Below are 246,336 nucleotides of genomic sequence, written 5' to 3'. Positions count from 1 at the left end.
TGTATGGATTTGATATCCACCCCGTGCACAGGCCTATTCCCAAACCACTGCTGCTAATTTTTTTGTCTTTTGAACTAGGTGCCAGTGGCTGATAAAACATACAGCATATCATCTTAATACAGCACTTACACTGTTTTTATTCCTCATTTTTAAGTCCCCCAGAACATCAATTCTTTCCAGTTGCTGGCCAAGAAAGAAAGGAAACTTCCGAAGAGCACAAATTAGCATCGCTGCCCCTCTGCTGCCCAGGTGGGGAACGCAAGTTTGGCCAGGGTGCCTCTACACAATTAGCAAGAGTGTCTCCTACACCAACACGTGTGCAGAGGGAAAACCGATCTGATCAGCCTCAGAGTGATGGGCTAAGGCAAGAGGAACTCTCAGAAGCTGACCATTTACTTTTGTTCCGGGTCTAATGAAATAATTTGGTATCCATTAGAGGGCAGCATTAGAACAAAAACTAAGCACAGCTAGGGAGAGAGCCCCTGCAGATAGACAAGCACCTTTGCTGAGGTAAACTTTTTCAATGCAGTAATATTTTCCAAGGGTAAAGTCAATGAATGGATAAAGCTAAGTAATGGAGAAGATGGGAGCAAATCCTACCTTTAGAGAAAAAGGGCATGGGAGCAGCGTATGCCAATTTAGCTTTAGGGAGTTTTCAGTCCGCACTTTAACTCCCTCTACACTGCACCCTTTTGAGGGCTAAAATAGAAACACTTGCGTCTTGAGCTTAATGATCATGTATTTTGCGGACAGTGTTTCTGAAGGAATTGCAATGAATGATGCAATGGTGGTCAGGTTTTCGTTTCCTTAAAAAGTGCATCATCATGTATTGTGGGTTATACTAAAATTACTCTAATTGGTCTAATTTTTATTTATTAGAAACAAATTGTTCTAGAACTAAAGCCAGTTTTTAATGATCCAAAACAGAAATAAATGTTCTAGTCTATTAGCATCCTATATGGAATAAATCAATATTAAAGCTAATTAACCCTTTTCAAAGGCATTTTGTCCCAGGTTTTTATTTAATGGTTCAGTGCTGCTTAAAGCATGGATCAAGCTGGATAAGCTCCATTTAAAAAATGGCCCATTTTGAAAACAGTTTAGCAGCTCACTATGACAAGCTGTATTTATCAGGATAAACTTGACTTTTTTCAACTGTACAAATAACTGACTGGGTTCCTTAAAAGACCTGATAATAAAATAGATTAAGGGCAACAGAATAATTTGTCCATTTAGCAATACTGTAACATTATAGTAACTGATTTGATTGCTTTTAAAAAATATTTATCTATAGCCATATTTCAATCTTTGCTTTTGAGGATATTCCTAAGGGAAAGGGAATCTCCATATATTTCATTCGAGGTCATATGTGAAATGCAAACCTATGATTTGTCCTTTTGGAAGAAGCCATGATTTTTTAATAGCGTTCAAACACATAGTGCAAAGCACACACCTTTGAGGACATAAATGACTACTTTGACATATGAAACCCTATGAAAATTATATACATTATTTAAGGAACTCGGCACTCTTCCCCTTTTTTTATACTAGCGAATCACAGAACGTACTTTAATATCAAGCTATTTTTGAGTTATAAAATAGATGATCTATTTTGTACATGAATTAAATTCTTCACAGTACCAGAGGAATTAATTTGTGATGTTATGAAATTTTGATTAGCCTGCAGTAAAATCGGAATTGTTTACCACAAGTGTCTGGGTCCTGACTCTTACAGTCTTTCCAAGCAAATAATGAAATGGAGTGGGGGGCAGAAGGAAGAGTAATTTATGAAAACATGGTACACCATAATTTTGCCATTTCTCTGCAATAAGGATGGCAAATGATTCATGGGATAAAATGAAATATTTCTCACTGTCATTTCAATGGATCTGAGATTTACAGCTTCTTAACTTGGATAGGAAAAACTCCGCATGCAGAAAAATGAATTTTAAATCAATTAGTGATGGGGATGAAAAAAAATTGATTTTAAGTAAAGGAGAGAAAATTTAACAAGCAACAAATTAAAAGGGAGAAGCAGCAGCTATTTACTCTAAGACCCTTGAAGCAAGGAGGTTGTGAGAGGGAACTGCTTGCTTAAAAGAGGGCACTAAGGTCAGGTTAAAGAAAAGTGATATGTTGATCTGAGCTCATTACATTTAGATGGCTTAGACAAACACAAGAAGGTGGATTTTAAAGCAAAATCAGATATGCCTAAGCTGGATTTTTTAAAATCACAAAGAAGTTAAGCTCATTTTTATAGTAGAAGGTTAAAACAAATAAAGACATCCCGTGACTAGGAAAACACAACCTCCAATTCAAGATTCTCCTTAACCAAAGCTATTCTTTTACAGGTATCAGGGTCAAGAAAACAAACATTTTTTTATACCTCCCAACTCCTTGAGACACCACACTGAAGGAAAGCTAGCAGCAGCTACTGAAGAAGTGAACCGGGACTCTAAAGGAGCCACTGTACCTGGAATATGAGAGCAGATACTCTGCTTAAGACACAAAGGAGTGGGTGCGAATGGCTCAGAAGCTAGCGGGGCCAGGTGTACCACGTGCCATGTTCTAACGGCCAAAGTGGGCACTGTGAGACTCCATCCTCCTACCTCATCCACTGACACATGATATATTACCTACGACTATAAGATACATACCTCAGCTTTCATGGTTTCAAGCAACTCCAGTGTGAAGACAGTTAACTAACAGGGGAACTGATGGTAGGATTTGCTAAGCAATGCAATTTGAACCCAACGTGGAGAACAAAGATGGCCTTGATGATTTTCCTAAAGCAGTTTTGCTTAATCAAATAAATCTTACTATTCTGAATCAGGTATTTAACAAAAGGCAAAGCTATTCATTGCTTTTTGCAAAGGGCCCACAACCTTCTTTGCACAGGATCTGCAGGACTATACCTGGTGTCATCATGGCTCCCATACATCATGTTATATGCATGTTATTTCACAGGTTTGGTAGCTAATTAGGGACCTAAAATACAAAGTACAGCCACAAAAGGCTCATCAACTCCATCTCCTATTCAGAAATCCTCTCATTATGAAGGTGCCACATCAACTTAAAACTTCCATTGGTCCTTCCTTCATAAGTCAAATGTCATCAGGTGAAATCTGACACCAATGATAATGTGATGTTGACAAAGATTGCAAATATTGATGTTAGTATCCATTTCCCAGAGAGTATCATAAATTGTGTACATTTCAAAAACTAAGAGCAATCTATTTCAACAATTTTTTTGTTGACAAATTTTAAAGGGCTATAAAATTTGATAAGCTAGATCAATGAACAATGTTTTGAGCTGCTATATTTTTTTTCCAGCCACTGAACAAACAGTTCATTGTTATAAGTCCATATGGGAGCCATGGCTTTGGGTATTCTATTCAATTTCAAAGAAACTTCAGAAGCTCACGCATGCCTTTGAGCACGCAAAACCAGGGGGCAGTGCATCGAAACCACAAATGGAAAGTATGCTCCATATACATGTGTAAATTAAAACCTATAAAATAACATGGACATTGTAAAATTTGTGTTAAAACTGATAACAGCTTTACTGATTTACTGACAATGAAAATATATAGCATTTTTTCTGTCAGAGCATTTATCAACACTTGGCAACCCTGCACTAACTTGACGTGTAAGATGATCAAAATGGATTATGTAATCTTTCCCATTCATTTCTATTGATTTTAGTTATGATAAAATTCATCAGTTTGCCAGGGAACCCTCAGGCTGAAAGGCTCTGGGAGACCAAAAAAAAAAAAAAAAAAAAAAAAAAAAGGGAAAAACAAGAATTCAGCTGAGTTATAATAGGATGAATATAATTTTAGAATAGGATTGCACAAATACAGAAGTCATGCCCTAAAGGCTCCAGCAACAAATTAATACAAATAATCCTGGCAGTCTCATAAAATTACAGCTGTCCTGGCAGTGATTTACTTTTAAGATTAAATTACAAAATTTCAAGCTAAAAGAATTAATGTGTAAGTGCCATTAAAAACATAGTTTGTGAAAATATTTTCAAACTTTTTTTAAAACTTCAACAGTAATCAAAGTTATTTCTCTGACTGCAAGTAACATCAAAATGCCAGCAAATGGACCATTTTAATCAGTTTTATTGATTCATGCTTTCAGTTCTTATTCAGTTAAAAACAAGGCACATTAAATACATCCTCTTATTGCTCTATAAATGCATGCAGCTCATTCCGTATATCAAAAGTAATAAATAATGGCGATAAAACACCAAGACAGTTATAAAAATGACAACCCAGCCTCAAACATAGTATTTAACAGTCCAATCTAGAACAATAACCAACACAATACATAAAAGGGCCACATATGAAAACATGCACTGTGTATATCCACTTCAGCACTGGGCTTATACATGATATTCTTTAAAAATACAGTAGGGTTTTTTTACTCCCTAAAAGGGGGTGACATAATGCAAAACACTGCAAGTTATAGCATTACTGATGTCAGTATTACTACATTCATATGCCAAAGATCTTACAAATACATAAAAAAAGAAAATAAGATCAAGGACTCATTCTTACAGTATGTTTAGTAAAAGTCAGAATGAAATTTTTATTGTACAAAAGAGTAAGCTACATAATTTGAAAAAGATAAAACAAAGCTAGAAACTAAAGCAAAATAGGGAGCATGCATTGAATAGTACAAACCCTAAAGTTTCAGTCAGTATAAATTGATTGAAAGCAAGAATATTGCAAACAGCATGATGGATATGAGGCAGGCAACCTTGGCTTAACAAATAATCCAGCATTATCGCTACTGTTATGACTGAGGTAGGGGCTATTTAAAGGAGCATCCAGCTCTCCACCACAGATGGGGATTCCTTCACCTGAATCCCCTTAAAGGCTCTTGAAAGAAATCACTTGATGATAAAAGACAATCTCTGTACATCCTATACCCACCCTAACAGAATCATTTACATCACATTTATGCAAAAAGGAAAAAAAATTCTTTTGCACTTGGAGTAGGTTTTTAAAGGGCTTATCCCCTTATTTCGTTTTTCCTTTTCTGAAATCAGGTTAAAAAAAAAAAAAAAAAAGCTGTACAGGTTTAATTAAGAACTAACACAAGAATGTAGGGGTGCCTTATTCACAGTAAAGACTTGGAACCAGCTCATTTCCAAGATGAGTCTCTGGGACTGATGAAGGAGCGTATGTTTTAGAATTAGCAGATTTTAAGCAAAAGCAAATATGCTCAAAAGAAGAAAAGTGTGCTTTTCTTTGTCCTTAAAGGAACTTCATTCATAGCAAAGCGTGCATAAACAAGGTCTGCGCTACAGATGCAGCTCTGCCCGGGCCAGTCAGGTTTAAGCCGGATCCCTACTGTAATGGATTCAGGGAGGATACAAGTCATCCTTATCATGCTCTAACTAGAAAAAGAGAAAGAGAAAGAGAAAGAGAAAGAGAGAGAGAGAGAGAGAGAGAGAGGGAGAACAAATATACAATACTGTGGTATATCATCTGTAATGTTTTAAAAGACAGCTCTTCTGTCCATTCCATGTCACTGGATTCTAAACAATGAAGTATACTGTCTTGATAGAAAAATACTAAACTACAAAGCCACGTGCTTCTGTTATTTAAAAAAATAACATAGAAGTCAGTGTAAAAAGTTATCACCCTGAAAGAAAAATTTCACAGTGGTACCTCAGAGCATCACTTGCTGTGTTTTAGGTTTCCCTTTCAAAGAGGCAAGTCTAAAACATCTTTTAAAATCGAAAGGAGTTAAGATGCTATCTTACCTGTTTGTTTTGAAGGTGAGTGTGGGTGCTTAAGGGAGGGAATTTCCAGTGTTTATATGATGACATACAGGCTCATACCCCACTAAAATGAGGCATAAAGATATTCTATGATGTTGAGACAGACAGAAATAATAGCACAAAAGTGTTTTATGTACCTGGTTATAAAAACTAAGACTTTAAGTCTGCGTGATGAAAACCTGTCATCAGAAAGAGTTTAGGTCTCCTATTATATATGCAACCTGACATTGAGACACAAAAACTAGGTAGTTCACAAGAGGAAGCACAATGATTGGCAAAAATGTCACCAAAATATTGCCAAAACATACTGAAATGGCTCCTTAAGTTCAACACATTATTTGTTAAATGCAATACAGGTGGATTTGTGCTTGTTTTGTGTCTCTGCATGTGAATGTTGGGGGAGAATGTGTATGAGTATGTGTTGTGTATGTTTTTATTTTTTTCTTTTTCTTTTTCTTTGTAGTTGACTGAGAACTTTTCCACTGAGTAAGGAATGAGAAAGCCTTTATAGTAACCAAAAGGACCTTGAGTGTGGTGCCTTTTTACAAATGATTGTAAATAAAGTTACCTAAGGTCTATTTCTGTCCTCGTTAGTATCTGTTTACAAATAGTCCCCCCAAATGGATGCAATAAACTAAGCAAAACAGGTCATGTTTGACAATATCACACACTGTAAGATTTAGGATTTGGGAATTAAAAATTGTGCTATCCTATGTAGATATATAAACATAGGTTTTTAATGCTTAAATTTGTTATTACTGTAAAGATTTGAGAAATTCAGTTTCATCCCACTGCATCCAACTTACCACTTACATACTGGTTTTAAAGTAAAAAAAAAAAAGGCAAGGATCTTCATGGCAACTCTAATAGTCAAAGAAAAACCAGCAGTGACTGAGGGAAAAAAATGAATTGCTGAGATGAAACTATCACTGTAACTCCCAGCAAATGTCAATGCTATCCTTATCTTATACCTGTGATTCTGGAAGCTTTCAGAGTTTCTCCCTCAGATTTGTTCCTGTAACCAGATCAAAATTTTTCTGTCCCTCTCCAATTTTGCCAGTCATGCTCTGGATATAAAATTGTACAACTGTTGATGGGGAAGGCAGACAAGCTGGAGGAAGAAGGAAGGGGCTGAGACATCTCCAAAAACTGTTATTTTAATAGTTCGCTCCCAGCTCAATTTCTTTCAAGGCAAATAATATCTACAAGCTTAATGTCCAGAGCTTTGGGTATGTCACAAAATTTTTCCAGCTTCTTTTTTTGATTTCAGCCAAAATATTCTGCCTCTATAATTTAATTAGAATAAATAAACAAAAATGCAAAAAGGGAGCATGTCCAGCCTAACAGGTTACAAAATGGATACAAAACATTAAGTCAGGGCACATGAAAAAAGAGAAAAAAGATAAAATACATTTTTTTAGAAGCTAGAGTGAATGGCAAATACAAATAACGGGTATACATCAACATTCTAAAGCTTTGGAATGTTTCCCAGTGTTAAAAAAAAACACAGCAGCTATCCATATACACTATTTTGGAGTGTTGTATTTTGTAACTGTTGTTACATGACAATTTGTTGTTCCTATGTTTGTTGGCTGAGGATTTACTGCTCACACTCACAATCCTCCACAACTTCGGTCCACTGGAATGGGAACTCTTCGGTCCAGGTTCTCTTCTGCCGTTTTCATTAGAATAGCCAGCCGGCTTCCAGACACTCTTCCTTTCTGAATAGCACTCATCAGCTTAAAGAGAAAACATACAACAGATTCAGAAGGCAGGCCAGCTTACTTCCTTCTTCACAGCATTTTAATGGTTACCTTTGCCACAGGCAGAGGCCATTAAGTGCTTCATCAAAAGCCACAGCCTGCCCTACAGCTCAAATAAGAAGAGTACAATTTTTGAATATTTCAAAAATGGGGGGAAGGGGTAGGTAGTTCACCGCTGCCATAAAAACTACACCCACCTAGCAAAATCAGTCTGCCTTTAAATGCAAATCAAATGTATTAGATTTTTGTCCCTTAATATGCTCAGGGCACATATTTTTTTTGAGCAACTCAAATATTGGATCTTGAGTTCCATTTAAAAATCTTAAAAAAGAATCTCAGGGATTGAACAAAGACAAATCATGATCTATATTTAACTACTCTTTTTTTACTGTTACTGTACTTGACAACTTCAAGTCCCCTAAATCCAAATTCCTTAAAGAGTTGATAAAGTAATTTGCATTTAAGTCCTTGAAAATGGACCCAGAGATCTACCTTAAGAATTAAAAGCACTCCACAGCCCAGGTTTTACCTAATTCATTTTTATCCAATGGATAAAATCAGAATTAGTCTTGAAATTACATGCAGTCAGCGGGCAAAGGCCTTTTAATCTGGGAGGCAGTTTGCAATTATGAGCTTGGGGATTTTTTTTTCCTATTCAAGTTTATGTGTTTTTAACTATTTGCTTGTCTCGATATCACCTCCCCAATCTTTTTGGTTATTTATTTTAAAAAGAACTGATTTAGCCATTCACCAGAAATATATATAAATTCTCAAAATATGTTTTAGGGCTACAGTTTTTAGCTCAGAGAGACACATTTCTTTAAATGGCTCTGAATCAGAGTCAGAGGCACCTGCCAAGGTGCTGGATCAGAATTTCATGACCTTATTAAAAGCTGGTTCACAGGCTATTGCTTATTAGAGATTGACTCCTATGAGCAGAAGTAGCATTAGAGCCCAAACCTAAAAATAAAGTCATATAACCACATAATACCTATCATGAACCTTCCACGAGGATTATTGAAAAACCAAGGGTTTAATGAGGTAAACATGGGCTCTTCATCTTAAGGAACAAAATATTGTACTTAATTAAAAAAACTCTGAAAACACACTTTACATATAATGACTGATATAAACAATGCTGACATCTGAAGACAGAACAATTTATTGTTTATAGTTTTTTCCGTGATCCCATGAAAACCTTCAAAGTTTATCAGAGCTAACAAAACTGATAAAGCTAGAGTTTTTTCTTTATCCATAAACAGTACATTATATATCAACCTTTTAAAATTCAAAGTTTATTTAAACATTATATGTGTCTTGAAACCATATTACAAGAAAAAATAACATTTGGGTGTGAATATATATCCTGAGAAATACAGTCAGCATTTTTTAAGTTAGTAGAGGCATGAATAGTCACTTTCATTAAGAATTGGACAAAAAACAAGAAATACTCAATTATTAAAAACTGTACAAGAAAACCTGCAGATGGTTTAAATTATTTTCTATGTGTTTAACTCTATTGTATTAAAGAAAATTACTTGAAATCCAAATTACATGGCATATCCATAAAACTAGATTCTTATTGTTTCTAAAATCCTAGCTCTTCCAACCCTAAATACTGTTGTTTATGTACAACACACATGAAATGAAACATAAACTGTTTCTTCAAAGTTTTCTAAAATCCTGAGACAAACAAAATAGTCTCCAAAAAAAATACTAGACAAAAATGTATTAAATGGTTTCTAACCGCCAAGCATACATTTTAAACTTAATTTAAAATGTGCACTTAGTTAAACAGTAAGCTAAAGAACTAAACACTCTTTTTTGTAATGCTGGACACAACCTGTGAAAATTTTCTGCATTTAGATTCAACAATGCTCTTATCTGCAGCTCATCTCCAGAGAGACAATTACCATTTCCTTTGCCTTGATCTTGTTTGTTTAACTTGACACAGTGAAGAAAGGGCTGACATTGACCAAAATCCCCAGCATTAATTTATTTCATGTTCAGCATTCATCATTGCCATGGTGCAAGCAAGACCTGGCATTCATTTGAAATACCTGCCCAAGAAGCACTACAGAAAAAACCCTGGCTATTTGGAAGCCAATGCATTCTTCATGTGATGCGGACAGCCACAAATAATGCATGGGGTTGTTGAATTTGTCTCCTTTAAGGAATGACGTGCAGCATCCAGTTTGAAGTTAGAGTAATAAAATGCAGTTCCTTCATGGCTATGATTAAGCAATTGAGCCTTGAATAAGTAAAAATAGAAATGCTTGAATTCTATGGTCTTGACCTTTCCTTTCCTCTATGGCATCTTTCCTTTCTTTTGTTTTTCAGGCTCTTTATAAAGTAAGAATATAATCACTACATTTCAGGTTCTCAAGCGAATATGATTCTCAAATGAATGCAACAATGATTAAAACTTTTTCCTTAAAAACTTACTTTCCACATTAGAAACCTCGTGCTCCTTCCTGAAGCAGGTGTGGGCCAGCAGTGGTATTCCATGGCATACTTCTTAAAAAAGCATACTGCTTATTCACTCCTTTTAGCCATAATTAACTTTGACTTAATCTAAATGGACCAACACAACAGAATGTGTCTTACAAGAAGAAAGAAAAAGAATATGCACCACATGGAGTCTTACCCTTGAGGGCAAACATATCAATTTTTCTGGCTTCAAGCTCTCTTTATTTTTTTCCAGAATGAAGGGACAACTGTGTGGACTCAAAGCTTGATTGTCGAACACACTTTGACAATCAAAAGATAAAAAGCAAATACACTTGTTTCCTTTCAGTACAACTCACCTGCAAAAATTCATTGAGTTCAACTTGTCCATTTTTGTTTAAATCTACTTCATTCAGAATTTCATGTAGTGTATTTTCATCCATTTGGACATTGATACTCTAAAAAGCACAAAATAACAAGGTTTAACTAAAAAGTATACAAATCTTTTTGGTAATGTTACTAACTTTCCAAAAATTAAAAGAGAAATATTACCTATACCTATGAGATAAGAAAAAATTATTATAATCTTCACATTCTTTTGCTGTCCAAGACATTGAACCAAAAAAGAAAAAATTACCTCTAATACACGCTGAACATCAACAATAGTAATAAAGCCCTTTTGGTCTGCATCAAACTTATGAAATCGCTTCTTATACCTGGAATACAACATTGAATAATGGAAATATATACTTATGTAGGTGAAGGAAAAAAGAGAAGGAAACAGAAACTTATTAGAAGTACCTGTCAATGTCTGAAGGCCGTAGGCTAATTTCAGAGCGATCTGTCAACTGTTCTGATCGGGATTTATAACCCATTTCATAATATAAAAACTTCCTGGCTGTTTCGAGTTCTTCCTAAAGCACAGACACACAAAGTTTAAAGATTTATGGAAAGATTTATTGATTTTTTCCTTTTGGTTTTCTAAAAAGAAGCTTGCTCATCCTCACTTATCTGACCAGCACAATTTTTATTTCTGCCAGTTTTACTGAAGTATTATTTATAAACAATAAACTCCACCTATTTTAGGTATGTCGTTTGATGGATACTCTACGATGATTAAGATATCAAACATTTCTATCATCCTAAAAAGCTTTCTTTGCTCAATTGCAGTTCATCTCTTCCCCTGACCTCTAGTCCCAGGCAACCAATGATCTGTTTCTTGGGGGCTTTTTTGGTCACCAGAGTTTTCCCTCTTGAATTTCATATAAAAGGGTTCACATAGTAGGCAGCCTTCTGTGTTTGACTGCTTCTAGAGCATAATGATTCTAAGATTCATTCATGTTGCTGCAAGTTTTACTACTTTGTTTTTTTTTTTTTTTCTTTAACTGCTGAATATTCTTCTACAGTATTCACTAGCAAAATCTATCTGACCAAATTCTTGGGGTTTGGTGACAAAAAAGCAATTAAAGGAAGATAGCTATGACTTCAACAACTACTAGTGTGGCGTGCAGTACACCAAGACAGACATCATATTAGCTATTCTGAAATTCTGTCACTAAAATTCCAATATTGGGTTGAAGTTACAGAGTAATGAGAAGAAACAAGCTATTCAGACTAGTTCCTCTTCCTGTTTTTTGATATCCCCACCTCAACTGATACTATTGCTGAGAACATTGTCATTCACAGTTTTTATCATATCTGCCTCCCATCTAAGAACTTTCAAAATGACTCTACTATACTGTATATTGTTCACAAATATCTCTTTCTTCCCTTATACCTATATCAGTAATATATACATGCTTCCCTGCCAGAGAAGCGGTATAAATCAGAAAGATCTGAAGATAATCTGGAATATGAAAAAGAGCCACAACAGCTAACATGCAATCCTCATGTAATGAGTGAAGAGTAAGGTGCTTGCCATGGTAAGCTAATAAGATTTATATAGCATAACTTGGAGAAAGCTCGCTAATACAAATCTAAATTCCCCAGACTTCTCATCAAAGGATCTCATGTCGGTGACAAGTGCCTTTGCTCCTCCTTCTTGGGAAGACAAGCTAATTTTCTGAGATCATGACCCTCCCTTTTTTCCTTTCTCTTAGGAGAAATATATAATATTTACATGCTTTAATATAAATACATAAATAACATAAATATATGTTGTAGTAAAATAGCAAAATAACTATACTAGATATAGAATTAGGAATGCTAAAATATTATCTCAGCTTATATATATATAAAATATATACTATATACTATAAAAATATACTATGTAATATGTATCATACATACACATACACACATGATACATAAAGGTATATATAACATTTGTAAAGTCACAAAGGGCATTCTTCACTGACAGATTACTTTCTTTATACAAGAAAATCCACCATTAATAAAAAGACAATATTTTTCCATTGCACCAATTTTACCCCGTCATGTTCTACAAAACTCAAGATTCAAGATTAACTTCCCTGGAAATAGCATCTCTGATGCTTCCCTCCAAGAACAAGCTCTTCTTTGATTCATGTAACTTCATCACTCACGTAATTTATCTACACTCCATCAAGCAAGGAATCGTGGAATTTCAAAGTTGGAAAGGATTTTCCCATAGAATTCACCCCATGTACTTCCCTAACTCCACATTTTCTTTACAACATTCCCAAAATGGAAGCATGAGGTCTCCATTGAAAGAACACTAACAATAGGGCAATAACTCAATGCCACCGGAAGTAGCTCAAAGGGGATACTGAGATTAAACCCATCTCTTTGCAATTCCTCCAATTTGTTTGGGATTAGCAAGTACCTAGAAAGGAGTAACTCTCAGCTTCATCAATCTAAAGATATAATTTCTATTAATGTAGCTTGAAATTGCAATTGCATTTGGGGTCAGCCATGATCCACTGCTGCCTGCTATGCATTCACAAATAACAAAAACCATATTTCATCTTCACATGTGTTACTGTTAAGCTTTGTCAAATCTCTCAGGAACAGATGAAGTTGTTTTTCTACCTCTCGCAAGGTTTGTCATTTATCTCTATTAACTTATACCTAATGAAATTTCACCCCTTGCTTCAGTTTGTCATCAAACATTCACTGTCCTTCCAGTTTCCTATTATTAGTATACCAAAGATGCATGCCATCAACACTGTAACCTAAGCACCTGAAGGAAGGTAGACTAAGTCAAACCAATGACAGAGTCCTCAAGACTGCTTGCTGCCAGAGACCTTCTCTGAAGCAAACAATGATCGTTTGACTACGAATCCACCAATTTAAAAAAAGATATCATATGAGGCTTCATAAAATGCTTTAAGAAACTCAACTACATTTTGTTTATAACATTTCCCTGGTCCAACAGCCTTGCTAATCCTTATAAAAAGAAAATAAGATATATGAAATGATTTTTCCTAAGCAATTCCTTACTAGCTTCCAGTGATCACTATACTTCTTGCTAAATGCTAATAAACTTAAAATGCCATAATCTAGAAACTTTCCAATAACAACGCTAAGACCACCAGTTTATAAGTTACAAACTCTATTTTTTCTCTCTTCTTCCTTTTTGGAATTTGGTATTGCATTTGCCCATGATCTGTCTTCTGGTTCTGTTCCTAACTGCCACAATATTTAAAGCTCAACAGTGATTAAATAAATTCCATCTGCAAATTCTCTGAGTACCCTGAGGTATAATTTTTCTGGGTTGGCATACAAACTCATTTAGAGCAACGTCCTATTTGAATATCTATTTCCTCTTACCAATATTTATTTTGCTCTTTTCACACTGAAAATCATTATCCTTGACCAAAAAAAGAAAAACAATCTGCTATTAAACTATAAGTTGAAAAGTTTTCCCTTTTCTCTAGCATTCAAGAAGAGGGTGCCAGTCTCATCAAGCAATAGTCTAGATTAGGCCTCACAGGCATTCTTTTCCACTTTTAAAAGTTATTCTTTTGTGTCCTTAGCATTTTTTCTAACATTTGGCCAATGCCTGACACTTTTTATATACATCCATATTATTCCTGGATATTTTTTCATTGTTGAGCACTTGTCTTTCATCTGTTTTCAATTTGCTATTTATCAACTTCCTTTTCTTCAGTCACTCCATTTCTTCACTTGCTTCTTCCTCACTGAAATTGGTTTTGAAAAATTTCTTTTTGTGATACTCTCAGTCTATTTTCATGGCCTTCTCTTTAAAGTCTCTCGATGAAATGTATCCTTTATCTGAAAGTTATAAAATCTCCTTACTAGATACTATGGCAGCATTTCCCAAATATTTCCTAGGCAATACTAGTCTCCTTTTCCCCCAACGCTTCCAAAAAGTGAGAGTTGAGTCTGTCTCTGAGTAAGTTCCCTTCTGGAGATGGACAATGCACAGAAGCATTTTAAAGGCACCAAATTATCTACACAATAAAAATAGTTTCATTTGTGTAACTCACAATTTTCTAAACTCTTTTGACTATGTAGTCATTTTTAGACTGATTTTATACCCTGTGGGACACAATTGGATGGTGTCCCATTTTTTAAATATCTCCAGCAACTCCTCTCTCAATCCCCCTCCCATCCAGACAATGCCTTCCTCCCTAAGTGGTTCTGCCAAGTTGGTTGAATTTGGTTTTGAATGATAGTTCTCTAAATCTTTCTCTAAATTTTGGAAAACATAAATACATTTCTGAGGTATCTATGTGTTATAACTACTCAATTAGATTTCAAGATCCCGAAACTATAAGCTATTTATTATTCCCCTAAAATATTTGGTATAATGCTCAGTAGACAAGTCACTCATTAAGTATTGACTGGTGAAAACAACCACAATTCATCTACAGAGAGTTATTTATCACCTTGTTCCTCTTTCACTTTTGCAGGTTAAATAATCCCAATGCTTTTAACCTTTTCTCAGAAGTCCAGCTTTCTAACCTTTAATTCTTTTTTTTTTCCCCTTCTCCTTTGTTCTCTCCAGACTGTCCACAGACCTCATTAACACTCCAATGTCTCGGATACTGAGTAATAACTTTAGGTCTTTTATTTCTGTTACTTTGTTGAGGGGGATGGGAGAATATTCCTGAGTACATAAATCTGCTCATAAAATTTGAACTGAAGTTAAATCTAGTTTCCTCGGGAGGGCCGAATACCAGTTTACAGAATTTTCTTCCTCCTCTCTACCTCCTACAGCTTGAATTCCTGGCACAGAATATCTTCCTGCATATTCAAATCATTCCAACCATAATTTTTACAGGAACACATTATCCTCAGTCCTTCTATAAAGTAGAAATGAGTGCCTCTATATGTAGGTTTAGTTGATCAAACCAAACTCAAAACAGGAAGAGCTATAAACCAGTCCCACCAATGCAAAATAAGTTCCCTTTTGGAGACTAACAATGCACATAAGCATTTTTAAGGCACCAAATTATCTACTTTAAAGAATATGTTTTCATTTGCTTAACACAATTTTCTAAACTCTGAGTTAACAGGGCAGGGTGCGGAAACTGTGTGCTCTAGGATCAGAATACCTGATTTCAATTCCAGTTTCACAACTTACTAGTTATGTGAACACTGACCAGGACTTTACTCCCTGAGCCTATTCCTTAACTATAAAATAGGGGTAAAGATTTATGCCTGACAGAGTTGTGGTCAAGGTTAAGGAGCTCTTTCAACTGGAGAATTCTACCAGCAGTATACTACATGAACTATATTAATATTATAAGATAATTTCTCAAACATAGGACCATTTCACCCCTGAAGGCTCTGATTCTGATAGTCTAAGGACAACCCTCGAAATCGTCCCTTTTCCTCTACATTTCCCTGGTGACTCTGATATGTAACCATCTTTGGGAACCTAGACTAGAATGGGAACAATTTAAGTACAGAACCTATGCCCAACCCTTCCTTACATATATGACATAGATGGCTCGATAATGTTCATTTACTCACTCAATACATATTTATTTAAGGCCCACTCTATATGCTGGGCACTGAGTGTACAGAAACAAACAGATCATGTCTACTCCTTTGGGGAGCTTATTTTCTGGAGGAGAGGCAGACAACCCATAACTAAATACATGGTATAACAAATGGGAATAGATGCTAAAGATGAAAATAAAGTAAGAAAGGGATAAAAAATGTCATTCGAATGAAGGAAGGGGCTCTTGTATTTAGCCCCATTAAGGAAGGTCTCTCAGGAGTACATATTAGGAGGAAGTGAGGGAGAAGGCCATGAGTATATCTTGGGAAGAGATTCTCAGCAGAGGCATCAGCAAGATGTGAGTGAAAAAAAGCAACTTGACCTGTAGGTTGGAGGAGAGTGAATGAATAGGAAGAAAGACCAGGGATATGAAAGGTGGTGGCCAGATGACAAAGGCCTTGTAAACCATTGTAATGACTCTGGATTTACTGTGAATAAAAGAAGGATGTTTTAGCAAAGGAATGATTCATTAACAATCCTCATCTTACTAAACCCATCAGCAACACTTGATACAGCAGATTGCTTTCCTCTTCCTGAAATACTTTTCTTCCTCCCTTTCTAGTCACAACTCTCTCAAGTCTTCTCACACGTTTTCCAACCTCACTAGTTATAATGTGCCTTGTCTCCTGGATCCTTCCTTTTGTCTCCAGCTTCTAAACTCTAGAGTGCTCAGGGCTCAGTCTTTGGGCTGCTTGCTATCTAACCACATGAACTCCCAGGATCTTATCCAGTCTGATGGCTTAAATACTACTCAAACGTACAGCTCTGGTTCAGATGTTCCTCTGAACTTCAGACTGACATATCCAATGATCTGTCTTATGTTTTAATAGAATCACTGAAGCTGTCAAAGCAGGGACTCTGGTGTAGGGTAGGGAAGTTATTACAATAATCCATGTAAGAGATGCTAAATCAAGGTGAGAGCAGTTAAATGTGTTAAGAAAGGGTTGAATTCAAGCCATGATTTGAAGGTAAATATGATAAGGTTTGCTAATGGATTTTGATAGGGTAATGATACAAAGATTTAGCCCTAATCAGTCAAATAGCTCTTTATGACATGCTGAGGTTGGCAGTAGTGGCAGTAGTAGCAGTAGTAGTTTGGGGAAGGTAGGAGGGGAAATCCAAGAGAAATGGTACCATGGACTGAATTGTGCCCGTCAAAATTTGTATGCTGAGCCCTAACCCCCAATGTGATGGTATTCAGAGACAGAGCTTTTGGGAGGGTCACTAGGTTTAGATAAGGCTTGAAGGTAGGGCCCCCTTTCCCTCTCTCTCTCTCCTCCATGTCTGGACATAGCAAGAAGACATGTATCTGAAAGTCAGGAAGAGCGTTTGCAACAGGACCCAACTACATTGGTCCCCTGACCTCAGATTTCTATCTTCCAGACTTGAGAGTAATAAATGCCTGTTGTTGAAGCTACTCGGTCTGTACTATCTTGTTATAGCAAGCTGAGCAGACTAAGACAGGTGGTGTTCCAGAAAGTAGCTCAAGGAGGAAGGAGGAAGGAGGAATCAAGTGTGTCAATGCCACTAGTTGAGTAGAAGGAGAACGGAGAGTTGGCAAGTATATTGAGCCACATGGAGGTTGTTGGTGAGTGTAACCAGAACTACTACAACAAGTGGCAGGAAAAGTGCCTTAATGGAATGGGTTCAAGAAAGATTAGGCAGTATAGAACTGAATCAGTGAGCACAGAAAGTATTTTTTTGAAAGAATACATAAAAATGACTCTGCACATTATGATAGTTTGGTTTAAAAAAAAAAACCCATGAAAATCTGTTTATTACAATAAGCCCAGGGCTGTGCATGTGGCCATCACTGGCTTTCTTTTTTTTACTTTGGATACAAATATAAAATTTCAAATAACACAAATCAATACGCATTTGGTGGTCAAGCAGAAAAACCAAAGGCAATTGGTTTCCTAACAAAGGCAAATTTTCAGGAGAGTGAATTTCACTGTAGATTACATTCTATGAGTGTTCTCAAAAAATACCAGAAAAACGTCTACCCACAATCATTATCTTTTTCAGGAATTATGACCACGAATTTGAGAGCATTCTTCTACAAGGGATTTTCCAGAAACAAGTAACAAATTTTGGTACAAGAATATCTTTCCAGTTTCCTAAGACCTGGCAATATGAAACACACACACACACACACACACACACACACACACACACACACACAGAAATTGGCAAGAAATCTAAAGTCACCACAAAAACTATGCTAGCCTCTACTAACAGATGGAGACATTACATGTTTGTAATGGTTACTATGATTTTAAAGACTTCTACAAAAATACCTCTTTTTTATAATCATCCCAATTCAGCTCTCTGCCCATCAGTTCAACAATCCTGGGCAGGGCTTCCTCTGCTGCCTGGACATTCAGAAAGGCCAGGCGAGTGCGGCGTGAAATCATATCCACTGCAGTGCAGGCGTACTCCTTAATCCCATATTTCACCTGAGTTTAAATTAGAGTAAAATTATTACTTTAGGCTTTTTTTAAGAGAAAATAAAGTTTCATTGCAAAAGAATTGTGCTTAGGAAAAGTGACTTTTTTTTTTAATAAACTCTGGTCTGTAGCAGGTATGAGACAAACAATGTCTTCGTACAAGTTTCTCATTTTCCTGCCAAAGAAGGTCTGGGAACTGAGACAAATTGGACAAGGGTTAATGCCTTCCTTCTGACTAGAACCTGGCACAAACATGCAAATTGCTTCACTTCTTATTTACCATCCACACTAATTGCATACCTCTTTGTTATACATAATATAGATGATAATTTACATAGTTGAACAGGCAAAGAACAGGGATTAAAAAGTAATGGTCTCATTTGTTTAGGCTATCCAAAGATTTCTGTCTCAAAGTAACGAAATGACAGAAGTTCTGCCTTCAGTCAATAAGCAAATGTTTACTGGATACCAGGTTTTAACGTGAAGTGAATATATAAGTATATTTATATAAGTAAATCTAAAGTATGGTCTCTGGTTTCTAAAATGTGAAATCTTGATGAGAAACAAAGCTTAAATCTTTGAGAAGTTAAGTGTCAAATCAAGATATTTCATGAGATAGCATGTGAGTGGTACAAGGGTTGCAAATTCACAAAAGGGCAAACCAACTGTGAGTTAACAAGACTTGGGATATAGCTCTGTGGAGAGAAAGAAATCCATTATTTTCCATTATTATTGTTACCATTATCAATATCAATTTAGAGTTAAAATAAAAAATTATAAAGGAAAAAATCTGGGCTAAACATTTTACTCCAGATTTCAGCTGACATATGTACATTAAAACTTAGCTATATTTTGATTTTAAAGACGATTAAAAAACAAAACAAAACAGATGAACGGTATCCCATGCAGACAGAAAATTCCCACATGGCCATTTACATACCTCTGCTTCAATGTATGGAAATTCTGACACAAGACGCACTCCAACAATGGGCCACCTTTTTCCAGTCACACTTGCCATTTTGGCCACCTCAAAAGCCTTGTCACCGTAGGTGGCGGCAAGATGCTGTGCCACCTAGAAAAACAAAACTGCATTAGGCTGGTACTTTGAATATCAACAGTTTCTAGGTACAAAGCAAAAGAACAACAAAAAAAAGTACACGCTTATCGTGTCAGCTTTTTACAGCCTGTAACTAATAGTTCTAGGAGAGTATTAGATTTTGATTTTGTGGGAGGAAACCACTTGAGCCCCAAATGCTTAGGCCAGCACTAACTCTGCAACACATGTATCACTGTATCGGTGACTGATGAAGCTTCAGCTTCATTCTGCTCCCAACATCACTTCTCAAGAACAGCCTTCCTGATGCAAGTAGAAAGAATTTGGGATGCCCTTTCTGCTAGGCAGGAAGCAAACAAACCTCAGATTTTAAAACAGAAACTAAAATGGGCATTGTGTTTTAGGCCACGAAAGCAAAGAGGCCCTTTTTCCCTTTTCTCCATTAGTTCACTTCCACAGTACACAGATAGAAATGAGCCCAGCAAAAGGAAATTCTAAATCAGGGAGGCCACATGGCTGCTGACTCTGTTATTGGTAATGGTGAGATTAGGTAAAGAGTAAGATGGTATTGCAATCACGCCCACCTCACTTTCAAGTCCATAATCTTGGACAAGCCTAATGTAGAGAGTAGGGCTCCAATCTTTGCCCCCTTGGAGATAAAGTCCAACCGTTCTACTTGGTCCTGCATTCAAATTATGAGCCTTGATAGCAGCATCTATGGTATCTTCTGCCATAGATCGATACGTTGTCCACTTTCCACCTAGAAATAAATTGATAAATAATTCATTAGGTTACTACCCTTTATCTGTTATATTTTATATTTTTATTATTATACTTTTTATAATTAACCATTTATCAATTTATGAATAACAAATCTACCTATTAGTTACAACAAATATGGCAAAGCAATGTGTTAGACTTTACTCAGAATCAAAAAATATTAATAATTCCCTATTGATTAGAGTTAAAAGAGATGCCAGTGTGACCACTGAACTCAAAGTCCTATCTAAAGCACACTCACAAAACAAGGCACTACCCTGTACCTGCTATAGTGATGAGGCCGCTCTCACTGATATCCACAACGTGATTTCGGGAGATAGACTGAGTATCTGCAGACTTGGGATCTGTCACAAGGGGACGAATACCGCTCCACGCTGCCAGGACATCCCCTCTTCTCACTGGGAACGATCAATGACAAGTTAAGAAGATTACTCAGATATCTCAATAGAACTATGAAACAGTTAATAAGCAGGAAAGGGTACAAGAATAGCAACACATGATTATGCACTTTAAAAGGGAGAGAAAGCCCTTAAATATAAGTACTGAGTAGGTAAGTACAAGAAAAACTCAATTATTTTGTTACAAAGATAATCTCCTTTTTAAAAAAAAAAAAAAGGCAAAAAAAACTTGAAAATCACTGACACTGGTACCGAAGAGGAAACAAAAGAAACAAATGCTAGCAACCCTGGGCTAGGACAATTTGAAGTAGTTAAAAAGAACAATGAAAAAGATAGAAACAAAATAAAAACAAACCAACACACTTATGACTTACCATATTTCCTCCTAGAATACATCTTGCTATCCCTTCTCAGGGAAAACAAAGATCCTTAACATAGCATTTACAGCAGGCCTACCCTTGTCAAAGTACTTGGCATATACGTTTCATCTCATTTAACTTTACAAAGCCCCACAGCGTTGGTTATTATTATTCTCACTGTAAAGATCATAAAAGAGACTAGAAAAGTTTAACCTACTTGCTCAATGCAAACATAAATGACAGTGCAAGAAATTCTTACCCATTGAATTGTATGCTTTCTCAAATGTTGACAATTTCCAACCTCTTTTTTCATCCCATTATCTTTATAACTGCTACAGAAATAGGTATATGACCTCCTCCCAATACAGGTACACAACACTTACGTTACAGTATATGGAAACTCTTTGAAAATTTAAGATACCATACATTTTTTTTTACTAAATCTGCCAAAACAAAACTGCCCCTAAATACCAACAAAATTAGACAGAAGTTGCATAGTTCTCATTACTGACCAAAAAATGGCTAAGAAGTGTAGCCCAGCTGTGGTCTGGTACACCAGCAGGGGAAAGGGCCAGGCCTAGGGGCAGAGTTTCAGAATCGACTTTTCTTTATCCAGGTGAGCCCGAGGGATGGCTTAGCTTTTTTCCTCTCCACTCTCCAAATCAAGGAGTGAACCATGCGCACCGGTCCCACAGCTGCCAACTCTGGAGAGGTGACTGCTTATCTGGTCCTGTTGCGCTTACTTTGATAAACTAGTTGATCCATCCCTGGATAATATAGAAATGCTATTATTGTTTCCACCATGACTTGGGGTCATTCTCCATCTTACTCCTAGTTATTACCGATAGTGATAAAAATAAGGGGAAAATGGGAAAGCTGGGTATCCACATGCAAAAAAAAAAAGAAAACAAAGTTGGGCTCTTCCTTTCCACCATATGGAATTAACTCCAAATGGATCAAAGACCTATACATAAGAGCTAAAACCACAAAACATTTAGAAGAAAATATAGGGGGAAAGCTTCATGACATTGGATTTGGCAATGACTTACTGCTTATGATGCCAAAGGCACAGGTTACACAAGAAAAAAATAGATAAAATGGACTTCATCAAAATTTAAAATGCTTGTGCATCAAAGGACATTATCAACAGAATGAAAAAGCAAGTCATGTAATAGGAGAGAATATTTGCTTCATATATCTGAAACAGGGTTAATATCTAGAATATATAAGAACTCCTAAAACACTAAATGAAAAACAAACAGCTCAATTGAAAAATGTGCAAACGATTTGAATAAATATTTCTCCAAAGACAAATGGCCAGTTAGCACATAAAAATATACTTAATATCAAGAATCATTAGGGAAATACAAATGAAAATCACAATGATACACAACTTCATACCCATTAAGATGGCTACTATAAAAAAATTAAATAACAAAAAATCCAGAAAACAACAAATGTTGGCAAGGATGTGGAAAAATTAGGGTATGTTTGTGCATTTTAGATGGGAAAGTAAAATGATGCAGCTACTATGGGTAAATGCATGGCAGTTACTCAAAAAATTAAACAGAATTACTGAACGATCTAGCAATTACATTTCTGGTTCATACCAAAAAGAAGAGAAAGAACGGAAAATTTCAATTCATAGAAGCATCATTCATAATAGCCAAAATGTGGAAACAACCCAAGTGTCCACGAACAGGTAAAAGGATACACAAAATGTGTTACACACATACAATAGAATATACTGAGCCTTAGAAGGTGAGGAAATTCTGACACATGCTACAGCATGGATGAGCACTGAAGACCTTATGCTAAATGAAATAAACCAGTTACAAAAGGTCAAATATTGTATGATTCCATTTATATGATATACCTATAATAGTTAAATTCACAGAGACAGAAAGTAAAACAGTGGTCGCCAGAGGGAGCGGGAGGGAAGAAGAGGGAGTTAGTGTTTAATGGGTACAAAGATGGGGAAGATAAAAAAATTCTGGGCATGGGTGGCGGTGATGGTGGCACAAAAATGCGACTGTATTTCATGTTACAGAATTGCACACTTAACAATGGTTAAAATAGTGCATTTGATATTATGTAATGTAACCACAATTATGAAATAACGAGACAAAAGGAAAATTTGACATAATTCAAGTTTGAGAAGATAAAGGAAATATATTACATATAATACTGAATTATGCCCCTACCAGCCCATGCCACACCCGTGCCTTAGCTCAAATTAAACTGTTTCCTTCAGGGAGCACAGTGAGGACCAGAGTGTAGTCTGGATTTCAGATTCCACTTATCCTGCGGTCATGTTCTTTCATACAGTGAACCTCCTAGATATTTATAGATAGCAGCCCCTGAAAAGCATTTAAATATGTATCTAGCAGACTGTGTAAAAAGTAACAAAAACTCCTTGAAATGATTGGAATAGTCCATTAAAAAAGAGAGAGAGAAAGAGAGAGAAAGAGAAAACAGCACCTAACCAAATAATAGAGAAAAGACCCTAAGAACAAGTTATATTGGAATTAAAGTAAATCTGGCATATTTTAATATAGCTTCTTAAGGGTCACACTCTTAACATGATTGTATTCTGAAAGAAGAAATACCCATATGCTCTACAAGGGTGTCTAATCAAACCCATATCCAAATACCATATCTGAAACAAAGGAAGAAGAAACACAACCTGGTGAGGAGAGACTCAGGCTTCCAGGTTTCTTAACAGGAGATCATAAGGGAGTCTCGATGCAGGGATTCCAGTTAGACCTCCCCTCTGATGTGTACATCCTCCTAAATAGGCTTACACCTAATAGCTCACAAGGAATAGGGGTTAATTCTTGCTTCAAAGGACTTCACAAAAATCTTGTAAAATCTCAACACAAATCACGCAATGTTTCAATCTTTATAAAAAGCCTAACTAGGAAATTACCCTTATTTTCCATGAGAGCTTAAATCACACTCTGAGTCAAAAATAAAACTTAGCCAACTACTTAGAACGTCACTGTGGTCAGCACAAAGTCTGAGAGTGTGTCTGAAATTCCTTAGGAAGCCACGCTGGCCAGGAATTTGGTTTCAACTCTTGAAGCCCTCTGACTGATTTTAAAATTTTTTGATGGAAAAGCAGACTTTCTAGAGTAAATACGAAGCATATGCAAATAAACTTTGTGGCAAATGCTTTACCTTTTCTGGTATAACAGAAAGAAAAATACATCTATGAAACTGTGTTGTCTGAAAGAAAAAGAATGAACTAAAACATTTAACTTTTTCATTCATAGAGGAACATGAAATAAAACATTACGTATACTGATACCATTTTTTAATGCTTACTCTTGAAATTGAAAAAGAATATTAAAAAAAGAAATCAAAAAAAGAAAATACTATCAGGGAGAGTTTATAATGTACTAGGAACTTTCATTTATTTTGTTTGCTATCTTAACATTCACCTTTTAGCCTAAGAATTGTATCAGATAAATTTTGGGATTCAATTTATTTTAAAAGATACATTTATGGATAATCAAATTTAAATCATATTTTAAATATGAATTGGTCTTTGTGGCCTGCAGGATTTTTATATTATTAGACCAGAGAGTGGTTGGATCATGTTATCTCTCTACTATTTTTCTCTCAACCTTGAGATCTGATTTTTATGGATTACTCAAAAACCTATTTGCTGCTGAAGAATAAGGTGCTTCTATCTTTTCAGGACCCAAATTAAGTAATGACCAGTCAGGCCTCAGGTACAGTCTATGTCCATGGGAGAGAGCACAGCAAAACACATGAAACATGATTTCTAACCACTTGTATAAAAGACAGGAAATAACTGAACAGTTTTCTCTCCTTTATCACCAAAAGTAATATTTTCCCACAGTAGTCCCCCACAGTGGAAACCCTGTACACTTGTTAAACAAACACTAATTAAAGTTCTCTGAAACAAAGGAATTCAAATGCAGTAGACAGACAGCACAAAGAACCTTCTACATCACCTGGAACTGCTGCAGCCATATTGTCACCATGAGGGAAACAACCCTAGGATGAAGTCAACTTGGAAGATGGCACAGTGAAGAGAAATAAGGGCCATGTATCTTAGATATTGTTGAGTCACTAAATTAATCACCTCTTGAGCCTTTTTATACCCAGAGTTCTTTTATATACAACAAAAATACAAATTCAATGACTGTATTAAATTGCATACTTTCTTCTCTAAAGGTATACATAAATCTTTTCAGATTCTGGAGAGAAACACTGTGTCGCAGACTTTTCTGCAGTGATCATAATGCGCTATATCCACACTCTCCAATTCACTAGCCACTTACGCATGCAGCTATAGGCACTTGAAATGCGATTCATGCAAACTGAATTTCAAATTTGATTTGATTTTAACTAATTTAAATTTAATATCCACATGTGGTTATGATATTGCACAGTATTAGAGTAAAAGCTGCCAAGCAGTAGACCTCAGATTTGTCCTGCTAGATCATTAAGCCAGCTACTGCCACCATGGACCCCTTGCCCACATCTCTAATGGAGCATCTTTTCAGTGATATTGGACTGTACTTCCTTTGCTCATTAGAATACAACATACTGTAAAAGCACCCTTTCTACCCAAATACTTCGCTGTCATAACATGTTCTATATTTACCATTTCACAGTATCCTCCTCTCCTCCTAATCTCACAAGTTCAAAGAAATAAAAAAATACATATATTTTTACTCAGTTTAGTGCTCCTACCCTCAAGTTCTTACCCAGACACCAGTTCTATCATTCAGGATATAGCCAAGAGTAGGTAGTGAGTATCACCTACTTTGACGCTCCATGGTATATAATGTGTGAAGCAAATAACTCTGCTCAAGGCTTTTATGCTTCAGAGCTCAAAGATTCATCGTAATTTTTCTGGTTCTCATACTGCCAGGAAAGCTAAACAAGATTTCATTACTGTTTCATCTTCCTCACCATGTTGAAAGTCTTCAGCAATGTCAATTCTAATATTTCTCAAGACTCTTCATACTGTATCAATGTATAGTATATATACTATTCATGTATAATGAGCAATACATATTAAGTGGGGTCAAGTATAGTAATCAATAAATATTAAGTGGCATATTAAAACTTTCTCTGAATTTCTATATCAAACAAGAAGTGCTGACATTACCAAATAAAAAGCAAGAATATTTGGGCCTCTGAATCAACATGCTAGGCTTTATATAAGATTTCTAATGACTATATATTTAAGCAATGGGATATTCCCTTTCAAAATAAAAAATATATATGTTAAAAAAATCAAAATAAATGAAACACTTTAAACAAAACAAGATGACAGGAAACACTGCTACTATTAAAGCTAAGAAAAATCCTCATTAAACCCACTTTTTAAGGTGGCTCGCCCACATGGCATCTAGTTGAGTTTTTAAGTGTCCATTGCCCAGTTGTTAAAGAAACCTGCAAGTACCTCGAGCATATAAAAGTCCTTGGCTGTATTTTCTAAAGGATAGTGAGAAAATAAAATTGTCCTACCATCATGGTTAAGAAATATTTTTATTATAATGCTGATAAATAACTAATTCAGGTTTTAGTATATATAATTTATAAAGAATAACATACCATATAAATAGTAAAGTTAAACAGACATTTTTCACAGCTGGTTGAAAAGATTAAATGCTATGTAATTTTTTCAAATTATAATTAATATTCTTACTCATAAAAACTTGGCAAGACAAGTGTTTGTTTTAAAAATTAATACAAAATGAAGCCCATGGGAAGTGACAATTAAGAGCTAAATGTGTGGTTTTGTTTCACATCAGTTATTTAGCCATACGTTTGGGGGTGTTCTTTCTCATGTGTGCCACTTTCAAAAAATCAATAAAAAGCATGTGAAAATATCTAAATGAGCACAGGGGAAATAGTGTCAGAAATCAATACTTCTCTACCAGCATGTTTAACCTGCTGAAATGAAGTGTTAATCACAGAAATAAGATACCATATTACATTTATAAACTAATGAAACTAGAAAAAGCAAAACATGTGACACTATAATTAAACAGCTGGAAGGCATCCAAGCCTGTGTAAGTTGATAACCCTGGTACAATCTCTGGCAGGGAAAAGGCAGGTCTGCAGTGAGTTGATATGGCCAGCTCAGTTGTTAATTGAATAGCAGGCAATCTATAAACACGACTAATTGCATATATGAAAACCTGTGCACAACTAGAGAAGCTGCCTAGAGAAGCACTCCAGAAAAACTACATGGATAAAGCACTCGGCAAATCTTCTGTCTCTCTCAATCCCTTCAAGTCATAGTTTAGTTTCACCACTGCATCCTTCTGATTAACCTCTACACAGCCGACTTAATGATACATTTTTCAAAAGATCATTTTTCTTCCTAACCCCCATACCCACCGCACAACTATCAATTACCCATTCATTTCAGAAAAGAACAAACAAGTAATCTAGAAAATTCAGCCTGTGAATGGAAAGCTTTCTAAATCGTAAAAGACGACATGGTCTTATTCCCAACAGGCAAAATGCTTTTCAGAATTCTTCCGACGCATTTTGCAGAAGTGTGGCAGCTGCTGTGAACAGCATGGAGTGTTAAGATTTGACACTTTTTTTTTCTTAAGGATATAGCCATTTGGGAAGGCTCAGAAACTGTTGTCAGAATTTTACTATTCATCCATTTGATAAATCCTTTTAAAATGATATTTCAACCATGGTGAATGCAAACATTTTAAAACTATTGCTCTAGGATCTAAATCAAATTTCTTAATTTTTGAATCTGTAGATAAGGCTGCCTGGCCCAAGGGTTTAGTTAGGAAATATGAAATCTTGTCTAGTTTAATATACAAATTGAAATAAGTAAGGCCAGTTGAGATCAAAGATCACTATCACTCTGAAGGTGTTGAGCAGCTTTCATAAATGAATTGAGAGACTTAATCCACTCCCTAGTAAATATAGCATCACATCATGAAACCCAAAACTACCAATCAGAGTATTGTATGGTATTCAGAAGCACAAGTATTGGGGCTAGACTGACTTGTACTCACATCATGGCTCTAACACAAAAGAGCTATTGGCAAGAAACTTAAGACTGCTGGGACTCAGTTTCTTCATCTGTAAAGGGGGATTTAAAATATACCTCATAAGATTGTTCTGAAGAATCAAAGAGATAATATAGGCAATATGACAGGTAGAGTGTCTAGCATAAAAAGTACTCAATAATGGTAGACTTCTAAAAAATAAGGCATATGTTACCCACTATACACAAATGGAAAGATCAAAATATACGTATCAACAGCATGTAATCAAGTAACTCAGTGGTGCCTGAAGCTGAATTTTCTCTCAGTTTCTCTCTAGTTTCACCAAAATTCCTTGGGAAAAAAAATACAAATTTGAAGTCTTCATTTTATGACCTCCTTCAGCTGACACTCTGTGAAGACGGAGAGTAATTCCTCAAATATGAGGTTTTCAGTTAATTAGAAATAAGAATCAAAAGCAACGATAAAGAATCATTCACTGTTAATTGTTTAAAAGGGTAAGTTTTTAAGTAGACAAGTGTGACAGATGGATGCACAGGGAAATAAATGAAGTATACAAAAGAGCTGCGATCTCTGCTTTCATCCCAGGGACCTGCTCTCTGGAGAACTCTGAATCGCACGAGGCCCCAGACCACCAGGGGAAGGCTTGATTCACCGTGTTGAGATATCAATTTCAACCACTTTTATCGAAAATCAGTAACGACAAAACTGTTAGTTTCACCAATTCCCTGACTACTGAAAGGTATGTTAACTGAAACAAGCTTTATGCATCAACCACCACTCCCCTCCCAGGTATTGCAAAAGTCTTCCATCTGTTTATAGACAGAATAAAAGAGAATGGTACAGGATCCAGTCCCTGTTACAGCCCAAAGCTTATTTCACTGGTGGAAATCCCCACCTACGTTGTGGGCATGGAGGCCTTTTAGAACCAAATCTGTTTCCCACACATCCAGCCTCCCAGCATGTATAAGCAGTTAGATCTCTCATCGTTACTGCATTTGAACTTTAAGAATTTGGAAACTGTCAACAAGAGCTCTCTGCTCTTGAATTAATTTTACTTCTTGCTCCAACAATCAAACTTCCTGCTCATAGGGCTAAAATATAAACCCGCAAGTATTAGCCACATAGATTTCAATTACATATATTCAATATATTTATATTATTATTGTAGATATACAAAGAGATTCTACTCAAAATGAAATCCATTACTTAAAATTGGAAGAAACTGAAACTGTAAAATATAGCTCAATCAATTAAACTAGGAGAGGGACCTGAACCATTTTTTAAGGTAGTCTGGTTTGTTTTGTTTGTTTGTAAATACGTGATCACACACACACACACACACACACACACACACACACATACACATCTAGGGGAAAAAAGTCCATATATGCTAGTGAGTCACATCAAGACGAAAGTTGTTTTCACATGTCATCCACTGAAGCCAACATCATAGAAGATTCCTGGTATAAATAAAGACTATTTTCCAAAAATCTTAAACTTTCTACCTTCATATAGAAAGGTTTCCAAACCGCTAATAGCATCAAAAACCCTGAAAACAACTATTACTAATTCATTTTAATTCAAAATGATCATGAGTGGCATAGTAGACAGACAGCAAACTTTGTAGGTGAATAAAGAATCCTTACCCTCAAGGAGCTCCAAGTGAAAATATACCTCAGACTGCTACCTATAATATGATGTGATATACTAGACCAACCTTCTATGGGTGTACAAAGGTAAAAAGCCAAGATGAAAAGTTGGGGGAAGGGGCATCCCAGAGCAATGTTTCAATCTAAACAAGGAGGTTTAAAAGCACATGATCTGATTTGGATGTAATAAGTAATACAATATGATTAGACTACAGAATGCATAGAGGTAGTTGAATATAAATGTGCAAAGACAGATTGTGAAAAGCCTTAAATCCCAGGTGAGACAGTTTAGAACTTTTCCAAAATTCAGTGGGGAAGAATATAAGGGATATTTTAGTGCAGGGAAGTGATAATCAAAATTGTGTTTTAGAAAAACAGTTCTGATGGAAAGATCAGACTAGGTGGGGACAGAGACCTGTCATACGGAAGCCAGTGAGGGGCCAATGCAACCATTCAAGTGAGAAATGACAGCTATGAACCAGGGCAGTAAAGTGAAGGGGGGCTTATGGAGTGCACCTTGATACAAGCTGAACTAGATGTGAGAAGAGAAGGGTCACCAAAGATAAGTATGTCATTTCTAGCTTGGTTGACTAGATGGATGATGAGGCTATTAACTGAGACAGGAAACACAGAAGAATGGTTGGAAACTTCTGCAATTAGCCTGGATTTTAAAAGTCATTATATATGTTCATCAGAGAAACTTATGACATCCAAGTTAAATGACAGTATGTTTAGGTTAGCATTGGAGAGAAGCAAATTTTAACTTTTTCAATTCAAGCAAGCATAGTTACACTTCTTATCTAAATCTACTGTCAACACTTTACTCTCCATATAGTAGCAGCTCACTAAACTTCTTAGAATATACTTCCATACTCTCATTTCTCTAATTATTTCCTATGAATATCCTGTATCTGTAAATCGGACCTTCCCAAGCTCTGAAAATTAAATAGCAATACAAACATTTCATACTGGTCTCAAAGAGCATGAATGTTTACAGCTCATGTATGGCACTCCAATCTTTCCATTAAAATTCATAAGAGCCCTGACTGGTGTGGCTCGGTTTTTGGAGCATCATCCTGTAAACCAAAAGGTCAGAGGTTCAATTCTCCATCAGGGCACATGCCTAGGTTGCTGTGTCAGTCCCCAGCCAGGGCGTATATGAGAGGCACCCAAATGATGTTTCTCTCTGACATCAGCATTTCCCTTCCTCTCTCTTCCTCCCTTCTCCTCTCTCTGAAATCAATAAGCATGTCCTCGGGTGAGGATTAAAAAAAAATGATCAGAAAAGGACTGTATAAGTAACAGAAGGAAAAAGGCAACTTCTTCCCATTGTGTTATAATTTGGTCCTCACAAATCTTCTGGAAGAAGTGGTGAACAGTAAGAATTAGAGCAGGCCAGGTGTGAAGATGAGTCATACTGAAGACATGGCAGGTACCCAGAGAGCTAGAATGGTATGGGAGATTTCAAAAAGAGAGAAGACAAACTTACAGGAATGTGAACATTACCTTCAACATCACAACTCAGGTAGTTACGCACTTCATTCAGAATGAAGTTGATATCTTCTTCTGAAGGAATAGGATGATGTGTGATATCAGTTGGCGTGTCGGTTGTGCCAGCTATAGTCATCTTCTGCCAGGGTAAGAAGAAAATAACTCGCCCATCACTGGTCGCTGGGTCAAGAAGTCCCATGTTCTCCGGGCTGAGGTAAAAAGAACATTTTTTATATTTGAAATTAGCAAGAATTTAAACTTAAATCTACAATCTATTTCATTCACCAATTCTCATGTAAGCAAACACAAAAAATACAAGCCATTACTTTTATTGCCACTAACCTAATCTATAAATTACTTTTTAAAAAAATTTTGGTAACAAAAAGGAATGGAGCAAGTATGATAATAATAATATCATCCCACAGCATAGCCAGACCTCCCATCTCAAAAATGTAAGGTTAATTATGAAAGTGGACTTCAACTTACAATTGTTTGGGTTCTTAATATTCCTTGGATCATTCACATCAGATAATGTCAGTGAGATAAATGTCTATAATTTCTTTTATGATGGTCAATTAAGGAGAGCTCTTCAACCTTTTTTCAAGTCTATGAAAAGTATTTTCCTGGGACATTTGACATTTGGCATGTCTTTTAGCAGAAGGTCTCAGAAGCACATGAGAAAAGAGAAGGGTCTAACTTTCTAGAAACCAAAATGTAATCAAAAAGTTCTTCACTTTGTGCCTAGATGAACTTGTACCACTTCACCAGATATGAGATTTCTTACTTTATTCCAATTTTATAGAAATTTCAAGAAGTACCTCCATAAGAAAAGGTACTTTTTCAGTTTTCTACTACTACCTAAACAACAATGCACTAGGATAAGGTCAAAAAGTAGAGGAATAGCTTAGTAATGAAAACCATTAAACAGAAGACACTAGTGACCCCCTTGAAAATCAAGTTTCAAGGATGCCTCTTCTGAGAGATTATATGAAATCTTCCAAAATATTAATCAAGAATTTACACTATCACATACTTAATATTCTAAAACCAAATTACACACTTGGAAAAATAAGCAACTGTAAAAAAAAAAAAACAGTAACAAAACCTGTTCAATTGCTATTAAATCACCAGAAACTTTTGTTTTAATGTATTCATTAACCATTCAAAGAAATTTGGAGAAATTTACAGTAAGGTATTTCAGTTTCTATTGATGCAACTTCTGCTATATGAAACACAATTCCATTTGGTTTAAATAAATTTCAAGAAATCTCTCTTATACCCACATGTAGAAGGATTAGAGACTAACAAATGTTTAAGAGCAAATCAAAAATAATTGTTTTATGAAAAGGAAATCTACAGTCAGCATAGCTAGTGCATTTTCTTTATATAAACCACAAGGAATGCTAGTCTTTCTCTGTAAAACCCATCAGCCTCATGAAATGCCTACTATGTCTACACAGCCTTTGGAAAAAGAAATCACTATCTACAGCTTACTTGAAAGACACAGAAGTGAATAGGCCACAGTTCTACTTAGCGAAAAGCACCCCAGAAATATGTCAATCATTTAAACCTTTAGCTAAGATTTCATCTTCATTCAGGGTTATTTAAAGAAAATAATTTTACTTTCATTTTCATATATTGATAATTATTTTCAGTCTCTGTATGACTATATTTTTTTTCTTTGCATTTGTCATAAGACCTCTAGAGATCTTAAAAGAAACTAGTTAAGTATGTGTTTTGTAAGCATCTAATTTGTACTTGGGTTAACATGTCCTTAGATTAAACCAGTCACTTTGGGATTGGAAATTAACTCAATGTTCAAGCTTTCAATTTAACAAATAGAACTATATTGAAACAAAAAGATAAATTCCATATTCCAACAAATTATATGTTGGTATATCTTATATGTGATCCTTTAATGGACCCAATATCATATAATATGCCTAAATAACTCAATAAGCCTCATCAACTTCAGCATAAAATTATAATTCAGCAACACAGACATGAAATGCTGTTAGAAAAGCACAACTACTAAATCCTTTAAAATGTTTCAATGCAATAAAAGCAGTTTAAAGGGTGAAGGTGATGGTTACCAACACACGTAACTGGAACCTGTAGCGAATCAACTGCTTAAGTGAAGACATATGTGTCAAGCATAAACTTAACAAGCACAGGGGGAAGACAAAGCTATTAATGTCTGGTATAAAAATTTAAGAATCCATTTGGAAATACCTTTCATCAGTTCTAAATTACCTAACTCAAACACTCCCTTAGGGAAATGTTTGTTTTCTTATAAAGAATTAATTCTGCAAGGTTACACTAAAGTTTGAAAGTGGATATCAACTATGGTGATGATGTAGAAGACAACAGAGTGAAGCATAGGTCTTTTTCAATATGTATGATTTACTTGACATCAGGAGCAAAAAAGCTTACCTTTAGAGTGTGCGTGCGTGCATGCGTGCATGTGTGCGCGCGCGCGCGTGTGTGTGTGTGTAGGGCTGTAGGATTAAAAGTAATGAACAATTTTCTCATGCAGGCTATTGCCTTCCTGGAGTACTTTTATTTAAACTGAAATCAATTTATTGTTAACTACTTAGCAATCAGTGGTAGAGCTAACAGTATGCACACACATTATTGAAAAAATTGACCTCTTGTCAGTGGTAAAAAACATCTTTAAGCTAGAGGGAGATGATTTTCATGCATTTCAGTTATTTGATGTATTGTTGCTGCCTTTGTAAGCGCATGGCCACAACTCTGATGAAAATTCCAGATTTGTTCTTAAGTAAACTAAAGAGTATCTTTAAAAATAAATGATTTCTATGTGTTGGGTTTTCTGAAATTAAAATAAAAATTGTGTTACCATTACACAAGAGAATTCCACATGTGGAATGTTAGGGTCATAACAAGCTTAATAAGTGCCATAAAGATAACTTTGAAAACAGCTCAACAAGATATAGTCACACATAGTCCTTGCCCTCCACTTAGCAACCTGCACACAAGAAGTCACTGGCTACTGAACTCATTGCATTTTCAAACTGAGCAGGTTCTAGTTGAAATGACAGTTCTTAAGTTACCAGGCAGTTTATAGGGTAGCCCCAGATGGTCTTGCTCATCCCTAAGGACCCAGATAAAGCCTTGAGTTATACTTGCTGAGTGTGATTGACTGATGAACCCAGAGAGGTGTTTCAGTCTGAGGTCTCTTCAGTCCACTCAATGACTTGTTATGGAGAGCAAAACTTTCCTCTGTGATGCCAGAACTACAGCTGCTCAAGGTCAGCGCCGAAGAAGTAAAAACCCTTAATCCAAGTTGCAGTCCCAAACCAAAGAGGCTCCTCTGCAGCAGCCAGAACAGGGATTGGGCTGCCGACCTCTCCTCCAGGGTTTCCGGCAGACTGTGTGGTACTTTCAGTCCAAAGAGCTAACTAATCATGGGACACCCATTTATCCCAAAGGAGAATGAGATCACTTACAGCACCTTGGACTGCAACTAATGCTTTCATGATTTGCAGTTAGGGGGCCCAAAGCTAACGCCAAATTTTGAGGTTAAAAAAAAGGCATTCTGGCCCTGACTGGTGTGGCTCAGTGGGCTGGGCATCATCCCACAGACTGAAAGGTCACAGGTTCAATTCCCAGTCAGAACACATGCCTGGGTTGTGGGCCAGGTGCCTGGTTGGGGCCATGTGGGAGGCAACCAACTGATGTTTCTCTTCCTCTCTTTCTCCCTCCCTTCACCTCTCTCTAAATACAAATAAATAAAATCTTTTTTAAAAAACCTATTAAAAAAGGCATTCTGTTTTGAAAAGATTACATGCAGGTGGTATATATTTTTATTTCTTTAAAAATACCTATCTACTCTGTTATTAGCATATTATAAAGCATAGTACAGAAAATATGTGTAGCAAGACCTCTTTCATATAAAAGTTTTAAATGGATATACATTTGTGCAAGCATAAACATAAATTTCCTAAAAGGAATCAGAAAGAAATGTTACTACCAGACAAGAATTTAATGGGGGGATGAAATGGGGGGATGAGGAAGAAGAAGGAGGCTCCTCCTTTCAATTTCGTATCTTTCTATTTTTCTTTACTGATTATTTCTATTAATTTATCCTATTATAGGAGTTACCTGGGCAGTAAAACAAAAAATCATATTGTTTCTCTATTTTAACTTCTCTATACTTAAAAATTCCCTCATAGGTGTTATACTAAAATTTCAATTTAAAAAAAAAAGGTAATACTCTCAATTTGGGCAAGTTAACAAAGAAAAATTTTAGTAGAATTCATTCAGAAATATTTACTGGTTACTATTATGTTCCAGACACTGCACCAGGAGCTGGGGATATAGCAGTCAATAAAACAGATAAAAAGTAATTAAAGGTTCATTGTCAAAATGTATACAAATTAGGTACTATTATGAGATGAGTAACTAGAAGCTAAAAGCAACAGCTTGCCAAGGTCACACAATTAGCAAGAAGTAAAGTGATGAACAAACTCAGGAAGTTCTACACCAAGATGTCACCTTAACACTCATACAGTCTCCCCTCTGCACATTCTGAAAGAGCAGGATGTCTTCCCATTTAAATAGTGGGCAGACAAAAGTTCTCTGAATAAACTGGCTTTTCCCAAATGAAGACTTTTTAAGTGACAGAAGTGACATAAGGGAAAATAAGGACCTTCAGAAATCATGGGACAGTAGTGAAAAAAACACAAAATATAATACACAAGAAAATACGTTGAATCTGTTAAGATCTAAAGAAATATAAGGATCATGATGGTGTGTGTGTCTATAGTTTAGGTATTATATCAGTACTCTAAGATTTGCTACCCACCTCCGAAAAAAACTTATAAACTAGCTGCCCTTACGTATTTTTAATCCAATGCCAAATAAATGGATATAATTGTGTCAGGAATTATTGTTGAAAGCTTCTCTTTATATAAGAAACATTTACAACATTTATATATATCTATTTCTCTCCCTTTCACTTGAACTAAACTTGTGGCTGGCAGTTTTTAAAACTCTATTAAGTACCACTGCATCAATTTTTATTATTGAGACCAGAAGCACCTTGATTTCTCCAGTCCTAAGTAAAAATGCTAACGACTATCAACCAATTACATGTAGACATTTAGAAAATGAGAACAAAACCTTGCAAGTTGGTGGATGAGAAATTCTCTTTAATATTTTCCTTGGTAGGAATGTAATATTTTTCCCAGTAAAAATGTATTGAATACATATTAGGAGTATTTTGGACTCTCTTCAGGAAAATTTAGTTACTGGCAAACTGATAATTAATAAGGCAGTATCATCTGTTTACACAGCAGGATGGCATTCTAGGAGAATATAGATATTAAACAAAATAGATGTATAAATCTATTTTATCAAATATTAAAAGATTTATATGTTCTTTTGGAGAAACTGTAAGAATAAGGAAGAAATGCCTCTCATTCAAAACACATAACCTAGAAATTATCACCTTTAACCAAAAATTGCATTACCTAGAGATAATCATCATTTAATTTCCTTTTAATCTTTTCTTTATATACTTATATAATTTTTAGATCATATTGCACATATAAACGTGTGTTGTGCTTTCTAAATTCACATTGTTTAGATTGTTTGGATCAGTAGTGTTTTCTTAGGATGTTGAAATTATTTACAATTACAATTTTAATGACTATGTCATATTACTTTGTTCACGTATACCATTTTATGTATTATCTGTTATCCTAAAGTTAGAAACAGAAGTGGTTTCTAATATTTCTCAGCTACAAATAATGTCATAGGAATATCCTGAGCATAGATCATTATTTCATACAGAATTACTGGTGCGCCTACTAGATTTACCGCACCTGAAAATAAAAATGGTATACACATTCAATACGCTTAGCACGGTCACATGAATTTTTTCCCACGGATGTCTTGAAATGTAGATGAGGGGTAAGCATTGTTAATTTCTTAGCCCAAAGCCATATGAATGTTTCTTTTTTGTGAAAAATTTCAAACATATATAAAAATGGAGAGAATATTTTAATATGCCCCGACCCAACTTAAACTGTTATAAACTGATATTCTTATTTCATCTCTATCCCTACCCATTTCTCTATTTCTGATTGTCTTCGTCACTATGACAAATAAGAAATTATATCTGATTTTTACTTGCTATTATATTTTTCAAAATATATTTCAGAAGTTATTAACCTAAAAATACCCGAATGACCCTTATTTTCAAATTCTTCATAAGCACATTTGGGAATTTCACAAAATTAACTTTTTAATTTTTTTTTTAAACCTCACCCAAAGATATGTTTTTATTGATTTTAGAGAGTGGGGGAGGAGGAAGAGAGAAAGAGAAACATCGATTGGTTGCCTCTCATACACGCCCCAACCAGGGATTGAACCTGCAACCTTTTGTTGTACAAGACAATGCTCCAACCAATAGAATCACCAGGCCAGGGCAACTTTTTAATTTTTTAATTAAAATGTCCTTTATGGAATTTCTGCAAAATTAATTTCCAACGGTGTAATGAAAATTAAAATTCAAAACACTGAGGCTTAATCTCTGAATATGAGTACACAAAAGAAAGTATAAAAATGGATCCAAAATCATTAACTCCTAGAAAGGAGCATTGCCATAAAAGCTAAGAAATTGTATTTTGTGTTTTAGATGAGTTCCTTTACTTATTTCTCATTTTTTAGTTTATTTTTTTAATTGTAATTGACATACAATACATATGAGTTTCCAGTATACAACATAGTGATTAGACATACGTCTCATCATCTAATATTAAGAAAGGTGTGCTAAAAGAATAAATATAGACAATTTCTGTGGCCCTCATTCTCTGGTGACAGTCACCAAATTGGAATAACAGTTACCTGTAATAACCAGGCATCACAATGTGAACACCGGCACTCGGCTGGCAGATAGCTGTGGCGTTCTTATCATCCATTTTGCGCACAGTGTCTGTGAAAGGTCCTGTGGCATTGATAACACATTTGGCTCTCACATCAAATTCCTGCCCTGTGAAAGAAAGCAGCATCAATCACACACCCCATTTGTTTCTCTGCTCACTGATGCTTTGGATTATTAATTCATCTATTAACTTAATCTATGGCGAAGTATATTGTACACAACATTAAGTGACATGAACAGCGAGAGTTATTGAAAAGCCACACAAAAGGCTTGCACCTGAGTAAATTTTCTAAAACTAAGTCCAAACTGTGGGGGCAAAAGCATGCCATTTTTTCATTTCAGCTCTCAGTTATTTGCAAAATGCCAAGCATCAAAGTGCCAAATATGAAGAAAATAGGATGAGTAAAAAAGCTGCTTTCTCTTTAAAAGTCAAATGTGTAAACAGTGTTGCCATAAGACAATATATTTCACATTAGTGGTTTTGTCCAAGGAATGTAATTTCGAAACTGTGCCTACATGACAAGAATGAACATCTAACCAAAGTTAAGTGACTGACTTTAACATTGTGTAAATGTACTGCTTATGTCACTTAAATGATACTTTGAAACTTGGCCCATTTATTTCATTTTATTAATAACATGTTTCTCTCAAGAAAATGAAATGCATTCATAGCTGTGGGAATTCTGTGGTCATTTTTTATTATTGCATTTATTATTATCATCATCATTATCATTATCATTATTTAACACAAAGAGGAAAATTGCCAAGTCCCACAAGGGAAAATTTTCATGTTAAACCAGTCATTGTTGACAATAAGGAATATAATTACAATGACTCTGAAATCTAGCTTCAATAAAAAAGAAGTGACAGAAAAATTATAATTCAGTCATTATATAGGCAAGGCAAGATACTAAGAAATACCTTCCTGCCAGAGCCTTGGCATACCTGTGAGTACGTCCCTGCATCGCGCACCGCTCACGTGTTCTTTCCCTGTCTGGGGGTCTGTCTTCTTCAGCAAGCTCAGGACCTCCATGTAATTGGCCGTGGCAGCCCCATACCTGGCAGCAGTGAGAGCAATGGCAAGGTTCATCCGTGCATCGTTGTGCTGTCCTGCAGCAGGGGAAAGAAGCAGAGGAGGGACAGGAGTCACCTCAAGCCACAGGCTGGTGGTAGAGAAGTGTGTCACAATAGATATGTCACATCTGTCCCTGTCACCCAGAATATACATGATGGATGGTCAACTCTACAGGGCATGTTTTAAAAATACATGGTCATTCTCAGTCAGGCATTTACCTGCTACCTCAGTAAGTGCACTTTTGTACCTCAGAAAGGGCAAAAAATATCCCTTCCTACAAAGCTCCTATCAATTATCTGAAAGTTAAGCAATAAGTAATTATTCTCTCAATTTGGGAACATATGTATATGTCAGACATTTCCTAATACAGACAACCCGTATGCATGAAAGTGAAGCAATTCAAAACTTCAAAATATCTGACACCCCAACTGGTGTTGATTAACAATTTTTATGAGTCTGTGCTCCATCTAATATTCAAAATCAAGAGCTTAATCTTCCACAGAGAATTTCTTAGTATTCTATAAAAGGATTTTTCTTGGTTTGAATTTTGATTAGAGCTCTTTAGCATGTAACATTTTTTTTTAATCGCACATAAAAGGTAAGAAATTAAGAAGGGCAAAATTTAATTACAGAACAATTCCTACCTGTATTGTTAAAGATTTATGGCTGAAAAAATCCTAGTTAAAGAAAACTAAGGGGGAGGAGAAGGGGGGAAAGATGATTAATCACTTTAAAATAGTGGCATCACTAGAGACTTTTTCTATTTATTATTGCCAGTGGAGTTCACGCTGACCAGGAAGAATTACTCTACATTGCAGGGGCCAGGTTCTCTGTGCTCTGAATAATTAATTACCCAGGGCTAGATGTATTGAAGCAGGGTTCAAATTTCCACACATCGGGATCAGTTCTATCAAGATAATACTGATAAAGGGATGAATTTGTAATGAATATTGTTGTTGATTTATGTTGCCAGCATACCAAACATTTAGTATAAATGGTTTATGTAAAGTTTCTTCCTTGTGATTCAGTCTGCACAGGGCCAGAAGCACAACACAGGTAATCTGTTCCCACTAAAAGGGCAAAGTTATAAAGAGAGAATCAATGACCGAACATGCTGCCGCCCCTCCCCACAAACATCATAGTCTAAAACCGCTGGACTAGTACAATCAGCCAAGAACCTTTCCCTCAAAATTAAATCCTCTATCAAGTGAACAACATACATTACACCTTAACATGCAGAATGAAAAGTTATCTAAAAATTAATAGAAGAAGAAAACAATAGCAGCAGCAGTATCTGAAGTAGAAGTAGGAAGGTTAGCATTTTTATCAATTTCTACTTAGCATGACTAAAGTTGCTATTAAACAGTCAGTACTTTTAAAGTTTAAGAAACCAACTTTTATTAATGTAAGACTCCTTACTTAAAATTGGAATATGCTCCACAAAGTTAAATGCATACAAACAGTCCAAAGAAACAAAATACAAATTCCACTATAGATCTTCTTTTTAAAGACATTACAAATCTAAACTAAAGAGACTACCCATCCCACCCAACCTTTCTAGTAGATATATGCACAAAACATTGAAACACCCTATGGGTAATTTTTAAAAATTCAAGGCCTGCTTGTATGGTACAGAAACTCACATCCATCCATGTTTGCCTTGATTTATACACAGAGCAAGTCTTCAGAAAGCCATGTGTAAATCAACTATTTAAAACCCTACATGAAGTCACTATTCAAAGGAACCAGACATAAATCCCACTTATTAAAAGGCAGATTCCTTTGTAAAATGGTATATCTATTACACAATCATTTGGTAATAAAATTCTTAAGCTCTGAAAATACAAAATCTTTTTTAATACTTTTTAAAATATAAAATCTCATTGGAGCAGTACTGGTATAGTTCATCAGGCTCTGTGGCTTTTCTGCTAAGAAAAGCCCCCTTAATCACCTTCCAAATCCCCGTACTTTTGAAAGGTAAACAAGTCAACCTAAGTTAAGTGTGAAAGCAAGTTCCTTTGGTTCTTTTCCAGACCTGCCCTGATACCCAAAAGCACCTGCCTTGACTCAAATCAGGTCTGTCACTTATTTATAAAGTGCCTTCACCTGTCACAGTTCTACTCCCATTGTTCTATTTAGAATTGTGAAATTATTTGCAACTCCCTAAACGCCTGTGTTATTTCACACTTTCTTGCCTTTGCCCACACTCATTCTTCTGGCTAGAATACCATTGCGGAAGCTCTGGACGATTCCTATTTATCTGTCATGATCTGGTTCAAAAATCTCCTCACGAAGTCTCCCCTTATCTGTGTCTCTCCAGGGCAAATTTGTTCATTCCTTCTTCTGAGTTACCATCGTATCCTGTACGTACCTTTTTTATAGTCTTTAAATTTAAGGAAAGGAAACCCCAGAAATGTGTAAAATCTGAATTTAAACCCAAAGTATCCCTTATATTTAAGTTGAATCAGTGGGACAAAAGGAGAAATGGTTACTCAAGACTTATCTCACAAGTGTTCCCTTGCTCCGCAAAGAAAAGTGAATACAGTTAATATAAGCCCCTAGAAATCGATAAGTAAGTTGGCTTTCCTCTGGGCCCAGGAGCTCGCGCCTCTCTACCCGGAAGTCCCCTTCCTTGCAGACATTCAGCTTAATTCACTTACCTCCTTGGATTCATGGTAGGCCCCCTCCCCGATCCACATTAAATTCACCCTTTACCCTGAGATACCCAGATGCTTGCAGTGCATGCTTCCTGGTATAAGTGGTATATTTTCACTCTTCTTAACTAAATTCCTCCTAGCCCCCTTTCTTGACATTTTGCAAGGTATCTGTATGCCTCCTGTAATTTTATTTCCGGAGAAAAAGTTTTTGACAACACTGCATGTCATTGGAATGCAATACAATAATCTCAACTTCCCCACCCAATTGATCTGCTTATTAAGTTTGGATTTTCAAATCTGTTTCCTCAGAGCCAGGCAACATGATACTGTTCACTAATCAGTGAATAGCTTTACATTGGCACTTACGCAAGGACCCAGATGGGGACTGGGAAAATCTGTTTCCTACTCTTCTCCTTTTGCACTTGAAATCTTGCATATGTGCACATTCTGAACTTACAACTCATATGAGAGGAAGCACAGAAGAGGTGGAACTATAACTGTTTTCCCTTGTTTAGAAAAACAAAATGTTAAATCAACCCACCGAACAGAATGTAGGTCAGTGGTGGCAGAGAAGGATTTTGCTTTAATCCTCACTGGCCTTGCACACGGGATAGTGAGAAATATTTTGAGTGAAAAATATTTTAGAATGTAATCATATGATAGGCCGCAAAGATAAATATTTTGGAGACATAGCAATATTGCTCTCCTCAGAGGGTTTCAAAGTTTGGCAGCTAAGTTAACATGCAACACAGCAGGGGAAAAAAGAAATAATCATTGAATGTGTAAATGGTATGAAGAATGAATAAATATGAAAAAATCCTAGGTAACAAATTACCTAGCATTTTCCTGGTCCTTCAGATCTAAAACTCTATGATGTTGTAAAACCCTACACACAATCTTCTTTTAATATAGCACACTTTAAAATGGCCATTTACATTACATAGAACCATCTATACAGAGCCAGGATTTTATACAGAAAGTCTAAAATTGTTATAAAAAATAGTTCTTGATTAAAATAACACCTGTTTGTAAATTCAGCGTCAATTAAAATTGTCACTGTTGAAATGTTGAGAATATCTCCTTCCATATCCCTGTACCCTGACCCTACTTCTCGAATGAGGAACAAAGATGCTTGAAAAAAAAGAACACTTCCCGAAAGATTTAATCCTATTTCTGACAAAACGCACAGGGCATCCTCCGCAGTCTCAGACTGACAGTGTCACAGTGACCTCTCAGGCAGCTTCTCCTCAGCGGGCAGGCAAAGATAATTCAAAGGATAATAACCTAGCAAATTCAAGCTGATTTAATGTAATCATTATATTTAAAATTTCCCTGTCTAATGGGAAGAGTGCAATAGAGGCAGAGTAAAAAACTGTGTGTGTGTGTGTGTGTGTGTGTGTGTAAAGAGATTACTAAATTCTGATTTAAGTATATATAACAAATAAAAAGGAACACTTAAAATGAGAACATACTTTTCATGGTAAATTGTGACAACAATGCATTTTCGAAAGTAAATTATGTGTAAAAGTGATTATTCTTGTGGATAGTGGTAGGGAGACACATGAAACAGTTTAGGAAGAATGCACCTTTCAAAATATATTGTCAAATGGCTTTGGACTTGGAATGACTGGGTCACAGGTTGTGGTACTTCTCTGGGCTTCACTGTCTTATAAAAGGAGAGGAGTCGGGTGGCACCTCTGAAATCACACAATGAATGTAACGGCTGATCTTCAGTAGCTTTTTAAGACTTCAACTTTTTCTGCATTTCTGGTTTCTCTGACTTTGGCCCAGTATGTCTAAAGAAAGGATGGGCATTAATAAAGACCAAAAGGCAGATGCATCATAAAGTAAATCAGAAAAATAAAATCAAAAATCATATTCTCACATTCGATCTACAGTTATGATGAAATCGTGATTTGATTAGCCTTTATGGGTTATACACTATATTGCAAATATTGTTCTTCTCCCCTCCTTGTAGCCACACCCTTTCCCATGTGTCTTTACAGCGTCCTCTCCCACCCTGGCTTTGGACCCAGCCATGTAACATTGTTTTCACCAATAGAATGTCAGTTGATGTGGGAGAGAAAAAGAGAAAGGAGGCATTTCAAATGCCATGAAAAGGACATTCCCAGGCTTGCCTGCTGGTTCCAGGAGGATGATAAGAGGCATGTGGCAAGTTGCTCCACTCACTCATTAGACAAAGCCATCCTACATCAGCTGACAGACATGGGTGCCAGTTCGGCAGAGAGCAGAAGAATCTGAGCCAACCCGAGACAAGAAAAACTTGACCACACCAATGCATTAGCAATAATCCTAATTGTTTTTATGCTACTGAGGTTCAATGGTTGTGTGGAATCAGGGCAACAGATAATTTGCGCACGCAATGTAACCAATTTTCTAATCAAGTTAGTCCCAATGAAAAATTGTCTCCATCTTCAAGACTGCATTCTAAAATGGCTATTTAGAACACAATTCATTTTCCTGTAAAAATGCTACAAATAAATGGTGGGGAGGTGATTAGTTTGTGCCACAAAAGCAGTTTAGTGCATAGGGTATTTGAGTAAGGGAATTGGTAATGATTTCAATAGCCTCAATACACCCTACTCCCTCCCACTGACCTTGAATCTCCAGGCTGACCCCAGTGCCCATCCTCAGATACGGCTCTGTTCTTTCACACCTCCAGCTTTTTGCTCATGTTGTCCCTACTCCATGGAACATCTTACCCTGCTTGGTAAACTTCAACTTTTCATCTTTCCTTGAAGAATCCTTCCCTGACTCAGATACAAGAGCCTTCTCTCCTCTGTGCTTCCATGGCACTTTGTAAGTACACTTGTTACAGCACAAATTATTTTCTAAACCTTTGCATTTGACACTCATTCATTGAGCAAACATGTACTCAATGCTTTTAGTGTACCACGGGTTGTCCTAGGAACCAGGATTACAACAGACACCCAAATAATCACAATCCCAGGCCTAGGGAAACTTGATTCTAATAATATGTTCCTAAAAACAGAGAGAGCATCTTATTCAATGGCTTTCGCAGTACCTACCCTAGCATTTGCTACCTAGTAGAAATTCAAATATTTCAAATTCAAATTCAAATATTGAACAATTGAATGAATGAATATAAAAGATAATTACAGGTCAAGTAAAGGAAATGTGCTCAAGACTAAGAGAGTCTAGGAATAGTCGCCAACCCCTCAGCCCTACCCCACTACAGCTGTGGCCTCCACTGAACCAAGGGACTATTGTCTGTCTACCTAGCTACCCAGCAAACAATGGAAACAGGATGTCTTCTATCACAAAATCGCTGGTGAAAACACAAACCAAAGGAGAAGGCCAGTGATAAAGTTAAGGCAAGTGTTTGATGTATGATTAGGACAGCAAGTGGCAGAGCCCTTTAACAAATATTGATTGGGTATACGGGGAGAAAGGCATGATGCTAGGCACTAGGAATCCACTAAGTAGGGAGAATAAAATTACCCTGGTCTCTGCTCTATGGAACCACAATCTAATGGGAAAGACAAATAAAATCAACTACAATAAATTATACAGCAATTGGACTGCGGGAGGAAAAGTGGGCAGGGCAGGGGAGAGCAATGGGTGGGGGGATAGGGACAACTGTAATTGAACAACAATTTCAAAATTTTTTTAAAAAATTGCAAATCAAAGGAAAAATAGGTGGCAAGGAGAGCAACTCCCCGGGGCAGGGGCTATATTTTAGACAGGGCTGTCAGGGAAAGCAGTCAAATTAGCAAGTAGAGAAAGTGAAAAGCAGGTAAGTCCCAACAGCGAGACCACCTCCTATAAACTATAATCACTGCTAATTTGCAATTATATCCAAAGCTTATATGAAACAAACTACCAGAAAAGTGACTATGGTATTAGCGCAACTCCATTTGAGTAAAAAGTGCTAGGAAAAGTAATTTTTTTCATTCATACTGTAGGTATTCACCTATATTTTACATATACTTAACAGGAATTAAGTTTTACAATCTTCCTGGGTTAATACACATTTTTCCAGGAAATGTCTTCTAGTACAGACTGGTAAAACTCAAAATAAAAGTATAATATTCAAAGTTTATGAATTGGAGTAATTTGCTGTCACTTATCCATACTACAGCTTTCAGGAAGAGACGCCTGTTAGTACTGAGCATGTAATCATTTTTATTATTAAATACAAAGGTACAATTAAATACAGGCACAAGATGTGACCTGCATCATAATTCTGCCCAGCCTTTCTCTTCACAATATTCTCTTCATTATCGTGGCCCTTTTGTTCCTTTGTGTTCCTTTTGTCTATCCCTAAGTTCTCGAATAAGCTATTTACAATCTAAATAATTAGCAATCAGCATGGATCTGTGGTCTTTGGCCCCATGTAAACGAAATATTGTGAAATGCCTTAACATGACATATTTTAAAGTATATAAAGTTTCTATTCTGTGACGACTTTCCTTTCTTGAAAAAGTTTTAAATGAATCTAATAAAGAGTAAGTTTTCCATGTTTCAGATGCTTAAAAATCTAGCTAGAGTTGAACAAAATAAAATCACATTTAAACTGCAAACAACAGAACACTCTGGGTATTCATTAGCTATAATCTGTGCAAAAATGTTCTATACACCAGTTTACAATGAAGATCCCTGGCCTCCCATGCTTACCCAGGACAATTAATTCTCTCTATAGAACAAACCCAAAATAGGTTTTTATACTTTTAAGAAAACGGGTAAAGGAGCAATGTGACAAAAATTAACTGAAAGCTGAAAAGTCAGAAAGCATGACACACTAGAGAGACTTCTGCAGACCATTCAACCATGTGGCCTGAAGCCATAGGCAATCTTGCTTGGTTGTTTGCAAAATGCTCTAAAGTCACAGATAGGCCATCTTAGAATGTCTAGCTCTGAAGATAAAGGTCTTGCTTCACTAAGAACCTGATACTTGATCATTGAGATTTATTTCCTTTACAACTAGTTATTAAACACCTACTACGTGCCAGGCATTGAGCTATGTATCACTGCAGGGAGCAAAAATTGAAACAGATTGGATTGACTCAGCTGCCCCAGGACTCTGACATACAAGAGCAAGTTTATAGTCTAACTCGGGAAAGTCACGAGTTCCAAAAATTCTCTCCAATTCTTAGCACATTTCCTTTCTCTTTCATCTGCAGTTTTCCTAAAATAACACCAAACATAGTGCTCCAGACATATCTTCCTTTTTCTCAAGTTACAGGAAGTTTTGCAAGCTTCTTTCATAGGAGTGTGTGCTTAAGTTACCCCATCCCCTCTGACTGTGAAACCTCACACTAGTTCATCCAAGGTTCTTTTCACTCATGTCTACAAGGAGAATAGTATTGGGATTGACATAGGGTTAACATGAGGAATAAGTTAGGTGGGCAATGTATATTACAATATGCCATATTTTGCCATGTATAATGCACACCCACATTTGTGGGCCAAATTTTCAGGAAAAAAAATCTTCCATTTTAATTTTTTATTGTTGTTCAAGTACAGTTTTCTCTGTTTCTCCCTCACAACTCCTCCCACCCCACCCATCACCACCTCCCACCCTCGATCCTACCCTGTTTTGGCTTTGTCCATGTGTCCTTTATACATGTTCCTTGATGACCCTTCCCCTTCTTTCCCCGTTATCCCCTCCCCCTTCTCCTCTGATGACTGTCAGTTTGTCCTTTATTTCAATGTCTCTGGTTATACCTTCCTTGCTTGTTTGCTGTGTTGATTAGATTTCACTTACAGGTGAGATCATATGGTATTTGTCTTTCACCCCCTGGCTTATTTCACTTAGCATAATGCTCTCCAGTTCCATCCATGCTGTCGCAAAGGGTAGGAGCTCCTTCTTTCTTTCTGCTGTGTTGTATTCCATTGTGTAAATGTACCATTGGTTTTTGATCCACTCATTTATTGATGGACACTTAGGATGCTTCTAACACTTGGCTATTGTAAATTGTGCTGCTATGAACATTGGGGTGCACAGGTTCTTTTGAATTGGTGTTTGGGATTCTTAGGGTATAATCCCAGCAGTGGAACTGCGGGTCAAAAGGCAGTTTCATTTTTATTTTTTGGAGGAAATTCCATATTGTTTTCCACCGTAGCTGCACTGGTCTGCATTCCCATCAACAGTATGCTAGGGTTCCCTTTTCTCCACAACCTCACCAGCACTTGTTTGCTGATTTGTTAATGATGGCTGTTCTGACTGGTGTGAAGTGGTAACTCATTGTGGTTTTAATTTGCATCTCTCTGATGGCTAGTGATGCTGAGCATCCTTTCATATATTTCTGGGCCCTGGGTATGTCCTCCCTGGAGAAGCATCTGTTCAGGTCCTTTGCCCATTTTTTAATTGTGTTGTCTGTCTTCCTGGAGTGGAGTTGTGTGACTTCTTTATATATTTTGGAGATCAAACCTTTGTCCAAGGTATTTTTTGCAAATATAATTTCCCATATGGCTGGTTCCCTTTTCATTTTGCTGATGTTTTATGTAGCTATGCAGAAGTTTTTTATTTTGATGAAGTCTCACTATTTGAATTTTTAATTCAATTTTTTATTTATTTATATTTAGATACCTGTTCTTTGCATTATTGTATTTTGCATACAGACATCATTGTTTTCTAGAGTTACACTTTTAACACATAAGCATAAATAGAAGAATTAAAAACATTTATATAGATATGAAATTAGTACTACCCATCCTTATTTTTCCCTCAAAAACTTGGGCAAAAAGTGAGCATTATATGCAGTAAAACGAGCTAGTAGTTCTCAACAAATATTAACTGTTATTATTAAAAGAATTTGCTAGAAAGACAAGATCACCTTATACCTTAATTAAAAGGTATGGCTGCCTAAAATATTTTAAAAATAAAAACATAAAGGCCCTGTATATTCTCTAGTTCTAAATGATTTATTGCTCATCAATGTAGCAAACTGTTCCCAAAATGTGTCACAACAATCTCAAATGCACTTCAGGAATATTGTCTGCTCTTTTTGTTTCTTTTTCTATCTCTTCACTTTTTACCACTGACAAACAAGGTATTCTTTTGCATGTGTCACTAAGGACAGGAGGACAGAACAGTTTTCCTTCCAGAGGAAGGGAGCATTGACCAGATAACAGAATGTTTCAAAAGATTAGAATCATTAAATCTTTATCTGAAGGGCTTCACTTTCTCTTTCAATTTTTACAAAGGAAATCAACGTGTGCTATAAATTGGGAAAAGTCAAAAGACCCACATTCTGTTCTTTCAAACAGTCACTAAGTAGGTGTTTTTTTTTTTATAATAGATAACTGCCTAGGTTTCGTTTGGTTTTGTTTCCAAGCATCCATCCTCCCTCCCCGCCCATGACACAAGTCTTGCAGAAAGGCAGAGTCTGTCCCGCCCACAGGAAAGACAGAAGGCCTCTAACCTGGCACCACCGATCAGATGCTCTCAACATAGACATCAATCCAGAGCTAGTGACCCAGAGAGCCAGACATTGAGAATCCAATCTGAAGGTGGAAGCAAAACAGCAGCAGCGACAGAAATGTCAGCAGTGGTGGCAGAACAAGATGGGACATGCAGTTATCAGCATTAAAGTCTTCGATGATGCACCATTTCTGGAACAGGACTTTGCTTGTGCTTTGCTTGCTACAAATCATTTTCAGTCCCATTTTCTTCAAGCTTTGTCTTCAGCATTCCCAGTATTTCTGCCTGTTGCTCACTGTCCACTCAAAAAACACTTTTCTCTTATGTCAGCCAGATTTTTTTTTTTTTTTTTGCCTGAGACTAAAAACCTAGGTGAGACCCAACCCCTGTGCCTTACTTTCCTCATTGTTCAAGCCAGAGAGGAACTTCATCATCGCTCAGGATCCTTCCAGCTCTACCAATTTTGTAAGTTGCAAGCACAAAATTTCAAATAAACCAACTGAAATCTTGAAAATCTAATTCTATACCAATGTAAAAGAAGCCTTTCTAAAAGTAATACACTTTTCATAGAAGGACTGGCAAAAGTAAGTGAAGCCTTTCACTTAGAAAGAAACACCTTTCAGTCCTCCTCTCCTCATTTGTGTGTGAGTACATGCACACAACTTTTTACAAACCTGCTGGAATGGCTAAACCTGCCCCAGGGGTGATCCTGAGTGTGAGCTACATAATAAATACATGAAGCCATATGCTGAGGACCAGCTGGGGGATTCTAAGTGGAAGCAGCCTTTTGAGAACATTTATCTGTTGCAAGGCCAGTCCCATATCTTATCAAATTTCTCTCTCTAATCACAGAAAGATTCCACACCTTATCAAACTGTTATCAAATCAGCCTGACCAGAGTCTGATGTCCTAAGTGTCTGAATATAATGTGTACTATCACATTAACACGAAAATCCAGCTAACTCTCTGCAGCCCAGGGAGAGCACTGGGCCTGGAGACTAAGAACACCTGAGATTAGGGCACAGCATGGCACAGACTGACATTCCTTTACCCATCAGAGTCTGTTCTTCAACTGCCAAATAGGGTTTATACCAACTTCTCTGCCAGTCTGCTAAAGCCATGGGAATAATCCAATTAGAGCATGCTGGGAAGCATTTGTAAACTAGGAATCATTATAATATGCAGCTATTATTGTTCATGAAGATTTTTGTCTACTTAATTTGTATTCCCCCTCCTTTTGTTTGAAACAGTCTTTAATTTGTTATCTGAGTCATAAATTTGTGTATTTCTGTTATCAGAATAATATCTCTTAGCAATCCAGATTGAATGTTTATTGTGAAACTTTATTTGGGGATTGGAAACCTAAAAGAGTAAGAAAAGTAAGAATTTAATTATCCTAAAATACAAAACAAAACCTTCAGGCCCAAATGTGTTTTTAACCAATACTGTTTAAAACTATAATAACATCCAGTTGTTTCTGCTCAAATTTGATTGTTTACTAAGCAAAATCCTGATCTTAATTTGGTTATTCAAATAGGTTTGCCCTTCTAGAAGTTTTTCAGCAGCAATCATCAGTCATCTAATCCACATGAATGTATGGTTTCTCATGGAAATTAATAAACTATTTGCAGATGACATGATACTGAAAATAGAGAACCCAAAGGATTCCACCAAGATCACTTCTTGGCCTTTTGGCTAAGATCAAGTGAAGGTTCCGCCAAGAAAACTACTAGAACTGATAAATGAATTCAGTAAAGTAGCAGGATATCACTGAATTTTTATATACTTGTAATGAACTATCCAAAAGGGAAATTAAGAAAAACAATCCCACTAACAACTGCATCAGAAAAACAAAACAAAAACAAAGAAAGCTAGGAATAAACTTAACCAAGGATGTAAAAAATTTCTATTCAAAGAATTAAAAGACACTGAATGAAGAAACTGAGGAAGATACAAATAAGTGAAAGCACATACCGTGTTCATAAATAGGAAGAATTAACATCATTAAAATGTCCATACTACCCAAAGCAATCTACTGATTCAATGCAATTCCTATCAAGATACCAATAGCTTATTTCACAAAAATAGAACAAACATTCCAAAAATTTATATGGAACCACAAAAAAAAGGAAAAAAGAAAAAGGAAAAACACAAATAGCCACAGCAATCTTGAGAAAGAATAAAGTTGAAGGAATCACACTACCCAGTATCAAACTATACTACAAGGCCATGGTATCAACACAGAATGTTCCTGGCATAAAAACAGACACACACATCAATGGAAAAGAATAGAGAGCTCAGAAATAAACTCACACCTTTAAGGTCAATTAATACTTGGCAAAGGAGGTAAGAACATAGGTAATAAAGTAAACATAGTCTATTCAATAAATGTTGTAGAGAAAATTGGTCAGATACATGCAAAAAAAAATGAAACAAGACCACCTCCTTACACCATACACAAGAATAAACTCTAAGACTTAAATGTTAGACACGAAACCAAAAAATCTTAAAAACAAAAACAAAAAAAGCACAGTCAGTAAAATATCAGACATTTCTCCTAGCAATATTTTTTTCTGATGTATCTCCTCAGGCAAGAGAAATAAGAAAAACAAACAAATAGGACTACATCGAACTACAAAGTTTTTGAACAGCAAAGGAAACCATCAACAAAATGAAAACCCACTGAATGGGAGAACATATTCACCAATGACACATGTGAGAAGGGGTTAATATCCAGAATTTATAAAGAACTTATATTATTAAACACCCAAACACAAACAATCCAATTTAAAAATGGGCAGAAATTCTAAATAGACATTTCCCCAAAGAGAACATACAGATGTCCAACAGACATGAAAAGATGCTCAACATCAATAATCATCAGAGAAATGCAAATTAAAACCACAATGAGATATCATCTTATACCTGTCAGAATGACTACCATCAATAAATCAACAGACAACAAGTGCTAGTGAGGATGTGGAGACCAGGGGACCCTCATGCACTGTTGATGGGAATGCAGATTGGTGCAGCCACTGTGAAAAGCAATATGGACTGTCCTCAAAATATTTAAAATGGAACTGGCTTATGACCCAGTGATTCCATTTCTAGGAATATACCCTAAGAAACCCAAAACACTAATTCAAAAGGATAGATGTACCCCTATGTTTACAGCTGATTTGGAAGCAGCCCAAGTGCCCATCAGTAGATGAGTGGATTAAAAAAGCTGTGGTACATTTGCACAATGGAATGCTTCTTGGCCATTAGAAGGAAGGAAGTCTTACCTCTTGCAAAAGGATGGATGGACCTGCAGAACGTTATGCTCAATAAAATAAGCCCGTCAGAGAAAGACAAGTGCCATATGATTTCAGTCATATCTGGAATCTAATGAACAAAATAAACTAACAAACAAAATAGAAATAAACTCACAGATACAGAAAACAGGCTGACAGCTGTCAGAGGGGAGGGAACGGGTTAGGGGGCTGGGTGAAAAAGGTGAAGAGCTCAGCAAAAAATTTAAAAAAAAAAACAAAAAACAACCTCGTAGATACAGGCACAGTAGGTGATTACCAGAGGGAAAGTGGGGAGGGGGAGGTAGATGAGGGTAAAGGAGGAAATAAATGGTGATGAAAGAAGACTTGACTTGGGGTGATGAACACACAATACAATATACAGATGCTGTATTATAGAATTGTACATCTGAAACTTCTAAAATTTTATTAACCAATGTTACCCTAATAAATTCAATGGAAGGAGAGAAGGGAGGGAGGGAGGGAAGAAAAAAGAAATAAAGAAGGAAAGAAAGAAATTTTAAAATTTTTTTAAAGAAATTAATAAATTAGGGACAGGAACTTAGTTCTATCTACGCAAACCATTCACTACCACCAGCTGATCTCCAACAAGGACAACTGTGCCTGGCATGTAGGAAGGTACTAATTTGTTATCTAAAGCAATCAATTTATAATTCAATAGTCTGTGAGTTTAGCCAGCACCCACCAATTTAGCTGATCACCCTGAGAGTAATGAAAAAATAGATATTGAACCTTTACAGCCAAGAGCACCTGCCAAGGCCACAGACTGAAGTGCAAATCAGCTGAACAGGGCCCTTCTTGCAATGTCACTATTTCCTACTAGCTGCTTAGGAGGTATCTGTCTGATATCTCTCAGGTAAAAAGACACAAGTAGGAAGTTTTTACACAATCTAGTTATCAAGGAAATTAAGTCAATATTTCAGCCACAGACATCAAATACTATGTCAGATGCTCTTGCCATATTCTTAAAGCCAAAAGGCTTGTTCTTCTGGAAAGAGGAACACAAAGAAGAAAAATAGAAAAGCCATAGTAAAGAAAGAGATCTACTTTGAAAAAGTAGCTGATGATGCTATATAGGCTAGAAAAATAAATTAGATAACTGCATTCTATTATCTAATTTTCAAAATGCTAGAAAAATAGATAACTGCATTCTATTATCTAATTTGAAAATTACATTTCTACATAAAAGAAAACAATCTACTTACACACACACACACACACACACACACACACACACACACACACGTTTTGTTTCATTGTCCTAACCTTCAATGACACTTCAAACATCTAGCTGGCCAAACTATAGCCATATAAAAAGGAATACGGACAATGTACCATATTCCTATTCATATGGATGATATTGAAAGCTGTCTTTAATTTGATTGGATATAATAATGACAAGGTAGATATACCGGCTGAATAGTCCTCATCAGTTACACATGCTTTAAATAGTGTAGGGGTGGGGATGGCACACTTGTTCTGTTAAGGCCATAGAATCTCTATTGAACAACTACACTCTACTGCTGGCAACACCTGCATGAATGACTGTATCTGTGTACCAATGAAACCTTACTTATGGACACTGAAACAAAAATTTGATAAAATTTCATGCCACAAAATTTAACGATTTAAAAATATCAAAACCATTCTTAGCACACAAAATAACAGGCAGGTAGAGATCTCACCTCTGCTCTAGAAGGGAAAAAAAAATGTGATGGGGTGGGGGAGGGAAAGGAGGAAATAGGTTAAATAAGGTTACCCATGAGCTGATAACTATTACAGCTGGAGATATTATATATGGGCTCAAAATCCTATTTGACTTTTGTATATATTTGCACATTTTGATAATAAAAAATTAAAATTGTATAACTAACTGAAGGAGGGGAGTTCTTTCATAATCTATACATACACATTATATACTTTAAATATTTTATAGTTTTGTCAACTATACCTCAAAAAATTGGGGGGGGGGGTTAAAATCTGTTTAAAGAGAAAGGGGAGGGGAAGGAGGGAGGGAAAGAAGGAGGGGGAAAAAAATTATTTTTGCTGCCACCATTGGGGACTCCAATGACAAATCTATAGTTAATCTGGTTCAGCTGAAACTGCCTTTACCCTGGCATGTGTTGTCCACGTTTCCATATGACTTTAAAACATTGGTTGTTCAGCACTTCCTCTCTAGGGGGAAAATAACTGACTACAGATCTAAAAAATGTTCCCTGTGCTTGAGAAAGACATTTCTGACATCCTAAACAATTAGATTCAAATCTGTACTCAATAAATATACAAGAGCTTTAAAAATGAAATGATTCAATAAGTAGACTACAGACTTATTTCTGATAAACTATAACATAAATTATTAAATAGTACCATTAAAACATTAATAGTACTAATAGTATCACCAAAAAAGGTTTCAATGAATGTCAAAAAAAATTTCCCTATGTCTCCAAAGTACTGGAGTATGGTAACATACAGCAAAACTCAATTGCAAAAAAAAAAAAAAAAAAAAGTCAAAACAAACAAACAAAAATTAACCACGCCCTCACACTTCTAATCTTTTCCTATAATATAAAAGAGAATAATAAATTTAAATATTATACAATGACACACCAAACTGAAAATACATTTATAAGTTTTACTTTCAACTTTTAAATATTGCACAAGGCTGGAACATACGACTATTAGTGATACTTTCCCCTTTTTTTGTACAATGAGAAGTAAAAAGAATCAAATCCCACATTTCAGGGAGTTGAGTTTCTTTCAATTCTTAGTCTTCCTGGAAATGCTACAGTGGTTATTGCCCAATAAAGATCCTATTAGTTTCTATCTGAGAGAGTCCAGGCACTCTCACCCAGTTGTAATTACCGATAACCTTCAACATGCTGACTCAGCCCTGAGCAGTCCCTGGGTCAATGTTAAGTCAATCCTGATCATACGTGGCAATATATTAAGGACTCGAGTCCCATCTCTCCAGAATTAGAATCTGCCCTCAAACTGCCATCTGTCTACAGGGAACCCATAGACAAGGGCATCCCTGTTGTTTACGAGGCTGCAGTCTCCCCCGTCATATACATCAAGCATAAGAGTCCCTGCCCAGTATCTACTCTGCACTCTGTTCTTACCTGGACTAGAACTCTGTTCTCATCTCAGCTTGCTTGGCCAGAACTCTGATACTGTGCCTAGCCCTTCCCTCAAGGACCAGCCTCCATCCTTCTATTTCAAAATGTTGCTTAGTGTCCTCCAGAGACTACCCTGCTTCTCCTAAAGAATCTTTAAGACATTGTCATGCACTGCACCCTATGGATCATCTCATCAGTGAGAAAACTGCTTCCCTGCTCAGACTGACCACCAGACTCAAGCACACCAATGAGGACTGAGATGAGGAGTACTACAATTGTCCATCCAGATGCGACAGGTCGTTTGGAATGCTAGCTTCTCGCCTTGGAAGACTGCTCATAGCCAGGCTAGACCTTGGGTCTGCCTGTTCCTGGCTCTTTTCTCTTCTACCAAAGTGCCTTCGGAGAGCTCTGCCCTTGAAAATTATTGAAGGGTGTCCATATATTAAGGACAAGAAAGATTTTAGCAGACACAGCCAAGGTTTAGTATTGCCACGTACAGAGCTATCCATAAAAGACGATTCTGTGAATTTCTTACTACCTAAGGACAATAAGAAAAAGAGTCACTCACCTAATTCTTTATCCATGTCATAGTTCAGGATAAAATTCAGTCATTTTACTATACGAGTTTTTAATTAACATGGTCACAAATAAAATGTTTACATGTAAAAATGTTAAATTCTAATTTAAAAACTAAGCCTAAGAATAAAAGACCCACACTGTAACAGTCTATTCACCTTAAAAAGAAGGCAAAATTATAATATATTACTTCATTAAAATATAACTTTAAATACAGCATATCAGTCTTCAACTTAACACACGTCTCAAACTTCTGAGGAGCACTGCACAAATACGCTTTTGTAAAACAACCTCGCAGCTCTTTGATGTGACCGTATGTTCATTAAAAGGAAGTATTACTACTTACATACATAAAGTACATAATGAATTCGATATGTGTCTAGAGTTGGCTAATGCCATTAAAGCACATGCCAAAAGCACAGACTATAAATCAAAATGCAATTTGTCAAAGTAAGATCTTAATATGATGCTGGTTAGAAATAAATAAACAAACCAGTAACATTCTGATATGGGATTAGTGAGGAGAGCTAAGCCCAAACAGAGACCAGGTTGCAACTGACATCCCTTTGTTCTATCTATAGCTTTGGCTATTCCTCTCTCTCTTCCACCTGGATAAGTACAAAATTAGCATGCGCCAGGCATTCTTCACTCCCTGAAGTATGTATGTCTCTAATGCCATTTTAAAGACTGATATTCTTTCCAAAATGTTGACATAAACCAGTTGGGCAATTACAGACTTTTTTAAAGCCCACATTACTCAAGTTTTTAAAAATCTAGATTATTCTTAAAAGCAAAATTTGGGAAACACTTGACGTTAGTTTATTAATTCACTTCCACATTGAGGAAGATTTAACAGAAGACTAGAAAGAGCAGACATATAAATAAAAAGGCCGAGCCAGCTCATCAAAAAATAAGAAAGTCTAATTAGTGGACACTGGAGTTGTCCAGGAAATGTGAGCAAAGAGATGATACTACTTCATGTCTTACTCCTTCTCTTCCCTGTCTTCCCCCGTCTCTCAGCCTGGGCTCCTTCAAAGCAGGCTGGACTCTCACCCCTAAAACTTATTAATCACCCAAATACGTTCCCTAGATTGAGTTTCTGCATTAAAAACTGTTTTCCTTCACTGGATGCCCATTGCCTGCAGAATTCAAAATAAACTCTTTAGTATGGCATACCTGATCCTCCACAATCCAGGCCCTGTTTGCTATTCCACAACTCTCTACCCTGGCTACCTCTCTACCCCAGAAAAACAACTGCTTTCTGTGTTCCATGGGCCTTCTCTCCTCTGGCCACAATATTCCCTTCCATATCCTCTCCAGTGAGTTCACCTGGCTGTACTACTCATTCTGAAAAGTCAGCAAAGTATTACATATTTAAGGAAGTTTTTCTAGATTTCCCCCAACACCCACCTTAGGTATATGTCTATCACAGAACTTCCCACAACAGTACTGAATATCATTGGTCTGCTCCTTTGTATCCTCCAAGAGTAGCTTTTGAGGAGAGGAAACATCGTATTTTTCTGTGTATCTCCAAGACAGATCACATTACCAATATACATGGTGCTAAGATATGGTTACTGAATACATAAATAAAATTGTTCATTATATTTTTTTAAGAAACTAAGAATACTATCTAGAAAGATATGAATCTACACTTTATTTCATCTTGCTATACAAAGCATTGCTTCATTTCCAGTCTTTCCAAACGTCCCAAGACTAAAACATAAAAGCCAATCTTGAAGAATACAGAACTAAAGAAAAGGAAACCTTATGAAAGATTGACATTCGTTTTTAGAGTCTACACAGATGAGGCAATATATAACATATGCCTAGACCTCTAGCGGCCACACTTGGCCTCAGAAGTAACCCACGTCAACAGTCAGTCAACTTCATGAAGCTGAAGTTCAGCAATGTTTACAAGGAAACCATTTTTGTACATCCCAGGTCTTTTCACAAACTTTTGGAAAGCAGATCTATCAAAACCAACTCCAGGGTGATAAGATCTAAACCGGAGGCCCTGCTGACAGAATCAGATTCTTTAATGCACTGAAGGACTGACAGGTGAGACACGGGCCAGGCAAGAAGCCCTGTAATTTGGGGAGCAGCAGCTTCATCAGTAGAAACGTGAGGTTAACATTCAGTCCCTGCTTCCAAACTATTCTCTGACATTCCTTTAGAAGATCTCATGGCTCACGAGTTGATGGGGGAAAATGAGACTACTCAGCTTTTCACTATTTCCTTTTCATAGATTAACCAAAGATACATGCCGAGACTATTAGAATCTACCCAATGCTCCTCAATGCTGCCATGGCACAGAATTTTCTGGAGGACTCCTTTCTGGACACAGCGAAACTGAAAGTAATCAGAGTGGTGACCACCTACTGCATACTCCATGCTCAGTGACTGCTGATTCCTTCAATCCTGGGAAACTTCCCTTCTTGTGGAGGTAGAGGATCCATTTGAAGATCAGGGGTAACTTAATCCCCTGAGGCTGACCTTAGCTGTCACATGCTGATAGAGCCGATCCAGCACACACAGATTCCTACCCAACACCAAAGTGATATAGCTCTTGCCCACCATGAGTTCGGAAAACTTTATGGCAACTTGTTTTAATATACATTGGTCCAATACTAGACAAGGCATGATTTGTATATCAAATACAGGTGGTAGAGGTGAAAATTAGAGATTTTCCCCCCAAGCTGTCTACTACTCACTAGTCTTATAAATTCCTTTCACTTTGCTGGTTATGCTCAAAACGAGATTTGACCTGGTTTCTAGATGGCACTGTTCACCAGTAACTGCTGCTACAGCCAGTGGGATAATTTTAGTAAGAGCTGATGGGAGCAGATCTTCTGGTGTCTCTCAAATTTCAAGTTCAGTATCTGTGAAAAATGGCTAAAATGCCAAATTCAAAGGGAATTAAGAGAGGAAAATAGTCTGAAATTTGTAGCTCAAATAGAACACATAATGAGGGAAGTAGCTACACCAAATCTGATGCAGAGGAGCACAGAGGCAGGGGAAGGGGAAAGCTTGGTCCTAGACAACCACCCAGCACATAGAAGGCCTTCAATAACACCTAGGGGCAGCCAAAGGCTTGCAGATGGAGATTCGTAATAACCAAAAGGGGAAAAGATAAATTTCAGACAAATGTTATCCAAATTAAAATGTATGGGGTAAATTAATTCTATTCACATTTGAGGTGGGGTGGGAAAAGATATGGAACAAGGTTACATTAAGTAGCAAATACAGCAAATTTTAAAAGTTATTCTTTAGTGAACGAGGCATTTAATTGCTTCTAGATATTTATATACTTTAAATATTATTTTAAATTGTATGTGTCATGTTTATGTTCATAATGTTTACACTTAGCTTTTTTTAAAACAGGGTTTTTTAACACTTAAAAAAAATAGATATAGTCCTGGCTGGTGTGGTTCAGTGGACTGACTGCTGGCCTGTGAACCGAAGGGTCTCTGGTTTGATTCCCAGTCAGAGCACATGCCTGGGTTGCAGGCCAGGTCCCCAGCAGGGGGAGGCACATGAGAGGCAACCACACATTGATATTTCTCTCCCTCTCTTTCTCCCTCCCGTCCCCTCTCTCTAAAGTTAAATAAAATAAAATCTTTAAAAAAACAGATATACCTGAATAGAGAAACATGTTTTTCTCTCTACTCAAAGATCACGAAGGCACCAGTTTTACCCAAAAGTGTGATGAGAAAAAGAAATATACAAGTAGGAAATAGAAGGAAAATGTAAACGTATATATTAACCTTACTTTATAGAATACTTTTCTATTATAACTAGCATGTACTGTTATTCATTTTTTAAAATGCTGTCTGAAGAGACAAGTACTGAAAAAGATCGTATGAATTTATTTTAATGCCTTATGGGGGGTAATAATGTATTTATGTGATTTGTAAATCCTGCCTTTATTGAGATCACCCTTTTAACGATAATGTATTTATACCCTTTCTTTTATGGAAACAGAGTTGAGGTAGCTACTGAGGTACAATGCTTTGCACAGAGAAAATTATCAAGACAGAGAGCAGGAGAAGTCTCTGGAGCCTCATCTCACCTCTCTTTCAGTCAGATTTTGTCCTCTGTAAGAGGAAGTAACACTGCATGAATCACCAAGTGCATTTGTTATTGCATTCATTAAAATTAAGAGGAGTTAATACTCGTGGGAAATATGAAGTTTCTGGTTTACTGAGAGACTTTGGAATTACATAGCCCTAGTTAATGCAGAGTTATATATTAATCATCATTGACATAAAAACATAAAGCACAAGTTATTTGACTTTGTTCTTAATCTGATAGCTGCTCATCTAATTACTGTGTTCTTTTATCATTTTCTGCTCAAAAGACTTATTCTTCTCAATAGATGGCAAATGGCATATTGGTAACAGTTTTTCAGCGAATGCAAGAACACCTATTTAGTTTTGGATAGGAAAGGAACTGTATGGGAAGTCAGGTATGTGTAGTGTTTTTTAGTATATGCAGAGCTGAGGTGTTTTTAAAAGGTATGTGTGTGTGGTTCATGTTTTCTGTGGGCAGATATAATGATCTAAGCAGTGTTTTATTAATATAAAGTGTGATATGAGTAAGTATTAATAGTAATAATGAAACCAGCTTGAAATTCACAGTCTAAAATACTGTTCTGTTTGGCTCCAGAGTGTATAATCTACCAAGGTGTTAGGTTTATTTATAAGAACTATGTAGCTAAGACTTTTTTCACCATTTTTATTACATTAGCAGGGTTTGGTTGTAGAGTAAGTAGTTGAAACTAAAGTGTGGGGCTTTTTAATTGAAGCAATGTTTTTATTGCATCTATTTCTTTTGAGGTTAGACACCAGCATGGAATTCCGTAACACTAAGAAAGATGCTGTGTGTTGCCTACAGAACAACTCCAAATGGATTTGAGTACTGTTTTATTTCTATTTCTTCTTTTTTCTAACTATTTATCTAAGCAAAGGCTCTCTATCCCCCTGAAAAAATGCTGTAAAACATGCTGGAGTGGGCAGATCAGTGGGCCTAGAGACTCTGCTGACAGATGTGAGGCATTATATTCTCAAACGATAAAGTATCAAGAAAGTCAGTTCCTAAAAACAAATTATTTTTATTTCCTATTTCCCATATTCCAATGGCAATTATTTCCCACTCCCCTTTTTTCCAAAAGTGACCTAAGAAATCATATTTCTGAAGGAGAATTACTTTGAGACAAATGCATTGAATAGTTACTTTAAGCCTCAATATGCAGCACGTTTAGACTTGACTGGTGTGGCTCAATGGGTTGAGCATTGTCCAGCAAACCGAAAGGTCACCAGTTTAACCTGATCAGCGCACATCACATGCCTGGGTTGCAGACCAGGTCCCTGCGGGGTGTGTGCAATAGGCAATCAACGGATGTTTCTCTTGCACATCAACATTTCTCTCCCTCTCTTTCTCCCGCCCTTCCCCTCTCTCTAAAATTAAATAAGTAAAATCTTTCAAAAATATGCAGCACATTTAAACATGGCTCACATTTCTGAGGCATATGTTTTCCTAATGACCCTAAAACAAAAGTGGAAAATCCTTCAAACTTTTAAGTCTTGACTGTAAACTACAATTAATTAGTTTCATATTTAATTTTTTAAAATGTACCATTAATACAAAAATAAAATTTTACAAAGTATATAATCTCATTAATATAAAACAGACCCATCTATTTAAAAAAAACATATAATTAACATGAGCATTTAGTCTGACTAAGCAGACTGGCATTCAACACAGATGATATGAACTAGGTTTTAGCAAATTTAAACAAATCAGAGCATATTTTACATAATGATAAAATTATGCATTTGTGACTCACAGCCTATTAAAATGTCTATACAATAAAACTAGTGATGTGCCATTGCTCTGTACTGTCCAAAGAAAGAAAGTTGTTTTCATTTATAAGAATAAAAATAACTTAAAAATGAGACTTATTGATGACTAAGGCTGTACCAATAGCTATGTTTTGATCCTAGCAGCTAACATAGCTGTAAAGTTTAATTCTGTAGAACTGGGGTCTTGGATGCTTTTTAAATTCACTTTTTCAAAACTTGGTGATTCCTTATACTACCATGGAATGAAATACCCACCACATTAGCTGGGGAAAAAACTAAGGCACTAATATTATCTAAGAAATGGAAAGGGGGCAAACACAGATATACATATGATATACTAACATACACATGCACACACACAATTAAAGGATATACCAAATTCTATTTTTTAAAAATAGAAAATGTATTTAAGGAAGAGGGAATAGGGTAGAAGAAATAGGGAGAGAATCTAGCTTTATTTGGATAGTCTTTATTTTTAATTTTTACTTTGAAACTCTGTACTTTACATAATTAATAAACAAAAGCACAACTTTAAAAAAAATCCCTAATGATCTAAAGCAAAATTAAATTGATTTGTTATCTTGAGTTAGTGGCATAACCACACTGATAGGAACTATGTCAAGTCGCTTTAAAAGACAATAGTTTGTCTACCTATCCCCATTGGCATATACTATAAGAACAACAAAAAATCTTAAACTGGTTTTGGCGATATTTTTAGAGGTATGACTAATGACGTTAAATTAAAGCCATGTACTCTTGAATTTAAAGTGGAATTATGTCTAAGAATTCATCATGTTTTTCTTCTTTAAACAAAACATTTTTCTTTATTTTTTTTTAAATGAAAAGCCTAGAAATAATGACCAAGCAATGAATATCCACAGAAAATAGATTATGGTCTCTAATTACCATTTCTACAGGAAGGAATCATTACTTAATTGAAAATTTGGTTGCTTCCAGCCTTACTTGAAAGTTTTTTTAAAAAGCCTGGAATAACCCGTAAAAATAACACATAGCACTGAAGTTATCCTAAACCACTGACAGTATATCAAAAGGACCAACCTGGGGAGATGCCCACAGGTCAGAGGTAGGGCAGATTTGAGCATCGTTAAGTACTGAATTGACACACATCAAATAGATAAAAAATCATCAGTTTAGTTGGTAGTCCAACAAAATTCTAATGAAATTTGGAGGATTCTAGAACACCAACACTTTATTTTTGAAAACTAGTAATTAATGGAAAGAATCAAGCATTTATTCAGACATTTTAAACAAAATGCAACTAATCATAAGCAAAGAGTTGATGCAGAGATATTATAAGCAATCCAACAAAGAAATGAAGAAAGAAAGTTAGGAAAATACCATTTTGTAACCTCTTAACCTCTAATGAAATACTATTCACCAATCTAGGCAATGATTATGACTGATCTTTTTTTAAAGGCAAATAGACTTGTGATAGAAATTCATACCACTGCCTATGAAGTATATTTGACAGAACTTTGATCTCAACTCTTTGCAGCTAGTCACCAAACATGTCCCATCTCTCCCCAACAAATTATGCTTCTTCCTGTTTTTCTTACTTTTGTATTGTCCTGTCCCTTAAACCTGGGCTGCCCTTGTGATTCATTTTTATCAACAGAATATGGTAGAAGTGACACTGTATGACTTCCAAGGCTAGGCCAGAAGAAAACTTACATTTAAGCTTTGGTCTCTTGGTACACTCATTGGGGTAAGCTGGCTACCACGTAAAAAGCCTGACCATGTAAGAGTCCAACCCAGCCATGCGGAATAGCCACAGTGAGACAGAGATGCAGAGGTAGCCCCAAGCTGTTCCAGCCTCCTCAGCCCAAGAGCCAGACAGGTAAGAAAGCTTCCAGAAGACTCCAGCCTCAGCCACCATCTTACTGAAACCACAGTAAGGATTCCGAGTGACAAACACCCAGCTGAGCCCATCCATCCACAAAACTGTGAGATTCCACTGGGGTTTAAGCCATTGAGTTTGGGTGTTTCATCTTATGCAACAGATTAACAGAAAAAGCCTAATTACCAATGTACAAGAAATAGAGGGAAACTGGTAAATAAAACCAAAAGGAAACAAAGGAAGGCATGGAAAACCTATTAGTTAAAAAGAATGAACTGACAAACATGAACCTTAAGATTTTGTTTGTTTTAGGGGTCGATTGTTTTTTTTAATCAGGAGCCAATTAAGGTTATGAGACTACAGGGGACACGTGAACATGACCAGCTGTCTGATATTAAGAAACTATTAGACATTTTAGGTGTGATTGTATTTTAAAGAATAAAAAGTCCTTTAAAGATACAAACTAATAGTCATGGATGAACTACCTGGGAGCAGTTGGGAGTGGAGAGGTATATAGATGAAGTTAGGCCATGAATTTTTAAGTGTTAAACTGGAAGTTCATTTTATTGATCTCATTACATTTGCATATGCCTAAAATTTCCCTTAATAAAAATGTGCACACTTTGTTGAACTATTTAGCTGGTTTTGGTTAAAGTGTGTGACCAACCTAAAACCTGATGGTAGTTGAAAGAACCCATAATGTTATAATCCATATGTTGTAAAACTCTTTCTTTTTAGCCTAGAAAAAAAATTACTTTCACATTCCCACATGTCCAAAATATCGATACAAATATTCAGCTTTGACACCATTTCTCCTTTAAAATGGGGATCATAATACCCCATCCCAGCATACCTACTGAGCAGGACCAACTAAGATAATTTATGTGAAAAAAAAGTATGTTTTGAAACCATACTCTGCTCCACAAATGCAGAATATTGTTGGTAGTGAGGACCATGTGTATGGCACAATATTTGGCAGATATGCATTGAACTCTCTCAGAAACCTGACGGCTCAGAACTCTGTCCTTACTGAATATGGTTCTTGGTTCTAATGCCAAGCACAATGGTTGGAAAATAGTAGAAGCTCCATAGTTTGTTTGTTTTTTTGATGAACTGGGAAGCGGGCAGCAGGTGGGGCGTCGGCGGGGGGGGACAGTGTTTTTTGATACAAGAGCTTTCTCCTTTGATTCTGCATCTTTTCAAAAAGGGCCAACTAGCAACAGAGTATGAGAGGTAGATAAATTACATGAACATACCAGAACTACATGCTCTAAAAACTTATGTGCATATAAATCCTACTATTGGTGAATTTTAGCACTGTTTTGAAGCTTTATATCCAGAATACAATATGGATGAGTACGATCTCAGTGTCCTACACCTGGTCAAATCTACTTTCCTGTGCTTTTCATTTTCATTTAAAAAACTAATTATAAAAGAATGAAAGCCTGGTATGTAATATTGTACATGCTGGTCAAATAAGCAATAAACAATTATAAACTTTCCTAGGGGCTATTTTGTTCTGTCTCATCATCAGGAAGCTAAAGCATATGTTACATGTTAGCTGGGTGGATACAAATGTGTCCTATTTATTCAAGGTTTCCTTTGAAGCCACAATTTATAAGTTTTGTTTCTTAGGGGTACATGTCAAACTTCATTTAGCATTAGTTGGTATCCAGATATACTGAATAGCAAAAAGGCAGCATTTGGGGGCAAAAAAATAGGCCTGCTATATGAGCAATAATGTCAGTTTCATTTATGTAACTCACAGGAAATTAGAGGAGAAATACAATGAAAAACAGTACGAAATCAAGAAAAAAATTATCCATTTAATTTATAAGTATAAAACTGCATATGGACAAGAACTATTAAAACAAATACATTTTAAATCAATGTCTAAGCTGTAGGTAATTTTAGACTAAGTTTTTTTAAAAATGCATATGTTCTAACAAATTACAAAGACTGTATACTTATACGGAACATGTTTGTCTGCACAATATTCTCGTTTCTCCTAAGAATGTTTTATAAGCTGATGTGGAAAATCTGCAAATTTTAAACTTATAAAGCGACATTTTTGGAACTGATGCTTCACTTTGAATCATTTTCATGAAAAGAAGAATTTGATAAACTGTGGGATACCCATAAAATTGACCTCTATAAAACAATTAATAGTTTAATAATTTTCTAAAATGTTATTTTACATTTATTAATGCATTTAAACCTCAACACACCCTGTGAATTAAATTTATAAATGTGTAATGTGGGGCTCACCACTCAATAAAGTTTGTAAACCTAAGCCATCCATTTCCATATTATTGACTTGTTTCAACTTTATGATAATACTGCGGAAAGCAGTTTTCAAGTATGATTGTGATGCATAGAATTGTAAGACAAGTTATCGTGCCATTTTCAACATTATTTTTCTAAGACTCATCTGTGTTGTTCATTTTAGCATCATTCATTCACTTTCAATGCTGAGTTTTACTCCATTATGTGAATATGCTATAGGTTATCTATTCATTTGTCTCGTTAGATATTTGAATTATTTCCCTCTTTGAAATTATACCCAGTGCTGCAATGAACTTTTTTGTACTTATCTCCTGGTGGACACTTTGTAAGTTTCTCTGGAGCACATGCTCAGTAGAAATACTGAATCACAAGGTATGCATCCTCAGCTTTACTAGGAGTATCTAATTGTTTTCCAAAATGTTTGTATCACCTTATATAGCTGATTACAGTACACTTTCACAAAGTTTAAAAAACAAAACTAAACAGATTATTTTTAAATGTTTACATAAGATTAAAAAAAGAAGACAATTTATACAATAACATAATGTCAGGCCAGAAAAAGTCCAGCCATTGTTAATATAATGAGAACAGTTTGCATGATATTGATGTAACCTGGAAGCCAAGGAGAGTGGGCTGGAATGTGCATGCATGAACAATGATGACTTTACTGTACTATTGAGTGCGGGTGGTAGGTGCCTTTGAGTGAGCATGTGTACTGTGTGGCTGTCGCATTCAAAATGACTGAGCAAGTAGAGCAATGAATCTGCATCAAATTTTGTATTAAGCTTGAACATTCCTCTGCAGAAATTATTCCAATGATTCACAAAGCCACAGCTATGGGTAACTGGTGATTGGCAGCTTCACCACGACCACACATCCACTCATGCATCACGTCTCATGCAGTTTTTGCTGAAACATCAAATCACCCTGGAGACTCAGCTCCCCTACAGCCCAGATTCGGTGCCCTGCAACTTCTGGCTTTTCCCAAAACTAAAATAACCTTTGAAAGGGAACAGATTTCAGACCATCAATGAGACTCAGGAAAATACTACAGGGAAGCTGATGGCAATTTGGAGGACTATGTGAGGTCCCAAGGTGCCTGCTTTGAAAGGGACTGAGGCATCACTGTCCTATGTACAATGTTTCTTCTATCTTTCATCTTCTTCAATAAATGTCTTTTTTCATATTACATGGTTGGATACCTTCTTGACAGACCACATGTATGTGCTATATGTAGTCTTCTATATGTTACCAATATTTACACAATTTTAAACCTCAGTATGTTCAATAATAAAGATGTGAAAAAGGAGCCTTGAAAACTGTTAGCAAATAGAACTTTACATTTTAAAATAAATTTATTATATTTAAGATGGAAATTAAAATGAAAGCAAGAAATAAGACAATGTATCACATCAAATTCTGATCATTTTGAGGGTCTCAAGATAGTCAATAGTTCTTGTCTTTTCCTAGACCCCTCAAAGTTCATAGAAATTGGACCTTGAGAAATGATGGAAGGGATTTGGCAATGTTTACTCTTCCAGAGGAATTTTTCCTCTTACAGAATACATTTTGAAAACAGTCAAATTAGTCAGTTACCAAACATAACAAAATGACAAATTACTAGCGCAGTGGGTCAAAAAGAAAAATTAAGTCGAGTGTTACAAAAGTATGGTAAATGACAGCATATAACCTCAATATGTGTATTTTATAAATACATAGCTGTACTACTTTACATATATATATAAAAGTCCCTATACTTATCTATTATAGTCATTTGAACCATATATAAAAAGATATTTATATGGAATTTGATGAAAACAGATCTAAGCGGGAATTCTAATATGTTCTTCCTATGCCTAGTGGATGGTCTTGTGCACCCTATGAGGCTCACACACTCCACATCAGAGGTCACCATACCCTTATAAGAATTGCAGTAAGAAGCAGGTGGCCAAGACTGCAATAATAGCACTGCTATTTGGTTTGTAAATCCACATCATTCAGTTACTTATTCGCCCTATTTCTAGTCCTCCAAAGATACTAATGTGTCTGTTATATTTAAAGTAGATAACACCCAATTAGTTCAACAATGTTGTTTGCAAATAAGGTAAATAAGGATTAAAGGCACCATCTTTAAATTCGACTTATGTTCCAGGATCTCAATGGAAAAACAAAGATGAAAAAAACAGGAGACAAAAAAAGTATCACCTTTCTGTTATTGGGTAATTGATTTTTTTAAGCTTTCAAAATAGATAAAATCAACACCTTAAGAGACTTGTCTTTAACCCAGGGTTTCTTTTATTAAAATGTACAATTGCAGATACATGCCTAGAGTAGTAATACTTTGTTCTTAACAAAAGAGTCTGCATGCCACAATATGCCTCTTGCCAGAGGCAGCCTTCCCCAAAGCACACAGCTAACTGCATCTCCTGCTGTACCTGTAACAATTTAATTGTATAAGTCAGCCTAGTCAAGCATCTCCAGCTCATGACTGGGAGACATGAAATTCATTGTCATTATTGTCCCTGTCATTTTGGATCATTATATCCTGCTGCAGAATTTTCCTCACTTCAGTGCATTTTTACCTCCAGGAGCCAGGGATTATAGCTGAGGTTGGGGTGGGGGCAGGACCATGAACTACATTTACCTCAGGGGAGCCAGAGATTAAATTGGCTTTGCTCTCTCACGAGCTGAATTCATCTATTTGTATGCTGTGAGTTTTAGGTTGGAATAAAAATGAATATGCTAGTGAAACTTGGGCTTTAATTCCCCTTTTGAAACATGGATATAGCCAACTTTTATTTGCATTAGGAAAGCTAATATAATTTCTTGTACGTTTCTATTTTCATATGGGCACAAGGAATACTTAAGGGCATCATCGGGTAGGAAATAACATACATCCCTCTCCGTCAATGCCTTGACTTGAGAAGAAAGAATTTAAAGCTATAATTTTGTTCTCCATTTTTATATTAGAGAAGCTTAATGGGGACGTTTAATGGTCTTAAATATTTAATCATTTTAAATTATATTTCATTTCTTATAAACTAGATTGGATTACTGGAGTCCAATTGGAATGACACCAAAGATCTACTCTGGGAACAGGAAGATAGAAGTAAACTTGACAGAGGAAGATAAAATACGGTTCTAAGGAGACTGGCTTCCTCTCCACAGCTGGTTCACATAATCTCACAGGCTGACAAGTCACTCAAGCCTATCATGCCTTTAAACATTTCTTGCTGACTTGGGAGTGTAGGACTAGTCACATCCTCTCTCTCTGGTAAACCCCCTTCTCAGTGGCAATGGCCCTGGCCAGGGGTCAGCTAATGGCTCTCTGGTAAGAGATAGCAAGGAGCAAACAGGAAACACTAGGACGCGTCTCAGTCAGAAAACCAGTGAGCTGACTATATGTTTTCTCTAACAGAATAGAAGAAGAAAATATAACCTGGTATGTCACTTCCTATTCCAACTTTCATTTCATATGGATTTTACTGAGAAATTTGACATTCACTTCGCACCAAAAAAAAATGTAGTTATTCGTCTATATGTGTGAGTTTGTTTTCAGCAGTTACCGACGAAATATGGCAACGGACCATAACTATGCCAAGCACAGAAGAGCCACTATAATTACTACATTTAAAAGTATATGGATTTTATTTTATTGCCTTTATGGACTTTTGTGAAGGAACAGATTTTGCTTTAATCACATGCAATGGCCATCACTATTTATTTAGGTTGAAATGTTCTTATGAGTAATTAAGAAAAAATTTTTGACCTTTGTACATTTTGTACTTCAGAGGGAACACATTTCAACTAACTCTTAACATCTCAATATTGAAGGAACCTTACAGATTGTCTCAGCCTTCAGTCCAAGTGAATAACAATGTGTTCTAGTCTGTGTTGACTATATTTTCACACGATTACATTTCACTTTTCATTGGTGCTAAAGTAACTGTCAAATGTAATACTAATAAGAGTTTTTAGTTCATAAAACTTCTTGTAGCACAAGAAGTTTTTTAAATTATGTTCTTTTTAAAGTTTTTTAAATTATGTTTTTTAAATTAAATTAAGTTCTTTAAATTATGTGTCACATCTTTATCATAATCAAGATTCTCCCAAAATGAGAGTTATAAAAATTATTTCTGTTCACTTTAAAATGGTAATTTTATGTTATGATAATTTTACCTCATTAAGTTATTTTTTAAGTAAAACAAAGTTATTTCAAGAAGCTCAAGTGCATTTTGTAATAATTTGTGTGACTGTCACTACATTCTCATAATGGTTATTTATGAATACATATTTTTTTCTTGTTAAGAAAGGTTTATCTTATAAATTACAATGTTTAGACCTTGTTTGCAAAAATAAATGTTCAGGAAGTTATTGTTTGCTCTCTGAAATACTTTGGTAACAGGATGCTGATGTTAGTTTTTGGTCAAGGGGTAAGGCATTCCTTCCCTTCTCTGAGTACACATTTACTGCATTTAATTTCTTCACCTATATGCTTCTTTTTGTATCCTATTTTCATGTTGGCATTTAATTTGCTCATCACACCATTAGGTAAAGCAGGAGTTGCCCTTTCTGTGAATACAGCTGGTAAACCACAGAACTACATTTTGATTCACATTCTTGTCCTTCCTTACCTCCAGAATGACAGAGTTGGGCCTGTGTCATTTCTGAAGAAGGACGAAAAGAAAAGTATTTGAAATTACTAGAATATAATCATTTTTTTCCCTTCCTATTGAAGAGTTAAGATTTTACAACATATTTTCAAATGTCAATTTGATATTGTTTTAAAGAATAAGCTTTAAAGTTTTCAATAATCTTTGGTAAACTCATGATTTTGCAACCAATAACAACTTGTAAAAGCCAATTCTAAATTAAATACTTGATCCCCTTGATTCTAATAGGGTCATGTTTCTTTTGCATATATAACATCAATGTCCCTTTGTTTTTTATGTAAAATCAATAAGAATCTGTAATTCATAACAATATCAAGCCAACATAAGACAGGATGCCACAAAATCAGATGTGATACCCACTGATAATCCTCTTAAGGAGAGTCAGATATGCGCAGGCAACAAAAACAATAAAAATCGTGAGGATTTGATACATCACATGATAGAGAAAATGACCAAGTATTTGAGAGGTTTTGCGCGGGAAGAATTAGCAATAAGAGGCAAAGGGCACAACACTTCCATGTCAGGATGGGCAGGATGCCATTTGCAGAATGACTTCTTACTCCTCCTGGACCAAACCCTCTTTAATATAAGCACCCAATAAACTACAATGGGATCGCATTAAGGCTCTGATGCTGAGAGAGCAAATTCACAGTTAAGGTTGTCCTTTAACATGTAGGTTCAATCGAGGGCACCAAAAATGCAGTTAAGTGCCCCCCCTGTGGTGTTCAGATGCTGACAGGCACTGTCGACTGTGAATTTTCTAGCTTTTAATGTCTGTCTAAGACCCTTAACATATCCCTAATATTGCTGCTCCTAGGGCATTTTCTTGAATTCGTTCTCGTTTCTCCCTCTGCACATACACATTTTGCATACCAACGTGAAAGCCTGACAGCTAAATGAATTCAGAAACCTAACAGTGGGGGGAAAAAAATGTGAGGATGGTCCTGGGAATACCCCATAGTATGAAGTAATGTAAATATCAAAGTCTCCTGAAAAAAAGGAACAAATTTTTTTCATGCTAGAAGTTTAAGATTTCTAACAAAAGATCACATAATGAAGACTAAAAAACTCACTGAGCTATAGAACCTAAGCTGTCTTTTGTTTCTCAAAATTTCTAAGACTTTTTCAACATGTACAATTATATGTGTCCAGCTATTTCCTTATAAATACCCTTGGACTATTTTCTAATTTTACACACCCTTCAAAACTATAGTAAAATTTCACAAATGGCTTTTTCTGTTTTGTTTAATATTGTATTGTAGTCCTTCTGAAGATTTATTAAGTGGTTAGTTCCTTCAAATAAAAGTATAAAAAATATTGTTCACACACAAAATGAACATTGAACACATGGCAAATGGATACTAGCTAATCTCACTGTTAGAAAACATCTAACAGCAATAAAATAGGCAATAAAAACTGAGAGTTTGGTTAACAAATGCAATGTTCATTTACCTTCATCATAAATTACATGTTCAAGAATTGTGTCCTGTACAAAATGCAAACATGTCAATTTCAGCCCAGGGGCACTTTTCTCTGGGTTTATAACCCCTTGAAAATAGAGGTTTCACCTAGAAAACTTAAAAGATTCTCAGCTCCTTTCAACATTATAAAATGTTCATAAGGCAACTGGTCACTGGCAAACATGCAACAAATTAAATGACATGAAGGTGGGGTCAAATTTACAAGGGAAAATGGATCAAACCAATCATAAGATACAACACAGAAAGCAAAGAGGAAAAGAAATATGCAATATTAAACAATAGGAAAAGCAAAACGCTACGTGGAGTTTTTTAGCTAGTATTAGAGAAAATGGAGTGCGTGTATCCATGTCTACTTGTGCATTGTGTAAGATTAACATTAAAATTAAGAATGCAAAACAATCTCATTAAGAATATACTATGAGTCATGTGGAAGAGTAAAGTATCTTGTAAAAATAAAAAATCACATACCATCATAGTAGACAATTGCTCCTACCAGTTTGTCCTTCTGCAGCATTGGGAAATGCTCAAGGGCTCTTGATTTGCTGAGGATGTAACTGCTTTTCAGGCAATTACTTCCTGCTACAAGATCGTATAGTTTGATTCCTACCCAGTAGTAAGGCAACTGCCACCACCTACAGCATAATCAGGGGGAAAGGTTTCTTTAGAAACAGTATATAACATTACAGAATGTCACTTTAAGTTATTAGATATTTTTCATTTAAGGAAAGCAAATTATGTCTAGAAGTGTACTACAAAAGAAACAGAACTGCATCACTGTTTTTGACATCAGCCTAGCTGCATTATGCAAGTCAATGAATCAGTGAGACTTTAAATGAATCAATCACCTGTAAGACAATGGTTCTTGAGCCGGTTGCATATTAGAATTCTCTGGGAAGCATTTAAAAAAAAAAAAATACGACCTAAGGAGGGGGCTTTGGTGACTCTAATGAATACCCAGCATAGAAAATCACTGGTTTAAGATGTCCTGAGCAATCTATGACAAAATTTGGACAATTATAAAATCCGTCTCTAGCCCCCCAACCAAAACTCATGACTAACAGAGTTACATAATCCTCTTTTTCATACTATCTATATTCTAATTGAAGACAACTTCCTGGATAGCTCTAACAATAGTAGGAAAATGGGGTTTTATAATTTATAATCTGACACCTCTGAATAAAGTTAAGTTTGGGTTAACTCATAAATTTAAAATGATGTCGGTTTGGAGCCTGTACATGTTGGGCTCATATTTTGCAGCAGGATACTTTTGGGCTCTGCATTTTAGTCTTCAAATGGGCCTCCTATGTTCCTCAAAGCAAATGCAACTGCTCATCTATATACCGTCAGAAACTGAATAAGAAATTACTGATTACAAACACAGAACATAATCTCCTTTGCCTTCCAGATGTAGCCCTTAGAAGTGGGTCAGTAGAAAGTAATTTAGGAAAAGCCACACTATTAAATACAACAAAGGAAAATATTTGAGAATGATTAAAGATTAGGACTAATTAAGATTTCATTAAGAAATACAGCTTGAGGGAATATTTCCAGTAAAAGTGTTGTTCTATTGACCTCAGATAAGCAAATGTATATAGATGATATCAAAATGCTTACTTGTAAACTGGAAGCATTATAGGCAATGGAGCTGATAAATGGGGAGCAATTTCTAGTAGGTTGGCGCGCTCATGAAGGGCTTCTTTTACCATCCTATACTGAAAAGCAAAACAGAGAAAATTAGTTTGGCAGTAACAGATCATAATATTTTCAAATGGCAAATAGACACCCTGCCAACTGATTGATACACAGAAACCTCTCTACCTCTGAGCGAGGATAGCTCCCTTCTAATCAAATTTCTAATAATACATCATGCTGTCAACCTGAAAGATTTTTTAGAAACCTTAACTGTATTTGCATAGGAGAAAAACATGCTGTCAGGGTTCCCAGGTGTAAGATATTTTCCTGACTTGAGTTACAAGATTATTATAACAATTTATCTTGCATTCTCTGTATTGTCGCTTTTCTCAGTCCCCTATAATATTTTGTGTAGGAGATAACAGATTGTTTAAATTCGGGCTAAGCATTCCCTTCTTGCCTCTGCTAACCCAGGAAGAGATGATACTTAGGAGTTGCACAGTATTTTATAGATTATTATTAAAAAGCTTATCTCCTAATTCCTTTGGTTCTCATTATGCCTCTGAAGAACCAGCATTACTGGTATGATACAATTTTATAAATGAGAAAACTGAGGTTTATAAAAATTGAATAAGTAAGCTGGAACACATCCCAAGTCACCTGATTCTAAACCCTATGTTCTTTCCTAGCAGCCATCATGATCTCAAAGGACACCTAAGAAAAGGGGACAGATTCACAAGTGACAATGTCAAGTTAATGTTGCTGTGTTTTTCATGCAGGTACGAAAGGCAGATACGGAGTTCAGCTGACTTTTTTTTTTTTTTTTTTTTTTACCCCTCTGGGAAATGTCATCTTCCACACTGTCTTGGCAGTTTTCAAATGGTGGCAGACTGGACACAATAAAGTGTGACATAAGAAAGGCATGACTCAGATCATCTTTTCCTTGAGAATATGTCAGTGACAAGATTAACGTGTGATTGCAGTTTCGGTTAAGAGGATTAATTTAATACTCCTCCTGTATTACAATGCAGCTCCCTGAAACTGCTTGGGAAGTAGCAATTTGGTGAAGGGAAGTAAGGGAGAGAGGGAGGGAGGGAAGGAGGATGGATCACAATCAGTTAAAAAGCAACACATCCAAAAGTGATTTTGTAAATCTGCTACCTTGACATGCTTATGAAGGAAAAGCCCCTGATTATCCATAAACATAATACCACAGGAAAGAACCGGCACACCTCTCCTGAAAGATATTCCAGCAGAATACACTAAATGAGTATTTCCAACAGGAAGAAATGTTAAAAGCCATTTAAAAAAAAAAAAAAAAACTGCTTTAATTGGGTAGAAAAAAGCATTGTTGCAATTTTTGTTTAACAACCAGCATACACAATTACCTGCTCAATATCCAACTTCATGATAGCCTTCTGAAGATACCTCACACCACCATGGATCAATTTAGTGCTTCTGCTGCTGGTCCCTGATGAGAAATCATCTCTTTCTACAAGGGCTGTTTTTAGTCCTGTGTAACCAGAAAACCAAATTAACTTCTTAAATTACACAATTTGTATGTAATTCATTAAAGGCACTTCTCCAGGGTAGAGACAATCACAAGAAAAATTACTCTGAACATGGATAAATTTGTATTCAAAGTGCAGTACACTGTCTATATTATAATGAAGAGATTTTAGTCTCTTCCTAGGGGAAAAGTCAGAGCAGAACTAGAAGCATATTAAACTGTGAATGAATCACAACTAGAAAATATTACAGTACAATTTCATGGCAGTAACGAACTCTGGTGCTTTTAGAGGGTCCGAGGAGAGCCTGCACCCATCTTTACCCATGCGAGCTAACTCAGTATTTTTATGAATCCCTCTGGAGCTCCCATTCATCCCTCATTACAACTGTCCACACATGTTCCAGCCCCGTATCTCCAGCCTACTTTAATGCATCACTGATAAACCTAGACTAGTCCTCATATGTGCTGGCTCCTATTTCTAGAATGATGTTAGAGTGGGTACAAAATGGGAAAAGAGGTCAAAGACACCCCAACGGAAAAAGAAAGAAGAATATTAATCTCTAGTATTGAGGAATTCATGGTCTAATTTAAGACATCCTAGCACACTATTGTAGACCTACAAAGAAAAAGCCAAAAGAAAAAAAGAAAAGATAATGAACACAGTTCAGAGTACCACCAGAAAAGATAAGACAGTATTCTTAGTAAAGGTGAGGCTGAGCAAAAAAAGGTCAGTTTCAGAAGTCATCCTTCTCCCCATCCCTTCCTTTAAGGGTTGCAGTAAATCTCTTAGAGATGAAATCAGTTTGCTTTGGTTTGGTCTTTCTTGCACAGACATCCCTACCTCTCCAGGACTGGGTAGGACCAGCGGTGCTATGAGGCCCATGCATGAGTTAGAGATGAAATTCGAAACTTCAAAAGACCCAAAGTATATATCAACACCCAGCCATAAGGAATTTTCATGGTCTGGCTGGCATACTCTTGGGGGATGAGAGAATGTCATAGAATCCAATTACAATAAGAATATGTAACTGGAGCAGTTTGGGCTCACAAAGCTCATATAAGAGAACCTCTGCATGTATTCAATTCAGAGCCATTTATTACATTTAATACCAAAGGGTCGTTTTTATAACTTTTAACAGTTTAAATATCGTACCCAAATGTCATCATAAAATCAGACCAATTCCCTTGACTCAAAAGGACAAAATATTTGGAAGCCATGGAGAGAAGAGTAGAGAACTTTGATTCAAGGGCAAAAACTGCTAATGCTCTAAGGAACAGGATAACAGAAAATATAGGTATCATAGACCCTGGTCACTCTATTTAAACATTTATGCCAGAGAAAGATCTGTAAAATTCTCAACTATGAAAACCCTATCAATGCTTAATAAACTTAGTACTGGATATATTATAAAAAACAAAAAAATGATGTCTAGTTAGTACATATTTTTAATAAGAATATCAAGAGCTTAAGTGCCAGGCAAAGTGATGATGTCCAGAATGAACTGGGCATGGACTGAGCTGCCAAGTAGCTCCCAGCCTGAAGAGAGGCATGTAAAGTGCAATAGATTTTCAGAGATACTAAATTTAAAAATACAGAGGACTCTTATCTTACTGTGGATTAGAAGTTAAATTCAGGACATAAACTGAAAATTGTGTAGTCAAGATTACATTTGTAATCTCCAAAGAATGCACTGTGTTAGTGAGCTATTGTGTATCACCTTTTCTTAGTAATCCCAACACAGGGAGTCCCTCCAGCTTTGAGATAGACTACTTTTCTTTAGTTAAAGATCAGATGAGGGAGTTGACTTTCAAATGGTATTTAAGAGCCAGGTTATTTAAAATAAACCTCTCTTTCAACCTTCGAATCACAATCATGGCATCAAGATGCTGGAAACACAAGAGGCAGGGACACAAGACTGAGAAAGGACAGGGAGCCTGCAATCCAGTCATGGCTCCCCACCTGGGCTGGCCCAAAGGTATCCTGCAGGCTGTGGGAGAAGACACCTTAGTCCCCAGTAACCCCCACTTCCTAGTATCCAATCCCCTACCCTGGAGTGTGGGCTGGGCCTGGTACCTTGCTTCTAATGAACAGAACACAGCTAGAATGATGATGTGCCACTTCTGTGACTGGGCTTCAAAAAACTGACTTTTTCCTTGTCCTCTTTTGCCCACTAAGAAGCAAGCTGCCATGTTCTGAGTCGAGGAACCATGGGAGGCCCCTGGTCAACAGGTCATGAGAAACTGAGGCCTCAGTCCAACAACCTGTGAGGAACTGAATCCTGCCAACAACCACGTGGCTTGCTAGGAAACACTGCATCCTGGGAGAGACTCAGAGCCAGAGGACGTTGGCTAAGGCACAGATTCCTGACCCACTGAAACTTTTAACAGTTTAAATATTGTACCCAAATGTCATCACAATTCAGACCAACTCCCTTGACTCAAAAGGACAAAATATTTGGGAGCCTTTTTTGGAGTAGTTTATTGATGATGCAATTCCCCTGTATGAACGAGAACTACAGCTAAGACAGGAGTTTTTCATTGTACCTAGGGGTTAGGTCTTCAAGAAAGGCAGAGTCTACAGAGAAGTGTGTGTTCTGAATAGGTAGAGAGGAGGAAAGGAGTTATCACTGGCAAAGATCAGCTTAAGCAAGAGAAAGTCAAATGCTTAAAATAACCCAACTTACGTAGGAGCTACTTGTCCCTACTCAGGGGCTGGAAGGCAGGGTTCAGGGGACGATGTGGAGGAGATCAAGAGGGAGGAATGGTAAAAGGCCTATCACAAAGGACCTTTCATCCACTTTGGAGCATGTGCGCTCCGTCCTGTGGGCCATTGTTTCTCACAAGTAATATCCGATCTCTTCAAAAGGAAGATGCCCCTGAGAACATACCTGCAAGTCATGAATCCTTCTGAGAAGCAAATCCTTCCTTAGAAAGTACAAGATCTGGCATCAATGCCACATGAGCACGAACTTGAATACTGTGCTCAATTACAAGGTATCCATTTGCAAGAACAAGGGTATGCTTGATAATCTCTTATCATTATAGAAACAGAAATAAAATTAAAATTTTTCCAGAGTTTCTCAGATATTGTTTTGAGAAATACTATTGTGTTGCCTATCAGAGGAACCACCAAAATACTTTAAGCTGAGAAATCACATTAATGTTCTAGGAAGATTTCTCTGGCGGTGAGCATGGAGGGTAGGGCTCGATGGAGAGAAGAGATGGAGACAGGAGATCATTTAGGGGACCCAAGCCAGACAGCAGGAGCAGGGCAATGACAATTCCAGTCTTACAAGGCAAAAGATGATATTGGAGAGGAATAAGAGGAGAGAATTTTACGGACTCGTGTTAACAGAATACATTTTTTTTCTTTTCCAAATTGACAGCATGAGACAGGGAACTACTCTAGGAATTAGCAAGCCATCTCAGGAGGATATTTCAGGATATTTAAGTGAGAGCTAACACTTTAAAGCCTGAAAATTGCTTTTGCAAGTATTGGACATTTTAAAAAGTTATTCACATGTACGTATGTGAGAAGCCCTAGTGAATACCAACAAAAGTTAAAATGGGCTTTCTCTGTCAAACCAGGCTGTTCTTCCAGTTCCATTATTTCCAGTGTCATATCATCAAGCTACCCACCAGGATTTCTGGAGAGAAATACTAACACTGCTCCTTCCAGAGCAAAAAAATATAAAAATTTAGTCTTCCAAGTTATAGCTACATTGATATATTAAAACATCATGTAATCTAAAAGTATTACCAAAAATTTTTGGAAACACATAAAAATAATTATTCTAGAAAAAGAAAATATTTAAAAATTTTCAACTTGCTGCTATATGCAAAATGTTCTGAATTTCTTTCTCATCTTTGTTGACAAGAACAATAAAATGAGGCAGGAGTCAAGACATTACTGGAAGTTATAGCCATTTCTCAAAAATATATTCCTTAACTAATTAACCATTATCTAACATGTTCCTTTCTGTTTCGCCTCTCAAAAATCCAAACCCTTTTCCTCCCCTCAAAAATTACTGATCTAAAAAAAAAAAAAAAAAAAGATCTGAAATTAAGAGCTTATTAGCTTTCTGATACAGTAAGTATAACACAAAGAAGTAAAAAAGAATGCTGTTTTATCTTCAAAGAGAATGAACAGTATTTTCAAGTAATATTCAATGCTAACATTCTGTGTTCTTAGGGAAATAATTAAATTTGAAGGACATCAAAAATAGCGTACCTGGGCTTCAAGCCAATACTCCTGACTATATCTGAGGAGCTTCAAAAAAAACTTCCCTCAGAACAGAAAATATGTCCACTCCACACACCAGGCCATGAAGGGCTGGCCTCTCTGCATTTACAGTAGTTCACTAAAGTAGTTTAAGATTTTATGAGAGTTTTTGTTTCTTTTCTTTTTAGAAGTTACTTTTTATGGAAAGCAATAAACTCTATCAGTGCTGAGATGAACCAGAACACTTAGGATGGTATTATTAGTTTATTTTTTGTTTTTATTATTCATTGCATTTACTAGGTATTCTCAGGAATTTCAAGACAGTGGTGAAGGGTGAAGTTTTAATATTGGAGTAAAATTATTAGGTGAAATGAAAACAGGATTAGTTATCATAGAAGAATAAAATCAACTTGAAATCTACCTTTCAGTCATCTTCAGCCCATTTCTTAGCAAGTTAAAATTGTATTTTCTGGGTGCAGGGAGGAGTGTGAACTAAACTTTATACCTTTGCCTTTTCCAAGTTGAGTAAGAATGTCCAGCTCTCAAGTACTTCCAACTAAACCAATTCATGGGTTAAGACAGTTTGATGAAGTAATCACCCCAATAATTCTAGTTGAATAGATCACTTTGTAAGTTACACAAATGTTTAATCATTATGTTGTACATTGGAAACTAGTATAATACTGTATGTCAACTGTAATTAAAAAAATTATGTAATTAAAAAAAGATAGTTGGGTGAATATACGACAATAATTACCATCTAAGGGGAGGAATGGTACGACATTTAACTTTCACAACATGAACTAGAACAGAAGTATATTTTAATGGCTTTTACTGATTATCTTATTATGCATGAAAACATGCTCTATATAGTAAATGCAGAGAAGTAAAGAGAACAAAATAAAACTCTCCTGTAATCACACAGCTCAGAGACAACCACAGTTGATATTTGGGTGTTTAAGTGTTCATTTTATATGGATGTATATGATCACATACACACATTTTTCCAAATTAGGATTGTATAATATATTCCATTTTTTTCAGTTAACATTGTTTAATGTAAGCAACTCTCCAAGTCAATACATAGTCTTCTATTATTTCATTTTTAATGTGTGGATAGTATTACATTAAATACTTGAAATGATTTATTTATTCAATTTCCTATTTTTGAACGTTTGGGTTATTTCCTACCTTCATTCTCACAGATAAAACTGCAAGATTATAGTTTCACTTAAACTCTGCATCTTTAATTATTTCATTAGAATAAATTTTCAGATATGAAATTTTTAGATACTTTTCAATAGAAAGGAAGGAAAAATCCGTATGAAATAACCATCAGAGGCATCAAGGTAATAACACACAAATCAAAAAATTTATACACTCTGCACATTGTAACCATAGCATAGGTATTAACGCCACATGTCCCAAGAAAGGAAAATTATATCATTTAAGGAACAGGGAGTTTATCTTTCTTTAGAAAAGCTTTGGGCATTTACCTTGGATTTCAGAAACCCATTGCCATTAATAAGAAACGGGACTAACCCAAGGGCTGAACATTTTATATAAAGGATCAATTTCTCTGAAATATAACACTTCTGGAAAGCTGCAAAGTAATGCTGGCTTTTTAATCCTCCAGATCAGAATCCTATGGTTTGGACCAGTATTTTCTAACAGTGAATGTTAGCACTTTATAGAATTGTATAATACTAGATTGGTTATTTAATACCTATTTCTCTTTTTATGTTGGAAACAGATAAACCATTAATGCAGATACTGTGTTAAGTTAGAACATACTATTAGCATACTTTGTTACCATAAGAACAAAGTGGGCTCAAAATTGTATTAAGCCATAATATTGTTTTTTTCATAACTAGTTTTTCAATTTACAATATATTTTAGCCATTTTCCCTGTAAATACTTTTAAATTTCTTTTCAATAATGAATGCGCCTAATTTATTAAACAAGGCACCAATTTTTTGCTATTATAAATATTGCTATAAATAAAATTTTGATCAATATGGCATAAAGTTCAGCTGTGAACTCCTCTAAACACAGAGAAAATTTTATATTATTTTATATATAATACAAATATTTATATTTTAAAAAAAACATGGTTGACTCAAAAATAAACATTCCATGGACCAGAAATGTAGCAGGTAGCAGAAACTCAGGGCAGAATATTCAGGCCCCCACAGCCTCTGTCTTGCCGGGCTCTGGCTCTAGAAATAAGCAAAGGAAACCAAGACTTTAGTTCCTAAAGGGTAGGAGGAATAGAAGTCTCCCTGTAAGGAAAGGTAAAGAAGTCAGAGTAGCTCTTGGGTGCAGGGGTCGAAGAAAGGTTCCAGCTCTTGGCAAGGGAAGTTTGAAGACCTCTTCACCACTGTCAGGGGCTGGAAATGCCTAGGAGGCTGGAAGACAGACAGCTCTAAGAGCAGCTTCTGAAAGCAGCACCAGCTAGTGTAGCACTTGGTCGGAGGGATGCCCAATATCAACACAAGAATAGGAGCCTCACTTTGGCTCTGGGAAAAGTTTTTAATGGGACTGGATGATGGCAGCAATTCTCTCTATAGAGGTGAAAGTGTGGAAACAGAATGTGATACAAAAATGACTTAATACAAAGGAATGATAGGAAGAGGAAGAAGTAAAGTAAAAAATGGAAGGTAAAAAATACAAAATAAATGCATGTGGTATCAAATAAATGGAAATGGGTCAAATTCACCTCTGTTAGGTATAAAAAGAACAGGTATACGCAGTTTTTCATAGGCATACTAAAACAAAAGATATAGAAAAGTTCAAAAGAATTATGACACAAATCCTGTTTGATATGTTATAAAGATATCCCCATTTGACATGTGTTTATTATATTTCTGCCATAGATGAGTTTCAATTTTTATGAAATCAAATTTAGCAGGATTTTCCAAAAAGAAAAATACAGCTCTACTGGTGTCCTGCTGAAAAGCACCTTTCTTACTCCATTTTTTTATAATTCACATATACAACCCTGGCCAGTGTGGTTCACTTGGTTGGAGCATCGTCCTACAAATCAAAAGCTTGCAGGTTCAATTTCGGGTCAGGGCACATACCCTAAATTGTAGGTTTAGTCCCCAGTCTGGACACGTACGAGAGGCAACCAATTGATGTTTCTCTCTGACATTGATGTTCCTCTTCCTCTCTCTCTCTCCCTTCTCCTCCCTCTCTCTAGAATCAATAATCATGCTCTCAGGGGAGGATAAAAAACAAAATAAACTTCACATATACTTTCTTCTAATAGTTTTATAGTATTTTGGTAAATCCTTGATCCACCTGGAATATGATAATCAGAATATACGTGTGTGTGTGTGTGTGTGTGTGTGTGTGTAAATTTGGGGAAGTGAACAACTCCATCATCACTTACTAATAACCAATAATGACAGATTTGAAATGTCTTTACCATATTCAAAATTTTATGTATTTGGATTCTTACTTTTGTTACACTGATTTCTCTATTCCTTTAACAAACTATTTCAATTAAAATAACTTTAGAATACACTTTAATATCTGATAGATCTCTACCTCCTTTATCATTATTCTTTTTCAAAATTAATCTAGTAAATAAACCTCATAGACTTATTTTTCCAGATAAACTAGCAGTTTCTCAAGCTGTCCCTCAACTCCCGCCAAAGAAAATCACTATATTAATTAAAATTTTATTAAATTTCCAGGTTAACTTTAGTAGAAAATTACAATCTAGTCTAACTAGCAGTGTTCAGCATACTTTTATCTGCTGCAATTCTATAGTCCTGAAATAGAATTTTCCCTTCCCTCATTGTGGGAGACAGATGATGAGAGAAGGGGTGAGAAGGGTAGAAACCTGTAATTCTCAAAATACACTACCTTCCAAGGCCCTCCCTTTTCTGCATTTTTTTCTGTAATGCACACACCTCCTCCTTTTCACAAATTTTTACTTATGCAGAAGAGTGTTATTACGTTCCTTCATTTACGGCTGAGAAACCTGAGGCTCTCTGTAAGGTTAAGAGACCTGTGGAAAGTCATGGAGCTAGTAAATGATGAAGTCAAAATTTGATCCCAGTTCATTCTAAGTCCATAACCTGAGTGCTTAATCACTGTGCTATATATACTGCACTAGACTTGAAGGAACTGCAGTGAGAATTCAGGGATTGCTAGCCAGATCTACTCATAAACTAAAAGTATATATACATTTTTAAACAACACAGTGATAATTACTATTTTCCTCCAGCAAGAAGCAGTCTTCTCTGGAATTTTAATAGAAACCGTAAAGGTTATGTTTATAAATCAGATTTTAAACTAAAACTGTACTAGGTGCTCCCTGATACACAAGTCACATAAAAAAACAAAAGAACTGAAGAAAAACACCATGAAGAACGCTGAGAGACTGAATATATTTATCAGCTTCTCCTCACTCCAGCTCTCTTTGGGGACAAAGTGCCTACCACTGGGCTTCAAGGCTGTGCTTCTGCCCAGGAATTAGACACACGAGGTATTAAGCAATGAAACAATTTCAATTGATCGCAGAGACCTGAAGGAGAATATGAGGAGAATTGTGCATATTATGTTTACAAAATAATATTCCCAAATGAAACAAATGAAAGTTGATTGCCAAGAAAATGCAGATGGTAAGAATGCAAATAAATGTTCGTTAAGAAGACTTCATGACTTTCTGTCTCTTCCTTGGACACTCTGTGTGTATCCATTACCCAAATTGCATTGTGGCATAGCCTTTTATCAAAAAGCTTGTGAAAACATTTTTATACAAGCCCTTAAACATCTAGTGTTTCCCCAAAACTCTGATGTCCTGAAAAATGTAATTATTACTGGTAACTTTAAAAGATCACAGTAATTTATTTTTGTCAAATGTAACTAAAGATTAATGGATACAATCAGGAATAATTTGGTAAAAACATATCAAACGCAGAGAAAGCAAAATTTGTGGTTAAGTGAAGCATCAAATATAATAAAAGAACAAATTCCATGAATGAACAGCAACAATGCACAATTCATTAACCAAATGCCCGTGATTATTTCATACTTCAGAAGGTTACTGATATGATCAGAAATGGTAGTAAAATGATAAATATAGATTAACTTCAGCATCTCTATACATTTTAATAACAAAGTCTACCCCCTGAGGCCTACCAGCAAAAAGAAAAAGAAATACAAACTAAGGTTCATCCTTCCCTTTTATGAATCATAATTCTACATATATGAAATAACACAGTTAATTATTTTAAAAGACAACAATCAATATACCAAGAAATATTAAAAGTATACCATTTTCTTAGCTATTACTAATAACTATAAAAATTAAAAGTCTGGTCAACATTTAGACTCTGGAAACTTATGTCTCCAAAATCATCATCATCACTATCATTACCCACAATCATCTGCTAAGTAACTAGTTAATGTCCTGATCACTAGTGAATGTCCCTCACTGCCCAAAGAAAAATATATATTTATTCAGCAAATATTAATACATTATAAGTTCCTTGAGGGCAGACCACATCTCCTTAGTCTGTATTCTCAGAGCTGATTTAGTACTTGGCTCACAAACAGTACTGTTCTAAATAGAAAAAAGAAAAAGTAAAACAGCCTAAAGAATCTTATTAAAGAATCATTAATAAGAACATCCATATCCTTGCAATTGATTTTTCAGTCATTAAAAAGAATGCTTATTATATGCATGTAAAGACTGACTAAAAATACTGCTATCTTAAATGCTGTAAAACAGTAACAACAGTATGACCTTGTATTTTTAAAAGGATATATCTAGGAAGTGCTCAAAAGTGAGCATAGGTGAGACTTTTCAAAAGGAGAAAAGGAATAAAAGGCATTGAATAGTGCTTGTCTTATTATTTCTTTCAAAGTCATTCAACAACACTAACTCTTCATGGGAAACTAGATTTCCATCGCCCCTTACCTCCCCGTGCTAGCTTTAGGTCTCCATTTTAACAATTCCCTCTGCTTTCATAGACTCTTTTCTCATTTTCTCCTTTTATCACTGACACCCAGTAGGTTCTCAATTCTGTGTTCTACCAAACTGTGTATTTTTTCTGTCTCCACTCTGAGCAATACTGGACATACACAAGGGCACACACACACACAAATATCCTGTGTAGAACAGCGGCCAGTAATGCTGCTCGGGACCTCAAAGCAGTGTATCCAGTCAAGTCCAGAGGACTTCCCCTAGAGTACCAGGCCCAGTTTTGCCTGTCCACCCCTCTGCCACTCTGCCCTCCACGGCCTGGATGCTCTGAATTGAAACACACGCTGTCTCCCACATGCATGCCTCCATGCCATTCCTCCTGCCTGTGCTTTCAGATTGTAACCCTGTCAGCCAGCAATGTTTGTCTATTAAAATTCGATCTGTGCTAAGGAGCATCTTTCTTTCTACCAACCATTGTCTTCAGATATAATTACCTTTGCCCTTCTACATCCATAATGCTCTCATACTTTTTAAAAGGCACATAAAATCTCTGTAATGTAATTCAGTCTATAGCAACACAATCTAAAGAACTGTGAGCACCCTAAAGGTACCAACTATAACAGTTATCTCTGTATTCTCACATAGTGCCTTGTAATATTGCCACGCATACAACAGGCACTCAGTGAATATCTGCAGAATTGAAATTTTAAAAAGTGTTATACATTTCAGGACATAGCATGAACATAAGTGGAGACATCAACGAATACATATTTTTTTTTCCTGAACCCTACTGAAAAAATGATCTTCCTTGCCATAGAAAATTGACACTTGGTAAATTCCAACTCCTGGGGTAGTCCCAGCACAAGCTGGGGGTAGTCCCAAACAAGGCCTCCCATTATGTTGGGCATATATCCTCTCTTTCCACTCTCCTTCACAGGCCTACAGGGAAAGAGTTGAGTTCAAATACCTTGAAATAACTGTAAACATTCTTTCCACCTGCTTTAGTATGTCCAAAGATAATCTGGCTCAAATTACAAACCATGGAGACAGTAAATTATATGAAAATTGGGGTCTGCCTGGCAACAGAAAACATTCCAGGACCTATATTTTGTATTTACCATTATTTAGAAGTGACAAAAAGGACCTACGTTGTGAAGTCTAAGACATAGATCAAAATTTAAGTGTGGGTGCTGTGCAAATAGAGTAAATCTAGGGCAATTTTTTGTTTGTCTGTACCTAAATCTCCTTACATTTAATTCATTTCTGTAAGAGTAAATGCTACCAAGTATGTAAAATAACAAAATCTAGGATGGCTGTGGTAGTAAAATAGTCTAAGAATTATTTTATGTAACAAATTATCATCATTAAGCATGAAACTGCAATAAATACTGAACCTTAGGTAGTACCTAAAATACTGAGTCAAAATTCCTTGTAGCAGTACACGGTTCCCAATTCGCTACATCTAAGGATACCAAAAAAAGCATTATTTGTCCAGGACAATTGGTTCTAATTGCCTTCATGTTAATAATTACAGCTATAATACTATCTATCACACTTTGTATGATAGAGCAGTTTTCAAGTCCTCTTTGTGACTCCACATTTAATCCTCTCAACATCATTAACAGAAAGTACTTTTCCTTACTGAAAGGTAAGGAACCTTAGAGAAATTTGGTAATTTGCCCCATGTGTGTGTGTGTATGAATGTGTGTGACTGTACACTAATAAACCACATGAAATATTATTTTATTAAATACATCTTATGTGACAGCATTGGTGTTCCATACTAAAATTTCTTTCCTTCCATGTCACATTCCCATTTTCAAAAATGGAACTTTTTATCATGTCTTTCCTAATGTTGACTAATAGAGTGACTGAGGGAAAAGTATAAGTTAGCAACAGTCTATTTTTCATATACACTGGAGTTTCCCAAACTGCAATCAGTATTCCACTAGAAGAAATAATTTTAAGAGATACAGAAGAAAAAGAATTAGTTTAATAGACTAAGTTACTTTAATAAATCTCTTCTACTCTTTACAGACATAAATGTGATTTTAGGTCATATACGAATATTTTTATTTCATATAGATGTTGTTTTCTTTACTATGTATTAAAAAATTAATAAGAATATCAGATTAATAAAATCACACAGGAATACAAAGTTTCCTTTTTAAATAAATTCATTTAAGTGTTAAATATAACACTTAAGTTATATTTAATTTTAAAATTGTGTAAGTACCTACATTAAAAAAAGTTGAAGGTGCTTCACAAAGGGTGGAAAGTTAGTAAACACGAGAGAAACATGACTACTAGCATAAAATGCCTACTGTGTTACTCTGTGGAAGAAGGTGAAACCTTTCTTTATCTCTGTTCCATTCATTCACATCAGGACTTACCTCTGGTGACAGCATCCAGTGCACAGCCACACCCTGTTGCTCCTCCTCCAATGACAAGGACATCGAATTCAGATGTGTTTTGCAAAGTCAGTAGCTGAGCTTCTCTGGAAGGAGGCTCCCTGTTAACAGGTTCTGAAATGCAGTCTGCTGCTTCAACGTAGGCCAGGGTCATCTGATGTAAAAGGAGAACTCTTTCAGTTGTTCATCTGGAATGCTAATTCAATAAATTTTACAATATACTAGAAGAGATATGTTAAGGAAGACCACAGTCCACATGGAGTTATATAACCAAAAGCCTTGAGGGAAAAAGTTGTTAAAATCTAGGTTTTGCTTTTTTTGTGTTTTTTTTTTCATGAATCACAATTATTGAGCCTTGGAACACTTGGTTTCAGATTCACCTCTCTAGTGCTTGTTATGGTTTCATATACAGACAAGTTTAATTATTTCCTACACTGTACAGCAATTCCCAAAAACCAAATACCTTGTCTAATACAATTTATAGAACATATAAGGAAATGTTTTTATCCAGTAGCAGCAATTCATTCAACATTTTAAAGTTTTGGAAGGAGAAGTAAAAAGCATTTTATGACTCTCTGCAATTTCTTAAAAGTATGTGTTCTTCATTCCTTAATTCCCCTGATAAAAATATATTCTAAAGACTGGAGGTCTGTAAGTTTTAGTCAGTACAATTACAAAGAATCTGTTTAACACAAGTTTAAATAATTAGCCAAAGCCAATGAGAATAATATTTTTCAAAGATTTTAGTCAGAGGTTTACCCATTAAATGTTTAAATATAAAGGTATAAATTTTATACATTTAACATACACTACTTTGATTTTTGAAAGCTTTACAATAATATAACTAAGGCCAGCCATAGTCCCCCTATGAATAATTACCTTTCATTAGAATGTAACTTATCATCCTAAATTCAAAATGATGCCAATCTTAAAAAAAAAAAGAAAAGAAAAGAAAAGAAGTAGTTGTCAGAAAGTCAAGTCAAAAACCTAGAAATATTGGTAAGTATCTTCTTTTTCCCCAAAATGCTAACAGTAGGATCATTCACTATATTGAACAATGCTGACCAATGCTGCTCTAGTAGCTCATTATCCACAGACAAAGTCTGTCCAGAAGGTATCCAGCTATGTAATGTGAAAAATAGAGACATTTATTGAAGATACAAAATACAAGAAACATTGTGCAGAGGACAATGACACCTCTGTCCCCATCAAAGAACACACCTTGGGAACCTCACACAGAGTTCCCAATTGCCATCAGCTGCCCTGTTGTATTTTCTTGAATCTCACTGATAGTCTGAAATCTCTTCCCTTTCAAAGATGATTTTAGTTTTGGGAAAAGCCAGAAGTCGCAGGGCTCCAAATCTGGGCTGTCAGAGGACTGAGTCACCTGGGTAATTTGCTGTTTCACCAAAAATCTCTGCACGAGACGTGATGCATGAGTGGACACATTGTAGTCCATAGTAGTAGTGATGAAGCTGCCCAACACCAGTTGCCCATAGCAGCCTTCTGAATCAGCCAAATAGTTTCCATAGAGGAATGTTCAAGCTTAACGCAAATCTGATGCAGATTCATTGCTCTATTCACTAAGACGTTTTGAATGTGATGGCCACGCAGTACACATGCTCACTCAACGGTGTCTACCTCCCCCACTCACTAGTACAGTGAAGTTATCATTGTTCACTTATGTGCACTCCAGTCCACTCTCCCTGGCTGCCAGGTTACATCAATGTTGCACAAACCATTCTCCTTATGTTAACAATGGCTGGACTTTTTCCTGACAGACCACATATCACTTCTATTTTCTTTTCTTTAAATTACAGCATCTGCACAATCCAAAGTGGCAGTGTTTTTTCCTACTCTGTTGTAGGAGCCACACAGGATGCTCTGAACCACAAAGCCACAGCTTGCTCAAGAAAAGGTGATCTTAGCACTGACCAAGAGATTGGTCTGAGAAGTAGTTTTTATTCATTCAAATAAAGTAAACCAAAGTCCTCCTTACAGTTAGATTTAAACATAATAAGAACAATTGAATTTCTATAAAAATATATCTAGAAGCCATAGAGTACACTGAAAGTAACCTTGATTAGGGCCTGAGAGTCCCAGTTTAGCACTCTTGTTTACCAGTAATGTGACTTTTGACCCATTATCTCTCTGGGCCATGGTTTCTTCACTTGTAAAATGGGATACAGTCTATGTGATGTCTCTATCTCTTCATCTCTGATTTATCCTCTATCTGAACCATACGATGATATGAAAATTGTTGGTCAACTATAAAGTACCACCAAAGCATTACTGTTGTTGTTTGATTTTTTAGTAACATATAAAAGGGAACTTTCACAACATATTTTATTAAGTATCATAAAAATAAAAGGTTATAATCAGTACCATAATTTTTCAGGCTACTAATTTGGACGCCAAGCCACAAAAATCTTATTCTCCTTTATGTAACTTGTAATTATCGGCTAATAATCATTTTCTCCTGTTCACATTTGCATACATTTAAGGGAACAAAGTAAATAAATGTAACTGCTACATGCTGCAGAGACTAAAACAACTTTCAGTCATGGTCTATACTTTCCATCATTTAAGGTGAAAAATATACATATAAATGTGTATGTGTGTATCTATAGATACACAAAAAGCAGATGACAGCAGGAGAGGATTTTACCTGGACCATGACAGATGGGCAGGACTTGGACATGGGACTGACAAATGACTAAACTGCCAGTGCATTTTCACACATCAAAAGAATTTGATATTTACTGTTTGGTAAGTTTTCTATAAATACTTGAAAAATAAATATTATGATATACCTTATTGAAAGAGGGTAATACTAAAAGCCCCATATTCTTCTCTGCTAACAGGTCGTAACTATGAATATTAAACGAAGCTGAAATTCTTCAGCAAGAACGCTGGATCTGACTGGTGGGCATCTCTCATGCCTGTGTGTGTCTCATTCCACTGACTACTCTGCTTCTTCTGTCCTCATCCCCTGCCTCATTCTTCTCACCAGCATGCTCTAATTTGTCTTGACAATCAAAAATATCTCTTTTAACTTATGTTTCTAACAATCACCCTAGAAATTCCTGAAAGCCCCACATACCCTTGCTTTGTTTTACTGCCTCACCTCCTACTCACTCCTCAACCCACCCCTCAACACAATCTAATCTTGATTTTCTCATACACACTGGCACCCCCCCCCCACCAAAACTAGCTCAGGTCCACTACGGCGCTCAATCCAATGAGCACATGCCTTCCTTCATTTTAGCTGTAATCACAGCACGTACATAACTGTTCCTCACCTAAGCATCTGGGAGACAACCTTCTGAGTTGAAATTCTCATTCATTCTGTCTCTCCCCTCTCTGTCTCTGTCTCTCCCCCCCCACCCTTCTTTTAATCTCTTTTTCTCTCCCCACCCCCAGCTTTCCTTTGGATATCCTTCTATTGCCTATCCTTAAATACCGAAGCTCCTCTTGGATCTGTCCTAGTCACTGTTCTCAGATCATTATAAACTCTCTCTACCTGGTAATCTCTTCTACCTCCATATTACCAGGTATCTTTTACACCACACTGACTTCCAATTTTGTTCCCTTATTCCATAACCAGATAACAAACTACCTATTTGGTACCTCCAGTTGGATGTCTCACATATATCTCAAAATTGAACGGATGACTTTATCTCCCCAAACTTTTTTTCCTGTCAATGTTACTGATCTCAGTAAAGGTTAAATTATACATCTAGTTGCTTGTACCACTTTCTCAAGTCCCAAATATGATGAATCACTGATTTCTACCAAGCCCATCTCTTAAAAAATTCTCACATCCAGTCACTTAATCTTCACTGCCACCTTTCAAAGTCAAGCTATCTTCCCTTTCCCCTATACTAATATGATATTCTCTTACAGGTCTTCACACATTTACCATCCCTCCTTCCAAGTCATTAAATACACTGCAGCTAGGGTAATTATTTTAAAACCTGTCTAATGTTGCTTCCGTGTGTAAAACCCTTCAAGAGCTTCCAACTTAAGTTAATGCTAAGCATCTTTACTCTAATTTCTAAGATCCTTCAGTCTTTTAGAGTAGACAATACCAGTGCTGGTAAGGCTCCAAAGCATTTGGAACTCTCTCACATTGCTGGTAGAAACACAAAGTGATACAGCCATTTTGGAAAACAGTTTGGGAGTTTTTCATAAAGAGAAACATACATTTACTGTACAATCCAGCAATCCTCCTCCTAGATAATTACTCAAGAGAAATGAAAACCTGTATTAATTTCTAAAAAAAAACTGCAGGTACATGTTTACAGTGGCATTATTTATAATTACAAAAAATTAGGAAAATCTCAAACATCCTTCTACTGACTAAACAAACCGTCATACATCTCTGCAACGGAGCATTAACTGACAATAAAAAGAACAAACTACTGATAGACACAATGACATGAAAGAACCTCACAATCATCATGCTAAATCATGGCAGAAAATTATGGTTTTCCACCCAAATCTGGATGCCACCTGTTTTAATAAATAAACATTTCTTCAAATACAATCACACCCAATCATTCATGTATAGTCCATAAGTGAAATAGTAGAATGAGTATAAATAGAGACTGTATGGACTGCAAGCCTAAAACATTTAATACCTGGCCCTTTATTGAAAAGTTTGCCAATCCCTGAGCCAAGTGAAAGAAGCGAGACTCAGAAGCCTACACATGGTATGATTTCGTTTACATGGTATTCTGTAAAAGCAAATGTATAGGATCAGAAAACAGATCAGTGATTGCCAGGGTATGGGTGTTGGGGGTGGGGAAGACTGACTACGAAGAGGACAAGAGAATTTTTGAGGTTGCTAGAAATGTTCCTATATCTTGATTGTGGTGTTGGTTACATGACTGTATCTACTTGTCAAAACTCACAGGACTATATATTCCAAAGGGTAAATTTTACTGCATGAAAATTATACCCTAAATTATATATTCATAAACTTGACTTAAAAAAGTATATTTGTATACAGTTGTTAGTATGAGGCGCTATTACAAAGGTTTTACTATTTCCTACTCATTTAACCCTCACAATCACCCCATGAACTAGGCACTACTACAGTCTCCCTTTTAACAGAAGAGGTAACAGACAGAGAAGTTAAGGAGTTGGCTCATGATTATATAGTTGGTATAGGTAGAGCTGGGAATTGAACCTACACAGCCTGACAACAGAGACTAAGTTTTACATTGCTACACCATACTGATTCTACATAAAACCTGAGAAAAAAAAGAAACAGACTAAACAGTTATAATAGGATGAGTTATCACCAGTTGCCAAATGCAGAAAGTTTTTTTAGGTTTTTTTGGTATGGTTTTGTTGTGGAGATTTTGCTGAACAGTCCTTCCAAAATAATTTTTTTTAAATATGCTGCACTATTGAGGATAATTTATTTAATTTCTGACACTACATTTAAAATAACATTTTATTTTTGTTTATTTTTTTTCATAAAAGCTGGAAAGTGTTGCAACTGAGAAGCTAAGCATCAAGTTTATTTTAGAGGCAATAAACAGCCTAAGGCCCTACTTCTAATTATGACAAGAAACTCATTTTGGCTTCATATGGCTTTGAGTCACAAAAACACATCTGCACTCTACCTTCCCTAGAATATGTTGATTGAGGGGAAATGAAAAGAAAGCAGCAGGAATAAAATAGTAGCAGTAAGTAACAGCATTCTCTAAGAGGCCTTTGTGCTCCAAATCTTCTCAGACCTGCCTTCTACTCATTCCTCTTTTTTCTAAGGAGTTGGATCAAACAAGAATCTGGGGGAAAAGCTCCTGTAACGGATTAATCCAGATATTCTGGGAGAAGTTTTGGAAAAGCAACCTGTGCTAAATCACCTGAGGGAGAGACAAAAACTCTCCCGTGTATTCTGAGAAGACACCTTACCCACTGTCATTTATTCAATCAATATGTATTGAAGGCCCTCAAGGAATCTATACAATGGAAGACAAAACAAAAAGATAAAAAGGCAAGTATAATATTGCTTAACAGCTGGATTTAAGATAGAGAAGGGTCTACAAGAGCCACAGGAGGTACCCCTAATCCAAACTGAAGAAATTTTCCTAAAAATTATCACTGCATCAAGTCAAAATAGACTAATAGGCATCAGCTAGGTGACAATAAACAGTAAATGAAGTAGGACAGCATGTGTTAAAACCAGAAGTCATATTAGCGGATTACCACCTTTCTTAAAAACATGAACTATGCATCCAATATTTAAAAATTGCTATATTTCACATAAAAATTAAAATTTCTGAGCTAAATCTGCTAAAACTGAACACTAGTACAACCCTTAGGAAGGGCTTATGCACTCTTATTAGACAAGCCTTCCCATTCACTGGCTTCACACCACCAGTCTGGCCCCAGTAGGCACAGAAGTTTGCCAATACCGGCCAAAAGACAGGTCGAGGCCAGCACTACCAGATTCAGAATACATTTCCTAATTCAGCCACTGATGCCAGAAGAAAGGAGAGCCCAAGATATAAAGCAAACTGCCTTTTGCCTAGCACAGTTCCAAACACAGCTCCCAAAAAAAACATTCTTACCTTGGATGAATTAGAAGAATATCTAATATTTAATATTATTTTGATGTTCTTATTTATGACTATAATTATTATGGATTATGAGGAAGTAGGTGTTTTTATTGACTTGTAAGCAAAATTTTATATCTACTTTAAAAAGATAAAATTCCTCCAGCATTCTGATAGAAAGCATTCAGCCTTTGTCAGGAGACTGGCACACTGAACACAGACTTGAAAGCTACGTTTATAATCTTTGAGAGTTTACATCCCAGAGCACAAACCAGGATTCAGAATGAGATCAGTTTCACTTCGTCTGTACACCATTAGACTTGCAAATTAAAACAACAACAACAACAAATTCCTAGACATTTGCAACTTCGGGTGAGACCGAAAACAAGATTTAATAATTAGTGTCTATTTCTCCAAGAAGTGCATTTAAGGACCACAGGCAATTAACAACTAGGTTGTCCTATAATCATGTAGAGTAATAATTGGAGTATTAAGTAGGGTTTCATGCAAATCACTCCATACTGCAACAACTATGGCCCTCTCCCATGTAATGTGTTTAATCATGTATTGATAATGGAACTGTTAAATGTAAGGGAAATTGCTTCATGTTTTGTTGTCACTGAAATAGACTGAATAGGTGTGTATTATTCTGGAAAGTCAATGCAACAAGCATCTCCTTTTAGTGAATTTTAAGATATTTTCATGGCCTTTACCTTCTGAGTTACTTGGTGATTCTAAACAATGAATTTTTTTTAAATAATTACATGACAGTAAGCAACATTTCTCAACGTAAACATATTTGGTGATGGATTCTTGATTACTCTATAGAAACTGCCGCAAATGGGTCGACTGTCATCTCCACTGGGGGCCAGACAAAAGTAACAAGCCAAGCTCATCTTTGCAGGGTGGCTGAGAACAGAGCTCTAGTTCACCTGGAAGAGGTCATTCAACCCTTAAGTGACTGACATTCCTTTGAGAAATCGTAGAGAAACTCTTTTAATAGCAATCATAATATATCATTAAAAAACTTCTTATAGCTGAAAAATAGGGAAAACGCTGTGGCTCTGCCTGACTCTAAATAAATTAGCATCATAATAGACTACATAATCTGAGGTTTAAGGACGATGCCCCATCAGTTTTCAAGTAAGTATTTTTAGTATGTAAAAAACGTGTTTGGGGGTATCTACACGTGGTATCATTCTTCAATTCCAACAGCACACTGAGAAGCAGAAGATCTGGATAGGGAGCCTGAGATAGGAGAGGACAGAGAGGGAAGGCTACGAGAACTGTCATTTGTCTGATTGCTGCTAGACCACACACACTCTAACATGTCAGCTCCTTTAGGTATCACATTACCACAGAAGGCCCTGTCCAGGTAGCTCTGTTGGTTGGCATGTCATCCTGCCCAGGGGTGTCTAACCTGCAGCTATGGCTATGAATGTGGCCCAACACAAAACCGTAAATTTACTTAAAACATTATGATATATTTTTGTTTTCATTAGAGTTTGTGTATTTAATGTATGACCCAGAGACACAAAAAGGTTAGACACCCCTGCTCCAAATGCAGGCTCGATTCCCAGTCAAGGACACACACCTAGGTTGCAGGCTCCCCTAGTCAGGTGTGTACAGGAGGCAACCAATTGATGTTTTTCTTTCACATGGATTGTTTTCTGTCTCTCTCCATTCCTCTCCAAGGTCAATGAACACGTCCTCAAGTGAGAATTAAAAAAAAAAAAAAAATTACCACAGAAGGGCATCCTTTAACTGGCAAGAAAACTGAGTTTTGTGATTCCTTGGGCAAGTAACTGAGAAAAATCACACTTCGATCTCAGGTTTGACTCTAAATCACATGTGCTCACCTCTACTAGGTTACCTTTGCCTATATGTGTGGGTTACCTAGGGACCTAAAGGTCCTAGGGACACTGTGTAGTGAGCAGCCAGCCACACTGGACAGTGAAGTTTTAAGTTTTCCTTAAAAACTTACCTAACGTATATATCTGGAAGTAGATACAGAACAAAAAGAAAGCTCACTCTTCCTGGATCCCTGTCAGGTGAATAAAATGCTGACACAGTGGGGTCAAATGACTGTTTCCAAGCAACCCAGGTGGCCACAGACTACATTTTAACCTTATGTTCACAACAGTTTGTGGTCAAATGTGTGATGCACACTTTCCATTTCTCTGTGAACTATTTCATCAAATATATACATATTTAAAACTTCTCTAGTTTGTATTCACAAGCTTATAATTACATCTAAAAACCTCTGTTGAAAAATCACAAATTACACAATAACCAAGTGAAATTGACATTGCCTAACGTGTATCTTAAAGCATCTGTTCTCTTCTTAATCTGCAAAACTCTACCTAGAGACAGCCTTCCTAACATAAACACAACGTAACTATTAAGCAGGGAGATGAGGAGAGAAAAGCTAAGGGACACTCTCTGAAGCATTTATAGGAAGTTTCCTCAGTCTTACAATATCCCTAAAAAGTTTCTTAAAAAGGCCTTAAAATGAATAAATAGTTGAAAATGAAATGCAATGTCAAATCAAAATGAATGTCAGTGTTGCTCAGTTAGCAACAGCCTAGAAGCTCACCAGCTGTCAACGCTAATCATAGCTCAGTCGTTGACTCACTGTGTGACCTATAGCAATACAGTTAACCTCGCTGATTTTGTATGCCAGCAATAAAATAGCATCACAAACTCCTCGAAGGCCTGGTGTGAGTTAGAACTCAAAGATACTGCCATGGCCCCACTTTGGGAGCTAAGTGTTAAACAAAAACCAAAATTATAAGGAAGATGATAGGATGCTCTTCAAAGAACATTTCCAACTCTGTCAGCATAATTTTAGTGCTTTGATGAAGCATGCCTCTGAAGAAACAGTCAACCATATAGTGTAGTTAAGAATAGTTTCAACTGGCCTTATCGAAAATACAGTGTATTCAGAATCTTCATCAAGCTTTAGATATCAGACACAGCCTCGACATATTTAGTTGTATTTTGAGGAGAAAAAAACAGTTCTTCCAGGAATCTGTGCATAGGGTTCTAAATAAGAGAAATAAATGAATTACAGAATCTTTGGCATAAACTCTTAAAACTCGCACTAGAAGAAATATAGCTCATTCGTCCACTACATTAGAAACTAAAGTCTGGACACAGATGTAATGGCTGGATGCTTAACAAAACTTCTTCTCTTTTTCTAGGGAACACTACTGGACTATATTTCCTACCTCCCTTACAGTTGGCTGAAATGGTCCAATAGGTCAGAAAGCTCTATTATACGTCAGAGCCACTAGAATAAAGGGACACACGTTCCTGAATACAGTAATTGCAAGAAACAAGTCCCCAACCTATCCACCCTGAACTCTAACGTGGACATGAAATAAATCTTCATTGTGATAAGCCACTGAACTTTGGGAGTTGTTTATTACACCAATTAGCTTACTCCACTAAATACACAAATATGAGATCTGCTTAGCATTAAAATCCAAGATTTACAACTTGCCTGCTTTGTATATAGTCCATACACAGTTCAAAATCTTCCTGTGATGGATGAGTCCTCATCATTTACAGAAAAATAAATCCATAAAGATACAGCTCTGAAAGGACAGACCATCAAATACAAAACCCTGCAAACCATGGAGCAGAGATATGTCTCACTTCATATTTCACACAACTGATGCTGACAGCAGGCAAGTAGAACAGAGAACACTATTCATCAATCTCTAGTCTCTTCCCCTCCTAAATATACATTCTTTATATGATAACTAACAATGTAGTTTCCACCTAAACATAAAATCAACAAAAATGAAGACTGTTTAAGAACAGCTGCTATTATACTACTTTGTAAGGTTTTTTGTTTTTTTTTTAAGAGAAAGGCTGTTTATGAACCTATGAAAAATGCCTCTGGCGATGAAAGATTATTTACTCAGAGAGAACAAACAAGTCTGGTAGCCTGAATTGACTCATGAAGTTAAAAGCAATCTGGTAAGCAAATGTGTCACATAATAATTTCGGCTACATCAGTGTTCAAGATAAGTTATAATAATTTCAAATCCACAGATATGCTTTACCTGAGGAACCAGAAGAATATTTCAACTGAAGTAAAATCCTTAAAGATACTGTGTTCAAAAAATATATAGTTATACTCAAAGATAAAAAGTGAAATTTTTATAATTTAAACTTTCTTAATTGACAGCATGTTCCAGACGCTATGCTTAAGATTTTAAGTATATATTTATTTTTATTTTTTAAAGGCTTCATTTATTTTAGAGCAGTTCTAGGTTTACAATAAAATTGAGAGGAAAGTCCAGGGGTTTCTCATATACCTCTTGCCCTTACATACACAGGGCCCAGCCATTATCAACATCAGTCACCAATATGACTCATTTTTTACCAAGGATGAACCTACGGTATATTGACACATCATAATCACTGAAAGTTGATAGTTTCCTTAAGGGTCCACTCTTGGTACTGCACATTCTGTGGGTTGGGACAAATACATAATGATATATGCTCATTATTATAATATCACATAGAGTAGTCCCCGTGCCCTAGAAATCCTCAGTGCTCTGCCTATTTATCTTCCCACACACACTCCTACCCCCTGGAAACCACTGATCTTTTTACTGTCTCCAGAGTTTTGCCTTTTCTAGATGTCATATAGTTATAACCATATAGTATGCAGCCTTTTCATAGTAACTTTTTTCAATTAGTAATATGCATTTCAAGTTCCTCCAAGACTTTTCATGACTTGACAGTTCATTTCTTGTTAGCACCAAAAAATATTCCATTGTATGCATGTACCACAGTTTAGTTTGCTTATCCATTCACCTCCTGGACATCCTGGTTGCCTCCAAATTTTGAAAATTATGAATAAAATCCATGTTCAGGTTTTTTTGTGGACATGTATTTTCAACTCCTTTGGGTAAATATCAATGAGCATGATGGCTGAATCATATGGTAAGGGTGTTCAGTTTTATAAGAAACCACGAAACATTGTACATCCACGCCAGCACTAAATGAGAGTTCCTACTGTTCCACATCCTCACCAGCATTTGGTGTTATGCTTATGCTTTTGGTTTCTCTTCTATTGTTATTCATCTGAACTTCAAGTTTGTCTAACAGCTACCGGTGTGTCTGTCCAGCAGTTAATATAAGCAACATTATGTCAACCAAAAGCTCAGTTGTTTACAGAAATCTGGTGATATACCTTTTTTATTATGCCTAACGAGGCTAATGTATCACGGAAAGGGAAAGAAGTACAATAGATACTGAACACCTGCTATGTGTCAGGTACTATGATCACTGGCTTCTACATACTGACTTAGTGCTAGGCAGGGGAAAGAGGCTGGGAGTAAAGTGACATCAACCTTACCTTATGAAGAAACTAGAGTTCTAAAAACTTTCATAACCTGTGCACAATAACAAGCTCACCAAAACCCACCTACACTTGATAAAAGACACACTCAAGAAGCTAAATATCTTTTCATCTGGGGACCCATTAAAATAAACCCAAAAGTACATTTTACTTTGATTAGATATGATCATTCTATTCTTTGTTGCTTTGCCAATATTTTGGATTTTGAGTCATTGATATTACCGATCAAAAGGCCTTGGTTTATTAGACTCTCTTACAAATAACATATGGAGAGGGAGAAAGAGACTAAAATTAAAACAATGTCCTCAAAATTCCTATGAATTTTAATTATTCATACATTACTTTGCTTCTCATTAGCATAAATGTTTTTTCTCATAGGTTTTGATGATATTAACAAAGGTAGCATAGGTTTACCTAAAATTCAACTCACCTAACACATCATCACTATCATTTTTTTTCATGTCCCCTTAATTAATACACAAAGTAAGGTGAACTATAGTATTTAGTAAGCCATTCAAAGTATAGTGACTTGCTATCTCTTACACAGTGAGACACTAATTTGCAAAGCATAAAGATCCTGTCATTAATAACTATTACTATATCACTGACTTTAGGAAAGAATAAATTTAATTGCATTATAATTCAAGCTAAAATGCTACATGAAAATTCTGATTTACAAAAACATGTTAGAGCTTTTTTAAAAATATTTTGTTTTTTAAATGGTTCACCATATAATTCTGATAAATAGCATTGTACTACACATTAACTAATTTACCAAAAAGTACTATATTCATATAACTTTTTAGGAACCTACTAGCCAATATAAATCAACCCTGCATAACTCATATAAGCCTAAATAGAAAAGAAAGAAAGAAAGAGACAGTGGAAACTTCAAGAAATTTATTACTTACAACAGGAAGAGTTTAAGTCAATAACTGGGATTGTCCACCTTGTTATTGGCTCATCTTCAGATTGCAAAGCAAGAAGAGAAAACAGAAGGGCACTTCTAGAACTGTCTTCTAGCCATTCTCCAACAACCTCAGATGAAGAACATACCATTTGCTACTAACCAGTCTTAACAAGGTGACCCTGAATGCAGGAATCTCCAGTAACAAGAACAACTTTGTTGCCAAATACAACATTCATGTAATCTGGAAATCTAATGATAGCTAATCGTTTTTGAAAGCTTACTATGCTCCAGAAACTCTTCCAGGCTTTACTGTTCTTCCACAATCCTGTAGGGGAAGTACAGCAGGTCCTCAAATAATGTCATTTTATGATAACATTGATGAGATGCCACAGGAACATAACTCTTTTTTTAAATTAAATTTACTGGGGTGATACTGGTTAATGACGTAAGTTTCAAGTGTACAATTCTGTAACCCATCATCTGTATGCTGCATTGTGTGTTCACCACCCAAAGTCTAATCTCCTTTTCTCACCATACAGTTGACCCCCTTTACCCTCTTCAACCTCTCCCCATCCCTCTTTCCCTCTTGTAACCTTCATGCTGTTGTCTGCATCTATGAGTTTGTTTTATTCATTTGTTACTCTCTGTTTTATATCCCACATATGCATGCAATCATATGGTTCTTGTCCTTTTCCATCTAACTTATTTCACTTAGCATGGTACTCTCAAGATCCTAACTCTTACATATATCAACTATCCTATAGCAAAATTAGTTTCCTCATACATTATTTCACTTAAAGTCACAGAACCTATCAAAGACTTACTGTGCCATTCTTCTCACTTTACCAATGGCAGCAAATGAGGCTGAGAGAGTGTCAGAAATTTGCCCATAGCCACTTAATTCTTAAGAAGTAAAGCTAGGTGTTAGATACAGGCAGCCTGCAAAGACTACTTTAAAGAATATGCTCTTGTGCTTTCTGCTTTGTTGCTCAGGAATAAAACATTTATCAATGGAATCTCTCAGTTCCTTGATCCTCATAATATCACTCCCCGTGCTGAAAAGAAACCTTCATTGCCATACTCCAAAGCCCACTTCCTGCCTATGTCCGGTGCAAAAAAAAAAAGAAAAAGTCTTTCATTCACATCCGGGCTTTGAGAAAGCTCTCAGTGGTTCTCGGGTTCCACCTCAGAGTTGGTTCACAAAGCCCACTACACCTTCACAGTGGTAATGGAAGGAATAAACCTAACATATGTTACGTGAAAGGGCCCACCCTCAGACCTAAATAGATATTTGCTACATCAACCATACCAGTGGGGTCGAAAAGAAACCCACACTATCACACCCATGTTTCCAGTTAGGGTCTTGAAGGTAGGAAATAAATGTGAAGGGTTTTGTGTTTTTTTTTTTAACTTTCAGAAAAAGGTCCTTGGTCTATTATGAAAAGACAAAAGGTGAGAGGACCCCTCAGTTAAACTTCTGCACTCCTACCCTAGCTTTGCCCCCGTTTTCTCCCCAGCCAACCCCATTCTTCCCACCCCTTGAGGAACCCTCATGTAGCCCTGACATAACACCCTCTACTCTGCACCTCACTAAGGCGGTTCACTGACTTAAAAATACCCAAAGCCCTCTGTCTTGATTTACACTACCCTCTTCATCTACTCCATTCCCCTATCAGCTTGGAATTAGGGAAAAAAGGGTCTCCCATGAAATAACACTTTTCTCTCACTAGATATTAAGGAATGACAAGAAGAGCATTCTGTACTGAGAGGAAGATTAGATGTATTTTAAGACCCTTCCCACTAAAAGTTTAATAATAAACAGACCTATACTAAATAGGAAGTGACAAACACCTCGCTCCTGAAAATCTGCCCACCGTTGCAGAAGCTGTTTGCTTGCTACATTACTGGTGGGACTTAGGATAGGGCTAGGATGTCTATACGCATACTCAGTCGCCTGTCCCTTGACATATAGCTTCTGGGGAGAGGAAAAATCAAGAAGTCTTTGTAGAAACTTAGTCACCTACTTGTGGATGAGGAAATAAAAGAAGGGGGGATGAAATTAACAGAAAGCCTCTTCAAGGCCCCTCAAAAAACCGCTACATATGTAACTAAAGTGGGCCTGTAATGGGGATGCATTGGGGCCACAAAGCTCCTCCCCTGCAGGTAGACACAGTCAAAACTCAGCAAATATTCATCTCCTTTCCCCTACCAGCTTCTGTACTGAAGATTTAGTTTGCCTAGCTCCAAAAATACATATATAGTAATGATAATAACAACTCTCTCCTTAGGCCATGATCTTCATCCCTTCTGACTTCATTTATCTCAAAAGAAATAAAAATCTCTAGGTTTCACTTGGGTCAACAGTGGACACTATTCATCGTTGAAAAACATAATATAAATGTAAAGAATGAACTCGTATGAAGCTGAGAAGTTAAGCTACAAAATAAAGCGAGACCAAAAAGTTGTTGCTATCACCTCTAATCCCCAACCTGCCCCCAGAATTGCCAGCATCTCCACAAGCATCTCTATTTTCTCACCTATTCAAGCAACAGGGTAAAATGTAAGTGACCCACATGTTATCCAATTTCACTGTGTTTTCTGTTTAATTAATCAAAAAAAAGTATACATGATAGTTTCTCTTCTATTCTTTCCATTGCAAATATGAGCTAATTTAACTGACTTGACACCTAAACACATAGAACTACCCCATCACCAAATGTGCTTTAACAATGCATCAACTTTTAGAGTCAATCCATTTGTATTTAAGATGCAAGGCCTGTATTTTAGGAAGGAAGCTTTGTACTGGGAATATCAAACGAGCTAGGGGCCAGGGAGACAGAACTGCAGATACAGAAATGCCACCAAAATGTGTCTGAACTCAAAGTCAAGAGACGGCTTTCTCATACATCAGCATCTTGGGCTCTCAACACCAACTTATTCTTAAAAGAGGAGAATTTATCCATTGGAATCATCTTAGAAAACTGGAAAAAACAAAAAAGTACAAGTCAATACTATAAAGCATTGCTCTGTTTTTAAAAGTGAACCATGCCTAAGTCACATTTAGGCCATGCTTCTACAAATTTCAGCCAAATAATGAGTATCAAGGGGCAGATTTTTCTTGACTATTGAAGTCAGGAAAATTTACCCTCCTAGAATGGTTCTGGATTGGCAGATATTTTCTGCGAGTGGACAGCTGAGGCCTCTGGTCAATTTATGTCAATGGCTCAAATGAGTTGGTCTCCTTTCCCCGTCACCTCTCCGGCAGCCTCTTTTTTTTTTTTTTTTTGCCAGTCCCCATGGCTACATCTCAACCTGCTACCCAAAATATGCTCAAAGCAGTGGCTTAAAGAGACAGGAATCATCACAAAAGAATGCACACACTTGGATGCATATCTTATGCAACTCATTGATTGAATATGCCTATGATGATTTTTCTCAAAACACTTGTCAGCTTGAAATTATAAATGACTCGAACTGCTGGTATCTGTTTCATTTTGGCTATTAAGGTGGTCAGGATGTCTAACGTAAGAAGAAGAAAATGACAAAATGTCTCAGAAATCAAGAGACCTTTATTTGCCTTGATTTTACTCACTAAAATTCACCCCTAACTAGACTAATTGGAGAAAGTACAACTGTTTATTCTGTTCTTTGAGTTTAAAGAGAAATCATACATTTAAAAAAAAACACCAAAAAAAAAAACCCCAGTATTACCCCAGTACAAAGTTAAGTTATAAACTCTGAGGTGGAACATGCTTTACTGTGGTTAAAAGGCATAAACCATGTACAAATTTAGCAACAACTCATCATATTAAATGTCATTACCTTTGCACTGGCATTTTCCAGTGTCGTTATAGAAAGCACTGGTTAAGGATGGCAGAAGTAATCTAATCCATTAAAGCCCAAGTCCCAAACATAACTGCTCTTCTGAAATACTCTCAGGAGAAGTAACATCTTTTCACATTCCCTTTTAAAGAACCAAGACAACATTTTAAAAGACAGTCTGCATTACCAATGAGTACAGATAACTTTCATAACAAGTTAGTCAATTAATAACTGTAACATATACACCTGGGGAAACCTTAAGGTAATATGATCACAGTTAAGAATGAAGACAACTAACATAACCTGTTCAATATTGTCCATGTTTAGGAGGAAGCACTAAAAATAAGCTTTAAAAAAAAAACCTATAAGCCAGCAAATAGATTCTTCCTAATATGTGTTTTTAAAGAGGCATTTCCCATTCAGGAAGTCGGACTCCAAGAAAGTGGCTTGCTCCACCACCTCGTATCCCAAAGTAATCAAAACAACCAGTGCATGACAACCATGGCTTAAAGGTTTTCACAAAAATGTAGAAAATTAGTAGTTCACAATAATCCAGCTATAAATATCTTCCCCAACACCTGCACCTCCATCTTTGCTTCAGGAATGCACCACTCAGCTGATATCACAAGATGCCCTTAGGTCATGGGGGTACTTATACTGACTAGGGAGGTGGCTACCAGCATTTTAAGCCTGAAAAACACAAAACTATTCACCAAAATTATTTCCTGGCATTAACCTGACCTATGGCAAAGCATAGAAGTAGTGCCTTTTTCCTCCAAAGGGAAAAAAATAAAATTAAAATACACTGAGCACTTTAAATTATTTGGAACATCATGCCAATCTCATTTTCATGACTTTCCCATAAAAATCTTTACCAAATATAAAGTAATACTACATAACTCACAAACATTTAGACAACTAACCATTTAAGCAACTAACCATTTCAAAACAAAACCAAGCTTCAAAGTTGGGCCTTTTATATAGGCTCTTTCTTTTCCATTTCCTTTCTCAGCTGCCTGTCTTTTCTAATAAGACAAACTTCTGGCAGGGACATAGAAAGTATCCAGACATTTGGAAGAATTAAACAAAAAAGTCTAAATGAACAAACCCTGGCACTTGGAAATGAAGCAGTCTTTTAAAATCAAAGAGCCAAAACAGAGGCTAAATTATATAATGCTTTCTGATAAAGAAATCTACTTTGAAAAAATGGGATACACACAGTTCTCAAGGACCATTAAGTCAGTATTCTAAATTAGTGTCTTTCAGATCAAGCTGAGACAGTTTGTAAATAAAACCATTAGCATACACATACCCCCACGTTTTTTAAATATATAACCTTTATTATATTTTTTCCATTACCATTTAGTCCCCTTATACCCCCTCCCCCAGAAATCACCACCCTGTTGTCCATGTCCATGAGTCCTTTCCACCCATTGTTCTTGAACAGATTTAAGTTTCATAGTATAATCAATACATATACCATTACTTACCTGCTTCCTTCTGTAATGAGCAAACTGAGAGAGGCCTAGAACAGTTGCAAGAGCACCTCCTCCAGCAAGAATAGTCCCTTTCACTGCCTTTTTAAAAGCCATTTCTTAGCCTACAGTAAAAAGGGGGGAGAACAAAAAAGTTAATTAGGATTTTTATTGCATAAAGAGTCCCAGTAATAAAAGAGTCTGTATAGGTAATGAAACTATGTTAAACTAGGAAAGAAAACATAAAATAAGGAAGTTACTAACACGTCAATTTAAATATCACCATCCAAAAACAAACAACAAAAAGAAAAACCTAAACACAGGAATTGACTGCACAAAAGTTACTTTCCAACAGGAATTAAAGAAAGAAAAGCAAATTAAGGGACAATCAGGGATATTTAAATACTATAAAGTCAAGAGAGCTGTGAAAAGAAGTGCCATTGTATATCCAACAAAGCTGCATGCTGTCCTTGCAGATTTGTTCAACCGCTAATCCCCTCCACAAGAACTGGTAGAAATCTTCTGTCACTAAACACAACATTGAACTTCATGCCTGCTTTAGGTTCATTGGCAAGTGTTTAATTTAAACTGTGGTACAACTGCCTTCCTGGGTTTTCTTCTCCCCTCCTAATGAAGTTCTCACTAGGGCTCAAAGCCCACACGCTCACATTTCTATCCCTAAAAGAGTCTACACTTCACAGACAAAAAGTCAAAGGAAACCATGACTTGACCCTTTCACAAAATGCCAGTTTAATACTGCTGTGCTTCCTTTCATTAAAGAAACTTAAAAAAAGAAAAAAAGTTATCTCTAGCCAGAGTTGCAATGACACCACAATTCCAAGAGAAAATGCTCCAGACCAAGTGCTCTTTTGTGCTCACTGTATGTTTCTTAAGTCTTGTATTGTGCTGGCTCTTGACTGTATTTCTTCTCACCTTTATACAAAAATACTTCCATTAGACTCGTGAATTTTTTTTTAAGTTTTTGCAAAGACTTAAATATTCTTTACTTTTCAGAAACCAAAAAAAAAGCATAAAAATGAAAATCCCACCAAAAAAAACCTGTAGCCAGCTTTTATTTTGCTAAACAAAAAAGAAACACTGTGTGACCGGCAAAAAAACATTCTAACCTAGAGTCAATATTACCTGCCTAAGACTTAACTTACAATAACAGCTGGCACACTCACCTTCTTTCAGGAGAATCTCTCCCCTATTTTGCTGAATGAGCAGAGGTCTGACCTGTCTGGACAGCACACCTTATACTCTACAGATATTTCATAACCCAAGACAGTACTTAACATGAAATCAGTTTTAACCTCGATATAGTAAAGAATTTATAGTATCTCAACATACATTATGACACCTCAAATCTTTGGGTCCCTAAACAAAGAACTGCAGCGCAGTTGGTAACTACAATCCTACAGAAAATTTATTTTGGAATACTTTAAATTATATACTGAAATAAAAGTTGGCATTTCCTAAAACTTTATTTTTACTCTTATCTCATTCCTTCTGACAAACTCCTAAATTCTAAGATTCATCTTTATTGATTCTCACCAGAAAAATATTTCACGTGCATCTGTTCTCTGCTGCTGGAGGTCTCTTCTTGATGGTCCCTTCTCCACATCAACCATCCTTCACCCCCAAATTATGCAAAACAGTTGGTATATGCTGGCTAGGGCCTCTGTTCATCATCCAGTCAACCATAAACAAAACCTAAGATCCAGATTTGCTCTAACAGTAAAAAAACACAACTTAGCCTCTTTGGAACGCACCCATTTGTTACAGCTAACCCTCACCATTCCTGGAGCTTCCGTAAATGCTCACATGAGTGCCTATGGGCACAACAGAAACCCTAACAGCCCAGAGATGACAGCATGCTATCTCCAGACTGACTGGGTTCCCCCAACAATTAGGGACAGAGAATAGAGACCTGGTAAATACCTAAACAATGCATCTGCCCTCCCCATAGAGATAGGAGCCTGGTGGTCCCTTGGTTGTGTTCTGTAGCTGACTGACTTTAGCTCAGTATCATTACTTCTGTCTTGATAATGTCATTTATGACCTCAGAAAGGATACTACACATCAACATAGCCAACTGAGGGATGTCATATAATACAGTCAATGAAAATGTTTCAGCAAAGGTGTTCACTCAGCCAGTTATGTTGGGAGGTAGTTTTTCCAGTTGTCTAGGTTCCTATATTCCTTGCCTACCTTATCATATTGCTTAAATTTCATTTGTCTGGAACCGAAACTTGCTAGGGGGATATTTTCATGGAGTTTCTCAATGAGCCACTAACATTAACAAAAAACTGCATTAATATGTTATTTTGCAAAGTTAGCAATAATATTGACTATAATCAATAAAGAGAGTTTCTCTCTTCAGTAACTTCATAAAATAACCGATACTTAGGGAATATCTATTATGATCAAATTCATCCATAAGAACATCTAGCTAGTTGTAATGAATAAGTCCCTCTTACAGGTAATTCAAAAACAGACACACAGATCAATCTGACCTGGCTCTCCTATGATGAGGATGATGATGATGATTAATGTTACAACAATATATGTCATTTATTGAGTATTGGCTAATATAATAAGTACTGTGCTTTTAATTCTTTATATAATATCAGCTCACAACAACATTACATCTGAATTTCATAAAAGAGGCAGTAGGGGATTTGCCCAACATCATCCCCTAGTAAGTAACAAAACCACAACTTTGTCTACGCTCTTAAGCACAGGGTAGTTCTGTCCTGCCTTTGTTCTCAAGAAGGCAACTTCTTCCCAAGAGCCACACCATATGTTTCTGTTACTCCCAAAAGAAAGTTCTATTCTGAAAACTCACCCGAAGTGTACAGTCCTTTGGCATTAGGGTTTCACTAAGGCAGTGAAAAACCCTCTGAAAAAATATCTACCATCAACCTTCTGCCAGATAATATAAGAACTTTGTTTTAATGTTGAAAGAAATGTAAAACCAGATAAATATAAATCCTATGCTATGGACTACTTATATCCATTGACCCTCCATTATAAGGAGAAAAGTTTTCACAATGATTACAAAAAGAAGATTGTTTCCTTCTAAATAAAAGCTGCAACCAGTAACTTAGCAAAAGGGAACAAGAATATCAATAAATATTAACTTTTGCAACTCAAAATACAAGAAAACTGAACGCAGAAAAATCATCCAAAATAATTAGCCAAGTTAGCATAGCCTGATGTCCATGTTTAATAGCCCATAAATTAAATCACAAATACACTGACTCAGGAGTGACTCCTGCATTTGCGCAGAGCAGTGTCAGCCCTCTAACTCTTGCTTGCAAGGGGAACACCAGCTCAACCAAACAAAACCCTAGACGAAATGGTACTCAAATATATTTGTGGGTATATCAACTGCACTCAATGCAATTACAAATGAATTTGGAGAATTAAATATTAAAGTCTGTCTTGTAACTCTGTCTTATAGCTAATTGTGCTATACTGAGTGCTACCAATACTCTGAAAGACAAGAGACTCTCAGTAGCCAAAGCAATCTTGAGGAAGAACAAAGCTGAAAGTATCACAATTCCTGATTTCAAACTATGTTAGGAAACGCCCTGCCTGGTTTCAGGGACTGTAGCCCTGCCAACAGGCAGGAGGGCCCGAAGGCTGGAAATAATCAAGGAGGCCTTGGGAAAACAGGCCACTGAGGAGATGAAACCTGTCCCCCTGGCAGAGGTGCAGCCCCTGCCTCCCTCGCATCACCCTGCTTGGCCCTGTGATGGTTGGTAGTCAATGACGGGTAAGATCCCTCGTGGAGGGAAAACCTAAGCCAGACACAGCTGAAATGGGCAGCAGGACAAGGACTTGGGGGACACAGAGAAGGACAAAAAGACCTGCACCCCTCGGCGCGACTTGGACTTGGCTGGCATCCTCATTCCATCTGAAAGAAGTCTCCTCTTCTTTTGGTGGCTCCCTCCCCCCGCCTGGCTCAGGCTCAAAATAATACTGGAGACAATCCTAAAGCCTGGTGGGTCCCAGGGGAAATCAGGCCTAGAAGTAAATTCTTTAAAGCATGCTTTGTCTCTCCCTCAAAAGCTATGATAACCAGCTCATGCTGGGAAGGAAATTCACATTATTCACAGACCCTGACCCTAAATCTTTGGCGCTTTCACGTTTATGCTCTCATGTTTACTAGTCTCCTCTCAGACCCACGTAAATTGGTGTGTTTCTACCATTTGTTTTCTTCAAAACACCATCTATTCTCTGTAAACATTAACATACTGATATAATGAGATAATCTGCACATTTCTATTACCTAGCACCATGATAACTTTTTCAATAAAAGCCTTTGGAAAAAGGGACTCAGGGCCCTTCTCCATTAAAGGGAGGTGCTCTTTCCCCTCTCTGGCAAACAAAGAAGTGTTTGCAACGACTCGTGTGTATCCCCCCCGTCTCTGACACCCCCAGGACGGGCTCTGTGGGATTCAGAGCCCTGCTCCCTCCTCAGCTGGCTCCAGACAGTGACCCTCAGATCCAGAGGCAGCCCCGCACTCCCCATGACAAAACTATATTACAAAGCTGCAGTAATCAGGGGTATGGTATTTGCCATGAAAACACACATAGATCAATGAAACAAAATAAAGAGCACAAAAATAAATACACACATATATGGTCAATTAATCTCTGACAAAGGAGCCAAGACTATTCTATCGGGAAAAGATAGTCTCTCCAATAAATGGTGGTGGGAAAAATGAACAACCACCTGCAAAAGACTGAAACTAGACCACTATCTTACATCATATACAAAAATCAACTCAAAATGAATTAAAGATTTAAACATAAGACTTGGAACCATATAACTTCTAGAAGAAAACAAAGAGTAAGCTTATGATCAAGACCAAGGGACCAATTGGAAGGCAATGAGAGAGTCCCCATATGACAGAATGAGAGCCTGGTACAGGACTATTTGAAAAGTGCAAATGTAGAGACTGATGCTTTGCAGAAATCTCTCATGGCAGCACCAAACTAGAAACCATGACAAGGCCTGAAAACCAGTTACAGAAGGAAGCAGGAAGAGACTGAACACCATAAGGGTTTTAACCTGGGTAACTGTGAACTGGCCCCAACATTACAACACTAAGACTGAGAAAGAAAAGCAGATTTAAGGGAAAAGAACTTAGTTTAGAATAGGGAAATTTGAAATATTGACAGAACACCTATTTAGAGAAAACAGCAAACAGATGGACAGGTGGGTCCCAAACTTACAAGAGTAGCTGGAGCTAAGGGTACTGTTTGAGGAATCTTCTGCGTAAAACTACAGATAAAACTACTACACAAAAATACGAACTTTGGCAAACAAAAACTGAGTTGGCCACTTCTCAGTCTGTTCACCCGCATTCTTATTTAACCCTGCAATTTACCTGGTTCAACTTAATTCTTAGCTGTCCTTTTAGGAATCCCATTAAAAATATAGTGACTCCAATAACGAGAACAACCATTCAGATCCTACTTCAAGTAGTCCTTGAGCGCTATCCTTTCTGCCTCCTTCTATTCAGCAGGAAGGCTACTTTCTCAGCTAAACCATGCATTTGGATGACTTAACCACACGTTTTAGATTTAAAAACAAGAAATAACAATCCACTAAAAAAGGCTAAGGGTCCCCTCAGCAACCACCCACAAGCAAATTTATTGCGGAACAAGAGCACATTTCCTGGCCCCTGAATTCCTGAAATAGAGTCCTCAAACTCCTCTCTCCATCTTACAGTCCAGGCTTCTCTCTTAATTTAGCATAAATAAAAATCCACCCATATGGATTATCACTTCTCTGTGGATATCCACTTCACTTTTACAAAAATTCTCCTATCCTTGGGCCTCTTCTGTAGAAATAGCAATTTCCCTTCCAATCTCCATGCTCGCCATTAACTTAAGAAAAAATTGGGCCTTCTCAGGGTTTTGAATCTTTTGCCAGCACTGATGTAAGTGTATTTCTTTCTCTTCATCCCTTACAAGAGTAGTCAGTGTGTATTTGGGGAGGAGTGGAGGAGGTACAGCTCAAAGATCATTTTTAGAAGAGTAATTTCGATAAAAAGCTTTGCAGTCCATGTGTTCTCTAGCAAAATATAAAGGATTCCATGCCATTCTGATCACATAAACTGAGAAACCCAGATGAATGAGAAATTTAAAACATTAAATAAAAACAGCGGGATTTAATCTAGATGTATGTAGCATGCGCTACTTCACTAAGCCCTTTACATAAGATATGCAGGTTCAGAAGTAGAAAAAAGCTCCTTATATTTTAATTGTGCATCACCCACCTCGTAGCTGTGCATGGGAAACCACCCCCTCATCTCTTTTGAGTCATGACACACTCTCAAACCCACAGAGGGTACAACACAAAGGGCCAGGCCTCAAGGCCCACCTGTATACAAATTCAGGGACTTATGGGAGACAGTTATACAAATCTTACAGAGTGCATGGGACCTCATCAGAGGAAGTCCTAAGCAACCATGGAACTTGGCAGGAAGTCCACAGCAAAATGGCAAGAGGCAGTGAGCTCAAAAGTACCTTCCCACCCAGCAGCCCCATTTTAACTATAAAAGTCAAGCTTTCTGGATGCTTTGAACAAGATATTTCACAAAGCAATCCCTTTATCATTCCAGTTGATGTGATATCAAATGTTTTATACACATCTCTACACAAAAGTACATGATGGTTCAGGCACACCAAGCATATGCTATAAAGTGCTTAACACAGTAACAATCAAAGCACACCATGTACTAACTTCTCTTTCACCAAGGTTGACGTTAGTGTCAAAATTGCAAAGGAATTCTCACCAGCCAAGGAGACGCTTCTACACATATACATGTCACACAGCAGCGTGTGATCCCTACAGAAATACAAACATGCTCTTTGAAAGCTGTCGGACACTAAGTGAACAAAATAGTTAGCATCGGAGGCCCACTGGCCTCTTCTCTGGGAAAAGAGAAGAGTCCCAGTCCATAAAATGAAAAATCAATCATCCTTTGTTAACTCTGGATAGGAAATGGACCCAGGGGTTATCAACAAAAAATTATCCTAACAGAAATAAATAAATACATCAAGTTCTAAGAAAACAGTAGACACTTTTATCTTTGAATCACCCTCTTCTCACCTCTCCCCTATTATAAATAAATAATTTTTAAAGCCACAAATGCAACAACAATGAAAACCTATAGTTGTAAAAAACAAGTACGTACACAGAACAGAGTATCAAAGGACAAAAGAAAAGGTTTTTCTGAAGTTACTGAGAAAAGTATTCTGATAAAACAAGATATATGAAAGAACAAAGTAAAAGTCTGCAGAAAAGTTAGAAATATAATGAATCCTCAGATTCTGGATGTCCAAAATTTTGGACCATGGCTGATTAGGAAGTTAAAGCTACGTAATCATATATATATCCAAATGCTAGCTTTTTCCTTGCTTTTCAGGACCCATCAGAAAGCCAGGCTGCTGTCAGAAAGGCATGTTCTATTTCCTATTAACTTCCCCAGGAAATCCCAAGTCACAAGGGCCCAACCCAAAAGATGAAAAAAAGGAATCTTAACAAAGAAAGACTATTTTAATAAAGACAAAAAAAGAAACAAAGAGAAAATGAAAGAACGCTATATTGCTATTGGTTCACATAGCTTCAAGCCAGAATATAATTTGGAAAAGCTCCCTACTAGTCTCTCTGTGGCACTTTTAGGTCAGTTCTATCATTTCAGGAGCAAACACACAGCTACAGATAACTCTGAAAGAGGTTAGTCCAGGACCATGCCTCAGGCTCAAAGAAGGGCAGGAGCCTGGAAACTTGACAGAACAAGGAGCTGGCAGGGAGAAAGGCTGAGCTGGTTCCAGAGGTTCAAATCAGAGTTTAAGAAATGTAAGCAAAAGGCACCAAAAAGGGAAAAAAAAAAAAAAAAGGAAGAGGAAATAAGGTCAACCACCATTTAAAGTGAGCCAGTTTAAAAGCTCTATTAGTTTCTTAAAAAACTGTCTCAAATGTTATTACATGAATTCTTTTGGTGTGCAAGTTTCTTTTTAATTTAATTTTTTAAATTTAATGTTTTAAATTTAATTTTTTTAATTTAATAACCAATTAAAGGATTTATTTCACAAAGAACTCTAAAATAAAAACATACAAAGAGAGGAGGGCGAGAGAGGAACACAAGGATACATGCTTGCACTCTGATAATCATTTGTTATGTAAGACTCAATCTTTTAAAAAAAAAAAATACAGTGCTTTCAAGGCAACTTCCATACTATGTATTTGTTTTCTGCTATTTCCAAAATGTACACCAGTACTAAAAAGACACAAATTTGACCTTTTTCCCTTATCTTCATGAAGTTCACTTTAGAATTCCAAGAAATCAATGAAGACCATCTGAACTAATAATAGATTTATATTCATTAAATGTAAATAATCAGTTTAATTCATAATGGAATGATTTCTATTGCATTTGCTCTCCATAAAATTGCTATTAAAAAATCATAAAAACTACAGTTTGTGCAAGTGAACTTGTTCTCCCTTTTCAATTTATTTTAAAACCAAAATTATTATATATTTGCTATCATCTTAGACATATTAATGGATTTTTGTTTAAAGTTGTAAAAATCCTCTCTAATATGGTTAGTATAAAATTAAACAAACTTGCATTCATAGAGTAAGGCCTGCTTGAGTGTGCTTGGTAGGGTAATAATATGGGTGTAATAATTTATAGTTTTAATTTGAACATTTCACCTAAAATGTCATATGGTGTCCTTGAGTGCGATATTGTTATATTACAGAATTACATGCTTATGATTTTTTAATAAAAGATTTTATAATAAAAAAGGGGCATTATTTGTGCTAGGCCCTGTATATTAACTAATAAGAAATGCCTTACTAAAGAAAGAGTACAGCAAACACTGAAAAAAAACCTTGAATTCTGCCTGAGAAACAAGGGATGTTACCAATGAATCACACAAAAAAGTTCTTTAGGCAAGCAGACCACACTGGTCCTGTGCTTCCAGGAATCTTTCTGCCCCTTTGCTAGCCCTATTGTTGGGTTAGAAAAATGGTTCACATTCCTTTGGCAGCACAAACCCTTTTTTAGATTTTTCATGCTGTTATAGAATCTACTTCAGTAATTAAGACAAGAAAAAAGCCCTTTACTTTTGCATACTGCATACCAAACAATAGACTTCAAAATATCTCTTTACATTAAAATATATCAAGCCTGTCATCCATATTTATTATAATTATAACAATCATGGCTGTTGAATATACATCACAAAATGTTTCATAAAAAAATTACTTCACCATATAAATAAATGTATTTTAAAAGGACTTACATGCTATAAAACAGTGCACAGGCAGAGCAAATCAATAAAAGGAATTATAACATACAGTGTGGGGCAAAAATAGGTTTACAGTTGTGAGTCCACAAAAGCTTATTTTTGTATTATTTGTTATCATATTATTTTTCCATACAAACCACTGTAAACCTACTTTCACCCTATCCTGTATATGGGTAGAAATAAATTTTACAGTAGTCAAAAAAAAAAAGCCCTTAGAAAATTTCAATTACATAGCATGTTCAGAAAACAAAGTGCATTAGATAATTTTCTATTTTCCTGGGTCTTTTAATTAGAGATCTCTTTTACTGTTCTTCAATATCTTATATTTTAGGAAATACAGCATTATAAATTAGAAAAAACTACTTACTAAATGTAGTCATTTTTCTTTGAAGACTCTCAAAATCTTAAAGAAACTCAAGATCATTATTCTCAAGTCTCTTATTTTTGAATAGCACAGCTAAAGAAGGTTTGAGAATCTGCCTTCCTTCCAATGTAATAAGCACAAACAAAACTTTGAAAAGCTGTCTTTTTTTCACTTCAAAATGCTGATGCCAATTGATTTACTTAGCTTTTTGCTCACTATTTTTATCACCGAATGAGGGGAAAATGCACCAATTCTTTCAGAAGTTCCAGCTGTAATTGCATTATATTTATGTCATTAGGAATGTGTTTTAGGAAATACTTGAACATAGTTCATGAAATCTTGAGCTCATAAAAAAACTATGTTAATTTTATGATAATTAGTTATGGGACAATAATTTCGGTTAATTTAATTTATGTACATTGCAAAAAAAATAGTTCTAAATTTGATTACAGCTCAATTACAGCTCTGGTAATGCACAAACCATGGCTGAGAGTTATAACGAAGGCCAAGAAGTAGGCTAGGATGACAGACCAGTTATTGTACCTTCCTGAGCTTAAGAAGATTCCCAGGAAATAAAACTAACCACACTTTACATCCTGTAGCCTTTATCTCCCCTTAGCCTGCCGAAATTTACATTTAAAACACACTCCCCTACACATCTAACTAATAATCCTTTGCATGTATAAATGTAACCCTCAACAAAGGGCCAAATTACACACACACACAACCTACATTCAAAGTAAATCTAAGCTGTACTATAGTCAAAATAATCACGTATCCCCTTTTTAGCTTCGTGATCAATCACACTCCCTAAAAACGGCTGACCCTTAATATTTCTAATAAAAATTTCATTCAAAAGTATGGAATACAAATCATACAACATTTTGTAAATGCCCTGTCCTCTCATCCCCCAAAAAGGAAGAAAAAAATAAAAAGTAAGTCTTCCTTCACCTATGCAAAAATACTGAGCAGTTTTTCTCTATCCTTGTAGTCATCTTGGCTTAAACAAACTTAGTCATAAGATCTTATTCTCCCCACTTGAATAAGGCATCCCTTTCAAACCTCTCCTTTTATATTTTTCTTTTCTTCTTGAAAAGGACTGGCACCCACCCTAAGTGAATAGCATTCAAGTACTAGACTATAAACAAGACTAGTCACTGTGCATGAAATAACTTTGTACCACTGCACAGCTAATACCCTCACATTTGACAGTCTAAAATTTAAATAACATGAACATGAAAAGATAAAGGGTTCTACTCAATATTTTCTCTAGAGTTGCTATTGCTGGAAAAAAGAAAAAAAAACCTCTATATTATTCTAACTCTCAAAACAGCAGATTTTTAAAAATCACCAGGAAGGTGAGATTAACGGGACCTGCCTCGCAATAATGTTTCTATCACTAACTTGCTTTGTGATTTCAGGCAAATCATTTGAATTTGTGGTTCCTCACACCACCTATAAATAAAGTATCTCTGAAAATGTCCAGAGCTATTTTAAATTTCAATTTGTATTATTTCATTATTTTTTTCATTCAATAGATAAAGAAGGGGGGGAAAAAAAAGCCTTACTATCTTAATATCCTATTTATTTGGCCGTGTTGGGTAATTAAGGCACAAATTCATTCTTTCATTCAGTAATTATTAAGAGATCATCTAACATGTTAGGCACTAAACGTACAACTGAGAACAAATAATACAAAAATCCTGCCTTGCATGGGTTTACATTTGAGAGAAGTTTACAGCTCTTTTTAAATGTCTAAACTATTTTGTATTAAAATATTTCATAAGGCAAGCCATATTTTGTCATCTTAATTTTTTATTTACTGATTTTGAGAGAGAGAGAGAAACATGGATTTGTTGTTCCACTTATCTATGTATTCATTGGTTGTTTTTTTGTACCTGCCCTAACCAGAGATGGAACCCGCAACCGGCATTCTAAACAACTAAGCTACCTACGTAGGGCTATGCTTTGTCTTCATAGTTAAAGACATATTACCCCTAAATTCAGTTATTGATGACTTAGAATCATCCATATGAACATTACACTATGCTATCCAAAGGTAATGTCCTCAGGAACCCTAATCAACAGACTGTTCCCATTTGAATTCTTCCTCTGTCTGCTTCACAAAGTTTTCCTGATTATTTTAAACCACCAAGTTGGTGGTGATTTTCCCTTTTGATCTTTGAGCTCTCCAGCTTCCTTCAAACATTTTACCACTGTGGTCAGAAGTATGAGAGCCAAGTTAGCCAAAACTGTGTTTAAAATACATAAAAGTAACTCTGAGCAGGGCAGAGAAGCAACTTATTAGCAATTTAGCATTTGAATTTTCAACATTCTGGCTCTATCTATTCAAAGGACTTTGTCCCCTTCCCTCCTCTGGTCTAGGTCAGTGGAACTTACAAGATAATTTCTGAAGTTTCCTGTACACAGGATGGATGAGATAACACAAACTTCATAAAAGTACAAAGATTAAAATTTCAAACCAAACACGAACACACAGTCCAAGATTAGAGAAAGAAGAGAACCACATTATCTTGAGAAAAATTTGACAAAGCTGTTTGTTTCTGCTCTAGAAACAATTAGAAGAATTTTTTCTGTGCTGGCTTGGATTTAAGGAAAAGTTTATAGATAAATAGGCCAAAAATAATTCATCTGCCCCTCCTAAAAAACTTCAAAATTCCTTGCTGAAGACTAGCTTATGAAAAACACACCTACAGTTGGTGAGGGTAGGATAACAACTGTACACTCTTAAGAAAATAACCAAAGCAAGAGTTTAATCAAATACTCAGGAATGGATCACTGAAGGACCTACCCAAGCAAGGAAGATGAAAGGAAGAACATTCAATCCTAAAACACACATATTCAGCTGGGACTTACTAAATGCCTGCTATAGACTCCACAGTGCTCAAGGGGCTGGCAATTTCTCTGCTCTCATAGACTGCGGGAAACAAAAACTAAACAAGTAAACAAATTTTAAAATTAGGTATTCTGAAACTGACAAATGAATAAAGAAAGTAAGCTGGAACATTAGATTAGAGCAGCGAGCTTTAACCTTTTTCATCTCATGGAATACATAAACTACTAAAATTCTGCAGCACACCAAAAAAATGTATTATATTTTCTGCCAATCTGATCCAAAAAATAGGCATAATTTTGATTCATTCTCACCAGACAACTACTGCTGTGTTTGGCTATTGTCATTTTCTTATTTAACAATCTAAGGGGAAAGAGGTCAGCGCCCCCTACTAAACAGCCGGGTATTGTATGTTTTAAAAACTCTTGCGGCACACCAGTGTCCTGCAACATAATGGTTGGAAAATCGCTGGGTTAGAGACTGATTGAGGGTTGCAGGGATCCACTTTAGACAGAATGTTTATCAAGGTAATTTGGCAAAAATGGAATTGAGGAGGAAGAACCAATCACATAGAGACCTGCGAGAAGAGCCTTCCACAAGGAGGAAACGGGTATGCACACTTGGCCTCTGTGGAAACTGAAAGCTACCCTAGCTGCAGCACAGCAATGGATACGGGTAACAGGTTCCAGCTGAGGTCAGAGAGCAAGACAGGTGCTGAGTCACAAATGACTTCCTCCTAGCCAGGTGCTTATTCTGACGAGATAGGGATAGGAAATCAATTGAGGGTTTTAATCAAGGCAACAATATGATGAAATTTGTAGTAAGAAAGAAAATAAGGGAAGGGAGAAAAGAGGAGGGAGAGAGAATCTATCCTTATTACCTATTATGGTAACATGAGTAAAAGTAGTCATTTTTTTCTTAAGGACGCTATTAACTGTGTTCATAGTGAGTAGAAGAAAGCAAGGGAAAAAATACATAGTAGAGAGGAAGAGTTAACAAATCACATGAGAAAATAGTCAAAAGGTAAACCACAATCAAAAAATAGGATTCTATAATAGAAAAACAAATACTTCAGGGATAATCTTGAATGCAAATATCTATTGAACTTGCATACTTGAAAGACTGTTCCATCCCATTCAGTCTAACAAGCTGGTAACAAAGAAGAGTTAAGTGTCTACTGAGAGAGCCTCTCAAATGTCAAGAGCAGAGGTCTTTTTTATATTTCTATTTCCCCTTGGGCAAGGGTTGTTTGCAAGTGACTCCCCGCCCCCCACCCCAAACTCATTATATCTTGAGCTCATTTTGGACTCTTCTTGGAAAAGAACCCTGGGTCATATCTCAACAAGCTGACACACCTGGAACATTCCCCACCAACCACTGGCTGAGAACCTAAAGAGCTGTGTGAAACTTACTGACCCACTGAGTATAGATTTAATAGACAAGAGAGACTGCACATGATTAATTGCAGTTATTTATATTTATGGGATTGAATCTTCAGTATGCCTGGCCTCTCCCCATTTTATTTCATAATTTTCCCCCTGTTGGAGACTGAAGAGCAAAAGTCAATTGCCTGAGTGTTGGCATCACACTGGAAACTAAAGGGGCATGCATTTCAATTCCAGCTCAAGAAACACTCTGGCTGAGCAGATGTAATTCACCAGACCCCAGTGGGCTAGGCTCACACTGTTGTCAGTCAAATCACATAGCTGATGGAAATCAGCAGAGCACATTAGCAATTTATACTCAACAGCTTCTCCTCAACCATAAATTTCAAGATGTTTTGTGAAACCCAAAGTTAACCCAAGAAATTTAGCCCATAGTTTGAGTCTATGTTCTTACCATGAGGCGGTCAGGAGGCAAGTGACTCACAAAATGAAATTTCTAATAGGACTCCTGACGAAACCCCAAGTTCCAATATCAGTGCAGTGACCTTCGGGTCTGACCTCCGGGTCTGACCTCACCCAGTGCACTTGTACCTACCCCCTGGGTGATCAGTCTGGCAGCCATCGTGAGCAGCACGGTCTGTTTTCAGACTGTATTTGACAGCCCACCCTATTTTGACAATCTCAGCCTGCACAAAACCAGACTTCTCTGGACTTCAGTTTCCTCATTTAAAAGAGGGAGATCGATCTCAGAACTTGTGCTTTCTCACAGCACTTCTAGATCCCATAGCCCTGGCCTTTTCCTCTCCAGGGCCTCTGGGCATTTTTCCTGTTTTCCAAACTGGACAACGGGTGTAGATCACTCACCACCAAAATGACTGCCATCAACATCTCTTACCCCACTCTGACTTTATATGCTGGTAATAATTATAATAAAGTAAAGAAACATCTAGAAGTAAACAACAGCCTTAAATAAGGCTGTAGTATTTCTTTATAGCTTAGGAATTAGTTCTTTCCTGGTTAATTATACTCTGGATGGAAAAGAGGTGATGGGCAAGTGGAGAATTATGAAGAAAACAGAAGTAGGTAAATCAGTATCTGTGTGTATATTTCTTTTAAAGTGTATGTGCATATATACACACACACAGAGGCTGGAAGAATATTCCCCAAAATGTTTAAAATCTACCTCATCTTTGAATGGCAGGGTTGTAAGTCATTTTTATTTTCTTCCTTGTGTACATCATTTTTTAAATTCCTAAAAGGAGCATGGATTATTCTCGTAATAAAAAATAAAGTCCAGTTTGGGGAAGGGGAAAGTAAAAAAAAGTAAGAATGCTAAAGAGCACCATGCAGATAGATAGCTGACATTTGACTAAATCCCATATCATCTAACCATTACTTGAGCGATTTTCCTGTTACCCAACTTTTCTCATCTTTAATGAACTGAAGTAAAAGATCCATACAGAGAAAGGAAAAGGATAGTTTGCCTTTATAATTTATTAGGAATCTTGGAGCAAGAACTGGAAAATGTCACGAAATTATCTACCGTATTCTGAAGAACAGTCTCTACACTAACTAAAATGAATTTTCCATGAGCCCCAACACAATAACTATTTAAGCCCAAGTTAAATTATACCTAAACTAGTCTTGAATTTTTAGTTATTTCATATTACATCTCCTGAGGGATTTAAAGCTTAACACAACATCAAAGATCCCCAAAACTAATCAAGTCAGTGACTGCAAAGCTGATGGAACTTACTGGAATTTGGTGTTTCCCCAAAGTTAACTCCACAAGCACAGCAATCTCTTCAGCCAACAACCCACCCAGAGTCGGAGGCATCCACTGTGCCAGGCCCAGAAGGAAGCCACTGATGGGGAAAGGACAGGCCATCCTAGATGGGGCCAACATTCCTTCTGCCTCCCTACCCTGTGGCAATTCAGTGCTCTCATGCAAGAACACAACTAGTCCTCTAAGCAGAGCTGAGATCCCCTGGTCATGGGTGCTTGCTGTCCTTCGTATATCAAATAACAGAGTCCAGTCCAGAGAACATTCCCTGCAGGAGGCAGTCAGTGGAGGGGCCATCAAAGACAGCCAGCCTTGTACTGAATTCCAGCTTAGCCCCTCACTAGCTGTGTGACTATGTGCTTTAGTCTTCTCATCTACCGGATCACATCTATTTCAAAAGAGAATTTGATATAATATAAATAAAGCATAAAGATGCACCTGCTATCAACAATTCCCATTACTAGAGCAGAACATTACTGAGCACCTACAATGGGATCCTCCATTTGTATTGCCAAACTGGAGTGACAGAGAAGACTGTGGTCAGAGGAGAGAACAAAAGCAGCCCATCTACACAGGACCATAACTCTGCTTTAGCCTAAGTGGCACTTGACTCTGACCAAGCAAATGCACTTAAGTCTCACAGGCTGGGGAAATAAATCCCATTACTTCCCTGAAAAAACAGTAGGCAGTCCTCTTCCGGCATTTCTCTAGCATCTCTCCCCAAAATAAACATCCTCTCAAACAGAACAGATACTGTTTTTGATCCACCAAAAACAAAAACCCTTTAAAGCCCGACATCTAATACACATCGAACTCTAGGCCACAGATTACCTGTTGCAGAGGTCAGGTGGAGGCAGCAGGCTCTTTCTCACTTTAGGTCAGGCCCTAACTACATGAAGTCCAATGTTTATTTGCCTGTCTCATCTATCTTGAGCAGTTCATCTGAGAAATTTAAAACATTCCCCACAAGAGAATTGAGGCTTGAGGCTTGAGCAAAGGTTTGAGGCATGAGTTAACCCAAACCATTGGGACAATTCTGATGCATGAGTGGGTTTTTTTCCCTCTATTCAGAATATTTTTTGGAATTTAATTTTAGTTCAAAGAGGGTGAGGAATTGCTTTCTGGCTCTATCACAAACTCTGAACACCGTATACCTTAAAGAACATACTAACATAAGAACGTATTAATAACTTACCTCCATACTGACAGTTGCCAGTGGGGAGTGAGATGGGTGAAAAAGGTAAAAGGAAATAAGAGGTATAACCTTCCAGTTATAAAATAAATAAGCCATGGAGATGTAGTATATTAACACAGGGAACACAGTCAAAAACATTTGCCCTGGACTGGTAGCTCACTTGGTTAGAGCATCATCCCAATGCACCAAAGTTGCAGGTTCAATCCCCGGTTGGGACACATACAAGAATCAGCCAATGAATGCACGAATAAGTGGAACAAATCAATCTCTTTCTCTTTCTCTTTTTCTCTTTCTCTCCCTCTCTCTCTCTCCCACACCCCCTTACCTCTCTGCCCCTTAAATCAATTAAAAATATAAAAAATTATTGTGATAACTGCATGGTGATAGATGGTTACTAGACTCAGTATGGTGATTATATAACAAGGTACATAAATGTTGAATCACTATGTTGTAAACTTGAAACTAAAATAATATTGTATGCCAGTTATACTTTAATTTTAAACAATTTAAGTTTATGATTCCAATTCAGAACAAAACAATAACAACTGTGTGCAAAATCACTACATATCTACACTTATAACTCAAGTAAATAAAAGTCACTCAGTAAAAGAAAAATAACAGGATTAAGTATGCCTCCCATCCTAACTCATAGTCACCAATTTTCTTCTGCATTCATCCTCTACTTCATCAGAAAATTTGCCTCCACTGTTGAAGTAAAGAAAAAGGATAAACAAAATATATTTTAGACTTCACAGCAGAAAGGTAATATGTAAACTCAAATATGTGTTGAATTTCCATTTATTCAACAAATATTCTTTAGGCACCTAGTGTAAACAAAGATCAATAATTTATCATTTCTGGCTTTAAGAGACTCATAGCTTAGTGAAGATTCCAAAACTTATATCTTAGAGAATATACAAGTGATACAAATAAGGTATGGAAAAGGAGCTATGGGAATAATTACCCTGGGGGAAAAGGAAGATAGGAAACATCATCAGGACAGGTTTGTAGAAAAAGCAATGATTCACTCAAATGTCGAAAGTTCACTAGGTGCAGGCTTAACATGAGGCAAAGACATGATGATATGAATGATTATTCTATTTTCAAGAAAAAGAGGGTGTGATATGCCTAGCGCATAGGGTGCTGTGCAGTAGTCTTAAGTAGAAGGTGAGGAGCGGAACAGACAGCAAGGGTAAATCTCTGGAGATCTTATATGCCGTTCTGAGGACTCTGGCCTTTGTCCAGTAGACAATGAATTGCCAAGGAGAGCTTTTAAGTATATTTGGTTACATACTGTTTTATAAGGACTGTGCTAGTTCAGTTTATACATGCTATACTAATTCTTACCACATTCCTAGTAGGATTAGACTGAGTCACATTTGAATTTAAAGAAAACCATTCTCCCATTTCCAGTTCCCTGAAGCTGGGTTGGGAGAGAAACTAAAAGGACACAGGTCTGGGAGCAGAGAAGTGAGGACACTGAATGTAAATATCCAGACATAAACTCCTAGGGGTACACTAAACCTATCACAGTGACAATGGAGTGGAGACCACAACAGTCTACACAGGTTTTGGAAGGAAGATTGCCAAGATGACCCCGCCCCCGCAGCAGCACCCCTTGGTTTCTGCCTTACAGGGGAAAGCCCCTCCCCCAGGGACCACACCATCACCTTGGGTAGGAAGAGGCCCACCGAGCAATGGTTCTCCTGGCCACCTGAGAGCAGTCCCGAGGAGGCCTTTATACTCCAGCTGGCCATTAGGACAGGCCCGAGAGCTACAGAAACTCTGAGGAGGCTTTTGCTCACCCTTGGCCACCAAGTCAACAAGAGCTGCCACAAGGTCTTCACCTGGCTTCCTCCAAGACACAGCAGACAAGTTCTAGCATGCCTCACAATCCTCTTTACCTCAGTTCTCAGAAGAAACCCAATCTGCCCCATTTCTCGCCTTCTCAGCCCTGCCCCCTGCCCATTCTGTCCCCAGAAACTCAATATCTACCCTCCACAAACTCCATATTGTTCTCTTCTCTGAATGTTCCTTTCATTGGGCAAAACCTGAAAACAGGGAGAAAGCAAGGTTTAACCTGAATTTTGAAGACTAGAGGCTATTAACACTGTTTTTCCAGCATTCCATCAAGGGAAGTTTGTTTATCCACTCACATTTAAGTCAGATGTTCAGCCAGTAAAAATAGGGATGGTTGTACCAGTTGCTAAAATATCAACATGTCTCTGAACCAGATGGTAAGTATCCCTTTCCTGAGACCGTCCTATGATCCAGTGACTAAAGAGTTAATGCCCAGCTTCACAAAAGGCACCCAGCACCCTGCTCCAGACTAAAAGCTTGCATCTGTGATTCCTGTTCCACGTGAGCTGTCAATACTTTGAGTAACACCCTAGCTCCTGTCCCAAAAATCCCCCAGCCTGGAGATAGGTCAAGTGTCTCTCCTTTTACCTTCTAATTTCTCCTCTATCCCCTTTCAAAAATATTACCTGTTTTGAAGTTCATGTCATTAGACTTTACCATCCATTATCCCATCTTGCTGTCATCTATTCATACTGCTGTTTGCCCTCATTCACTGATGACCTGGGCACCTGATGGTTCCCCTTTCCAAATGTGTACCTCTGTTCATTCTTGCTGTCTTCTACATTCCCATGGAGCCTCAGTTCCTAAACCACCTCACCTCTGATGATCTTCTCTTTGACCCTGCCTCAGCCACCCACTCTCATTGTTATAACCTCTGATTTCATATCTCAATTACTTGCACCAGCTCTGAGACTTCAAGCATTGCACACTGTGAACACCACCTTCTTTTTTTCCAGATCGTCTATTCTGGTATTTCTATTCCAGCATCTTCTTGCCAGCATCTGCTTTCCAATCCACTGACCCTGCCATTACTTTCCCTATTAGTTACACCCTCATTTTCATTTCTTCCCAGTTTACAGTCAAGATCCATCCTTGTAATCTCTCCTTTGTAAGTACCCTTAAGTCCCATGGTCCTCTTCTCTTCCTGTTTTCTCAATCACCTGGATAATCCTCAAATTAAGCCCAACCACTTGTCCGCTCCAAGCCCCCACCTGAATAAATGCTTGGAGAAGAACACAAAACCACAACTAGCCTCAATTCAAATTCATGGCTGCAAATCTCTAATTGGCATTTCCCAGGGATGTTTCAAAGTAGCCATTTCAAATCTTTTTTCCCAAACCTGCTTCACCCCTCCCTACCCCAAAATTTCCACACTTCCTTGGTAGATAAAACTCCATCATCCCAACTCCCAGACTATGTATGACCTTTCAGCATCTACCTATTCTCTCTGTACTCCTCCTTTTTACTACGAATGTAACCACCAACCTCTCCAGTTGTGCCCTGGATCTCCTCACTTTCTTGCTCGTTAAGAATCGTACTCCAACATTTATACATTGCTATCTCTCCTGTCTTCAACAGTTTTTCCTCACTCCTTAATCATCCTATCATTTCTTCTCTACTTAAGCTCATGTATTACTCTCTGGTTCTTAGAAACTCTCTCTCTTAACCAATACTTCCTACCAAGAACTTTTCCATTTCGGTGGTTCTCTTCTCAACAAAATTTCTTTAAGGAGCTGTCTGTAAGCACTGTCTCTGTTTCCACAATTCAGTCTAATAACTTTTTATCCCATTTTCTACTTAAACTGTATATGTTGGGTCGTAAAAATCACAAATGGCCTCCTTTCACCAAATGCAATCTCTACAACTAACACAACTCCTCTTAAAAATATTTGAACTCAACTTCAGGGATATCAGGGATACCACCTCTCCTGATTTCCTTCCTATCCCACTGGCAACTCCTCCTCTTCTAAATAATTCAATGTTCCTAATGGCCCCCTCTCCTATCTATACATTCTCTATGGTTAAGTCCATCCAGTATCAAAAGCAACCTATATGCAAATAACACCTAACTCTGTATCTTCAGCCAAAACCCCTCATACAACCTCCAAATTCCACTAATCCAATTGCCTGACATCTTCAAAGAAATTTCCAATAAGCGCCTCCACCCTAACACAATCCAAAACAGAATATTTTATCTCCCATCAAGCTCTCCCAATTCTCCTTTTCTCAGTTTATGGTCCAGTTCCTCAGGAAGGAAATAAAAACTTTTGTCTAGACCCTTGTTTCCTCTCTCCATATAAATTAATTTGTCAGCAGGTTCTGTCAACTAACTCTACCTCAAAAACATATCCTAAATCCATCCACTTCTTTCCATCTTTAACACAATGCTTGTCCATACAACTAGGTTTTCTTGGTTGGGCAACTAAAATGGACTCTTAACTGAAATCCTCTTTCCTACCTTCCCTCTGCCACCTACCCTATGCCAGTCTACTTTTAGCAACCAGAGCAGTCTTTGATAGGATGCATTCTGAATGGGGGCAGTAATACCCATAGGGGACAGAATTGGTTCTTGGTGGGGAGGGTATCATATATAACAATGATCTGTTGTTTTTCAAAGCTCAACTCTACCCAACAAAATCTTAATCTTTAATATTTAAGGTATATTCTCCCGCTAGGGAGAAATTAATTTAAATTCTGAATTAATTGATTTCAATTTCATTTTCCTTTTTAAGAAAACATGAGAAAAAAAAAGTTGAGAGAGACAGTTTCATAGCAAAACCACAGCATTCCATTTAGTGGCACATAATCATCCAATGGCTTATATAACTGTAGAATGAAATCTAAATGCCCTATCCTGTCTTTTAAGAACTTTTAAGTTCTGCAGGATCTGGCCCTTGCCTACTTTTTAAAGATTCTCTTGTACCCAAAAGAAAGATATCTACATCATAAACCCTAGCACCTGTGAATGTTATCTTATATAACAAAGTAAACAAACAAAAAAGATTGTGCAGATGTGATTAAATAAAGGATCTTGAGATGGAGAGCTTACCCTGAACTTCCAGGATGGAACCCAAATGCAATCACAGACATCATTACAAGAGTGAAGCCAAAGATTTGACACACACAGAAGAGGAGAAGGCATTGTGACTAGAGAGGCAAAGATTGGAGTAATGTAGCCACAAGCTAATAAATGCTGGCAGCCACCAGCAGCTGGGAGAAGCAAGGAACAGATTTTCCCCTAGAGCTTCAGAAGAGAGCACAGACTGCCAACACTTTGATTTCTGGCCAGTGATCCTGATTTTGCAATTCTGGCCCCTGAACTATGAGAAAACAAATGTCTGTTGTTTTAAGCCACCAATTTGTTACAGCAGCCACAGGAAATTAATACAAACATCTCTTACTCTCGCTCACAAAGTTCCAGGTTTATTTACCTTCTTCTGCCTATCAAATTCATCAGGAATACAATTAACGTCTTGCCACCAGCTGTCTTCTCTGCCTAGAATGCTCTGCTCATCTTTGCACAGCTACCTTCTTTCGGTCATTCAGGATACAGCTCCAATGTCAGCTCCTTGGACAAGCCTTCCCAAACCGACTGAATCCAAAATAATCCCATAGCTATCATCATCTGATATGCCTCTTCTTTGTGTAATCATTGTTATTTCTTCCCCAACACTCATAATGTAAACTCTAAAAGAGCAGACAGCATATCTCTTTTGTATATCACTAAAATCTTAATTTGTAGAAAAATGCCTGGCACATAATTAGGTGATTGATAAACTTAACAAATGAATGCATGACATAGGTGGGAAAAAATATGGCGGTGTTCTTCAGTTTTTGAGGAGAGACAACATTTGGAGAGCACGGAGAGACGGTGAGTCCTGTCTTGACTGTGGGACATCCAAGTAGAAACGTCCACTGAGTCTGAACTCAAGGAAGAGCTCTGGTTAGTGATGTTGGCTTGAGAATCAACTCAACTCAACTGAGATGTGATACAGTCGATAAATTTGATGGTGCAGACAGCATCGACAAATCAGAAGACAGTGGATTGAGGAACAGACCCTGGGAACTCCAATATTGTTGGGAAATGTTCTGTCTGGTTTCAGGAACTATAGCCTCACCAACAAATCAGAGTCTAGTGTCCCACCTCACAATATCAAGGAGAAGAACCTTCAAAAACATCCATAAGGAGTAGTTCAAAAGAAAACCAAAGAATCACAGTAGCCTAGTGAAAGTTCAATTTCACAAAGTATGAGCAACAAAGTATGAGCAACATCACAGAAATTTCAAGTAATAAGGCCCCACTGATTTGCCAGTCAGAAGGACACCAATAATCACAATAAGAACAGATTCATGTAAGGTAGAAGCCAAATTTCCAGAAGTGGTATAGTAAATGGAAGGTGCAGAAGCACAAAAGCAACGTAAAATATACTTTCAGAAAGCGTAGCTTGAAAGAAAGGAGGATGTGAGCATGTAATAAGAATGGAGTGCAGGGTGGAGGAACAGGTCTGGTTTTCAGTATGGTTTGTTTTTATGACGGAAGAATCTTGAGCATTCTTTTAAATATTAAAAATGCAAGTGAACACAGAGAAATTTCATGGAGTAAGCTCTCTGATGGTATGGGAAATACTGAGGAAAGCATCAACTTTGGATAACTCTACCTCAACATTGGCAGTAATTGGTGGAGTTGGTAGACTTGGAAACATGGAAGACATGGAGAGAAAATATTAAAAGTTGACATATCTGTGTTTTCTCAGTATAATAGGATGCAAGAACACTGTGAAGGGGATAGATCATTCTTCACTGGAAAACCAATATTCTCATCTTCCTGGGCCCCCAGCTGGAGTACATTTGCCCATTTCCCTTTGCTAATAAGCGTGTCTGTACACCTGATTTCTGGCCAATGGTAAGTGGAACTACTACATTAATTTCAAGACTAAGCATTCAGAAAGTGGATATGCTTCTTCTCTTTCACCTTTCCTCTAGCTGGATGAAGTTGGAAATAAAGTTCTAGGGCAGTGATTTGCAACTGGTATGCCACAAGTATTTTTAAAACATGTCCTACTTGACTATTTTGACCTCTTTTCCTTTAGATTGTCAAATTAAGAAATGGCAACAGCCGACACAATAGCCATCTGGTGTGAATGAATCAAAATTATTCCTAATTTTTGTCTGATCATCAAAAAATATATTTTTGTGTGTGCCACAGAATTTTGATAATTAGTTTACGTGTGCCATGAGATGAAAAAGGTTAAAAATAGCTGCTCTGAGGGATGGCAGAGTCACAAATAAAAGATTCCAGGATGCCTGAATCATCCAGTGGAAGAAAGCCATTCACCACCAACCAAGACGTGATCTGTTGTGTTTGTGCTTTAATCTATTTTCATGTCTTTCTGTTATGACAGTTTAGTTTGTTCTAAGCACTATCAATTACCTTCTGGTTTAAAAAAAAAAAAATGCACAGGTAGGGTAAAAAGGTCAAAGAAAATACTAAAGATTCGGAAAAACTACGGCAAGAAACGGAAAAAGACGCTGTCTAGGAACAGGTGCAAGAACTGCCTCAGGACTGCGGGTGGAGAACATAAATTTGTATGTACTGCCAATTGGCATGGTCGGGTTCATTTTCCCAATATCTTTCATAAACCCAGGTATACAAGTGCAAAAAGCAGATTGATATCAAGCTGTGGATTGTTTCCATATCTTTTAACACTAAACAGGATTTTAACAATGTCATGGACTCCTGGAAGTCATATCAAAGGGAATGTTGTTTTAGGTGGGCATACTGTGCTATGCATTCAATGTTTGAACAAAAGGGTAAAGTATTAGAAACTGTTGAACCAAAGGGTAAAGTATTAACACTTCGAAAGTCGAAGTGTTAAAAGGCACAATCCAATGAGTTCAGGAATGGAATCCAAAGTAGCAAAATGCAAGGAACACATGACAGATAAATGAGTATGATTCTCTCATGATTCTATTTCTTTACACAGTTTTCAAGGGATTTGACAGATAAAAATGATGTGCACAAAGTGCTTAGTACAGTGCCCAGAATACGGTGATTGCTTAATAAATGATATTTATGACTATTTATTATAAATAATAAAAAGTTAGAGTTGGGTTAGCTCTCTACCCCCTTCCTATTTTAAAATTCTGAGAATCTATATTTTTTAGATATATATAGCAGTATTTAATGGTCAGCTAGGGTGGGGTAAAGTGGCTAATGCTAGCAAATATTAATGAAAGAAAGAAGTAAAAATATACTTGCTATGACTGATCCTATGCACATAAGCCAGGAGGGAGATCAAGGAACACAACATCTTCCAGGGGTAAATGCTACATCTAGAGAGACTGAGAGGAGCAAACTCAGGGAAGAAAGAAGGAAAGCTACGGTTTAGCAGTGAACAGAACCCACTGGCAAAGACTACCTTCCCCTTAGTCAGTACAGAGTAATAAAACACTCCGTGCTCTTTTATGGGCTTTTTAATTCCAAGCAGTCCAACCACCTCATTTTACAGAGGAAGAAAGTGAATATTTCAGAGACTGACACTTAGGTGGCTATGACATCACTTCAGGGATGCAGAAAAGCAAACACTGCTCCCCAAAACTCTTCTCCCTAGCCTGCATAAATCTCCAAGGTTTTATCCCCTTAGAATCCAGAAACTTTTGACAAGGTGGCAAGTTATATTTATCAGTCATCTTGTTATGAATTTATTTTCTAGATTCTTTCTTAGGAGACTGGATTAAGTGGACAGGTGGGGAAGAATGGAGAAATGAGAGAAGCAAGGGAGCCAAAGAGCTCTGCCAAAGGTGGCTGACAAAGGAGAGCTCTCACAGTACTGTAGGACCTCATTTGTACATTCCTCCACTGATTTTCAGGAATTGCTTTTATAACTTTGGTTCAAATGCAGTTTTCCTACCCTAAAAGAAATCCTTTAGATATCAAAACTTCCAAATGTGTAGGGTGAAAGGGGAGGTCTGAAAAAGATAAAGTATCCAGTTTAACTGTTTATCTGGGATGCACCTGCCTACGTGTTACCTAATGTGTAATCACATCCAACGCATTTCTATGACTTATTTCTTGAGTAATTAAGTGATGAGTGAATTATGAGACAATCATTCATTCAACAACTATTTATTCAGTGTCCCCCACATGCAATACACATGGGTTGGGCATGTGAGGTGTACAAGATTATGTAAGATTCAGCCTTTGTTCTGCATGATATTCTGCAGGAAATGATGTACATTTAATTATCATACACAGAAGCAAATGAAAGACTTGTGAGTGGCATAAAAAAGAGTAGTTGAAGGGCTTAGAAAATGTACATACTCACTGCAGCATTATTTACAATAGCCAAAATGTAAATGCAACCGAAGTGTCCATTGATATAAGTGGATAAAGATCTAGTATGTATTTACAATGGAATGTTATTCAGCCATAAAAAGAATAAAATAAAATCTTGCTATTTGCACAATAGAGATGGACCTAATGGGTATTATACTCAGTGAAATAAGGTGGACAGAGAAAGACAAATACTACATGATTTCACTTTAATGTGGAATCTAAAAAAAGCAAGCAAACAAAATAAAAACAGACTCATAAAAACTGAGAACAATCTGATGGTGGTCAGAGGGGAGGGGCGCAGGGGGATGGGTAGAACAGGTGAAGGGGACTACAGTCAATAATACTGTGATAACTTTGCATGGTGACTTTATTACTAGACTTAATTTGGTGAGCACATTTTAAGGTATATATAAATGCCAAATCACTACATTGTACACTTAAAGCTAATATGCCGACTACACTTAAACTTCTTAAAAAATAGAAGTGAAGACCAAAAAAAGAAAAAAAATGTACATAACACTTCTGACTGTGGCTGTGAGGTAAAGCATCATGAAACCAGCAGCCAGGGGTCAGAACATTTAATGATTGGTAGGATTTCAAAATGGTAAAGTAAGAGGAAGAGTATTAGCATAGGATCAGTAGTTTAAGAATAATATAGATTAAGGGAATTCCAAGTGGTCCATATTGGCTGGATCGCAAGGAAGGGAAGAAACTTAAACTTGGGAAAGACTGGAGAAGTCCATAAATTCCAAGACAAATATGTAGAACTTGATCCATTAGGACAGACTGAGCTGCAGTAGGGTGAAACAGAGAGTGATATGATCAAAGCAGTTTTGTCATTACCACAATGAAACAAAACATCCTTTCTTTATTGCATTTAAATAAGGAAAATGACCTTTGAGAACCTGGTACTCTGAGCTGCAGCATTTTTACCACTTTTCAAATACATTTAGAAGATTACTGTATATTAATGAAAAATGATGACATAAAATCTTAACCAAAATTTTCCTAAAATATTTACCTTGAACATATCCTTCTGTTCCTACTGTGTATAACCACTGGCCTGAGAGGTCACTGTCAGATAGTAGGTAGTAATTAGGCTTTCTAAGCTATGTCAACAAGTCATGTTCAGAGGTCATTTCATTTGACCACAGCAGCTTCTAGAAATTTCATTTTCAGAAAACAGTCTCTCTTTAGTTTATTGGGTTTGTTTTCTCCTTTATATTAAACTCTTTCACAGAATATAAGTAGGTGATCAAATATGAGATTCCACGGAGGACATGTCACTATTTTAAAAATACGAGGCTTTCCCTGGTTGGTGTGGCTCAGTTGGTTGGGCACTGGCTCACAAACAGAAAGGCCGATGGCTCAGTTCCTGGTCAGGGAACGTACCAAGGTTGTAGGTTTGGTCCCTGGTGGGGGTGCCTGCAAAAGGCAACCTATTGATGTTTCTCTCTCACATTGATGGTCCTCTCCCTCTCTCTCCCCTTCCCTTCCTTCTCTCTAAAATCAGTGAACATATCCTAAGATGAGAATAAAAATATGTGTGTGTGTGTGCGCGCACACTTAAAAAATCTATATTAAGTAGTAACTGTTCAAAAAATACCCACACATTAATGGGATCTATTAAAAACTAAATCACATCAGTATTAATTTCAATTTGCCTGAATGATTAAAAGACATCCTCAAATAGTTTTAAAGTTTTGTTAATACATACGTCATGACAAATTTGTAGTTAAGTGGGAAATATTTTCTATTAACTAATTTTTCCCACTAATTTTAATGAATTAATAGGACCAAAGCTTGGCCTGATTAAATTCAGAAACCATGTTTTGTCCACTGCATAAATCAAAACTCTGATTTTGAAAGAACCAACATAAAATTTTCAGCTGAAAAATGGGAAACAGGAGCACAAATATGATATAGGAAGAAATAGTTAAACCAAGGAACCAGTGAGAACCTCCAAAAAAACCAAAATCCTGGGAAACAAGAAAGAAAAAGTCATGGTCACATTTATGTCAGGACACAAAATTAGAGTTCTGGACGAACTGACCACAAGAATTATCTAATCATCCTCACATATTTAAACCAGCAGCTCCTCGAGTTTCTTTTTCCTTAAAAGTTCCTGAGATCAATTCCTAGTCAGATAACAGGTCTCTTCTAAAGCTGTTAGAGATTTCCTGGCTTACAGCCACCTTAGTCCTTGTCTTTCTCACTTGAAGTTGAATCTGATCATCTCTACCTTCTACATTTCTTTCCCCCATCATGTCAATAATTCTAAACAAGGAAATACAAAACATACCTTTTATTAGTTTCTTCTTCCTGTATGGCACAATTTCCAAGTTCTCCTATTACCTCAAAGATGAGGAAGCCTGATGGAGTTAGTATCTAAGTATTATGATGAACATCGAAAACCACTTTGATAATACTTTCTTAGTTTAGTTCCATTCAGTCCTTCCGTATCTCCCAAAATAATCCTGAAATTAGCTAGTTGTGGAGGTTCCAAACCTAATGACTAGTAATTTTCCCCTGAAACTTCAAGTGAAACTATATCCCATTGTACACAATTGAATAGAATGACGGGACGTCTGACACATTTTTACGCAAGTAAAATGTTAAAAGTGGCAACTCCAGTCCTGGGCTTTGAAACTTCACAGACATAGTGAGAAGTATTATTTACTACACATACAGATTTTTACCATAGGTTTCTAATATACTTTCCCATAGAAAGTTAATTTTTGAAAGTAAATAATTGTGTTGGCTTTTTACTACACTGGAGTACAAAACAGAAAACATTCTTGAAACAAATATGATCTTCTTTTGCTATAATCTTCAGGAAACTTTAAGCCTCCTTGTTGCTGAACTGATACTCTCTTCACCACAAAACTGTCTCCAGTACTTGAGCCCATTTTAACATCTCCCTGTTGTAACCGCAAGAGTGAAGAGCCAACATTCTAGCACTGGGTATATGATTATGCAAGATCTTTTGTTAGTCTCTAATTGTTTTACATCTATATGTTTTACCTTGTTAAACAAATTCGAAGTTCTCAAAAGTAGGATAACCATACATTTTCTTTAACTAGCACTTGTTCTATATAATGCTGCACAAGCCCACAGAAAACTTCATTTAAGAAGCCCAGTACGTGTTACATACATTTGATTTCTAATATTCTTTCTGAAGTGATGTTTCTGTACTTAGGACAACCTAGTGAATCCGGGGACTGGCGAAAGCAGAAAGAATCACGTTTTAGAAAAGCTAAGCATACACAACACCATGTTAAAAATAATAATAATAGAGAAGAAATTAGGTAATGACCTAGAAATTACGTCCCTTCTCTAACAACCATAGTTGTCACTACCTACCTTCCCCACCCCTAGCTGCCAATCATACACACCAAATTAAAAAGGAGAAAGCCTGGGTAATTCATGCACAACATGCAAGGCTAAATTATCTAGCTAACTCTATTCTTTGCCCAAATCTTCTCTTTATAAATGTAAAAATAAGAAATATAAGAAGGAAGGAAGCTAATATTTTTCCACATCTTGCCAAGGATATAATTGAGGCTGTGAGTTTAAATAGGTTACCTAAGGTCAAAGTCTTTGGTTTTCTTCCTCCCACTACACTCAGCTAGAGTTTGTCCTACAATTTAGTCACTCATTGAGAAAACATTTACTGAGCACTTATTACATGCTAGTCAACCCTCTAGGCATTAGAATTACAAAAGTGTGTGAGGCTGACCAAGTCCCCTCACAGACCTAACATGCAAGTGACAAAAGACAGAAAACAAATTACAAAACTGGATAATTTTGGACTTACAAGAGTTCACCAATATGATTTTTGTACAATGGTAGTCAAATTTTTTAAACTATCCATGAGATTAAATAGTCGCAAAAACTAAACGCAAAGGATGGGTGTAAAACCCACTGACAATTGGTATCATTGTGGCCCTACTGGCAATTAGTAAGCCAAGCCATTGAGTCTTTTAATAAATCAGAGGGAGAGCCCTGGCCAGTGTCACTCAGTGGATTGAGTGCCAGCCTAAGAACCAAAACGTCCCCAGTTCAGTTCCCAGTCATGGCACATGCTTGGGTCGCGGACCAGATTCCCAGCTGGGAAAGTGCAAGAGGCAACCGATCAATGTATCTCTAACACGTCAATGTTTCTCTCCCTCTTTCTTCCTCCCTTCCCCTCTCTCTAAAAATATATAAATAAAATCTTAAAAAATAAAAAAATTATCAATCAGAGGGAGAGTAAAGGAAGCACAGCTCTAATAATACTCAGAATTTCTTTATAAAATAAAGGGACTAAGTTAGGGATCAGAATGAACAGCTCTACCAGTGTTGGTTCTCAAACCCAAAATTCCACCTTTTATCCATTATTCACTAAGGAACTGGAAAATTATTTGAAGACTTGATTTGTAAAATCAAAGGAGTGTTATAAGTTGACATATGCCCCTGTGAGAAACACATCATAAGGTGCCCCAGGCTATACATGGTATCCATTGGGCAAAGGCATCCAGCTCTCAGCAGATGGCCAGCAAAAACGGTAGGACTCAGAGCCTAGAGCACTCAATAGCTACCAGGAAGTGCTTGGCCCCAGCTGGGCAGTTACCATTACCCTCTGCACTCCAAAAAGAACCTTCACATCTCTTAAACTTGCAACATATGCAAAATTCTAACTGCTCGGTTTTACACAATAAAAACGCCTTGTAACTTACTCTTCCTTCCCTCATCTAGTTGTACAAATGTAAATTGACTAAATTAGCTGTTAGCTAGTTCTATAGCTGCCTCTTGTGATATTTATGTGTTGTGTAATTTGGGTTGGCCCGTGCCACGAAGACTGTAAGAATCTGTGTTTCAAAATTACTTTGGAACTCCTATGGAAGGCTGCTGGAGAACGAATGGCCCTCTGCATGAGGTGGAAGGCAGTCTAGAGACCAGCTGCTAAGCACTTCATTCACAGGCTATACCTTCCTGCCAACGCATTCTTTGCAAATCTCTTTTTAGCTCGGTAGAAGCTACTACTTGGGGAGTGGAGGCTGTTTCAAGTTCATGAGTGTACGCCTTCCACTTCCTCCTAAACTGTCAACCTCCAGCACCTACGGACCTCTAAGAAGCCTCAGCGCCCTTCTAGACTTTTTCCCTATCTTGCTTCCTAAGGGAGCGTCGATCTTGACCAGACGAGCGACATCCACAGCCAAAAGTTTGCGGTAAACTTTCAGTAAGATATCAACCCTCCCCCTAAAAGTCCTGCCACTTAACTAAAGAGGCGAATGTATTACTACACCCCACCGCCCCCGCAAATGTAAAAGGCTAAACCCTAGATAAGAATGGATCCACCTTCTGTTGTTCGGGAAAAATTCTAAAGCTTTCTCCAGATTCCCGCCACCACCCACCCCAATACTGGAGTCAAAGAGGACTGGCCAGGATCTGAAAGGGATCTCTACAACCCTGGGGGCGGAGGAACGGGGGTCTCCCAGGAAGCACACACCTGAGACTAATCCTGTGGCGCGAGGGCAGAGAGGGCTGGACCACCTGGTTCCTCCGGCCGGGGCGGAGTCGGTCTCCCTCGGAATCAGAGCCTCGGCCCTAGGACTCGCGGCGAGGTGCGCGTGGATGTCACTGCCGGGCAGGCTGAGCCAGTGTAACCCTACACGCCCGGCGCCACCGCGCCCCCTCCCGCCTGGCAACTTCCTTCTCTTGCTCCTGCTCCTCCTCCCCCCGCCCCCGAGGGTTGGCCTGGGTGGTGCGGCCGCCACTCCAGCTCGTTGGGGCCCAGGAACCTCCGGCCCAGCAGGGAAACGCGGAAGTGGAGGCGGGAGCTGGGACGTGGGGGGAAGGGAGCGTTGCGAACCAGCGTGCGGCGAGCTAGCAAGGTCTCTGCCGCCCAATGAACGTCACTGGACGGGGACGCGAGGCTCGCCGGGTGGGGTCGCGGCGCCGCGGCTGCGTTGGCCCTCGCCGCAAGCGGCGGTTCCTGCCCTGCGCCCTCGCTGTGACCGACTCCAGACCCTCCGCCCCGCCTTGCCAGTCAGCTGCCAGCCAGGAAAGCCTCGGCTGGGTTAGGCCCAGGGAAGATGGTGGTGTCCTATTGCCTCTGTCCACCTCTTTCGAGACGCCCTCGCCACCTGCCTGGGAAAGAAGACACTCGTCCACTTGCTCGCCGGCAGGGTTGTCTTACCTGATTTCTCGTTACCGGCCCACGAATCTGGCTCCCCCCTGCTCTGTAGGCAGGCTTCGTTGGGCCTAGAAACGCGTCTGGGAAGCGGGCGAACCCCTGGGACCCCGCCGTCACAGTTCTGAGCCCTTGCACAGGCTCCCCCCGCGCGCTCTGGAGGCGCGCGTGGCCTCCTGACTCCTTGCCTGTAATGTCAGCCTAGGGAGGACCCGCAGGGAAGACCAAGCCCAAGCGCGAGGTTGGGGGTGGGGGGGAGGGAGATGCTGGGCAAGGGCTCCTCAGGCCCAGCCTCGAACAGGTTGGGGGAGGAACAGGTGGGGGAAGACCGTGAGCCCCGCAGTTGAGCCGCAGGCTTCCCGGTTGCACCCCCACCCCCAAAACCAGCCCTGCCCACTGAGCATGCCCAGCTCACTTACTGGAACTACAAATGTTAGGGCAGATAAGGTGGACTCACAGAGGGTGCAGATGGGGTTCAAATGGACCCCATTTCTGTAAGACCTTTCCTTCGAAGACCTCTGGGCGCTTTACAAATATCATTTGTTGGAAAATACCCAGGGGAGGTTTGGAAAGGCCTTCCAGAGAAAGGCAGCCAAATTTGGTTGAACAAAAATCGCAGTGGTGAGGTTTTCCAATTATTTATTAAGTCACGTATTCATTTATTTAAATACCACGTAATTATCAAAACTGACTCAGAGGAGTGTGTAGACTCATTGGGTACCAAATTCAGTAACTTAGGAAACCAGCCTATCCAGTGGATAGCGTATCTGGTGCAACAGTGGTTGTCAGCCCTGGCTACTAAAGGGGTACAGAACAGGACTCACCAAGATGTGCTACTTTGGCATGTGGCTTATTTGGAGCTGAGACAATAATGATCCTGTGGGGGGCTCTGGAGAAACTTTTACATCTCCCTTAAATAATCTAAAGTGGGGGCCTTGCAGATAATAAGAGCGACTTACAAGAAATCACTTTTTATGACATCTATACGGCATTGCGAACTCCTAATTACTAACCGTCTGCTCTTCTTACGTGCCTGCAAATGACCTTCCTCCCCTCAGGAGCCCCAAGAGCCTGATGTCATTTTAGCTCCGAATGCCATAACCTCATGTTCCCTTTCTGTCTCTGAACCTCTCTTGAATGTGAGATTCCCATTGGTACTTGTGTAATTACATTTGATTATTTTTCTCTTATTAACGTCTCTTGTCCATTTGCTTATTAGACCTGTCTGAAGAACCTAGAAGGGTAGTTTGTTCCTCTTCCTAAATACACATGAGAATGGGGGTGGAGGTGTAATATGACCAATGCAAGTTCTCATCCCCACAACAATTGAATGGGTCTGTGGATGGAACCTGGAAATCCTTATATTTTAAAACTATGGTTCTCAAAGGGGAACTTTGGGGGCCAGCAGCCAGAAGTGTCACCTCAGAACTTAATAAATGCAAATTTGGCTTCACCCCATGAACAGATTCTTAAAATCTGGGGCCTTTCTATCTGTTTTAACAAGCCTTTATGGTGATTCTGCTGCTCACAAAACCTTGAGAAATGCTGTTTAAAATCTTTCCCAGGTGATTCTAAAGAGCAGCCAGTGTTGAGAACCAAGGTAATAGACCAATGCTTTTATTTTTTTTTTCCAAGCCCCAAACATTTGTCTAGAAGACCAACATTTTACACAGAAAGTAATCTAGTTGAACTGAGATGCCAGTCCTGGATTTCTTTCCCCTAATACAGCCAGAAGAGTTCAGCACTTGGAAAATGGAGATCATCTGTTACTCACTTTTGTACTCTGGCACCTAGCCTACTGCCTATATAGCATAATGATGTTCGATAAGTGTTTATTGATTTGAAATGAATGCTTAGGTGAACAATTTGCTCCCAGAACTCTTATGTCTACTGTGTTATTTTCCCCACAAGTCCTGGTCACCTTGCCAATTAAAAAGCCAATAGAGATTCTCATCTATAGTTCTCATCAACAGCCCATGACCATCTGTGATGGTCCAACCTAAGTCAGACTGATGGAATAGGACGTGGAAGGAGACAGAGAATTTAGAAAAGGTGAAAAAAGTCAAAAGCATTGGACAAGATTTCTTGTACTAAAACTGGAGCCCAAAACAACCAAAGGAAAGCATAAGGTCACAAGAAATCCAGGGGAATTCAGGAAAGGCACCAAAGGCAAAAGCTGTATTTGGGAGAGGTTGGAAAGGGGAGATAAGGAAGCTTAACATGATCAGCCTCTGTATCTTCATTTTCTATACAACACCACCTGCCCTCTGCATGTTCCCATCCTCCATACACACACCTAACTTCAGCTACAGCTCTGGAAAAAAAAAAAATTAGAAAGTGTTATAAAATAGTTACTTCCATTTACTCCATGAAAATATAGCTTACATAATTATTCACCAGAAATTAGGCACCCATTTTTGCTTAAGGCAAAAATCGTTTTTAAAAATTTGATAATTTTTAAAGGTAAAAACTAATTTCAAAATACAAAGGTTTATGATACCTCTGTTTTATGACCCACAGAAACTTAGGAAATCAAAAACTATTCCCTATTTCATCAGTATTTTCTAGAGGGAAAAAATATAAAAATAAATTTTTCCTTTTAGTCTCATACATAATACTTTACAATTTAGGATACTCTTGCCCAGGACGGGTGGGTCAATTTGTTGGCTCATCATCCTGTACGCCAAAAGGTTGGGGGTTTGATCGCTGGTCAGGGCACATACAGGAAGCAACCGATCCGTGTATCCCTCTCACATCAATGTTTCTCTCTGTCTCTCAAAGCAATAAACATATACTTGGGTGAAGATTAAAGAAAATTATAAAAAATATTTAGGATACTGTTTATGAGTGGCTAAAGTAGCCTCTGCCTCTCAATCTCTGTCCTGGTGTCTTGCGTATTACGAAAAGAATGCCACTGAGCTTGGTTACCGTTCGGGTTATCTAACAGCAGCATAATTTCCCATATACCTAAGCAATTTCTTTTGATTATTAAGATAATTGTGTGGGAAGAAGAGGAGTAATTATTAATTTTGAAACTACAGCATTATGTATTATACTAGATCCACAAACAACATTTTTAAAAAACCTTTCCTATACACACACATACACACACTCACTTGCTACAGCTTCTTTTCGCTCATGGAATTAAAACAAAACCAAACAAATAAAAAGGATGAGAACTGAAAACATGACAAACTGAGTGAGGGTGTAGGAGGGGAAGCACTTACCATAACCCCAATTTAAAAACATGAAGTAATTACTTCAGCAGAACCAGGGAGTTAAAGTTTTAAGTGTTTCTCCTTGTCATCACAGGAATGACTCAGCATTTGGAATAAAACTATGTTTACTGTCTTTCAGGTTGAGGGTGTCAAATAACTTCGGTGCCACCTAAATCTTTTCTGGTGTACCTAAGAAAACTTCAGGACAGTCATGGGTTTTCAGTCTCACATGGCCATCAAAATCTCAAAGGATTCTTCTTTCTATTCTATCCAAAGCCTACGTTTGCCCACAGTAAATTTATTTTGCTTTTGCAGTGTAGTCAAGTGAATTTAGGTTATCTTCCCTATCCTAGAATAACTAAACTAGTGAGGATGTACTCCTTTACCAAGCCTGGAGAGTATGCTACCTCCTGCTAAGATATTTGAAACCCAACTACCGGGGGTTAACTTTCACCATCATGGGAGAACCTTCTACTGGGGATTCTACCAAGCACCTTTTTGACCATCCATCCACCACATGCCAAGGGCCAGTTGTTTCAGTCCCTGTCCATTTCTAGAGAGTCAATGTAAGAACATCCAAACTTATAAAATTTTTCTATAAAAATGTATTTGAGCCAAATGGGGGATATACCTGGAAGTAGGATCTAAACAGACTAAGAGAATGCTTCTTCGGCAGTTTGCAACTTCTCACGTGCATTTGAAATTAAGGAGGGAGCATAAAAAAGAAGACATGAAGGTAGAAGAAAGCAAGGCAGATTTGGAGTACAGGATATTTAGCAAGATTGTGTGCTCTTTTGAGGGTGGTTTTACTTGGGTGTGAAAAGAGGCATTTCAACTGTGGGTTAAATGAGATGTACAGAAACAATGGATAGGGCTTGCCTAGGCAAAGATAAACCTTTTACTAAAAAGTTATATGCCTGGCGTGTGACTCCCCGCCATACATATTTTTTTAATTTGTTTTATTTTTCAATTACAGTTGACATTAAGAATTTCTAATCGGATCACCCTGTGAGGTTATTTTCCATAGCACCCCTTTTGGGTCCACAAGAGAGAGACAAATTTTCCCCAAGTGTTCATTAGTCACCGAAACTCACTACAAAATTTATGTAATAAAAAGATTGAAACGGGCAATGAATGTTATTAACACCCACATTTTTGTTTTACAAGTGATATAATTAAGGCTGGGAGGAATTAAGTAAGTAACTTATCTAAGGTTATTTAGTTAGCTAAACACAAAGCCAAGACTAAAATGAGAAACTGCTTGGTAGAAAGAACAGTGTGCAGACTTCAAATGCATCTTCTTCTAAGTTCTGTAAACTGGACCTGATTTTCTAACCTCCCTGAACCTCAGTTTCCTCATCAATGAAGATGTTAATAGTGAATATTCACATAGTGTTTACTCTTCCAGTCACTAGTTTTAACAAAGTGCCTATAATCTTAATCCTCAGAGTAACTCTACGGTTTTGTATTATTTTTACAAATGGGTAATTTGAGACTGAAAATTGTTAAGTAACATGCCGAAAATAACACAACTAGTAAATAACCAAACTAGAATGGAATCGGGATAATATATGTGAAATCCTGGCATATAGTTTGTCAATAATACTATCACCAACATCAGTTTCTTATCCTAAACCCCAGACATTTTGACTCTTGGTCCAATATCGAGCCAAGACATCTTTGTTCCCAGCTCCAATTACTGTGCACATTCATTGTATTTTTTTACTCTGGTGCATTTTGGTACTTTCCATAATTTAAGTACTATATGCACCTGCAATCTTATTCATTGTTAACAATGGTTGTGAATACTAAGAAGATAGCCAAAAGTTAAACAAAGACTTCAATTTTACTACTTAAAAAGAAAAAAAAAATAGAGTTTCTAAAAGATTATCAACACTGTCCAGAGAAACAAATCCTTGAACAAAATCTGACCAGTGACTTTAGGACTTTGAAATTAGAACAGCTCATTTAGTAGTCCTCCACCTACTTGTTACTTCTTAAAAGCAGAATTATAGGCATCTAAAAAAATCCAACAGGAAAGCTTCCACATCAGTAATTCTCAAAGAGGCAGTATCAAGAACATGGTGAAAATATATGATCCTTGAAAAGATAAAATAAAAATACCAAATATATGTTTCAATGGGTACTTTAAGTTTTATTTCTGCTTTATAAGAATCTGGGAAAGTATTCTTAAAGTAATTTTTTGAAGCATCACTCTAAAGTGGCACCGAAAAACTCACTTAGATTTAAAGGTCTTGAGGGTAAAGGCAATGTGAACTTCTTTAGGCAGGCATCCACTTTGTTCCTAAGACAAGGCAGCACTGAAAACAAGCTTTAGCAAATGTTGATGAGGTCAGTTGAATAATGTTGTCTCTGGAACATAGCCTCCTCTTTAATAACAGCAGGAACATTGTGGGTAAGCAGAAATGTCCTAAGAAACTCATGCAAAGAACATGAGTGAGTATCAGGTTCTGAGGTGGGAACTGAAATAAAATGGAAAATTGGGTTCTTCAGAATAAAACCTGGTTATGATTCCATGAAAGACACAGTTGAGCCATGGGTAAACAGCCCAAGATACTGGGGATTTGTTCAGTTCCACATCTGAATACCCGGTATATAACCAGAAGATGGTTTCAATCTCAGCAGTAAATGCTTAAAATAAATTTGACCTCTGTTTGTAATGTTTTGATATGACTTGTTTTTAAATAAATGAATCTAATTAGCAAAAGTAGGATAACAATAGCAATGGACAGGGTATATGTCTGTGTGTGACTGATTAGCTTTAAAATGACAATGTTGTGTCTTAATTCAGCAGTCTTGAAATGTGTAAACATTGACCTAATTTTTGCCAAGATAAGAGAAAGGCACTTTTCACACAGGGCACATAGGCCAGAGAGTAACCAGTGCTGTTCCCTCAGCAACTATCTTGGCCTCAAAAGTAAATCTCCTTCATTCCTCCTGTATCAGCAAAAGCATCATGCAAAGCCAAATGGGGGGAAAAAAGTGAATAACAGAAAAGTAGAGAATCTTTGTTCTATATCTTTGAGTTACATATTGAAGTTTCCTTTTGAAATGTCTTTTTTGGCAGGTGTAAGTCAGAAAGAGAGAGTGGTTCAATGGAAAATTCCTCAAGTAGAAATTTAACAATTTAATGGAGTATCTATAGTGTCTATATTTTTTTGAATTTTTATTAATTGATTTTAGAGAGAGAGAGAGAGAAGCATCGATTTGTTGTTCCACCTATCCATGCATTCATTGGTTGACACTTGAATGTTCTCTGACCTGGAATCAAACCTGAAACTTTGGCAAGTCTGGACGGCGCTTCAACCCACTGAGCTACCCTACTAGGACTCCTTAATGGAGTGTCTATATTTTTAAATTCTCTAGACCACACTGTAAATAATCTCCTTTCCTTCTGCCTGACTCTTAGCCCTGGCCAAGTTTCTGAGAACTGAGACAACTTGATATGTGATAAGAAGCCAGAAACTGGTGTCAGGGCATCTAAAAATATATTTTTCTGGTAAGTATGTTCTAAAAATATATTCCAATAGTCAACTATGGAAGAAGGCAATTTTTCCTGAGCATGTGCTCTTCACAATCAACTTGGTTCTCCTCTGGTCTTGCAATGAAAATATAGTCCTATACTGACAAAGATGGCCTTCTTAAAGTGGGTCTCAAAGTTCTGTAGGCCAAGTTCTAGCTTTTCTATTATTATGCTTACCGTAGACACAATTTGTGTTCTGCTCTTGGGCTAGGTGAAAAGCAAATTGTCCCCAGGCTTATGCAGCTAAAGCAAAGACTTAAAGCTACTTTGTGGTAGGCTCAGTGGCCTCCCTGGAAGCCATGAATGTTACCTTATATGGAGAGAGTGGGAGACGTACTTGCAGATATGATTAAATTAAGTATCTTGACATGATAGTGTAGACCCTAAATGCAAACAAACGGATTCTTACAAGAGAGGGAATAGGGAGGTTTCACACAAACAGTAGAAGACAATATGACCGTGGACACAGAGATGGGAGTAATCTAGACACAAGCCAAGAAATGCTAGCAGCCACCAGAAGCTGGAAGAATTGAGGAGTGGATTCACCTCTAGATCCTCCAGAGAAAGCGAGGCCCTGCCGACCCCTCAGTTTTGGCCCAGTGATACTGATTTTGGACTTCTGGACTCCAGAACTCTGGAAGCATATATTTCTGTTGTTTTAGCCACTAACTTTGTAGTAATTTGTTGCAGTAACAACTGATATAACTTCCTCCATTTACTTCTCTTTGGCGTTAATGCCAACTTGTCTTTGGAGAGCTAGCCCCTCAGTATGTTATTACCATTTATAGAGTATTTTTCATTCAAGATGCCAAAGCACTATACAACCATGTAAATGGGCTCAATGTTCTACCCTGTGAGAGAGTCAATCAATACCAGAGCCTTCTAAAATTTGAGAGATTCCTGGATTATTTTCTTTTATACTTTTTCTGGCTTTTTATTAAGAAATGTGAAAACAAGGTTGAAAAAAATTAGAGTATAGTTTAAATGTTACAATTAGTCAACTAATGCTCAACAGAAGGAATACTGTCCATATAACTTCACTTATACACCAGAGCAAAATCTTAAATTTGAAGTCTGTGGTAGACTGGTTGCTGCACCCCCCAGACCGTCCATTATGCAGAATTTATTTCACCAGCTGCTGGAAGCATGTTCAGCAAGTGGCATCCAGCTGCCACCTTCTTCAGAATTTGCCTCAAGAGCAGAGAGCTACCTCATTTAAGGTCATTCCTGTCCCGGACAAGTCCTTACCTGTTAAGCAGGGGTAAGACTCAGCTAGATCATTGGGAGATAACTCTGATGGGCTATGTATGCTCCTAAAGTCCTTCAGGTGGTAATTGAGGGTTTGTTAGGTCTACATCACAATTCTACTTCTCCCTCAGCCCAATCCTGCTTACATGCTCTTCTTTGAAAATTCCTAATAATACTATGTCTGCTTCTAGAAAACCCAACCTGTGACAGGATCCTTCATGAATGTGAGGCCCAGGTGACCAGCACCCTGGAGTTCCAAGAATTCTGAAATCATTCTTTCTCCTTGTTCTCATTTCTCCCCTGGATTGTACCTTTCTGTCCAACTCATATCAAGAACCATTTCCCAGGGCCAGGAGCCTCTGCCATCTGCTCTACATATATCAGGACACAAGGCCTCTCTCTGAACTGCTGTTCAGAAGCATGGTTGCCAAAATTTTCCTCACACCCTACTTTCCTTCAGGTTTCTCTAACTGAGGTGTTTCTAACTTTAATTAATCAATGGATATTTGTTGAGCACCACCTATGCACTGGGCACTAATCTATTATTCCAGGGACACAGTTGTGCATGCTCTTATCACACAGCCCAAATTGTAGCATGTGATATACTTTAGGTTGACATTTACATACGCCTACCAGGCAAGATAAAATGAGTTGACTAAGCTATATGTAAAACAAATAAGGAATGATGAGGTCTGTAGCATCTTGAAAAGAGAATACCACATCCAAAGAGATTAGCCCACTACTTTAACCTGGTGATTAAACTTTGTGTTATCAACTAGGACGACAGATATTGTGTTCCTCCACCACGTGATGTAATGTAAAGTCTGGTTCATGACCCCTGAATTTTTTTTGCCCCAAATATTTAACCTGAATTAATCAAGTCTTTAGGTAGGAATTCTAGTGTACAGGACAACTGACCATTTCAACAAGACAATGTCATAGAAGAAAACAGGTGATGAGGGGAAACCAATCTAGAGTAAAAGTGATTAATGTGATATAACCAAATGCAATGCATGTGTTTTCATTGGATCCCAACTTGAAAAGAAAATGAATGTAGAAAATGTTTAGGGGACACCAAGGAAATTTGAATACAAACTGATAAAGAGGACATTAAGGAATTACAACTGAAGTTTTTTCAGAGTGATAATAATATTGCAGTTACGTAAGAAACAGTCCTTATTTTTAAAAATGTATGCTAGCCCTGGCTGGTGTGGCTCAGCGCTGTCCTGAGAACCAAAATGTCACCAGTTTGATTCCCAGTCAGGGCACATGCCTGGGTTGCAGGCCAGGTCACCAGTTGGGGATGTGTTAGAGGCAACTGAATATTTCTCTCACATGTCGATGTTTCTTTCCCTCTCCTTCTCCCTTCCTTCTCATCTCTCTAAAAAAAAGTAAAATTGTTTTAAAAATGTATGATAAAACATTTAGGGATAAAGTAATATATCTACTTTAAATTGGTTTGGTGCAAATATAAATGCATAGATAAAAGTATTTACTTTTATAATAAGTATGGCAAAATATTAACAATTGTTGAATGCAGAGGAAAGTGAATAGATATTTTTTTCCTATTTTTCCATGAGCCTTAAAATTTTTGTAATCAAAGTCTCTAGAAAAAAATAAAAGGAGCTGCCTTTATGGAGCTCTTGTCCATTATTGTCATGTGTGAATTAGGATTACTGTTTCTAGATATTCCAAATTTAAAAAAAAAACCCACAAAAGAACACTCATAAATCTGGAACTTATACATAAAATATTTTTTCTGCTTAAGAAATTACTAGCAATCAAATTTAAAAACATTAAAAACCAGGAACAAAAAAACCCTCTGCAGGCCTGTTACAATGCATTTGGATATTGTAGCTGACCCGTAGACCTCTAATTTACCGTCTCTGCTTTAGATCCTTTGCATCTTAACCTTTATCCTTATACCTTCGCTTTCTTGTTCTCCCCCTGATTTTCTTCTTTTTCAAAGTGATATCTAGCTTTTCTTTTTTCCCAACTGGCCTCTTTCACTTTCCAGTTTCACTAAGCAGTTAGCAGATAATGTGAGAATTAATCAGGCTATTGATTTCTCTGGAGTATCAGATCAGTTAGCAAACTGAGAATTGTTTAATAATTATCCTAGGGCACTAAACATTATCCTAATGATCTAAAATAGTTATTAAACCTCCCCACTTCAGATTATTAAATTGCAACATCTGTCTTCAGGAAGCATTTCTATTGCATGTAATATTTACCATTTATAACTGCTTTTAGTTATATCTCAGATACTGTGATAGGGTTATAGTTTTTCATCATTTAATGGCTGAGAACAGTAGGCCTGGAGTCTTAAAGGTAACTTCAGTCCTGTGCATGAGGAGGTATTAGACCTGGGCAAGCTTCCTGGATGACAGGCTGCTGCTTATCCAACTGTGCCACGTTCTCTCTAGCTCTTGTTTACTTTATTAGCTAATTACCAGGCTGCATATTCAACCCAGGCTCCAACTATATTAAGAGCTATTTACTAGCTAAAATCAATACCCTTTCGATTAGACACCTGGCGTGGCTTTTGGTAACTAAGCATTATTTGGGCTTCACTGCCTTTACTCCATCAGGGAGATGGGGAAGTGCTTTGTTTTGATTTTTTACACTTAGCGACTACTGCTCTTAGCGGTAGGAGATAAAGGGCAGTGGAGACTCGCTCTGCCATGGCAGAGAATAGGAACAAACACACAATAGTTACTGCACAAGAAAAGGCACAAAGAAAAATGACAAAGAATAATTTCACTATTTTGAAGTTATTTTTCTAGGACATATGTCCGGTGCATCAGGCTCCACATTAGCCCTGAAAACAAAAAGATGGGTAAAATACATTTTCCAACTTGGTCAAATTGGAAGGGACAGCACTGGAATAATAATTTCTATAAAAGAGTGAAAAGAGCAAAACGTGGATGTACAATTGGGTTTTGACATAGTATGGCAAAAGGAATGATTCATTCTTTCCTTTGTGTTTGTTGTTGATGGTGGTGAAATCAACCCAAAAGGCCATTTGTAAGTAGATATTTTATTGTAGATAATAATCCATGTCTGTTTTGGAAACATGAAAATATATAGACAAAAAAAGAGAAAAACCCCTCAGATCACACTTAACCACTCTTAATAACTTGCTATTAACATTGTAAGAATGTTTTTCATGATATGTATTCACAACTTTTTAAAGTAATAAAAGCCCAGCTCTGGCTGGGTAGCTCAGTTGGTTTAAGCATTGTCCCAATACACCAAGGTTGTGGGTTCCATCTTTGGTCACAGCACATGCAATAATCAACCAATAAATGCATAAATAAGTAGAACAATAAATCTTTCTCTCTCTCCCTCCCTCCCTCCCTCCCTCTCTCTCTCTCTCTCTCTCTGTCTCTCTCTCTCACTCACACACACACACACACACACACACACAAATCATTATTTTTAAAAAAAGAAAAATTATTAAAATAAGAAAATCTCCAAAATTACATGAAGACATGGGATTTGAATCAGATCATTCAAACCAGGTCTTACCACTTATTACCTTATGACTGGGAATCTACTTAATCTCTCAGAGCATGAGTCTTTTTCCATGTATAATATGTGAGTAATAATATCTATGTTAATGAAGTATTGTAAAGATAAATGATTTAATGGAAATAAAATTCTTAGAGAACAAACCTTGGCAAAATAAAGCACTTAATAGCTTCATTTATCCAAAAAAATGTTTATTAAGAGCTTTTTGCACTTAGAATTTAGCTGACATCAGTGAACTAAACATGCTATTTAATATTGTTATTATCAATATAATGTTCTATAATTATTTTCATTTAAAATAATACCAAGAATACCTTTATATGACAATAAACATAGATTTACATCATTTTTTACTGACTTCACAGCATTCCAAGGGGAACATATATCATAGTTTATTCAACCATTTGCCTATTCAAAGGACCTACAAAGATGGCTTTCAATCTCTATTATAAATAACATTGTTTTAGATATCTCTGTATTCTTGTCCAATTGATTCTTAAGGATATATCTTTTGAGTAGAATGCTTGAGTCAAAGTTGATGAACATTTAAAAAAACTTTTTAGCCCTGACTGGTGGGGTTCAGTGGATTGAGGGCTGGCCTGCAAACCAAAGGGTCACTGGTTCGATTCCCAGTCAGGGCACATGCCTGGGTTGTGGATCAAGTCCCTAGTGGGGAGTACATGAGAGGCAACCACACATTAATGTTTCTCTCCCTCTCTTTCTCCCTCCCTTCCCCTCTGTCTAAAAATAAATATATAAAATCTTTTAAAAAAAGAAAACAACAAAACTTTTTAACACCTGTTACTAGCTTGCCCAAAAAAAGCTTTCAGTGGAAGGTATACCAGAGTTAGCTGTTGAAGGATAAGTGGAAGAGAGGTATGAGGGAAAGAGTGAAGAAATACAATGGAGTCACTATTGTCAAGCTGCTAAGTTATTATTATTAAGTAGGCTGAAGCATAACAGAACAATTCTATTCTTGTTTTTAATAGACTGGAACTTAAACTTTTGAACATTCAGTTGTGTACCAGTTCCTGGATGTATCTAAATTCCATAGATAAACCTCTGAAGGACTTGAGAAAGAATGTTCATATGCAGGAGATGACAGGGGTGGGCAAAAGTAGATTTACAATAAGGAGTATGTGAAACACAGAGTTTATTCTTGCATTATTATTAATTATTGCATTTATCATGCAAACAACTGTAAACCTACTTTTGCCTACCCTATATATCTTTTATAGATAACCACTTGTCATGCATAAGAAAAAAATAGTTATCCAAACCACCTGACCTCCATTATCCAGACCACCTAACATCTGGAAAATAACATTCCTGAGCCAACCTGTAGGCTAAGAATCCAGAACTGACTTTTTCAAATATGTGCTTTTCACTGGAAGAACTCTCAAAATCCTCTTTCTCCTTTGTAACACTCTGGGCATTGCCCAGTTGTGTTTTTCATTTTAAAATTCTAAGAACCTTGAATAAATCTGTCATTTATTTTTATCTGAAGCAACCTGCCTTTTTCAGTATTGTGGGGTTTAGAGGGAGTGAGAGGAAAACATCAACGGGAAAGAATTCATTATCTTTAAGTTGCTCAGGGGTGAGGTCTTACTCTAAAATTTGATTTCCAACATTTTTCATCTCATGACACACATAAACTAATTACTAAAATTCTGCAGCACACCAAAAAATATATTTTTGCTGATCTGACAAAAATGTATGTATAATTTTGGTTCATTCACACCAGATGGCTATAGTTGTGTTGGCTGTTGTCATATTTTTATTTGGCAATATAAGGGAAAAAAGGTCAGGGCTGTTGAATAAATAGTTAAGTATTACAAGTTTAAAAAATTTTTGCAACATACCAGTTAAATGCCTCTAAAGCAAGGCATCTTTGGAGCTAAATAGATTATAAGAGTCAATAATTCTTTAAAAAGAACTTTGTGGTAATCTAAGGTAAAGGATATAAAGACTAAGGGTTGGGTTTTTTCCTTTCAAATCTCAAGCATATTCTAAGTAGTTGGAGCACTTCTGAAATGCTAGCATACGTATTTCCATGATCCACAACACCAGACAGAATTTTCAAGAAAGGCAAACCACTGTTACACTTTAGCCCACTCTGCCAATACCTACTCAACCTTCTCTCTGCTCTCATGAAAAGTACAGACTGAGATGCAAAGTTGTTGTTTTTGTTTTATAATAAATGTATGTAAAAATGACCTAGAAAACTGGTTATAAAATATTGGGAAATGCCTTGTCTGGTTTCAGGGACTGTAGGCCTGCCCACAGGTGAGAGGGTCTCCAAGACTGGAAATAATCAAGGAGGCCTTGAGAAAACAGGCCACTGAGGAGACAACCTGTCCCCCTGGCAAGGGCACAGCCCCTGCCTCCCTCACATCACCCTGCTTGGCCCTGGGAGATGGCTGGTAGTCAATGACAGGTAAGATTCCTTGATGGAAGGGACAACCTAAGACAGGCACAGCCACAAATGGGCATCAGGGAAGAACTTGGGGAACACGGAGAAAGAGCAAAAAACCCTCACTCCCCAGCTTTGATATGGCTGGAGTCCTTATTCTATCTGAAAGAAGTCTCCTTATCTTTTGGTGGCTCTGCCCCACCTGCTGGCTCAGGCTTGAAACAATACAAAGGCAGGTACAGCCCTAAACTGGATCTGGCGGCTCCCAGGGGGTGAGGGTGCGGTGGGGAGAATCAGCCTAGAAGTAAGTTCCTTGAAGCATGCTGTGTTCTTCCCTCAAAAGCTATGATAATCGGCTCTGATTGGGAAGGAAATTTACATTATTCATAGACCCTGACCTGAGGCAGATCTCTTGTGTTCCTCCAATTGTTATCTATGACCTCTCTTTGTTTTCTGTAAACATAGCCTTTTGACATTGATAATGAGCTTTGTCTCCATTCCCCTGTGCATATAGTTCTCAATAAAAGTCTTTGGACACAGGGGCTCAGGGCCTTCTCCACTAGAGGGAAGAGCCATGCCCCCTCTCCTGGCAGAGACGTGTTTGCAACGACTCGTGTTTATTCCTCCCATCCGTGACACCCCCAGGATGGACTCTGTGGGATTCAGAGCCCCTCTCCCTCCTCAGCTGGTCCCAGACAGTCACCCTTAGATCCAGGAGCCCTGAGCTCCCTGCAACAATAAAATGTTTATTTCTAGGAGCAAAGGGTACCTTATATAGACTCTGTCAATGTAAAAACAGGTTGGGGATGAAGGATCTGCATTCTAATAAGCATTCCCAACTAATTTGGTTGTAGGTCGTCTTCAGACTGTATACCATGTTGAACATACTACACCATGTTGAACAAATCTGCTGTAGACCTTTGCTACTCAAAGAGCTCTTTCTGTATAAGCAGCAAAAGCATCACATGGGTGCATGTTAGAAATGCAGAGTCTCAGGCCTTACCCTGGACTTACTACACAGAATTTGCACTTTAACAAGTTTCCTGTATGTACATTATGTTTTGATAAACACTGTTCTGTGGGATAACTGTCAATAAATAAGATGGGAGTACATCCAACATAAAAAATTTCCCATGAAAAGTAGAAATTCCATCCATTTGGTTTTAGGGGGACCTAGAATTCAGATAATAGTGGATACTGGGAAGATGCAGCAAGAAGCCTTGTATTTCAAATTCTTTCCAGCATCAATTGAGTAATTTGGGTGAAAAAAATGATTTCCAGAAGGATAAATCTGTGGCATTTAAAACAACTTCACAAATATTACAGGAAAAGTAATGAGAAAAAATGAAATCTGAATGGTTTATTAATAGTTCCTTAGTTATCCCCTTCTCCTTATCAATTTCTAATGTTTTTCTAAATATAAATGACTTTATGGGTAGTTGCAGCAAAAGATTTAAACAGCTTGAAATATGATCAATAGATGCTAAATGAAATAAAATTGGTTTTGGTTTTATTTCTTTTGTCATTTTCTATTGGCCAACCTTTTAAATTGTAAAATTATGCAGCTAGACCTAAAAGCAAATAGTGGCAATGATGAAGCTTTTATTTAGCATTACTAGTTGATATTTTAAGAGGTGTAAACTTGGTAGAAATACATCCTATTGAGTTACAAATTTCATTGTGTTAGTCTCTTTAGAAATCTGGATAAATACAACCATCTTGTAATCAAATCTGAACATTTGTTAGGGTATCAAGTGTCATTAAATAGTTAAATAATTATTTCTGATTGTTATGGTAGGATTTGTAATAAATCCAAAGGGAAAAATATATGTTGGACTAAATAGCAATTTTGTATACCACAATTCTGTTGCCAGTGGAAATCAGGCTCTTCCACAGGATCATAAGAAAAGCATTTCACGGACCCACACTTGGGAGATTGTGATGTGGCAAGGTTTCTTCAGGTGGAAATATGCCCCTGGGTTTCCAATGTCCCACCTCTGTTCAGCACACCACAGAAAAAGTCCAACTCTGTCTTCCATGAAATCAAAACAAAGACCAGTGTCCAAAGTTCCTGTTTCATATTAAAAGCTTAGTCCTTTGGAGCTTGTGCAGTCTGCAGCAGGCCTTGGTACTGGTAGACCCACATGGTTACCTGTGTTCCCCTGAAGAAAAAGACTGCATGAACAAATGAGACAAGAGAGAGAACATACAAATGAACAGGGTGAGTTCAGGTCACCAAGTGAGAGAGAGCTTCTTTGTTTCCCTGGGGTTATAACCAAAAGCTTTTTCTAAATAACCGATCAACTTCCCAAGCTTTCACGGGCTTATGATGGGTACACCCCCTAGCCAATAATTCCTTTCCCAGTTTAGACTAACCAGCTTCTATGGTCAAGAACCTCTCCCTGTGCCATTTTGGCTTCTATTGTGCATAAATTTACTTCCCTGTGCACCCGTCACCAATCCAGCACTGGAGGAAGATCAGTGCCTTGGGAAAAATTCCTGTGCTCTGAGGATTAAGTCTCCTCAGCAGCAGTCCCATGGAGTGTGTGAACGAATCTGTAAATGCTATAGCTTCCTGGCTAAGAAAGCAGGCCTATGCTCCCCAGTTTATTAAACTCAATGTCTCATTCCCTTTGCTCTCTTCCTTATTAATAACTAGTTAACTACGTGTGGTAATAATTCCTTGTGTTTCATGTATACTCAAAGAAAATTTTCAAAATCTTTTAGACCTTACAAATGCAAGGTAACTTTAGATGTCTTCATCCTCCAAGTTTTATTTTAGATAAGGCAATGGTTGATTTTAATTAACTATAACAACAAAGACATAGAAATAGCCATAAAGCACGTATAAGGTTTTCATTGGTATTCATTGATACTTATTTTGTTGGTGGTGGAAATTAGGCTTTTTGGGAGAGGGGGAGCAACCCAAAGGCCCACACACAGGAGGTTGGAGTGTAGCAAGATTTGTGTAGAAACATGCCCAGTGTCCCCTCTGTCCCTCCTGCCATGGGAAATGTCCAAACATGTCCTCAGCAAGGTCAAAACAAAAGCCAAGGTCTAGAGTTTCTGCTTCATATTAAACCTTGGTCTGTTGAAACCAGCAGGCAGCTGCTAAGTGATCTCAGTCCCAATCCAGGTAGCTCAGCTTGTTCCTGCAGCTCTGGTTGTGGAGTCTACATGGCTGCCAGCTTTGTAGAGAGAGAACTTGTGAGTACACAGGGCAAGTGTGGATTCCAGAGAGAGAGAGAGAGTGAGAGCGAGAGTTACTTTATTTCCTTGTGATTATATTAGCTTTGGTTTAGGATGGACCATGTGCTTTTTTGAATTGGCCGGTGAATTTACCAAGTTTTTGTGGGCTTTTGAGAGGTCCATCCCCTAGTTGGACTGACAGGCCTTTATGGTCCAGATCCTCCCCTGCATCCCCCAACAATGTGGTCCTTGGTGGAGGAAGGGAAGAGTGTTAATCCCCTTGGCAGAGTAATGCTGTAATCCCCGAGGGTATAACGCTGTAGCTTCCTGGTGAAGCAAACAGGCTCATGCTTCCCAGTTTATTAAACTTAATGTCTAATTCCTTTTGCTACCCCTTCTTAATAACTGGCTTACTACCTACAGCAACAATTTCACTATAAAAATACATGGGTAAAATTTAAGGAGATGGTAGGAGACCTGTCTCCCTTTCTGGTAATGCAAATTTAATCACATTCCCCTCTCTTCAAACTTGTTCTTGTTGATGATAAAAGACAAAAAAAGGTCAAGAAAAAGAGAAAACCAGAAGGGAACTTCTGGGAAGTAGAAAAGGTCCACCAGTTAACACCAATAGGTGTGGAAGCTTTAGGTCACTGAAATGCATAAATTTAATGCAACAGTAAAAACAAGAAAAAGATTTGGAATGTTAATTTTTTCTCCTTAAAACTGGAAATAAATGCTTTTGTTCATGAAACTAAGTTTTACTATTAGCTGTAATTGTTCATGGCCCATTTGGCTGGTAGGAGATAAAGGGCTCTCTGGAATCCCGGCTGGTGACACGGTTGGTTGGAGTGTTGTCCAGTACACCAGGGTGGTCACACAAGTTGGGGCGTATGTCAGTGACAACCGATCGATGTTTCTCTCTCGCATAAGTGTTTCTCTCTGGCACTGTCTCTCCCTTCTTCTCTCTAAAATTGGTAAATATATCCTTGGATGAGGATTAAAAAAATGTCTCTGTGGAAAGTTCTTGCTTGCCCTTTTATGATTCATGATATAATATTTCTAAAACTTCTAATATTTATTTATGTCTTGTACTGGCCTCAGCCTGTCAATAACCAATGTTGTGGCTAGACAAGTCCTTGTGGTTATTATGATTGCCAAGACCCCCTTCAGCAATAACCATTAGGAAACTTTGAAAAGAGAGATGTTTATTATTGCAGGACCTGAAAATTATACAGACACCTGGGGCCACACAGAGAGAACATGCACATGACCTGGGGTTTGCATTAATTGGGATGAAGCGTGGAAGCCTGAGGTTTCATGGGCTCACTCTTTACTGATGAATTTAAAACACAGTGGGAATTTAAAGCACAGGAAGAGGACACAAGCAGGCAATCCACATGGTCAGTTCTTGAAATCAACCAAGATTTCTAAAATAAATGAACCTCAGTCAGGGAAGGTGACCTGGCTTTTTACCTAGTCAGTGGCTGGCAATGAGTTTAATCCAGATAACCATCTTTGAAGTAAGTAGACAACTTTTTGAAATGGACCATCAAAACTTAAGTCACTTTTGCATTACAAAAGAAAAATCAAACAAATGTCAAGGGTTAAACTACAATACCATCTCACTGCTTTTGTTTCCTTTGTTGTTAACATTTTTCTTCAAATCAATTCACTTTTTAATCTAATCTTACTTTTGAAGCAATTTGCTATTTCGTAAGAAAGAATTTCCATAAATTAAACATTAAAATAAATTTAAATTATTGTGTCTATTTGCTATCTAAAAGCATCTCATGAACCTACATTTTTTTTTTTTGACAAATCTTGACATAATAGGAGCTCAATAAATATTTGGTAAATTAAGGAATAAATTCTACCTTATTTTTAGCATCTTGTTTAGGAACTTGAATACACAAGATATAAACAGAAAATCTTTACTTGTTCATTAGGACTTTGCCCCAAATTATCAAATCAACGATAATTTTCTTCAGTGGCATATGTTTAATTTTATGCAGTCTCAGAATTTACCTAGTTACTTGTATTAATCGAACATTGATAATATTTTGTAACTTTTCAGTGATCCTTTTTTATCTTTCACCTAGGAAAGAATGAGATCAAAGAAAAAACAGGAAGTGGTCCAAGGCCAAACTCATCTGAGTAAATTTGATTAATTTATCCTTCAATGAACACATACTATGCATGAGGCATTATGCTAGTTTCTGAAAATGCAAAGATAAATAAGACTTAATCCTGAATTCAAATTGTTTAAAATGTTATGAGGAAACCAGGCAGTTATGCAGATAAGTGTAATTCAAGGTGATATAAAATTCAAGAGAGATATGTATAAGTGTCACTGGACTACAAACCTATGAGTGACCAGCAGCGCCAGAAGATAGCCAAGCTGAGGTTTCAGTGGATACAGGATATAGCTAAGCTCCAGGATTTGGCAGTTTAATAGACACTCAAGAATCATTTTTAAAACACATGCATGAGTAAAGGAATAGAGTCAGATGTTAACTGCATGGATAAACAGAAAAAAAATCAGTCCAGATCTAACCTATCCAGTACGCCAGGCAAATGTGTTTGAACTTTAGGATAAAATGATGTGAAACATAGGGAGATACTGAAATATTTTCATTTAATTTTAAACCATGAATTCTGACACATTTGTTTAAGTAACATATTTTTTATTTTCCAATGTGATTTCAAAGGATGAGTCATGTCAATTCTTACATAAGTTTGGGAAAAACTTAAGATGAAGTAGAAGACTTCATGATCCTTTGCTAGCACTGTTACTAACAGGCCACTCATTCTAGTCAAACCACAGCATATCTGGGCCTGAATTTTCCTCAGCTTTGGTAGCATCCAACTTCTGATTCTAGCTGCAAAATATATTGAACCTAACAACTTCTCAGCATCATCACTGCTACCATCTTGGTTCCAGCCTCCATCATCTTTTGCATGGGTTATTGAAATAATTCCTTAACTTCACTGATTGTGTTCTTTCTTGTTCCATTCACTCTTTTATGAACTCAGCAGCTAGTCTAACTGTTAAGTAAAATCACGCCATTCCTCTGTTAATGCCTTTCATTATCATTCAGAGCCAAAGCCCTGATCCTTCCTATGGCCACCACCTACCTACCTTTCTCCCTAATCTCATCTCCCATCAGGTTCCCTTCCTTCATTCCATTCCAACCACAGGACCCCTGCTGTTTCTTCCTCTATCCAGCAAAGCCATCATTTAGAACGGAAGAACAGATAAAGTGCTTTCCAGATAAGGTCAAGTTAAAGGAGTTCATCATCACCAAGCCCTTATTATATGAAATGTTAAAGGGACTTATCTAAGAAAAAGAAAAAGATCAAGACTATGAACAGTAAAATGACAATAAACTCACAGCTATCAACAACTGAACCTAAAAAATAAAAACAAAACAAAAAAACTAAGCAAACTATTAGAATAGGAACAGAATCACAGAAATGGAGATCACAAGGAGGGTTATCAATAGGGAAGGGAGGGGATGGGGGAAAAAGTACAGGGAAGAAGAAACATAATTGGCAAGCACAAAATAGACAGAGGGAGGGTAACAGTAGTACAGGATATGGAGAAACCAAAGAACTTATATGTACCACGCATGGACATAATCTAAGGGAGGAAAATGCTGGAGCAAGGTGGGTACAGGGCAGAGGGGGATAAAGGGGAGGAATAAAATGGGACAACTGTAATAGCATAATCAACAAAATATACTTTTAAAAAAAGCACTTTCCACACTTTCTATGATTTCTTTTCCTCCACAATACACCCACCATTTATAGTACTATACATCTTGTCTTATTTTTTATGTCTTGTTTATCTCCCTGTATCAGATTGTTAGTGCCACAGTGCAGGGATTTTTGTCTGTCTTGTTCATGTGGCTCGGAGTATCTTGCAAATAATTGCCCTCAAAAAATTGTAATGAACAACTAAAGTTTTTAATGAAAAAATAATGTTTGGATTAGATTTCCTCCTTATTCTACCCTTGCACAATTGCATAATAGCATGTCTTATTATAGTGCCTAAAAGATGGAGGAAATAGGAATACTCATTATCATAATATAATTATGAATCTAAGTAGATATTATGTTATACCTTTATGTCCTTATTTAACAACATATATGAAAAACCTATTGATCCTTTCTGGGACTGTCACTGTTATTTAGAATATATATGGAATAATTGATGACATTCCCCTTTCACAACAACTCTTTGAGGTAAGTACGGTTGCCTACCCACTTTACCAAAGAAGAAGCTGAGACAGAGAGGTAAATGTTTTGCCTAAATTCACAGAGCTAGAGGTGGAAATGGGATTAAAACTTTGGTAGCCTGTCCAGATCCTATACTTTTAACCATTATACCGTGCCACAAGGGTTTCATACAACTGTCTGCAGCACTTTCCTAGGTGGACTGATATGCCTATATCTTTATTACTCAGTACTGCTAGTAGAATCTTTCAATAGTTATCAGTATTTTCAACTGACTTGGGCAAGCACTTTCCTTTACTTGGGGTGGTAAATTGAGCCAAGAAAACTACTTACTATCTGAGTCGGCTTGGCTTTTCACCAAACAGGTTTTCCTGGCCAGGAATAATATTCTTTAAGCTCATGAAGAATTCCATGGGAAATATTCTTATCAATGATTTAAATATTAAATACTATTTTTATATGTCTTGGTTCTACAATATATGACCATAGAGACAGACTATGGCAAATTATATTTGGAATTCCTTGAACTTTCTGAGGAACAACTTCAGTTTTGATGACCCTTAAGGTCAAATCAGAAGACACCTTATTAGCTTGATGTCTTCCAGCTAGTTGGTGCTAAAGGAAAAACTGCTGAAAATATCCATTGCTTTACTGTTTAATATACAAAACTTAATATGACTGGAAAATTGTATAAATCAGAGTAAATCAGTTATGACATATAGATCAGTTGTCAAGAGTATAAGCTCTGGAGTCAGAATATAAACCCTCCACTTACTTTTTGAAGGATCTTAAGCAAGTTACTTAAGCCCTAATTTTTCCATCTGCTTACTAGAAGTGTTTTATTTTGAGGTAATTATTTTGCTGTTAGTTCAAGCTAAGCAAAGGCTGGTTTCTTAAAAATACTTTATGTAATTTTACTTATTTTCACCAACCCTATTATTTTCCTTTCACTACATAGGATTAGTCTTAGAAGTGGGAAAATAAATCACATTAAATTGAAAATAATTAGTCTGTGTTAGACATTCAGGTAATTGACTAAATGGAATATTCCTTTTACCTGCACGATATCCTTTTTGGGTAAATATTGTATATATATAATAGAGGAAAGGGGAAGAGTGAAGAGGTCTCTAAGTAACTAATAGCAGTATTAACCTTTTAAGCATGAACTGAAGATAAGATGGTCATGAGGGCTGAGGAGCAAAACAGAGTCAAATAGCATATGACTTTGTAGTGCAGCCTCTTGCAATAAATGAGTGTAAATAAAAAATAAAACACATATTAATGGTTCTTAGTGTTCAACCAAAGTTAAATCTATACATATCTACTGAAATATCTTACTTCCACAACCTTACTGTTAGGATAACTCAATGCTGGATGGACAAAGCTCACAGCATTTACAAACAACTCAAAAGATGGATTCGCCCATTATATTAGCATATACAGAACACTAAATTTGTGCAAAATGCTGAGAGGCAGGACGTTGTATAAAGCATTACCTTGGCCCTACTTTCAAGGCCAGTGTCTTCTAATCGGGATCCTTGCAAGTGAGCTGAACTGAGCCTAGGGAGCATTGGGTTAAAGGAGATGAAGGCCCAAAAGTGTGAGTACAGTGAGTCCAGGAAGCAAGGAAGTTGGCAATCATTTTCAAGAACAAGTCTAGGGCAACAGGGAAGAGGAAACCACAGAATACACGCTGGTAAAAAGCCAACATTTAGGAGCATAGGTGCTATGGAGTGCCAGCACCAGCAGAGTAAGCACTGGGTGGGCAGGTTTGAACATGAGGAAATTAGCTCATCATATGACCTAGTATACTAGAATTTTTCATCAGTACTCTCTAGCTGTGAGTAAACAAAGATGTTTGAAAGAAACTCCACCACTGGTGAGAGAGGCCTTGCTTGTTGCTTAACCTTACATTGTACATTCTCACTGTTACCTAGAAACAGTGGTCTGACCATCCAGCAGATTTTAATAATAAAGAAGATGTGTTAGAGACAGCAAAAATAATCTAAACAAGAAGCAGAAGTGCTAGAACTGGCTGTAACTTTATCAATGCTATTAATATATTTCTGTGTTTCTGGGAAGCGGTTGGGATCCTTAGCTTAAAATAGAGAGGTATACTTTAGGTTTGTGCAGCTCATCCAAGGCGGTGCGGGGTCTGGTCTATGGACCCTATTCAATTGCTATGACAGGGATATATACTGACTGTGAAGATGGAAACATTAAGTATTTTATAAACTGACGCTACCGGGCATTTAAATTTACAATAATTTTCCTATGCTATAACTCTATGTTTACCAATATCCATCACATTACATCCTTTATACTTGGATCATAAGAAGAAAAATTCTGCCCCGGATGGTGTGGCTCAGTGGCTTGTGAACTAAAGGGTGGTTGGTTTGATTCCCAGTCAGGGCACATGCCTGGGCTGTGGGCCAGGTCCCCAGTAAGGGTCACACGAGAGGCAACCACACCTTGATGTTTCTCTCCCTTTCTCCCTCCCTTCCCCTCTCTCTGAAAATAAATAAATAAAATCTTTTAAAAAATAAAAGAAAAATGTTTGGTCATATATAAATGATAATGCTGATCAAGGAAAACAAAATAGTTTGAATTGGGAAGCAAGTAATTGCTTTTCTTGTTTTACGTGCATTTGACTCAGGGAAATAGTTTTATTCCGATCATTCCAACAAATGAAGTTTCTAAATTTGCAAAATTGAAGACCAGCCCCTGAGCTATGGGAAAATAACCAAGAAAAATGATTTATGGTAAACACTCCTAGAAATTATCTAGTGTAATTTTGACTTTTTCTTTTTTAAGATTTATTTTATTTATTTATGTACTTATGTATTTGTTTATTTTTAGAGGGGAAAGGAGGAAGAAAGACAAGGAGAGAAACATCAATGTGTGGTTGCCTCTCATACAGTCCCCCTAACTGGGTACTTGGCCTGTAACCCAGGCATGTGCCCTGACTGAGAGTTGAACTGGTGAGCCTTCGGTTTGCAGGCCAGCACTCAGTCCACTTAGCCACAGCAGCCAGGGCTTAACTTTGACTTGGAGACCTGTCTTCAAACTAATGACTGATAGTTACCTACCAAATTAAAGATATTCAGATAATTATGTTTTTTAAAAAATAATTGTATTGTTTTTACTTATTATAAAAATGATATATGTAGAATTTTTTAAATATATGGATGCACAAAAACTTAAAATTTAAAATTACCTATAATAATAATTAACAATTACTGGCTCTTACTGTGTTCTAAGAACTGTTCTAAGTACTTAAATGTATTAACTCCTTTATTTCTTAAAACAACCCAATAAGTTTGAGCTACTGTTATCCCTGTTTAACAGATTTTAAAACTAAGGCAGAGAGGTTAAGTAACCCAGTAAACTCACACAAATGGTAAATGGCAGATGTGCATTACCCTCACATGATACTGGTTCTTAATCTCTTTTTTCATATAGTCCTCTCCCTACAATTAGATACATTATTTCCCTTGCAAAATACAATTATACTACACATGCTTTTTAATAGTGGGCCTTTCTCCCCTCCATCCCCACAATAACACAATACATCATGAGGTCTTTAGAGACAAAGCCATGAGGTATAATCATAGGATACCATGTCCTTTCAGCTGATAAAACTAAGAAAAATCATCCTTATTATAAATTATAGGTATAATCTCCAGCTCAAATTCAGTAACGCAGAGTCATTTTCCATATTTCCCCAATCTACATTTTTATCTTCCGCTCCAAAAAGAGAAACTTAGTTCCACAAAATATCAATATATTATTCATTTGTCTTACCTTAAATTTCCATAAAATAGTTTCCAGAAACAATACATCAATACCACTATTAATGACACATTTATCTTGTAAAGTTCAAGATTACTTAGCAGTTTTCTCCCTTGGAATATATGAGGTCTGCCCAGAAGGTATCCAGCCACGTCATATGAAAAATAAAGATATTTATTGAAGAAGAAACAAGAAACATTGTACATAGAACAATGACATCTCAGTCCCCTTCAAAGTAGGCACTTTAGGACCTCACATAGTTCTCCCAATTGCTGTCAGCTGCCTGTTGTATTTTCCTGAATCTCATCAAATGTTGTAAATCTCTTCCCTTTTTTAAAAAAAAATATATTTTATTGGTTATGCTATTACAGTTGTCCCAATTTCCCCACCTTTTCCCCACTCCACCTAGTACCCGCCTTCCCTCCAGCAATCTTTCTCTTAGTTCATGTCCATGAGTCATGCATATAAGTTCTTTGACTTCTCCATTTTCTATACTATTCTTGACATCCCTTTGTCTATTTTGTACTTACCAATTACGCTTCTTAATCCCTGCACCATTTCCCCCATTCTCCCCCTTTCTTCTCCTTGCTGATAACTGTCCAAATGATCCCCATATCTATAATTCTATTCCTGTTCAGGTTGCTTGCTTGATTTGTTGATAGTTGTGAATTTGTTGCCCTTTTAATGTTCAGTTTTGATCTTCCTTTTCTTAAATAAGTCCTTTTAACATTTCATGTAATAAGGGTTAGGTGGTGAATTCCTTTAGTTCTGGGAGGAATTTTATCTGCTCTTCCATTCTAAATGCTTTGCTGGATAAAGTAATCTAGGTTGTAGGTCCTTGCTTTTCATCACTTTGAGTACTTCTGGCCAGTCACTTCTTGCCTGCAGTTTCTTTTCAGAAATCAGCTACAGTCTTATGGGAACTCCTTTGTAGGTAAGCAGTTCTCTCTCCTTTCAAGATTCTTTCTTTATCTTTAATGTTTAGCATTTTATGATGTGTCTAAGTGTGGTCCTCTTTCAGTCCAACTTATTTGGTATCCTGTGTGCTTACTGAACTTGTATGTCTATTTCTTTCACCAAATTAGAGAAGTATTTTTTCATTATTTTTTTTCAAATAAGTTTTCAATTTCTTGCTCTCTTTCTTCTCCTTCTGGCATCCCTATGATTCAAACGTTGATATGTTTAAAGTTGTCCCCAAGTTTTAAGCTTATCCTCATTTTTGTTAATTCTTTTTTTCTTCTTGCTGTTCTGATTGAATACTTTTTCCTTCCTTGTGTTCTAAATCATTGATTTGATTCTCATCTTCATCCTCTCCTCTGTTGGTTCCCTGTAGATTTTTATTTATTTCACTTAGTGTAACCTTCATTTTTTCCCTTATGTTTTTCCATAATCAATGAGTTCTTTGAGCATCCTAATCACCAGCATTTTGAACTCTACATCTGATAGGCTGGATATCTTCATTTCATTTGTTTCTTTGTCTGGGGTTTTGTTCTTTTCTTTCACTTAGGCCATATTTTTTTGTCTACTTGATTTAGCAGCCTCTCTGTGTTTGTTTCTGTATATTAGGTAGAAATTCTTTGACTCCCTGTCTTAGAAAAGGCACCTGTAAATTATGTGAGCCAGAGCCTTAGGTAATCACCACTTCATAGCTTTGAGGCTCTATGTTGGGGGAGGGCTTGTAGAAGGGACAGTGCTGCTGCCTGTCTTCTGGAGCACTGCCCAGCACTCACCCCATTGCCAGTCACTTAACTCTCTCCCTATATGCAACTGGCACCCTTCCAGCTGTTGCCCTGGTGGTGAATCCCAGAGTAGGTGGGTTTGTGTACATTCTAAGTCCATGAGGACCCTTTAAACAGACTCTCCTGAAAATCCAGCAGTTTCTTCCACCATCCCAACCCCCACTGATTTTTACAGCCAGAAGATATGGGGATATATCTTCCTGGCACTGGAATCCTGAGCTGTGTAATCTGGCCTGTGGCTATAATCTCTCACTCCCAAGGTATCCCTCCCTATTTTTATATACCATACATGAGTGTGGAATCGCCTGTTCCACCACCCCTGTTGCTCCATGCCACACCATGTCTCCGCACCGGTCCAAGCCTCCCCGCCTCTTTCTATAACTCTGCCTCTCCCACCTGTCTGAATGAATGTGGCTTCTTTAAATCCCTGGCTGTCAAACTCCCATACAGCTCAATTTTCTGACAGTTGTGGTTGTTATTTGTTTTGAGACATAGTTGTAATTCTCTCTCTGGTTGTGCAAGGAGGCAAAGTGTATCTACCTATGCCTCCATCTTGATCTGAAGTCTCCTGAAATCTCTTCCCTTTCAAAGGTCACTTTGATTTTGAGAAAAGCCAGAAGCTGCAGGGCATCAAATCTGGGTTGTAGAGGGGCTGAGTCTCCTGGGTGATTTGACGTTTCACCAAAAAACTCTGGACGATTTGTGCTACATGAGTGGGCATATGGTTGTGATGAAGTTGTCAATCACCAGTTGCCTATAGCTGTGGCCTTCTGATCATCCTAATACTTTTTGCAGAAGGATGTACAAGCTTAACGCAACATTTGATGCAGATTCGTTGCTCTATTCACTCGGTCATTTTGAATGCAATGGCCACACAGTACACATGCTCACTCAATGGCAACTACTGCCCTCACTGACTAGTACTGTGAAGTCATCATTGTTCATGAACATGCATTCCAGTCCATTCTCCTTGGCTGCCAGGTTACACTGATGTCATGCAAACTGTTATTGTTATATTAACAATGGCTGGACTTTTTCCAGACAGAGCTCATAAGTCACTAAGTATATGTAGTAAAAGTACTGTGTTTAAATGTCACTTGAATTCATTCTTTTGTATATGTGTGTTTATGTTTTATATACAGTTAAGCGTTTTAGTTTCTGTTTACATTTAAATTTTAGGGTTTGTTTTCTTCATCGTTTCTTATTAAACATTCTCAAAATACGTTTAAATAGTTCAAAATTCAAAGCTATATAAAAATGTATACTCTGCCCTGGCTAGTGTAGATCAATGGATTGAGTGCTGGCCAATGAATCAAAAGGTCGCTGTTTGGATTCCCAGTCAGGGCACATGCCTGGGTTGTGGGCCAGGTCTCTGGTTGGGGGTGTGCGAGACGCAACAGATTGATACTTCTCTCACACATCGATGTTTCTCTTCCTCTCTTTCTCTCTCCCTTCCCCTCTCTCCAAAAATAAAATCTTTTTCAAAAACATACTTAATGATGTCTTACTTTTATTTGCCTCATTCTCACACATCTGCATGTGTGTGTGCACCTGCATGCACAATTATTGATGCATGTGAAAACTTGGCTTACATTTATAAATGAACATGGTACATTTAAGAGCAAATCAGAAAATTTACAAAGCTAGGATGGTTAATAAGATATTTGACAAAACAAATGTATAGATTTTACAATGATTTTACATGATTGAAAGTGAAAATAAAAATATTTCACTCTCTCCCTGAAGTTCTGTGTCCTTCTTGTTTTGTATTATACCTCTCTCTGACACCCTTCATGAGCATTAATTATATTTAATGCATCTAGCCCCTAAAATAATCATAAAAATAGACTAATAAGTGGTCAGATTATAAATTATTCTAAAAACTTATCCAAAGCAAAAAGCTATTTTTTTTAAAAAAGGTAGTCAATTATTTTATTATTTAACTTCTTAAATAGAAGTTAAATAATAAAATTTATTTAAGAAGTTAAATAATAAAATAAATATTTTATTTCTTAAGAAGTTACACTATAATTTATCTAAGGAACAAGTACATTCTTAAATCATTTAAATATTTTTACTAAGCTTCCTTAAATTATATCTCTGGTAACTAGGATAATACTTTTAGAGAAGAGTTTATCTGTGGAATTCAACGTTTTCTTCTACATAGTCATGTTGAATAACTTCTTGACTTTCTGGTATCAGGTTACTGGTGGGTCTAGATTTGTGTTGCTTAAATTATAGGAATTGATTAGGGTAAGAACTCAAGGATGAAGTTAATGTTAGTAATAAATAAATATACTGGTCTCTGCCAAGTCAAAAATTTAAGACTATAATATTCTAATTGTGGAGTGTCTTTTTTCTGATGATCTGATGGGGTTGCTAAGGCTGCTGTAACAAAGTACCCAAACTATGCTGCCTGAGTAACAGAAATTCATTGTCTCAAAATTCCAGAGGTCAGGATTCTAAAATGAAGGTGTTGTCAGGGTTAATGCTTTTAGAGGCTGTGAGGGACAATCTGTTTTATGTCTCTCTCCTGGCTCCTGGTGGTTTGCTGGCAATATTCTTTTGTTCCTTGGTTTGTAGAAACATCGCTCCAGTCTTTGCCCACATCTTCACACAGAGTTCTCCCTTGAGTGTGTCTGTTTCTGTGTTCAAATTCTTCCTTTTTATAAGTTCAAATTCATCCACCCTACATCCTCATCTTAATTATCTCCAAAGACCCTATTTCAAATTTTTTTTTAAAAAGGTCACATTCATAGGTAGCAGGGGTTAAGATTTCAACACATGAATTTTTGGAGGGACACAATTCAACACGTAACATCTGATAAATAAATTGTACCAAAAGTTTCTATTATAATTTTCTATTATATTTTTGGGGTAATTTTGCATGATCAGTGCTATAATTCCAGGATATGAGAGAAAGAGTGAGAAAGAGAGAGCAAGACAGAGACACTGTAGAGATTTTTAAAAAATATATCCAGACCTATGTTGGAATTTTCTACCAAAAAATATTGATTAATATTAATATATATTGATGAGTATTGATAAGTTCTTTTGCATATGCAATTTCCAATGGCATTCAGAATATGTGAACACAGACTTTATATCAAATAATGTGTTAGGGGTTACTGAAAAGCAATTACACAAACAAAAAAACTACATAAAAGTTTATTTGACTACAAATACAATATATTAGGGAAATATGAGTAACAGTAAAATATACACACAGTAAATACTTAAGAGCTAAATTTTGAAAGTGATTGAAAATATTGCAGGAGCTGAGAAAATGAAAATTCAAATGAGCTTTATTAACATATGAACACTGAAAAATCAATAAGAAAATGGGAAACACTCTAGTAAACAGGGTTCATCAGTAGAGAATTGATTAAATTATGCTATATCTCTCTACCATGGACTACTCTGCCATTATTATAGCAAAGGCAGATCTTCCTGTGCTTAAATGGATATATAGAGAGATTAAGTTGGCAAAAATTATTAATGGACTGCAAACTTTAAGAACTGGGTTCAGAAAATAGAGACGAGAAGGATGCTAGAATATAGGCTGAATTTCACTGTAGATATTATACCTTTCTGAGCTATTTGCATTTCTATAATGTATATCCTTTATTTTGAGCATTTTTTTAGTTGAGAGACCTCATTTGGCTGGAGTTGAGCTAATCATACACTTCTGTCCGTGATATATTATTATCATTTGACTATACCTCTGTTGTTTTGTGTATATATATATATGAGTATACATATGTATATATACAGGTCCAGCACAAATGACACCCCCTTTTATTACAAAATTATAAGCCTGTAATTCTGTAACATAACACTATCACACTTAAGCACACCATATGACATTTTAGGTGAAATGTTTAAATTAAAACTATAAATTATTACACCCATATCATTGCCCTGCCAACCACATTCAGGCAGACATTACTTCTGCCTGAATAATACATATATATTTTATTCACATATTCATATTCTATTCTTTTACCTTCCTATAAGCCATCATTATATTATGTTTAACGTACATCTTTTTGTTTATGTGTAACTTTACAAGACATGTATTGTTTTCAGTGTATAATTTTAAGTGTATGCAATTTATACAGTTATAGCTCATTTTGTAACTTACATTACTCATTAGGAGTCATGTTTTTGAGAGCATTTGTCCTGCTCTGTGATATTTGCTTCTTCTATGCCCTGCTACAAGCATGCGCTATCATGGTTTACCTGTCCACTCTCCCAGAGAACACTTGTGTTCTTTCATAAGTTACACTGCAATGAATATCCTTGTTCAAGTACGTAAGAATTTCTTTGCAATAAAAATCCAAATGGAAATGCTAGGTCATAGTTTACATGTAAATCTAATTTGCCCAAATGGTGCCAGCTCCTCTCCCAAGTGGCTGTACCCATCCACATGCCCACAAATGGCACACCAGGGTTTTTACATCAGGGTTACATGCTCCCATTTCACTGTTCACACTCAGTGTGCAGTTTTATAATGTTGTCTAGTCTAGTACATATAAAATGATATCTCCTTTTTAGCTTGAAGTTCTTTGATAACTTTTTAAAAATGTAATGAGAAAATGTCTCCACATTCCAAATCTATTAATATCTTTCCTTTCACTCTGCTATGACTTCTTTTAGAAAACAGCTGTGTGTTTTCACTTACCCAAACTTGTATATTTTCTCTACAACCACACACTTTTCATTTTTCAAAGCAACATAAAAAGTTCACCGATGATTAATGTTTAGAAGAATCTTGAAAATCTAGAACAATATCCTCATATTAAATCCAAGAAAACTCAGGCCTAGAGGAAAAAACTGACTCATTTTATGAAGACAAATTAAATAAATAATATTATTATTTAATACATAATATTAAGGGGATGTGAGGGACAGAACCAGAACTGATAAGCAGCAAGGTGCAGGGTGGAAGAAGCAGTGCTTTGGAGTCAGATGGAAAAATGAAACTAAAGTGGTTGGAATAGTTGAATAAGGCTTCTCAGGGGGAGATAAAGCTGAAATGACCCTTTGAAAGATGTCCAGAGAAGAGGAAATTTTTCAAATGAAGAAAGTGATTTCAACAAAGCCATCATTACAAGGCACAAGCACTCTGTGTTTTGTATATAATAGCAGCAAGAATGTGTGACTGCATGCAGTAGGATATGGGGAATCTGGAAAGTCTAACCAGAATGGTTCCATAACTTTTAGGGTCCAGTGCAGGTAAAAACATAGTGTCCCTTATCAAAAAATTAAGAATTACAACATGGTAGAACATTAAGCCAAGTGTGCGTGAGGCTCTGTGAGATTACACATTCATGAAGCTTGCCCTGAATCTAGCAAGGTTTAGAATATGTAGTTGGAATTAGGATCCAATGATGTTTATGAGCATAAGAGTAATATAATGAAAGCAATGTTTTACAAAATATAGATCTCTCCGAGGAGTAATTCCAAAATATATATCAAAACTTAAAATGCACTCACCCTTTGACTTGGCAGTTGCACTTCTAGGAATTTTTCCTTCAATATTTTCATACATGAGCAAAATGGCATTTGTTCAAGGGTATTCATAATTGTGTTGTTTCTACTAGCAAAAGATGAGAAACAATCTAAATGTCCTCTGATAAGTAGCTGGTTAAGGTAATTATGAAACTGTCATACAATGGACATTCTCACCATCTTCATGCATCTTGACATTACAGCTGGATTCTTTATCTCCATGCCTTGGTTCTAAATTCTTGGGAAACTTGGCCTTAGGGCACTGTGTGTGATTGTGAGCTGGAATAAATAATGTCTTAATTCCTAGTCAGTAAAGGGCAGTTACAAATGAACACAGAACCATTAAAACCAAAGAGTTAACTCTAAGTGTACTTAGAAGAAAATTTTCCTGAGATCGATTTTTCTAAAAAAAAAAGAGAATAAAGAAAAGGCAATGAACACAACCACATGTACGGTATATACTACTTGTGCATAAAAGTAAAATGCAATGTTTATATCTGTATAGAATATCTGTGGAGGGAAATACAAGAAACTGATGACAACAATTGTCCCTAAGAGAGGGGACCCAGGAATAGGGTAGGTGAGATTAAGACATACTTTTTAACACATAGTCTTTTAAAAAAAATGCATATTCTTTTTTTAACTTTTTAATTACATTTAATTGTATAATATAACAATATTATATTCATTTCAGGTATGCAAATACTGATTAGACATTTATATAATTTACAGTTATGTGCCCAATAATTCTAGTACCCATCTGACACTATATAATTATTACAATATTATTGACTATATTGCCTATGCTGTATTTTACATTCCCAATGACTATTTTATAACTACCAATTTGTATTTCTTAATCCCATCTCCTTTTTCATCCATCTCTCCAACCCTCCTCTTATCTTGCAACCATCAAAATTTTAACACATACTTTTATACCTTTTGAATTTTGCGCCATATGCATGGGTGATTTATGAAAACAGGTATATTTTAAGAAACCAAATGACCTGTGAGAAAGAAGAGAGAGCCCTTGTAAGGGGGGAGGGGAGACATTTCTACAGTTAGATGGTGGGTAGCCAAGAGTCACAGCTTAAGTACTTAAATAAATGCTATACACAGTGATAGGTATCAAGAAAAGGAAAAGGAAAAATTACACCTACGTTTCTTCCACCCTGAGGACTCTGCATGGATTTGAAATTATCAATAAGTCAATTTTTAAACCAGCAATAAAGGAATGATTGGATTTTCAGAAATTAAGGAAATAAGAAACAGAGAGAGAAAGGGATGGAGAGAAAGAAAAGGAGAGAGGAAGAAAATCCAACTGGTAGCAGCATGCAGGATGGCAAAGGAAATAAATCAGAGGTTTCTGAGGAATGAGCCTAGGGAGTGAGCTGGTAAGGCTCTGCACTATGTAGGAGGGATGGGCATGAGAATTAACAGCAAGCTACAGTGCCACTTTAAAAGAGGAAAATCAGACTTGTTGACTTGTCGGGACATGCTGGAGGACTAGGAATGAGCATATCATGAGCAGGATGGTTTTGCAGTGACAGCTTTCCAGGAAAAATCACTGCCTTCTCAACATCTGCATGCATCTGAGAATTACACCTGGATTCTTCATTTCCATTCCTTGGTTTTAATCCTTAGGAAAGTAGGCCTTGGGGTACTACTTGTGATTCTAAAATGGAATAAGTAATGATTTAATTCCCAGCCAGTAAAGGGCAATCCAAATGACTGGCTCCTCCATTTCCCCAGGGCTAGTTTGTAACCTGGGACAGAAATAAGCTGTGTGTATTAAATCAATACAATCACTCACAAGTTAAAAAAAAAAATGTCATTGCTTTGGTGGCTGTGTATCATATGAACTATCTCTGTTTTTTAATGGTTTGCTTTCTTCAGATGGTATAAATCTGGCCACATTTCCGTAGTGAGCCAACACCAACCGGGGATTAGGTGCCTTGAACAAGGGTTCCAAGGTGCTATGATTCAATTTACAATTCCCTGCCTGACCTTTGGGTTGTCACAATGACCATGTTTCCCAATAGAGACAATTGTATAACATGTCATGGAACTTCCTGCTTTCTTCCCTCTGCCAGCCTCAGTGGAGGCTACTCATCTGAGCCTGGGATCACCGCAGACTAGGGAAAGTGTTAGTGTGTGCCACCCAGAAGGCACTGTTTGGCCATCTTGTGGTTTTTCCATGCTTTACCATATGGATAATGAAATCACTGTCTGCCATAGCATCTAAGATGTGAAACAGAATTAATACAGAGCACATCTATAAAATATGATAATACGTGCATTTGTCATAACGTGTTACTGAGAATTAGAAAAGGGGCGTGGGCTCTGTCTGCCTGAAGAAGGCATGTTTCTACAGATTCTATGACACCTTCTCTGTTTCTCTACTTTTGGCTCCCCAATTCCTTGTACTCCCTAAAATAGACCTTTCCAAGGCTCTGCCCTCAGAAATCTTCTCTTTCTGTGGTTTCCTCCATGTCTACATTCTTACTGTTGATTTCTGTGCAATTGACTCCCAACTCCACCTCTGCAGCCTTGATTTCCCCAGATCTAGATGTCAGCTGTCCAATAGGCATCTCCCCTTACTTGTGTCAGTACTTCCAAAAGTAAACACTTTACTCCTCCTTGTTTCTTTCAGTCCTTTCTCCTCCTGACTTCCTGACTTCCTGACTTACACTGCTGTTCTCCCAGTCAGTTAAGCTAGATTCCTACATTCATTTTTCTTCCACATTCTACCTTGTCATGAACCTCATGCTTGAGTCCTCACCCTCATTTGGGACCTTGTTGTCTCTCCACTCCCATTATAAATGCCAGGGTGAATTTCTCTACTTCTGACTTGCACTTCCCTAACACCCTGCTGCCAGATCGTCCCTTCAAAGGCTCTGACCCTTCTCCTGCTGAGAAAAATCTTCAGTGGCTTTCTTGCTACAGAATTTACATTATTCCCACAAACTAAGGATGCGTCCTTCAAAAATTTCTCATGGGTTTTATTGTTCCTTTGAAATTCGGCCACCGATGAGTTTCTTTAAACCTTTCTTATATTTCCATATTTTCAGCCTATATCACATTCTGGGGTAATGGCTTCTCTAAATTTACTATGTTTGTGGTAAAATAGTTTCTCAATTTGTGTTATTCAGATGTAAGCAATATAAATGCTACTTAAACTAACTTTAAAAAATAAAGACAACTTATTGACTAAAGACAACTTACTGAGTCACATAAACTAAAAACCAGGAATTGCTGCTTCTGATTCACATAATATTAGAGATGTTTGTCTCTTTCTTTTGGACAAGCAAGTTGACATCACCAATCTCAGTTATAAATTCAACCTGTTTGTTCACCCTAGGTGAAAAGCAGTCTTTGCTTATAGCTCTGATAAGAAAATGTTGATAAGGATTTGATTGTTCCTTGCATGGTCAGTTATCCATCTCTAAATTAAACACAACGGTGAGGGAAGTATTTGTCTAGACCTGTTTCATATTTCTACTGTTGTGACAGAGAAGCAGAGATTTGGCAGAAAGTTAGTCTTACCCAAATCTCAAGGTATCTATTTTTTACATAATAAAAGATTTGTCCCAGACTTGTATCAGAAAGTGTGTGAACTGCTGGACAGACACACATTCACACACATCCTGCATGATTTTGGCTGCATGTAACAAAATGCCCAACTTAATGGTGCTATGGCAATGAAGGTCTTTCATTATCTTACCTAACAAAAAGCCTGGAAGGCGAACATTCAAGGATGGTGCAGTGTCTCTTTCCATCTTTCTACTGGGTCATCCTTAGTCATCCTTCAAGTCACAAGATGTCTGGGAGCTCCAAGCATCATGCCTCGTATTGGTAGTGTTACAAGCAGGAAAGAAAAAGCAGAATAGTCAGGCTTTAGTATAGTCAGCTATACTAAAGATGTTTCATCTTTTCCCAGAAGCCTCTAGCTGACTATACTTCCCTTTCATTGTCAGGAACTGTCAGAATCCCATCCCGGATAAAACTTTGGAAAGGAAAATGGGATAACTGGCTTAGAGTACTATATTTTCCCTGAGGCTCGGTAGATAATTACCAACTTTGATTCAGAAAGTAAAGTTGCCTCTGGTAGGCAACTAATAATGTTTGCCATTACATCATATTTCTTATTTGATTTTTACCACCTGTTTTAAACTTTTGGTAGAGATTGTTATTTTATTTTGAATCATAATATTTTGAAGTTCAAAGGCCATGCACTTGGGTCATTTAGTTCAGGGCTTTCCGAAGTTTTTTTTTTTTCTTCTTCTTCTTCTCTTCAGACTTGTAACCCATCAAACAAATGTAAATAAATGGGAGAGTTTAAAAATGAGCTGGTGGAAGTGACACCTTTCCACCCCAAAGAAGGTGGGGCCTTACAGGCAAGGGCCCTGAGGCTCTTCTGGAAATCTAGAACCCTTCAGAATGCGATTTTAAAAAAACCACATCTCTCCTCTGTCCTTTCATTTAAAAAAACTGAGGTTCAGAGACGTATAATGATTTGACTTTGTTTTTCCACAGGTCACTTAGGATCATAGTCTAGATTTTCTGCCTCCCTAATCTCTTTATATCATTTATATATTTATAATCTTGTGATGTATTTGTCTTCAATTTTTTCTAAATATTAAAAAGTCCTTAAAAATAAATTTTACCAGGAATTCTTACATTATTTCAGTAGCCTTTTATGATCTTTCTAACTCCATTCTACTGTTCTTGATATATAATGTTCTGAGCTATGTGCAGTATTTCTAGGGCAAGTACACAGTGATTTATTCTGTTGTAGGCAGAACAGAGTGGTGGCTATGCTCTAGATGTTAACTATGATACTACATGTTTTCCAATCTTTCTATGAGGCTCAGTTTCCTCATTTATTAAGTTGGAGTAATTGTAATACTTACGTCACTGCGTTGAAGTCTATGTGTAATAATATTTCCACAGCCCAGTACATAGACACTGCTATGTGTTTAATACTATTTTCTCATACTTTTCCCCAAATTCTCTTTGGTCTTCAATGATCCTGAAGATTGTTGGAAATTTCCTTCCCAGAGATAAAGGGCTAAATCCAGACACTACTATCTTATGTTTAGATTCATTCCCATAAATGCATTCTTTTCACTTACCTTCTCCCCCTTATCTATCCTTGTAGGGTTTTCAATTTTACTTTCCATGGAAACTAAGGGTCAGGTTCATACTATTTTATGATGAAAAGCCATTCACAATGAAAGAAAGAGCAATGTAGAGAATTAGGTCACTTGGTTACCTACACTTGCTTGAATCACCAACACTTCAAAATTCCCTGTTCACATCACAGAGTTCTAATTTACCCTTAAAATTTGGTTCAAGATCTCATTTCCCCTTCACTGCTCCCTTGTCCCTAATCCCAATCCTGACAAATATCATCATGTATTTGTCCTAATAGCTAAAATGATTTAAAAAATAGATAAATAAAGGGGGTGGGGGAAGAAGAGTTGTTATAAATTATCTAAATGTCTGAAGATACAGCTAGGTAATTGTGTGACCCTGTATATACATAACATAACTTTCCTTTGTCTCCTTCACCAAGGACACCTTCAGAATCTCCTTATAAAGTTCAACGTAAAATTAATATGAGATTTCTGTAAATGTTAATGTTTTCTCAATATTTTTGATAATGATGTAATCAAGAATTACACTGCTTTCTTTAAAATTGAATATAGAAATACTATACAATTACAGAAAAGAATTACATGAAAATGCCTCTATTTATAATATGTAGAAAGTAATCACACACGGGAGCATTGGTGGTTCAGTGGTAGAATTCTCGCCTGCCACGCGGGAGGCCCGGGTTCGATTCCCGGCCAATGCAATTTGTCTCCTTTTGCATCCCTGTAAAACAGGGTCAATAACGACATGGAAATTTTTGCTTTATGCATAGATATGACTCAAGACAAATTTCCTATTTCTCTTTTCATACAACCAAAACATTTAACATCACTTCTCTTTTTCTGCCTCCCGTTTATATTGTTTTTGGAAGCCCTAGAGTATGTGAACAAAAATTATATATGGTAATAGACTGTATTGTGTTGTGCGTTACGAATTGGGGGGGAAAAAACAAGCAACGGCTGTTTGGAGATGCCGGGGATTGAACCCGGGACCTCACACATGCGAAGCGCGCGCTCTACCACTGAGCTACATCCCCCAGCCACGAGCCCCTCTCTTGGTATAGACTTTCATTCAGTTTATGTAGTACTAGTCAACTTTCTACATTAATCTCAAGAATTTTATTTTGGTGAGTGCTTCTGTTGCACATCTTTACCCTTCTTACTCCCTTCTTTAGCTGCTTTTAGTGGTGCATCTGGACCCAGCGCAGCCAGCAGTCTGCGACGCAGCGAGGACCAACCAGTCTCTAAGCACTCCTGCCCGGCGTTTGGAGTTCGGGTAAGGAGAGATCGGTCACCTAACCCCGCCACGAGGGCGGGACCTCGGTGAGCAGAGTGCCCGCCATAGCCAGTCTCCTCGGGGAGGTTTACCGCGCAGGCGCGGTCGAGCTTGTAGCTCTGGCTAAGTTCTTAACTCGGGCTTTCGAACTCCGACTCCTGCTCGCGGGGATTTAGCTCGCTGGACGCGCCGCAAACGTCGCCTTGGTGCTCCTGGAGACCTGCTCCTGAAACAGAGAGGTGGAGACTTTCTGTTCGCACCTGTACAACCTCCATCCCCAAAATAAACCCTCATCCCCGGAAAAGGACGTGTTCACACCAAGTCCCCACAAATTGGGGTATGCAGAGGTTATAGCCAACTTTCGGAGACGCAAATAATTTCGCAACATGCTCTTCTTATTCATGGGGCCTACACTGAAAAAAAAAATGACACAGCCCCTCTCTTTGTAGTTTAATTATATAAAAATAACGATAAAGTCAAGGCGGGGGACCTGATCAAGATGTATTTTTCTGTTTGATGTTTACATCTTGGGCCCACCTGACCGATTGATAAGATAGTAACGTAGGACACTGAAAATCTTTAATGTCCTCTGAACCTTCCCTAACCACTAATCTCACTCCCAGCTCCAAATGAAGAAATGTACTGCATCTTCTCGGAAATTTCTTCTCCCTATTTTGCCTGCTAGGTAAATGCTTGAGCTAACTTCCATTATAGTTAGATGAAGTGTGTATGACCCTTCCCCATGTAGTTGAAACTGATACCGCCCCACGCAGGAAAAGGCTAGGTGATAGAAGCTTCAGACATCCTAATGGAAGGAACAGGGGAGAGATTTGGTGTCAGGGGAGGTCACGCAACAGTTAAGGCTGTCTTCAACAGGTAGCACAATGAAGGCCCCCAATTTACACTCCCTTAGGGGCAGGAGAGCACCTGCATAAATGAAATGGTCAGCAGGCCCAAAGCCAGAGCAGAAAGCCCAAGTTTCAAAAACTGGGTAAACCACAGCTTCATAATTAACTCTTAGATTAAAAATAAATGTTACTGTGTTTACTTATAGCAATTTAAACAAATAATGAATTCGATTCAGATTTTGTTTTTAACTAGAATAATCCACATGCTAATAATACAATAATACAGAAGGTTAAAAAAAAAAAGCCTCATCACTGGACAGTTATTAAGGAGCTCTGCTCCAAGACAGCTGTGGAGCCACGATTTCAGCCCTAAACTGGATTTTATGAGAAAGAAATCAACTTTCTTCATGTTTAAGCCACTTTATTTAGGATCTCTCTTTCCCACAATAGAACCTAATTTCTAATTAATAAAAATAATTATTCTTTCTAGAACATAGGAAAACATACAGACATATATTGCCCATGTGGCCCAAACAGACATACTTTGATGAGAAAAAGTATTGTCAGGGTTGTTTTTTTTTGAACTTTTATATTTTGAGTTTATTCTTCACTTAACATTTAAAACACTACTATAGTTGAATATTAAAACAAAAACAATAGCAAGTAATGAGCATATTATGATTATAGTATTTCACTCCTTCACTACTGTATATAAAATGCCAGCAGTGAGTGTTATTCACTGGGTCCATTAAGAAGTCTGACACTGAACACCATCCCTAGGATGATGTTCATCATCCTCATATGCTTCTCCATTGTAATGGCGCCATCTTTCTTGATTTGGATTAATGCTCACCAGTTCTACGTGGTCTATTTCATCAGTCTCTTCTACTTCCTTCTTTCCAGGTAGAACAGAGTTTATCAGAAGAGAGAAAGCCATTCTCAGGAAAGTTTACCTTAATGATCAGGCAACCCTTTTCATATGGCCTATGATAAATCGTCATGCCTTCATTTAGCACACATTCGATATCTCCATACTTGACAATCTGACCTGAATGAGAGGTGATGACTATGCTTTGTTTGTCAAGGACAGCTATTGACTTTTGAAAGCCACACAATGCTTCAACCAGCTGCATGCCCGTATGCATGAAAAGGCCTTTTTGTTTAGTAAAAACAATATGGTCCTTCTGATCTAAAACAATAATATCTCCTGGCTCTAGTCCTTGTTCTTGGTCTCCTTCACCATGGAATGTTATCTTCTGACCACTTTTCATGCCTTTGTCAATATGCACTTCTAGAACTTTCTTCTCTTGAACTATCTTCCACTGTAGCTTTTGCGTCTATCTTTAGGGTTGATCCATTCACTAAAGGCCCTGGCACTCCATGCACACAGACTGAATTTGCTAAATCATTCTAGGTCCTATCTGATGAACTATTATTTGCATCCCAGTACCTTGGCAATTGGGACAGCAATCTACTTACTGCTCCTTTCTACTACTTCGGCACTCACATTTGTCACAAATCGCTTTCTTTCGCAGAGCTAGTTTTCTTGTTACACTGTTATATAATGTTCTAAAGTTACTGAGAGCTGATGCACAACATTTTTACCTCTTCTTTCCCTCTGCATACTTCTGCCTCCTCCAAAAAACATATCAAAGATGTCCATGGGCGAACTAAAACCACCACTTGCTCCACCTTCATTAATTGCCTGTTCTCCTCCTTTACCATATAATTCCCTTTTCCTTGCATCAGACAGCATTTTGTAAGCTTAAGAAATCTGTTTAAACTTCTCTCCTTCATTTGGATTCTTATCAGAGTGCTACTTCAAGGCCCACATCCTTTAAGCCTTGTTCAATTCTTCCTGAGTGGCATGGGGTTTGACCCCCCACAATGTGATAGTGGTACCTTTCACCATTTTTGACATCTGGTGAGCAGACTGAGGCAGGCGTGAAGGGGCAAGAAACAGAATGCTGCTACGCACAGCTCCAAAAGCTGCCGCTCATCCTCTTCTCTCTGTGTTCTGGAAAGTTCCTGGTATTGTGCTTGAAGTTCTAATACTAGGCTAAGGCTCTCTCAGCACTGCCAGTGAGGTTGGGCTCATACAGGCCAGGTGGCAGCCAGTGATTGTCCTCTTCCCTAATTCTAGGTAAAGAAAGGATATAGAAGTTTCTTCCTTATTTATCACCAAAAGAGAAAGGGAGATAAAGGCAATTGCACCCGAAAGAGATACTCTTTCTCGATAATTCCTCTGTATTTTAACTATTCTTAACTGATCGGAGGCAAATTAAGAGGAAAAAGGCAGCATAGGTTTTCCTTGGATTCAGAGGTTTAGCTTCCAAAGATTGTACTTCATGCTGCTCCCTTCCTGTCTAAGCTTTTGTTATTATGTTACAAACTCCTTAAAAAGTTTGAGATAGATATAAATGTTACCTGGTATCCCCAATGATCATATTTCTTGTCCCTCTTGACTAACAAAAATGAAACCAACTATGATATTATCCTTGCTTAGTCAGGAAACTAAAGAGTTTCCCACTGATGTACGAAAAGGCAAAAAGGTCGAGAACATTTAGATAAATGTTGTGTGGGACCCCAGAAAAAAATTCCATAGGTATGCAAATATATATGATGAAAATGCATAATACATATATGCTTTAAGAACTCTATACTTTATTTTTCTAAAAAATTAAAATATTAATTCATATCTAATTAATATCTAATTAATTAGTTTACTTAATTAGATTAAGTAAATATCTAATAGACATTAGTTCTTTTAACAGTTCACATGCAACGTAGTAAATGATTCTGCTTTGTAATTTCACAGTAAAATAATGTTTTATCCTTTTTTTCCCACAATTGGAAATAGAAATTAGAAGAGAAGGAGGTATGTAAGATGATTTCCTGTATTCTGGCTTGAATAATTACATTCATGGTGGTGTCATTCAATGAAACATAAAACATTGAAGAGTAAGTATTATAGGTGGTCATTAATTCTATCTTTATTTTGGTCAATTTGAGGCACATTTATCTCTACAAAAGGAGATTTTAAGTTGATACTTAGATGATAGATTTATAGGCAAGAAGACAGGTTTGGCATTGAACTATATATTTGAGAAATATTGGTATAGAAAAAATAAAGCCATGGGCTGGATGAGACTGTTTAGGGAGAGAGCAGAGAATGAGGCAAGAAAGAACTGAAGGTCTAGCTTTGAGGCATTCTAACATTTAAAGGCTGAGAAAGGAGAATGGAAAGGGAGACAGGAAGAAAACCAGAAGAATGAGGTTTCAGGGATGCCAATGGGAAAAGAATGTTTCAAAGGGGAGGTGAGTTTTAAAATACTGGACCTGAGAAATCAGGTCAGATATCCAAGATTTAAAATGTCCATTAGATTTAGTGACATGGAGGCATTGTTAACTTTAATAATAGTTATTTCACTACAAAATCAAATGTTAATTCTTCTAATACATGCTATACAATTTTCAGTTATTCTCTGTGGGAAGTTTTTCTGTCTTTCTTTCAATGAAAGAGCTATTTCATGCTCTTTACCTTTTAATACATACCTTAAAAAAATGATTTCTTTTGAAACAAATTCATCTGGAAATTAATGAGATCCAAGGAATCAGAAAGAACAAGAGAAAAAAGCCTTTTAAATCACAGAATTTGCAAATAGCAAAAGTCTCTCTCTTTCTCTATTTCTCTCTTGCCCCCACCAACTTCCCAGGTGCTAAAACAATTACATATGTTCATTTACTCATTCACTTACTCAGTGACCATTATCAATCACCTACTATATGCTAGGCATTATGCTTGGAGCTGGGGATAAAAAAAAAAGTGATAAATGTAATGTTGTCCATACTTTAACTGTAATTAAGGTCAGGGGGGAAAGATAGATAAATATAAAGAAAGTATCAATTGTACAATAAAGGCTATGGTAGAAGAAACTAAGAGTTCCATATGAGTACACAGGAGGAACACATAATCCAGACCTAGGTGATCAGGGAAGGTGGCTGGAGATACTTGAAATATGAGTAGCAGTTAGCCCATTGAGGATGAATGGGGACAAAGAAGATGTAGAAGTACATTAAAAGCTGAAGAAACAAAATATGCAGTGACCTAGAAGTCGAGAAGATCAAAGTGGCTTTAAAGGCCAAAAATACAATTAGTGGGGGTTACGTGCTGTATTAGGGAATCAGAAAAGTAAGGGTTGAAGCTGGAAAGTGGGAAAGCTTATAAATCTGTGAGAAACCACACAGAGTCTTATGGATAAAAACAATATGAAATTTTATTTTTAGAAAAATCATTCTCTTTGTAGTATATAGAACATATGGAAGGGGGCTCCAAAAGGAAACAAGAAAACCACTGGAAGCTTCCTCCTGGCATTCAGCAAAGAATTCATGGAATTGGGCAAGAGATGATAATTTAGGGCTGTACTGTCCAACATGGTAGTCACTAGCAACTGTATATTTAGATGTGGTTAACCCAAAAGGAGGAGATAAACATCCCATTAAAAATTTTTATCAAGGTTATATATTGAAATGACATTTCTGAATATATTGGATTAAATAAAATAGATTGTTAAAAATAATTTCATTGTTTCTTTTTACTTTTTGTAGCTACTAGGAAATTTTAACATTTACATGTGATTCACATTATTTTTCTATTGGACAACACTGACTTAAAGCCTTTGCATTGGAAACAAAACTGAATGAATAAAGAGGTACTGAGGGAATAGATTTGGGAGAATCCATCTCAATTGGATTTAGGGGATAAGGACAAGGAAGGAATAAAAGATGCTTCTGATCTGAGCAATTAAGTGAAAGAAAAAAATGGTAGATTGAAGAACTCCTCAGGGTAAGAACGTCTATTTTTTTTGTTTTGCTTTGTTTTTATTTTAAGATAGAAGATATAGCATGTCTGAATGAAAATATAAAGGAGTCATGACAGAGGGAGAAAATAAAGATACATGAAAAGTTCCTTAAGTGTCTTTCCTTAATACAAGGGATACACATCTACCTTACTGCAGCAAAAGAAAAGCAGGAAAAGATGAATTGTGATATACAGGTAATTTTATAGATTTGGTGATAGTAATTTGAGGATTTTCCCACGAAAAAACCTTCTATTTTTTTCTGCAAAGAAGAGAGTTCATCTACTTGATCCTATGGCCAAGTTATTATGTTTAAAGATTTGATAAAAGTGGAAAAATTAAAAAGAAGTTGGAAGAATTTCCAGGAAGGATCAAGACCCAGATGAAGTTGGAGAGAGAAATGGAGAGAGCCATTGGTCTAGGAGTAGGGCCAGAAAAAGGGGTGCCTGTGGCAAAAGGACATTGGGGCCAGAAAGTTGGGGAATTGACAAAAGTATGACTAAAGAGATGAACATAGAATCTAAGATTTTCCTGAAAGGAGGTAAAGAAGAAAGGGTTAACCATGATTGAAGAATTCTTTTACTTCAAATGAGACAACTGTTATCATTGGGATCTTTGGAATAAATATTTCAAAGACAAGGAAGATCAGAGTGATGACGTTGCCCTAGAAGTGGATAACTAAAGTAGAATAGAGATGATCATCAAGGGATTGATAGGCTTTGGATGGTCATGGAGACATTAAGTCATCTTAGGGAGATAGTGGGATCTGAGTGGAGCAGCCAGTGCATATCTTTAAGTAATAGGGGTGGGGCAGGGCTGGTGACTGGAAGGAGGCATGTAGATTTATGACATAGTAAATATCTAACAGACATTAGTTCTTTTAACAGTTCACATGCAACTTAGTAAATGATTCTACTTTGTAATTTCACATTAAAATAATGTTTTATCCTTTTTTCCACAAACACATGGAGACACACTCTCTCAATACATGCACACACTCCATACACTCACATATGCTCTTATTGGCTGATATACATTAATCCAGTTTTTTAGACAAAAACTGTTACAGAGAATTGGGGAAAATGTGTTAAATTGTGCTCTTTCTTTTTGTGGTGCAGGTAGAAAAAAGATGTACAGTTTCTTAGCATCATTAACAATAGAAACTTCATAAATGTGTTCAAACAATAGCTTCTAAAGGTTAGGGGCAAGCCATGCTGGTACATGCTGAGGAAGCATTTTTAAAGACAGATATTTATGGTGAAAAGAGTGCTGAACTAGGAGTCAGAAAACCTAGTATCCAAGCAGATTGGTGAGTTATCAGCTGGGTGTTATAGGCAAGATATTTTACTTTGCTGAATCTCTGCCTGTAGAAGACAGGTGGCTTTTACATCTCCTATAACTCAATAGGGTCTTTGTGAGGACTCAGTAAGAAAATATACAGGGGACTTCTGGTCAAGATGGAGGCATAGGTAGACACGCTTCACCTCCTCCTGCAAGCACAGAAAGAATTACAACTATATCTCAAAACATATAACAACCTGAACTGTCAGAAAATTGAACTGAATGGAAGTCTGACAACCAAGGATTTAAAGAAGCCACGTTCATTCATATGGGTAGGAGGGGTGGAGCCACAGAGATGAGCAGAGAGGCACAGATATACAGTGTGGTGCAGAGGGGTGGCAGCAGTGGCAGCGCAATGGGAGGTCCCACACTCAAATGCAGTGGATAAAAACTGGGAGGTATACCTTGGAAACGAGCAATCCCAGATCCAGACCAGAACACACAGCCTAGGGTTCCAGGGTCAGGAAGATAAATCCCTATAACTTCTGGCTGTAAAAATCAGTGGGGGTTGGGATGGCAAAACAAACTGCTGGATTTTCAGGAGAGTCTGTTTAAATGGTCTGCTCGGACTCAGAACATATGCAAACCCACCCACTCTGATATTCACCATCAGGACAACAGCTGGAAGGGAACCAGTTGCATATATGGAGTGAGTTAAGTGATTGAAAACAGGGTAGGTGTCGGGCAAACCTCCAGAAGCCAGGCAGCGGCATTGTCCCCTCTCTAAAACCTCCCCCAACACAGAGTCACAAAGCCGTGAATTGGGTTGCCGGATCCTGGCGATTACCTAAGGCTCTGCCCCACACAATCTACAGGTGCCTCTTCTAAGAAAAGGAGTCAAAGAATTTCTACCTAATATACAGAAACAAACACAAACAGGTTGCTGAATCGAGTAGACAAAGAAATATGGCCTAAATGAAATAACAAAAATAAAAACAAACTCAGAAAAAGAAACAAATGAAATGCAGGTACCCAACCTACCAGATATAGAGTTCAAAACACTGGTGATCAGGATGCTCAAAGAACTCATTGAGTATGGCAAAAACATAAGGGAAGAAGTGAAGTTTACACTAAATGAAATAAATAAAAATCTACAAGGAACCAACAGTGGAGAGGATGAAGATGAGAATCAAATCAATGATTTGGAACACAAGGAAGAAAAAAGCACTCAATCAGAAGAGCAGGAAGGAAAAATAATTTTTAAAAAAATGAAGATAGGCTTAGGAACCTTTCGGACAATTTTAAATATACCAATATCCAAATCATAGGGATGCCAGAAGGAGAAGAGGAAGAGCAAGAAATTGAAAACTTATTTGAAAGAATAATGAAAGAAAATTTCCTTAATTTGGCAAAGGAAAGAGACATGCTGTCCAGGAAGCTCAGAGACTCCCAAACAAGTTGGACCCAAAGAGGTCCACACCAAGACACATCATAATTAAAATGCCAAAGGTTAAAGATAAAGAGAGAATATAAAAAGCACCAAGAGAAAAGAAGAGAGTTACTTACAAAGGAGTCCACATAAGACTATCAGCTGATTTCTCAATAGAAACTTGGCAGGTGAGAAGGGCTGGCAAGAAGTATTCAAAGTGATGAAAAGCAAGGACCTACAACCTAGATAACTCTATCCAGCAAAGCTATTACTTAGAATGGAAGGGAAGATAAAGTGCTTCCCAAACAAGGTAAAGCTAAAGGAGTTCATCAGCACCAAGCCCTTATTATATGAAATGTTAAAGGGACATATCTAAGAAAAAGAAGAAGATCAAAACTATGAACTGTGAAATGACAACAAACTCACAACTATCAACAACTGAATCCAGAAAAACAAACTAAGTCAACAACCAGAGCAGGAACAGAATCATAGACATGGAGATTTGAAAGGTTATCAGCTGGAATGGGAATGGGAAGAATTGGGGAAAGGTGCAGGGGTTAGGAAGCATAATGGTAGGTACAAAATAGACAGGGGGGATGTCAAGAATAGTATAGGAAATGGCGAAGCCAAAGAACTTATATGCATGACCCATGGACATGAACTAAGGGGATGGGAGTATTGCTGGAGGGAATGGTGGTACTCAGCGGAAGTTGATGAAGGGGAGAATTGGGACAGCTGTAATAGCATAATCAATGAAATATATTTAAAAATAAAAAAATAAAAGAAGAAAAAGAAAATATTCAGTAAGAAAAATTATTTTGTGATTCATTCAATGCTCCTGTAAGTTATCAAAGGGGATTCGTGTCGTAGTTCCACTAAAAATTTATCATGGTTCCTAAAATACTGATAATATTCACATTCATCATGGGGAATTAAGAATTGGATAAAATTTATGATTTCTGAAGAATTGCTACTCTTTTATTGATTATTGATTATTCTGAACTTTTGTGGGATTTTTTTTTGTTTAGGGGAAGTACAAAATATATCACCTTTTTTAGATTTTCTTAAGAGTGGATCATTTTACTGGAGTTGCTTGAGATATTTGTTTAAAATACAATTGTCTAGACTTAGCATCTAGAGATTCAGCTCTTTGGCTGAGACTCAAGAAACTATATCCTAATTCACCCCACACACTAAAAATTTTTTTAACCACTTTGTTGAGATATAATTTACATAGCATATAATACATCCATTTAAAATAAACCATTTATTGGTTGTTGGTATATTCCCAAAATTATGCAGCCATCACCATAAAATTTGAGCTCTATTGGATTAGGTACAATTTTATAGAGGTTGAGGATGCTTTGGGCTCATTGTATATAGAATCTCACCCCAACCCCAAGTATAAAAAAGGATGAATGACAGAATCATTTTATGCCACCAGACTAGTCTGCTTCTGAGCACTGGGGACTTTCTGCTAAACAAATTTCCTCCATTTTACAAAAGGATTAGGAGATACTATAGAGAATACAATTGCTGAATGGCCAAATGAGTATGGGATTTTCCTTCTTCTTGAAAATTTGTAAACGTTGGGCTTGTTCTCACAGACTATGCATAAGAAAGAATTTATAAGGAAAAAGAATCATGATTAAGCTAAGGTTCCTCAGCTACACTTAAGTCCTGTGTTCTATCTGAGGTCTTTTTCTCTTCTTAAGAATTCAGGATCAATGCAACTTCCTAATATCTTTAGAGAGATATTTAGAGAGAGCATGTCTTTAATAGCTTATTGACATTTTCAGTTTGTCTGCTTCCCAGAGCTCCATTGTTGATTCAGTACCATCTCTGTTTAATTAGAAGGGGAAAGACTTTTAAACAAAAACACTTCATTGTTCCCATAAACGGTAACGTAAATGGTAACATAAATGGTAAGGTGTGAGCTTGAAACATCCAAGGCTTTAGAATTAGTCACAACTCTATTTAACCTGATTTTTAGATATTTTGCAAAGTACTTTTCTTACTCTGTGGGAAAAAAAATGTTCTGGGGTATCATATTGGGAAACCTAGGTAAGTTTTCTAGTTTTCACAGAGAGTTTCTTATTAAGGTTATAGTGTGGTAAATTTCCTGAGCATCATATTTCACTGAGGAGTATTATATACGATGGGGGTGTGTCCAGAAAGTATCCAGCCATGTACTGTGGAAAAATAGAGACATATACTGAAGAAGAAACAAGATACAAAAAGCATTGTACATAGGACAATGAGGCTTTTAGTCCCCTTCAAAGTAGGCACCTTGGGACCTCACACAGTTCTCCCAATTGCTACAAGCTGCCCCATAGTATTTTCCTGAATCTTATCAATGGTCTGAAATCTCTTCCTTTTCAAAGGTGATTTTAATTTTAGGAAAAGCCAGAAGTCACAGGGTCCCAAGTCTGGGCCGTAGGGAGGCTGAGTCACCTGGGTGATTTGATGTTTTGCAAAAAACTCTGCATGAGACATGGAGCATGAGTGGGTGCATTGTCGTGATGAAACTGTCAATCACCAGTTGCCCATGGCTGTGGCCTTCTGAATCATCCAACTAGTTTCTGTGGAAGAATGTTCATGCTTAATGCAAAATTTGATGCAGATTTGTTGCTCTATTCGCTCCGTTATTTTGAATGCGATTGCCACACAGTACACATGCTCATTCAATGGCACCTACTGCTCCTGCTGACTAGTACAGTGAAGTCATCATTGTCCACACATGTGCATTCCAATCCACTCTCCTTGGCTGTCAGGCTACATGGATGTTGCACAAACTGTTCTTGTTGTATTAACAATGGTTGGACTTTTTCCAGACAGACCTCATATACATATATATTTATGTATGTATGTGTGGGTGTGTCACACACACACACACACACACACACAGAGGCCTCACTTCTCTTCTGCTGGAGCTAATAGTCACTATAGGGAGATCATATCAACATCTGAGTTTGATTATGAGGATGAGCAAAACCCCCCACAAACTCTTATAGAGGATTTAGACCAAACCTTCCTTTTTTATAGCTGAGAAAACTAAGGCTTAGAGAGATGTGGTAACTTTGAACTAGAACACATTTTCTACTTTCCTTAGTAGTAGATAATCACAACTTTAGGGGAAGTAATGAAATTAAAGTTAAGAACTCAATTAAATATGATTTTCAGGGTGAAACCCTAAAAGTTTTAATAAAAAAAGTCCTAGTCTCTGTCAATAGCTAAGTACTATATTTTCAAGACCATGACATTAAAATCAAAGTGAAGTGCAAGTTATGTGTTAAAATTGGTTATTTTCCATGATGTCAAAATAAAAGCAGAGAGCAAGCTGTGTTTTCAAGTTGGTTATTTTCCTCTGCTATGTACAAAAATTGTCAATTCAGTATAAAGCTCAGCTCAAACTATCTGTGAATGGTTTTCAAGTTCCAGAGACATCTGCCTGGATATATTGTTCAAACCACTGCTAATATTGCCACGCATAGATTCTCTCTTGCTTTAAAGCACAGGCCCCCACAACATTACCCTTGTTTATATGTCTTGAAGTAGCCCCTAGTTCCAGGAAATACTGTGTCATCATGCACTTGACAATTTTTGGTTGCCATCAAGCACGTCACAAACTTAACACTCAGCTTTCCCAGTCAGTCTTTCCAGGGACCCAACTCACCTCTTTTTGTTTGGGTTTCCATGCTGACATTTAGAAAAACAACAGTCACTTGACTCATAAAGCCCTTTTTCTATGTTCGTACTAATTTTATTATTGACTTTCTCCTAAAAGCTCCAAAATATTTTAAGGATTTTTTTTCCTTTTTGCAAGAGCGAGCTTCCAACTTGTATTTTTTAAGTGCTTCCAAAATTTTTCTTAACATATGTTGCATGAAGTCTGTCCTATTAGCAGAAACCACTCCTCTTCCAAATAGCATAAAAATCCAAAGATTTAGCCTTTCAGAGAGCATTTCTAGGTGGCATTATTAATTTAAGCTTTGTGTTTAGCTCAAATCAGTTTGTTTAGATTAGGTTCTCCCATGTCGCTAATCTATAATCATTAAAGATTCTGAGTTCATACCCATTTCTGTAAGACTAAATTTGGTGTTGTATCTGGATGGGGACACATTTCTTTGTACTCATTAGGGCAATGAAAGATTTTTTAAAAAAATGAACACAGTAGTGTAATGTTTGATCCTAACATTTTCGAACAGCTTTCTTTGCTTCTTCCTTCCATTCAGGAAACTTACTTCCTTTCCTTTCCCCTCTCCCTCCCTCCCTTCCTCTCTCCCTCCCTTCCTCCCTTCTCTTCTTTCTCTCTCTTATTAAATCCTCACTTGAGGGTTTACCCATTGATCCTAGAGAGGGAAGAAGGGAGAGAGAAAAGATCAGTTGTCTCCCGTACAAACCCCACAACCCAGATATGTGCCATGATCAGGAATTGAACCCATGACCCTTAGGTTCAAGAGATAATGCTCCAGCCAGGGCAAGAAACTCTATTTTAAAATCATAGGATTTGATAAATATGTGTAGAAAATTAAGAATTTCAGAGAGGCATTATTGTATGTGATTAAGCATTTTGATGCTGGAATCAGATTACCTGGGACTGGATTTTAGTTCTGCTGTTTCCTACTTGTGCAGCTTTAAGAAAGTTACTATCCTTTGTGAGCTTCAGTTTCTAAATGGGAATAACAAAAGCTAAATGGAGATTAAGTAGTAAACATATGCCAAGCACTTAGAACTGTGCCACGTAGAAACAAATGTTAGCTATTTCTACATAATTGCATTAAGTAAAATAAAATATATAGATCAGTTACCAGGTATATAGCTTCTATAGAGTTTGGAGGCATAGAGTTTTGTATCCCCAGGATACATAAATAGGGTAATTCTGGGAGGAATTTGATTTCCTTATTGCTTTGAATTATTACTTTATTTTATTTTTATTTTCCTTATTGCCTTGAATAATTTTATTTATTGCCTTGAATTTCAACTTGTAGCATAAAGAAATAATCCTATAATAAGAGGTATTTAAGAAGTTTTCTATGGCTGTTATTTGTGATTTTATTTAGTTTTGATATCCATTTCTTGATGGGGCTGGGATTTGAATGAAACTTTTCCTAAATGATTTTGACTAATCTGAGCCATCATGATCCTGGAATTCTTCCATAACAAAGGTGTCAGAGAAGACTAGAGAAGTCTGCCCGGGAGCAATTTGAAAGCGGGTAGGAGGTTTGCTTGTTCCCACCCATCAGGAAGGCTGTTCATAACCTAACCAGATCTCTCACAGACTCATGGCAAGACCAGAAGCTGAAACAAACATTTTGAGTATAACTTAGGATGTTTAATTCTTGATTTACCTTATTTTGGTTGGGTAAAGGCAATGGCCCAGCCATGACACGAGTAGTTTCTGCTTACAAGAGAGCTGTTGAAATATTCAAGATATACAAGACTTTACTTGCTTATTAAAGGAATGGTCAGAGAACATGATTTAAAACTTCACCATTGGACAATTGAGGTTAAATGGATTATACTCTTCAATGAGGATAAAATATAGTACATTTTAATGCAGAGGTATATATGCCCCAAGGATATGAAGAAAATAGTGATAGCCCTAAAACTTTCAGTGTCTAAATAATGATGAAGACTCTCTGGGGCTATATAAGCTCCAGTTCCTTACGTTCTTTGCCAAGGAACTTAGTCATTCCTTGTTTGCCCTAGTCCTCCCATCTAGGCAAATCTCACCTTCCTAAGAAGATTTCAGGACTTGCATTTCCTGCTCATCTCCTTCATCATGTGTACCCTATCAGGCGTTGATTCAGCTTCACAACAGGCACCTTAGCCCTGACCTCCAAACTCAACATTGTCAAATATGCTGTTTTCAGTGCCCTAGGTGGCATGGACAATGGCCCTCCCAAAGACGAATATCCTGTGTCTGTTCAGTTACAGCCCATGCTTCCAAATGGGAGGTTCACAACAAAAGCCAGAAGTCAAAACATCTGCTCTTGGAGGCCCAGAGGAACATGCAGTGATGGGAAGAAGGCCATTGAGACTCAAAGCTTAAATGTATTCTCTGGTATAAATTCACACAAACCACAGCGCACCCGCACTCTGCCAACTGTTGGGCTAGGCCCTGCAAATATGGAAATGGATGATGCTTGACCTACCTTTAAGGACTGTACAGCCCATAAAAATGGTACTCTGAAAAAACAGGGTTAGGAGGAAATAAAACCGTACTTGTAATTTCAATAGAGGACTTCTCCAAGTGAAAAAAAAAAGTGAAAAATTGAAATGATAATAAAACCAGCTGAAGTAGCTTTCTGGGGCGGGGAGTAGGGTAAAAAATGACCAAGCAGGACTGAAATAGTGTCTATTCTCTATAACAAAAGCTAAAGTTCCATATAAGTCAGCTCTTACAAAAAGGGTAAACACTAGCCTTTATGGCTTTGACATTCTGAAATAAGGAGGGTGAAAGTAGTTATATAGATTTACACGGATTTTAACGTAAAAAAATTCTGGATAATTAAGTGTTACAGCTTTTTACAGCCCTTTAATTTATAATCCCACTTGTGAATCCATGGAAAAGCTGGTTTTAAAATTAAGACAGCTTTTAATTAGGACAGCTCATTAAGCAGGACCATCTGTATTTGATTCCAAGAACCTTTGATTATATCATTATTTTATATTTTACCCTAATCTCAGAAATGTGTCAATATGTATGTTAAGGTAACTTGGTATTTATGATGTTTAGACTATCAATAACATATAACCCAAATTTGTCTACATTTGTGATTTGAAGAACTAAAGAAAAAAAAAGAAAGAAACAAGCCTCAGAAGCAACTAGGCAAGCTGTGTAGAAAGAAACAAAAAGCCATCTTCACATGCCTGCAAAACATCAGCTTTTGAAAGACAATAAAGAAACAAACATCTAAAGAGAATTAAAGAAAAAACTACTACAAACTTTTATACTTAAACAAGCTGTCTTTCATGCATGAGGGCAAAGAAAGAGATGCTTTGATATGCATTGCCTCAGAAAATATCTTGACCTGGAGTTATAATCTGATTAACTCAGAGATTTAAAATTAAGAAATCAGAAATACTGAAGTAGTGATATAAAAGAACTTGAATAGTTTTTCTTACTTAGTCTGGACTCCTCTAGACTCCTTTCCTTTTCCAGTTGAAAATGTGATATCAGATGAATTCTGCAGTTTTGGGAAAACCTTAATGCACAATGATTCCCAAATCTGTTCTTTCCTCTTTTATTCACTTTTACTTCTCTTTTCCAGTTAGCGGAACATGAATGTTTATTTGCAAATCTGTACCTTCCAATTTACATAGAACCTCTCTCCATGTTTAGTGAAAACATAAAATAGTATCTGTTGTTCTCTAGTTTTATCACTTGTTTAAAAAGGATAAAAACTTCTGGTTAATGATTATATTTGTTTATCTCTGAAACTCATTAAAATAAAAATAACGGAATAAAATACGGTATAAACCCACAGGAAGAAAAATAATGTTAGAAGAAATTATTGAAGAGGGAAGGTAAACAAATGTGGAAGAAGGAAAGCAGATTGGTGAATACCGTGAAAACTCCGGAATACACCAGGTGTCTAACAAGGAGTAATGGGGGAAAGTTGGGGTAAGGGGATGGCACAGAAAAAAGAAGCAAGCTAGAAAGAGAAACTTGATATGTTTCATGTTTTTCACTTCAGTGGGGCAGTTTAATTTTAAGATTTTGAGGGGTGAATAATGTTAGATTTACAGAAAGTAAAGAAAATATAACAACAACAAAACCAGGCAATAATGAACTCTGCAAAGCAAATATAAGAAAGGGAATGCAATCACAATAAGTTACATATTCATCTACAAAAATATTTATATGAACATAGCAATATAAGTAACTTATGTTGACTTCATCCAAAATTGAGAGATACTAATATTTGAAGGGTGGGAGGGGGAGTGGAAGAGTTCTAAATATTCATCTTCTAGAGTTGGGGAGTAATAAGTATTGCCCTAAATTAATAATGATAAATGTCACCAAAAGCATTAAGAAACATGACAAGTATTAATTCTTTTAGCCTTTGTCTGGAAGACAAACGCTAAACAATGGTCATCTCTGGGAAGATGGACTAGGAGGAGTGGTTCCACTAGGAGAGGTGGCATAGAAGACTTCTGTGTTCATATTTGTCTTCTTAAATTATATGCATATACAATACATTGTCTAAAAAATTGAAATAAAAATAGCTATATTATCTACTAAATTGTGAGCCACACTGAAAGAATTATCATATGTAAGCCCCTTTTTCCCCTTTCATAAAATAGAGGTACATATAGCAATAGTGGTCATTTTTTATAGCTAGGAAGCTTGAGTTATGACTTTCTCAATCTTTAGAACTCATATTGATTACCTGAGTCATTTTTTTAATTGGGAAAGGCTAATAAACCATCCAGTGGTAAATATTATCTGTCACCTAAGACAAATGAGTATTTCTTTGTTAATTATGCTTAAAACACAAGTGTAAATAGCTTTACCTCAACCATATAAAACAAATATTTGATGTATACTGAAAAATAGAAATGGTATCTCAATGAAATTTCTATTTTTCCCCTCATTTGGTCATCCACTTATTCCTTTCTTCCTTCCTTCCTTTTCCTTTTTATTTTACATTTCTGTATTTTCCCATTTTAAAAACTATTTCCCTTAGAATCAAAAACACATACATGTTTAAAACTCAATTTAAAATAAAAAATAAAAATACAAACTTTGTATATAACATTGTGTGTGTATGTGTGTGTGTGTATACACACACACACATACACACATACACACATAAGTGAAAGACAATGATAGTACAATAAATTTTAATGATGGTTATCTTCCTTGCTGGGATAAGAACTTATTTTCTCCCTCCTAATTTTCTATATTTTTTATACTTCAATAACAATATTTTAGAGCTTCTAAATATTAAGTAAAGTGAATAACATTTTCCTTAAAGACAATGTCAGTATATAGCTTCTTTTATTTCACCCAAACTAATTTAAGGCAGGCAGTAAGGGTTCTGTGAAGGGGGTGGCTGTACGCTGGTAACCAACAGCAAATAGGCTATGAGGGGAATTGTGGTAATTCCTATACCATAATTCTCCTGCCCAATGTGTGGCATGCTTTTTGTTTTTGATGGGATTTATAGCATCTCCAGCTTCAGGCACTGGTCCTAGTGTGTTAAATTGATTATGGTGATCCTGTTTCCTTTAACATGGCATCGGTTAAGGAACACACTAACTCAGGGCTTGACCCTGCCAATGCTTGGCATTCCCTGGCCATAGTCATTAGCTTATGGATGGTCCAGTCTCCTCAGGGATGGGATTTTGTTTCTGGTTTCAGGAACAGCATTCTCTCATGCTACGTGGATCCTGCCAGCCACCTTGAGATACTAGCGCAAAGGCAAAACCAAAACACAGAGCGGAGAACAGAAAGAATCATCGAGCTAGAGTCATGACTAAGCAATACCTGATGGCCACCATAGATGTAGACCTTTCACTTCCCAGAAACAGTAGGTCATCTTTATCGCTTAAGCAGAAGGAGTCAAACTTTGCAAACCAAAACACCTGACTTTGGAAGAGAAACTTTTGAATGTTGCTTATGTGTCAGGCATATTATACATGTTATCTGATTTAGTCCCCTCAAAACAATGCTGTTACATTTTATTACTCTTATTTTAAAGTCGAAAAACTCGTAATAGTGATACTGGTAAATTATCCAATGTCAAAACCTAGCAATAGTCTTACTAATGTTTATTTTGCTAAGAACATTATTTAAAGTACCATGTTTTGTCACAACAATTTCATAAAAAGAATAACAAACATTCTAGTAAAAACTTCAGATGACTATGGTCTGAGAACAAAAGACAGTCCTTTTCAAGAAAGGACTATTGCCATCATGACATGGGGATTTTTCATGTGGACAGGTGAAAGTTCCGTCATAAATAGGGGCTGGGCCAGCTATGTAAAAAGTTATACTCTGATTCAGCAGGACCTAAGCAAGGTCTGGAAATGGGGTTTTTCAAAGTACTCCAGGTAATTCCAAGTAGCCATAATGGAGAACTACTCTTCTGGGAGACATAGGTATGCTCCAACTGGAACAGGTCCCGGTTGCCTGCTTTTCCTCCAGATTTCTTTCCTGTTCTCCAACCTGCTTCTATTTGCCATTCAGGTTATACTCCTCAGCTGGGCATAAATCATGTCTCTTCTGGCCCTCAATTTCTAATAACTAAACATTATTTCTCTGTCTCTTGTTGGCTCAGTGATTACATGATTCCATTTTGACTACTGCTTTCTTATTCAGAACAACACGAAGAAGAGAGAGAGAGACTTCTCTATGAGTCATTTGTCACAAGCTCACAGAAATATTGACATGACTATTCCCAAAGACCTCTCACCTCACTTACCCTAGAAAGTGAGCAGTAATTCAACCTGATTCAAAATAACTTACAATTGCAACATTCATCAATAGTTTTATCTGACTATAATACATTCTTTGGGGAAAATAAGATTAAATCGCCTTTTGAAAATAGATTAGATGATTCCTATGGTCTGATGATAATGATGATGATAATATGATCCAGGTCACTAAATAACTATTTAAGAGTTGCCACTTACTGTTTCTTCTCCCAGTTCCCAAGATCAAAGATTTACTGTGTTGATTGCTAGAGCTCAACTATTGTTTAATTTTCCTCTTTCTCTTATTTTCTCTCTCTTCCCTTCTGTGTACTGTGTTTCTACCATGGACACTTCTGGCATTCACCCATCCCTGACCCTGCTAATGTTTCTAAAGTGAAAAACTTTGGTTATGTTTGTCTGGCAATATCCAATAAGGTACATATCTATTGAGCAGCTTTTGGCTCAGGTACTCTCACTTGGTCTAATAAATAATGATCGAGGTAGCAGAACTGCTTTTATTCCAACCACTCAAGTTATTTCCTCCAGACATTTTAGCAAAGGAAGTATAGCTGGCAAGTCCTCTGAGGGTCAATATCCCATTGAGTACAATCTGGTTTGGCAAACAGCTGAAAGGTCCCCAACCAAGATTTTGCAAGGCAGAGAGAAACCTATCCTAAGTAATGACTGCTCTCACCTTTCTTCCTTAAAATAGAGAGATGACAGTATTGTCCTTGAAATGTTTAGATTTTCTCAACCACTCATGGAGGAAAAACCTAGTCTGGTATTCATTTGCAACTTTGACAATGCCAGAATACATGCCTAAAGGTGTGAGAACTTGATTTCCTTCTTACACGTGGCATTCACGACATGGTTTCCTGTCAAACTTTGCAGTGACTCCTCCTACTATTCTACACATATAGAATGCCTAGCTCTATTTATTGTAATTCTCTGTCCTTCCCATATACTTGCAGAACAGTTCTCACTGCCTCCCAGCCTTTCCAGACTTTCAACTTCTACTTTGAGGATTCGATATAAGCATGATCTCTGTGAAGCCTCATGAGAATTCTTGGTAGACTTCTGTGAAAGGTACTATTTCTTGCCATGCAAAGCTCTTCCCCTTTTTGTTCTCAAATGAAGCCTGTAATTTGTTCAGAAATCAAACAAAACCCCCTAGTTCTTAGGAAAGGTGGCTCTAGTAGCCGTTCTAAGCACGGTCATGGGACCAACTTGTAGCCAGTAAGATGTAGAGAGAGGTCTGTTGAAGAGTTCTAAGGAAGAGTTTTCTCTCCTTAAGTAGAGGACAGTGTACAAGGAGAAACTCCCTAACTCATACCATCTCCTTTTATGCTGCATTTGAACACTTTTTTTTTTTTGCTAGAACAAATGTGCCAAACATTTTTGTGCTGTAGTTATCACTTGACTATGAGGGGAAGGCCAGCAGAATTGTAGAGATGGCAGCTGAAATGTCATTGAGCCACTGAACCCAACTCTGTTGAAGCCACTGTTAGTTGCTTCTTTTGTTGCTTGCAGCTGAAAGCATTCCTAACTGTTACCTCCTCAGTGTGAATAAATGCAATCATGGAAGTGTCCCTGTCATCTCCTCAAAATCAAATCCACCTGAGAGTGAAAACATCTTCACTCTTAAGCAGTACTATATTATTGATAACAGGAAAGCATCTACAATTGGGTATACTTGGATACATACTTACTATGCTGATATAAGTAAGGCAGCTACCCTGGTCACAAGACCTCATGCTATTACTGGGTGACATAGGTTAATATAAACCCATATTGAACAGGCAAGTTGCCTTTTCAGTGTGCCTGAATACAGAAACACAAGGAGGAAAATTTTCTGCTGAGAAGAAATAAAAAAAATTCCTGGTCTAATGATTTTCAAAGTCTCCCAATAAGAAGAACAAACCTCACACTATAGGAGCCAAAAAATCATCTATCATCAGCTATATATGTTTCTTGGTCTATATTATTTCTGTCCCAGACACTGGAAGTCTGGACTTCTCCCAGAGAAGAGAACTGTCATCCTGTCACATGATTGCAATTGGCAAGTCTTACCAAGAAACTTTGGCAGATTCTTAGAGCAGGACTAACATATGTTTTATATATGTGTGGGTAGGTGTATATATAGCCATCCATCTACATACATATATGTATACTTATTTATTTATAAGCCTTAGTTAAAGTTAGAAAAATTAATTTAGATGCATATGTATAAGTCACACAAATTAGCACTAGTTTTAGAGGAATTAGTATAACCCTAAAAGAAATCATTCTGATTTTTTTAAAAGTAAAAATGCCAATGCAAATTTTAAAAGTAGAACATCATGTTAGTTAATAACTTTTATCTTTAGGTTATTGCTCATTTATGTCAATGATTCATTCACTCATTCAAAGTCTTTATGAAACCAACTACGCAGACAGATAAGACACAAAAACAAAATCCTTTCCCTTGAGAATCCTATGGTCTAGTAGTAGTCAGAAAAAAACAGAAAATAGTTCATTGATTCAATTATTTAAAAACACATATTAAGGGCACTCTATGTCTGTCATATGTGATGATAATAAAGAGATGAAAAGACAGAGAAGTTACCTGTTTTCATAGAGCTAATGTAATATTGGGGGTGGGGGGAACTGTAAGCAGACACCAGCAACATGTATACATGTAACAGAGTAATAAATGCAATGTAGAGACTTCAAATAGAATGATATGATAAAGAGTAACTGTGTGACATTTTTAAATGAGTGACCAGAAAGACTCCTCTGAGAAAACATTTCAGTAGAGAGCCAAGAGGTCATTAGAAGGGGATGTAAGGCGAAGTGAGGGTCTTTTCCTATTCTTGTTGCTGTTGTAATTGTTGCAGTTGCAGTTGTTGGTGTGTTTAAAAGTTATTAGAGATGGTTTATGACAAAGGGAGTAATTGAGTAGAGAAACAATGATTTAGGATAAGGTGAGGAGATAACTGAGAAACCAAGCCCATGAGAAAGTGATGGAGAATGGGATCCAGAGCAAAACTAGAGGGAGATGTCACTGATGGCAACTGAGACACTTGCTCTGGGATAAAACTAGGCAGTCAGAGAATAGGTACAGAGTGAGGTGGGTGGACAGTTTTAGGTTGGAAAAGTGAGAAAATTATTTAATTATTTCCATTTTCTCAATAACTTATGAAACATTATAAACAGAGAGTGAAATGGGTTAGGGAATATAGGTGTAAAGACAAAGTGTGAAGTATCATTTTGGAGAGTGGGAATGCAGAAGTCCTATGGAAGTAATAAGATTGCTCTTGACTTCTGCAATGGATAATTTTATATCAACTTGACTGGGTGCCCAGCTATTTGGTTAAACGTTATTCTGGGTGTGTCTATGAGGGTGTTTTTGGATAAGGTCAACATTTGAATCTGTAGGCTGAGTGAAGCAGACTGTCCTCCCCAGTGTGGGAGAGCTCATCCAATCCATTGAAGGCCTGAATGGAACAAAAAGGCTGAAGAAGGAAAAGTTCCCTCTCTGCCTGGCTGTCTTGGAGTTGAGACACAGCTCTTCTCCTGCCTTCAGACTCGGACTCATACTAAAACATACCATTGGCTTTCTTGGTTCTTAGCCCTCTGGACATGGACTGGAACTATATCATTTGCTCTCCTGAGTCTGCAGCTTGGTGACTGCAGATCTTGAGACTTCTCAGGCTCCATAACTCCATGAGCTAATTCATTATAATAAATGTATCATCTATCTATCTATCTATCAATCATCTATCTATTTATCTATCATCTATTGGTCTGTTTCTCTGAAAATTTCTGACTAATACAACTACCCATTTGAGATGTATAGCCAGAATTTAAAGTGTTTCTGGCCAGCACAGTTATTGTGTCTTTATCAATGTTTATTTGTTTTGGTGCATGGGAATTATTGATTTTAACAGGGTTGCAGCTCAGCCAGGTAAATGAGGTGGCAGAGAGAAAGGAGTAAAGGGTGTCATCAAAGACAGGACATGAGGAGGGGAAACTGACAATGATACAGCCACAAACTCAACAGACTGGAAAGTCTTAATAAAGTCAAATGTTGTTTGTGTACATGTACCTGATTTAATGATCTGTTAGGACAGGAACCAGAGAGTTGTATGCTTGAACTTCAGATTTAAAGATGATGGATTCATTGATGATCCAAAGGTCAAAAGTATGATCATATGAGAAAGTGGCTAAAGGGGGGTGAAGAACAACATTATTCCATTGTAAGGTGGGGAGGTCCAGAAACATAGAGTCTAAGGTACTAGATGTATTATCCATGCAGGTATTTAAGTCAGTAAGAAGGAAGTCCATGAATGGCAGCATAATAAAAAATGTAGTAAGTCAGGTGCTAATGTTATCAAATAAGAAGACAACTGAGTTCCCTAGATGACAACAAGGAGAAGGAGTAGATGACAAAGTCTGACAGCAAGAACTTCAAAGACCTGGGAACTTGGAAGGATGAGGGAGGAGAATGGATTTTGAAGTGGCACTGGGGGGCAAGAAGAACAGCCACTCCAGGGTCAGACCTGTCGTTAGGTAGAATGATAAAGAAAAACAGCTTACACTGACTATGACATAACCAAATTTTCTTCAAGAGGATACATCCAGGTTTGACTCAGAGTAAGAGAGCAAAAGGAACATTCAGAGATGAAGTTAAGGATGCAGACACATGTGCTGCTGATGAACTGTTAGCTTTAGGTAGTAGAGTGCAAGCGGTTGGGATGGAAGCACAAGTGAAAGGGCAGGACATGTGCAAGTCGGTATGAGGATGAATGTCTAGGCTATGGGTCAGCAAACTTTTCTATAAAGAGCCATTTAGTAAATATTTTAAGTTTGGCAGGCTAAATGGCCTTGGTCACAACTACTCAATTTTGCCTTTTTAGTGTGAAAACAGCCATAGACAACATGTAAAAAAGAAATGGGCATGATTGTGTTTCAATAAAACTATACTTACAAAAACAGGCAGTGGGCTGGATTTGGCTTATGGGTAATAAAAAAAGGTAGCAAAATGAGCTTGGGCTTCTGATGATGAGTGAGGTAAGACACAGAATTGTGGGGGAATGGGTATTTGATACTTTCCTGGAGAAGGAGGAGAGCCAGTTTAAGATGGAAGTTGCGATGCTCCAAGTGTCTATTGGCTCCTACAGCTCTTAAATGTGGCAGCCAGGAATGAGAGAAGACCTTGACATAGAACTATTGTGATGAGGCAAGGAGCACTACTTTTGGTGAGGACATCTGCTTTTGAGTGGTTGCAATGTAATACAGAATGCAAATGGCTCTCCTTTACCTGGAGCTAGAGGCTTGGGCCTACCTCTTCTCCAGGATGCTCAGTGTTGTTGATCCCACTGAGATGACTCATATTCAAGAGGGAAGAGGGAAAAAGGCTTCATATAAATGGGAACACATTGAGATTCTAAAGAAAAATGGCAAGTACTGGTAAATATGGGAATGGGCAAAGTTTTCTTACTCCACTCATATATACATCCAAAGACTCAGTCATATCAGGTATCTCCAATGTTTAAGAATGATTCAACAGTTTCCAATCAAGCAGGCCTTTTGATTTTGTTAAACACCAGATTGCATATTAGAGGTCCTGGTATCTTATATCAGACTCATTTAGAGACACTCACCAATCACTCAGTATGAAAGCAACTTGAACTCAATTTATAGAAATAATTTTAAAAGATCCCTGAATTGAGTTCATTGCAAATTCTAAGCAAACTCTGTACCTAGAAATAGTCTCCTAGATGCTCATTTTTAATGATTCCTGAACAACAGGTTTCACCCTCATTTCTAAAAGGATTTTTAACTCACAGCCCTAATTTACCCTACAGAATTGTACCAAACATCATTGGTGTCGTTGTTGTTTTGTTGATATTATTAAAACATTCCCCAAATGTTTAAATTATTCCTTGATAATAAACCAGGTAGCATCATATAGGGAGATATTTAGTTTTTAAGATGCCTGGAGTATAATGTGGTGGTTTTTGCTAATAATCTGAAGGTATTTAATGTACTTCCTGATAGCAAATTAGGACTTGGGATACTGGTTTATTGATTACAACTTGTGAGGTTTCTATTATATGGTGACCAAGAGATGGACCTGTCTTTTAAGGGAATGCTTCATTTGATCTTACTGAAGAAACACAGAAAATGGTTTGATTCAATTAAAGTACATTGGTATGAAAATCCATCTTTCTTTTTTTTTATTTAAACCATTTCTTCTTTATAGTAAATATAGATTTTAATCAAAGACATGTTTCTTTGTCTCCTCATTTTGGCAGCCTCCCTGTGTTATTTTCGAATGTATTAAGTAGAGCATCTCTCAGGCTTGGCAGAGTGGTCTAATGTAGTAGAAGTCCTGTAGTGTCCAGTGGCACAGCTTCCTCTATTATCCAAGCTGAGTATTTAAGATGTGCCCACCATGTGGGCTGAACACCCTCCCTAATTGAGTCTGGATTGCTATTGGCATATCAGTGGGAGGGATTTACCCAGGCCGATCAGCTGCAAGGACTGGTTGTGACCACCGACTACTGACCTCCAACCACCTAGGAGGATCGGCTGTGCAAGAGCCCACTCCACAGAGAAGGACTATCTTCAGCAGAGCTTTGGTGTCCACTGAGTCCAGCACTTCATTGTGTTGTTGGTGGAGGTGGTTGGGTGGTGGTGCTTTGATGTGGCCTGAAGTTGTCCACTGGATATACTGGCACTGGGGGTGAGGACCAAGGTCAGGCAGAACCTGTGTTCTGCACTGGGCCACCTGGCATAAGCTACAAAGTGATCTGCAGATAGCTGCTACTTGTGCTGGACTTGGAGATACCTAGGTGAGGCCAAGCTGTGGACCAAGGCCGGCTACTGCTACTGCCAGGCCTGGAGCCACTTAGCAAGATTTACAGGGCTCGCTGAGGCCAGATGCTGATGCTTTGAGAGAATTCAGGAAAATCTGAAGCATTCATACGGAAAAACCACTGGAAACAGTTTGGGTGAACCCAAAAGTTGAGTGGGGGAGGGCCTTGGGAATCACCAGGGTGGGGCAAACATCATGTGCAAGGTTGATGGAGTCTCAGATATGTTACCCACCTGCTGGCTCTGTTTGGAGGTGGTGGTCTCAGAAAAGAAACAATGGCTTCTGCCAGCACTTACGTTAGGAAAAAACTGCTCCTCCAGCCCTTGTCCTGATGCTAGACAATTCAGTCCATCTCATATGTCTCTAGTGCCTTTCAATCTGCTGCCCCAGTACAAGAGCTCAGAGGGAGTGGGCCCAAGTAAGTCCGTGTGTTTGTCCTTTAAGAGGTACTACCTGGGACTCCAGAAGCTCTGTCTTCCTCAGCCTCCATCCCCTCTGGCTTTTACTGCCAGAAGTTATAGGGACATTTCTTTCTGGCACTGGAATCCTAGACAGGGTGTCCTTGTGTGGGCCTTGAATCCCGTGCTTCTCAGGACAGGTCCTGCAAAGCTGGGATATCCCTCCCGATGTTTATCCCCCACACATGGGTGTAGGACCACTCCATTCCACATCGCTGCCCCTCCTATCAGTCTTGATGCGGATTCTTCTGTAATTCCATAGTTGTAGGACTTCCTTTCAGCTCAATATCTGGTAGTTCTGAATGATGGTTTTTCTGTAATTTAGTTGTAATTTTGATGTAGTTGGAGGTGGCGAGCCTTGTTTACCTACACCGCCATCTTGACCAAGAGTCTCAGAAAATGTGACATTTCAACTGCTGGCAATAGGTCTTTAAGAGTTCCTTTTAAAAATGCAAATTTGTACTCCTAGAAAGATAATGTATTTTTAAAAAAGTAAATATTTTCAAGTTCTTAACATGTATGTCTTTGCAAAATCTTAAAGGAATGGGACAAAGGACAGATTAGTTTCATAAGGTTAAGGGGTGATAGGTATGGAATAAGAAAAGGGCAAGACGGAGTAGGGGATAGGGAGTAGGGAATACTACCTCCAGAAAGCAGGTAGCATCAAAGAACTGGGTGTGTATGTGGTGGTGGCTCCTAAATGAGGACAAAATGGAAGAACATCTACGATAATATTTTATAGCTACATAATTTTGCACAAGGTAATTTTTGCTGCTTCTAAAAAAATTTCAATGGCATACTAAGCAATGAATGAGAAACAATTTCTGTTGTCAAAGAGCTTATAAATAAGGAAGGATTTTTTCCCTTTTCACACCTGTTCGTTCCACGATTCTTTACATAACATCAGAAGACTTTTATCCACAATCACTTGCAACATATGATTCTAATTTGCCTTATACCCAGGACAGGGATGCTAATAGAACTGATTGCTAATTAATTTTGTTGCTCCTTTTCATTGTTACAGTCTTAAGTATAAGGCTTGTTGATATATGACTCATTCACAAAGCTTAACTGCAATTTTAGTTAAATACTTAGTTACCATAATCATAATGCTAATAATCATAAGGATAATGATATTTACAATAATAATAGACTGAAATAGTTTTAGGGTTAGAAATGTGAGTCTAAAAATGACATTTCATGATCTGCATTTGAATTTTGCCTCAGATTTGCATGGTTTACAAATCAAAAATAGATTTTTTTCTGTCAGCAAAGATCAGTCTTGTATCTGAAAATCAAGCACAGCTTGTACATCATCATTAACCATAAAGGCTCTGAAATCAGAACTTAGCTGCCAATTTTGTTGATGATGCATAAGACGAATTAGAGTACAGCTGGCTCTTCTGTCCTATGCTAGCTCTGTATTACTGACATTAGTAAAAATCTGTTTGTTTTTTGTTTCAGGAAATTAAATAGCTATGACTAAAATGAAGCAGAGGAGCAGATATATCTGAGTAATAAACCAGTGCCATTTTTATTTTTTTCTTGCAAATTCACCTTGATTATTACAATAGTACTTTGACCAATTACAATGGCCTTGAAAAGATATGTGAAATGTCTTCAAAAAGGGCACCTTGAGGAGCCCCCCCATTTTTGATAAACGTGGACCAAATAACAAATCATGTTTAATTTAAAATCCATCATAAGTAAATATAATTTTCTCAATGATTATTCCTTTTGATAAAGTGTCTACAGGCAAACTGTACCTCTAAAAATATATATTTGTTTGCTGACATGCCAACTGCCTTTTCAGATTGGGCATTTTTATGATTTATGCCCAATTTTAACGCCTTAGTTGTGGAGAAATAAACCAATTTCTAAATATTACCTCAAAATGAGAAAATAAAAGAATTTCAACAAAACAACATTACATTAGAGGCATAAAACTAAATTCTAAACCCCCAAACCTATTGGAATTTTGGTGAATCAAGCAGGTCCTTATCCTCTTTTTCAGAAAAGCATTAAATATGCTGTGCTAATGTGGAGGTAAGGTAAGAACTGAACACACACAGACATTAACAGTCACGGCTTCAGGAAATCTGGTGAAAACAATCAAAGACAATTTTTTTAAGACAGGAAAAGATGGGGAACAAAAGAGGAATTAAACCTCAACATACTTCTGAAAATTGAAACAATAGGTCGATGAAACCAGACTGACTTAGCAGACCCCAGAGAGTGGAAACTAAGCTGATCATAGGGAAAGTTGAGAATCATACCCATTAACACAACAGAATCCTCAAGAGGTTCAAGAAATGCTAGTGCTGGGTAATTCTGGGACTTAAAGTGCAGGAGGGAAAGTCAGTGCTAAAGTCGGATTCAGTGAAAGCTAAAAGCAGCAGCAATTATCTCCTTTGATCTCCTTCCCAACTCCATACCATTGGGAAAATGGATCTCCCCACCATGGAATAAGCCTGTGGTTTTATTTTGGACTGAAGGAGTCCAGGCACAGTTAAAGATCTGAATATTCTTTTGATGAGACCCCCTCAAATTTGCTTGTTCCCAGGACACTGGCAGCCAGGTCTCAACCTTCCAGGAAGGAGATAGGGGGTCTTTTCTCTGGTAACCTGACCATCCCAATTGGAAAGGCCTAAATATCCTCCCAGCAAGGAGGGATGGCTAACAAACAGCCTTCCCGAATCACCCTGCAGCAAAGCTCGAAGTCGGTGAGCCCCAAATGCACTCATACTTTCAGAGTTCCCAATCAGCTTTCGTTTTTCATTCTCAATCAAGAGCAGAAATCAAGGATTATGAGACATCTGAAAAAACCTTTAACATGAAAAAGATAGACCAAAATAAACAAGCAGTCAAATGCAACTTGGAGAAAATAGATACCATGATGCAGGAAAAAACAAATTTATATATGTATACATACATTCATACAAGTATATCTACATATATACATATAAATCTCTACTTTATATCCTTAGATATTTAAGATTTTATAGCCTTGAAAAAAGAACAAAAACACAAGTGGAAAATTCAGAGAACTTTTGAAAAATAAAAATATATGATAGTATAAATTAAAATTATGATACAGAAATGTTTTTAGCAGCCTTATTCACAATAGCCAAAACATGAAAACACAACAAACATCCACTGACAGAAAAATGGATAAACAAAATGCAGTATGTACAATACATACAATGGAATATTATTCAGCCTTAAAAAGGAATGAAATTACTTTCACCATTGAAGACATTATACTAAGAGAAATAAACCAGCTACAAAAGAACAAATAGCACATAATTTCACTTATATGAGGCATGTACAGCAAAGTCCTACAGAAAAAAATAAAATGGTGGTTGCCAGGGGGCTAGGTGAAGGGAAGAATGGGAAGCTATTGTATTGTCTGTGAGTGTGTGTAAAATCTGTAAAAGAATATACAAGAAGTGAGAAACATATATATTTGCTTCTGGGAAAAGGAAGTGTGTGGTTAGGTAAAGGAATATTAGGAAAACTTACTTTTCAAAATGTTATCTTTTTATTCCTTCTTAATTTTTATCACAATTTAAAAATGAATAAATTACATTCCTTAAAAATTTGTAACACAGTTTTAAACAAGTAATTCAACTTCTAGGAGTTTATACTAAAGAAATATCTGTAGATGTGGGAATATCTACATTAGTAAAAGATGGAAACAAGTTAAATGTCTATTCACTTGGTACTGGTGAAATGAATGATGAATATTCTTGCAATGGAATAATATGCAACCAGGAAAAAATACTTTAAAATTCCCTTGTGTACTGATACACAACTATCTCCAAAATAAATTGTTAAGGGAAAATAAAAAAATGTACATTCTTAAATATATATGTGTGCTTATATTCGCTTGTGTGTATATAGACTATCTCTGAAAGAAATTACAAATATTTTATAACAATGGGTTAGTGTGGAAAGAACTGAATGGCAGGGGAACAAGAAAATTATTCTCTGCATACAATATTGTACTTTTTTGAATTTTGAGCCATTTGAATATGCTACCTTTGAAAACTAAATTGAATTACAGTATTGAAAATGTGGGGCATTTAAAAATAACCTATATTATTTTCATCCTGATTCTTTTTTCTCTATCGCAAAGCCAGTATGCGCTCTTTCATCTAATAATAACATTCTGGTTGTAGTTCTGCAGTGCTTAAGAAATAAAATCTGTTACTCCTGCTGGGATCAGAACAGTTGTCAGCATATGTGGGCAGCAGTGGATGAAGAGTTTTTGAATTTAAGGCATGTAAACTAAATACCAAAGTTGAAAGTATTATAACATTATTGTTTATAGAGGCGAAATCTCATATTAATGACATTTATGAAGCTATCACTGATGTTCTTCCCTATGATACACAAGAGGATATTACTCTGTATATCAGCTTTATGCTATCTATTCAACCAAGATAGACCAGAGATATGAAAATAGAAAGGGTAATGGATTGCAAAGATTTGTCTGGGTCCCTTTTCAATGGTATGACTTACTGGATGGATAGAGGTCCATAGTTTCTGATTCTTCCTTTCTTTTCTATGTGTTTGTAAGCTATTATGCATATTAGAAATTTGGGCATAAATTTAACTTCATAGAAGACTTTTGAAAATGCTATATATTGTTTAATTTCAGGAAATTAAGTGGGCTCTGTGTGCCATAAAGATGAGGTGCAGAGGTGAAGAGCCTTGCCCCAATATTAGTCCATTTGTACCCAGAATTTACCCAGAATGATCACAAACCCACCATGCTATCATATTCCATATTACCACCTCCCCCCACCCAGATTCATTTAGCGTGAGAAATATTTGATGGAATTACAAATTTATTAAAGAAGCATATTCCATAAGCCTTTTGATCACTGTGTAGGAACATTTATTTTCCTAAACTCGACAGTTTTTTGAGGACATTGCTGCTTCTACTGTGGTGCCATCTGTCTCAATACTGAAAACTTGGGTAATCTTTAAATGGGTAAATCTATAAATGGAATTCTATTAGCATGACAAACAACTTTAATGGCACTTATTTGAATACCTAAGTAGCCAAGTGAAAGGTGCAACTTTCAGTAGAAATCCTGAAGACAACCACAGGCAGAAAGAAGTTTTTTACTGGAAGTATTGACAGGGGAGGGTCATGGGCCAACAGTCTTTAGAAAGACAACCATGGTGATGGTGTGATGTACAACCTGAACACAGCAAGAAAGCCACTGGTGACAGGAGACAACACAGATGGCTGTTGCCAAAAATCCAGGTAAAAAAATGATGAGAGTTGAAGGAAGAGGGAATAAATAGCCAGATTTTTTAAAGGGAGGAAAGTAGGGGTAGAGGGATTCAGTGATCAAAGGTACAATCAACCAGAGGCACTGATACTCTTGGCAGAGATTTTACTCCATTCCCCACTCTCTTGTCTGCCCCCAGGTTGTCTGCTTGCCCGCAGACATCTTGGGGCCTTTGTTCTCCTCCATGCTTCTCTCAGGTCACCTCTCATTTCCCTAACATTTGCTAGAAGTTGGAACTGTAAGTGGTGGTGTTAGACCTTGGTCCTTGAGTTCAGCAAAGAAAGAATTCTGAGCCAAAACTCTAGTGCAAGAAGTTTGTTTAGCCTTTTACAAAGAAAGTCACACAGGCAGAAAAAATGAGTCTGCTAGGTTGTGTGGACTCAGAAACCAAGTTACAGAGGCAAAGGTCTTTCTTGGAGAAAGACAGCAAAGATACACGCCTTACAAAAGAAAGGGTAGGAAGGTGCAGGCAGGTGTGCTCTAGAGAGAGAGAGAGAGGGCGCGCCAGTGCACGGGGTCCTTTATTTTAAGGGTTTCTATTTCCTAAAGATGGAAATTTTAGGGGAGGATCTCAATAGAATATTCATCAGCTTTCCAGGTGTGTCTGCTCAGGGATATGGTCTCTACTAATCACTCAGTGCTAGGGTAGGGGGTCACTTGTCATTGCACCTGGTCCTGATGCCAGCCATGTCATTGCTTCATCTGGGTTTGCTGCTTTTCTGGGCCTGAAGCTGAACCACAAATGAGGCTTAGCTGTTATCTCTAGTTTGACCAAAATTTTGTCTCTGTGGTCAACAGACCCGAGGTTTTGTTCCTAAGATTATTCAGTGCTGATCAGAACCTCATTGTCCTGAGGGCTTCATACTTAAGGGGGTGATCATGCAAGGGAGAAGGAGGCAGGTGGTTCAGGGTGCTGGATGGGGCCAACTTGAACCAGCTATTTGTCCCAGTTTCCCCATTCCACTTGCCAAAGAATTTTCCTAGCTTCTTTCTCTCCTGCCCCAAGACAACACTAGCCTTAGCGAGCTGTGATGTGCAGGTTATAGTTCTCTATGTTGTTCTTTTCCTTGATTGTCCCATACCTCCACCACATAAGACTGGGCAAGTGTTCATAACAACTGAAGGTTAGAAACAAATGAAGGGAATTACAGCATAGAGGAAAGATGGAAAACTATTCATAAAATAAACTTTCCCAACAGTTCAAAGGAAAAGAACAAAAAACTTAATATTCATACAGACATCCCTAAGGAAGAGACCCCAATTTCTAGTCTTGCCTCTTTGTCTCAAGTCCCGTCTCAGGGTCCACCATTATTTACTTTCTTCTTAGAAAGCACCTTTCTTCATACCTCTGCAGTACATGTATGTTCAATACCTCATGCTTACTTCACAGTAGTATGATCTCATGGAGGGTCCATCCATTCCCCTCTCCCAGCCAGCGCAACTCATAGAATATTATTTGCAGTCATACCTTTCCCAAAGTCTGAGTTAGGTCATCTAAAATACTACTACAGAAGGTCTCTAATTGCACAGTTCCTGTTAGTTTGCATTTCAATTTTTGCCTATTGGTAGCAGTGAGGATTTACCACCTTGTTCTTCTTGATCACCCATCGAATTCTACACATACATACCTCACAAGGGTAAATAATAATTATCAAAAGACATTAAGGAAGAGAAACATTTCCCCAAATATAACAATCTGCACTGAGTCTAGCCTAAATAAAGGTAACTAGCTACATTTTTATGCAGAGCTATGTGGATTCCCAATTTGTTCATTCTCCTGCTTTTAACCATGCCCAGATTTCTATAAGTTTATAAGAAACAGGATGCATTACAGTAACCTTTTCAAATGACAGCAACTCCCTTCCAACACAAGGTGTTGAAATCATAGAACTATTAAAGAGTATAGATATGAATGTGTGTGTGTGTGTGTGTGTGTGTGTGTAAAGTGGGTGGAGGGTCATTTTTCCAGTTATAATTAGCTTGGTTCTTTTAAGTTTCTGAATTTATTTGCTATTTGAACTCATGTTTTAGTTCTCGTCTATAATAAAATACCAGATAAACATAGTACACATAATGTTTTGTATACTATGTAGGTCTGGGGAACAAACAGATATGCATAAGAAAAAAAATACTTAAAAGGAAAAGAAAGAACATCTTAAATTTAAAAGAGAGAAGAAAGGTAGCCAAATTTTAAAAATGAGAATTCCTTTAAAAAATGTTTTGATGTGAGGGAAGAAATGGAAAGACAGAAGAAACATGGATTCACTTGTTCCACTTCTTTATGCATTCGTTGTTTGATATTTTGTATGTGTCCTGACCAGGGATCAAAACCACAACCTTGGGGTATCAGGATGATGCTCTAACCACCTGAGCTACCTGACCAGAGCCAAAAAATGAGAATTCTTAAGCTAAGCAATATATAGCTATATCTATGCAAGAATAATATAAAGAATGTTATATTATAATGTTATGATGAAATTTAATATTTCACTCTCAGAATTTAAACCTTTGCTATTCCTGTTATTGTGATAAATATTTACTCTACAAGGATTAGATTAACTCTAAAGTCTCAGCTATAAAAATGTATGATTCTTTCTGCTTCCACATTCATTCATTTCATATATTCAATTCTAGCTATTCACAAATAATTATAGATAGGCTAATGGCCATGCCCTCTTAAAAATTTCAAGACTTGGAGAGAATTCCTGACCTTGTGGAGCTCAGTCTAGTAGGGGACATAGAGAAATTTCAAAATTACATATAGGTCACAATAGAAGGATGTATATAATGTGACAAGTAAGTCATCAGTTTTAGAGTCTGTGGGTGGGAGGTGTGAGGATCAGGGTACTGCTGAGGTCAAGTAAAAATTCACAGAAGCTGGGGCACCTGAGCTGAGCATTGAACCATAGACAATATGAGGAGCTCATTCTAGCCTGAGGAAAGGGTTAATGCAAACGTACTAATACAAGAAGCAGCATGGGCCATTTGGGGAACTATTTATTAGTTAACTAAGACTGGAAGTTGGAAGCAGAGTGCAGCAATTAAGTGGCAGGAAATACACAAGGACCAAAGGCTGCCATGTTTTATGTCTCCAGCTTTGATCACTGAATTTTCTCTTGTAGTGATAGAAGGGTTTAATGTCTCCGTGGCAAGAAAAGTCTCATCCTCCCTGGAGGTTTAACCAAAAATGGGCACTCCCATTTGGTTTTAGCATGCCACTTCCTATGTGATATTATCTCTCTCCTGTCCAGTATCAGTAGTATAATAAATTGATATCCTATATGTATGCATTGATATTAGTCACCATGTAAATTTTGTATTTATTATGTCCTAACACAGAGGCCTTGAACAGGTATTAGGGACAAGTGTATCAGTGAGGACTCTCTGTTGCAAATAACACAAAATTCAATCCTAATTGATTATTTTTTCAAAAGATTTTGTTATCACTTTTTAGAGAGAGTGAGAGGAAGGAAAAAGAGAGGGAGAGAAACATTGATGTGTGAGAGAAACATGGACCGGTGTCCTCTTGCATGCTCTGACTGGAAATTGAACCTACGACCTATCAGTTTACAGGCCGGTGCTCAGCCCACTGAGCCCCATCAGCCAGGGCAAATCACAAATGACTTTGAAAGAGAACTGCTTTACTCAGAAAATTTGAGAGCCAGGTGATAGGTCTTGTTCCAACACAAGCTTGATGCAAGCTCAAATATCTTCAATACCCAATTTCTTCTTTCTCATCCTTTAGATCCACTTGTTCTTAGGTGGTTATCCTCTAGCACATGCTTGCCAGTGGCGTAAGTTTACATCTTTCCTTGCTCAAGTGCAGAGAAGAAAATATGAGAGATCCTTCCTGGTGGCTCCCACGAAAGTCCTGACCAGTTTGTGTGGCTACCTGAGATGCTGACTGGTCAATGGAAGGAAGAACTAGTTCAATTCCTGATGCAAGTGAGTGAGTCCTAGGTAGTATTTGTGTGGTGATTCATCTCCCATGACACACCTGGATGCAAGAACCATGACCTCACAGGATTCCTTTGCCAAGTCTACCTTGCGCCTCTTCTCCACTATCAGGTCCCAGCTCCTTGTGCATTCTTTGTTTCTCTCCCCTTCTATGTGCTCAATTGTGCTCAATGAGGATACTCTTTCCATTTTCAGGGAAACTCTCTCTCTTTTTTTTTTTTTTTTACTTCTGAAGATTCTTCAAATACTTAGGCTATGTCCTGTAATACCTTCCCCTGAGAATTTAGGATTTTATAAAACAAAGCTGGCGTCCAGCAGTAGATGAGTAGATAAAACAACTATGCACCATTAACATAATAGACTACTACTCAGCCGTAAAAAAAGAAAATTTTACCATTTGTGACAGCATGGATGGACCTGGAGAACATTATGCTAAAAGAAATAAGCCAGTCAGAGAAAGATAAATACCATGTGATTTCACTTATATGTGGAATTTAACAAACTGAACTAACAAGCAAAATTGAGACAGACTCCAAAATAGAGAGCAGGCTGACAGCTGTGGGGGGTGGGTGGTTTAAGAGGTGAATAGACTGAGCAGAAAGAAAAAAGGACCCAGGGACACGGACAATAATGTGGTGACTGTAGTGGGGAGGGGAGTATAAGGGGGTTAAATGGTATGGGAAAAATACAACTAAAAAAATAAAATTGTCAAAAACAAAACAAAAACAAACCAAAGCCAGAAATACTCACAGACCACTTTTGTTTACCCCCTCCCCTTCCTTTGATTTCTTGCTTATTGGTATGGAGAGGGAGTAGAGAAGCAACAGCAAAAAATACAAGGAGAAACAGTGTAGGCACAATTTAGACTTCAAATATTATCCTAAGTATTCATACACATGATATTTCAAATTAGTAATGCAGAAATTAAAAAAAAAATTTCTTTTCTTTTCTAAGATATGAAGAGAAAGAGAAACCACTGGCAAATAAGCTGGTAAGTGAGTGGCCCTTACAGATGGTGTGTGATGAAAATTAAGCCTTGACAGGTATCTCTGCCCCCTTACGTTTACCAAGGAATTTATGTATCAGTCTCTGCTAAGTATTAGCTTCATTCTGGTTAATGGACAGTAAAGCGTATAATACTTTTGGTTTACAGTTTTGAATGTTATGTCCATGGAAAATATGTTGAGTTTCTTTTGGTTTTCTGAGGAATGAACTCTTTATTAAAGATTTTTAAATAGCACCTTTTTAAAAAGAATGTCTAGCAAAGAAATAAAGATACAATAGAGTTTTCCATGTATATCATCCAATAATGCCTTTTAATAGGATGCATGGAGTCAGGCTCCAAGTAAGGAAACAGAAACAGCTCTAAGTATTCAACACAAGGAGAATTTAATTCATATATTATAATTTGTAAAACAGGTAGCATAAGGCCTAAGAAACCAAAAAGACGACAGTGATTTTCAAGAGGATAAAGCCACTAAACTGAAGGAATAAAGGGAAAAGGCAAAGTTACAGGAGCACAGGGTCAGAAGTCATGGGGCATTTGGCAGAAATGTGTGGTTAAAGAGGGGGAAATATACTGCATTTCTCACTGTTTCTTTTCATGAGTCACAACCAGCTGGCAGGCAGCCCCTAAGGAATGTAAGGAAATGCTGCTTGAAGGATCAGTTCCTTGTAAAAGACCAGAGAAGGGGAAAGAAGAACCAGGAATGGATCAGAGGGCAAATAAGCCTAGGACTTTGAAACCTCACAAAGAATTTTTTAAAACTCACTATCCATACACACCCTGGTTTGATGTTATAATTTATACTTCAAGATTAGGGTTGTTTGCAATAGACATCAATGATTTATCAGTCTGTGCAATTTTGGGGATGAGCCATTAAAATCAAGATAATCTCATCAGAAAGAGCAGTTATGTATATATCAGAGGTCTGTCCAGAAAGTATCCAGCCAAGTACTAAAGAAAACTAGAGACACTTATTGCAGTAGAAGATAGAAGATACAAGAAACACTGTACATAGGACAAAGATGCTTTCAGTCCCCTTTAAAGTAGGCACCTTGGGACTTCTCCCAGTTCTCCCAGTTGCTGTCTACTACCCTCTAGTTATTTTCCTGAATCTCATAAATGGTCCTTTCCAAAGGTGCTTTTAGTTTTGGGAAAAGCAGTAAGTCGAAGAGTGCCAAGTCTGGGCTGTAGGAGGACTGAGTCGCCTGGGAGATTTGATGTCTTGCCAAAAATTCTGTAAGAGTTGTGATGCATTAGTGGGTTGTCATGATGAAGCTGCCAATCACCAGTTGCCCAACAGCTGCAGCCTTCTGAATCATCCCAATAGTTTCCATGTAGGAATGTTCAAGGTTCACACAAAATTTGATGCAGATTCATTGCTCTTCTCAGTCACTTTAAATTCAACGGCCACACAATACACATGGCTCACTCAATGGTGTCTTTCAGCTCCACTGACTAGTACAGTGAAGTTGTCATTGTTCATACATGCGTATTCAGTCCATTCTCCTTGGCTGCCAGGTTACATGGATGCTGAGCAAACCGTTCTCGTTATATTAACAATGGTTTGAATTTTTCTGGAGAGAGCTCATATGAATTTTGCTGAATTTATTTTCTTTTAGGTTTTCTTTTAAATTTTAATAAGAACACAGCCTACCTCATCATTTTTCTTGTTAACCTTCTATTTATCGCTTTGAAGGTTGCCGAGATTTGCTTATACTCTATCTTCAATGATATTTTCAAAAATGAATTTTTTATCACCAAAACTATACTACATAGGTCATGGCAAATATTTGTGCTCATTCCTTTGAAGCCTCAACCTGGTTGGCACCACTCTCTAAATATAGATCAGGATTAACTGAGTAATAAGGCAAGAGTGCACAGTAGTTTCTTTAATAAATTTTTCAATTCTGTTACTATAGAGGAGTCTTTTCAAAGGATTTAACCTCAGGTAGACAGAAACTTTGAAAATATTGAGAAAGGTCTACATTCTAAAACCTTCACTATGTTTGAAAAATTGTAATAAGCTTTATGCTATCAAGGAGCCTGAAATAAAATATTTTCTATATATTCAGTCTGTTATTTCACAAGTTTTAGCACAATGGGTTTTTTTTCTTTTGTTTTTAAGAAATTGGTCTCTTCACTAGATTTCTACTAAAGCTTGGTCTTTGAGACAAGCTTTATTTCCTGCCTCTAAAATTGGGAATGTTTCAATTTTAGCATGTATACTCTAATTCTCATTCTGTTAAACTTCTTTGAGGATAAGGATAATGGCGACATAACATAACTCATGATATTAAAAAGGGGTAAGAAACAGAGTTTTGATTTAAAACTATGTGAGAAGCTGGAAGTGTTGGAAAAGTAGCAGTGGAAGAGAAATATCTCTTTCTAAGCTACAGAGAAGGAACTTAGAAATGAAATTAAAGGTACCACACATTTTATGGAAAAGGGAGACAGATGTGCTTTTGGAACCGGGAAAATACTGGTTAACTTTTAGTTGTGATCACACTTTGATAGTGTCTATGTGAAGCAAATGTTTTGGCTCTAAATGTGTTTCTGCCACTTTTATGTTTTCTGCCTTCACCAACCTGGAGACAGGAGAATAAGGCAGATTCTGACTCTGATGAGGTTCAATCAGAAGAAGACTTTTGCCTGTCCCACAAATACCACTCACTGACAAACACTTCACTGTTTTTCAACTGCAAACTTCCTCCTAAAGACGACACAAGCCAGAATCGAGGCAAAATTGGAGAAAGTGGTCCTAGTACATTTTGCTACCCATAATTCATTCACTCACATAAAAGAACATGGTGAAAGGCCTAAGACATCAGCAGACTGTAATTATATCTGCTGTCATGTTAATGAAGCATATAGTTTTAATGGTATTGTTGAATTCATTTTTTTCTTAACTTGCCCTAGCATATTTACTTTTGGTAAATTTTACATAATAATACATTATCAGAAGCTGAATTATTCTATATTTGGCTATCCTTTTCCAATGAGACACTGAGTGCTTATATTAGTAATTTTATACCTGAACACAATTATATCCTATGGCATCCCTAGGACGTTAGTGGTCAAAGGAGCTTAGAAACCACCAGTCCTTCATTTGAAGATGAGGAAACTGAGGCAGAGAGAGGCTGTGATTTCTGCAAGGTGGCATAGAGAGGTACAATGAATATAATTAAAACCCAAATTCTGTAGTCTTCCATCTCCCAGCCGACTGAACCCTTTACTACACCGTTTTGTCCCCAATGTGAACTATTTCCCAAGCCCTTTAACTTACTCTATCCATGCCAATTCACTTCAAAACTCCGCTTGCATGGGCGAATTATATATCAGCATCCCACAAAACTTGCCATCTGAGACATTTTGCTCAGGAGGAGAGATTATCTTAATAGCCTATTAACTGATGTTCCCAAGAAAACTACCTCCAGTTCTATATGGGCACCTTAAGGGGCAGAAGTGTCACGGCGTAGGGCAGAATTGACTAAGTATGGAAGCCAGAACAGCAAATCCCCATAAAAAAATTAACCTACAGAGAAAGCCCCTTTTAAATGGCAACCGTGATGAAAGTCTAGAACCGTTGAAAATTTGTAGACTTTCCGAAAATACAAATGTGCTATGTTCAAGGCCTATACTAAGACCAAAAAGACTCGCAAAATGGTGTAGGAGTGGCAGCATGAGTCCTGGAACCCATACCCACGCTGCTTCTAACGGTCACCCTTTACACAACTCCCCAAATTAAAGGAGTAACGTGGCCCCGCAAAAACCGAGACAAATCAGGTGGCGTTTGAGGAAAGATTCGGTCCAGATATAGCTGAACCCCGTGAGATGCAAAGACAGGCACATATTTTAAAGTATGCTAGATCAGGTCAGTTAGGATGCCAGTTTTTTGTTTTGAATTGTGGATTTACTACCCCCTCCCCCCATGCCGACCAGTACTAGGTGTGTAGGAGCGCTGAGAAAGCCTCCAGAGGTCTAAATCACTCTGAAGTAAAGAGCCCCCGCCCCCCACAACTCGTTGCCAACTCCCCTGCCCCCTTCGGTTCCCGGTTCGTTCCCGCCCCTAGGGTGTCCCACCAGGATGGGAGGACGCCGCCTAAGCCCGGTTCCCACTCGCGTGCAGCTCCGTACGGGGCGCGCCGGGCGGGGCCCGGGTAGCGTGGCCGCAGGAGGACGGAGGGAGGCTGGGAGGCCGGCAGGCGGTTTTATTGTTTCCTTCGCCCTCCTCCTCCCGCGCCTCGCCGCGGCGTCACTGGAAAGCAGCCCGAGCCGCCCGGCGGCGGGTTATTTATAGAGCGGGCTGCGCGCGCGTCACGGAGCCGGGCCGGGCTGACGGGGCCGCTGACGCGCTTGGCCGCGGGGCCGAGTCCGCGGGGCTGCGCGCCGGCGACAATGGGCTTCTGTGTGTGCAGCTGCTGCCGCCGCTGGGGGCCGGGAGAGGGGGACTGGTGGCTGCTCCCCGACCCCCCTCCTCCTCGCCCGAGGTGACCGGCCTTTTCTGCTTCTAGTCCAGGACCGGCCCCCGCCAGCTGCTTTTATTTTATTTTTTAAATTTTATCAGTAAGTTCCCTTTGGCCCAGCCTTCGCTTCCACTTACCACGTTTCCCCTGTCTTCCCCCCAACCTGGTGAGAGAAGGGGGGGGATTTAGCCGGCCGGGGGCAACCACTTTTTGCGTCCAGGGGAGCGGGACCCACACCAGGCGCGCCAGCGGGGGATGCGGTGACCGAGGGGCCGGGAACACCGGGCAGGTAAAGTATCCTAGACCCAGAGTCGGGGCTTCGTCTGGGGTGGGGGAGGGGATCTACGGTGTACGTGAACGCTGTGCAGCCTTTCTGGGACTCCAGTCGCCCAGCTCTTCCGCCCCCCGGCCGGCGCGCAGGAAGCCAATCTGGGTGTGTAGCGCAGAGAGCGAAAGGGAAACTTCTGCGTGACTGACTAGAAGAGTCTCCTCCTGAGAGGCCAAGAAGATAGAGGACTACTCGCCCCCCGCCCCGCGCCTTTCCGCAGCCCCTCCCCCGTCCGCTCCCTGCCTCCCTGCCTCCCTCCCTGCCTCCTTCCCTCCCACCCCCTCCCGCGGGATCTGTCCTTTTACGCCCACGCTTTGCGGAAGGAGGGGCTGGCGAGGATTTTTAGGGACTTCCTGAGATGCGGAGTCCAGCTTTGAACCCTTCCCTTTCAGCTGCCGGGAGCTGCGAAAGCTTGCTCTGGAGCCTCTCACACGTGGCAGGCAGGCAAAGAACTTGCTGTGCCTTCTAGGAAATTGCAATCGATTTGTTATTCAGTTTCGCTAATTGGGAGTTCAAAATTAAACTTTAATAAAGCATTTGTGTCATTTCTTCTAATTGTGAAAGCTTCTATCCGTCCTGGCGGATAGACTCTGTAAGTCTCAAGTTAATGGCGCTAAGCTAGACTCCCCCCCCCCCCCCCCCAAGTACAATTCCATCAGCCGGCGTCGGCGCAGCTGGATTTCCGTAAGGTACAGATGTTGCTAATGGCAGCTTAAGCACGGATGGGCAGATAGCATACGGAATGCAACACGTTGCCATATGGTTCTTTTAGCCTTTCACCTCCAGGGATGTCAATCACACATATTCTGGGAGGAATTTAATGACTCTCGAAGCGGCAAAATGAATTACCTGGTGCAATTTATATCCATTGACCTGATACGTTATAATAACAGGAAGATAGAATCTCACAGTTTCTGTGGTATAAATTGAACTACAAAGCCACATTTCAACGCCTGTAACATCTATCTGTAGTTGGAGGGACTCTGTCAATCATTTTGGCTGTAAAATCTGCTTGTGTATTGCCTTCCCTCTCCCGCCTTTGGGTGATACAAAGTTTAGAAAGTTTAACAAAACTTGTCTTGGCAACTGTCAATCAGCCCTCCAAATAGTAATCGATGAGAGTATGGAGAAATGGAAAATATGATTTCTAGAGCTAGTTACTTAACAGTTAACAATACACCACCATACTTTTGGAACTCAGAAAGTTAAAGGACTCCTATGAAAAGCAGGTGTTCTTCGAGTTGTTTCAGTGTAATTCCTAAATCCACTCATTATTTAAAATTCTTTTTTAAAGAAATAAATTCAGTAATTCTTAAACTTTGGAAAGTAACTTACAGAAAATAGTGCCTAGAAATATGAAATGTAAAAAAAGTAAAGAAGACCTCAGCAAACCAGTTTCTATACCTGGCCCCCCCTACTCCCCCGCCCCCAAAACAGACAGCACTTCAATCATGTATGTGGTGGTACTGGTCATTTGTTCCCCTCACATCCCCCAATAAGTCAGTGACAGCATACTGAAGGCACTCTTCAGATCCTAGTAAAATGATTCTGTAATATTTCACAGGTCTTACCTTTAAATATCTTGGTGACTAATTTATTGCCTCTAATTTCAGATGATAAATATGGTTGTCCTAACTATTCCTACGGTATAAGAAAAGGTAAAAAAAGTACAATGACTGACTACAACATCTTTTACCTATTAAGGGATATCTGACAGCTATAGACATACTATCTTTTAAAAGATTTTACTTCCAGCAATGTGTAAACTACATTAGTAATAAAAATACACAAAATAGACACAGTCTAAAGTATGTATTTTCAGTCATGTGAAGTTTCAGAAAGTTAACCTTTTGAAAGATTGTCTATACCTCTTGTCCTTTCAGGATCATTTGAAAATTACAAAATAACGTTTCTCCATTTTTCTCCTTTTGTGATAGCTAATAATTTGTAACTTAGTGCTTCAGTTAGTGCAATAATTTTGATAATTATCAAATAATATAAGATCTTGTGTGTGTGTGTGTGTGTGTGTGTAATCAGAAAATCTTATACAGAACACATTAAGATATGCCTGAGTTATGGAAACCTTTTTAGGGGGCTGTCTTTGGTAAACTTAATAGCTGAGATTTTATTTCTGTGGCATCGGCATTCAGTGAATTTTAATCTTGATCAACAGTGACATTGTCAATAATGACTCCATCTCCATGCCTTCAGAATAGGCATTGAGTGTGTCCTTCAGTCAGTCATACAGAACTTGCCTTGTAAAGTTGCTATTGTCATGAACAGATATTGCAGCCTTTTGTTAGGCCCCATGATTATTAACATGTTCTTCCTTCAAAAGTCAAGCAAACGTCCTGCTGTGCTTCATTTCAGAATTCAAGCCCGTTAGTAAATAAAATTCTAAGCAGCACTATTTGCTTTTTCTCAAGTTACTACATATAGTTCATGAATAATTTTGGGCCCTTTTATAGACATAAACTGTGTATTTCTGGTATATGTATACAGTAACAAAACCAAGATACGTATCTTGCATCATGGCTTTTATTTTAAATGAAGACTTGATGGATTTCCATTGTTACTCTAAATCAGGTGGCTAGCTGCCAAGGTGATCCCTATAGCTGGAAAGTACTAGCATTGTTATTGTCTTCAAGGGATCTCTTTCTTTTCTTTCTTTCCTTTTTCTTGTCTTTCCTCCCTCCATCCCTCTCCCCTACCTTCCTTCCTTTTCTTCCTTTCTTTCTTCCCTCCCTCCTGTCCCTCCCTCCCTCCCTCCCTCCCTCCCTTCCTTGGTTCTCAACTCCACCTCCCTTTTTCTTATTGCCTTTCCATATTACTCATTTTAGAAGTACTTTGGATATGAAAACTTTAGAAAATGTATTTGTATTGGCCAAGAAGATTTTCACCAGTGTTTTTGGTTGCCTGCAGGTTTACAGCCTTTATTTTGAGTTGGAGTGTTTATTTTAACTGAAAAAAATGAGAAATACTTTTAGGGCAAGGTATATCCCCCATGTTCTAAGTAATTTTAATTGTGATGTAGTCCTAGCTGCTTTCTTCTTCTTATTATTTTTTACTTCTCAATGTATTTTAAAACATTTAAAATAGAGCAGATTTATGCATTTCTTAAGATAACATAGGGGAGGTTATGGATAGGCATCAGGCCTGCAACAGAACTTCAATCAAAGGAGTGAGGAGGGGAGGAGAGCCAGAAGGGGTGGGTGGGGGGGCGGAGAGGGTGGGTGGGGAGAGAGAGAGGTCTCACTGCACTGGCCATGTTTGATTCTCAAATCTAAACCCCTTTCGCTGCATCACACACTTGTTTCTCTCTTTTGTAGCATTTCATTTTAAAAGAATTTTTTAAAACTGTCGATCTGTAAATATTTAACCAGCCAAGCAGGAAACAGTCTTTTATTCTCAGCTATTTATGCAGCTTTGTTTTTATCTGGTTTAGTGTTAGTGCCATGTAAATACACATAAAATTTTGACTTGGTTTTCCTTACTTTGACTCAAGATTGACAGAGGCTTCTTCAATTAATCTTGTTCTATTTCATGTTCTGTATTCAGGTATTGAAATACAGTATTTTATACATTTATAAGATTGTGTTTGCATTTATTTAATTTGTTTTTTTTTTTAAAGCATGTAGCCTGGAATGTTTGTTCTTCTTTTTTTTCCCCTTCACATCATTACTCTGGTACTGCTTGATGTAACTTGATTAGCTCCCTCCCCAGTCATGATTGGTAATTAAAATAGGCATTAAAATTAGTCGCTTAGCAATTTTGCTGTTCAATTGGCAATTAAATTACTTAATTGCAATTAAAGTCCTAATTTTAATTGGCAAAATGATAGATGTAGATTTAAGATAATATGTATAAATACTTTAATAAGTGTCTATATAAGGATTACTTAATTACTCAACTTCAAGTTTATGCTGTTAACTTTAGAACTTTTAAGTGAGCAATGAAATTTATATTACATCTATTCAAAGGATATGGTAATTAGATTTATTACTTATCACTCTAAGGGTCCTTGCTATAAGTTACTTTTGTAGTGTTAAAATTGTAGGCTTAATAATTGCAGAATTATGATGAGAAAATGGGCCTATATATGTTTGTCATAATATATAAATATTGTATCTTTATTTTTTATTAAATTGAGAGGTTCCTATCCACCAGTTAGTCTGGGGAAAAAATCAGAAGTGGTTATTTTTATTGTTAAAGGTACAACAAAAACTAGCCAGCTAAGATATACATGTAGAAACTGTTGCAAAATGTATGTACTTTACCTATAGAAATGCTGTATAATACTGTGATGGTTACTAATGTTAATAGCTACTTTTAAAATTTCAAGTGTCCTAGATATTTTCTTAGCATGTAGCTACTTATTTTCAGAATCTTAAAATGTCTTTTAGAACTTTGTACATTATAATGACTCCCATGTTTACTGAAATTAACAATGAAATCTAAAACCAAAGTTATACTTCCTTGCTTAATCAAAAAAAAATTGTTACAGAAGAAAATATTTGTGTTTGCCAGGGGCTGGGAGGAGAGGAACAGGAAGAGTTATTGTTTAATAGTATCGAATAGCAGTTTTTTTAAGATGAAGAGTTATGAGGATTGATGATGGTGATGGGTGCCCAACAGTGTGAATGTATTTAAAACGACTGAACTGTACGCTTAAAAATGATTAAGATGGTAAATTTTGTTATGTGTATTTTACTGCAATAAAAAAGAAAATATTGTGGCTAATTTAAAAGCAAATATTTAGGAGATGGCTACTCAGAGTTAAACATTAGAAAAAAGATGAAGGATTTTTATTATGCAAAATACTTTTTGAGAGGCATGAGGTTTTACCATATGTTCAGTTTTATCATTTTAATTTACAAGTAGATGGTTCTAGAAAAAAAGTCCTCTTTTCTTCACACCTTTACACATTTCTAGAACTGGGTTCTGAATCAAAGTAAGAAAGACTTTTTAAAGTTTTTGCATTAAGTGGTTTTTGGTGAAAATGGGCTGCGTAAAACTGAGTAAAAGCCACAACTACTCAAACTGAGTATTAGCTAAGCAACTGACTTGTTCTCTAAGCATCCTATAAAAAGGAACACATTATTAGTTGATTAATGTCCTGTCAATGCAAATGAATGGCAAAGCAAAACAACAACAACAAAACCAACAAAAACCTTAATATTAAAAAAGGACTTTGTATTTTCATAAACAGATTTTTTCAAAGTGAAAATTTCTTCTATCAATAAAGTAAAACTTCCTACCAAATTACAACAATGCCATGAATGTTTGTCCAAATATAACTTCAAATATGTACATATATCTCATGTTTATGCTTAAAATGGGGTCCATTAAGTAATTTTATTATGAAATATCCTAGAGTTACTTCGACTTTTACAACGTAAGTGTTATGTATACTCACTCTATTTGAATTGTAGGGGCTACTCTAAGTTCATTTTGGGAGACTAGTGAAATAAATCCATAAAGGCCCCCTTTCCATGCATTAAAATAGAAAATCCTATGGGATTACATTCATGTTTGCTTTCTAAATTATACCAAAAGCTCAGTTTTATTAAGTATAATCTGCCTAGCCATGCACAAAATAAAATACTTTGGTTTAGATGTGAGTGTATGTATTATTTATATTGATTTTATAAAAAATATTTTTCCATACATGCACCAATATGTTCTGCTTAATATTGGTTAGTATGGTAAAAGATAATACCGTAACATTACTTTCCTAAATACTTTTCTGAGGTCATCTAATAGTAGTAGCATATATTGATAGGAATAATAATTTTTAAAGTTACTGGTTTCAAAAAAAAGAAGCTACTTAGGGATAGTATCAACTTTCACTCCAATTTATTTTAAATTGTTAAGAAAATAGACCACCACTTGGGGGTTACTTTACATATTTATACATGACAATAATTTAAAGTTGTATCAGATTCTGAGCCCTAAAATAGTATTGTCATTTTAATTGAGTTACGAAATATTTTATTTTCAAGAATCTATTTATGTTCAAGAATATTGAAGGGCTGCAGTCATATAAATGCAGAATTTGTTTCTTTTAGCCTAAAGCATCACTTTTAACATTTTCTAAAAGGTTGTTCAATTGTACATTTTGACTCCATTATATGTATAATTAAACCTCTATGCACAAAAAGCATTTTCTTATGTACTAGCAAATACACCCACAGGAATCCTCTTCTAAAACTATAATTTATTTAGACATGTAATCATAGGATTTTTAAAACATGCTTTCATTTTTTTCCAAACTGTATGCCAGTTTGAACTGCTTGGTGATAAAATGAGAGATTTTATTACCATTTTGTTTTTTTCCCCCTGTGACCTAGCAGTGAGTTAAACATGAGCAGGAGGAAATAAAACCTATTGTGAACCCAATTTCATATATTAAACTGTTTCTCTTTACCAGACAAACAGAAGAGAATCACAGATTTGTAGATATTTATGAATTCCAGCACAATTTGAATATTTGGGCCTGCAGCATGCCTTCCTCGGGACTAGCATCAGTAGTAATGGCTGTGTGTGTATTGCGGGGTGGGGCGGGGGGAAGGTGTCTGCATGTGTGTGTGGTGTGCTTGTGTGCATGTTATCCTGAATGTTGTGGAGTCAGGCCCCCTACTGACAGGATCAGTCAATTACAGACGTGGGCGTCCCTACTGAGACTTCCTTCCATCAGAATCTGGTGGGGATAGGGAGTTTTGAGAGTAGTCCTTTACACTTTCTGATGCCTGTGCTGGATCCTTTTCACCCCGAGCGCATCCGAGCCCTATCAGAAACACCAACCCAGGAAGTAGCTTATTTGATAATTAGTTTAAGTGAGTATTTCAGTCTTGCATCTGGTGTATCTTCCTAAGAAGTAACGCTTCCCAGGAACTAGTTCTGTTCCCAGAGAACTCTTTCACGGATTAAGGTAGCATACGAGGAAATAAGCTTACCTCTTCTCTCATTTTAATGTTATATTTAATTACACCATGCCCAGTTATGAATAATTGTTATAATAAGCTGCTGTGAAAACTGCCTCTCCTTCTTGGGTGCATTAAGAGTTGGGCAAAGGCTAGGTTATCAAGAAGCCAGACTTCCCAGGTTGCTGTTATGAAGTAACGATTCACAGTATGTATTCCTTGGAGCTCACTCTAAGAACTGCAGAACATTTTTCCACTCTCTGGGAGAAAAAGCTCAAACTGTCCTGAGACTCAACCCAGGCTAAAGTGTCTTTTTGTTTTTGTTTTTTTATAATGGCAATAACGGTGGAGGAAATGTTATCTACTTACATGTGCCTATTTGTGTATGAAGAGTAATGGTTACAACCTTAAAAGTTCTCCCAGCCAGCTCTTGCCTAGGAATATATTAAAAAATAATAACTGCCACCCCAGCGTGGCTGTGCTTGATTTTTCCGACTGGCTGAAAATAGCGGCTGGGAGCCTGGCCCACCGCTGGGATCAGGGAAAGCTCCCCTTGGGCGCGCCCGGCTCCCTGGCGGAAGGGGAAGGGAACCCGGGAGGGCGCCACAGAGCCAGAGCTGCTATTTTGGGCCCAGCCGAGCTGGTGCGTCAATGCCTGCGCCCCTGCGTCACCGCCACCCCCACCCCTTTCCTTCTCCCCGGCTCTCCAAACTCTCACTTTTTCCCTTTCGTTCGCGTGGAATCGATTCTGCCCACGGGGCTCTGACGCTACTGAGCTCATTCTAATAAACTATTCTTCTCTCTCCTCCCCTAATCCCCCTACTCACACACCCTCACTCGCCACCACAAGTAGACCCCCACGACACACACACATTCACGCACACACACACTTCCTGGTTTACTTTTTTTTTTTTTTTTTTTTTCCGAGCCCGCTCTGGCACAGCAGAGCCGCGGCGGCGGCAGCAGCAGCGGCAGTGGCAACATCTGGGGAAAACTTAAGGTGGTCATCTAGGTTTTCTTGAGGCTACGGCGCGGAAGAGCCTGCGGCTTCCCGGGGCAGTCTCAGGGCACCTGATGGCTTCGCCTCTCCAGCCGCTGGGAAGCAGGAGGCGGCGCGAGCGGGCAAAGGCGGGGGTGCAGATTAGAGTGGAGAGGCGCGGAAGCGCGGATAGTTCCAAGGCGCTTTCGGCCGGTACTGGTAATACCAGGATAGTGGGGGCGGGGAGTTGCCAAGGAGCCCCAGCGGCCTGGAAGCCAACCCCGCCGAGGGAGGAGGGGCGGCTGGAACTCCGCTGGCAGAGAAGGAAGAAGCCCCCTAACCCTCCCTACCCTCGTCCCAGGCTCTTCCAGCCCCACAGGAGAAGCCCTCCTAGGCCAGGACGGCTCAGGCCGAAGGAAGGCAAGGGGATTTGCTCCAGGGAGAATCGGCATTTCCTTTGCTGGAAAGCGCCTTGCGCCCTCATCGTGGAGGTTAGATTGACTTGCCAAGCGGAGTCGGCGGCGACTCTGAGGGCCGCGGGGGTGAGGCACGCTCCCAACAGCCCGCCGGGGCCCCTCTTCTGGGAGGGCTGAACGCGCACACGGCGCTTAGCGGAACTACTCTATCCCCTCCTCCTCATGTGTTGTCTTTCCTTCTTGCCTCTCACAGGGAGGCTGTGAGAGCCCTTGTGCTTCAGAGGAGGGTCAATATATTTCCCTGAAATTCGTGGAAGGATAGGAGTTGATTGGTACTGAGGAATGTCGAAAGCACTAGAATTAGCAAATAGTGAGATTAGAGCATCTTTCTCCAGAAGGCGCACCTGTTGCCCGCACCAGCTGCCTGGTCTGTGAAAGGGAAGTGGTCTCACTCGGGCTTTTGGGGTTCCCCAAGGGCTGGGTCACTGTCTAGTCCCTGTTTTACTCCACTATTCTCCCCACGCACCACGTCCTCCTTCGCACGTGAGCACTGCAAGGAAAGAAGGGAACACAAATTAGCCCCTTCCACCTTAGACTCCGTGTGAGAGAGAGAAAGAGAAAGAGAGAGAATATGAATATGAATATGAATATGCCAGAGGAGGAGGCGGTGGCCTGGGACAGGAAAAGGGAGAAGAGGGGGATACACCGGACTAGGGAAATCCCACCCCAATGGCCTGAGCTCTCAGAGCATCTCGTGTCATGGGACATCTGCACTCTCTTCCGCTAATGGGGGTGACGCTTGTGGGTGGGTGAGGTTAGAGCGCTGCCCGGCACACCTCATCCTTATGATTCCAGGTGCTGGCTACCTGGCCCACACCAGGGTCCCTTTCCGCCCAGGCTTTTGTTGCACCCTTCCCCACAAGTAAGAGACCGGGCGGCAGCAGCGGCACGGGGTTTGGGGGAGGTGGGTGAGATGTCGCTCTGTGGGCTGCGCGGACCAGAGTGGAGAGGTCACACCTCTTTCGGAAAAAAAAAGCCAACAAAACCCCAGGCTGGCTACCGAGGTGAACCCAGAAAGGTTCCCACCTTAAAATCGGCCCTGCTCGTGACGTCAGGTCGGAAATATACCAAAGCGAGCGCGGGCCAGGAGTCCGGGGAGCGCGGCGGCGCGGCGATTGGGCGACGGGCCTCTGACGCGCGCTGACGCGCGGAGACTTTAGGTGCATGTTGGCAGCGGCAGCGCGAGCCACATAAACAAAGGCACATTGGCCGCCAGGGCCAGTCCTCCAGGAGGCTCGCGCAAAGCTCCGCGGTCCTGCCTGCCAGTCCAGCCGGCCGCCTTCCCCTGCTCCCTCCCGGCTCTCGGCGTCTCGGCACCCTTCGCCCCTCTCGCCCACCCTCCCCGACCTTGCGCCCGGACTCCCAGAGGGAACTACACTTCGGCAGAGTTGAATGAATGAAGAGAGAAGTGGAGAACTCCTAAATGAGTAGGTGACGCGCGTGCAGCTCGCGTTTTTGTAATCCTTCTTTCTTCTTTAGCACGTCTCTTTATTCCACATCTGTGGTACAGGTTCTCTGGAATTGGGCATCAGAGGCGCGGAACGCGAGTGGGGCCGGAGGATGGGGAGTAGGTGCGCGCAGTTATAGAGAGCATTTGTCCGAGCACTAGCTTTGGCACTAGCGGGGAGTTGGCTCCCAACAGAGATTTCCAGGCTTCTCATTGGTGGACATGTAGGGAGCTGTGCATAGTTTGGGGAGCTACGGCCTTGCCCGCGGAAATAAATGTGCGCAAAGTTTGCTCTTAGTGTGGAATTGGTTGTGGCCTTTAGACACGGAGACTCCAAATCCTGTGTATTCGAAGGGCCTGGACGCTGCCCACAAAGTGACAGGGAGAGAGAAAGTGCTTCAGTTTATTTGTTGCTTGGGAACTGTGTCACCGCGGCTGGCCAGTGTGCCAATGTTTCCTGGGTATTGTTGAGTAAGGGAAGGGGGTGGGGTGGGGTGGGGTAGAGTGTCTTGTTACTAAGTTGACTGAAATGTCTGGTTTTGATATATGCCGAGTTTGTCTATGTGAGTGTGTCAGAGACAGAGAGAACATGTAAAGAGTACAGTTATGAAGCTGTGAAGTAACCAGGAGGGTAATATCGAGCGCAGGCACGTCTCTCAAGGCTGTGGGGATCAAGGGTCTCCTTTCTCTCTACGTGTTCCCCCCGCCCCCCAAGTTATCCTCTCTCTACTTATGAAGCAAGAGCCATAAAAAGGGGGGGGGGGTAAGGAGAACAGAAGGAGTGGATGTTTGGCTTTCTTTTTCATTAGTATTAAGATTGTCTATGCTGTAGAATGCCTTCCAAGCAGGAACATTTGAAAATTACTAGGATACAAGAATGTCTTGTTCCAGCAAGTAGGCAGATTGTGACAGGCTGTATAGGGAAGGTGTTCAGCTTGCTCTGCTGGGAAGTGCTTCTAACATTGGTGCCAATACCAGATAAGCAACATTGCCCTCTCTCTGCAATTGACCTAAGATGCTCCTGGAAAAGTAGGGTTCCCTCTTCCCACCTCTTGGCCATTAAAGATGTTGAAAGATAAGTTTCCTGGAAAAGTGAATGGCAGTTCACCTGTTTCCCCAATCCCAGTGCTCTGCCAAAAGCACATTCATACTGACTTCTGGGCTGCCCAGGCCTTTCTAAATTTTGTATCTCTGAGGGGTTAAGGGAGAGGCTTCCTCATTTTTATATTCTTGACTTCTACTTTCTTCCCCCTCCCAAAAGAAAAGCCAATTTCATCATGCAGGGTGGAACAGAGAAGGGGCTAGTGCTGTCTTTTATTTAACTCCTTTCTTCTTTTTGGGTCTGAATTGAAATAAAATGCAATGACACTACCCTCCACCTCCCATACACCCTACCAAAGGGGCCAATTTATTGCATCATAGGTATTAAACAAGAACATGGAATACCTTTGCTTCTTCAGAATCCTCTCTGCAAGGATTTACAGTGCAATGGGTGGCATTTTCTGCTGTTTTCAGCCATCTTTTACACATTTATTTTAACTGCTAGGTTTGATGAAGGCCACACACAATTTCCAATGAAGCAATCATGGAAGGCATAGAAAGGCCTGCCTGGTGAGTCTACAGATGCCTGGCTGAATCTGTCCAGAAAGTCACCCTGAAGCTTTTTGTGTCTGTTTTCAGGGAGGAGATCTGACAGGCTGGACTCTCCATTGCTTTTCTAAAAATCGTGGAAACTTTAGCCTTCGTTGAATTACGACACTGTCCACCTTTAATTCCCTTGAAAACGCCTGTAACTCGGCTGAAGGTTAGTGCAACTTGATTTCTTTCCCCCCCACCCCCACCCCCACCCCCATCCCTTGCCCCTATTCCCTAAACATCAAGACAAGGGGCAATGCGATCTTCCTCAACAAACCCTGTAACTTAAGGTTTTTCAACCCTTCGACTTCGGGAACTACTTCCTCATTGTGCAGGTCAATTTCATTTCTCCAAAGAGCTTGCTGAACCTGAGCTTGAGGGAAAGGCTCATTTGACCGGGATTGTCCATGAAAGGGGGTTGATGGGGGACGTTTGGAAATAGCCGGGCTTTCTAGCTCTGGGTCTTTATTTGACCAGTCTTGCCACTGGCTGCACAGTTTTGCCCCGTCGGCATTCGCGCTGTCCACCCTCCCCCTCGCGCCCCTACACCTCTCTGACCGCCGCGGGCTGCCGGTGTAGCTCCAGGTGTACCCGAGCCCGGGAGAAAGTGTTCAGTTGCCCAGGCTGAGTGTATATTATTACCCTGTTTCATTTCCAGCCATGCCTTGTGTTCAGGCGCAGTATGGGTCCTCGCCTCAAGGAGCCAGCCCCGCTTCTCAGAGCTACAGTTACCACTCTTCGGGAGAATACAGCTCCGATTTCTTAACTCCAGAGTTTGTCAAGTTTAGCATGGACCTCACCAACACTGAAATCACTGCCACCACTTCTCTCCCCAGCTTCAGTACCTTTATGGACAACTACAGCACAGGCTACGACGTCAAGCCACCTTGCTTGTACCAAATGCCCCTGTCCGGACAGCAGTCTTCCATTAAAGTAGAAGACATTCAGATGCACAACTACCAGCAACACAGCCACCTGCCCCCCCAGTCCGAGGAGATGATGCCGCACTCCGGGTCGGTTTACTACAAGCCCTCCTCGCCCCCAACGTCCACCGCCCCAGGCTTCCAGGTGCAGCACAGCCCCATGTGGGACGACCCAGGCTCCCTCCACAACTTCCACCAGAACTACGTGGCCACCACGCACATGATCGAGCAGAGGAAAACGCCTGTCTCCCGCCTCTCCCTCTTCTCCTTTAAGCAGTCGCCTCCCGGGACCCCCGTGTCTAGCTGCCAGATGCGCTTCGACGGGCCCCTGCACGTCCCCATGAACCCGGAGCCGGCGGGTAGCCACCACGTGGTGGACGGGCAGACCTTTGCTGTGCCCAACCCCATCCGAAAGCCCGCGTCCATGGGCTTTCCGGGCCTGCAGATTGGCCACGCGTCGCAGCTGCTCGACACGCAGGTGCCCTCGCCGCCGTCGCGGGGCTCCCCCTCCAACGAAGGGCTGTGCGCGGTCTGCGGCGACAACGCGGCCTGCCAGCACTACGGCGTGCGCACCTGTGAGGGCTGCAAAGGTTTCTTTAAGGTGAGCAAGGCCGGGGGAGGAGGAGGCAGATAGGGGCCCCCTACAGCCGGGAGCCTCGGCAAGCGCTTCCGCCTGGGTGCAGGCAGCTCAGGCCCAGCTCGTCCCAGAAGGTTCAACTCCCGGGGTCTGCAGAGGTTGCCGTGGGGGCATCTGGGTACCTGAGAAAAGGAAGTGGGGAGACCGGGAGACCCAGGGTCGCATCCCTCGCATGAAGCCGGCCCGACAGGCCCCCGCCCCAAGTTGCTGGAGTGCGAGTTGGAAGAGGGTCATTTGCATGTGCTCGGAGCTGTCTTCTCTGTTCAGATTGAAATTGGTTAGGACAGAGAACCGTGTCTGAGCTAACCAAGTGGAACAGAATTCCCTATGGTCAAATTAAGTGATCTCTTTATTTCGCCATCCTGATTGAATAATCTTATCATTTTAAATAGAGAAGGTCTCCAAGGAATGTAAATAATATGAATGCCCACGGATTTGTATTTACTGAACGTCTCCTTCTCCTTCTCTTGGCATATAAAACACAGCAAGGAGCGGCAAGGTTAGCTCAAATGTTAACGCTATCAATTTTCTTCGGTAACATGCCCTGGGGGAGGAAAAAGAAAAGAAAGAGAAAAGAAAAAAAATAAAAAGGAGTTGTGTATATATGTTTGTTTGCGGGGAGGGAGTGTAGACTCCAGCCGTCCAGAAATTGTCTCTGGATTCCCTTGATCGCTGGATTTTCAAGAGAAAAATAATTTTCGGTCTCCATTGTTTTATTTATTTATTTATTTATTTATTTATTTATTTGCAGCGCACGGTGCAAAAAAACGCGAAATACGTTTGTTTAGCAAATAAAAACTGCCCAGTGGACAAGCGACGCCGCAATCGCTGTCAGTACTGCCGATTTCAGAAGTGCCTGGCTGTTGGGATGGTCAAAGAAGGTAGGTCGTGGCAAGTAGCCGACTCCGCAGGCTGTGCCCTTGGGAAACCGCTATCCCCACCCCAACCCCACTTTTCACTGCCAGGGCCGTGGTCTCCTGGTCCCCCACCCGCGCCTGGCCTCCACGAACCGGCAGCTTCCCCATTCTGTCCTGGAGAAAGTCGCCAGGCTCTTCTCCTCTTAACCATATGATTCATTCGGAAGAGGACATAAAACATCCCAGCACCTTTTTTTTTTTTTTTTTTTTAAACAAGCAGTGGGGTCTCGAGCCACCGCCCGGCCAGCCGCCCGCCCGCTGTGGCCTTCCCCCGGGAGGGGCCGAAGGAGGGGCCCAGGCAGCAGCTGGGTCCCACTTCGGGCATCGGCACTAACCCGGCTCTTTCTTTGCAGTGGTTCGCACGGACAGTTTAAAAGGCCGGAGAGGTCGTTTACCCTCGAAACCGAAGAGCCCACAGGATCCCTCCCCCCCCTCGCCCCCGGTGAGTCTGATCAGTGCCCTCGTCAGGGCCCATGTCGACTCCAACCCGGCTATGACCAGCCTGGACTATTCCAGGGTAAGAAGCTGGGGGAGGGGGTGTCGGGTATCATGTGGACAAACCTGCAGATGGTCAGAAACCCCTCCCCACACCCATCACTAACCCCCAGACCCTGGAGATTAAAGGAGGCAAGCAAGGCTGTGGCGTCACAGTTCTGGGCAGAGCCACAGGAGACAAGCAGACCCGCAGACAAGTGTAGACGTTGAGGACCGTGCAAAGGGAGAAGAGTTAGGCCGCAGTGGTCTCATCTCTTCCAGCCCCTTTCTCATTACCATGGTACACACATACTCACATATTAATGCCTCTGATGCCAAAACCAGAGGCAGTGTGAAAACCACGATTTGGATTTTATTCCCAGTCTTCCACAGAGATGCTTTAGTCCTCATCCTCTCTGGCACTGTCAGGGTGGGGGATGACTGCTTGGGGGTCCGGAAAGGGAAAGAAAGAGGGTCTAAGGAATGGCAGCGGGGTGGGAGATCAAGAGGTCAGAGTCCTGTTTTACCCCAGCTGTGAGGAATGTGTGGGCTTTAATTGGAGGAAGTATGTCGGGCAAACCTAGAAGTCACTGCAATTTTATTAAGATTTGCAAAGGGCGTCTCTGCTCAAGACCCACTCTGGGACTGGCATGAATACTAACGTGTCAATTGTTTTGTGGAGATAAGAGTCAACGTTTCCCAGGGCTGGATGGCACTGTATTTAGTCTGTATGGAAATGGTAATTTACATATTTAAAGCGGCGACCTCATAGCACCATCCCTAATTGAATTAATTGCCCCGGAACATCTAATTTCCTTACTGGTCAGAGAGAGGTTTAATTGTTATAAAAACCTGGCTCCACTACTAGAAACGGGGTTAGCAATTTCACGGGTTATATATTTTAGAGAACCTCATTAAGTGCTTTTTAAAATGAAATTCCAGTTCCAGGCGAACCCTGACTATCAGATGAGTGGTGATGACACCCAGCATATCCAACAATTCTATGATCTCCTGACTGGCTCCATGGAGATCATCAGGGGCTGGGCCGAGAAGATTCCGGGCTTTGCTGACCTGCCCAAAGCCGACCAGGACCTGCTTTTTGAATCAGCTTTCTTAGAACTGTTTGTGCTGCGATTAGCATACAGGTAACGAGAAAACAATCAGGGAGGCTGGAGGAGAAGGAAGAAAGCAATTGAGACAAGAAAAGAGAGGAGAAAGGAAATAAAAGGGGGGAAGGAGAAAAGAACAGAATAGGAAAAAGGAGGGAAAGGATAGTAGAAAAAGGTAGAGAAGAGAAGGAGTGAGCCCAGAAGTCTTGGGCAAATGGCGTGGAAGTGGGATAGGGGGCGTTCTTGATTGTTATGAAATTGAACCCTTTCAAGGTCTACTGGTCTACATTTTATTAACTCTTTGGTAATTAGGTGCCTCTTAAATCCCTCATTTATTGCTCTTCAAGTAATTAGTTGTTTAGCTTTTCTCTCTCTCTTTTTCTCCCCTCTCTTTCTTTGGTATTAATTGCAGGTCCAACCCAGTGGAGGGTAAACTCATCTTTTGCAATGGGGTGGTCTTGCACAGGTTGCAATGTGTTCGTGGCTTTGGGGAATGGATTGATTCCATTGTTGAATTCTCCTCCAACTTGCAGAATATGAACATTGACATTTCTGCCTTCTCCTGCATTGCTGCCCTGGCTATGGTCACAGGTCAGTACAACAGGCGCAAGGCACTTCTCCAGAACTGCCCAGCGGGATTTGTCCTGGTTTCCCCTTGCCACCGGATCCACCCTGGTCTGGCCATCTAGCTAACCACTTTGTGCATTCCTCTTTTGTTTTTGATTGTGTTTTCTGCAGAGAGACACGGGCTCAAGGAACCCAAGAGAGTGGAAGAACTGCAAAACAAGATTGTAAATTGTCTCAAAGACCATGTGACTTTCAATAATGGGGGGCTGAACCGCCCCAACTATTTGTCCAAACTGTTGGGGAAGCTCCCAGAACTCCGTACCCTTTGCACACAGGGGCTACAGCGCATTTTCTACCTGAAACTGGAAGACTTGGTACCGCCACCAGCAATAATTGACAAACTTTTCCTGGACACTTTACCTTTCTAGACCTCCTCCCATGCACTTCAAAGGAACTGGAAAGAAAACCTAAAACTGTCCAGAGGGGGCAAGTCACAAGGGCAGAGATATCCCCCTGAGCTGTCTCAGCTCTTGCCAGCCCCCACCCCTTCCATTAAACCCCCACTCCCTTAATCCCTAAAGGAAAACAAAAAACAAAACAAAACAAAAAAAAAAACTGTTGCTGTTTCCTAACTTGCAGGCAGAACCTGAAAGGGCATTTTGACTCGGGGCATCCTGGATTTAGAACATGGACTACACACAATACAGTGGTATAAACTTTTTATTATCAGTTTAAAAATCAGTTTAATGCTCAGAAGAAAGATTCCTAACGTATGATGGGAAACATTTGGCCACATTTGGTTGTTGCAGCTAAGACAAATGTAATACATACACATACACATACACACACACCATAAGGGGACCCACAAGTATTGCCCTTTAAAAGACTTCAAAGTTTTCTGCTGTAAAGAAAGCTGTAATATATAGTAAAACTAAATGTTGCGTGGGTGGCATGATTGAAGAAGGCAAAGGCTTGTAAATTTACCCAATGCAGTTTGGCTTTTTAAATTATTTTGTGCCTATTTATGAATAAATATTACAAATTCTAAAAGTTAAGTGTGTTTGCAAAAAAAAAAAAAAAAAAAAGAATTACACAAAAAAGGGACCAGCATGTTGATTCTAGGTTGAAAATGTTATAGGCACTTGCTACTTCAGTAATGTCTATATTATATAAATAGTATTTCAGACACTATGTAGTCTGTTAGATTTTATAAAGATTGGTAGTTATCTGAGCTTAAACATTTTCTCAAATGTAAAATAGGTGGGCACAAGTATTACACATCTGAAAATCCTGACAAAAGGGACACATAGTGTTTGTAACACCGTCCAACATTCCTTGTTTGTAAGTGTTGTATGTATCGTTGATGTTGATAAAAGAAAGTTTATATCTTGATTATTTTGTTGTCTAAAGCTAAACAAAACTTGCATGCAGCAGCTTTTGACTGTTTCCAGAGTGCTTATAATATACATAACTCCCTGGAAATTACTGAGCACTTTGAAATTTTTTGTTTTTTTTTAATGTCTAAAATTGTCAGTTAATATATTATTTTATGTTTGAGTAAGAATTTTAATATTGCCATATTCTGTAGTATTTTTCTTTGTATATTTCCAGTATGGCACATGATATGAGTCACTGCCTTTTTTTCTATGGTGTATGACAGTTAGAGACACTGATTTTTTTTCTGATAAATTCTTTCGTTGAGAAAGACACTTTTAATGTTTACAACAATAAACTATGTAAATGAACAGAATTTTGTCTTCTTTCTGGGTGAGGGGGAAAAAAAGCAACATACATTAGACAGAGTTGATTGATTTGGGATAGGTCACTTATTTAATATTTGAGTTTCAAACTGACAACCTAGCTCTATGCTGGCAAAAGGAACTGGGTAATTGAACTAATTTCCAAACAATTCAGTACAATATTTTTCTTTGACCAGAATTTTCCAGTGTGGCAACTGAATTGATCAGAAGTGATTAAGTATATCTCAGCTCTTCTGTTAACTTTGCTGTTAAGGGCAGCTTTCAGAAGAGAAGTAGTTCAGGAGACCAAACAGCTTTTGAACTTCTGCAAGTCTGAAGTCTTGTCAAATTTTTGTCTTGCACAATGTTTAGGAGAGGTATCTTTTTAAGACTCAGGAAGTCAGCATGGATGTGCAGTGTGTTGTACTTAATCTGGAACTTTTCTAATTCCTCTACTTCATACTGTTGTAAAAAGTCTTGGTGGAAGGGCCAGCATTTGGGGCCCTTTGGGCCTTGGGTCAGTGGTCTTTGGTATAGAGCCAAACTCTGTGGAGGCATTTCTTGCAACTTTTTTCTTCTTTGGTGGGTAGTGATGAGGTTGATTATAGTTTTAGAATAATAGTTCACCTTAAAAGTTTGTCAAACAAATAATAAAATATCCCTTTGTCAAGGGCTTGATCTGGTATAAGTAAGTTATACCACAGCCTTTAGGTTTTCACTCAGAATCAATTCAGCAGGAAAATCATGCTCTTAATCCACTTCCAGTCTGAGCTGCTGCTGGGCACCCTGGCCCTTGGGCAGTGGAGTTCCACTGAGTTTCACCTCAGGACAGCTGTGAATTCATAGGGAGCAGAACATGGGGAGAGTCTTCTTCGCTGACCCTTATGATTACTGACTTCCTTCCGGTCCCTGAAATTTACAGAGTATTATTGTTTTAAAGAAACAAACTTAGAAGAGTGAATAGCCATGAAAATCCTCTGGTTATTTTTATTTTTTCCCCTTCTTAAAAAGACATGTTTTGCAGGTGGGTTAAAGAGAGAAAGCAGGTCTCCTAGTAACTTAGGTTGTTTTCAGGAGACGGGTTTCTTTGCAGGTAATTGAGGGGTGGAAGTGTGTGGCCATATGAAAGACTACATAATAAGTGAAATGTTCAATTTCCTGGCTTTGTTGAAAAGGTGAGGCTAGCCTTTTTTATTTTCACAACTTCTGCCTAACCGAAGCCAAACACTAATAAGCAGAAAAGAAAAAGAAAGCTCTTTAGAAATAGCAGAAGTTTGCAGAGCCGTCAGCACTCATCTCCCCGGTGTCTGCAGCCCGAGACAATTACATTCCGACTCAGAATCCCCGAGAGTTGAACCTGAAAAGAACCCTGTTGCCGGTTCTTGCTTAAGGAAGAGGCTGCGCATCACCCGAGGCCAATGGGGTGTTAGGTAGTGAGCCTCCCTCCAGAGAATTTGGGGTGAAAGGAGGGAGGGATGACCTTCTCCCATGGCCGCGTGCACACTGCATGCACCGCCTCCGCGTACGTTCAATTTTAATACCTGGGTTGCAAAGTGGCTAGTGCCTTTCTGCTTCGTAGTTATCTAGTCGCTTTCCAACTCCAGGCTGCGCATCCGTGTCGTGAAGGGAGAGAGCCTCGCACGCATCTCCCTAGGACCTTTTGCGACCGGCGCAGCTGAGAACTTGTCCTATTTGTCCTAGTTTTTCTAGGACTAAAACCCAGGAAAAGCAACAGACATGCCGCATTGCAAAAGCTAGACATTGCATGGAAGTTCTTTAGAAAGAGATTAAAACTTTGTAACAGGGGACGTCATTTCTCCCTCCTCTTCCCACGTTCTCTTTAAGAATGTCAGTTACTGTATATCGTTCTGGTTATGAAAATACATAATCATTGTTCCGAAGACTTCCCCGTACATTTTTCAGCTTAGAGAGAAGGTCTAATTTTAAGTTTTCACGGTGTCTAGATCCACTTTGAGTGGTTGCTTAGAAGGGCCTAACTTTAAGGAGAAACGCCCTTAATCCAAAGCACAGGTGAGCTGCGCTCCCGCCTGCTGCTTGCCGAGTGCCGCTTCTCCTTGCTCCCAGCGACCGCCGCCCTCTCCCTAGGTGTCCAGGCTATCCTCGGTCCTCGCCCTGGCCTGCCGCTGGGTCCTGATTGTAACGAGAGGGAGACGCCGGGCTGAAGGAGCTGATAGCACCCTGCAGTGGCAGCGGCACCCAAAGGTCTTATCTCGGGTATTTCATTTTGGCGCTTGACCCCATCCCTAGAGAGTTTGAGTGTCCTCTTCACTAAAAATACCCATCCTAAGTCTTATGGGACACTGGTTCACGGCGTGCAAGGAGCCCAACAAAGAGAAACAGATATTCTAGCCAACTTAAGAATGACACTTGTAGGTTCAATTTCACTTTGCCTTGAGAATGTTTTGGCTTTGCCAGTGTCAGTGCGACGATGCGAATGTTCAATTATCTAGTTATTTTAAATCCAAGCGTCGCCCGTGAATACTTCTACGATACAAACAGGTCTGTGAAGGAAAAGTTTGATTTGATTGTCTCTGTATTTTGATTGCAGAGTTTTCCGGTAGAGGGTCCATTTCTCATCCCGCCAGGCCCTTTTCAGGGTGGCGACACTGCAGCGCCTCTAGACACCGCGTGTGTTGCGCGTCTCCGCGCCCCCGGCATCCAGCCTACCACCGCGCGGACGTCCGTTTCCCTTTTTATCCGCGGCGCGGCAGCGCGGAGGTGGCTTCGGAGACTACGGATTGGGGTCTCCCGCACTGGTCTCGTCTCTCTCACTGAGGGACGCCTATCTCCAGGCCCTGTGTGCCTGCAGCCACCTCAAAAATGAAGAGAGGTTCTATGAAGGCGGGAGGGCAAAGAGGTTGTCTTAGTCCTGCGGATTTAAAAAACTCCCCCCCCCCATATTATTTTTGACAATTGAACAGAGTTCTGGGAATATCTCTAAAACATCCTCCTCCAAAAAGGTTTTTAAGGCTTTTTTTTTTTTTTGCCCCCAACCCGCCCCCACAATCCAGGAACAGGAACTGTTGCTTCCTGGGCGCATCTGGGAATGTCTCAGCAATGCAAGCTTCCCGGCATCCATCGAGCCGGCACTTGACTTAATTTTACAGTTTCACAGAAGACGGATGGGATTGGGGTGCAGTCTCTCTCTCCTTTCTCGCCGTAGGTCTCAGCCACAGCTAAAAACTGTACCCCGCTGTAAGAGTCTTAGGGAGAGGATGTGCTTAGACCCTGGCATCTGACAGAACTCAAAGCAGAAAGATCACAGAGCTACATTTTTGGGGGGGGGGGTTTATAGTTCCCAAGGCTGATTTTACTAGTAAAGCAAGACATGAATTTCAAAAGGTCCCAACATTTTTTAAATAATTCGTTCTGAATAATAAACACGCAAAAATCCGATTTTCATTTCTACTTTTTAATTTATTAGAACCCCCAAATTGGATATTATACATAAACATTTAGGATGGCGAAACTGTCATTTAAGCTATTTTCCCTTAGTATGTTTCCTGAACACGACTGGAAACGACCTTTGGGGCCACCAAAGTCTTTCCTCCGACCTTGACGTTGCATTTCCTTAGGGAAAGTCCTGCTTGCGTTTGAGGGCGCTTCCCGAAGCTGTCCAGGAGCAGGCATGCAGGGCCCCCTCCCCACGTTGTGGGCAGAAGGAGAGACACAATCCTAGTCTCAAACCCCGACGTGAGCTCCCGGCCCGACAGACGGTGGGGGGGGAAACTCCGGAGCGCGGGGCTCTAACTTCTTACACCTAACCCCACGCCTTCTCACTAGTTTCCCCTTCCCAGCGGGGTCTGATTTTTGAGGCTTCAAGATCACGGGAGAGGACGTGTGTCCATTTGTGGTTTGGCTGGGAGCGAAATTGGAGACGCAAGCACTCCGGCTCTGCCTACTGCGTTTTGGAGACTTGAGTTTGACTCTGCAGGTTGCACCTGGAGACTTTGCCGAGGGAGCCCGGGAGGAATGAGGGCCAACTCGCCCAGGTTAACTTTGTTTCCTCCGTTTCCTGTCCTGCCAACTCCAGCTGTTCCTTGCTTCTTTCCCAAATGTTCCCTGTCCCACAGGGCCGGAGGTCGCAACAGGTTCCAGTCGCCGCCAGGCCGGGTCCAGTGTGTCAGGGCGCAAGCACGTGCAGTGGAGCTTGCCCCCAGCTTTCCCTGCACCCACTGATCAGCGGTCAGTCTTGGGTCTCCCGGAGTTGTGAGTGAGACTGCAGCATCCATCCACACCACACTAGGGAAAAATGTTTTTTTTTTTTTTCCTGGTTGTGGGCGGGGCAACAGGCGTTAGGACACGAGTTGGAGGTACGTCGGAACTAAGGGAAGAGCCAGGAGAGGGGCCCACACACCCGTGCCACACACCTGCCACGTGTTCGACTCCGAAGCTCCGTGGAGAAATTGCGCGCCTCCCGGCAGTGTTTTCAGGTCTCCCGGCAGCCCGTGTTAGTAGCCTTAGGCCCTCACGCCCCAGGTAGTGACTCGCGCAGTGGTCAGATGAGTGCTGCGCCGGGTGGGGCGGAGGAGCAGCCAGCCCTCTAATCCTCCTGCGAACTTTTTCCTGCCGTGAAGACACAGGCAGAGGGAGGCTGGCCTCCCTCTTCTAGGCTTAGTTCAGTTCTCTTTGCGGTGCTCAGCTGGACTGGGCATAGTGCCGGAGAGGGGACCGGCTCCTTGGAGAGATCGGTTTCTTCTTCCCCTAGGTCATCCTTCCCACGCCTACATCTTTATATTTCTATCTAAACTTGCGTTTATAGAAACTAGGATTTCCAGGATATGCGCCACCTGTCGTAACGCACACAGCGACTGAGTTTCCGTTATAGACTTTCCCCCCGGTAGCAGAGGGTAGAGGGGCTGCCGTGTATGTTTTCCATCAGGTACTATAGGGACTTCCAGAGAGACTGAGTCTGCTAAGCTGTTCTACCTCTGGAATCTTGCATAAGAGGATTGCATTGACTACCTGAAGTTAAATTGGACTTTGGAAAATGGTGTGGGTAGAGAGAGGGAAGACACTCCATCAGTAGGCTGCAAGTAGGCCAATGTTTTTAAAACTGAGGGCCCTGGCCTATTAGTGGTTTGCAAAACCAATATTGTGATCATCTCTTTTTTTTCAAAGAAATGAAGGAAAAATAATAGAAAATATGAGTGCTTTGCATAGAGTAGTTAACGCAAAAAAAAAGTCTAAGCATTGTTTTCGGAAACTTTCTTTGGGCCACAATATGAAGTCTATTTATGAATATGGGTCTCAGTCAAACAATTTGAGAGCCGCTGCTCACAGAGCCAGCTATGCTAGAAGTGAAGGAGAGGGTCTGCCTGTACTCAGAGGTGTTGATAAGAGAATTTGAGGAATGCAGGTTTTGTGATCAGTCCTCTCCTTTGGGCTTGTTTTTTGGTCTTCCACCTCCTCCCTCCTCCTCCCCAGCCCCCACAAGATTTTACATCTCTTTACCCTTTGGCTTGTTATGTGCTTGGACCCTTGCTAGGCACCCTGAGTAAGGGCCAGGGTACAAGCATGTAAAGCTACCCTCTTTACCTTCTCCTGGCAACCTAGTACTTGTGAAGAGAGTGAATGGGGATGACGATCATGGGATAAGCTAGATGGGAAGAAGGGGAGTGAATGGCAAAGTAACTACTCACCGTATGCTAGATGTTCTCAGTTATGTGCTATTGCCCAACACAAGGAAAGAAGCAAAAGCTTTTGAGGGAAATAGGTAGAGATAGAGATGGATAAAGATAATGGACCATACTGTGAATGGTCACATGAGTGGGGACTGAGGAGGTGGAAGAAGAGGGAGGAAACATGAGGATTTATTTGATCAGGGTGTTAGAACTGAAGGCATGGGAAGGAGAGGACTAAAAAGTCCTAGAAATACAGGATTCCAGGGCATCTAAAGAAGAGAGATGTGACAACAAATGAAGAGAGCACATAAAGGATGCTGGGGGTTGTGTAGGCAGGTATGATATGACAGTTAGATGTGGAGGCCCTAGAAGAAGGACTATGTAAGGAGAGGATGGCTTTAGGTGTGGTAAGCCTTGGGCTAATGGAGACTGCACAGAAATTTCAGGTTGTCACAAAAGGATTAAAAGGAACAAACCATTGGCATGGAAAAGTAGATCCCCTGACATCTCACTCTAGCTGAAGGGCTTTGAACCCAGTCTTATTTCCTGAGGAGTGCTGTAGTCTCCACACAGGAGTGATGTAGACTGCAAAGATTTGGGCCCATGTGAAGGACAGAATTGGGGGTGGGCAGAAGGGTGGTACATTGAGCCAGCTTCCATGGCTTCTGAGGTTCCTCCATCACAATAACTCTACGTATCATAAATTGCAAGGCTAGATCTTATCTCCTGTAATCCTCTCCACTTCAGTCTGTGAGGTTTGAATTATTATTTCCATTTTACAAATGGGGAGATGAGGCTCAAAGGTGTTGTTAAATGTCTTGGCCTGAAAGACAGTGGAATATGAATTCAGAACTAGGACAAGCAAGTTCAACTGCTTTGCTTTTGTGCTACATGGTGCAGAAAGATTATACCTTTCTCCTCTGCTTCTACAGAAACTGACTATAGGTTTCTGCTGAGAGTTGAGGATGTTGTCTCAAGTGGGTCAGACTCCTATGAAATCATAGTGGGGTAGTGATAACTGTATAGTGGCCTTCTTACTTTTTTTTTTTTTTTTTTTTTTTTTTTAAAGAGAACAACGCTTCTGTTAGATTGCTTTTTGTAGTAGATGTGGGGAGTTTTTGAGTTGCTTGCTCACTGTTCAAGAAAAGAATGGGAATGATTGCTGCATGTGTTTTTGTCACTGAGAAAGTCATATTAAAGGTGGTAAAGAGAAAAAATGTTTTTCCTCCTCAAGCTGTTTGAATTTCCTTTTATTAATCATTTGATTTTTAGCCAGCTTCTAGGTTTCCTATCAGGAAAACCAAATTGCACATCAGCGAATTCACTTTAGTCACAGCCCCGAGCAGACCACTTTGTAAAACCTGGCTGTGCACAAGCCATTTACTCTTTCTTTCTACTTATTCTGTTTTTGTGGCCTACAATGTTTAAATGTTATTAACATTTTCTTAAAAGCTACCCTGACAATCTACCAAATGGCATAAATAGATTTTGCTTAGAGTGTCAAGCCGAGAGTAATATTTCTTCAGAAGACTATCTGCATCTAACTTCATGAGGTCAAAGGGTTGCGAAAATAGTCTTATTATATTACAAAATTTATTAGAATATACACACTTGACAAACAAAATATGGTGGATTTAGGTCAGCTGTTTGCTTATACAATAGATTTTGCTCATCTTTGACATTTAATTTAAGCTTCTCTTATCTGAGGGCCGGGAATAGGATAAGTATGTCCTACATGTATTATGCTTCTTGCTTTATAAAACTTACTTGTTGGCAGCTATCTGAAAATAATTCATAACTAGTAACTTAGGGACAAGGAAGCCTTGTGAGATGCTCTGAAAGTGCCTTTCTGAAATGAAGTTCTGTAAAGTTGAATTATGGAGACCTTAACAGGGGTTTTCATTTTTGAGGAATGTAGATAGCTATATTTGCTTTCTTGGTCTTTTGCTTAATTATTCTCCCTGCATACTGAATTGATACAGCTAAAAACAAGCTCCCAGAAATCCATAATGAACCTATTTGATGCCAAGATTCTGTGTTTTGTGTAATCGTCCTGTTCTCAGTAGTGTTGGGAAGAAATGTGCATGGGCCACATGTGTGGAAACAGCATCAAAAACATGAGACACACCAGTGACTTATTTATAATATATGTAAGAAAAATAAAGCCTGCTACTGTAAAACCTGCACTTGCAGATGTGTTAGCCCCAAATAACCTTTAAAATTGGTCGTGGTGTGGTGGGAGATGTTGGTATTCATGAGTGTTTTGACATGTTTGACATTTTATGTATGGGGTACTGCTCTGTCTTGCATTTTACCCCCAATAGTGCATGCTTGCTCACTAAAATATAGCTATTGGTGTTCATACTTGGGGTTTGAAAGTCTGCTTATTGAATGAATGACTTGTTGTTATTTATGCAAACAATGATTTAATGAATTAGGCTATGGCCGCTTTTCATGCTGTGGCCAGAAGAAAAGGGCTGTATTTTAAAAGAAATAATTTGATTTTTATTTTTTAAAGAAAAATATATGTTAAAATATATTTGATACATGTCAAACATCTTAAGTTTGCTACAATCCTGGATTAGCAAATAAAGAAAAGCAATTCTATGGAATTATTGTGCTCTCAGAAGTGGAGGAATTTGGGTGTTAAAATCTGATGTAATGAATAAAGGTTTTGAAATCAGCCTGAGTATCCTTTAAAATTGTCCTTTATTCATTTACTTTTGAAAGGGGTGAAAAGGTCCCTAGCAGGGAACTGCCAATTGAACTGAGAAATCTAGATGGACTCGAGGTAAATACATTGTATGAAAACACATGCCTAAATAGATACAGAGTCAGAGATTACAGTAGCATTCTCTGAATAAGACAGAGGTTTGATACTGTGGTCATCTTCCCTTTGTACCATCTTCTATGTCAGTTTCCAGATGAAAGTCAGAAAATGAGTTAAAAAGAATTGGGTAATCTTTGGTGAGGCATTTTTCAAATTTATGAATATCATGTTGCTAAAAGAACTACATGTGTTTTTTGAGTGTTGGAAAGGCAACCACTTTGACTGAAAAGAATTTACTCCCACTTTTTACCTTGTGGGACAAACACAAGTGCTACCCAGTCTGTTCTAACATCTACTGAGACTTATCTAAGGAGATACTTGGCTGAAAGTTTTATAATTCATAACTGATAAGTTGCTAATTATCATTTCCCTCTTTAAAGCAGATATGGCTAGTAACATGGCTTCTCTTTAAATGTAACTCTAGGACTATACCTGACTCTAAGGCTTTGACATTTTCCTGTCCCAGATATTTCTCATGTTTTTAAATCTCCACCTGTTGTCATATGCCAGGATGGCACTGTACCTCCAGGTGGGAGGACAAAGGGGCAACTTTCTCTGTCTAAGGTGTCAAGGCTGCTTTTCTTCTGGAGTGGGAGTTTTATGTGCACTTTCCTTTGTATCTTCTCTCTGAAGACTAACACATCATCTCTATGACACACACAGCAACTGTGGCCTGGGGTTTGACAAGAATACCGTTAAGTTTACTTTCAGTTAGCACAAGTATTTAATGTCTCATCTTGCAATTCAAATGGTATCAAGAGACCAACTTGCACGTGCTATCTACCAGCATCTTCCTAGTTTCTCTTCTTGAATAACAAAGCCTTAGGTCTTTTTCATTCCTTTGAGAATCTTCCTGAGCAAAATTTCATTTACAAAACACAAAACAACAGAAAACTTGAACATTGAAGGTGTAGTACTGTTCTTTTAAGAATATTATTTTGATTTGTAGAGCAATGTTAATGACTATAGTCTGACACTAACAAGACTGCAAATCTCATTTCCAATGTTATGAGTTAGGGAAAGATGCAAGGGTTTTTTTTTCTTGAATGTGCAGTGTTTTGTATGCTTAACATTGCTTTCATCAAAATATGTACTGTTGACTCATTCATTACATTTCTTGTATGTACTTAACTGAAAAGCAAGAAAAGAAAATCAAGAGCTTGTCTTTCCTTGAATTAATTTCCCTTAACATGTATTCAAAATAAGCATTCCAATGTAGCATAATATAAGCATTCCAGTGCAGCATAGTATAAAATAGTTATGAAATTTGATGATTATAGGGAAATTGGTGTGAGTGAGAAATGCATCATTCATTAGATTGCAAGTAGCAATGCCTGATATAGAAAAGGCAAGGTACTATAAACAAGAAGCTGTAAATAAGCAGTTTTTGCTTTTCTGTAACT

The 246,336-nt window shown here is 38.0% G+C and overlaps 2 protein-coding genes, 2 non-coding genes and 1 pseudogene across 9 annotated transcripts; 2 read left to right on the top strand and 3 right to left on the bottom strand.

Moving 5' to 3' along the window:
• Positions 1–4,115: 4,115 nt before the first annotated feature.
• GPD2 (glycerol-3-phosphate dehydrogenase 2) lies at positions 4,116–138,695 on the bottom strand. Of its 3 annotated transcripts, XM_054562755.1 has the most exons (18): positions 137,865–138,058; positions 106,273–106,382; positions 88,081–88,252; positions 75,403–75,527; positions 73,997–74,094; positions 72,851–73,014; positions 39,023–39,187; positions 38,041–38,185; positions 31,183–31,376; positions 20,506–20,640; positions 20,047–20,222; positions 19,349–19,480; positions 18,259–18,417; positions 10,810–10,922; positions 10,646–10,724; positions 10,368–10,466; positions 7,415–7,536; positions 4,116–5,410 (listed from the first exon to the last, which is right to left on the bottom strand). In XM_054562755.1, the coding sequence occupies exons 2-18, from the start codon at positions 106,372–106,374 to the stop codon at positions 5,407–5,409; spliced, it is 2,184 nt and encodes a 727-aa protein (XP_054418730.1). In that variant the 5' UTR covers positions 106,375–106,382; positions 137,865–138,058; the 3' UTR covers positions 4,116–5,406. The 3 variants fall into 3 exon arrangements, with proteins under 3 accessions (XP_054418730.1, XP_054418729.1, XP_054418728.1); XM_054562754.1 differs by lacking the exon at positions 137,865–138,058 and adding an exon at positions 138,555–138,695 and having other exon boundaries at positions 4,116–7,536; XM_054562753.1 differs by having other exon boundaries at positions 4,116–7,536.
• Positions 138,696–176,764: 38,069 nt separating this feature from the next.
• Positions 176,765–176,835, top strand: TRNAG-GCC (transfer RNA glycine (anticodon GCC)). The gene has a single exon. It is a non-coding gene; the product is annotated as a tRNA-Gly (tRNA).
• Positions 176,836–177,096: 261 nt separating this feature from the next.
• On the bottom strand, positions 177,097–177,168 carry TRNAA-CGC (transfer RNA alanine (anticodon CGC)). The gene has a single exon. It is a non-coding gene; the product is annotated as a tRNA-Ala (tRNA).
• A 1,835-nt stretch (positions 177,169–179,003) lies between these two features.
• On the bottom strand, positions 179,004–180,167 carry LOC129061638 (dnaJ homolog subfamily A member 1-like; annotated as a pseudogene).
• Positions 180,168–228,204: 48,037 nt separating this feature from the next.
• Positions 228,205–236,469, top strand: NR4A2 (nuclear receptor subfamily 4 group A member 2). 4 transcript variants are annotated; one of them, XM_054562342.1, is made up of 8 exons: positions 228,205–228,437; positions 230,138–230,261; positions 230,929–231,616; positions 232,404–232,533; positions 232,923–233,086; positions 233,986–234,188; positions 234,565–234,743; positions 234,891–236,469. In XM_054562342.1, exons 3-8 carry the CDS (start codon positions 230,942–230,944, stop codon positions 235,145–235,147), a joined length of 1,608 nt encoding a protein of 535 aa, XP_054418317.1. In that variant the 5' UTR covers positions 228,205–228,437; positions 230,138–230,261; positions 230,929–230,941; the 3' UTR covers positions 235,148–236,469. The 4 variants fall into 4 exon arrangements, with proteins under 4 accessions (XP_054418317.1, XP_054418316.1, XP_054418319.1 ...); XM_054562341.1 differs by having other exon boundaries at positions 230,751–231,616; XM_054562345.1 differs by lacking the exon at positions 228,205–228,437 and having other exon boundaries at positions 230,161–230,261; positions 230,768–231,616.
• The last annotated feature ends 9,867 nt before the right edge of the window (positions 236,470–246,336 follow it).

Source organism: Pteronotus mesoamericanus, unplaced genomic scaffold (genome assembly GCF_021234165.1).
Source record: "Pteronotus mesoamericanus isolate MK-2021 breed Mesoamerican mustached bat unplaced genomic scaffold, CSHL_Meso_final scaffold_651, whole genome shotgun sequence".
NCBI classification, from domain to species: Eukaryota; Metazoa; Chordata; class Mammalia; order Chiroptera; family Mormoopidae; genus Pteronotus; species Pteronotus mesoamericanus.
Note: the sequence above shows the minus strand (reverse complement) of the source record. Positions and strands in the feature narration are given on the sequence as shown.

Coding starts and splice junctions, on each gene's coding strand:
- GPD2 (XM_054562754.1), bottom strand. CDS start 106,374: ATGGCTTTTAAAAAGGCAGTGAAAGGGACTATTCTTGCTGGAGGAGGT. Junction 39,188..72,850: donor AGCAATTGTCTACTATGATG/GTATGTGATTTT, acceptor CCCCTGCTGCAG/GACAGCACAACGATGCACGG. Junction 20,223..20,505: donor CGGCCTCATCACTATAGCAG/GTACAGGGTAGT, acceptor ATTTATTTCTAG/GTGGAAAGTGGACAACGTAT.
- NR4A2 (XM_054562341.1), top strand. CDS start 230,753: ATGCCTTGTGTTCAGGCGCAGTATGGGTCCTCGCCTCAAGGAGCCAGC. Junction 232,534..232,922: donor TGTTGGGATGGTCAAAGAAG/GTAGGTCGTGGC, acceptor CTTTCTTTGCAG/TGGTTCGCACGGACAGTTTA. Junction 234,744..234,890: donor TGCCCTGGCTATGGTCACAG/GTCAGTACAACA, acceptor TGTTTTCTGCAG/AGAGACACGGGCTCAAGGAA.